At 39.7% G+C, this 288,358-nt stretch overlaps 3 protein-coding genes and 1 pseudogene across 8 annotated transcripts; 3 read left to right on the forward strand and 1 right to left on the reverse strand.

The window, feature by feature from the left end:
- Window positions 1–10,566: 10,566 nt before the first annotated feature.
- COMMD1 (copper metabolism domain containing 1) lies at window positions 10,567–166,394 on the reverse strand. 4 transcript variants are annotated; one of them, XR_016038577.1, is made up of 5 exons: window positions 166,180–166,394; window positions 104,381–104,662; window positions 88,321–88,528; window positions 81,014–81,181; window positions 10,567–10,786 (listed from the first exon to the last, which is right to left on the reverse strand). XR_016038577.1 is itself a non-coding variant. In XM_055400294.2 (3 exons), exons 1-3 carry the CDS (start codon window positions 166,354–166,356, stop codon window positions 10,679–10,681), a joined length of 567 nt encoding a protein of 188 aa, XP_055256269.2. In that variant the 5' UTR covers window positions 166,357–166,391; the 3' UTR covers window positions 10,567–10,678. The 4 variants fall into 4 exon arrangements, 1 of the variants encoding a protein (XP_055256269.2); XR_016038576.1 differs by lacking the exon at window positions 10,567–10,786 and adding an exon at window positions 78,048–78,135; XR_016038578.1 differs by lacking the exons at window positions 81,014–81,181; window positions 88,321–88,528 and adding an exon at window positions 78,030–78,135 and having other exon boundaries at window positions 166,180–166,393.
- An 18,840-nt stretch (window positions 166,395–185,234) lies between these two features.
- On the forward strand, window positions 185,235–199,691 carry CCT4 (chaperonin containing TCP1 subunit 4). Its single transcript, XM_055400024.2, has 14 exons — window positions 185,235–185,513; window positions 187,964–188,016; window positions 188,477–188,566; window positions 189,453–189,561; window positions 190,133–190,275; window positions 191,377–191,498; window positions 191,822–191,954; window positions 193,410–193,549; window positions 194,545–194,641; window positions 194,724–194,834; window positions 194,931–195,061; window positions 195,231–195,465; window positions 197,030–197,143; window positions 197,349–199,691. Exons 1-14 carry the CDS (start codon window positions 185,378–185,380, stop codon window positions 197,361–197,363), a joined length of 1,629 nt encoding a protein of 542 aa, XP_055255999.1. The 5' UTR covers window positions 185,235–185,377; the 3' UTR covers window positions 197,364–199,691.
- Window positions 199,692–213,072: 13,381 nt separating this feature from the next.
- FAM161A (FAM161 centrosomal protein A) lies at window positions 213,073–241,331 on the forward strand. Of its 3 annotated transcripts, none has more exons than XM_055400323.2 (7): window positions 213,073–213,329; window positions 226,407–226,645; window positions 227,888–229,057; window positions 229,477–229,644; window positions 231,252–231,351; window positions 240,155–240,309; window positions 240,740–241,331. In XM_055400323.2, exons 1-7 carry the CDS (start codon window positions 213,132–213,134, stop codon window positions 240,876–240,878), a joined length of 2,169 nt encoding a protein of 722 aa, XP_055256298.2. In that variant the 5' UTR covers window positions 213,073–213,131; the 3' UTR covers window positions 240,879–241,331. The 3 variants fall into 3 exon arrangements, with proteins under 3 accessions (XP_055256298.2, XP_055256299.2, XP_055256301.2); XM_055400326.2 differs by lacking the exon at window positions 213,073–213,329 and adding an exon at window positions 213,388–213,451 and having other exon boundaries at window positions 240,740–241,330; XM_055400324.2 differs by lacking the exon at window positions 229,477–229,644 and having other exon boundaries at window positions 240,740–241,330.
- A 15,921-nt stretch (window positions 241,332–257,252) lies between these two features.
- LOC129540021 (protein O-linked-mannose beta-1,2-N-acetylglucosaminyltransferase 1 pseudogene) lies at window positions 257,253–258,778 on the forward strand (annotated as a pseudogene).
- The last annotated feature ends 29,580 nt before the right edge of the window (window positions 258,779–288,358 follow it).

Genomic DNA, 288,358 nt, shown 5'->3' on the forward strand with positions numbered 1-288,358 from the left:
ATGTACACCCGGGGCGGATTCATGTCAATGTATGGCAAAACCAACCAATATAATATTGTAAAATAATTAGCCTCCAATAAAAAATAAATAAATAAAAATAAAATATATTAAAAATTAAAAAAAAGATGTGGTATATATATATATATATATGTATACACACACACATACACACACATACTCAATGGAATATTACTCTGCCACTAAAAATAATAATGCCATTTGCAGCAACATGGATGGAACCAGAGATTATCATACTAAGTAAGCCAGACAAAGAAAGACAAATATCATACGATATCACCTATATGTGGAATCTGAAAAAAAAAAGATACAAATGAATTCATTTACAGAACAGAAATAGACTCACAGACATAGAAAACAAACTTATGGTTACCAAAGGAGAAGGGGGTGTAGATAAATTAGGAAGATGGAATTAACATATATACACCACTATATCTAAAATAGATAACTAACAAGGACCTACAGTATAGCACAGGGAAATATACTCAATATTTTGTAATAACCTATAAGGGAAAAGAACCTGAAAATGTATATATATATATATATATGACATATACATACATACCTACATATATGTGGGCTTTATCCCCTGTAGCTCAGATGGTAAACAATCTGCCTGTAGTGCGGGAGACCCAGGTTTGATCCCTGGGTCAGGAAGATCCCCTGGAGAAGGGAATGGCAACCCACTCCAGTATTCTTGCCTGGAGAATTCCATGGACAGAGAAGCCTGCTGGGCTACAGTCCATAGGATCACAAAGAGTTGGACATGACTGAGCAACTGTCACTTCACTTCACATACATATATATATATATATGTATATATATATATACACATACAGAATGTTGAGTATTGTTCCCTGTGCTGTACAGTAGGTCCTTGTTAACTATTTCAGGTGGCTTAGTGGTAAAGAATCCACCTGAAATGTAGGAGATGAATTTGATTCCTGGGTTGGGAGGATTCCCTAGAGAAGGAAATGGCAAGCCACTTCAGCATTCTTGCCTGGGAAATCCCATGGACAGAGGAGCCTGGTGGGCTACAGTTCATAGGGTTGCAAATAGTCAGACAGGACTGAACACACCGTTGAGGGAAAAAGCAATTTGCAGGATAATACACACAGTGTAAATGCACTTGTATTATAGGAATACCTAAAACAATACTGTAAATATGGGCATATATGAAGATAGGTTCAGTTCAGTTCAGTCGCTCAGTCGTGTCTGACTCTTTGCGACCCCATGAACCACAGCACGCCAGGCCTCCCTGTTCATCACCAACTCCCGGAGTTTACCTAAACTCATGTCCATAGAGTCAGTGATGACATCCAACCATCTCATCCTCTGTCGTCCCCTTCTTCTCCTGCCCTCAATCTTTCCCAGCATCAGGGTCTTTTCCAATGAGTCAGCTCTTCACATCAGGTGGCCAAAGTATTGGAGTTTCAGCTTCAACATCAGGCCTTCCAGTGAACACCCAGGATTGATCTCCTTTAGGATGGACTGGTTGGATCTCTGACCCTCAAGAGTCTTCTCCAACACCACAGTTCAAAAGCATCAATTCTTCGGCGCTCAGCTTTCTTCACAGTCCAACTCTCACCTCCATACATGACCATGGGAAAAACCATAGCCTGGACTAGATGGAAATTTGTTGACAATGTAATGTCTCTGCTTTTTAATATACTATCTAGGTTGGTCATAACTTTCCTTCCAAGGAGTAAGCATCTTTTAATTTCATGACTGCAATCACCATCTGCAGTGATTTTGGAGTCCCCCAAAATAAAGTCAGCCACTGTTTCTACTGTTTCTCCATCTATTTGCCATGAAGTGTTGGGACCAGATGCCCTGATCTTAGTTTTCTGAATGTTGAGCTTTAAGCCAACTTTTTCACTCTCCTCTTTTACTTTCATCAAGGGGCTTTAGTTCTTCTTTACTTTCTGCCATAATGGTGGTGTCATCTGCATATCTGAGGTTATTGATATTTCTCCCGGCAGTCTTGATTCCAGCTTGTGCTTCCTCCAGCCCAGCGTTTCTCATGATGTACTCTGCATATAGGTTAAATAAGCAGGGTGACAATGTACAACCTTGACGTACTCCTTTTTCTATTTGGAACCAGTCTTTTGTTCCATGTACAGTTCTAACTGTTGCTTCCTGACCCGCATACAGGTTCCTCAAGACACAGGTCAGGTGGTCTGGTATTCCCATCTCCCACAGAATTTTCCACAGTTTATTGTGATCCACGCAAAGGCTTTGGCATAGTCAATAAAGCAGAAATAGATGTTTTCTGGAACTCTCTTGCTTTTTCAATGATCCAGTGGATGTTGGTAATTTGAACTCTGGTTCCTCTGCCTTTTCTAGAACCAGCTTGGACATCTGGAAGTTCACAGTTGTTTGTTAATTGGCTAAGCTTCCAGGTGCAAAACTAGGTGTGGTGTTCCACCGACAAAGAATGGTCCAGCTGTTATGCAGCAACCAATGCTCCCTGGGGGACTCACACAGGGCAACAGGGAACCAGCTGGGTCTTGCCCCTCCAGCAGTGATTCCCGGGCTTCTTGCCCACAGGAGCTGCAAGTTGATTCTCCCAGGGTCAGGTCCCCAGTGAGGTTTCTCCAGCTCTTCAGGGAACTTCAGAATCAAATTCCCTTAGCTTTTTGCTCAACTGCTCCCTATAGGTACAGGGAGAGGAAAGTGAACTGTTTGTTAAACCTTTGCCTTACCTTTCCCCATTTATTAAAATTACACACATAAGCACAAATGAAGAGAAGGATTAGCTTTTCCCACCTGTCTCAGCAAGGGAATTGGGTGGGTCTGATAACTTGCGCACTGGATACTCCTCAGCTTGAATTATCTGCTTAGTTATTACTTCCTTATTTACTATTTATTTTACTTACTTCATGATTGGAGGGGAGCTTATTCTCTAAATTCCCTATGGACCATATTATAAGTGGTGGTACACTATCTAGCAAAGGGTTACATCTACAGTTTGATGGATCACACAATAAGTAACTCACAAAGTGATTTGTTTTCTTCCACCTCAGAGAGGATCTGGAAAGGTACCTCCTTGATCTGAGGTCCAAAGCCAGGTGGACCTTAGCTGCCCAGAGGATCTAGCACCTCATCTCTAGCCCCTATCTGGGCTAGTCACTCCAGATTAGGCTGGGGCTCCAGGGAGGAGTGAATGTTACCTGTCACATCCACCTTCCTGGGTGCCACTCTTTGGCTGATGTTGGTTGATAGCAAATACAAACCCTCTGGGCAAAGTTCAGTTTTGCAGAGTAACAACCTTCACCCCCTTTAAGTCACCACAACTTAACGCTGCTTTGAGGGAAAGAGCAGGTAGGATTTTTTTTTTTTTTTAAAGAACACTCATTCCTTCCTGCAAACTTCTTGGGGAACATGAATATGAATCTCAAGGACAAACAAGACAAAGTTTCTTTCTATGTTTTCCTCACTTTCCCTTCCCTTTCCAGAATCTAAGCCCTGGGGATTCTTCGGGAGGCAGGTAAACTACCCGTGAGAGAACATCAGACCTCACCTTCCTTCCCAGTCGAGGCAGAATGGGCACACAGTTCAGCTGCAGAAACTGCTTGTGGCCTCATCTCCTCAGGGAGGGAGGGAGCCTTGGGGTTTGTTAGGTTGCGCAGTCCCATGTCTGTTGGCAGTCACAGGTTCTCTGACGCCAGCTATGTTTAGCTTTGTTTGTTTTCCATGGGAACACAACTGATTGAGTCTCCCTTTTCTCAGCTCTTCATTTGCAACAACTCATCACCTAGATCCTGAGTCTCAGATGTACAGCCAGATATGATTCAGATTTGTAAACATCCACATCAAGAGGAAAGGCAGGACCCTTCCATGAAGAGGAGTGACTCTATCCATTCCTGGACTTGTGTTCCCTTTACACCTCCAGATCCAAAGATGTACCTCTTTAATCTTCACAATTTCATCTGATTTTAAAAAGTTTTGGCTTAAAACCTTTTCTGCCAACTCCAGTCCCCTCCAACCTTTCTCTTTGCTGAAACTTTCATAGCAATTGTGTTCAGTTCAGTCGCTCAGTCGTGTCCGACTCTCTGCGACCCCATGAATCACAGCACGCCAGGCCTCCCTATCCATCACCAACTCTCGGAGTTCACTCAAACTCATGTCCACAGAGTCGGTGATGCCATCCAGCCATCTCATTCTCGGTCGTCCCCTTCTCCTCCCGCCCCCAACCTTTCCCAGCATCAGTCTTTTCCAGTGAGTCAACTCGTCGCATGAGGTGGCCAAAGTATTGCAGTTTCAGCTTTAGCATCAGTCCTTCCAATGAACACCCAGGATCGATCTCCCTTAGAATGGACTGGTTGGATCTCCTTGCGGTACAAGGGACTCTCAAGAGTCTTCTCCAACACCACAGTTCAAAAGCATCAATTCTTCGGCGATCAGCTTTCTTCACAGTCCAACTCTCACATCCATACATGACCACGGGAAAAACCATAGCCTTGACTAGACGGACCTTGGTTGGCAAAGTAATGTCTCTGCTTTTTAATATATTATCAAGGTTGGTCATAACTTTCCTTCCAAGAAGTAAGTGTCTTTTAATTTCATGGCTGCAATCAGCATCTGGCTACTGACCTGAACTACTTGTAAACTGCTTCATGGTTATTGGTTTTCAGCTTCCTGAGGAGTTCCTAACAGTAGTAATAATGATAATAATAATAGCAGCAGCAAACATATGTGCCAACTCTATGCAGATATTATTCCAGTTGTTTTCTACATATTGTGCTCAGTCATGTTACACTCTTTGTGACCCCAAGGACTGTAGCCCTCCAGGCTCCTCTGCCCATGGAATTTTCCAGGCAAGAATACTGGAGTGGGGTGCCATTTCTTACTCTTGGGGCTCTTCCTGACCCAGGGATTGAAACTGAGTCTCTTTAGTCTCCTGCATTAGTAGGCGGATTCTTTACCTCTGGTACCACCTGGGAAGCCTTTTCTACCAAGTCATTTTATTCTCCCAATATGCCAAATGAGATAGGTATTATTGTATTATTATTCCATTTTTACAAATGAAGAAACTGAAAGACAGAGACGGTAAATAAGTTACCCTAGCTTGCACAACTTGTAAATAAAAGAGCCAGGATCTAACCCAGGGCAAAGAGCCCTTGGGTCTCTAAAAGACATTTTTTAGATTATCTCCTAAGTTCTATTTATCCAATAGTATCTAACCCTGTGAATGTGATTTATCATCCATTTTATATATATAAAAAAAGTTCTCCCTATTTTCAGATGAGAAAACTAATCTTGCTTGAGGTCACAGTCAGGCCTGTGTTGAGCTGTGATTCAAACCTAGATCTCTCTGACTCTAATACTTTCTTTTCACCTACTACATGGAAGTCATGGATTTGATTAATACTCAGCTCTATCATCACACCTCTGATGCTCCTTCATCTCATGCACAATTGTGGAGACTTTTGCAGGCAGGGGAGGAGGAAGGATACAAAGATGATGAGATAAGATCCCTCCCTTGAGTTCACAGCCTCTGGGGTGGAGGTGGGGGAGATACAGGTGCAGACAAGGAGGTGTACTAAAATGCCACAGATACTGTGACAGCAGGTGTGAGAGCTCTGCAGGCACAAAGGGATGAGGGTGGACTACTGAGGGATCCCTGGCTATCACACAGGCGAGTGAACTCAAGACTTGTTATATAGTTTTTGATTGGAAGTTTTGTGATGATAAAAGATTTTGTGATAAACTCTGTTGACCAGAAAATTCAACTAAGGGTACCCTGAGCATACTGATTCATTAGGCTTCTGCTATAAATAATAATCCTTCCCAAATCCACTATAATTTGTTGCTGTTTTCTTGGTTGTCCCTGGCTCCATAAGCCTCAGGGAGTTGATAGAGGAGCCCCTTCCCTAGTGGCTCAGACAGTAAAGAATCTGCTTGCAATGCAAGAGAGCCAGGTTCAATCCCTGAGTCAGGAAGATCTCCTGGAGAAGAGAATGGCAACCCACTCCAGTATTCTTGCCTGGAGAATTCCATGGACAGAGGAGCCTGGCAGGCTACAGTCCACGGGGTCGCAGAGTCGGACACTGAGTGACTTTCACTCACTCAGAGGTGGCAGCAGATTGCCTTCTGGGAATTCATAAAACTGAGACTGAAAGAAAAATTCAGTGAACATATGCATGTCTTTTTTCTAGGAGAGAGAAATAATAGCTCTCATTGTTCTTTAAGACACCATGTGTTATCCAAAAGTTAAGAACCTAACTAAAATGCATCTAAAATGATGCTTTGAAGGAATCTGAACATATAACTATATAAACATATATAAAGAGACAGTATATGTGTGTATGTATGTTTATACCCCTTACTCTGACGTGCGTAGAAAGTGTCTGGAAGGCAACACACATTCTAGACTGTTAACAGTAACTACTTCAGAGGACAGATTTTTTTTTTAAAGCAAAAGACAATGAAGACTGAATTTTGGTTCTATATAATTCTATGCTGATTTAAAAATTAAATAATCCTTAATAATTTTTAAAGAATATGTGCTACTTTTTTTTGCAGTATAACAAAAGCATTAAGGATTTTACCTATTTTCATTATTCAGCCTAAATATTTTTTAAACTAGTAGTCTAATCTCTTATTCCACTTGTACAATTAAATCTGCATTTTCTCCCTTTCCATTTCTCCCCCGCCTGCATACTGTAAATCAACAGAACTTGAAACGTTAACACCAGCAGGAAACAGAAAACTAGCCAGAGAGAACAAGTCTACTTATAATCCTTGGTGAGTAAAACATATAAATACTCATATTTTACTATCTTCTCCTGCATAGATTTTAATATTTTATTCTGATAATATATGTACTAAACTTGTAAGTTATTACACCATTTATCTAACAGGAAGCAGGATGAGGCAGATTCTTTTGCAACAAGGCTAGTGAGCGAGGTATGCACTTGTGATGTAGTGAGAGATGAGTTTAGCTGTCCCAGATAAGGAAGAACTGACTCCACTTATATATAAATTGCTGTTTCTCAAATTTTGAGATAAAAAGCTGCACACTTTGTGTCTAGTTTTCCCTTCTGCTAGCTAAGATATTTGAAAACCTTGACTAGGAAGTTGGACAGTTAAGAATTATGAAGTGGCAACTGTCCCACCAATGCCTGTCTTTTACAGTATCTTGTTCTTTCAGGAAAATATCCAATCATTTCTGAGCTAACTCTGGAAGCCTTCCTTCTTTACAAGGTCCCTTCACTGGTTTAGATATTTATTGTGTATTTCAGAAAACAATATTTTCTAACATCTGTTTAATGTTTAGTTTCCTTTAATAGCTATTATATTCTGTTTTCCAAATTTTCACTCAGGTCTAAAAAAAGAATTTCAAGAACTATAGCTTGATACAATGTCAGCTACTTAAGATTTCATATCCTCAATGTCATCCTTTGCTTTTCACCACCTGCTTCCATTTGGGAAAGACTAAGTTAAACTAGGGGCTTCCCTGATAGCTCAGTTGGTAAAGAATCCACCTGCAACGCAGGAGACCCTGGTTTGATTCCTGGGTTGGGACGATCCGCTGGAGAAGGGATAGGCTACCCACTCCAGAATTCGTGGGCTTCCCTTGTGGCTCAGCTGGTAAAGAAACCGCTAAACTAAACTTTCAAATGCTGTAATTTATTCTGAATCATCATTAGAATAACACTGGGGGAAGACAGGTTCTATAAAGGAAAGAGGAGGTTATAATGGTTTAAGCCTCCAACGATTAAGCCAATAGCAACCAGAGCTTCAAAGATAAGGCAGTCCTGAGAACAAGGCCAAAGCCTTTGCTCCTTACTAACATGAAACTGGGGCTTCCCTGGTGGCTCAGAGGTTAAAGCGTCTGCCTCCAATGTGGGAGACCCAGGTTCAATCCCTGGGTCGGGAAGATTCCCTGGAGAAGGAAACGGTAACCCACTCCAGTATTCTTGCCTGGAGAATCCCATGGACAGAAAAGCCTGGTAGGCTACAGTCCACGGGGTCGCATAGAGTCAGACACGACTGAGCGACGGAATGGAACATGAAACTACTGAAGTCAGAAGCTTCTTTTGAGTACAATGTTTGGCCTTTCTGTACTGTTTCTAAACAGACTGAAGTTACAGTGCTTATGATTTACAAATGGACAATTTCTGCAAGGCCCATTTCAGGCTGAGGGTTGTTTTTATTTTGCCCCATACTTCCTGAACTCTAAGGTGGTTTTAACCTAGAAGTAAAGAAGTAGGCAACCTAGTGGGGTCTGCTAGGACCTTTCTGACAGTTTTCTCCTTCTCTGGTCCTTTTTCCATGCTAGCACTATCCCCAGGAAGATGTCCTAGTATAAGAAAGTTCCCCTTACAAAAATTTACAGAAATAGGTTAGTACCAGAAAACACAGAAGTTTCTCTGGTGATTCAGACGATAAAGAATCTGCCTGCAACACAGGAGACCTGGGTTTGATCCCTGGGTTGGGAAGATCCCCCGGAGAAGGAAACGGCAAACCACTCCAGTATTCTTGCCTGGAAAATTCCATGACAGAGGAGCCTGGTGGGCTACAATCCATGGTGTTACAGAGTTGGTCACAACTGAGCGACTTTCACTCACTCACTCACCAGAAAATACAAAATCCAGATAATATCCAATAGGCAAGAAAGGGAATGATTAAGTCTCATATATTCTTAGAGGTAACACAAATTGATTTTAACCTGATATTAACTGAAAAGGAATTTATAATGTTTAGCAAAGTCTTAAAAACTGCACTCTGTACATCAATCATACCTCAGTGAAAACAAAAAAACAAAACCTGGGAAAAAACCTATGTGCTCCACTTTCAGGAATTTATTCAGGGAAAAAGCAACTCTCTTTATAGTCCTAGCCTTCTTTTTGTTATCTCTGTTTATTAGGTTGATGGATCATTTAACTCTTCTTACTGTGTTCTATATTTTCACAAGACTATAATAAACATATACACCTTTGGCAATCAGAAAGTAAAATATCAGCAATAAACATTAAACACACATAAACACACCCTGTCTAAAACCACTTGCACTCAAAAGTGTTTAGTGTTAAATGTGGGGCCCACCTTCAGCAACCAGTTTCTTTTACTATTATTCTGAAAAATTCATTATACATTAACAGTTTTGCCAAAGACTTAGGGTTTGATGATATAATGAACAAGCCTATGTCCACTTCTGTGGCTATTACTTTCACAGGATGACCTAAATAGAGCTTCAAACCACGACAATGATGTCCTCTCTCTGTGGACCCATGGACTGTTCCTTCAGGCTTCCACAGACTTATTGGAAATGTGATCCAAGACTAATATGGTAGGTACAGTTCTCCCTTCCAGTGATATCTGGAATTCCATTATTTGATGAGATATTCTTTTCCTTCATTTTACAGCTGGAGACATTATCTAAATTCTCCTGGATCAAATGACAATAGCCCTGAGAACAGAAAGCAAGTTTTAATAGCTCTTGCACCAAACCACATGACTTCTCTGATTGTTTACCATTCTGTTCGAAGATGTTTTCTGAAGGGTCCACAGAGGCTACATTCAAAATCTTCTGGTCATTGTTTGCTAACTGCTGGGATGGTCTTAATCAGGGAAGAAACCAGATTTTCTGCTTGGGTTTTGGAAAAGCTCCTAAAATGTCTTTAAATTGATTTAGGAGAAAATGCTTAACAGAAGAAGAATTATTACTGCCCTGGAATAAATTCATTAGAACTGACATATATTGTAACCACAGACCAAGAGTACTACATTTTGGGGACACATTACATCCCAAAGACAACTGAAGTTTCTGAATGCTATCATTATCAGATGATAAAAGCTGTTCAACAAGGACCAGAGCCTCAATGTTCTGGCTAACAACTTACCCTCTTAGAATGTTCTTGGTGTTTGGTATAACCTCTCTACCAGGACCTAGTTTTCTCAAAGAAATTTTCTTCAAGAGGTTTTACGCAATTACTCAAAATTTCTAAGGTAAAAGACCTCCCATCACTTCAGTAGACATTTTCCCTTCCCACAATCCTGACTTGAGCTAAGTGAAGGGAGTCCCTGAATGATGAGGCAATTTAGTTCTAGGTTCCAGAAAAGTCCAAGTTTCCCAGTAGCTCAGATCAAACCAGACCACCCCCCCGCCCTTAGATTTAGGCAGAACTAATACAAATGCCTGAATCAGATCCAGAAGTATCTCATCTCTTACTAAGGTCAGTAAACCTCTTCTAGGGAAGGCAGGCTCCTCAGGTCTCAGTTCAGGCCACATTTGGTCAGACTGTATTTGCATGAGTAAAATGTTTTCTCCCTTTTTAAAAATTCTTACATGATTGATCATGTATAAATTCCTATAATCCTACCCAGGAATAACCCACCATAGCAAAGGTTTCTAAAGTTGATCCCACCCTAGTTTGAGGGGGGATTCAAGTCTCTGAGGATAGGGTCCTTAAGGCCTTTTTTAAAAATGCTCTTATGAGTGCCTCTGTGTGCTGAAGGATAAGGACTTCTGCAGGAGATCAACTGTAAGAGTAACTGAAAGGAAGACAGAGAAATCGCAGCAAGCAGAGGCAGGCAAGATTTGAACTTGAGGATTTAATACTATTGGGGGAATACGATTTTTCTTTTTTAAAACAAGCAGGCCTCTGGGGAGGGATCATGAACACCTCTGCTTCAACATCTCCATCTTCAGCTAGGTTGGTTGCATCAGTGTGCTGATACTTTCTTCTACCTCTGAGAGCTTCTTCAGGACTTGATTGACCTTGACCTCATCAAATTCCAAACACAGAAATTCAGATTCCTGGAAAACATAAAAGGATATTTTAGAAAAGATCCCCAAAACTATCCAAAGCTCTGGATGTGGTATGACCTAGCTCCAAAGACCAGGGCCTCTACCCAGCAAGCCTGACTTAGGACTCAAAACCTAAATGATATTTTACCCACACAATCCCCTAAATGAAACTACCTCTATGAGATATTTCATAAATGCTAAAGAGAGATACAAAATAATTTTTAAAGTAAATACTTAAGTACTGGGTTTACCTGGTGGCTCAGTGGTAAAGAACCTGCCTGTCAATGCAGAATATATGGGTTCGACCCTTGAGTCAGAAAAATCCCCTAGTAGGAAATGGCAACCCACTCCATTTTTGCCTGGAAAATTCCATGGACAGGGAGCCTGGTGGGCTACAGTCCATGGGGTTGCAGAGTTGGACATGACTGAGCAACCAAACAACTTAAGTATTGCTGTTTTATAGATGAAGACTCTGGGACATGGAAAGGTTAACATGTACCACAAAATCAGAAAAAGGCAGAGTGAGATTGTGAACTCCCTGCTCTGGCTGACTCCAAAGTCCATGCAGTCTCCATAGCACCCTGTAATAAAAACAATGGAAAGAGGATTTGGCTTGACTCTCTGTTTGCCTGGGAATTGCACTCTTCGATTTAGTGGTTATATTAGAAATTATAACAAGCTGTGAACAAGTTGCTTGGGAAACATCAACCAGATAACTAAAAGATAACCAGATCTTAAAAACAGCCTTAAACATTTCTGAGGCCTTTCCACTTGCTGCAAGCTAATTCTCCCAAGATTCCCTCAAACATATTCCTTTTAATCACTGTTAGGATCAATCTACCCTAAATTAGGCAGATATTAAAGAAAAGTATGGTAACACTTTGAAGTGTGAAGTGTACAGAAGTTTCATGTACACTGGACAAATTCCAGGTCCGCTTTGACTTCAGAGACAAGGGAAAAGTATGATTCTGAGTGACCATGTAATTTTACGGCAGTATGAATTTTTAGAGACTAGCTACCTTGTGCGACGAGTTGACTCACTGGAAAAGACTCTGATGCTGGGAAAGGTTGGGGGCGGGAGGAGAAGGGGACGACGGAGAATGAGATGGCTGGATGGCATCACCGACTCTGTGGACATGAGTTTGGGTGAACTCCGGGAGTTGGTGATGGACAGGGAGGCCTGGCGTGCTGTGATTCATGGGGTCGCGGAGAGTCGGACACGACTGAGCGACTGAACTGAACTGACCTTGTTTTTTAGGTAAAGAATTGAGGCCTCAGGCATGTTAAATGACATGCCTATTATCCTTTTTGTTTGTTCATGGCATAGCCACCGGGTCAATGTTCTTTTCTTTATATTTTCCTTTCTCAATAAATGGCATTTCCCAACCCTGTCCAAAGTGGCAGGGATCCCTCCTTTCAAAAAGAGGGATTCACTCTGTCATCAGCTAGAAGAACCCTCAGGATTTGATTTTGTAAAAGTGCCTTTGCTGTTGGTGAGCAGCTATTCTGTGTCCATATTGATGGCACTGAACATCCCCCAGGAGAAACAAGTACAGAGAGAAGGAAGAATGAGAGTTTTTCAAAGGGAGGACAAGGAACTTTTCCTCAAACAAAGATTTAAATAGGAAAGGGGTATAGTCTCATATATCAGCCTAGAAACTGCCAGGTTTTCATTTAGTTGAATTTAAAGAACAAAAAAGATGCTCCATGTGTTTGAGCTACAGGCAGGGTTATCTCCTTTTGGAAATAAAAGCAGATGTATGGCAAATTAGGTACTTCACTTGGCTAAATCAAGGACAGGTCTCAGATTTGAAAACCTCTTATTCTTCATTCAGTTTTATGAGAACTTTACTGCTTTTGTTCAGTCTCTAAGTCATGTCTGACTCTTTGTTCAGTTCAGTTCAGTCGCTCAGTCGTGTCCGACTCTCCGCGACCCCATGAATCACAGCACGCCAGGCCTCCCTGTCCATCACCAACTCCCGGAGTTCACTCAAACTCATGTCCACAGAGTCGGTGATGCCATCCAGCCATCTCATTCTCGGTCGTCCCCTTCTCCTCCAGCCCCCAACCTTTCCCAGCATCAGAGTCTTTTCCAGTGAGTCAACTCGTCGCATGAGGTGGCCAAAGTATTGCAGTTGACTCTTTGTAGCCCCACGGATTGCAGCACGCCAGGATCCTCTGTCCTCCACTGTCTCCTGGAGTTTGCTCAAACTCACGTCTATTGAGTCGGTGATTCTATCTAACCATCGCATCCTTAGCCGCTCCCTTCTCTTCCTGCCTTCAATCTTTCCTAGCATCAGGGTCTTCTCCAATGAGTTGCTCTACGCATCAGGTAGCCAAAGTATTGGAGTTTCAGCTACACAATCAGTCCTTCCAATGGATGTTCAAGGTTGATTTCCTATAGGATTGACTGGTTTGATCTTGTTACTGTGCAAAGGACTCTCAAGAGTCTTCTCCAAAACCACAATTCTAAAGCATAAATTTTTGGGTGCCCAGTTTTCTTTATGGTTCAACTCTCACATCTGAACACGACTAATGGTTATAGCTTTGACTATACAGACTTTTGTCAGCAAAGTGATATCTCTGCTTTTTAATATGCTGTCTAGGTTTTGCCATAGCTTTCCTTCCAAGGAGCAAACGTCTTTTAATTTCATGGCCGTAGTCACCATCCACAGTGATTTTAGAGCCCAAGAAAATAAAACCTGTCACTGTTTCTACTTTTTCCCCTTCTATTTGCTATGAAGTGATGGGACCAGATGCTATGATCTTAGTTTTTTGAATGTTGAGTTTCAAGCCAGCCTTTTCACTTTTCTCTTTCATTTTCATCAAGAGGCTCTTTAGTTCCTCTTCACTTTCTGCCATTAGAGGGGTATCATCTGCATATCTGAGGTTGTTGACATTTCTTCCTGCAATCTTGATTTCAGCTTTTCATTCATCCAGCCCAGCATTTCCCATAATGTATTCTGTATAGAAGTTAAATAAGCAGGGTGACAATATATGTCAAGTATGTCAAGGCTTTGACATACTCCTTTCCCAATTTTGAACCAGTCCATTGTCCATGTTAGATCTTTCAGTTCAGTTCAGTCGCTCAGTCGTGACCGACTCTTTGCGACCCCATGAATCACAGCACGCCAGGCCTCCCTGTCCATCACCAACTCCCGGAGTTCACTCAAAATCATGTCCATCGAGTCGGTGATGCCATCCAGCCATCTCATTCTCGGTCGTCCCCTTCTCCTCCAGCCCCCAATCCTTCCCAGCATCAGAGTCTTTTCCAGGGAGTCAACTCGTCGCATGAGGTGGCCAAAGTATTGCAGTTTCAGCTTTAGCATCAGTCCTTCCAATGAACACCCAGGATTGATCTCCTTTAGAATGGACTGGTTGGATCTCCTTGCAGTCCAAGGGACTCTCAAGAGTCTTCTCCAGCACCACAGTTCAAAAGCATCAATTCTTTGGTGCTCAGCTTTCTTTTCTCTTTTCTTTTTTTTTATTGGAGGCAAATTACTTTACATTAATATATTGGTTGATTTTGCCATACATTGACACGAATCCGCCCCAGGTGTACATGTGTTCCCCTTCTTGAACACCGCTCCCAACTCCCTCTTCCCCATATCCTCCCTCCAGGTCATCCCCTTGCACCAGCCCCAAGCATCCTGTATCATACGTCGAACCTGGACTGGTGATTCATTTCACATATGATAATATACATGCTACAATGCCATTCTCCCAAATCATCCCACCCTTGCCCTCTCCCACAGAGTCCCAAAGACTGTTCTATATACCTCTGTCTCTTTTGCTGTCTTGTATACAGGATTAAGGTTACCATCTTTCTAAATTCCATATATATGTGTTAGTATACTGTATTGATGTTTTCCTTTCTGGCTTACTTCACTCTGTATAATAGGCTCCAATTTCATCCACCTCACTAGAACTGATTCAAATGCATTCTTTTTGATGGCTGAAAAATACTCCATTGTGTATATGTACCAAAGCTTTCTTATCCATTCATCTGCAGATGGACATCTAGGTTGCTTCCATGTCCTCGCTATTATAAACAGTGCTGCAATGAACATTTGAGTACATGTGTTTCTTTCAATTCTGGTTTCCTCAGTGTGAATGCCCAGGAGTGTGATTGCTGGATCATATGGCAGTTCTATTTCCAGTTTTTTGAGGAATCTCCACACTGTTCTCCATAGTGGCTGTACCAACAGTGTAAGAGGGTTCCCTTTTCTTCATACCCTCTCCAGCATTTATTGCATGTAGACTTTTGGATAGCAGCCATTCTGACTGGTGTGAAATGGTATCTCATTGTGGTTTTGATTTGCATTTCTCTGATTATGAGGGATGTTGAGCATTTTTTCATGTGTTTGTTAGCCATCTTTATGTCTTCTTTGGAGAAATGTCTGTTTAGTTCTTTGGCCCATTTTTTGATTGGGTCTTTTATTTTTCTGTAATTAAGCTGTAGGAACTGCTTGTATATTTTGGAGATTAATCCTTTATCAGTTGTTTCATTTGCTATTACTTTCTCCCATTCTGAAAATAAACAAATGGGACCTAATTAAAATCAAAAGCTTCTGCACAGCAAAGGAAACTATAGGCGCTCAGCTTTCTTCACAGTCCAACTCTCACATCCATACATGACCACTGGAAAAACCATAGCCTTGACTAGACGGACCTTGTTGGCAAAGTAATGTCTCTGCTTTTTAATATACTATCTAGGTTGGTCATAACTTTCCTTCCTGACTTTAAAACATTTAAAAATATTTGGTCTTTGAAACAATGGTCTAGGAACTAATAATTACCAGAGTCCAACATATATATTTAGGAACTGGCAGAAGAGATGATGTAACCCATGTTTCACCTCAGTGAGATAAAGCCTGCTACAATAATAAATCACCTGGTTTTCCTTTTATATGGAGAGAGCTTATCAAGGACAATGTTCCTAGAGATAGAAAAACCTGAACAAAGTTTAATAAATAGCCAGGATGTTTTCTGACTAAAGATCATTTATTTGTTGTAATTTTCAGTATTCAAATGATCTTTGATTGGACCTCTAAGTATTCAAGAAGCTCAGTTCACTTTTAAGGGAAATCAAATACTAGAGAGAAGAAGCAGGCTAAACAGAGTCCAACGTTAAACAAATATTTCCCATGTACTCTCAAACTTCAACTCTCTCCCCTGGAAACAACGCAGACTAACAGTCTTAAAAAGACACCTATAACAATAAATGACTCTTGAAGAAACAGTTTACTTGAAACTGCATTATCAAGGCCTGGTTTCATCTAGTTATGCTACCAAAATATTTTATCAGTAAATCAGGAACCTTTAAACTGGGGCTTATCAAATGGAGCTTTGTCCAAATTTTCCATTTGGCTGGGGTGCCCTGCAGAAAATACATCTAAAGCACTTGAAAAATATCTTTAGAAATGCAAGTGATGCTTTTCACCAGATGCAAGAAGTAAAAGAGCAATTGGAAACACTTGATTTTTTTCCTCAAAGTCATCCATCTTGATCTGGGCCTAACTAGTCATAATAATGAAAGATGATTAAACTAAATTCCTGTATTAAAGTATCTGAATCAAATGTAGAACCTGCTTCTTAGTAGAGTGTAGATGCATCATCAGATAGAGTCAGAAAATGGTTCAGTTCAATTCAGTCACTCAGTCGTGTCTGACTCTTTGTGACCCCATGGACTGCAGCATCCATCACCAACTCCCAGAGTTTACTCAAACTCAAGTCCATCGAGTCAGTGATGCCATCCAACCATCTCATCCTTTGTCGTCCCCTTCTCCTCCCGCCTTCCATCTTTCCCATCATCAGGGTCTTTTCCAATGAGTCAGTACTTTGCAATAGGTGGCCAAAGTATTGAAGTTTCAGCTTCAGTATCAATCCTTCCAATGGATATTCAGGACTGATTTCTAGGATTGACTGGTTTGATCTCCTTGCAGTCTAAGGGTTAATGGTTAGCAGGTGAATAAACAGGTGCATTATTAAGAATATGTACTCTGATAACGAGTATAGCAATGTATTAAACACAAGGGTTCTATTCCAAATTAGAAAAGAAAGCAAAGGTAACCTATTCAAATATTCTTTCCAAGTACAAAAGCTAAAAAAGTCATAAAATCCTAACAAGAGATCCTTGCGGGGCTACTCTCTCCAAACTAACAACAACCAAAAAAACCAAGCGAGCTTTTAATGACATCTAGAAAAGGACATCTTACTTGTTCCTAAGGAACTCCTTTCCCAGATAACTATTCTTTTTTCAGGAAACTCTTATGTGTCAAGCCTAAATCTTTACTGTTTTAGCTTAAACTTATTTCCCAGCAAGGTCAGAGAATACAACTGATTATTTGTTTATATAATAATTAAAGGCTGTTATTAAGCAAGTGTTTGGTTTCTCCATCTACATACTAAATAACCTTTTTGTTTGTACTATCATTTAAAAGACCTTTTTATCTAGGTCCAGCAGCATATCCTGACGAATTCTTCCGCAAAACAATACTATAGTGACAAAAAGTGACTTATTAAAAACCTGTGTGCTCATTCGCTTCAGTTGTGTCTGACTCCTTGCGACCCTATGGACTGTAGCCCACCAGGCTCCTCTGTTCATGGGATTCTCCAGGCAAGAATACTGGATTGGGCCACCATGCCCTATTAAAAATCTAAGTGGAACCATTCAGAATAAATTCAACATAAGACAAAATAGAAATCTTATAGCCTATATCTTCTATATTATTTCCTGTGCAAAGTTCCACAAAGATCTATCCCAATTTATTGGTCATATTTAACATTATGATACAACTTTGGCAAATTCTAACATGTTCTAAATTTGGACAATGGAGGATGAAAGTAGGAAAGGGTGCCTTAAGATCCCGCTAACCAATACTAATTCAGAAGGCCACATTTGGTGACCAGTTTTCATAAGGCTAGTCCCCAGTTTTTCTTTGGCTGCATTTACTGACACAAAGAGACCCTTAGTTGAGCACAAAGTTTTAGCCATCCCTCTGTTTAGGTTGTCCTTTCCTAAAATGAAATTAATCCTCTCAGCTGCAGCTCTGCAACTCTGAGTCTTCTGGAAAGAGAAAGAACATTTGGCAAAGGTCAAAAGTGGCAATGGCGTCTTGAAGAGGAGTTAAATAATAAATAAGGTAGCCAGGGCTTTGAATACTGCCCACCAGAGAAGTTTAAAACAGCTTCATAGGTAAATCTGTGTTCACCACTCGTTCTTATACTTTCTGCGGCTTTCTCAGAATTATACCAATACTGCTCCCAACTCCTTCAGAAGACCTGGAAATAACTTTTCTGCAGCAAAGAATCCTCCAAGTTACTTCATAAGGAACCACTTATCCAAAATTAAATTTTATAGTTCTCTGAAAACTGTGCTGATTATTCTCCACTTGTCCTTTTGATGTAGGAGATAGATGGGCTCCAGGCTAGACTTTACAACTGGCCTCCTGTTAATATGACACTGGACACAAAGAAGTGGGCTTCTGGCTGGATACTTAACAACTGTTACCATTTCTTGAGACATAAATAGGTGGGCTCCAGTTAAGTAAGTCATTTACAATCAGCCTCCTGTTTGCTCTCCTTAATGTAAATAGCCAGATAAATAGCCAGGGTTTGTTTCTTGTAAATATCTTAAGGTCATAGTCACGTCAAGGACAAAGAGGGGCAAAACCCTGTTTGAGTAAAGGATTAAGGGATCTCTACTTCCCCCTCTTTAGGGACAAGGGAGACACTACACATGAACAGAAAGGCTCCTTGTGAGTCAAAAGTCAAGAGATAAAGCTAGGCCATAATTGGTCTTGCTCCTCCCAGAAGCCTTCACTTTGAGATCCATCTTGGCTGAGGGGTACATGCACAACCCAGGGAAGGATCCCAGGGTAGGTCAGGTGTGGAAAAAGAAACCAGATAATTGGCCTGAAGGAAGACAAAGAACAGAAGAACTGACCTATATAAGTAGCTTAATAACCTCTTTACTGAGCTCTTCCTCACTAAGGGGAACACCCACACCCTTTCTCTCGGGGTGAGAATCTCTGCCTTGTTTCTGTCTTAACTAAAAAAAGGAAGATTTCTCTATATGCTTTCCCACCTGTGCTATGTCTCTAATAATCAACTTTGTACCTACATTTACAGTTTCTGCTTCCGTGATAAACGCATTCTTCACTGGGGGCAAAGATCCAGGGGAAAATAACTTCTAGCCTCTAGCCCTTGCTGGTCTGGTGGCTAGGATTCCTGGTTCTCATCCAGGCTACCCAGGTTCCATTCCTGGGCAGGGAATTAAGATCTGTGTCACTCCACGGCTTGCTACTGCCTCGCCGAGATCACTTTCATACCATTCCCCACCTTTCTCTGCCTTGTTCCAAGTTCTCTAAGATTGTGTCACTCTCTTGTTCTCTGGTTTACAGCTGGGTTTTGTCAAGAGAAGAGAGAGGTCAGGACATTTATTTCCCTACTCCCAACTCCTCCTCCTCCGCTCCTTCCAGTAGTTTCTATGTACTTTCTGGCCTTAGCCACTACTTCAGTGTAGACATTAAGATGATTTTCTCCCAACTGTGAAAGTACATAACCACCAAATACAAACTCCAAAGACGAGCAGGGCAAGGATTAGAAAGGCTGCCCTCTAAGTGATAAATAACAGTATGAACCAGCATCAGTATTTAATTTTTTTCTATTATAATTTGATATTTGGAGAAGGCAATGGCAACCCACTCCAGTACTCTTGCCTGGAAAATCCCATGGACGGAGGAGCCTGGTGGGTTGCAGTCCATGTGGTTGTGAAGAGTCGGACACGACTCAGCGACTTCACCTTCCCTTTTCACTTTCATGCATTGGAGAAGGAAGTGGCAATCCACTCCAGTGTTCCTGCCTGGAGAATCCCAGGGACGGGGGAGCCTGGTGGGCTGCCGTATATGGGGTCGCACAGAGTAGGACATGACTTTATTTTTTTGGGCTCCAAAATCACTGTGGATGCTGATTGCAGCCATGAAATTAAAAGACGCTTACTCCTTGGAAGGAAAGTTATGACCAACCTTGATAGTATATTAAAAAGCAGAGACATTACTTTGTCAACAAAGGTCCATCTAGTCAAGGCTATAGTTTTTCCAGTGGTCATGTATGGATGTGAGAGTTGGACTGTGAAAAAAGCTGATCGCCAAAGAATTGATGCTTTTGCACCGTGGTGCTGGAGAAGACTCTTGAGAGTCCTTTGGCCTGCAAGGAGATCCAACCAGTCCATTCTAAGGGAGATCAATCCTGGGTGTTCATTGGAAGGACTGATGCTAAAGCTGAAACTCCAATACTTTGGCCACCTCATGCGATGAGTTGACTCCCTGGAAAAGACTCTGATGCTGGGAAGGATTGGGGGCGGGAGGAGAAGGGGACAACAGAGAATGAGATGGCTGGATGGCATCACCAACTCGATGGACATGAGTCTGAGTGAACTCTGGGAGTTGGTGATGAACAGGGAGGCCTGGCGTGCTGTGATTCATGGGGTCGCAAAGAGTCGGACACGACTGAGCGACTAAACTGAACTGAACTGACTTAGCAGCAGCAGCAGCAATTTGATATTAAATTTTAACAACAGTAGTAACAACTGTGCAAGGTGACATTTCATTAAGAATCTGCATCAAAGGTCTTGATACCAAACTAAATGCCCTCATCTTTACAACCTGTCCTTATACCCTAAATCTAAAGCAATGGATAGATTAGGCGGTAGCTTAAAACAATACTTTCCAAAAGAACATTTGTGATTTATAATGTTTTTGAATCTTTCAACACAGATTTTTAGCAATACTTCTTATTAATATAACCAATGGTCCTTACTCAGGCCATTTTTAATCCTGAGGAAATCCTCATTTCAAATATAATAGCTGACAAGTCCTATATTTTACTGTGTAAAAAGCATGCTTTAGCAATTTTCCAAAAGGGAAAAACATTATACTATAAATTACAAAGTGAATTATTCTATTGAAGATCAGAAAAGACTAAAATCAGACTCTTTTGGAAGCTAAGACTGAAACTTAATGACAGAGCAACTAAATTAAAATGATTTACCCCAAAACTCAATAGATGTCCCCATGTGCTAAGATCAAATATGACCTAAGATACGGTAGTTTCAGAACCAGAGCAGCTCCTACAGGAAGTATTTATCTACACTGCCTCGGTCTCCTAGAAGAGGAGAGAGTATTCTTAGTGTAGTATAAAAGCATTAACCATCACTGGATAACAATTACTGAGCTTTCTGATGATATTAGGCATTTCAAAGGACTTCTGTGAGGAGGACTTGACAACAGGAGTTTAAAGTGTTTAAAAAATAAAAAGTCTGCACTCTCACAAATTCTTATTACATTAAAAGATAAATTTTATGAGAAAACATGAATTTTTAATCAGTTAACTAGAAACTCAAGAAAGAAAAGAGACATCAAGTATCCAGGGAGTTTCAGATCTACCACTAATGTAAGCTACTGCTAAACAAATCTAAGGCACCTAATTTCAGCTTTTCAAGTAGTGCACATGGGTTTTACATAAAGTGGTACAATTTTTAAATAAAATAACATCAGATCTTCATTATTCAGAAACTGATTATCTGGGTCTCTGCTGCTTGACTTCCTCCTCCTTTTGGGGGCCATCTTTTAAGTATTTCTACAAAATGGGAAAAGGAAGTGAAACTTAAACTGGTTAATATGACCAAATCATAGCAGCTCTGCAGCAGGCTTTTTAGAAATGGATATTAGAGCTATTAGAAGGAACTCTGTGACTTCAGATAACTACTTTGGAAAATAATACTCATAGGGTTGTAATTTAAGCCAGAAAGATCTTCTTATCCCAAATATTTCCCTTCCTTTAGTAACCAGGACTACTGTTCTCAGCTTAATGTCTTTAAAACAGAAATACTCCCAGGAGAGGTAATACAAAAAAGTCACTTACACCTTTCTATCATTTAAATTGAAAGACTTATTTTCCTCCAGGAAGAATGAACCCAAGTAGCCTGCCTTAAAATATATGGTACCTACCATTAAGACGAACTGGGGAAAGTGGGACAAATAGGTAGGGCACAAAACATGAAAGTAGGAAATTACCAGAAGCAAATCCTTCTCCTTATCATATAACCCATATCAGATGCACAGATCCACAGATGAAGGATCTTACCCTAGATGCTAGTCTTACCCTAGATGCATAATCTCCATGCCTTTCTAATCACCTGATCACCAGGAAAACCTAGTGAATTTTTATAGAGGGCATTAGCAAGATAATCACAATGAAAACCAAAGGCTGAATTTATACCCACACACAGACACACACACATACACGTGGGGTGCTTTCATTTTCATCTGCAAGCTCACGGTCTGTGACCAAACAAGGCAATGAGAGTCCAAGAACACTGTCCACTCAAAGCTGTTTGAATTTCTAAGAAGAGAGAAAGTAGGAGTATACCAAGAATAGGACCCTAAAATTCTTTTGGTTGTAGATTTCTTAGCTGGAAAAAAATCTAGACTTATGACCTAGGAGAAAACTGGACTATCCTGCCAATGTGTGGTCAAATGGAGCATGTATTTTGGCCCAGGCAACCTGACTTGTTTCTGAAAGGGAGAAAACTGTTTTGACTTTACAAGAATGAGAGGTTCTTTCATTGGCCAAATTCTGTACTGCTAAACCAAGACTATCATTATTCATTTTCCCCCAAGATTTCTGAGCAATTTGACACTTTTCCGCTCACCATCAGTGTATGTGCTTGTGCTCAGTCACATCCAACTCCTTTATGACTCTATGGACTACAGCCTGCCAGGCTCCTCTGTCCATGGGATTCTTCCAGGCTAGAATACTAGAGTGGGTTTCCATTTCCTCCTCCAAGGGATCTTCCCGACCCAGGGATCAAACCTGCAGCTCCTGCATTGGCAGGCAGATTCTTTACCACTGAGCCACCTTGGGAAGCCTCCATCAGTGTACAGTGAAAGGTAAAGTTACATCAATCTTTATTTTACCACTAAAAACAAAAGAAATCCAAAGACTAACCTCACTTACATGAAGCCTGAAATTCCCAGTTCTTTGATTCAACCCACTGCCAACTGACACCTACATCTGACCCTCAATTTGGACTCTTTCAAACCTGATTAGTGTACATTTACAGATTAGACTGGGAACTAATTCAGTTCAGTTCAGTCACTCAGTTGTGTCCGACTCTCCGCGACCCCATGAATCACAGCATGCCAGGCCTCCCTGTCCATCACCAACTCCCGGAGTTCACTCAAAATCATGTCCATCGAGTCGGTGATGCCATCCAGCCATCTCATTCTCTGTCGTCCCCTTCTCCTCCCGCCCTCAACCTTTCCCAGCATCAGAGTCTTCTCCAATGAGTCAACTCATCACATAAGGTGGCCAAAGTATTGCAGTTTCAGCCTTAGCATCAGTCCTTCCAATGAACACCCAGGATTGATCTCCTTTAGAATGGACTGGTTGGATCTCCTTGCAGTCCAAGGGACTCTCAAGAGTCTTCTCCAGCACCACAGTTCAAAAGCATCAATTCTTCGGCGATCAGCTTTCTTCACATTCCAACTCTCACATCCATACATGACCACGGGAAAAACCATAGCCTTGACTAGACGGACCTTGGTTGGCAAAGCAATGTCTCTGCTTTTCAATATACTATCAAGGTTGGTCATAACTTTCCTTCCAAGGAGTAAGCGTCTTTTAATTTCATGGCTGCAATCAGCATCCGCAGTGATTTTGGAGCCCAAAAAGTAAAGTCTGACACTGTTTTCACTGTTTTTCCATCTATTTCCCATGAAGTGATGGGACCAGATGCCATGATCTTTGTTTTCTGAATGTTGAGCTTCAAGCCAACCTCTTCACTCTCCTCTTTCACTTTCATCCAGAGGCTTTTGAGTTCCTCTTCACTTTCTGCCATAAGGGTAGTGTCATCTGCATATCTGAGGTTATTGATATTTCTCCCAGCAATCTTGATTCCAGCTTGTGCTTCTTCCAGCCCAGCGTTCCTCATGATGTACTCTGTGTATAAGTTAAATAAGCAAGGTGACAATATACAGCCTTGACGTACTCCTTTTCCTATTTGGAACCAGTGTGTTGTTCCATGTCCAGTTCTAACTGTTGCTTCCGAACCTGCATACAGGTTTCTCAAGAGACAGGTCAGGTGGTCTGGTATTCCCATCTCTTTCAGAATTTTCCACAGTTTATTGTGATCCAATTAGACAGACCCAATTTTGTACTGATCTACATAAACACTCAACAACACTTAGTATTTCAGAAACACCCAACAAAAGAAAATCAATTTGCTGTATGACTCAGGGAACTCAAAAGAGGGCTCTGTAATAACCTAGAGGGGTGAGGATGGGTGGGAGGTGGGAAGGAAATTCAAGAGGGAGGGAACATATGTACACCTATGGTTGATTCAGGCTGATGTATGACAGAAATCAAACGAATATTGTAAACAAATCATAATATTAAAAATCAATGGAACCAAGTTATATAAACACTAAAAGCTCAATACAATGAGATTATTGGCTGATTTCTACAAAACACTGTGCTCTACTTCATTTTATAACTTCATTTTCAGCAGGATTTAATACTTAGCTGTTAAGATTTTCTGTATTTTGAAATACTGTGGCTGAAATATATTTTGGTAAAAAACTATTATTAGGTGCTCTTGTTTGATCTTCAGGAAATAATACAGTTTTGGCTAAGTAGAACTAGTTCTCATGTGACAATGGACAAAGGACCAGGATCAACTGTGAAACAGCTGAAAAGGCAAATCACACTGAGGGAAGGAGAAATTTCATGTAAATCTTAGAGAAACCAAATGACAAAACTCTTTAGCACACGAGAAACAGAGTGTTGTTAATTTTACTTTGAAGTTCAAATTGGGGCCTCTCATCATTTCTGATGAGGTACCTTCCAGAGCAAACGCATTTGCAAACAATTTTGACAAACAAACTAAAATATATTTACATGAAAGGAATAGAGAAGATTTAAAAAAACATCTCATCAAGAGTAGTTTGTTTAGGCAATACCATTAATTAGGCAGGAACCAAGTATGCAATGGTGCTTGCTTTCTTTTTTTTTTTCTCTGTGTGACCCCATAGACGGCAGCCCAGCAGGCTCCCCCGTCCCTGGGATTTTCCAGGCAAGAACACTGGAGTGGGTTGCCATTTCCTTCTCCATGGTGCTTGCTTTCTAAGGGGCTCTTGATAACTTAGAGATTATGATGCGAGAAACACCTTAACATAGCCAATAAAAAGACAAGAGTGAAGCAATGAATGACAAACTCCTTGGCAGGAGGAAGACAACTAGAGGATATCCAATTAGAGCCCAGTTCCATTGCTCTGCCGACAGCACCACATATTCCCAGCTTCCTCAGGGTGGTTTAAGTCATTCATGACAGCATGATTAAGCAGAAATAGGCATAGTTAGAACGCAGCATTTCCCTTCCATTTAGAGGAAGCAAGTGAAGCTATGCAAGGAGGGCAAAGGATGAAATGATGAAGAATAAGGGGACTTTTGAATTCAGAAAACACTGATTTGGGGAGAAAGAGTTTGGGATGCGGTTTCTTTTTTCCCTGGCAAGGCTGTGGAGAGTGGGGACTAATTTTGTTGGGCTTCCAACCTACTCCAAATACAGTAACATTCTGAGGCACTGTAGGCTGGAACCATCATTCTAACTTTTGAATATGTGAGGACACAATTCACTCCATAATAATCCCCAATGCTTGGAGCGCACTGTGTTATCAGGCGTCACCTAAGTGTTTGCAGTTATGATGATGATGATAAGCTCATACGAGTCTAGGCTTGCTATTCATACTTTACAGAAAAGAATTTCTAATAGTCCAGAAACAAGAAAGACGCATGCAAACACACAAAAGCTATCTTCTGATTGCTCAGGTCTGCCAGCCCAGTGTGGCAGAAGCCATATCTGGCCTCATCCTTACTGAACTTGATTTTGAAATGTCATTTAATCAATAAGGGCTGCCAGGATGAGGTCTGGAAAATGGCACCAAAGAAATCTTTCCTAATCCTCACTCCCAGTCCCTATTTAGTACTTTGCTGCCATTCTGTGTCCCAAAGTCCAGCCCTGAAGACTGACTTGGAATCTGACACAACATTCTGTCAGAGAATATGAGGATGCGGGAAGAAGCCAGGCCTTGCGGTCACTGAATGAAGTTAGTCACTAGCCTCTCTAGCTCAGAGAGTTTACTGTGAACTTCTGGAGCTATCAGAAAGACAGAAGACTGCATCTTTATTGTCGAGGTTGAATCCTGGCATCTCTTAGGTTGCTGGGGCTTTCTCCATATGGAATAATCACCCCTCCCATCACCATTGTGTTTACAGTTTAGAAAGCCGTTTCCCACGCACAACCTACCTCATCTGACCCTTAGAAATGCCCTGTTACTAGGAAGAAGCCAAGCCAGAGGAAAGGTACTTTGAACTAGAAGGGACAGACCTTTGTCCATCTAATCTCAAATCAGATCTTTTCAGCTATATTTGGAAGAGGATTTCATCAGATAATGCAATGGATTTTATGGGTTTTGATATACTTCTGATCCAATTCATGGAGGAAAAGAAAGTAAGGCCTCATTTACTTATTACTGCCCACAGTTTTCGGAGAAGGCAATGGCACCCCACTCCAGTACTCTTGCCTGGAAAATCCCATGGATGGAGGAGCCTGGTAGAGTGCAGTCCATAGGGTCACTGAGGGTCGGACACGACTGAGCGACTTCACTTTCACTTTTCACTTTCATGCATTGGAGAAGGAAATGGCAACCCACTCCAATGTTCTTGCCTGGAGAATCCCAGGGACAGGGGAGCCTGGTGGGCTGCCGTCTGTGGGGTCGCACAGAGTCAGACACGACTGAAGCGACTTAGCAGCAGCAGCAGCAGTCCACAGTTTTAGAAACTAGGATTATAAATTCAGTCCTTTGCGAAAGAACAGGCAGTCAGGTCCTAACTGGTGAAGAAAATGAATTTCTTTGTCACCATTCACTCAGAAGATTTTGGAAGTAGTGGAAGGAATAGAAAAGCTTGAGAGGGGTTCGAGGATCATCTCTGAACCCTGGGGGAAAATGAAATATCTAAAAAAATGAAATGCCTCAATTAAAAAGAAGTCAGCCTGGAAGGCAGAAGTAGGAGAGATTGTGGGAAAAGTATGACAAATCTGAAGACATAAGCAAATGCAAGAAATGTCATTAGAAATGACACTAAGGATAATATTAATAGCAGTGATAACTAACAATAGCTAACATTTGTCAAAGACATGCAAAATGCCAGGTATGACACTAAGTGCTTTACATGTATTATTTCACATTGGTGAGAATTTACCCCATTTTACAGATAAGGAAAGATGAACAACTTGTTTAAGACCACACAGGTAATAAGTGGTAGAACCAGTTTTTAAAAAACCCAAGTCTGGCTTCAGAGTCCAAGCACTTAACCACTTCATGATCCTGACTCACATTCATATATAATAACATATAAACTAAGTACCCACATGTGAAAGTTAGTCTATGACTAACTTTAACAAAGATGCAAAAGGAAGCTGACTGTTGACAGTATGATAACCCAAGGTTAATATGCAGAGATGCACTATAGAGACTAAGTTCTTACTCTGGGGCAAGACAGCCTTTTATTTCCTCTCCCTTTCTGTGTGTGTGAGGCTGTGAGGGGAGGCAGAGAGGATTTAGTTATATATATAGCTACTTGTCCCCATCACCAGGTGTTGGAAGCAACATTTATTTTTGCTGTTCTACTGACTGATATGTGGAGCTCCCTGAGACTCCTCCCAGATTACAATCAGTTGAACCAAAATACTTGCTTAAATCTGGGGTTCTTTCCATCTACAATTAGAAGGAATTTCCAATTCTGCCTTGTTATCTAACCCATGAAATACCAAATCATTCATCTTGAAAAAAATCACATCAGCATTTATAGGCACTTTTAGAATACACAAAGATAAATACAATCATTTTGCAATACATAAAAATATCAAATCATTATGTTGTACATCTGAAACTGATACAGTGTTATATGGCAGTTATAATCCCATTTTTTCTAAAAAGGAAAGAGAATGAAAAAGTATTGGAAAAAAGAAAAATGTGTTAAATCATGAATTTAAACTTTTAACATCCTTCATATTTTGTTGTTCAGTCACTAAGTTGTGTCTGACTCTGCAACTGCATGAACCGCAGCACGGCAGGCTTCCCCTGTCCTAACTATTTCTCGGAGTTTGCTTAAACTCATGTCCGTTGAGTCAGTGATGCATCCAACTGCCTCATCCTCTGCCACCCGCTTCGCTTCCTCCCCTCAATCTTTCTTAGGGTCAGGGTCCCCTTCAGTGAGTTGACCCTTGGGAGTCCCTTGGACAACAAGGAGATCAAACCAATCAATCCTAAAGGAAATCAACTCTGAATATTCATTGGAAGGACTGATGCTAAAGATGAAGCTCTAATACTTTGAAAGTGAAAGTTGCTCAGTCATGTCTGACTCTTTGTGACCCCATGGACTATACAGTCCATGGAATTCTCCAGACCAGAATACCGGAGTGGGTAGCCTTCTTCCCAACCCAGGAATCAAACCAGGGTCTCCTGCATTATAGGTGGATTCTTTACCAACTGAGCTATCAGGAAAGCCCCCATACTTTGGCCACCTTCATATTTGTTCCACATCTATTCTCTGGCCAAGGCAAGGGTAAACAGGATTGGGTGGAGTGAAGAAAATCAGTAACCTTGATAATGCCCAAAATAGCATAATTCACTCATACATAATCAAGGTTTGACTGACAACCACCTAAAACAGAGACAGTATATGTGACATATATACTGTTAAAAAAGAAAATTAACAAACAGTAGTAAAAGCAACTTTTATTCTACTTGTAGTTTGTTTCATTAAAAAGAACACATTTACCACTCTGTCCAAGATTATGTCAGTAAGTCAGAAATATGAACTATCTAAGAGGGGCCAAAGAAATGAGACAAAAATATTAGAGAAAACAACTAACTATTTCGAAGAAAAGAGAGATGTCCCCAAAGGAAAAACATCTTGACAGTATGACTTATGTTTCCTCTTTGAAATAACAGTCTATGTTTATCTCCTCAACTTGCTTCGGCAAGTTCTTTGCCAACGAAGGAAGCATGAATGGTCCCCATCTCCTGGCCTAAGTTCTGTTTTGCAGGTTTCTAAAGAATTTTAGCCACATTTATAGAACATAAGGCATTTAAAATTTTTCATTACATAATTTCAAGTATATAAAAAACATGATAAAAATACGACTCTCCTACACGCTTTCCCCAGATTTACCATTTATTCAATTATTTATACTTTGCCACATTTGCTTTGTCATTCTCTCTCTCTCACAAACCACTGGAGAGTAAGTAGGGGATGGTCAGGGCCTTTTATCTGTAAAAGTTTTAGTATATATTTCCTAAAGACAAGACATTTTCATATATATAGTCATGGTTATATAATACTGATAAACACTATTTAACCCATTTTATATTCAAATTTTATCAAATACCTCATAATGTCCTCTATGAAGTTTTTTTTTTTCCTGTTTCCAAATCAAACCCACAGTCACACATTGATTGCATTTAAATGTCATGCATTTTTAGTCTCCTTTAACCTAGAACAGTTTTTCAGTCAACCCTTCCTGTGTTTCTTGATCTCAATATTTTTGAAGGATATAAGCTAGTTATTTCATAGAATGTCAATTTGGGTTTGTCCGATTTCCTCATCTTTCTTCACGATGAGATTCTGTGTATGTGCAAATACATATCTATTTCCTAGTTATCTCCTGATGCTGCTGCTAAGTCACTTCAGTCGTGTCCGACTCTGTGCGACCCCATAGACGGCAGCCTACCAGGCTCCCTGTCCCTGAGATTCTCCAGGCAAGAACACTGAAGTGGGTTGCCATTTCCTTCTCCAATGGATGAAAGTGAAAAGTGAAAGTGAAGTCGCTCAGTCATGTCCGATCATAGCGATCCCATGGACTGCAGCCTACCAGGCTCCTCCATCCATGGGATTTTCCAGGCAAGAGTACTGGAGTGGCTTGCCATTGCCTTCTCCGCCTAGTTATCTCCAGTGATTAGTGAATGTGGGTTCTGAAGTTATAGAAACCTAAATTCAAACCTAAATTCAAACTTCACCACTTCCTAGCTATGTGGCTGGCTAAGTTTTAAATTCCTAAACTGTAAAATGATGATTGCTAACAGATTTAATGGACCAGGATGCTGTGAAGGTTGAATGAGATAATGCATCCAAAGCAAAGTAACACAGTTTGGAGTGGGGTAAACTGAATCTTACACTTCTGATTTTACCACAGTATCTCATACCCCAGGAACATTAAAATAATATTGGTTGATTAAGCAGCATCTCTATCAACTCCAGGTTACAGCTGCCAAAAATGTAAACTTGTTCAGGAGACTGCTAGTGAATATTATCAGAGAAGGCAATGGTAACCTACTCCAGTGCTCTTGCCTGGAAAATCCCATGGACGGAGGAGCATGGTAGGCTGAGTCCCTGGAGTCGCGAAGAGTCAGACACAACTGACCGACTTTACTTTCACTTTTCACTTTCATGCACTGGAGAAGGAAATGGCAACCCACTCCAGTGTTCGTGCCTGGAGAATCCCAGGGACGGGGGAGCCTGGTGGGCTGCTGTCTATGGGGTAGCACAGAGTCGGACACTGAAGCGACTTAACAGCAGCAGCAGCAGTGAATACTGTGACTAAAAGCAGTGTCAGGAGCTCAGGTGCAAGTCTATCCCTTCCTGTCAATTTGTCTCTGTCAATTCTAAGAAAACACAGAATACCCAAATCAAGCAATTTTCTTATAGTCAAATTGAGAGATAATTTTAATATTCAACAATAACACTGAAAATCAGGAAGTCCACAGTTAAGATGCCATTCTTACTTCATTTCCATAATTCCCTTGCCCAGAGCAAGATGGTAAGTGAGCTTGAGTACAGAGTATTTCCAATCTATTGGTTCATCATGATGATCTCATCCTCCCCACTTTCTCTTAGAATACAATAAAATTATTCTATTTATGTTAAATGACTCCTCTATGTCAGAGAGTAAATCCAAACGAAACAAACAAAAAGGAGTATAGTAGCTGAACCAATTCTTCAAAGTATTGAAGATACAGATATACAAATCCACTTTTGAGATTTGGAATCGAATTTAAATGTTATTTTTCTAGGTTACTATCTCAAATATATCACCATTTTTATGTTTTCCCCTCAATTAGAACTTCAGATGCAAGTTAAATGATCCCTAGGGAAAAAATAAAATGAAGCAAACAAGAAAATTCCTGTGTCCTACATTTCAAACTGTGAGAAGGGGCTTCCAGCGAAGCAAAAAGAAAATTATGGTCTCATCACCATGCTGAAATGAGGACTTACATCTGTAGTCTGAAACAAGAGAAAATTTTTATGTGAAGCCTTTATCTTCATCAGTGAAGAGTAAAAATACTATAGAATGAAAACAGAACTTCCAATAATTCTGTCATTTATTGGACAAAGACCTTAAGTCTGAGTCTGCCTTCAAGAAATACTCAGATTAATGTGAACTGTTTTAGAAATGGGAATTCTCAACTGGAGGTTAAGTCTAAATGTAAGACAATGATGATGCTATATACCCTGAAGGTCACTATTAATCTATGTTCTTTAGGACATAATGGCTCATAATTGGACATTTCCAGAAAGTAATAAATACTTTTGTAAACATCTTTAGGGAGAAAAGCACTTCTCAGCCACTCGGCTGCATCACCCATTAAGATCCTACTCAGTATTATGTTTAGAAGTTCAGTATATTTAAGATATTTTGAAGGTTAGGGTCAGAAAGGAGTATGTAAATACATGTAAACTCTGCTATTTCATACTCTGCTTCCGTCTCCCCCTATAGGAATATCAAGAAATGAGACCTCTCCATGATTACACATGAAACCCAAAGCAATATTATGAATATTATGAAGGGAAAAAAATCACTGGTTTGAGAGTTAGACAATTTGCATTTAGACATGGCTCCACTATTAAAAGCTGGGTAACCCTGGGAAAGTCATCTAATTTTCCCAAGCTTAGGTTTCCAAATCTAGAAAATGGAAAAATAATAGCTATCTTATAGGACTCTTATAAAGACTAAATTAGATAGCACATATGCAAGCACCCAGCACCGTCTAGTGTGAAACAGGCCCTCAGTAAATGTTAGTTTCAGACTTCTCTGGTGGTTCAGCAGTTAAGAATCTGCCTGCCAACGCAGGAATACGGATTCAATCCAAGAGGATTCCACATAACAAGGGGCAACCGAGTCCATGAACCACGACTGCTGAAGACTGTGCACCTGAAGCTCTTGCTTTACAAGAGAAGGCATCACAATGAAAAGCCTGAGCACAGCATCTAGAGAGTAGACCTTGCTTGCCTAAACTAGAGAAAAGCCTGCACACAGCAATAAAGACCCAGAGAAGCCAAAAAAAAATTTAAATAAATTAAAAATTTAAAAACTGTAAACAAACAAAAAATGTTAGTGTTTCTTTCTATTGTGTTACACACATCCTGCCCTCTGACACTTTTCAAAGGAGTTCTGCTGAACACTTTAGCTACAGCCCTGTTTCTTCAGAACAGACACTTCGCTCTCAATAGTGACAAACAGTCATGTGAAAGACTGCTAGGACCTAACATTGTCCTGGAGAAACAAAAAAGTTCTCACAGTGGGGAACAGCACCAATGGCTTCAGGCTATGACAAGCCCCAAACAGTAAATCAACTTCTGCATGTTTTTACAGTGTTACTTAACATCCAGAGAGCCTTGTGCTCTTTCAACAGTTTTTTCTCCCTGCAAGGATCAGGCACATGATTTGTTCTCTTTTTCCTTCTTAATAGAGGTCTTTATTCAACATGACCACCCAATGGATTCAAATATTAGGAATTAGCAAAAGCCAAGCTCAACCATGAAGAAACTGGCAAAGCCTCAGGACTAAACAGTAAGCCCTTCTTAATTTTTCAGAATCTCAACTTTTATGCTTTCTGTTTTTGGAAATAGCAGACTTGCTGATGCACTGGTTCAAACCTATCTGTGTATTTCCCTCGCCTGCATTATCACAAAACTCTTACCATGTAGAAGACTTCCTGGTAAAGTTCAGAATCTTAAACTCTGCTTGTAATCCAATAAAGCAACACTTCCTAGCCTCTCCCATTTTGTGGCAATAAACAGACCTTAATGCAGGACACTTCTGAACTAAAGGGACTCGAAAGTATTGATGGCCCCAAAGGGCCAAATACAAGCAGCACTTAGGAAAAAAGTATACAAATATAAACCTATTTGAAATGGCAAACCACTCCAGTATTCTTGCCTGGAAAATTCCATGGACAGAGGAGCCTGGTGGGCTGCAGTCCATGGGGTTGCCAAGTGTCAGACATGAAAGTGTGTGCGCGTGCGCACACACACACACTTTTATCACATAAAATTCTTTAACTCCAAGCTGCTCTAGGTCAGTGTCCACACTCCTTCATAAGGCTGACCACCCATGTAAGACCTAAAGAATACAGTCAGTGTCAGAAAAACAACCAGCATTTGATGCGGGGCAGCAGGTTCTCAATGTAAAGATCATAAAACACTAAGTGAGTTGACTCACTGGAAAAGACTCTGATGCTGGGAAAGGTTGGGGGCGGGAGGAGAAGGGGACGACAGAGAATGAGATGGCTGGATGGCATCACCGACTCTGTGGACATGAGTTTGAGTGTACTCCGGGAGTTGGTGATGGACAGGGAGGCCTGGCGTGCTGTGATTCATGGGGTCGCGGAGAGTCGGACACGACTGAGCGACTGAACTGAACTGAAGTGAATCAGACATCAGATACTTATTAACTGTCTCATATCTGCTACGTATAGTTCTAAACAGAGGAGTCAATGGTAAGCCAGACGGAGCCTCTGCCCTTGAAGAGCTAACATTCTAATGGGAAAAAAGGCAATAAATTAAAACAATTTAAAAGGCAATTTCACCAGATCATGTAGGTCAATGTTTTTGATGTATAATAGACACGTAGATCAAGACTTGACATTCAGAATTCCCTGGAAGCCCAGTGGTTAGGACTCCATACTTTCACTTCAGAGGGTCCCAGTTCAATCCCAGGTTGGGGAATTAAGATCCCCCAAGCCATGCGATGCAGGGGGAAAAAAAACACTCTTGACATTCTGAGAAAACTTCCAGCCACTTTCCAGGTAGTTTACTCAAGGAAGAAAGAAGACTGAATAAATTATAAGATGCTGATGCTGTACTAAACAACAGACTGGTTCCAAATAGGAAAAGGAGTACGTCAAGGCTGTATATTGTCACCTTGCTTATTTAACTTATATGCAGAGTACATCATGAGGAATGCTGGGCTGGAAGAAGCACAAGCTGGAATCAAGATTGATGGGAGAAATACCAATAACCTTAGATATGCAGATGACACTACCCTTATGGCAGAAAGTGAAGAGGAACTCAAAAGCCTCTTGATGAAAGTGAAAGAGGAGAGTGAAAATGTTGGCTTGAAGCTCAACATTCAGAAAACAAAGATCATGGCATCTGGTCCCATCACTTCATGGGAAATAGATGGAAAAACAGTGGAAACAGTGTCAGACTTTATTTTTGGGGGCTCCAAAATCACTGCAGATGCTGATTGCAGCCATGAAATTTAAAGACGCTTACTCCTTGGAAGGAAGGTTATGACCAACCTTGATAGTATATTGAAAAGCAGAGACATTACTTTGCCAACCAAGGTCCGTCTAGTCAAGGCTATGGTTTTTCCCGTGGTCATGTATGGATGTGAGAGTTGGACTGTGAAGAAAGCTGATCGCCGAAGAACTGATGCTTTTGAACTGTGGTGTTGGAGAAGACTCTTGAGAGTCCCTTATACTGCAAGGAGATCCAACCAGTCCATTCTAATGGAGATCAATCCTGGGTTTTCATTGGAAGGACTGATGCTAAAGCTGCAACTCCAATACTCTGGCCACCTCATGCGACGAGTTGACTCACTGGAAAAGATCTTGATGCTGGGAAAGGTTGAGGGCGGGAGGAGAAGGGGACAACAGAGAATGAGATGGCTGGATGGCATCACCGACTCTGTGGACATGAGTTTGAGTGAACTCCGGGAGTTGGTGATGGACAGGGAGGCCTGGCATGCTGTGATTCATGGGATCACGGAGAGTCGGACACGAATGAGCGACTGAACTGAACTGAACTGATTGTGTACTGTACTGTGCTCAGTCGTGTCTGACTCTTTGCGACCCCATGGACTGTAGCTTGCCAGGCTCCTCTGAACATGGAATTTTCCAGGCAAGAATAATGAAATGGGTTGCCATTTCCTTCTCCAGGGGATATTCCTGACCCAGAGATCAAACCAGAGTCTCTGTGTCTCCTGTATTGGCAGGCAGATTCTTTACCACTGTGCCACCTGGGAAACCCATAAGACACTGACCCAGTTCTAAAATGCAGTTCTCACATTATTGTCTCCTTGCTATGGACTTGGCATCATTGCCCTTGTCCTTTGGTAACACATACAAAAGCAGGATGAGATCATTCATAGGAAGATAATGAAGGCCAGGCAATATAAAATTATAGAGAACAAGACCAGAAATCTCAAGATCAAGGATCTAGTTCCAATTCTATCACTTAACACTCATATGAACTTAGTTAATCCACTCAAAATTCCAGAGTTTGATGTTCTTCATTTATTATATCCCACTGTGTAGAGGTTTCAGGAAATTTAAATGAGGTAATATGATAAAGGGACTTATTTAAAACATTGGACAAATATCACTTATTATTGTGTAATCAAAATGTTTACAGGAAGGCAGATGAGAAAAGGAACAGTAACTATATTTAAGACCAAATGAATCCCTACTCCTGTATATTAGCTGTTCTGAAATCTTCGTTTCCACTGTTGTCCCAAAGGGCTCACCTTTTGGAGGAAATAGATCCTTAAAAGCAATGTCAAGTCTCAAGACAGCCTTCTCAGTGATTATTCCTATTGTAAGCTAAGATCAGAACATTATTTTCTGAAGAGTATTTCATTTCTTCGTAATTTACCCCATGATTAAATATCCTTACTTTATGAGTTATTTTCACTAATTATTATCAATTAGGCGGTAGGAAATAAATATGAAGTCACCTCTCCTAGCTGTTAAGACAAAGACTATCAAAGACTTTGATAATCTCTCTTTTCTTCTTGGAAGACTATACTTGGTATCTCCATAACCATTATCTTAAATTCAATTGCCTATGGGGCAGAGGGCCAAGTAGAGAACCAAGGGAGCCTAGGGCAATGTGGGGAGAGAATGAGGAGTGGTAGGATCAAAGTGGTAGATACAAGTATCATTTAAAAGGGTAATAATTTCTCAGCTTTAACCTATTATTTGTAGAAAAGTGGGCCCACTGTTGACCAATCTTTGCTATTTCAAAAAATTCAATAAATTACATTTTTGTGTGATGTTCCTGAGATTTTTTTACTTGCAAACTGCTCAGTCACCTGGGGTAACTATAAATTCATACTGTATATGCCTTCTGCCAGTCAAAGGATGAGTCATTTATTTTAAAAGTATTTATTGACGCTGATATATAATTTACATTATTTTGATTAAGGAAATAAATATTAAGCCGAGCCTTGCTAGTTAGCGATAGGAGAGAGCACATTTCAAGCCAGGCAAACATTATATGCAGAAACACTGAGGGAGAAATATGCCTGGCATGTTGTGGGGAGGAAAGAGAATGGACAGACTTGCTCAGCTAAAAAAGAAAATTCCTTTACAGAACGAACAAGATGCAGATGGGAGAAGACTGTGAAAATCTTGAATTCTGGAATAAAAAGTTAAGAATTTAATAGATAACCTTTAAAAGATAAAGGCCATGACAAGGAGGGGAAATCATTGTACTTTGTATCTTGCTAAGAGTTATGTTTCTATTCTTACTAACTTTTACAAAATAGAGGATAAGGCTGAATGCTGACCCATACTACTTGGGAGTCCTGAAAAATTCCCAAATGAATGCCAGTTTAACCAACCACACTATAAATCAATTCTGTTGGCACTGAATTGTTGGTCAAAGCTTTCAAAGCAAAAATTAAATGATCTCTGAAGGGTTATTTCTTTCTGATCAATAAAAACATTTAGAATTTAAAAAGGAAAGTAAGGGTTACTGGACACTTCGGCAACATTGTCAGATTAATAATCAGACAAAGCTCTCATTAGACTTGCCTGTCTTCTGGCAAGAAGCTAGATAGGGAAGCCTGGACTCAGAGTTTCCCACCAGGAGCCCTAGACCCTGAACTCACCACTATTCATTTACATTCATTCATGTAGAGAGACGTCTCTGGCAGCTCATGTTTCAGCCTCAGACCCATTTCTCTTTTCTTCTGCAACAAGTGATTATGGGGCTCCCAGTCCAACTAATATTCTCAATAAAGTTCCTGGAGACAAATGGCCAAAAGAATAGAACTATGGACTTTTACCACAACCTGAGATACTAAAATACCAAACTCATAGGCTTTGTTCTTTTGGACAAAACAACCTAGAAAACAGTTGAAAAAGTTCATATACATATAACTAAGGAAATTTAACTTTATCACAAAAGTAACATGGGAACCATTAATGATTTTTGGTCAAATAAATATCATTATTAGAAAATTTTAAGGAACACTAACCTAAAGTCTGATCTGAAGAGAAACCAGAGTATTTTACTTTGTCGACAAAGGTCCATCTAGTCAAGGCTATGGTTTTCCAGTGGTCATGTATGGATGTGAGAGTTGGACTATAAAGAAAGCTAGAGCCAAAGAATTGATGCTTTTGAACTGTGGTGTTGGAGAAGACTCTCTCTTTTTTTTTTTAGAAGCCATTTCCGTTTTTTATTTTATTTTTAATTATTTATTTTACTTTACAATCTTGTATTGGTTTTGCCATATATTGACTTGAATCCACCATGAGTGTACATGTGTTCCCCATCCTGAACCCCCCTCCCACCTCCCTCCCCATCCCATCCCTCTGGGTCATCCCAGTGCACCAGCCCCAAGCACTCTGCACCATGCATCAAACCTGGACTGGCAATTCGTTTCACATATGATATTTTACATGTTTCAATGCCATTTGAGAGTCCCTTGGACTGCAAGGAGATACAACCAGTCCATCCTAAAGGAGATCAGTCCTAGGTGTTCATTGGAGGGACTGATGTTGAAGCTGAAGTTCCAATACTTTGGCCACCTCATGCAAAGAGCTGACTCATTTGAAAAGACCCTGATTCTGGGAAAGATTGAGGGCAGGAGGAGAAGGGGACGACAGAGGATGAGATGATTGGATGGCATCACCGACTCAATGGACACGGGTTTGGGTGGACTCTGGGAGTTGGTGATGGACAGGGAGGCCTGGCGTGCTGTGGTTTATGGGGTCGCAAAGAGCTGGACACGACTGAGCGACTGAACTGAACTGAACTGAACCTCGTGGTACTATTCAAGGTGACCTGAAGTGGGGAGAAAGACCAAAAATAGGTAGACTAACGTATGCAAATACACAGAGCTGGGAATGAGCATGGCAAGTCTGTAGGACAGTGCGAAAACCAGATTGGGCCTCTCAACGTTTATGAGACCATCAGGAACAGTTATTATTCTCTCTCACATACACACAAACACACACAGACCCATGCACACACCACCAACCCTCCCAAACACACACACATCTTAGTTCTATTCTCTTCTTTCCAAAAAACAATCCTGCAATATACATATGACAAATAATTAATACCCTAAAACAAGTTCTATGTGACCTCTCAGCTACAATACTTATCACCATCTGGCAGCTTCTCTATACCCATAAGTTGAAAATTCTGAAAAGAGTCTATCTCGACCCAAAACCATTGCTCAGGAACAGCAATGTTCCTAACCCTAACCCTAAATAAAGTAAAGATCTTTGGATGGATTTCTGTTACACCAAACCATGTCACAAATACCTGTTTAGGACTCCCTCTGATCTAATTAACTAAGGGTCAGTGGGTAGGGATGAAAAGCTGGCAAGGTTTACTACTCACACAGCAATGACAATCAGTTCAGTTCAGTTCAGTCGCTCAGTCGTGTCCGACTCTTTGCGACTCCATGAATCACAGCACGCCAGGCCTCCCTGTCCATCACCAACTCCCGGAGTTCACTCAAACTCATGTCCATTGAGTCGGTGATGCCATCCAGCCTTCTCATTCTCTGTCGTCCCCGTCTCCTCCCACCCCCAATACCTCCTAGCATCAGACTCTTTTCCAGTGAGTCAACTTGTCGCGTGAGGTGGCCAAAGTATTGGAGTTTCAGCTTCAGCATCAGTTCTTCCAATGAACACCCAGGACTGATCTCCTTTAGAATGGACTGGTTGGACCTCCATGCAGTCAAAGGGACTCTCAAGATTCTTCTCCAGGACCACAGTTCAAAAGCATCAATTCTTCGGCGATCAGTTTTCTTCACAGTCCAACTCTCACATCCATACATGACCACAGGAAAAACCATAAGCCCTGACTAGATGGACCTTGGTTGGCAAAGTAATGTCTCTGCTTTTTAATATGCTCTCTAGGTTGGTCATAACTTTCCTTCCAAGGAGTAAGCGTCTTTTAATTTCATGGCTGCAATCAGCATCCGCAGTGATTTTGGAGCCCCAAAAAATAAAGTCTGACACTGTTTCCACTGTTTCCCCATCTATTTCCCATGAAGTGATGGGACCAGTTTAGGTTAGTTGGGAGGGTAGCGCTGGCAATGATAGATGTATTTTGCTACAGCTTAGGAAGAATGGAAAATAAGCTACCCTAGGGAGAGCACAGACAACTTTTAAAGCCAAGTGGATGTGATGGCCATTTAAGATTAGCAAACATGTAAGGTTAACTGGTACCCAATGGAAACAAATTGTTCATATGACTAAACATGTTGCCTGTGTATGTGTGCACCATGATTCAAGCATACTACCATTCATGTAAAATTCACACAAGTGAAAAATAATTGTTCATTTTCTAAGGATTTTTAAAATTAGCATTTAGATATAATCCCTTAATGCTGAAAAATTATTAAAATTTAAAAAATTTGATGTTTATGATTTCCTAAGAACTTATATGATTTATCATGAAAAACATTTATTTCTAAAATTATATCAAAGTTTAATAAATTCTATATATTACTATGTAATCTGGAACCCAAAATACAAACCTAAACAAAATTAGCATGGGCAAGGAATGTGACAGACGAACAAAGATTTACATATAAATTTAAACTCAAAGCAAGCAATTTAGTCCAGTCAGTTAGAAATAGATTTTCTGTATTTCTTAGCATTTCGTACAATTCTTTATCTGCTGTAGTGTATGTATTTGCTTTCTTTATATGACTTTATGCAACAGAGGATGAGATGGTTGGGTGGCATCACCGACTCAATGGACATGAGTTTGAGCAAGCTCCAGGAGATAGTGAAAGATAGGGAAGCCTGGCGTGCTTTAGTCCATGGGGTGGCAAAGAGTCAGACATGACTGAGTGACTGGACAACACAACATGAGGACTTCCTGAAACCAGAAAACAGACTATGTTTGGTTTGTTTACAGTTGTATCTCTAGCACCTAGAACTGTGCCTGGCACATAGCAGGCACTTACTTCTAAACTATGAAGAGCAGCTGGTGAGAAGAAGAGAGGAATAGAACAAATGAGGGTAAATTTTTAATTCTGTCAGCCTGTATTAATGTCCTACAACAATTTCATAAAAATGAATACAGGTGGAACACATGCTTTAAATTTTTAAATGTTTAGAATAGTTTACTATGGACAAAAGAAGAATCCATTTCTAGCTACTGGCTGGCTCCATAACATCTTGTGGAAAAACCTGTATGAACTTTTTGGTCAATCCACTATATTAGTGATTTCAAGAAACATGTCCAAAGATAGCAATTTTTTTCTGGATTTTTAACACCTGTGAAACAAAATTATTCTTTCTAGTCAATTTTTAGGAGTAGTAGGAAGAGGAATCAATTTGTGAAATTGATCTACTCAACAAATTACAGCATTTCAGTTAAAGCTGAAAGCTAAGACTACTATACGAAAAGTTATTAAAGTGTGACTGTGTTCTATGTACAGTTTCTACCGACAGCAAGCTCATGAGGCATGAACGTGATGTATATACACAGTGAACTACAATTCAAAATAAAATGTCAAGGACATAATAGAAAAAGGTTTAGCCCAGGTATTACAAATGTATTGGGCTGGCCAAAATGTTCTTTTGGGTTTCCCATAACATCTTACAGAAAAATCTGAAAGAAACTTTTGGCCAACTCAATATATACAGGAGGGATATTACGTCTCACTGAAAGAATTAAGGAGATTCATGAAGGAAATGACTTGTGAATTTAGATTTCTATAGGAAGAAACAGTTATATTTTGAAGTAGCCTGTGTGCTTGTATGCATGAGTGCTCAGTCGCTTCAGTTGTGTCTGACTCTGGGCGACCCCATGGACTGTAGCCTGCCAGGCTCCTCCGTCCATGGGAGTCTTCAGGCAAGAATACTGGAGTGGGTTGTTCAGGGGATCTTCCCAACCCAGGGATCAAACCCGCGTCTCCTACACTACAGGTGAATTCTTTACCAATGAGACACTGGGTAAACCCATTTTGAAGAAAATGGAACAGCAAAAGTACAAAAATAGTGGGGAGTTTTTGCATAAAGTTTTGAAGTCTAGTCTGACGGAAGAATCAGGATGGGATACAGCCATGAGATTTCATAGTAAGGCATATGGACTTAATGCCTAACTCCATCAGGAATGAAAGCCATTCAAGAGGAGTTAAATGGTCAAGTGTATATTTTAGGAAGCAGTGTGAAAGACTAACAGATGCAAGAGATTAGAGATGAGTAAAAAGCCTGAGCTAAGGCAATGCCCGGAGAAGGCAATGGCACCCAACTCCAGTACTCTTGCCTGGAAAATTCCATGGACAGAGGAGCCTGGTAGGCTGCAGTCCATGGGGTCGTTAAGAGTCGGACACAACTGAGCGAATTCACTTTCACTTTTCACTTTCATGCATTGGAGAAGGAAACGGCGACCCACTCCAGTGTTCTTGCCTGGAGAGTCCCAGGGGCGGCGGAGCCTGGTGGGCTGCCGTCTATGGGGTTGCACAGAGTTGGACACAACTGAAGCGACTTAGCAGCAGCAGAAGCAGCAGCAGCAGCAGCAAGGCAATGCCCGTGGGAATAAATGGATCGATGGGTACACAAAAAACTGCAGAAATAAAGGACTAGGTAACCAAATGGACTGGAGGCAAGGGAGAGAAAAAAACAACAATCACTAATATTTCCAGTGTGATTTCTGTGATGGTGATACCATTAACTGAAACGGGGGGAGAGTCGGACACGACTGAGCGACTGAACTGAACTGAACTGAACTGAAGAATAACATACATTCATGTATAGAAATTTCTCTATTCAAAAGTTAACAATAGTAATAATCCACACCCCAAATGGATTTTAGATAGTAGATACACTATACAGCCCGGAGAACATTTAAGAAAAAAATGTTACACTGAGGACATTAAAGTGATAAATATGAAATGACAGTATGTCCATTGTTCTTTGTAATGTCTTAAATGTTTTTGATAAGAGGGGCCATCTTTAACTACTTATTAAGCACCCAATAGGAATATTTAAGTTGAGTATGAAATGCACTAACCAGAAGAGACTAAAATTTTCATTTCAGGTTTTTATCCTTTGACTAAAAAACATTTCAAACTACATTACAATAAAGGACAGAAATGGTATGGACCTAACAGAAGCAGAAGATATTAAGAAGGGGTGGCAAGAACACTGAAGAACTGTACAAAAAAGATCTTCATGACCCAGATAATCACGATGGTGTGATCACTCACACACACCTAGAGCCAGACATCCTGGAATGTGAAGTCAAGTGGGCCTTAGGAAGCATCACTATGAACAAAGCTAGTGGAGGTGATGGAATTCCAGTTGAGCTATTTCAAACCTAAAAGATGATGCTGAGAAAGTGCTGTACTCAATATGTCAGCAAATTTGAAAAACTCAGCAGTGGCCTCAGGACTGGAAAAGGTCAGTTTTCATTCCAATCCCAAAGAAAGGCAATGCCAAAGAATGCTCAAACTACCACACAATTGCACTCATCTCACACGCTAGTAAAGTAATGCTCAAAATTCTCCAAGCCAGGCTTCAGCAATACATGAACAGTGAACTTCCTGATGTTCAAGCTGGTTTTAGAAAAGGTGGAGGAACCAGACATCAAATTGCCAACATCCACTGGATCATCGAAAAAGCAAGAGAGTTCCAGAAAAACATCTATTTCTGCTTTATTGACTATGCCAAAGCCTTTGACTGTGGAAAATTCTGAAAGAGATGGGAATACCAGACCACCTGACCTGCCTCTTGAGAAACCTGTGTGCAGGTCAGGAAGCAACAGTTAGAACTGGACATGGAACAACAGACTGGTTCCAAATAGGAAAAGGAGTACGTCAAGGCTGTATATTGTCACCTTGCTTATTTAACGTATATGCAGAGTACATCATGAGAAACACTGGGCTGGAGGAAGCACAAGCTGGAATCAAGATTGCAGGGAGAAATATCAATAACCTCAGATATGCAGATGGCACCACCCTTATGGCAGAAAGTGAAGAAGAACTAAAGAGCCTCTTGATGAAAGTGAAAGAGGAGGGTGGAAAAGTTGGCTTAAAGCTCAACATTCAGAAAACTAAGATCATGGCATCCAGTCCCATCACTTCATGGCAAATAGATGGGGAAAGAGTGGAAACAGTGGCTGACTTTACTTTTTAGGGCTCCAAAATCACTGCAGATGGTGATTGCTGCCATGAAATTAAAAGACGCTTACTCCTTGGAAGGAAAGTTATGACCAACCTAGATAGCATGTTAAAAAGCAGAGACTGAGACGCGGGAGACGCCCGGCTCCGGCGGCGCAGACGCGGGAGACGCCCGGCTCGGGCGCAACCGATCACGTGCAGAATCGTGGCTGAGATGAGCTACCCCGCGCCCAGGGTTAGGGCGGTGGCTGAGAGGAGCTGTACCACGTCCAGGAGGCGGTGGCTGCTTGGGCACCGGAGGGCCGAGAGGAGCTGATCCACATTCAAAGCAGGAGGGGCGGCCTTGAGGAGATACCCATCGTCCAAGGTAAGGTACAGCAGCTGCGCCTTGCTGGAGCAACTGGGAAGAGATACTCCATGACCAAGTGGAATATAAGAATCCAGTGTTCTGGGGAGGAAGGAACAAGATGGTGGAGGGATAAGACAGCGAGACCACTTTCTCCCCCACAAATTCATCAAAAGAACATTTGAACGCGGAGTAAAGTCCACAAAACAACTTCTGAATACTGGCAGAGGACATCAGGCTCCCGGAAAAGCAGCCCATTGTCTTCTAAAGGAGAGAGAAGAAATCCAGCTCCACCCACCAGAACACCGACACATGCTTCCCTAACCAGGGAACCCGGACAAGTCACCCGTCCAACCCCACACACAGCGAAGAAACTACATAATAAAGAGAACTCCACAAACTGCAAGAAGAGGGGAAGGCCACCCCAAGCAAAGCAATATAAGCAAGATGAAGAGGCAGAGAAATACCCAGCAAGTAAAGGAACAAGATAATTGCCCACCAACACAAACAAAAGAAGAAGATATAGGGAATTTACCTGATAAAGAATTTCAAATTTTGATGGTGAAAATGATTCAAAATCTTGAAAGCAAAATGGAGTTACAGATAAATAACCTGGAGAAAAGGATTGAGAAGATGGAAGAAAGATTTAATAAGGACTTAGAAGAAATAAAAAAGAGTCAATATACAATGAATAATGCAATAGATGAGATCAGAAACACTCTGGAGGGAACAAACAGTAGAATAACAGAGGCAGAAGACAGGATAAGCGAACTAGAAGATAGAATTGTAGAAATAAATGAAACAGAGAGGAAAAAAGAAAAACGAATTAAAAGAAATGAGGACAATATTAGAGACCTCTGGGACAATGTTAAACGCTCCAACATTCGAATCATAGGAGTCCCAGAAGAAGAAGACAAAAAGAAAGACCATGAGAGAATACTTGAGGAGATAATAGTTGAAAACTTCCCTAAAATGGGAAAAGAAGTAATCACCCAAGTCCAAGAAACCCAGAGAGTCCCCAACAGGATAAACCCAAGGCGAAATACTCCAAGACACATATTAATCAAATTAACAAAGATCAAACACAAAGAACAAATATTAAAAGCAGCAAGGGAAAAGCAGCAAATAACACATAAGGGGATTCCCATAAGGATAACAGCTGATCTTTCAACAGAAACTCTTCAGGCCAGAAGGGAGTGGCAAGACATACTTAAAGTGATGAACGAAAATACCCTACAGCCCAGATTAGTATACCCAGCAAGGATCTCATTCAAATGTGAAGGAGAAATCAAAAGCTTTACAGACAAGCAAAAGCTGAGGGAATTCAGCATCACCAAACCAGCTCTCCAACAAATGCTAAAGGATCTCCTATAGACAGGAAACACAGAAAGAGTGTATAAACTTGAACCCAAAGCAATAAAGAAAATGGCTACAGGATCGTACTTATCAATAATTACCTTAAACGTAAATGGGTTGAACTTTTCAAAAAGGCTAGGAAACAATTCTCATAGCCATCAATAGTTCAGTGTTGAGTTCATGAATAGTTTTTAAAGTTTGGGACAAACTGTAGTATTTGCTATTTGAAGTACTATTTGTAATTGGCATATTACGATGTAACATTGGTCTTCATTTCCAACTTAAAATGTCTAAAAATGCCTAACAGGTTTTTAGATTTGTGAACTTTAGTTGAAATGTATTTTACGATGTTACTAAACCTGCAGAAATATTGAAATATTTCAGAGAACTTATTCACTGTACATTTAATTTATTTTATTTATAAAAGTTATGACCTGTAGAAAGTTTTACTTGTTGGGTCAAATGCTTGTTGCTTCACATGCTTGTTGCATTTGAAGTGCTAGTTACAAGAAAATCAAATACCTTCAATGTATAAATGCTATTAAGTTTTTAAAGGACTCTGGAGTATAAGTAAGTTTGTTTAAAGAAATTTAGTCTGTTCAACTTGAAAAAAAATAAATAAATAAAATTGGAAAAAATAAATAAATAAATAAAAAGCAGAGACATTACTTTGCCAACAAAGGTCCCTCTAGTCAAGGCTATGGTTTTTCCAGTGGTCATGAGTGGATGTGAGAGTTGGACTATAAAGAAAGCTGAGCAGCAAAGAATTGATGCTTTTCAACTGTGGTGTTGGAGAAGACTCTTGAGAGTCCTTTGGACTGCAAGGAGATCCAACCAGTCCATCCTAAAGGAGATCAGTCCTGGGTGTTCATTGGTAGGACTGATGTTGAAGCTGAAACTCCAATATTTGGCCACCTGATGTAAAGAGCTGACTTGTTTGAAAAGACCCTGATGCTGGGAGGGATTGGGGGCAGGAGGAGAAGGGGATGACAGAGGATGAGATGGTTGGATGGCATCACCGACTCAATGGACATCAGTTTGGGTGGACTCCAGGAGTTGGTGACGGACAGGGAGGCCTGGCCTGCTGCGGTTCATGAGGTTGCAAAGAGTTGGACATGACTGAGCGAGTTAACTGGAACATTATAATAATCTTTATAGTTCTGAAAAGAACAATTGTGGGCTTAGAGTGCTCTCAAAAGATTAAAAAACAGTTTTTAAAATTCATCCCTACTTTTGCCTTTAGCTCCACGTGGAGCACCTCTCTAACCTTTTAAAGACCATACACTCTCAATACATCTGTAAGTCAGGGTAATAGTATTTGCCTGCCTACTTCAGAGAACATTTCAGAATTATGAGATAATGTTCCCATAGCTCTCTGAACTGCTCAGATCAAAGGCTTTCATTACCAATGATCAGTGGGGTTATTCTGGTCGCATTTTTCCTACCTCAGGTTTACCTAAAGTTTGTGATTATTTAGGAGAGAAGAGATACTCAATTAAATTTCAAAAAAGTCGCAATTTCAGTAGCCAATCTAACTGAATACTTTGAGTGCAATGTGTCCACTAATGAATGATCAACAGATAGGGATGGCTTCATGAAAACTAAGAACTTCTTTGTCTCCAGTACCTAGAACTATTCTGTCACTCCCTCCTTTCTGGCCATACTTTCTCAAGATGCTAGATTGTTCCACAACACTATACCCTAAAAATCATCTCTCCTTCCTCTCCCTGCAAAATTTATTTAAAAACTCACCTATGATCTTGACAAAAATGTCTAATCTAAATCTAATCAAATCTTGAGATTTTAATTATCATTTTACAGGAAACAGAGGAGTAGTGACAAAGGCTATACACATTCAAAATTGGGGGAAAAAAGTCTTTGTTCTATTCTTCAGCAAAACAGAGAAATAAAGAAATTCAGAATCACAAATCATACTACAAACAACAGACTTTTGGAATTTGGTCATTTTTGTAAGGAGAGGATTCTTATAACCAATTCTTAACCTTCTACTCAGTGATAATTGTAATAAATAAATGAAAATAAGGTTAATTTTGAGGTCTAATGATAAATGTCTGTAATACACGATAGATTTAAAATTCCTATAACACAAAGAACTTTTAAGTTGATAAATCATAAGCCATCCAATTAAAAAAAAACAGACATAGGATGTATACAAGCAGTTCATAAGAGTTTCCAGACATCTCTATGACTTATGACATAGGACAACAGACTCAACCTTGCTAGCGGTCATGGAAATACAGAATTAAGCAATAATGGGATATCACTTTTTAAAAATCCAGGATAAGAAAAATTAAAGAATGGTAACATTCAAGGATGGTAAAGATGAAGGCAAAAAAAAAATATTATATGTTGCTGCAGAACTGTGAATTATTATAACCTTTAAAAAAGTGACCTAGCAATAACTATTAAAAGTTAAGATACACGTGCCTCTTGTAACAAACACTCTACTTTTAGTATTCTCTTACAGAAACAAAAGCACTAGTATGTAAGGACATATAAGCATACATAAGGATATTGTTCTGCTAGATTATATGTAGTGACAGAAACAGCAATTAAAAACAACAAAGTGGAAATATCTTGAATATCACTAATATTTGACTAGACTGTGGAATAAGTACTATGCTTATTTTTTAATAGTAAGCTATTTAAAAAAGAGTGATTTGGGACTTCCCTTGTGGCTCAGTGGTTAAGAAGCTGCACTTCCACTGCAGGAGGCATGGGTTCAATCTCTGGTAGGGGAACTAAAGATTCTGCATGCCATACGGCAACAGACAAAAACAAAAAAAAGTGACTTACGGTTGTATCTATTGACCTTGAAAATTGTCCATGATCTATTTAGCAGTAAAGCAAGTTAGCAAAATAATTTGTATCATACAGTATAATCCAATTTTGGTAAAAACATCCAACTATTCCTCAAAACCTTGTTAAATATCATTATATTTAACAAGGAAGACAAAATGAAAGAATACTACTATTGGCAGAATTGAGGGATAAGTAAAGTTTTACATATTTCTGTATTTTTTATAAATTTTGTGAATTTTTTGGTAACTTTTGAAATGGTGTTTGATAAATAAAATTTACTGGAGAAGGAAGCTCTTTATTCCATTTAGTGACTGTTTAAAGAGAGGTGAGGGTCTTCCCCAGGGGTCCAATGACTAAGACACTCTTCAAGTGCAGGAGGCCCAGGTTTAATGCCTGGTCAGAGAACTAGACCCCATATGCTACAACTAAACATTCTACATGCTGCAGCTGAAGATTCTGCAAGCTGCAACTGAAGATTCTGCATGCTGCAATGAAGATGGAAGACCTGGCACAGTCAAACAAACAAATAAAACAGAGTTGGGACTATAAAGCGATCCTCTGCTGGATGTCAATAGCATACAACCTCCACTAATACTGCTGTCAAATCTGTATCTGCATTCCCAGACCACATCCCAGTTTCATTTTGTTCAACTACAAAATGGGAGTTATAATGCTCACCTGACCTGACTATAACCAGAATGAACTGAAATGGCATAAACAGAGGGCTGTGGGCTTTTTAAACTCAGAGATTCCTTAAATATCAAGTTGCTCACTGTATGCCAATAAAATGGGCAACCTGGAAGAAATGAACAAATTCTCAGAAAGGTACATTCTCCCAAGACTGAACCAGCAAGAAACAATGTGAACAAACCAATCATCAGCACTGAAATTGAAACTGTGATTTAAAAGCTGCCAACAAACAAAAGTCCAGAACTTGATGGCTTCACAGGTGAATTCTATCAAACATTTAGAGAACAGTTAACACCTATCCTTCTGAAACTGTTCCAAAAAATTGGAGAGGAAGGAAAACCTCCAAACCCATTCTATAGGCCACCATCATCTGAATACCAAAACCAGACTAAGATACCACAAAAAAAAAAAAAAGAAACTTAAAGGCCAATATCACTGATGAACACAGATGTAAAAATCCTCAACAAAATACTACGAATCCAAATACAACAGTATATTAAAAGATCACACACCATAATCAGGTGGGATTCATCCCAGGGATGCAAGAATTTTTCAGTATCCACAAATCAATCAATGTGCTGCTGCTGCTGCTAAGTCACTTCAGTCATGTCCGACTCTGTGCGACCCCACAGATGGCAGCCCACTAGGCTCCCCTGTCCCTGGGATTCTCCAGGCAAGAATACTGGAGTGGGTTGCCATTTCCCTCTCCAATGCATGAAAGTGAAAAGTGAAAGTGAAGTTGCTCAGTCGTGTCCGACTCTTCGCGACCCCATAGACTGCAGCCTACCAGGCTCCTCCGGCCATGGGATTTTCCAGGCAAGAGTACTGGAGTGGGTTGCCATCACCTTCTCTGAATGTGCTGCTGCTGCTAAGTCACTTCAGTCGTGTCCGACTCTGTGTGACCCCATAGACGGAAGCCCACCAGGCTCCCCCATCCCTGGGATTCTCCAGGCAAGAACACCGGAGCGGGCTGCCATTTCCTTCTCCAATGTGTGAAAGTGAAAAGGTAAAGTGAAGTCGCTCAGTCGTGTCCGACCCTTAGCGACCCCACGGGACTGCAGCCTACCAGGCTCCTCCATCCATGGGATTTTCTAGGCAAGAGTACTGGAGTGGCTTGCCACTGCCTTCTCCGTCTGAATGTGCTACGTCGTATCAATAAATTGAAGAACAAAAACCATATGATCATCTCAATAGATGCAGAAAAAGCTTTTGACAAAATATAGTACATTTCAGTTCAGTCGTGCAGTCGTGTCTGACTCTTTGCAACCCCATGAACCACAGCACGCCAGGCCTCCCTGTCCATCACCAACTCCCGGAGTCTACCCAAACCCATGTTCACCGAGTCAGTGATGCTATCCAACCATCTCATCCTCTGTCGTCCACTTCTCCTCCTGCCCTCAATCTTTCCCAGCATTGGGGTCTTTTCAAACGAGTCAGCTCTTTGCATCAGGTGGCCAAAGTATTGGAGTTTCAACTTCAACATCAGTGCTTCCAATGAACACCCAGTACTGATCTCCTTTAGGATGGACTGGTTGGATCTCCTTGCAGTCCAAAGGACTCTCAAGAGTCTTCTCCAACACCACAGTTCAAAAGCATCAATTCTTCGGTGCTCAGCTTTCTTTATAGTCCAACTCTCACATACACATTTATGATAAAAATGCTCCAGTAAGTGGGCATAGAGGGAACATACCTCAACATAATAAAGACCATATATGACAAATCTAGAGCTAACATCATACTTAATGGTGAAAAGCTGAAAGCATTTACTCTAAAATCAGGAACAAGACGAAGATGTCCACTCTGACCACTTTTATTCAACACAGTTTTGGAGTTCTAGCTACAGCAATTAGAGAAGAAAAAGAAGTAAAGGGAATCCAAATTGGAAAAGAAGTTAAACTGTCACTGTTTGCAGATGACATGATACTCTACATAAAAGATTCTAAAGATGCTACCAGAAAACTACTAGAACTCATTTCGTAAAGTTGCGGGTTACAAAATTAATACTCAGAAACCTGTTACATTTCTATATACCAACAACAAAAGATCAGAAAGAGAAATTCAGGAAACAGTTCCATTTACCATCACAAACAAACAAAAAAACCTAAGAATAAATCCACCTAAGGAGACGAAAGACCTGTACTCTGCCAACTGTAAGACACTGACGAAAGAAATTGAAGAAGACACAAACAGATAAAAAGATATACCATGTTTGTAGATTGGAAGAATCAATACTGTTAAAATGACTATACTACCCAAGGCAATCTACAGATTCAGTGCAATCCCTAGCAAATTACCAATGTCATTTTTCACAGAACTAGAACAAAAAATCTTAAAATTTGTATGAATACATCAACAGCCAAAGCAATCCTGAGAAAGAAAAATGGAGCTGGAATAATCAGTTTCCCTGACTTCAGACTATACTACAAAGCTACAGTCATCAAAGGAGCATGGTACTGGCACAAAAATAGAAATACAGATCAATGGTACAGGATAGAAAACCCAAAAACAGACTCGTGCACCCACAGTCAGTTAATCTATGACAAAGGAGTCAAGACTACACAATGTTGGAAAGACCATCTCTTCAACAACTGGTGCTCGGAAAACCGGATAGCTACCTATAAGAAAAAAATGAAATCAGATCACTCTTTAATATCATACATAAAAACAAAGCTCAAAATGGATTAAAGACCTAAAGGTGAATCCCTAGAGGAAAACACAGGCAGGGCACTCTCTAGCATAAATTAGAGTAATATTTTTTTTGATCCCTCCCAGAATGATGGAAGTAAAAACAAAAATAAACAAATGGGACCTACTTAAGCTCAAAAGCTTTTTCACAGCAAAGGAAACAATAAACAATATGAAAAGACAACACACACAGACTGGGAGAAAATATTTGCAAATGATGTGACTGACAAGGGATCAGTCTAAAAAATTTACAAACAGCTCATGATGCTTAACAGCATCAAACAAACAACCCAATCCACAAACAGGCAGAAGACCTAAATAGATATTTCTCCAAAGAAGACACACAGATGTCCAAAAGGCACATGAAAAGATGTTCAACATCACTAATTATTAGAGAACTGCAATTCAAAACTACAATGAGATATCACCTCACACAAGCCAGAACAGCTATTATCAAAATATCCACTAACGGATAAATGCTTGAGAGGGTGTGGAGAGAAGGGAACACTTCTACACTGTTAAGGGGGAATGTAAATTGGCACAGCTACTATGAAGAAGATTATGCAGGTTCCTTAAAAAACCAAAAATAGAGCTACCATATGACCCTGCAATCCACTCGGGGGCATATATCCAGAGAAAAACATGATCCGAAGGATATATGCACCCCAGTGTTCACTGCAGCACTGTTTACAACAGCCAAGACATGGAAAAAACCTAAATGTCCACTGACAGAGGAATGGATAAAGAAGGTGTGTTATATATACTCATGAAACATTACCCAGCCTTTAAGAAGAATGAAATAATGCCATTTGCAGCAACATGGGTAGACCTAGAGATTGTTATACTGAGTGAAATAAGTCAGACAGAGAAGGTATCCCTTAAATGTGGAATCCCTTAAGTGATATCCCTTAAATGTGGAACTGAAAAAGAAATGATACAAATGAACTTACAAAACAGAAAGACTCACAGACTTAGAAAATGAACTTATGATTGTCAGGGGGAAGGACCACTTAGGGAGTTTAGGATGGACATGTACACACTGCCAGATTCAAAATGGATAACCAACAAGGACCTACTGCTCAACGTTATGTGCCAGCCTGGATGGCAGAGGAGTATGGGGGAGAATGGACACATGTATACGTATGGCTCAGTCCCTTCACTGTTCACCTGAAGCTATCACAACATTGTTAACTGGCTACACTCTGATAAAAAATAAAGTTGTTGTTTTTTTTTAATCAAGTTGCTTAATGGAAGTAGGAGGATGAGGGAGATAAGGATTGTAATCAACTGCAGAGATTCCTAAACTGCAGCCAAATATTGCTATGTAGGAACACAGGCCAGTGAAACATATATTTTTAAACTTTAAGACAAGTTTGAAAGTTCACATTAATATGAATTCTCCACTTAAAAAAAAAAAAAAACCATTGGCATGCAATTTAAAAACAATTTTTCAAAGGGTGCACCAGTATAACACCTGGTACAACCTGCGTGTGTACGCTCAGTCACTTCAGTCGTCCCTGATTCTTTGCAAAACCTGTGGACTGTAGCCCTCCAGACTCCTCTGTCCTTTGGGATTCTCCAGGCAAGAATATAGGAATGGGCTGCAATGCCCTCCTCCAGGGGATCTTTCCAACCCAGAGACTGAAATCCTGTTTCATATGTCTCCTGCATTAGCAGGTGAGTTCTTTAACACTAGTGCCACCTGGAAGCCCCTACTAAAACCTATGTCACCAATTTGCAGTCTATGCCTTAATGGCTCAGAGGGAAGGGAGAAGTTGCAAATAGAGTTCCCTAGAAGCTTCAAAGACTTGGTGAGAGGGGAAGGTAATGGCTTTGGTTTCATCACTTGATTCCTAGTTTTCCCTGTACTGAGAAAATGATTAAGAGACAAAATAGAGAAGATAAATTGATACTACTGTTGAAAGACAATACCAGAAATACAGAGCAAGGGCCCTGAATACCTTTTAACTCTCTGGATCCAGAGTGATATACAATGCAAATATGACTGGTCTTTGTGCCTGGGTCCTGGGAGAGAGCAAAAAAACACTTGGGATTTCCCCCTTGATAGGAATGTCTTGTTACTCATGGTGGGCTCTGATAGTTTACACTCTAGAGGTGATTCACTGTAGGCCCCTAGATAGATTATGCTAAAAAGGTGACTCAGAATGGAGTCAAACCAAGCAGGAAAGACCAACCATGTGATCAGAGGGTTGACTTTGAGCAACTTAATATCAGCCCAACTCCCATGAGGGCAAGAGGGCTGAAGACTGAGTTCAATTATGTGGCCAACAGTACAATCAGTCAATGGTTGGAAATGTGACCCCCAAGAAAAACTCTGGACATAGAAGCTCAGTTGATATTCCTGGTTGATGAACGTATCAATGTGCTAGGAGGGAGATGAATTCAGATGCCAAGGGGAGAGGGCATGAAAGTTCTGTGTTTGGAACCCTCTTAGACTTTACCCTGTGTGTCTCTTCATTTGGCTGGTCCTGATTCACATCTTTCATAATTAAACTGAAACCATAAGTATAGTGCTTTCCTGAGTTCTGTGAGTTGTTCTATCTAATTATCAAATCTGAGGGGGGCTGTTGCAGGAACCTCCTATATTTGTATCCAGTTGGTCAGAAGTGTGGGTGTTCTGAGACCCTCCAAACTTGCAACCAAAGTCAGAAGTGAGGGTAGTCTGTTGGGAGGACCATGTCTTTAACTGGGAGATCTGCACTAATTTTGGATGGTTAACATCAGAATTGAACACTGAAGTATTACAAGAGCATGTACTTTAATTGTAAGATTAAACACAATTAACACCTTTTGATAAATCTAAATTATCGATGCCAGAGAGAATTCTAATATCAGGAATAATCAGGAGCCTAAACTCAATTATAGCCTATACTCAAGAGCTTATATTTCAGTCACAAGTAATAATGTTAGCAAACCAAGTACCAAATGTTACACTAAGAAGACAAAGTCAAATCGAAAATTATCTCTTTCTTAAAACAAAATAGAAAACTAATATTTATTCCCCCTTGAAAACATCTCACAAGTCTGCCAGAAAGAAATACAACCAGTAAAAGTTTGTCTTTCAGGCCCCAGTAATACATATTATTATTTTTATTTAACTTAAATCTTTGCCCTCCCCACTACTCCTACCAGCCCCCTTCCCCTTCATAGGTAAGCTTCCCACTTGAGTTGTTACTTCTAACAAAGACTACCTGAGCTCTAATTATTTTTCTCAAATGAAGGCTGATGTTCTATCATAGATCATTTACTATCAGGTTGTTAAATTATTTTGGCCTTGCTGAAAACCTTCCAATTTCCCATATCTGCCTCTGTTTTTGTTCTGCAAAGTCCAAAAACACAGAGTTAATATCATGCTAGCACCAAAATAAGTAAAAAATAAAACCAGAATATAAAATATCTGTCCTATGTTATGGAAAGTCATTTATTCCCTAAATAACAACTAATACAGCTCTAGACAAATACTATTTAATAAAGTAGGACTGACTGATTTTGACAATGGTTTTCCTATTTTCCAAAAAGGTCTTCAGTATCTTTTCAAAGTTAATTAAATTTTATTTCTTAAGGATTTAGTCATGTAGTCAAGAATTTATACAACATATATGTAGGGCTTTAAGAATAATAAAAACACATGATGCCCAATGAAACACCTGAAGAATTAACACAATGTCAATATCTTTGAAGCCACTGTATCCCGCCTCATCCCAACTGCATTCTCAAGTAGTCCTGTTGGAGGTAACCACTATATTTGCATTAAATTCTGGGAGTCACTTATAATTCCAAATGTTCCTTTGCTCCTATTTCTTAAAAAGACCATCCTTTCTCCATTAAATCACCTTTGCATTTTTGCTGAAATCAGCTGACCATGTATATGGTACTCTACAGCTGGACTCTATTCTATGACCAGGAACAAATGACTTGGATGTCTATTTACAGTATGACCAGTGTGCTTCTTCAATAACTGGGATTTTGAGATAGCAGTCAGCATCCTATAAGTAGAATGTGGGACTAAGAATCAGTAGAAATTAATTCTAATACAAGTCCTATCATCAATGAAGACTCCATGTGTCCAGAGGATAACACCTACCACATGGGACTGTCGACAGTCAAGAGAGAAAACATACAGAAAAATGCCTAGAATGGGCCACACAATTAAAATATTTTCTCTAATTTTTCATTTAGGAGTCTAATTTTAAGTATTCATGAAATTCCATCCTTTTCTCCACATTTGAATATTGAAACTTGAACCTAGGACTTTAGCAGTAACATAAAGACTATTAAAACTTTATACACTTAGGTCTGATTTGCATCCCTGATCAGTCATTCCAGGAGTGAAGCAGTTGTAATCAAAATTTCCCCTCATTGTCCCCTCATTTTAAATGAGAATTTAGGCATTTTCATACACATATTTCACCCTCTTCTCCCTCAAACTATAGTATAAGTACTAAAATGCTAAACAAAGATCATCTTAAGAGTTAGAACACAACAGTTAAGAAAAAAGAGAGGTGGGGTGGGGAGTTCTTTTCTATTTGTAATTTTCAGGAAACAATTATGAGATTCAGTTCAGTTCAGTTCAGTTCAGTTCAGTCGCTCAGTCGTGTCCGACTCTCCGCGACCCCATGAATCACAGCACGCCAGGCCTCCCTGTCCATCACCAACTCCCGGAGCACACTCAAACTCATGTCCACAGAGTCGGTGATGCCATCCAGCCATCTCATTCTCCGTCGTCCCCTTCTCCTCCCGCCCCCAACCTTTCCCAGCATCAGAGTCTTTTCCAGTGAGTCAACTCGTCTCATGAGGTGGCCAAAGTATTGGAGTTTCAGCTTTAGCATCAGTCCCTCCAATGAACATCCAGGATTGATCTCCTTTAGAATGGACTGGTTGGATCTCCTTGCAGTATAAGGGACTCTCAAGAGTCTTCTCCAACACCACAGTTCAAAAGCATCGATTCTTCGGCGATCAGCTTTCTTCACAGTCCAACTCTCACATTCATACATGACCACGGGAAAAACCATTGCCTTGACTAGACGGACCTTGGTCGGCAAAGTAATGTCTCTGCTTTTTAATATACTATCAAGGTTGGTCATAACTTTCCTTCCAAGGAGCAAGCGTCTTTTAATTTCATGGCTGCAATCAGCATCTGCAGTGATTTTGGAGCCCAAAAAAACAAAGTCTGACACTGTTTCCACTGTTTTTCCATCTATTTCCCATGAAGTGATGGGACCAGATGCCATGATCTTTGTTTTCTGAATGTTGAGCTTCAAGCCAACCTTTTCACTCTCCTCTTTCACCTTCATCAAGAGGCTTTTGAGTTCCTCTTCACTTTCTGCCATAAGGGTAGTGTCATCTGCATATCTGAGGTTATTGATATTTCTCCCAGCAATCTTGATTCCAGCTTGTGCTTCTTCCAGCCCAGCGTTCCTCATGATGCACTCTGCATATAAGTTAAATAAGCAAGGTGACAATATACAACCTTGACGCACTCCTTTTCCTATTTGGAACCAGTCTGTTGTTCCATGACCGGTTCTAACTGTTGCTTCCTGACCTGCATACAGGTTTCTCAAGAGGCAGGTCAGGTGGTCTGGGATTCCCATCTCTTTCAGAATGTTCCACAGTTTATTGTGATCCACACAGTCAAAGGCTTTGGCATAGTCAATGAAGCAGAAATAGATGTTTTTCTGAAACTCTCTTGCTTTCTCCATTATCCAGCGGATGTTGGCAATTTGATCTCTGGTGCCTCTGCCTTTTCTAAAACCTGCTTGAACATTAGAAATGATAATTCAAGAATCCAGCTGTCCTCCCTCCAACTTTATCTTAAAAAAAAGGGAACAAAAGCCTTAGTAAATTCAAATTAAATCTGAATGTCAGTTTCGCTGCCTATAACCAGAAAAACTGAATGGGAAATACAACTGTTAATTCTGCTGCACTTCTACTAGAGCGGTAGTAGGTGGGAGACTCGACCACCACACAAAGACCCAAACACCACTGGGTTGGTCATATACTCCCTCTCTGGTGACTAGCCACTTCTCATTCTTATTTCTCTTATTTCCTTTCACATATTTTCTAACTCTAATTAAATAATCAAATTGCATGACAGAATTTAAATCATCACAAAGAATTTTCCAGTTAAATAGTTTCTCCTCTTCTGAATTATAGAGAAACATCCAGGTTAATTTTTCCCTTGAGCTATAGTCTATCACAAGTCTTACTCAGAAGACTTTTATTAAATATTAGTTTAACAATTATAATAAACATGTCCTCAATACCTGAAAAATATTCTTAAAAGAGTATTTGAAATAAAAATAACAGTTAAGTTCCAGGCTCCCCTTAGAGTAAGTGCATATAAAATGTTACTACTGTAAACTTCTGGGTCATGGTAGCCTGAAGTTACACAATTAGTTTTGATTCATACACTAAAAAAAATTTTTTAATTTTTATACAAACTTAAAGGTTACTTTCCATTTACAGTTATTACAAAATGTTGGTGATATTCCCTGTGTTGTACACAAATCCTTAATACTGTCTTACACTCAGTAGTTTGTGCCTCCCATTCCTTCACCTCTATGTTGTCCCTTCCTGCCATCTCCCTACTGGTAATCACCAGTTTATTCTCTATACATGTGAGTCTGCTTCAATTTTTGTTATATTCACTAGTCTGTTGTACTGTTTAGATTCCACATATAAGAGATATATAGTATTTGTCTTTCTGACTGATTTCTCTTAGCATAATGCCCTCCAAGTCCATCCATGTTAGAGCAGATGGCAAAATTTTGTTATTTTATGTCTGAGTAGTCTTCTGTTGTATATATAGACCACATCTTCTTTATCCATTCATCTGCTGATGGATACTCAGATTGCTTCCATAGCTTGAGTGTTATAAATAATGCTGCTTTGAACACTGGGGTACATGTTTCTTTTAAAAAATTTTTTTCCATTTAATTTTTAAAATTAATTGACATTATAGTTGCTTTTCAATGTTGTGTTAGTTTCTGCTGTACAGGAAAGTGAATCAGTTATACATATATTTCACTCTTTTTTATTCCTTTCCCATCTAGGTTACCACAGAGCACTGAGTAGAGTTCCCTGTGCTATACTGCAGGTTTTCATTAGTTACCAATTCTACACACAGTAGTGTGTATATGTAAAATCCTGATCTCCCAAATTCACCCCACCCTCCCTTTCACCCTCTTGATAACTGTTGGTCCTTTAATGGACCGGAACCTGGTGGTCCAGAGTCGACAGATGAGAAAGTAAAGGAGAGAAAGAGGCTGATATTCCTTGGTTTACGCAGAAAGTCAATAAAGCCCCTGGCACGGGGCTTGCTCTGTTCACGAAGGCCTCAGGCGCCCTCTCGATGGGGTGAAGGTAAAGAGCGCCTTCTCGAGAGGGTCTTAGAAGCCCGGGCAGGAAAGTGAACACAGAGAGCCTCTACACTCCAGGAATTAGCCTGAAAAAGAGAGAGAGAGAAAGCAAGACACAGGGACCAAAGCTCTGATGGAGCAAAGGTGTTTTAGTTAACACTGTGTAGGTATTTATACTGTCTTACAAGATAGCTACTTTCAGCAGAGATAAAATCAAAACTTACAAGTTATCAAGGAAACATGAGGTCATCCATATGAAAGAGAGAGAGTTGTAAATAGTCACTTTTACCATATAGTTCATAAAAAGGAAGAGGGTACTTATCACCATATAGAAAAACTAACGAAGGAAATGCCTGGATTCCTCAGCACCACCACCCCCCCACCCCCGCCCCTGCCAGAGGCTTGCCTGTCCTCTTCATTCCTGAATATTCAGGAATTAATAAGGAACAGAGAATTCCTGACAGATCCAAAACAGCACACAGGAAGCCTCCTGTTATGCTTCCTGACAGATAACCACAAGTTTGTTTTTTTTATCTGTGACTGTATTTCTCCTCTGCAAATAATTTCATCTGTACCATTTTTCTAGATCAAATATTAACAATATTTTAGAAGAGAAAAATTTAATTCATGTGTTTTGTTTTATATTGGTTCATCCACATAATATTATGCTTTAAAAGAACATACTAAAGGTCACCATTAAGCAACAATTTTCCACAGGTCTCTCACATTTCTGGATATTTTGTGAGATGAAGCACTGACTGTATTTGTTCCAGACTATCTTTTCAAAATGTTAGAATAGGGACTTCCCTGGTGATCCAGTGGTTAAGAATTCACCTTCCAATGCAGGGGGGCGGGGGTCGTGGGTTCAATTCCTGGTCCAAGTGAACTAAGATCCCATATGCTATGGGGCAAATAAACCTGCATGCTAGAACTGAGTCCACAAGCTACAACTAGAGAGCCTGAGTGTCGCAACTACAAAGCTCATGAGCTCTGGAGCCTATACACCACAACTAGAGAGAAGACTTCATGCCGCAATCAGATTGCGCAAGCCACAACTAAGACCCAAAGCAGTCAAAATAAATAAATCAATATTTTAAAAAACTGTTAATACAAGCAGCTATGGAAGATAAAGTCACCCTCTGGAGTAGAGGGTAGGTGTGTTTATTATCCACTATGATAATCTCTCCTCCTGGGCAGGGTTCACCTGACCCACTTTGTATCACTCTGGTAAATAAATAGAGTGATACGAAGGGGGCAAATAGTACAAATTCTGGTACTCTGGCTACTACTGTTTCTACCACTGCCACCACCACCAGAACTAATAAAGTCCTTTGTCTCTGACCCAGGAATCTGCCAGCATTCATAAAACTGTGGCAGATTAATTTGTTAGCTTGTAAGTAGGGTAAAACCTCAGATTCTTCACAGCTCTTGAGAGACAAGAACCATAGCAATTCATCTTTATTCTTTAGTCAGCACAACACTCTGAGTCAATGGAGACATGCTGTTTAGAGTTCACTAACTCTAAAACAATCCAATGTTGTCATCACAGCAACCAATTTATTCAGATATGTATATACTTCTGCTCCAAAATGGTCTTCAGTGGCCTTCCAACTCAGTATTACGGGACTATTAGAGATCTTCAGCAGGGCCAACCCCACTTTCATTATTTCATTACAAATAGAAAATATTCAAGATTTAAACTCCTCATTCCTGGCTTTCCTTTACCCTTTTGAAGGAAAAAAGAATTTGTAATGTTAAATGCAACGAATGTTAGTATTTGAAACAATCTTTTCATTCCAAAGGATTTGAGTTGTAAGAATAGGAAAAAATACCACAATGAAAAGCAAAGTGTAAACAATCAAATACATGTGAAAACGGACAAGTTCTAAAACATTTTAGTAGCTAGAGACTTTCCCTCATAAACACATGCCACCAGATACAAGAGAATGTAGAGCAAATTTATACAAGTGTGTGCTTGTTACTGGAATGACAACTCAAATGCAGATCTCAATTAGAATAGTTTATTATCCAGGGATGGTTCAGGTGTGATGTGTTTAATAGTTTCATCTTTACTCAACAAAAGCTGGTTAAACAGGTGTGCCTTTGTTACTAGTTGTGCTGTCTTGTAAACTGAGTACAGCTGGTAGGCAATGTACTCTTTAACTACTAGGTGATGATGATAGAACAGTAGAGGTAGCAGATGTGTTCTTAGCAGCACCTCACAAGGATAACATCTGAAGACCTTAACAAGTCTCATAAATTGGTAGGCTCTACATAGCCAGAAAAATCTAAACATAAACCGCAATATTTTTTTCTGCTGACTTCTGATGAGCCTCAAGTAATTGAAGTCTAAGGAGTAGTAATACAGAGATGAATTTTACTGATATTAATAATGTCCAAATTTGGAAAGGTGAGACTGTAAGCAACTAGCATGCTATTCTAATTTTCTTCTTGTTCAAGGAATACTATTTTCCATTAAGTACTAACTTTTCTATTCTCACAATTCAAATTTTATGGACTCAAAAAGATGCTACAAATACTAACATTAGTTACATAAAACATTTAAAAAACACATCTCATAACACTAGAAGATGCAGGCAAAGCCAAATTGGGATACTGATAAACTTAAAATATTGTATAAATAGAGACATGTGTTTCTCAGTTTTTTGAATAAAAAATTAAGTTTGGAATAATAGAAAACCACCTGGTCTATGAAGGAGCTGGACTGTAGTTTAGGTCTCCTGATGTCCCACTCACTCTCAGGTTTCCCCCCTATATCATGTTGCTTATTTCAAATTTTTAATAATGGATATAAAATATTAATAAGACTATGTCCCTGATGTCTAGAATGACCATGGAGAAGAACCTTAAGACACAGCTTGAAGGCCTCTTTCCCCATGCTCTTTTCTAAAAACAACTTGAGGTAACCTTTTTCTTTTCTTCTTCTTGAAACCAAAGAAAAATGTTCTACTTACACTAGTGGTGGAGTACCTTGTATTTAACCTACCATCTTTCAGATAAGAATCATAAAAACTGGACAAAACAAAAACAAAATCTGAAGGCAAAGAAAAAACAATAGCAGACAGAAATTGCTGGGGAGTCAACATCTAGGAATAGTACTGGCTGAGAGAGTTTGTTGCCCCTATGCCCTCTTTTAAATTTAAACATCTATTTGCTGAGGACACACCCCACTGTGTGCTGGGTCAACAGCGAAAATAACAAAATCTGCTGTCTTTCTGGCTTGAGGAACCAAGAAAACAGAGTTTGAAGCTACCATAACATCCAGAAATTAAGGAAAAATTCTTGAGACAGAGAGAGTATGCCACAGAAAAGAAACTCCACATTCTTCTTATGACTTTACTGAAATGTCTGGCTGATAAGTAAATTCTGCACACAAGGGACAGATTCTACACAGCCCAGTAAAGCTAAAAGATGTGAACAAAAGTTTCAGCTGCTACCCATTGCAGTTCAGTGCTGGATTCAGTAAAGTTAACTGCCTGAAAACCAAACAAACAAACAAAAAAATCAACATTCCTCAGAGAATCATAACAGAACCAACAGTATCTACAATGCACTATTGTATTATGGGTGGCGCAGTGGTAAGGAATCCACCTGCCAACGCAGGAGACACAAGTGATGCAAGTTAAATCCCTGGGTCAGAAGATCCCCTGGAGTTGGGAATGGTAAACTGCACCTGTACTCTTGCCTGAAAAATTCCATGGACACAGAGGAACCTGGCAGGTGACAGTCCAAAGGGTCACAAAGAGTCAGACACAACTGAGCAACTGAGCACACACACATATTACACAACAAGAAATTATTAAACATATGAAGAAACAGGAAAATGTGACACATAATCAAATGGATAGAGATTAAATTTGAAACGACCCAATTGTAGGAATTAGCAGATGTAGCTATAATCGCTGTTGCTCAGTTTTTAAGTCATATCTCACTCTTTCTCATCCCATGGACCGTAGTCCACCAGGCTCCTGTGACCTTGGGATTTCCCAGGCAAGAATACTGGAGTGGGATGCCATTTCCTTTTCCAATAACTATGATACCTATATTAAAAGATGTTTGAAATAAATGCACAGATAGGAAATCTCAGCAAAGAAATAGGAACTATAAAATAACCAAATGAAATTTCTAACACTAAAAAATATAATACCTGAAGTAAAAAATTCAATAAATAGGAAAAACAACATTAGATTGTTTCTGAGTCACTCCAAAAGCAAGACTGGAGATGACAGAAGAGTCACTGAACTTGAAGATACAGAAATTCGGAGAAGGCAATGGCAAGCCACTCCAGTACTCTTGCCTAGAAAATCCCATGGATGGAGGAGCCTGGTAGGCTGCAGTCCGTGGGATCGCTAAGCATCGGACACGACTGAGCGACTTCACTTTCACTTTTCACTTTCACACATTGGAGAGGGAAATGGCAACTCACTCCAGTGTTCTTGCCTAGAGAATCCCAGGGACGGGGGAGCCTGGTGGGCTTCCGTCTAGGGGGTCACACAGAGTCGGACACGACTGAAGTGACTCAGCAGCAGCAGCAGCAGGCTCCTACACTACACAATTTCCTGATGTGGGAAGTCCCCCTGGATGTATCTGATTTTCCCTTGAATGCATCCTTTATCCCATGGAGGGCCTGGAATGCTTTGTCAGCTGAAAGATGCACTCCTGTACTTGTGGAACATCAGTTGAGTGCTGTGTGCCAGGGGCTCAGGTGAGAACCTGAGCAATCCGAAGCTCACTTGCAGACGTCCTGCCTAGAAGGCACCTTTCATCCAGGAGAGCAAGACATTTGTACTGGGTTATTATTGTACCTACAAAATATGTGATGTAGTGTCATTTCTGCTTGCTGAGTTGGGGAGACGGCTGGACTGGTTGACAGAGAGTTTATCGTAGCTGTGAGAGGTCAGGAGGCGCTTTCTGAGCAGTGAGGGAGGCTGTGAGGGAGACAGTGGATCTAGACTGCATTCCAGGCAGTGAGGCAGGGAGTCTCCAGAAAGTTCTGAACAGGGACCATGCAGCTCCCTGTAGTTGGGGTTCCGGGAAGCTGCATCTAGTAGGTGTGAGGAGGAGGGACTGGATGGGGAAGGTCAGATGGGGAGCACGGACGATAGGCGTTTGGAGTCCTCGGACTTGGGTTATAAACTAGTGCCCATGCCACATGCACGCTGCTGTATTTAGAATGGATAACCACCAAGGACTACTGTGTAGCGCAGGGAACTCTGCTCAGTGTCATACGGCAGCCTGGATGGGAGGGGGTTTGGGGGAGAATGGACACATGTGCGTGTGTATGGCTGAGTCCCTTTGCTGTCCACCTGAAACTATTACACCATTGTTTGTAATCGACTATACCCCAGTATGAAATAAAACATTAAAAATAATAAAAAAAAAAACAAAGAAGATACAGAAATTATGGAGTCTGAAAAACAAAGGGAGAAAAAAATAGACTGAAGGGGATGGTGGGAACAGAGACTGAGGAACAGGTAGGACAATATTAAAAGATTCAAGACATGTGTAACTGGATTTCCATAAGAAAAAGTGGGGTATGAAAGGGAGTAAGGCAATAAAAGAGGACTTATGACAACCAAAAGTTTCCCAAATGGAACACATAAACATACAAATTTAAGAATAACAATAAATACCAAGGAGGATACTTACAAAGAAATTAATACCTACGCATGGCATACTCAACTACTGAAAGGCAAACTTTAATAAACAGAAAATTTTGAAAGCAGCCAATTAAAAATGGCACATTACATACAGAATAACATATGTGACTAGACTGCAAGATCAAACCAGTCAATTCTGAAGAAAATCAGTCCTGAATATTCATTGGAAGGACTGATGTAAAGCTGAAGCTCCAATACTTTGGCCACCTGAGGCGAAGAGCTGACTCACTGGAAAAGACCCTGATGCTGAGAAAGACTGAGGGCAGGAAGAGAAGGGGACGAAAGAGGATGACATGATTGAATGGCATCACCAACTCGATGGACATGAGTTTGCGCAAACTCTAGGAGTTGGTGATGGACAGGGAAGCCTGATGTCCACGGAGTCGCAGAGTCAGATACGACTGAGTGCCTGAACTGAACGAAACTGAACTGAATGTTAGACTGGAAACAATGGAAACAGTGGAACAATATATGTAAAGTCCTGAAAGAAAATTACAGAATTCCAAATTCAGCAAAAATAGCCATCAAAAGATGAAATAAAGATATTTTCAGATAAATGATAACAAAGCAAACTCATTGCCAACATACCTGTACAATAAGAAATGCTATAGAAGATTCTTCAAACTAATGAAAAAACCAGATGGAGAAACAGATCTTCAAAAAGAAATGAACAGTTCAGTTAAATAAATAAACATAATAAGAAACTACACATTGTATTATTGGTACAGATAAAATAAATCAATGGAACTTAAAAATGATAAAAATAATTTTAAAAAGAACCAAAAAATATGACTAGGTATATAAGGCCATGTTTTATTCTCTCTTAATTCCTTTCTTTTAAAAATATTTATTCATTTGGCTTCGCTGGGTCTTAGTAGTGGTACTTGGGATCTTTCTTTTTCACTGTGGCATGCAGGATCTTTAGCTCTCAATGGTTACCAGCATCAGGGTCTTTTCCAATGTGTAGTTGGCTCTTGGCATCAGGTGGCCAATGTATTAGAGCTTCAGCTTCAGCATCAGTCCTTCCAATGAATATTCAGGGTTGATTTCCTTTAGGATAGACAGGTTTGATCTTCTTGCTGTCCAAGGAAAAAGTGTCTTCTCCAGCACCACAGTTCAAAAGCATCAATTCTTTGGCGCTCGGCCTTCTTTCTGGTCCAACTCTCACATCCATACATGACTACTGGAAAAACCATAGCTTTGAATATATGAAATTTTGTCGGCAATGTGGTATCTCTGCTTTTTAATATCCTATCTATGTCATAGCTTTTTTTCCAAGGAGCGAGCGTCTTTTAATTTCATGGGTGCTGTCACACCATTCACAGTGATTTTTGAGCCCAAGAAAATAAAGTCTGTTACTGTTTCCACTTTTTCCCATTCTATTGCCATGAAGTGGTTATTTGTATCACATATATTTGTATATAGTTGTTGGCTATTATGTATCTCTTAGTCCAAAACTGCAAACAGTCTAGGTGATCATCAACAGAAGAATGAATGAATAAGGTATAGTATATTCACACAATGGAATACTAACCAGCAATAAAAAGGAATGAAATACTGATTAACACAATAATATGGATAAATCTCAAAAACATGCTGAGTGAAAGAAGTCTTTCACAAAGGAGTATATACTGTGATTCCATTTAAATGAAGTTTTATAGCAGGCAAACTAAGCCATGATTTTTAAAAATATCAGAAGAGTGATTGTTTCTAGAGCCTTGGACTGACTCAGAGGAGGCAAGAGGGAAATTCTGGGCATGATAGAAATGTTTTGTAGCTTGACGGGGATTTGGTTACATAAGTGTATGCATTTTTCAAAACTCATGAAATGATACACTTAACATTTGAGCACTTTAGGATATACAAATTTTACCTTAAAAATCATAAATAAATCTAGTTAAAGAAATGCATGCAGAAAAATATAAGGGAGGAGTGTGATGCCTGCTAGGTGGAGACATAGATGGTAAGACAGTGATAAAGCAAAAATAACAAAATATTAACAACTGGAGAAAATGCATAGAATTGTACAAGTGTTGCCAGTATAATTATTTCAATTTTTGTTATGCTTGAAATTTTTTTGTAATAAAATGTCATGGAGAAATTACTTTAAGAAAAACAAAGTACATATCAATGTATGGCAAAACCAACCAATATAATATTGTAAAATAATTTGCCTCCAATAAAAAATAAATTAATTACAAAAAAAAAGAAAAACAAAGTAGATGGGCAGCCAAGAGCAGATACTTGAAAACTCTGTGATATGTAGATCATCACAGGTTTGCATTCTTCTACCAAATTCAAGATATTAATACACAGAATTACATTTCATAGAATTTGGTTAACATGTACACTAGTTCCATACATCTATTTTAAATTTATAATGTGTTTTTCATTTTTTTCTTAAGTATAGTAACACTATACTGTCCTGGGAAAGTTACTTAAATTCTTTTAAACTTCTGCATTCAAAAATGATTTTTAAAGTACTTTGAAATATTTAAAAAATGCTCCATGAGTAGGGAATGTACCTTTTGGTTTCTGTTAGAATTATTTCTTGAACATTTGCAATTTAATAAAGGACACAAAAATTATAAATTGACAAATATAACAAAAAATACGACAACTCTAATGCCTAATTCACAAAAAGCTCTTTTCTACGAGGTAAAGGTGTGACATCACTGTGATGGACATGCTCACTGTTCCTCAGAATCTGGTCAAATGTGTTTCCAGATGTCCTGCTGGGCTGCATTATGACCAAGCTAACCATTTCAGTCATCCCTGAAACCTACCTGCTGAGGTCAGTCAAACCCAGAGGAATTCCCTGGGCTCATTCAGACAACTGAAAAGAAAGAATGGGACCTGCTTTCATTTTTTCTCAGAGACCCAATATTAGACTCTGCTCATCAGTCTCAAAAATGCATTTGAATCTTTAAAAGTTGAGAATACTATTTCTCTCATTCACTGGAAAAGCAAGGTAGAAGTATCTACCATTTCCTTCCACTATACAAAACCCTATTAATAAAATTTGACACTTAAAAAGCAAACCAAGTACCTCCCCAAATATAAAGATAAATTATTTTCCATTAGCTGATTTTGGTCCTGATTTCTTTTCCAGAGATCCCAACTTCTCATGGTTCCATGTTCTGTTACTATGGACAGTATCCTGATTTCAATGACCTGCTTTTAAACTACTAGGAAAACTTTTCTATTAACACCATTCAAGTCATTTCTGACACAAAATGTAATGGCTCCCACACTCATCTTTCTCTCATTATTTTGTGACTCACATTTTAATTCTCTGATGCAGTCAGGAGCTCAGCTTCATACGAAGGTGATAAAGGCATCAGAATTACAAGATACTGACAATGACACTTGTTACTCAATCTAGGTTTCAAGCTCAGAACTCTTTGAAGACAAATCCTGTCCCTTTGGACCAAATGGTAAAGAAACTGTAGTGGTTAGTGAGAATATACTGAAACAATATATGAAAATTCAAAAACAGAAGAGTTGTGTGAATACACTAACACATAGTTCATGTTAGTTCTAGTTTTCCCCCTCATCTTAGTCTACTAAGTTCTTATTAATAATAACCTAAAGATACTATACTAAAATTGGGATGAAATTATGTTGAAATTTATTTTACTCAATGACAGTGGAGGAAACAAATCATGGTGAGTGTGATAGTGCCATTTGTTTCTCAGTATCTATCATCCCTTCTTCCACAGTAGTAAATAAGACATGTATCTACCTAGAATAAAAATATGTCCTTCCCTTCCTTGCAGCTAAGTATGACCATGTGACTCAGCTCTAATTAATGGTACATAAAAGTAAGAACTGCTGCTGGCAGTGGGTTGCCATTTCCTTCTCCAACCAATTCTGGGAGGCCCAAAAAGAACCAGTTGTGATATACCTATTCAGTTCAGTTGCTCAGTAGTAGAAGACTTAAAAATACATTTCAAAAAGAGTCACATCTGAGAAAATCAGTAACAGAATCACTCTCAAAAGCATAACAGGGCTAAATAACCAACGGTTTCAGTTCAGTTCAGTTGCTCAGTAGTGTCTAACTCTTTGCAACCTCATGGACTGCAGCACACTAGGCCTCCCTGTCCATCACCAACTCCCGGAGTTTACCCAAACTCCTGTCCACTGACTTGGTGATGCCATCCAACAGTCTCATCCTCTGTCATCCCCTTCTTCTCCTGCTTTCAATCTTTCCCAGCATCAGAGTCTTTTCAAATGAGTCAGCTCTTCGCATCAGGTGGCCAAAGTATTGGAGTTTCAGCTTCAGCATCAGTCCTTCCAGTGAACACCCAGGACTGGTCTCCTTTAGGATGGACTGGTTGGATCTCCTTGCATCCAAGGGTCTCTCAAGAGTCTTCTCCAACACCACAGTTCAAAAGTATCAATTCTTCGGTGATCAGCTTTTTTACAGTCCAACTCTCACATCCATACATGACTACTGGAAAAACCATAGCCTTGACTAGATGGAAATTTGTTGACAATGTAATGTCTCTTCCTTTTATTATGCTGTCTAGGGTGGTCATAACTTTCCATCCAAGGAGAAAGTGTCTTTAATTTCATGGCTGCAATCACCACCTGCAGTGATTTTGGAGCCCTAAAAAGTAAAGTCAGCAACTGTTTCCCTATCTATTTGCCATGAAGTGATGGGACAAGATGCCATGATCTTAGTTTTCTGAATACTGAGCTTTAAGCCAACTTTTTCACATTCCTCTTTCACTTTCATCAAGAGGCTCTTTAGTTCCTCTTTGCTTTCTGCCATAAGGGTGGTGTCATCTGCATATCTGAGGTTATTGATATTTCTCCCTGCAATCTTGATTCCAGCTTGTGCTTCATCCAGTCCAGTGTTTCTCATGACGTACTCTGCATATAAGTTAAATAAGCAGGCTGACAATATACAGCCTTGACGTACTCCTTTTCCTATTTGGAACCAGTCTGTTGTTCCATGTCCAGTTCTAACTGTTTCTTCCTGACCTGAATACAGGTTTCTCAAGAGGCAGGTCAGGTGGTCTGGTATTCCCATCTCTTTCAGAATTTTCCACAGTTTATTGCGATCCACACAGTCAAAGGCTTTGGCATAGTCAGTAAAGCAGAAGTAGATGTTTTTCTGGAAATCTCTCGCTTTTTCGATGATCCAACCGATGTTGGCAACTTGATGTCTGCTTCCTCTATATTTTCTAAAACCAGCTTGAACATCTGGAAGTTCACAGTTCACGTATTGCTGAAGCCTGGCTTGGAGAATTTTGAGCATTACTTTGCTAACGAGTGCTGCTGATGCTGCTATTGCTTCAGTTGTGTCCGACTCTGTGCGACCCCAGAGATGGCACCCACCAGGCTCCCGTCCCTGAGATTTTCCAGGCAAGAACACTGAGTGTCCAATGCATGAAAGTGAAAAGTGAAAGTGAAGTCACTCAGTCGTGTCCGACTCTTTGCGACCCCATGGACTGCAGCCTACCAGGCTCCTCTGTCCATCGTATTTTCCAGGTAAGAGTACTAGAGTGGGTTGCCATTGTGCTCTCTTGCTAGCGTGTGAGATGAGTACAACTGTGTAGTAGTTTGAGCATTCTCTGGCATTGGCTTTCTTTGGGATTGGAATGAAAACTGACCTTTTCCGGTCCTGTGGCCACTGCTGAGTTTTCCAAATTTGTTGGCATATTGAGTGCAGCACTTTCATATCATCATCTTTTAGGATCTGAAATAACTCAACTGGAATTCCATCATCCCCACTAGCTTTGTTTGTAGTGATGCTTTCTAAGGCCCACTTGACTTCACATTCCAGGACGTATGGCTCTAGGTGAGTGATCACACCATCATGATTATCTGGGTCGTGAAGATCTTTTTTGTACAGTTCTTCTGTGTATTCTTGCCACCTCTTCTTAATATCTTCTGCTTCTGTTAGGTCCATTCCATTTCTGTCCTTTATTGAGCCCATCTTTGCATGAAAGTTCCCTTGGTATCTTCAATTTTCTTGAAGAGATCTCTAGTCTTTCCCATTCTATTATTTTCCTTTATTTCTTTGCACTGATCACTGAGGAAGGCTTTCTTATCTCTCCGTGCTATTCTTTGGAACTCTGCATTCAAATGGGAATATCTTTCCTTTTCTCCTTTGCTTTTCACTTCTCTTCTTTTCACAGCTATTTGTAAGGCCTCCTCAGAAGGCCATTTTCCTTTTTTTGCATTTCTTTTTCTTGGGGATGGTTATCTCCCTGTCTCCTATACAGTATCATGAACCTTCATCCTTAGTTCATCAGGCACTCTGTCCATCAGATCTAGATCTATCAGATGTCTATCAGTCCCTTAAATCTATTTCTCACTTCCACTGTATAATCGTAAGGGGATTTAGGTCAAACCTGAATGTTTTAGTGGTTTTCCCTACTTTCTTCAATTTCAGTCTGAATTTGGCAACAAGGAGTTCATGATCTGAGCCACAGTCAGCTCCTGGTCTTGTTTTTGCTGACTGTATAGAGCTTCTCCATCATCAGTTGCAAAGAATATAATCAATCTGATTTTGGTGTTGACCATCTGGGGATGTCCACGTGTAGAGTTTTCTCTTGTGTTGTTGGAAGAGGGTGTTTGCTATGACCAGTACGTTCTCTTGGCAGAACTATATTAGCCTTTGCCCTGCTGCATTTTGTACTCCAAGGCCAAATTTGCCTGTTAAGACACCTCGAGGTATTTCTTGACTTCCTACTTTTGCATTCCAGTCCCCTATAATGAAAAGGACATCTTTTTGGGATGTTAGTTCTAAAAGGTCTTGTAGGTCTTCACAGAACCACTCAACTTCAGCTTCTCAGCATTACTGGTCGGGGAATAGACTTGGATTACCGTGATATTGAATGGTTTGCCTTGGAAACGAACAGAGATCATTCTGTCGTTTTTGAGACTGCATCCAAGTACTGCATTTTGGACTCTTTTGGTTTACATCACATAATCACTCTCATAAATCTGCCAACTTTAAAAAGGCATCAGGAATTCCCTGGTGACCCAAATGATTGGGACACGTTGCTTTCACTGCCAAGGGCCTGGGTTCAATCCCTGATTGGAGAACTAAGATCCCTTATGCCATGCGGCCAAAAGCACAAAAATCATCAAGATTTGAAAGATCAAAGATGAGTAGAAAAAAGTCTGTTATAAATCACTTAGATTGACAATTATACAATATGAAAATATGGTAAACTTTTTAGCACAGCAATAATAGCTCTTTCAGCTCTATAAAGTGACTCTATAATTTTTTTAAAAATTGGTTACACTACAAATTATGTGCTGCAGTCCATGGGTCACAGTCAGACATGACTTAGCAACTGAACAAATTATGAGTTGAGTTAAAGAAATAAATAGTTCACTGAAACTTCTGAGACCTAAGATGGCTTAAAAAAATAGACATTTATGATAACCAAAAAGTCCAGTATATAAGTTAATTACTTGTCAATCTACAATAGAAGCCTTCATGAGACAAATCGAGCCTAACTTAGGCAAGCAGATAATAAGACAAGTTGCATCAAAAGCATAGAGCAAAGGGTAATTTTCTCTAACAACCTGTAAAACATCTTTACAATCTTTTCATTAGAGGTGAACAATATAAGATGGTTCCAGAGTTCAATTCATGATTTTTCAACTTTACAATGGTGTGAAAGAGATCCTCATTCAACAGAAACTGTCCTTTGAATTTTGATTTTTTCTTGGACCAGGCAGAGACCCATAGTTTCCAGTCAGCCACACAATCACAAGGGTAGACAATCTATACATTCACAATCATTCTGTACCCAGACAAGTATTCTGCTTTTCACCTTCAGTATAGCATTCAATAAATTACTGATAGTCCACATTTTACTATAAAATAGGTTTTGTGTTAGATGATTGTGCCCACCTGTAGACTAACATGGCTGTTTTCAGCACTTCTAAATAGGCAAGAGAGTTCCAGAAAAATATCTATTTCTGCTTTACTGACTATGCCAAAGCCTTTGACTGTGTGGATCACAATAAACTGTGGAAAATTCTGAAAGAGATGGGAATACCAGACCACCTGACCTGCCTCTTGAGAAACCTGTATGCAGGTCAGGAAGCAACAGTTAGAACTGGATGTGGAAAAACAGACTGATTCCAAATAGGAAAAGGAGTACATCAAGGCTGTATATTGTCACCCTGCTTATTTAACTTATATGCAGAGTACATCATGAGGAACGCTGGGCTGGAAGAAGCACAAGCTGGAATCAAGATTGCTGGGAGAAATATCAATAACCTCAGATATGCAGATGACACCACCCGTATGGAAGAAAGTGAAGAGGAACTAAAAAGCCTCTTGATGAAAGTGAAAGAGGAGTGTGAAAAAGTTGGCTTGAAGCTCAACATTCAGAAAACTAAGATCATGGCATTTGGTCCCATCACTTCATGGGAAATAGATGGGGAAACAGTGGAAACAGTGTCAGACTTTATTTTTTGGGGCTCCAAAATCACTGCGGATGCTGATTGCAGCTATGAAATTAAAAGATGCTTACTCCTTGGAAGGAAAGTTATGACCAACCTAGATAGTATATTAAAAAGCAGAGACATTACTTTGCCAACAAAGTCCATCTAATCAAGGCTACGGTTTTTCCAGTGGTCATGTATGGATGTGAGAGCTGGACTGTGAAGAAAAATGATTGCCAAAGAATTGATGCTTTTGAACTGTGGTGTTGGAGAAGACTCTTGAGAGTCCTTTCGACTGCAAGGAGAGCCAACTAGTCCGTTCTAAAGGAGATTGGTCTTGGGTGTTCACTGGAAGGACTGATGCTAAAGCTGAAACTCCAATACTTTGGCCACCTCATGCGACGAGTTGACTCACTGGAAAAGACTCTGATGCTGGGAGGGATTGGGGGCAGGAGGAGAAGGGGACGACAGAGAATGAGATGGCTGGATGGCATCACTGACTCAATGGACATGAGTTTGAGTGAATTCCAGGAGTTGGTGATGGAAAGGGAGGCCTGGTGTGCTGTGATTCATGGGGTCACAAAGAGTCGAACACAACTAATCGACTGAACTGAACTGAACTGGTGGTCTAGTGGTTAAGAACCCGCCTGCCAATGCATGGAACACGGGTTCATTCCCTGGTCAGGGAAGATCCTACAGGCTGTGGAGCAACTAAGCCCATATACCACAACTACTGAGATTGTGTACTCTAGAGTCTGTGCTCCACAAGAGAAGCCACTGCAATGAGAAACCTGTACACTGCAAGAAAAGTAGCTGCTACTTGCGCAAAAAAAGCACATGCGCAGCAACAAAGACCCAGCACAGCTGCAAAGAAAGAGATCAAGTTTTAAGGAAGGCTGCCAACAAATCTTTAAAAAAAAAAAAAAAAAAGATAGAAGAAGAAATAATAATGCCCTGGATCACAGAAAATTAGGGGAAAATTTTGTTATTATCATGATAAATTCTACAATAAAATTAAAAACCATTTTAGATTTTTCAGTTAGTGGGAATTGTACCCATTAATAATAGCATCTTTATCACACTTTCTGATTCATCAGTCTTAAAAACCACTATTTGAAAACAACTTTAGACAAGATTAATGCAATTTTATATACAAAAATACTGAGAAAGACATGTTAAGTGACTTTCCTGACACTACAAAACTAGTTAATGGGATAGCCAGAACTGGTACCTAGATTTCCTAACTCCTAGGTCTTTCTACTAATCTAGTGGTCTCAAAATTTAGCTCCGGAATTCTCTTTCAAGCTAAATATTTTGTGGAACTTCACTAATTCAACAGGTAAAACTGCACCTGCTCTGACTGAAGTAGATATTGAGGCCAGAGCTCAGTACACCTATACGCCACTTTTCCTCCTCCGTGAGGCTCTGAGGAACTTCTGGAGATCATGATGACTCAGAAAAAATACGGTGTAAAACATCATCATCAGAGTTCATATATCTGACTCATTCCCTTTGGGAAATCCATAAAGTTAATCTAATCTAAATATGAACAAGACTAGTAAAATAACACTTTTCATAGTTACCGTATTTTCAAAAATATATACTGACAGGAGTAAAAGTAAAAATTACATCTGATGTGTACTGTTCCAAAGATAATGGATAGGCAGAGCAATACTAATTACTGAACTACTCCCATGGTACTGTGTGATATAACAGGAAGGAAGGAGGAGTACTTCATTCTTTGGCAATACTGTCACCTCATTTACAACGCGGACATAAACACACTAGCTAAGTCTTTTGTTTCCAAAGTTAAATATAGATACCTTTCTTCAAATACAATTTAAATAAAATCTTAAAAGGAAGTTATCTTATAAGCTATTCTAGTTAAATGAGGTGGACTGGGGTGGGGCCGTGTCAAGAAGAGGCAGCCAACCTCTCCAAAGCTGCTGAAGGCTTTAGGAACACTAAAATGGAGGAACAGCTGGCCAAAGGAAAGGATTATTTCAAGATTTCTTAGCAGCTTCTGAACCGTAAATGGTGAATAGCATGCTGTCCTGAATCGCTGATGGACTGACACCTAAAGCAGAAGCAGAGGCCACAATTGATTTTCAGGCATAAATAAATGTATTTGAGTGCAAACTACAGCATAAACTTCTTGTCCACACCCATCTGAGTAACCATTACATATTAGAATAACACTGTATACGCTTCTGCAAAAGGATTACACGCAAGGCTCATAAATCAAAGAAATATTATTTTTTCAAAATACCAGCATAAACCTTCCTGGGTTTGAACAATTGCCAACCAGCAGGTCAAGTTTATTAATAGCAAGGGCCAACTGAGAGCAAATCTCGAACTTAACTTACCTTTGAAAATAAACCTTAAATTTGGGAAAAAACCAGGATGAAGATGATTGATATTGTACATATAAAACCAATGAGTGACTGCATCTACAAAAAGCATGGAGAAAGTCAGAGCTGATCTCAAAAGTTAAAATTACACAAAGAAAAGAAAATTAACCTTTGTATCAGCTCCAGAGAAGCCATTATCAGCTCTGCTCCTTTCTTACCACCAAAAACATTATATCCAATGAACTAGCTATTGTACCTAAAAATGTAAAGTGAAATTGTAACACATGATCATTTAAAGACTATGCAGTCTTTTGAGGAGGACAGCAAACTGGAATGTGACTTTGTTTCCTTCTTGCCTGTGCTACAGACCACATATATGAGCTAAAGCAAATGATTTTTCTCTCAACTTTTTCATTTGTTGAAAAGGAATTCTAACAGCTACACTACTTACCTCACAATAGTGCTGTAATTATTTGATAAAATAATATACATCAAAGCATGATTTAAAGTATTAAATACCGTGTAACTTGTATATTATAAAATATACCTATCTCATCAGTTAAAGTAAATAGAAAGCTTAATATATCTTTGTTAACTATACTTGAAAAGAATCTATATTAATTTACCAGTATTGACTCAAGAAGAAAAATCCCTATACCTATATACTGGGAAACCATCTTACCTTGATAGTCACAGATTACACACAGGCTCTGGTTCACTCTCAACATTACAGAACTGAGAATCTTTACCAAACAGATGTCACAGTCAATAAAAACTTATCTCAAGGAGCAATTTTTCAGTTGAGCTTTGAGTTTTAACATAAAAAGTATGTCTCATAAAAGTGGGGAGATATTTTGTGTAAACGTCTAAAGAAAGTACCAAAGAAATCTTTCTTTGAAAGAAAATATATCAGTATACAAAAATGATATGATTCACTTAAATATATGGTGAACCCCTACTCCACTCTGTCCAAGGCCCTTTGTTACATAAGTTTGTTCTGTGGAGGCCTGGACCTACATGACTTTAACAAAATTTTTATCTAAATCAAATACTGAAATCTTGCTCTAAACTTCCTGTTTGCTGGAAAAACTGAAAGAATTAAACACGTGAAATAATGCCTTAACAGAAGAGGCACCCAGTGACAGTTTCTGGTTATTTCATCATCAAAGATGCTGATGATAAAGCATGTGATTTGGGCCTCATATGCTAACCGTCAAGTATCACTTGGTTTTCTTATTTAATATGTGATTAAACTGAAGCTCTAACAGTCTAGCATTCAAACACACAGGATCAGGCTATTTTTTAAAACCATTTCTCAAAGGTCAAAGACACTTCAGATGTTAGGTACACTGAGAAAACTTACCAGTAACCCATTAAACATATGTGTGGTGACTGGCCATTATACTACAATAGTGATGTATAAGGGTTGTGTGATCTGTATATATGAGGTTATTGATATTTCTCCCGGCAATCTTGATTCCAGCTTGTGCTTCATCCAGCCCGGTATTTCGCATGATGCACTCTGAATATAAGTTAAATAAGCAGGGTGACAATATACAGTCTTGACATACTCCTTTCTCAATTTGGAACCAGTCCGTTGTTCTATGTCCGGTTCTAACTGTTGCTTCTTGACCTACAGACAGGTTTCTGAGGAGACAGGTAAGGTGGTCTGGTATTTACATCTCTTGAAGAAATTTTCCACACTTTATTGTGATCCACACAGTCAAAGGCTTTAGTGAAGTCAATGAAGCAGATGTTTTTCTGGAACTCTCTTGCTTTTTCGATGATCCAATGGATGTTGACAACTTGATCTCTGGTTCCTCTGCCTTTTCTAAAACCAGCTTGTAAACTGGAAGTCTTCGGTTCACATACTGTTAAAGCCTAGCTTGGAGAATTTTGAGCATGGCCTTGTTAGCGTGTGAAATGAGTGCAATTGTGTGTTAGTTTGAACATTCTTTGGCATTGCCTTTCTTTGGTATTGGAATGAAAACTGACCTTTTCCAATCCTGCGGACACTGCTGAGTTTTCCAAATTTGCTGGCATATTAAGTGCAGCACTTTCACAGCATCATCTTTTAGGATTTGAAATAGCTCAGCTGGAATTCCATCACCTCCACTAGCTTTGTTCGTAGTGATGGTTCCTAAGGCCCACTTCACTTCACATTCCAGGATGTGTGGCTCTAGGTGAGTGATCACATCATCATGAATTATCTGGGTCATGAAGAGCTTTTTCGTACAGTTCTTCTGTGCATTCTTGCCACCTCTTCTTAATATCTTCTGCTCTGTTAGTTCCATACTGTTTCTGTCCTTTATTGTGACCATCTTTGCATGCAATGTCCCCTTGGTATTTGTAATTTTCTTGAAGAGATCTCTAGTCTTTCCCATTCTATTATTTTCCTCTATTTCTTTGCATTGTTCACTTAGGAAGGCTTTCTTCTCTCTCTTTGTTACTCTTTGGAACTCTACATTGAGATATGTATTACTTTCCTTTTCTCCTTTGCGTTTTGCTTCTCCTCTTTTCTGAGCTATGTGTAAGGCCTCCTCAGACAACCATTTTGTCTTTTTGCATTTTTATTTGGGATGGTTTTGGTCACTGCCTCCTGTAAAATGTTACAAACTTCCATCCATAGTTCTTCAGGCACTCTATCAAATCTAATCCCTTGAAGCTATTTGTCACTTCCACTGTGTGGATTTGATTTAGGTAATACCTAAATGGCCTAGTGGTTTACTTACTTTTTTCAATTCAAGTCTGAATTTGGCAACAAGGTGTTTATGATCTGAGCCACTGTCAGCTCCCGGTCTTGTCTTTGCTGACTGTATAGGGCTTCTCCATCTTCAGCTGGAAAGAATATAATCAATCTGATTTCAGTACTAACCATAATATACATTATCTTTAACCTTCAAAATAACCTTTATAAGTATATAAAGGCCCATTTTATGTGCCCATTTTATGAATGAGAATGATGAGGATCATAATGGTTAAGTGACTTGCCAATAAGTATCAGAGATAGAATTTGAGTCCGGGAATGGTAGGATCCAGAATCTACCATCTTTCCCCTGTACCTTTGATGACAACATCACCTCCTTAGGAAACACATAAGCTTTGGCATCAAGACAGACTAGCTCTAAGTGGGTAACAGTGAGGGATAGCACTGATCACACAGCAAAAGATACCTAGATGGGTTGCTAAGCTATGACATAAGGTCTGATTGAATTCAAACTGGCCTGTGTCTGGTTCTTTTACTAGTTGTGTGACCCTGGGCAAGTTACATCAACTCTCCATGACCATGTTTTCCTATATGCAAAGTAGGAATAAGAACAGTACATTCCCACTGAGCTTTTGTTAACCTGTCAGAAGGCAAATGACATCTTTTTTATTATTATGGGCTTAGCACCCTTTCCTGCTATCACGAAAAAAATGTTACTAGCCGTCTGGTTCTTCAAGAATTAAGTCACTAGCCACGGCAGTTGCTGACCTTTATCACACCCTGAAAGAAGCTGAAGGTGGAGACAAGGAATGAGGCACTCTGTGCTATGGGAAAAACTGGCAGAACAGGCCTTCAGATAGTTAGATATTTTCAGGAGAAAATTTTATGAATTCAATTTTTTACATCTTCTCAAACCTCAGTTCACTTCAGTTCAGTCGCTCAGTTGTGTCCGACTCTCCACGACCCCATGAATCACAGCACGCCAGGCCTCCCTGTCCATCACCAACTCCCGGAGTTCACTCAAACTCATGTCCACAGAGTCGGTGATGCCATCCAGCCATCTCATTCTCTGTCGTCCCCTTCTCCTCCCGCCCCCAACCTTTCCCAGCATCAGAGTCTTTTCCAATGAGTCAACTCGTCGCATGAGGTGGCCAAAGTATTGCAGTTTCAGCTTTAGCATCAGTCCTTCCAATGAACACCCAGGACTGATCTCCTTTAGAATGGACTGGTTGGATCTCCTCGCAGTACAAGGGACTCTCAAGTCTTCTCCAGCACCACAGTTCAAAAGCATCGATTCTTCAGCGCTCAGCTTTCTTCACAGTCCAACTCTCACATCCATACATGACCACGGGAAAGACCATAGCCTTGACTAGACGGACCTTGGTTGGCAAAGTAATGTCTCTGCTTTTTAATATACTATCTAGGTTGGTCATAACTTTCCTTCCAAGAAGTAAGCGTCTTTTAATTTCATGGCTGCAATCAGCATCCGCAGTGATTTTGGAGCCCCCCAAAATAAAGTCTGACACTGTTTTCACTGTTTTTCCATCTATTTCCCATGAAGTGATGGGACCAGATGCCATGATCTTTGTTTTCTGAATGTTGAGCTTCAAGCCAACCTTTTCACTCTCCTCTTTCACTTTCATCAAGAGGCTTTTGAGTTCCTCTTCACTTTCTGCCATAAGGGTAGTGTCATCTGCATATCTGAGGTTATTGATATTTCTCCTAGCAATCTTGATTCCAGCTTGTGCTTCTTCCAGCCCAGCGTTCCTCATGATGTACTCTGCATATAAGTTAAATAAGCAAGGTGACAATATACAGCCTTGATGTACTCCTTTTCCTATTTGGAACCAGTCTGTTGTTCCATGTACAGTTCTGACTGTTGCTTCCTGACCTGCATACAGGTTTCTCAACAGGCAGGTTAGGTGGTCTGGTATTCCCATCTCTTTCAGAATTTTCCACAATTTATTGTGATCCACACAGTCAAAGGCTTTGACATAGTCAATGAAGGAGAAATGGATGTTTTTCTGGTACACTCTTGCTTTCTCCATGATCCAGTGGATGTTGGCAATTTGATCTCTAGTTCCTCTGCCTTTTCTAAAACCTGCTTGAACATCTGCAAGGGAACATTTCATGCAAAGATGGGCTCGATAAAGGACAGAAATGGTATGGACCTAATAGAAGCAGAAAATATTAAGAAGAGGTGGCAAGAATACACAGAAGAACTGTACAAAAAAGATCTTCACAACCAAGATAGTCACGATAATGTGATCACTAATCTAGAGCCAGACATCTTGGAATGTGAAGTCAAGTGGGCCTTAGAAAGCATCACTACGAACAAAGCTAGTGGAGGTGATGGAATTCCAGTTGAGCTATTTCAAATCTTGAAAGATGATGCTGTGAAAGTGCTGCACTCAATATGCCAGCAGATTTGGAAAACTCAGCAGTGGCCACAGGGCTGGAAAAGGTCAGTCTTCATTCCAATCCCAAAGAAAGGCAATGTCAAAGAATGCTCAAACTACCGCACAATTGCACTCATCTCACATGCTAGTGAAGTCATGCTCAAAATTCTCCAAGCCAGGCTTCTCAAACCTAGATAGCACTAAAATCATTAACAGAGACATCAGCTTCTTGAGACTAGCAGCAACCTTCTTATAACTAGAAGCAAACCTCTACTGAGATATGTGTTTGACTGCCCCTACTCCCTTCCCCAAAATCATATATACCCTGAACTCCCCTCCCTACCTCTTCAGAGCAGTTCTTCAAAGCTATGTGAGAAGCTGTTTTCCTGGGTTACAGTCCTCTGTAAGTCTCCAAATAAAACTAAACCCACAGCTTTCATGTGTGTGTGTGTTTTTCGTCTGACATTTGGTTCAGAGGAAATTATAAGTCAGAATGGTATTAGGTAAGTTAGAGCAGAAAATAATATTATAGTAAATAATCTGAATTTTACAAATACCATGCTAATAAGGTAACTCAGTTAGATAAGGTAACATCACATTACATACTTACAGGAGCCTATAAATGAAGACCATTCTTAAGAGACTAGACAGGCAGGGAAAGGTCTTCTTTAAATTTGGATTTATACAGGTCCTGAAGAAGCAAGGTTCTCTGAAACATTCACAGATAGCTTTAAAGTTCTTCCCAGCACATTCAATACAAAATTCTGATTTAACCTCCCTGGAATGTAAGCATCAACAGAAAAGATACATGTATAACTTACTTATCTATAGAGTACAACCACGTACACTATAAAGAAATTCACTACATTTATAATTAACACTTCAAAAATCTTGTATACATTTCCTTTAGCTGAGAAAGATCCTAGATCTAACTTTTCCTTGTGCAAATTACAGGTAAAATAAAATATTGTCTACAGCAGATTTAAATCCAAATATAGTGCAAAGAATTCTTCTATAACATTATCACCCAAATACTGCTAATTACGATTTAAAATATATATGAAGAGCATTTTATTACCAGAAAATATAAACACTGGTATTTATTAATTAATTTTAAATTTTCAGTGAAATAACTTTTTAGAATGTTGTCCAGTAACAAGAAAATCTAAACCATTATCAGAGTTTAACTCTAAACCTCATTCAAATTCTTTTTTTCCTTATTAACCTGATGCAGTACAGCATTTTCTTAGACACATGCTAAATACAAATTACTCAAGCCCTTTAGCCTTTTGTATGACATTTCAAAATAAAGAGAAAATAAACATTTTATTTAAATGTTTAAGGACAAAAGAAATAAACAATACTAGTTTCAAGCTTAGAATGACTCTTTAGGAAAAAGAAAACAGGGCGTGAAAATGTGGAAAATACTAAAACAGAAAAAGAACAAGAAATGGCAGATATCTCCATCACATAAGAACATCTGTTATGTATTTTGGAGGGCATTTTTTTCTATGCAAATAAATGCGTATTTCTAAAATTTGGAGTTATGATGGTTGCACGTTGTGAATGTACTAAATGTCACTGAAAGTAGATTTTGTTACATGTACTTTATAAGAATAAACTATTTTAAAATATGGACTATACTATACATACTATATATACAGCTCTGTATTTTGCTTTTTTCCCCCACAGGGAACACTTTCATTTTTTAATATCATTAAATAATCTTTATTTTTTAATTTTTTTTCTAATATCATTAAATAATCTTTAAAAAATTGATCTAAAAGAAATGACTGTAGAGTATTTCATAGAGTGTATCTAACCATTTTTATGGTTATCCACTCATTCTCCCTCTCTGCCCCCCATTCCTTCACCTGTTATTGGACATGTAGCTGTTTCTAATTTTCCATCACCTAAACACAATAATAAATATTTACATAAATAAATTTTAGATAAATATTCAAAATTTTTTGAATATTCAAAACTGGGAAAGGAGTATGTCAGGGCTGTATATTGTCACCCTGCTTATTTAACTTAGAGTACATCATGTGAAATGCTGGGCTGAATGAAGCACAAGCTGGAATCAAGACTGCTGGGAGAAATATCAACATCAGATATGCAGATGATATCACTTTAATGGCAGAAAGTGAAGAGGAACTAAAGAGTCTCTTGATGAAGGTGAAAGGGGAGAGTAAAAAGATGACTTAAAAACCAACATTCAAAAAATGAAGATCATGGCATCGGGTCCTATCCCTTCACAGTAAACAGATGGGGAAAACGTGGCAACAGTGTCAGATTTCATTTTCCTCAGCTCCAAAATCAATGCAGATGGTGACTGAAGCTGCAAAAGTAAAAGATGCCTGCTCCTTGGAAGAAAACCTATGACAAACCTAGACAGCATATTAAAAAACAGAGACATCACTTTGCTGACAAATGTCCATACAGTCAGAGCTATAGTTTTTCCAGTAGTCACGTATGGATGTGAGAGTTGGATCATAAAGAAGGCTGAGAGCCAAAGAATTGATGCTTTTGAACTGTGGTGCTGGAGAAGAATCTTGAGAGTCCATCAGACAGCACAGAGATAAAACCAGTCAATCCCAAAAGAAATCAACACTGAATATTCACTGGAAGGACTGGTGCTGAAGTTGAAACTCCAACACTTCAGCCACCTGATGGTCCCATAGCTGACTCATTGGAAAAGACCCTGATGCTGGGAAAGACTGAAGGCAAGAGGAAAAGGGGGCAACAGAGGATGAGGTGGTTGGATGGCATCACTGACTCAATGGATATGCATTTGAGCAAACTCCAGGAGATAGTGAAGGACAGGGAAGCCTGGCCTGCTGCAGTTCATGGGGTCTCAAAGAGTCAGACATGACTTAGTGACTGAAAAATAACAACATAAATAAATGTTTATAGAATCTCAGGTTGTTTCCTCAGACTAAATTCTATGAGTACTCCTGCTTTCCCACAACACACACACACACAAATTTTCTTTTTGTTTTTGGATATTTTTTAAGTAATAAAAATTTACACAGTGCCACTGTTTTCTTCCCTTATCTCAATTTCCTCTGTCCTTTCCTCAGAGGTGCTTAGTATTTACCACTTCACGCATACTTTTTAAGTGATCTGGATATTTTTTTTTAATTTGTAAATGGCATATATGTGAAATGCATTTACTTCCTTTGACTACACAGGAATCGACATCAGCTACCAACACTTACCGTGGAGACTGAAGACCCAGAGTTTTAACCCCACTCATCACTTGGCTCTTTGATTCTATCTCAGATTGACAGACAAGTTTACCTTTTCTTAATGTGGCTAATAAGCATTTTGAGTTTCTATTTTTTATTAACATTATCATTTCCACTAGCGAGGGTGCAAAAATACAAATTTATAATAACTATATTATTTAGAAGTACCCCCATACTAGACTGTTGTGCGTGCTAAGTTGCTTCAGTCATGTCTGACTCTGCAACTTTATGAGCTGTAGCCCACCATGCTCCTCTGTTCACGGGATTTTTCAGGCAAGAAGTGGGATGTCATTCCCTTCTCCAGGGAATCTTACCAACTCCAGGATCAAACCTACGTTTCTTACATCTCCTGATACACACAGCCAGGCGGGTTCTTTACTACCAGCGCCACCTGGGAAGCCCTAAGTAAATAAAAATGTGAAACTATAATTAAAACACATTCCAAAAAAACATTTAAACAGACTGCTGAAAATACTGTCATGATTTGTTCACCAAGTACGTCTATTTACACTGGTCCCCACTTCATGTAAAGGAAAAGAAAGCACTGGCAAATAATATTAGAAGACTGATCTCAGAATATCTAATTTACAGTTTCTACAAGTATCCTCCTTCATTTTCAAAATTCAAAAGGTTAAAAATAAAGGAAAAAAGAATTTCAAAAACTTTGAGTTAGCAACTTGCTTAGAGTCTCACAGAATTAAAAACTACACTATAGGAAAATTAATAAAATAAACTGTAACCTGAATGAGATACTGACTGTCCTCAAGAGCAAACTTACACATTCACATGTTGAGGTTCTTTCACTCTAAAATACAGTGTCAAAAAGAAAAGTTCATTCAATCCCTACATTATTCCATATATAAAAATCAACTCAAAACGGACCCATGACTAAATATATAACAATGACCAATTTCTCTTAAGCTAAATAAAGATAAATCTTCACGACTCAGATTTGGCAATGGATTCTTAGATTTCACATTAAAAGCATGAGCAACAAAAGAAAAAAACAGATAAACTGGACTTTATAAAAATTTAAAATTTCTGTACATCAAAGGATATTACTAAGTACATGAAAAGACATCGTAGAGAACAGGAGAAAACATTTGTGAATCATATAACTGATAGAGTTTAACATCAGGAATATATAAAGAACTCTTAAAACTCAGCAAAAAAGACAACCTACAGTTTTTTAAAGTATTAATGAATTTAAGCATATAGCATTCTTTTCTAATAGGAGTTACTTTTGCACTCACACTTTATGGACACTGAGGGCAAGCTGTTTAGATATGTTGTTCAACTTTGCTTCCAAGATTGTGTTTCTATCCTTCAGCTTCATAGAAAAGCTAACATCATAAATTTAATTATAAAAAGGTACTAATCTCCTTGACTCAAAGAATTTATATGAAAAGGAAACTGGAAAGCTTCCCACTAAAGTCAGCACGTAGAGTAAGTGAGAAAGTACCATCATCAGTACTTCTCCAATCTTGTATGTTTCATTTCTCCAATCTATCCCTGACCCCCTCCAACACTGCCTCCCTCACAGAGTCTTTAATCACTTGCTCAATAAAGGTCCACAATTCTCAAAGTTCCACTCTTGGCCTTCCTTCTGCTCCTCAATAATTTTTCAAATTCAAGGGATGCTGAATAAATCCTCATAACTTTCAGATCTTTCTTTTTGCCAAGGCTACATCACTGAAACCCCAACCCAAATTTTCAAATTCCTAATAAATATCTCAAAAACAGCTCAACGACAAGGAGCCAGAACTTGCTGGTTTTGAAGATTCTGAGTCTCTCCAGATGCAAACAATATTAAAGTAAGACATGGCTTCCAAGAAAAGTTTAAGACAATGCCAAGAAAACCTGGTCTAAAAGATGAGGTTAAAAGCAGAGCTACAAAATTCTTTCTTAAAGTCTCAGAAAGCTCTAAGAGGATGATTCTGAGTACTATTCAGTTAGACAAAAGGTTTTCTCAAGATTTTAAAAGTATGACTCACAGATGCTTTTAATCAAACACTACAGTTTCTAACATGCTACAAGCCATTGTCTCTTAGTAGAAACCCAAAACAAAAATGGCTTATATCATATAGAGAACTTTATATCATATAGAGACAGAAGATGAGATGGTTGGATGGCATCATTGACTTGATGGACATGAGTTTGAGCAAGCTCCGGGAGTTGGTGATGGACAGGGAAGCCTGGTGTGCTGCAGTCCATGGGTTGCAGAGTCGGATACAACTGAGCGACTGAACTGAATTGAGCTGATGGCTGATTCATTTGATGTTTGGCAGAAACCAACACAATACTATAAAGTAATTATCCTTCAATTAAAAATAAATAAATTCAATTTTTTAAAAGTCTAAGTTGTAAGAAATGTTAAAGAAAAGTTCAAATATCCTGAGAATTCAGATCATCGGATCTAGTTGAGATAACTAGGCAGGAATTCATGGCAGAGATAATCAGCAATACGAATGCTAAAGAAGAGAGAGGATTTTACCAAGTGAAAATGGGCATGGATAAGAACATTCCAACTAGCAACAGAGAAGGATATGCATGCATGGAAAATATAGTCCCACATGGTTAGATTGCACAGTAGGTGATAAAGCATGGAAAACAGGTGATACAGCATGGAAACCTTAAATTATTATATTCCTCAAGGGTTAAGCTGTTTTTCCTAGGCTAAGGGCATGTGTGAGGGGGTTATTTATCACAGGATAACTGGTCAAACACACTTTGTAATCAATCTTGTTTGGATGTCACCACTCAGTGAACTATGCACACATTAGTTTTATCGTCATAATTCAGTTCCTGCTTCTGTACTGTGACCACAGACAAATAACATTAAAATTCAGATACAGACATACTTCCACTCTTATTGACTTTCTCTAATCTACTTAAGTTAATAACCCTGGCAATGAAAAAGATGTTGCACTTATTTGGCAGTTAATCTGAGCTCACATTTAGTGACTACAACTTATTATTAAGTGCCGCCTGTATCTTGGGTGACACTACCGAGTTCTCTTTAATTAATTACAGAAAGATGAGAGACATGATAAAACTGAAACTTAGCTTGTAAGTTGAAAAGTCCCACTTTATTTTTCCTCAATTGAGAAGTAAATTTTCAAAAATCCATCCAAAAATGTTACAAATGACCTTGTGGAAGTGAAAGTGTTAGTCGCTCAGTCATGTCCAATTCTTTGCAACCCCATAGACAGTAGCCAGCCAGGTTCCTTACACCATAAATAAAAATTAAATCAAAATGGATCAAAGACTTAAACATAGAGCTAAAACTATAAAACTCTTTGAAGAAAATGGGAAAAGTTTCATAACACTGGATTTGATAATTATTCCTTGGACATGATATTAAAAGCATAGGAAACAAAAGAAAAAATAGATAAACTGGACTATATCAGAATAAAAATTTTTTTGTACATACAAGTATATTATCTAGAGAGTGAAAAGACAAACCACAGAATGCCAAAGAATATTTGTAAATCATATATCCAATAAGTGACTGATATCCATAACATACAAAGAACTCGAATAACCCAATAAAAACAACAACCAGATTAAAAGTGGGCAAAGGATTTAAGTAAACATTTCTCCAAAGATGATATACAAATTACCAATAAGTACATGAAAATACTTTCAATATTATTACAGTAATCCAAGCCTATGCCCCAACCAGTAATGCTGAAGAAGCCGAAGTTGAACGGTTCTATGAAGACCTACAAGACCTTCTAGAACTAACATCCAAAAAAGATGTCCTTTTCATTATAGGGGACTGGAATGCAAAAGTAGGAAGTCAATAAACACCTGGAGTAACAGGCAAATTTGGCCTTGGAGCATGGAATGAAGCAGGGCAAAGGCTAATAGAGTTTTGCCAAGAGAACGCACTGGTCATAGCAAACACCCTCTTCCAACAACACAAGAGAAGACTCTACACATGGACATCACCAGATGGTCAACACCGAAATCGGATTGATTATATTCTTTGCAGCCAAAGATGGAGAAGCTCTATACAGATAGCAAAAACAAGACCAGGAGCTGACTGTGGCTCAGATCATGAACTCCTTATTGCCAAATTCAGACTTCAATTGAAGAAAGTAGGGAAAACTACTAGACCATTAAGGTATGACCTAAATCAAATCCCTTATGATTATACAGTGGAAGTAAGAAATAGATTTAAGGGACTAGATCTGATATTGTGCTTGATGAATTATGGATGGAGGTTCATGACATTGTACAGGAGACAGGGACCAAGACCATCCGCATGGAAAAGAAATGCAAAAAAGCAAAATGGCTGTCTGAGGAGGCCTTACAAATAGCTGTGAAAAGAAGAGAAGCGAAAAGCAAAGGAGAAAAGGAAAGATACAAGCATCTGAATGCAGAGTTCCAAAGAATAGCAAGGAGAGATAAGAAAGCCTTCCTCAGCGATTAATGCAAAGAAATAGAGGAAAACAACAGAATAGGAAAGACAAGAGATCTCTTCTAGAAAATTAGAGATACCAAGGGAACATTTCATGCAAAGATGGGCTCAATAAGGGACAGAAATGTTGTGGACCTAATAGAAGCAGAAAATATTAAGAAGAGGTGGCAAGAATACACAGAAGAACTGTACAAAAAAGATCTTCACAACCAAGATAGTCACGATAATGTGATCACTCACCCTAGAGCCAGACATCTTGGAATGTGAAGTCAAGTGGGCCTTAGAAAGCATCACTACAAACAAAGCTAGTGGAGGTAATGGAATTCCAGTTGAGCTATTTCAAATCTTGAAAGATGATGCTGTGAAAGTGCTGCACTCAATATGCCAGCAAATTTGGAAAACTCAGCAGTGGCCACAGGACTGGAAAAGGGCAGTCTTCATCCCAATCCTAAAGAAAGGCAATGCAAAGAATGCTCAAACTACCGCACAATTGCACTCATCTCACACGCTAGTAAAGTCATGCTCAAAATTCTCCAAGCCAGGCTTCAGCAATACGTGAACCATGAACTTCCAGATGTTCAAGCAGGTTTTAGAAAAGGAAGAGGAACCAGAGATCAAACTGCCAACATCTGCTGGATCATGGAAAAGCAAGAGAGGTCCAGAAAAACATCTATTTCTGTTTCATTGACTATGCCAAAGCCTTTGACTGTGTGGATCACAATAAACTGTGGAACATTCTGAAAGAGAAGGGAATCCCAGACCACCTGACCTGCCTGTTGAGAAACCTGTATGCAGGTCAGGAAGCAACAGTTAGAACTGGACATGGAACAACAGACTGGTTCCAAATAGGAAAAGGAGTACGTCAAGGTTGTATATTGTCACCCTGCTTATTTAACTTATATGCAGAGTACATCATGAGGAACGCTGGGCTGAAGAAGCACAAGCTGGAATCAAGATTGCTGGGAGAAATATCAATAACCTCAGATATGCAGATGATACCACCCATATGGCAGAAAGTGAAGAGGAACTAAAAAGCCTCTTGATGAAAGTGAAAGAGGAGAGTGGAAAAGTTGGCTTGAAGCTCAACATTCAGAAAACTAAGATCATGGCATCTGGTTCCATCACTTCATGGGAAATAGATGGGGAAACAGCGGAAACAGTGTCAGACTTTATTTTGGGGGGCTCCAAAATCACTGCGGATGCTGATTGCTGCCATGAAATTAAAAGACGCTTACTCCTTGGAAGGAAAGTTATGACCAACCTATATAGCATATTAAAAAGCAGAGACATTACTTTGCCAACAAAGGTCCGTCTAGTCAAGGCTATACCAGTGGTCATGTATGGATGTGAGAGTTGGACTGTGAAGAAAGCTGAGCGCCAAAGAATTGATGCTTTTGAACTGTGGTGCTGGAGAAGACTCTTGAGAGTCCCTTGGACTGCAAGGAGATCCAACCAGTCCATTCTAAAGGAGATCAATCCTGGGTGTTCATTGGAAGGACTGATGCTAAAGCTGAAACTCCAATACTTTGGCCACCTCATGCGACGAGTTGACTCACTGGAAAAGACCCTGATGCTGGGAGGGATTCAGGGCAGGAGGAGAAGGGGACGACAGAGAATGAGATGGCTGGATGGCATCACAGACTCGATGGATGTGTGTTTGAGTGAACTCCACGAGTTGGTGATGGACAGGGAGGCCTGGCGTGCTATGATTGATGGGGTCGCAAAGAGTCGGACATGACTGAGCAACTGAACTGAACTGAACATGAAAATATGCTCAACATCACTAATTATTATGGAATGTGACTCAAAACCACAATGAAGTACCACTTCAAATCCATTAGGATGGCAACTGAAAAAAAAAAGAAAAAAGGAAAGAAAAGCTGTTGATGAGGATGTGCAGAAATTAGAACCCCTGCACATTGCTGGAAAGGATGTAAAGTGGTTGTAGCCACTGTGGAGAACAGTTTAGCAGTTTCCCAAAAATTTAAACGCAGAATTATCCTATATTCTCACAATTCTACTCCTAGATATCCACCCTAAGCAGGGACTCAAACAGCTATTTGTACATCACATCCATAATAATATTACTCACAAAAAACTAAAAGTGAAAACAACTCAAATGACCATGAACAGATTCATGGATAAATAAAATGTGTGTGTGGGTGTGTACATATATACACACAAAGTGGAGGCATACACTGGAATATTATTCAGCCTTGAAAGTAATGAAATTCTGACACAGTGCTACAACATGGATAAATCTTAACACATTATGCAAAGCAAAGTAAACCAGACACAAGAGGGTAAGCATCTTATGACTCCACTTCTATGAGGTACCTTGTATAATAAGCAAATTCAAAGACACAGAACGTAGACAGAGATTATCAGGGGCCAGAGAGGTGAGAATGGGGAGTTATTGTTTAATGAGTACAGAATTCCTGTTTGGGATAATAAAGAAGTTCTAGAAATAGAGAGTGGTAGCGTACTTAAAAAGTCAAAGTGAAGTCGCTCAGCCATGTCCAACTCTTTGCAACCCCATGGACTGTAGACCACCAGGCTCCTCCATCCATGGAATTTTCTAGGCAAGAGTACTGGAGTGGGTTGCCATTTCCTTCTCCAGGGGATCTTCCTGACCCAGGGATCGAACCTGGGTCTCCCACATTGCAGGCAAATACTAATACCACTTAAAAATGGTTAAATGGTAAATTTTATGTCTTATATATTTTACATACTTTTTTAAAAAGTGCTAAGAGTGGGTTTGGGTCAGAGGCCTTCTACATTTATCTTGGCTGTAAAGCAGCAGCATACATAGAATGAAGCCCACAGGCCAGTACATAAATACTAGACAATACAAGCAGCTTCAACATTACTGGGTAGGATACCCAGTCACCCTGAGTTTAGCACAAAAACTGTTTCCAATTTCTCTTAATGCTTGGTTTTCTGGCTTCCTCTCAAATACCCAATCTGTCCACAGTAATAGAATCAGAGAGCCTGAATGGCAACAATCTGAAAGAAGTCCATGAGTTGCCTGTTGGCAGGCTATTAGAAGCTGAGGACTTCACCAGTGCTAAAGCCCTATTCTCAAAGACGGTCAACAAGTTTACAAAGACAAACATTGATCACTCTCTTTCTCGTTAAATCTTTACATTGAAACATAATCTACAGAAAGAAAAGGGCACATCATAAGAAATAATGATATTTTTTAAAGCTCATTAAGAAGAATTTAAGTTCAAAAATCTCAAATGCATCTCTTCCTAAACTGGGGCTTTTTTAAAAAAAATAAAATTACTTCAGCACAAAAGCATTTTCCTAATTGCCAAATGTTAAATAATTTCTTTTGATTTACTTTTTTCCCAAGTGGATGGGCTAGTGATAACAGCTACCAAAAAACTCAAGTTGTATATTAGATGGCCAACTTAGTAGTAGGGGCTTCCCTTATAGCTCAGTTGGTAAAGAATCTGCCTACAATGCAGGAGACCTGGGTTCAATTCCTGGGTCGGGAAGATCCACTGGAGAAGGAAATGGCAACCCACTCCAGTATTCTTGCCTGGAGAATCCCACGGACAGAGGAGCCTGGTAGGCTACAGTCCATGGGGACACAAGAGTCAGACATGACTTAGCAACTAAACAACCCCACCAAACTTAGCAGTAAGACTGTTAAACAAAGACTAAGGTTACCAATTTATACTAACATATTCATACAAAAAAAAAGTTATCTCCAATTCCTCACTTTCTTTCGTTTCCTCCATCGCTTCCAACACATCCCAAAGCAACTTATCTACATTGAAACATCTCTTCTATCTGCTTACTTCTCTTCACCTTGACTGCTAAAATTATCTCCATCTTCCTGGCTAACATTCTTACCTGGACCAATACTATAGCGCTGCTAAGTGTTCTCCTGACCATGCTTTTTTCCCTTTTGGCACTGTAATGATTCTTATTAGTTACCCCTGGGCTTCCCAAGTTTTGAAACATGTTACAACAAAATTTTAAAAGGAAGGAGATCGTCCTAATTATGGGAAAGAGGTAGAAATGTGGGATGAAGACTGTCAGAAGTCCAGGTAAACCCACGAAAACCCATTTTGAAACAGAGTACTAATTTTGGCTCTGTTCATTCTAGATACCTAACCTTGCTACTGAGCGACTTCACTTTCACTTTTCACTTCATGCACTGGAGAAGGAAATGGCAACCCACTACAGCGTTCTTGCCTGGAGAATCCCAGGGACGGAGGAGCCTGGTAGGCTGCCGTCTATGGGGTCGCACAGAGTCGGACACGACTGAAGCGACTTTGCAGCAGCAGCAGCAACCTTGCTAATAAAATGAAAGAGGACATTTTCAGGATTTTTGTTTTTACCTTGAAATACCATTTTACCTACTACTATCACACAGATATTTGGAAACAAGAGAGAATAGCTTTTAATGTGCAAAAAAACAGTTCCAACCTTGGTGATTTTTTCCCCTAACCTCTCAGAATCATGGCTTCACTCTTGACTCTATTATAATTCATCCTTCTCACATGAATTCAGGAATTCTATAAGGACATAAATCACATTACATAAGCCCCTTGTTTTGAAGCCCTCCAATGGTTTCCTACTATACTTTGAATAAAAATTCAAATTTCCTACCAAGGCCAACTTCCTGCCTTTGCTGTTCCTTCAGCATGTGTTTTGTGCTCTCCAATCACCCTTCCTTCTTAGAGAAGCCTTCCGTCTCTTAAACAAAAGCAAAAGTCCTTTAATTTGAGGTGGGGTCTGGGGGTCCATAATTTTTTAAAGGTCCTTAAATGAGTCTGATACACAGTGATGCTGAAAATTACTGTAGTAAATGAGGCTTTCTTTTGTTTGAGACAATTTTTCTGCCAATTTATTTCCTGGTACTTGTTATTACCTATGGTTGGAGAAACTGGAAAACCAACATGTAGGAAAAGTTTTTTTTTTTTAAAGGAAAGAAAAAAAAGTGGTAGGAGGGAGGAAGATGGAAAGAGAGAAAGGAAAGAAGGAAAGAAAGGGCAACCTGTACTAAACCAGTGCCAAAGGTCACGCCTACGTGCTAAACAAAAGGGTTATGCTCATAAACTCTAGAGAAGTCATACTATCTGTACCAACTTTTTCATTTTTCTTAGTTCATGACACTTTGAATCAGAGATGAAGTCAGAGATATCAAATGCAAATGTTACCTCCTTAGAACTACCTTCCTCAACTTCCTGGGTAAAGAGAGCCATTTCCTTTTCTGAGCTTTGATAAGGCTCTTTAGTCTCTGATATGCTTTCTTACACTACTTACTACTACTTTTTCTTTCCTGTCAGCTCCTTAAGATAAGAGTTGTCCATATCGTTCATGGATATACCCTCAACACCTACACAGTGCCTGACAGTAGATGCTTAGTAAAATAGTGAGTTATATGATTCATTTATTCATTCAACAACTATTTCCTGAACATCACATGCCAAGTAGCATCCTAGACTTTGAGAATATAGCAACGAACAAAACAGCAATAATCCTCATCCCTTTGCATGCCTATATGGAGCACAGACAAGTATAGTAGGTACAATAAAATATATAGCATGGTAGATAGAAATAAGTGCCAAAAGAAAAAATAAAGCAGAAAAGACTAATTGATGATGATCAAATGTAGATCAGTGGTTGTCTAGGAACTGTGCTGGAGAAAGAGAGATGGACTGTATAGGGGAAGGAGAATTTTAAGGGATGAATAACCTGTTCTGTCACTTGACTGCCACGGTGGTTTCACAAGTATACATATACACCAGCCAAAATTAATCAAACTGGATACTTCCAATAGATACACTGTACTATATGGAAATTATAGCTCAATAAAGTTTTCAAAAAATAAAACAGAAAGTGAAGACTAAACTTTAGAGAGGTGGTCAGGGAAAGTGCTATTAAGAAGGTAAATTTTTTTAAATGACCTTAGAAAAATAAATAAATAAAATTAAAAAGACCTCAGGAAAGTGAAAAGACTAACTCTAGGATACTTGAATGAAGCCCAATCAAGAGAGAGATGAGCAAATGTGCAGACTCTAAAGAGGGAGCATGCTTAGCATGATCCATGAATCAGCAAGGAGGCCACTGGGTCTAGCTACACTAGACTGAGCAAGGGAGACAGCTATTAATCTGATTGTGATATGAAGGCCCTACAGAGAGATGAACACATTAACTGACTTGGGCTTTAACAGAGTTACTGTTGACACACTGCTGTGTGTAGAGAATTGCCAAAGGCAGATGCAGAGAGTTCAGTTAGGAGGATGTTACTATAATCTGCAGAAGGAAATGGCAACCCACTCCAGTACTCTTGCCTGGAGAATCCCACGGACAGAGGAGCCTGGTGGGCTACAGTCCACGGGGTCACAAAGAGTCGGACACGACTGAGCGACTTCACTTTCACTACAATCTAGGAGAGAAGTTATGGTGATCTGAATAGAGTAGAGGGTAACAGTGAAGAGTAATCAAATTAAACCCAGCAAGATCTGATGATGGACTAGATGTGGGCATGAGAAGAAGAGGATAGGAACTAGAGGAATGGAGGTAACACTGACTGAGATGATAAAAAATGAAGGAGGAACAAATAAGGAAGGCAACAGAGGAACTTAGTCTGAGGCATATTCAATTTTTTGATAGCCTTTCCATATTTAAATAGAGTTGTCAAGTATGTCACAAGTATTTACATGGAATTTAAGGGAGGAATTCAGTTTGGAAATACAAATTTGTGAGTTGTTAGAGTATCAGTTCAGTTCAGTTCAGTCGCTCAGTCGTGTCCGACTCTTTGCGACCCCATGAATCACAGCATGCCAGGCCTCCCTGTCCATCACCAACTCCTGGAGTGCACTCAAACTCATGTCCATCAAGTCGGTGATGCCATCCAGCCATCTCATTCTCTGTCATCCCCTTCTCCTCCTGTCCCCAATCCTTCCCAGCATTAGACTCTTTCCCAGTGAGTCAACTCTTTGCATGAGGTGGCCAAAGTATTGGAGTTTCAGCTTTAGCATCAGTCCTTCCAATGAACACCCAGGATTGATCTCCTTTAGAATGGACTGGTTGGATCTCCTTGCAGTCCAAGGGACTCTCAAGAGTCTTCTCCAGCACCACAGTTCAAAAGCATCAATTCTTCGGTGCTCAGCTTTCTTCACAGTCCAACTCTCACACCCATACATGACCACTGATTGTATTTAAATCCATTAAACAAAAGACCACCTAGGAAGTGTGTTGCAGATAGGGAAGAAAACAAGACCAAAACTTAAGCTCAGGGACACTTCAACATTGAGAAGCTGGGGAAATAAGAAGGAACCAGCAAGAAAAATATGAAAAGGAATAAGAAAGAACAGACTAGAAATTAGAAGGAAAATTAGGCAACTATGGTGTCTTAGAAGACACATGTTTCAAAGAATAGAGAATTCAAGTGTGTCAAATGTTCATAAGTCAAGTTTCAAAGGTCGTCACTTAAGACCAAAATAAATGCAAAAATATTATATAAATTTTTGAACAAAGGCTTGATTAAGAAAATCAAGTGTATTGATAGTAGACCAGTTTAATCTTTAACACATTAAAATATTAAATGCCACTTATTACTACATAATTCTTACATTAAAATACCCCAAAATGCCAACTTTTTAACTGGTAAATTATCGACTACTGATAAGTTCTGGTTTTAATTGGTTCAAAACTAGATGACCACTTAAATTCCGTCCCCCCCGGCTGTTACCTATTCTCTATTCGTTCTAATTAGAAATGAGAGCAAAAGTTTTCTAGCATCTTTTTTCTTTTGTAAAACATTTCCTTCTGTACAAGGTATTTTTGCAAATAGCTAATTCAGAGTTAGCCAGAATTTATTTATTTATTTATTTTTCAGAATTTAAATATTAAGTTTTGGGTCTCCATGTTTGTTTAACAAAAATGAACACAATAAAAATCACAACTGCTTTCAACCAGGACCACATTTTTTACTCTATTTATTTTCTGTGTTGTTATAGATCTTGGGCACTGTCCTTCTACAAATTATATCTTGGAACTGTAAGTTTAGGACTACAACTTTAGAAAACAAACTATTACGAAATATATCTTACAGCTACAAAAAGGGTTGACCTATTTAGAACTAAAGCTTAAATAAACCCAATATTTGAAACTTTATATAAAATATAAAATAGAAATTCCTTTATTAAAAAAAAGTATTCTAAACTGATTTAAAGCATCCTCAAGCTGTTACATTTCATCAATCCATACTGACAAAGGGTGGTTTGTTAGAATAGTTTGACTAATTTCTCTGGAAGGTTTTCCTTTATTACATTGCTAAAAGTGAAAACCCAACTTTAAAAACAAGAATTATCAGAAATAGGCCAAGCATTACAACTTGTATAACTAAATAAGATTATCTAAGCTATTACAACATGATCTCAAAATGGTGACTGTTAATTCTCTATATCCCATCCTTAAAAATTTCCCCACATACTGATACATATACAGATAAGTGTATATATTTGTACGTAAAAGACAAAGGCATGAGAAAGAGAGAATGTGTTTTAAACTTCTTCTCCTATAACACAAAGCAGGGAGTTGTGGCTGTGCTCAGGCTTAAGAGGCTACAATAGTATGTAAGAGCGCTCAGTGTAAAACTGATTATTACTCAGGTTTTAGCAGGTTCTTGCTCCTTACCAGACAGAATTATACAAGGAGATCAGTGTACATTGTCTTAGAAGGAATTGCGCAAATTAAAAACAAGTGATTGCTTTCTTTTGAGATTAGATATTTACCTGTTTCAGAGAAAATACTGGCCTTTTCATCCAGAGCCAAATCTGTCTTGATCCAAAGAATGAGAGCATGTTTATCATTGTATGGGCTTCCTGATGGCTCAGATGGTAAAGAATCCATGTGCAATGCAGGAGACCCAGGTTTGATTCCTGAGTTGGGACGATCTCTTGGAGAAGGAAATGGCTACCCAATCCAGTATTCTTGTCTGGAGAAGTCCATGGACAGAGGAACCAGGGAGCTACAGTCCCTGGGGTCTGTGACTGAGCAACTTTCACTCATACTCACTCACCATTGTATATGATCTCTTGATACCTCATATCTCATCTAACTTTAACTGCTTGAAAATGACAGGACTGCACATCTGATGAGACGGGCAGGAAAAAAAAAAACAGATCAGTAAAGGCAGACTCTACTTCTTCCCTATGTTGGCTGAAAACACAGCCCACAACTAGAGTGCTTGATACACTAAAACTTCATCTAGAAAAGGCAAGAACATTAGCCATTTTTTAAAATGACAATAAAGAAACAGAGCTTTATACATCAGGATCTCTACAGGCAGGGAATCTCTAAATACTTAAGAAAAAACAATTTAGCAGAAGAAAGAAGAAATAATTTACTACTGGATGGTTTAGCATGGAAGTTGTGGCAAAATGTTTCCTTACAAAATGTCTTACTGGTCTTGAAAAACAAGAAGTTACAAAAGAAAAACTAACATGTCTTTATAAAAAGCCAAAATTGAGGCTCAAAAGAGAAAAATAACTACATATGAGACTCTACTAAGCATATAAACAATCCCCCCCAAAAAAACGTTACTGTTTAAAAAAAGAAAAACATTCTATGAGAAATTCTATTTCAGTTCCAGAAAAGACAAACACAACCGTGGTACTGACGAAGTAAGCAAAATAATGAAACTTTCCTAAATATACATGCCAGTCCTCAAGGCTTAGGTCTCTCTATGATTTATGATAAAATAAGAAAGGATATCAATTATACAAGTAAAGCACTGATGTTCTTCCCTTTGGACATGAAATGGTCACCTCAAAGTTTTCTGTGTACTTTTATGACTCAATTCATGCTTTATTCCTGAAACAATTTTATTTCTGTTGAAAAAACATTTACTACAAGAAAGGTAATTAGGTCACTAGTGCATAGTCATTTTCTCTAGCTTTGCATACTTCCATAAATATTTACTTCCTTAGTAACTTCTCTATTATTTTGGCTTCCTCATACTCCAAAGGTATTATATATTGTGGTTAATAAGAAAAAAAAAAAAGAGGTAATACATGCACTTGGCTGCCAATTGTCAAATGTACTTTTTGGACCAAAGAAAGAAGTGATGCAGACAAACTGGGTAGGAGAGAGAAACTTAAGCAGGGAGGGGGGAAAAAAACCAAAAACCTACCACCACCACATCTAGTACCTGAATAAATAGTCCTCAGTCAGTTCAGTCGCTTAGTCATGTCCAGCTCTTTGCAACTGGAACACACCAGGATTCCTTATCCATCATCAACTCCCAGAGTTTACTCAAACTCATGTCCATTGAGTTGGTGATGCCATCCAACTATTTCATCCTGTGTCGTCCCCTTCTTCTCTTGCCTTCAGTCTTTCCCAGCATCAGGGTTTTTCCAGTGAGTCAGTTCTTCGCATCAGATGGCCAAAGTATTGGAGTTTCAGCTTCAATATCAGTCCTTCCAATGAACACCCAGGACTGATGTCCTTTAGGATGGACTGGTTGGATCTCCTTGCAGTCCAAGGGACTCTAAAGAGTCTTCTCCAGCACCACAGTTCGGAAAAATCAGTTCTTTGGTGCTCAGCTTTCTCTATGGTCCAACTCTCACATCCATACGTGACTACTGGAAAAACCATAGCTTTGACTAGACAGACTTTTGTTGGCAAAGTAATGTCTCTTTTTAATATGCTATCTAGGTTTGTCATAGCTTTTCTTCCAAGAAGCAAGCGTCTTTTAATTTCATGGCTGCAGTCACCATCTACAGTGATTTTGGAGCCCTCCAAAATAAAGTCTTATACTGTTTCCACTGTTTCTCCATCTATTTGCCATGAAGTGATGGGACCAGATGCAATGATCTGGTTTTTTAAATGCTGAGTTTTAAGCCAGGTTTTTCACTCTCCCCTTTCACTTTCATCAAGAGGCTCTTTAGCTCCTCTTCACTTTCTACCATAAGGGTTGTGTCATCTGCATAGCTGAGGTTATTGATATTTCTCCTGGCAATCTTGATTTCAGCTTGTGCTCCATCCAGCCTAGCATTTAGTATTATGTACTCTGTATGTAAGTTAAATAAGCACAGTGACAATATACAGCCTTGACGTACTCCTTTCCCAATCTGGAACCAGTCTGTTGTTCCATGTCCAGTTCTAACTGTTGCTTCTTGACCTACAAACAGATTTCTCAGGAGGCAGGTCAGGTGGTCTGGTATTCCCATCTCTTGAAGAATTTTCCACAGTTTGTTGTGATCCACACAGTCAAAGGCTTTAGTGTAGTCAATAAAGCAGAAGTAGATGTTTTTCTGGAACTCTCCTGCTTTTTCTAAGATCCAGTGGACGTTTGATCTCTGGTTCCTCTGCCTTTTCTAAATAGTCCTCAACCACTTCACAAATTATGGCAAGTAGAACTAATAGGCCAACATCATTCTCACTGTAAAAATTTAATGCCAAGCTCTATTAACATTTTAAATCAGAGTATTTTGCTACCTTTAACACAGTGGTTCTCAACTCTGGATGAATACTGAAATCACCAGTTTTAGTTGGTTTTTTTTTTTTTGGTTTGTTTGTATTTTGGCCACACTACAGGGCATGCAGGATTTTAGTTTCCCGACCAAGGATCAAACCTGTAACCCCTGCAGTGGAGTCTTAACCACTGGATGGTCTGGAAGGTCCCCGCCCTTTTTTTGAAATCACCAGTTTTAAAGAACACTGATGCCCAGGTCCCATCACCACAGAATCTTTTTTTTTTTTTAATTTTTAAAAAATTTATTATATTTTGGCTGTGCTGGGTCTTTGGTGCTGTGCGGACTTTTCTCTAGTTGAGACTAGCGAGGCTACTCTCTAGTTGCAATATACGGGCTTCTCAATGTAGTGGCTTCTCTTGTTGTGGAGCACGGGTTCTAGGCATGCAGGCTTCAGCAATTGTGGCATGTGGGCTCGGCAGTTGAGGTTCCTGGGCTCTAGAGCACAGGCTCAGTAATTGTGGCCCACAGGTTTAGGTGCTCCATGGCATGTGCAATCTTCCTAGATCAGGGATCAAACCTGTGTCCTCTGCACTGGCAGGCAGATTATTACTGAGCCACTGGGGAAGCCTTCCACAGATTCTTATTTAATTAGTGTGAAGGATGTCCAGAGCATGAAAACTGTTAAAGATCCAAAACTCATTCTTATATGCAGTGTTGACCAAGAACCACTGATTTAAAATGACACAAAATGAATACAGTGATTTAGTTGATTGAGATATATGAACAGACATACACACCAGAGTTCAGAAAACTTGATTGTTCTTCTTAGAAGCAACCTCTTAATACTCTAGCATCATTAATTCTCTAACAAACTCATCCAATGACAGTACTGTGAAAATAACTTTGCCTTTGTTGCCTATGTACGTTCTAAAAATTGGTAACTTGACTTAGTAGAGTATGTCACAAATAACATTCATCTAGAAGCTGACAGAAATACTAACCAAAAATCCAGGTCTCACAAAAACATTTCCAGTAGGATCTGGGTTGTATATTTTACCACCAGTCTAGGTTCTACTACAGTTTATTTATTTTTTTTTGCACCTTTTCTTGATTTAAGAATACATTTGCAGTCAAACAATTTTTGTGGGTTTAAGTACATTTCCAATCATTTGCACAGTGATCATTTTCTTTACAACTTTGAAGTATAAATAATGTACAATAAACTGCATATCTAAAGTATGCAATTTCATAAGTTTGATATACATATATTTCCATATAACTGTTGCCACAATGAACATACGCATTTCTACCACATTTAAAAATTTTCATGCACCCCTCTGTAATCTAACTTCATCCCTCTCTCTATTCTTATGCCTAAGCAGCTGCTTCCTGTAACTATAGGTTACTCTGCATTTTCTAGAATTTTATATGAGTAGAGAGAGAAGGCAATGGCAAGCCACTCCAGTACTATTGCCTAGAAAATCCCATGGATGGAGGAGCCTGGTGGGCTGCAGTCCGTGGGGTCACTAAGGGTCGGACACGACTGAGCGACTTCACTTTCACTTTTCACTTTCACACACTGGAGAAGGAAATGGCAACCCACTTCAGTGTTCTTGCCTGGAGAATCCCACGGACGGGGGAGCCTGGTGGGCTTCCGTCTATGGGGTCACACAGAGTCAGACACGACTGAAGTGACTTAGCAGCAGCAGCAGCAGCAGAATCATACATTATGCTAAAAAACCTTTTCATCTGGCTTATTTCACTCAGCAAATGATTTTGAGATTCAACCTTTTTGTTGTGTATATCAAAAGTTCTTTCCCTCTTATTGCTCAGTGATGGTAATCAACCACATTGTATACCTAACATATTTTCTTGGCACAGACTATTGTGAGAATCTAAAAAAAGCTCCTCGATGTAGGCGTCAATGATTTTTGGAAAAACTAGGTCTGGTGATCCCCATTTTAGTTCTCACTTTACCACTTAGCAGCTGTGTCTGAAGCAAGTCACTTATCTGCCTCGTATACCTTCTCTAGAAAATGGGCATATATGTCACCTTACCTATGTAATTTACCTTAGATGAGTGCTTAAAGACTCTCTGACTTCTAGGACCTATTGATTCTACTGAAATAGGTAAACCTTCTAGAAAAACAGCAATGCTCATTTGTTTACATACCGCCTGTGGCTGCTTCTGAGCTGCAGCAAGAAAGATGAGTACTTGCGACAGAAACTATATAGCTGTCAAGCCTAAAATATCTGTCCTCTTAAAAAAAAAATTACGAACTTATTCTAAGTAATCAAGAAATGTTCCTGAAGCTAGCTAAAAAACATCTGTAGTGATGTTTAGAATTACTGATTGACAAAAAACCATTTCACTATTTTTTAAGAAGTTTTTATTACTTTAGCTAACAAAATGAAAGGAAAATCATAGGAACTCAAAAATAGATTTTTTAAATCCCTGTGTCAGTACCCAGTAAGTTTAGATGGCATATAAAATCAAAAGGCACATTATAAACCCTAGTTCAAGAAATACTAGGAAAATATCAAGTTAAAGGAATACTATAATAGTTTTCTTCCCAGGTGACACTTAGTAGTAAAGAACCTGCCTGCCAATCAGAAGAGGTTAAGAGATGCGGGTTCGATCCCTGGGTTGGGAAGATCCCCTGGAGGGCATGGCTACCCACTCCAGTATTCTTGCCTGGAGAATCCCATGGACAGAGGAGCCTGGTGGGCTACCAGGGAGGCAAAGAATCGTACATAACTGAAGTGACTTATTAGCACAGCACATGGTTTTCTAGGAAAGTCAAAGCAGATACGTATGTTTCCATCTTCTTGCCCAAATAACAAATACTAGAAGACAAAATGAAATAATCACTACTGCCAGAATAAAAAATGAATAGCCTATACAAATGGCTGATAAAACTTAAATATCCAAGAATACTTTCTGCACCTTTATAAATGTCTGATTTTTGGTCTAGGAATAATTGGAGTGGTTAAGAAAATGGACTTCAGGATCAGAGAAACCAAATTCATAAAGGCTTGCAAAATAAAGAAATAAAAGGACCTCAAAATAAATTTTGCAAAAGTACAATTTTTAAAAAGGGATTATCTTTTAAATTAAAATTAAAAGGTCATTCAGTTCAGTCCAGTTCAGTTCAGTCGCTCAGTCGTGTCCGACTCTTTGCAACCCCATGAATCACAGCACGCCAGGCCTCTCTGTCCATCACCAACTCCCGGAGTTCACTCAAACTCATGTCCAGCGAGCTGGTGATGCCATCCAGCCATCTCATTCTCTGTCGTCCCCGTCTCCTCCCACCCCCAATCCTTCCTAGCATCAGAGTCTTTTCCAGTGAGTCAACTCATCGCATGAGGTGGCCAAAGTATCGGAGTTTCAGCTTTAGCATCAGTCCTTCCAATGAAAACCCAGGATTGATCTCCTTTAGAATGGACTGGTTGGATCTCCTTGCAGTCCAAGGGACTCTCAAGAGTCTTCTCCAGCACCACAGTTCAAAAGCATCATTTCTTTGGCGATCAGCTTTCTTCACATTAGGGAACTACAAATACTGAACAATCCTAAGAAACTCAAGAAGGGAATATGTGAGGAAACCTGCCTGCTAAAAAAAATGTTCTCCTTATTAGAAGAAAAGGAATAAATTTCTATTATAGCATGTAACAGAACCACTTATTTGATTATTTACCTGGAAATAAATCTAATTAGCTAATTCAGTGATCTGGGTTTTCTCTTCTTAATTACAAGTTGCTGCCTTTCCCCCCGCCAAAAGACATATACCAGGTCATTAAAAGTTTGATCTGGCAGTCACTTGACTGCCAGATCAAACTGACTTCAAGAAAAACCATGTGGATGTCTGCTATAATGACACTGGAAAATGAAAGGAAAGCAGTGAGTGAGTGAGTGAGAGTCGCTCATGTCCGACTCTGTGATCCCATGGACTGGAGCCCACCAGGCTCCTCTGTCCATGGAATTCTCCAGGCAAGAGTACTGGAGTGGGTTGCCATTTTCTTCTTCATTGCAAGGAAAGCAATACTGTTTTGTAAATAATTAGTATCAATTAAAAATTACTTGTAGGATCAGGGACAGAAATAGTATATACTCAGGGTCTTTACGGGGAAGGCAATGGCAAGCCACTCCAGTACTATTGCCTAGAAAATCCCATGGATGGAGGAGCCTGGTTGGCTGTAGTCTGTGGGGTCGCTAAGGGTCGGACACGACTGAGCGACTTCACTTTCACTTTTCACTTTCACACATTGGAGAAGGAAATGGCAACCCACTCCAGTGTTCTTGCCTGGAGAATCCCAGGGACGGGGGAGCCTGGTGGGCTTCCGTCTATGGGGTAACACAGAGTTGGACACGACTGAAGTGACTTAGCAGCAGCAGCAGCAGGGTCTTTAGGACAATATTGTAATTAAAATGCATGGCCTCTTATACCTGAATGCCTATAAAGATGAGTTTTGTGAGTCAGTTTTGTTCTGTGCTGTTTAATGTATTTCTGGTCTTTATTTAGCATCTTTATCATTGCCTTGGAGATTCTGAATGCGGAGATCTAACTAACCAAAAGGGAGCAGTGGCCAACTTCTGTGCAGTCACTTTATTGATCCATTTTGTTCCTCTGAGATAGCTATACCAGAGGCTGGTGGCTTTCAGACTCAATCCACAATTGAGAATGTCCACATTTTCAGATAATTTCTGTCTCTGAAAAAGGATTCTAAAAAGCAGAATCTTTTCCTATTATTAACTCTGCAAACAAAGACTGTTAAATAAATTGTTCTGAATGTATGGCTAACATGTAATAGAAAATATAGTTTTCAAAGGGAAATTGATCGAAGTTTGAACTCACCTGTCCACTTTTCCCTATTTCCAGCTCCATGATCGCAACAGGAGTATGTATTTGAGCTGAGTGTCTTGACTGCGATTTGCCATCAACTCTCCAGCTCAAGCCCCGAAGCCCTCTGTCCCAGCGGCTCTGGTTCATAAGACTCTCTCGGATTTTTGTCTTATGGCTCTTCCAGAACTTGGAAATGACAGTAGCTTGCTCAGGTGTGATCCCTCCTTGCTTTTTGGTTTGAGCAGTCAAAAATGCCTCCAGCTGGTTGAAATCCATGTCTGCAGATGCAATAGACTAAAAACAGAAAAAGAAAATAAATTTGAATTTGGTAGATAACTAGAAAAAGATAGTTTCTTAACTACAGATCACAGTTTTAAATGATTCTCTTTTTTTTCCCAGATTTTTATTTATTTATTTAATTTTTTTTTTTTTTTCACTTTACAATATTGTATTGGTTTTGCCATACATTGACATGAATCTGCCCCGGGTGTACATGTGTTCCCCATCTTGAACCCCCCTCCCACTCCCTCCCCATATCATCCCTCTGGGCCATCCCAGTGCACCAGCCCCAAGCATCCTGTATCATGCATCAAACCTGGACTTGTGATTCGTTTCACATATGATAATATACATGTTTCAATTCCATTCTCCCAAATCATCCCACCCTCGTCGTCTCCCACAGAGTCCAAAAGACTATTCTAAACATCTGTGTCTCTTTTGTTGAATCTCATATACAGGGTTACCGTTACAATCTTTCTAAATTCCATTCACTGAATAAGCTTTCAAAAAGGGACACCAAGGCCTTCCCTGGTAGTCCAGTGGTTGAGAGTCCACCTGCTAATGCAGGGGACACAGATTCAATCCCTGGTTCGGAAGGATCCCACATGCTATGGAGCAACTAAGCCTGCTGTAGCACAACTGAGCCAGCACTCCAGAGTCTGCGAGCCGTAACTAGGGAACCATGCCCCACAACCACTGAAGCCCACAGGCCCTAGAGCCCGTGCTCCACAACAAGAGAAGCCATCACGATGAGAAGTCCATGCACTCCAACCAGAGAGTAGTCCATGCCTGATGCAACTAGCCAAAGCCCATGCACAGCAATGAAGACCTAGCACAGCCAAATAAATAAATCTTTTAAAAAAGGGTCATCAAAAGACAGTAGTGAGAATAAGCTCTTCATAAGTACAAAAATATTCCCTTTGAAAATACTGAATATCAGAAAAGCTACTGTTAAAAATTTCACATTGGGAACTCCCTGGTGGACCAGTAGACAGGACTCCATGCTCTCACTGCTGACGACCCAGCTTCAACCCCTGGTCAGGGAACAAAGATCTCAGAAGCCATAAGGCATGGCCAAAAGAAAAAAAAAAAATCCATGTCACTCAAATTCTCTATTAATAACTACAATCTATAAATATCCAGAGTTCCATGATGAGAAAATAATAATAAAAGCATAAAAATAAGATAATAAGATGAGAGTAAAATGAATTAGTGCTCTGATGAAATCTTACATAATTTCAGAGTGCCTTATAGTCAGGCTTGGTTTGATATACTATAAATGTGTGCTGCGTTGTCCATAAAATGTACGAAGTAAATTTTGTTAATTTAATGTATTATTTTAGATTTGTAGCCTATCTTCAACCAAATAGTTCATATTCAATAATACTACTCTAACATATACTACATTATGCTTTTCCATAAATTTTCAAACCTTAACTGCCAATGCTGCTCTGAGAAGAATAAGCAGCTAAACTGAAGCGGGAAATCATCAAAGGGCTCAGGCAATGGAGCCTTGGACAGGACAGTGATGTTTAACACTTCATCTCAGAACAAGCCTTCCCCTGCCTGATCAAGAGTTCCAAACCAAAATACAATACCTCCTCTCTCTGGGCACAATGACTGACCCAAATTAATCTCCCAATTTAGAGTAGGTGGAGAAGTGGTCTTGCCTCTTGGGTGTGATGGTACCAGAAGAATATGAGGCTAGATTGTTGCCAACAGATATCTTTGATTTTCTGGCAAAATATCTGATTGCAAAAAAAGACGAAAATGGATTCTAATGGAGTGATATCCCTGTTCTGTAATCCCTAAGGCCCTGGTTCCTACAGACCTCTCTTCAACTCCATGTTATCTCAGCATCTTTTCCACCTGTAGACACCAAAAAATCCTATTTACTATTCAAAATAGTTTAAGCTGTATTGCTATCATTTGGAAGCAAGAGTTCTACCTAAACTTAAGCATTAGAAATGAGAACAGAGGAATGTAAAGGTAGGTAGTGTACACATAGAATATAGGTAGAATGGGTGGAACAGAGGCTGAAAGACAAACATTCCTCTATTAATATAAAAATTGTACAATAATGTTAGAACATATATTAAAGGCATTTCTCATAACAATTCAACATACATTTACTGAATATCTGCCCATTTACCAGGTATAAGGATCCAAAATTTCTGGCTATGTGACTCAACAGAAACATTAACTTGCATAATATACTATAATTAAATAAAATTATTTCCACTGGCATTTTGCTTCACAATATCACAGCACAACACAGGTGATGTGTATCATTCTTTTCCTCAAAGCATATCAAGAAATCTACCCTGATTTATGGAGAAGGCAATGGCACCCCACTCCAGTACTCTTGCCTGGAAAATCCCACGGATGGAGGAGCCTGGTAGTCTGCAGTTCATGGGGTCACTAAGAGTCAGACACGACTGAGCGACTTCACTTTCACTTTTCACTTTCATGCCCTGGAGAAGGAAATGGCAACCCACTCCAGTGTTCTTGCCTGGAGAATCCCAGGGACGGCGGAGCCTGGTGGGCTGCCATCTATTGGGGTCGCACAGAGTCGGATACGACTGAAGCGACTTAGCAGCAGCAGCAGCAACCCTGATTTAACTTCATGTGTGACAGAAGTTATTTTGATTGGATTCCAATCAATAATACCTTGAACTGGAATCGATTCACCTAAATAAATGTGTAACTATCTCTATAACATAGTTTTCTTTTTCTTTGCCCGAACAGTGTGTCCTACAGGATGTAGTTTGCCAACCCCTGCTCAAGAACATGCTACAAAACTGACACATGTCCCACATGACTTGGCAGTGTCCCATCTAAGATCATGTGGAAAGAAAACCTGTTTACTTGGACCTGGAAATTAATCTTTTACTTTTCATATTAAAAAAAGTATTTTTTGCACAGTTTTAATAAATTCAAAATTTTCCAGGAATGCAACTAACATAGCTTGTACTTTGGTTTGATCAGAACTTTATAAATAGGCTGTTGAGCATTTCACAAAATCTCATTACCAGAGGCAATACCATTTGTATTTTTATATCTAAACTACCAAACCAAAACATCTATATCTGCCTGCATTTATTGCTGCACATTCACAAGGATGCTATATATACTTGCAAGTATTTAATTTATTATATGTTCTAATTCAGTAATGCTTCAACATTTTTTTTTTAAATTTTTTGACTGCACCACATGGCATGCAGGACCTTAGTTCCTGACCAAGGATTGAACCTGCTTCCCCTGCAGTGGAAGCACAAAGTCTTAGTGGAAGCAAAAGCTCCTCAATGTTCACATTTTTAAATAAATATTTTAAATTACTTTACTTTTTAAATTTTCCTCTTAACTTTACATTAGTACTTCCCTGGTGGCTTAGATGGTAAAGCGTCTGCCCTCAATGCGGGAGACCCAGGTTCAACCCTGGGTTGGGAAGATCTCCTGGAGAAGGAAATGGCAACCCACTCCAGTATTCTTGCCTGGAGAATCCCATGGACAGAGGAGCCTGATAGGCTACAGTCCATGGGGTGGCAAAGAGTCGGACACGACTGAGCAACTTCACTTTCACTTTCATTTTTAACTTTACATTATACTCATTTCACCATATTGATTAGAAATTATGCATATTAACTTTATTATATGTGAATTAGAATTACATATGTATTTCATTTAAGGTTAAAAAGAACTCTACAGTCAGGTCACTCAAGATGGCTGTTCTCTTGTTCTCTGTACATCCCTTGCCTAACAGCGCCTGCTTTACTCACATGATTGACCTTACAAACTTGTCTCAGCCTCCAGCTAGTGGCTCTTTTTATCAAAAGGTTGATGAGAGATGTGGGCCTCTGATTTCCCTGGTAACTAACGCAATCTGACGTAACTCCCCCTATAACTGGCAATCTCCACTTCCATATGGACATGAATCAGTGACTAAACTATCCCTTCCACCCAGGAGTGAAACCTGCCACCATGTCCACCCTACCGTCTGCTGCACATGGTGGGGTGTTCCTCCAGGACCTTGCTTCAGATGTGTAAGCTCCCTCATCCATTAAATCAAGAAGCAAGAGTTAGAACCAGATATGGAACAACGGGCTGGTTCAAAATAGGGAAAGGAGTACATCAAGACTGTATGCCACCCTGCTTATTTAATTCACATGCAAAGCACATAATTAGAAATGCTGGGCTGGATGAAGATCAAGCTGATATCAAGATTGCCAGGAGAAATATCAATAACCTCAGATATTCAGATGACACCATCCTAACGGCAAAGAGTGAAGAGGAGCTAAAGAGCCTCTTGATGAAGGTGAAAGAGGAGAGTGAAAAAGTTGGCTAAAAAAAAGCAACCTAAACTAGTAAGACAGAAAATGCAAACTAATGTATGGATGTGAGAGTTGGACTATAAAGAAAGCTGAGCACCAAAGAATTGATGCTTTTGAACTGTGGTGTTGGAGAAGACTCTCGAGAGTCCCTTGGACAGCAAGGAGATCCAACCAGTCAATCTGAAAGGAAATCAATCCTGAATATTCATTGGAAGGACTGATGCTGAAGCTGAAGCTCCAATACTTTGGCCACCTAATGCGAAGAACTGACTCACTGGAAAAGACCCTGATGCTGGGAAAGATCGAAGGCAGGAGAAGGGGACGACAGAGGATGAGATGGTTGGATGGCATCACCAACTTGATGGACATGAGTTTGAATAAGCTCCGGGAGTTGGTGATGGACAGGGAAGTCTGGTGTGGTGCAGTTCAAGGGGTTGCAAAGAGTTGGACATGACTGAGCGACTGAACTGAACTGAAGCTCTGTGATTTTAGGGTACATTTCTTCTGCGACCCCATGAATTGCAGCAGGCTAGGCCTCCCTGTCCATCATCAACTCCTGGAGTTTACTCAAACTCATGTCCATCGAGTCCGTGATGCCATCCACCCATCTCATCCTCCGTCGTCCCCTTTTCCTCCTGCCCCCAACTCCTCCAAGCATCAGGATCTTTTCCAATGAGTCAACTCTTTGCATCAGATGGCCAAAGTATTGAAGTTTCAGCTTCAACATCAGGCCTTCCAATGACTGGATCTCCTTGCAGTCCAAGGGACTCTCAAGAGTCTTCTCCAACACCACAGTTCAAAAGCATCAATTCTTCGGCACTCAGTTTTCTTCACAGTCCAATTCTCACATCCATACATGACTACTGGAAAAACCATAGCCTTGACTAGATGGACCTTTGTTGGCAAAGTAATGTCTCTTCTTTTTAATATGCTATCTAGGTTGGTCATAACTTTCCTTCCAAGGAGTAAGCGTCTTTTAATTTCATGGCTGCAATCACCACCTGCAATGATTCTGGAGCCCCAAAAAATAAAGTCAGCCACTGTTTCCACTGTTTCCCCTTGTGTTTGCCATGAAGTGACGGGACCAGATGCCATGATCTTCGTTTTCTGAATGTTGAGCTTTAAGCCAACTTTTTCACTCTCCTCCTTCACTTTCATCAAGAGGCTCTTTAGTTCTTCTCCACTTTCTGCCATAAGGGTGGTGTCATCTGCATATCTGAGGTTATTGATATTTCTCCCGGCAATCTTGATTCCAGCTTGTGCTTCCTCTAGCCCAGCATTTCTCATGACGTACTCTGCATATAAGTTAAATAAGCACGGTGACAGTATATAGCCTTGACGTACTCTTTTTCCTATCTGCAACCAGTCTGTTGTCCTATGTCCAGTTCTGTTACTTCCTGACCCGCATACAGGTTTCTCAAGAGGCAGGTCAGGTGGTCTGGTATTCCCATCTCTTTCAGAATTTTCCAGTTTATTGTGATCCACACAGCCAGGGATGCAGGATGGTTCAAATCCAAAAATCAATCAGACATACCACATTAACAAATTGAAGAATAAAATCCTATGATCATCTCAAGAGATGTAGAAAAAGCTTTTGATAAAACATCTATTTAGGATAACAACTCTCGTGGGTACAGAGGAACATACCTCAACTTAATAAAGGTCATATGGGACAAACCTACAGCCAACATCATACTAAATGGTGAAAAGTGGAAAGCCTTTCCTCTAAGATCAGGGACAAAATAAGGATACCCACTCTCGCCACTGTTATTCAACACAGAATTGTAAGTTCCAGCCACAGAAGTTGAACAAGAAAAAGTAAATAATAAAAGGAATCCGAATAGAAAGAGAAGTAAAACTGTCACTTCACAGATGATGATACTATATATAGAAAATCCTAAAGATACCACCAAAAAACTATTAAAACTCATAAATAAACCCAGTAAAGTTGCAGGATATAAAATTAGCATACAGAAATCTGTTGCATTTCTATACACTAACAGAATTATCAGAAGAGAAATTTTAAAATGTGTGTGTGTGCTCAGTCGCTCAGTTGTGTCCAACGCTTTCCAACCCTGTGGACTGTACCCGGTAGGCTAGGCTCCTCTCTCTGTCCATGGAACTTTCCACGCCAGAATACTGGTGGTGGTTTAGTCGCCAAGTAGTGTCCAACTTTTGCGACTCCATGGACTGTAGCCTGCCAGGTGCTCTGTCCGTGGAATTCTCCAGGCAAGAATACTGGAGTGGGTTGCCATTTTCTTTTCTAAGAATACTGGAGTGCATTGTAAATACCATTTATAAAAGAATAAGATACTAGGAACAAACCTAACAAAGGAGATAAAAGACTTATACATGAAAAACTTTAAGACCCTAATGAAAGAAACGAAAGATACCACAGACAAAAAGAAATATTTGTTTACAAATTGGAACAATTAATTTTGTTAATATGACCATATTACCCAAGGCATTTACAGATGCAATGTAATCACTATCAATATACCAACAGCATTTTTCACAGAACCAGAACAAATAATTCCAAAATTTGTTCTAAAAGGTCACCTACTGAATGGGAGAAGATGTTTTCAAACAATATATCTGATAAGCAGTTAATATCCAAAGAATTCATACAACTCAATAGCTCAAAAAAAAAAAAGTTTTAATGGGCAGAAGAGTAGACATTTCCTCAAAGGAGACATATGGATGACGAACAGACACAAGGCATTGGGCATCACTAATCATCAAGTAAACGCAAATGAAAATCAGAGTAAGACATCAACTCAGAACTGTCATAATGGCTATCTTCAAAAGACAACAAATTAGCACTGGCAAGGACGTGGAGAAAAGGGAACCGTCATGCACTGTTGGGAATATAAATGGGTGCGGCTGCTCTGGAAAACAGTATGGAGACTTCTCAAAAAATCAAAACCAGAATTACCATATAAGAATCATTAATATCTCTAATTTTACTTTAGATGAAAAGAGGAAAGCAAAACCTGCTAGTCTAATATAATAAATACAAATTGATGTGGAAAATCTTGCTTCTTACTACCAAGAAGAAGAATATCGGGGACATAAATTCAATAACGCAAAAGTACTATTTCTTAACTGTATCAAATATAAGTGATGAATCAATGCAGTGTAATAGCTTGTAGCTCTTTGTAATGAACTAGATAAAATAATGTCAAAGATAAATAATAAACTTCTAGGATAAGTATCTTATTCACTTAAATATAAATGACATTGAATTTAGGTAATTCTATTTTTCCAAGAAAGAAACAAAATTTAATTGAAGAAATATTCCTTATCATGGTCAGTACTGCTCACAACTTATATAAATAATTTTTAAAAAACAAGCAGAAAATTCTCACCCACAAATATACTTACCATCAATCTCATCCTACTTGGAAATAACTATTTTTTTCTAGTTATATTGTGTGCAGGTTTTTTTTAACATGGTAAGGAAAAAACCATTGCTGGAATGTGCCAAGGCAATTGTTTGAATAAAATAGCTACTTCTTTAGTGACTATGTTATAGCCAAGAAGAATGATTAGGAATTAAGCAAGATAATGCATGAGATATAAATATTTGCTTCTCCAACCACTTAATGGGAACAGTAATTAAGAACTTCAGAAAGTTATGCACTCCCCTAATTTCCATGAAGTAAGTGAACTGGAACACATCAAGGGGATTTAAATCCATCATCATTTCTAAGGAAAACAGACTTAGAAGCACAGAAAGCTAACCAAGAACTAACAATAGTTCAACCCCCATAGAAATTACTCGTGGTAACCAAAAACAAACCTTTACTTGTCAACATTTCTGTCAAGGTTCTAAAAACTTTGCTATGTAAAATGTGCAGACATTTGTTTAGTTAAGCCTATAAACTACAGAATGCTACCAGTTGTCAACACAAAGAACTTAACACCTCAGGAAAGCAAAAGCAATTTGCCTCTAGTGACTATTAATAAGGCAATGGTTTTTCCCATGGTCATGTATGGATGTGAGAGTTGGACTGTGAAGAAGGCTGATCGCCGAAGAATCGATGCTTTTGAACTGTGGTGTTGGAGAAGCCTCTTGAGAGTCCCTTATACTGCAAGGAGATCCAACCAGTCCATTCTAAGGGAGATTAATCCTGGATGTTCATTGGAGGGACTGATGCTGAGGCTGAAACTGCAATACTTTGGCCACCTCATGCGACGGGTTGACTCACTGGAAAAGACTGATGCTGGGAAAGGTTGGGGGCGGGAGGAGAAGGGGACGACTGAAAATGAGATGGCTGGATGGCATCACCGACTCTGTGGACATGGGTTTGAGTGTACTCCGGGAGTTGGTGATGGACAGGGAGGCCTGGCATGCTGTGATTCATGGGGTCGCGGAGAGTCAGACACGACTGAGCGACTGAACTGAACTGAACTGAGTAAAGGGTCATAAGAGAATGTTTTTTCTCCTGATTTATTTCATAAGAATATTTTCTGTCAAAAATATATTTAGGGACTTCTCTGGCAGTCCAATGGTTAAGAATCTACCTTCCAATGCATGGGACACCCAAGTTCAATCCTTGGTTGGGGAACTAAGATCCCACATGTCTTGGGGCAACAAAGCCCATGTGCTGCAACTAGTGAGCCCAAGTGCCATAACTAGAGAAGCCTGTGTGCTGCAACAAAGATCCAGCACAGTCAAAAAAGATTTTCTAATAATAATAATAAAAGAAATGTATATTTACACAATTAATGATCAAATACTAGGTCAAAAGATCTTAGTTGCATTTCTATAGCCTCTTGGAATAAAAGCTCATATAATGAGCTAAAGCAAGTGAAACGGCCCAAAAAATGGTTTAGGTAAATCAGTGTTTTCAAAAGTTTTCTTGTTTTTAAAAAATTAAATATTTCCTTTGAAACTGTTTATGCTATTATTTAAAATAGAACATCGTCCAAAACATAAGCAGAAATAGTCCAAAAGAAAAGCAGTTTTGTCTTTTATTTACTTTCAGTAAAAAGGGCTTCCCAGTGGTAAAGAACCCACCTGCCAATGCAGGAGACACAAGAGATGCAGGTTCAATTCCTGGGTCAGGAAGAGTCCCTGGAGGAGGGCATGGCAACCTACTCCAGTATTTTTGCCTAGAGAACCCCATGGACAGAGGAGCCTGGCAGGCTACAGTCCAGAGTAGAAAAGAGGCGAACATATCTGAGCGACTTAGCATGCAAATTAGTAAAATCTGATTTATTGCACTTGCAGTTAGAAAACAGTTTTGCTATTTGAAACATTTCTCTGAGCTTTAGTTTCCCTAAAATGAAATGAAGGGGATCTCCTAAATGATCTCTATGTACTCTGCCCCCAGCCTTAACATTCCATGTTACTACATCTATAGACTGAGCTCCATAAAATTACCAGCATTCAACTGTTGACTTACAAAAGTGGTAATTTGAAGTGGTTCAATCTTGTTAAATCTCCTAAGTTTTATTCCTTCCTATAAACTATCTTTGGCTTCATGCAGCTTTTGTATATTTTCTTTAGTATAGCTGATTTATAATATTGTGCGATTTTCAGGTGTATAGCAAAGCGATTCAGTTACACTATGTATGTATGTATCTATATATATTTTTCGCTTCTCCCATTATATAGTCCTGAATATAGTTCCCTGTGCTATACTAAATCAGTGTTGTTTACTTTATGTACGGTTTTTTGTATTAAGGCAGAACAAAATGATGAAAGCTGTCTCTAATTGCCATTAATATTGAATGCACTTTATTAGAAAACAATTTTAAGGCCTATTTTATTCCTGAAGAAAAAGAAGATAATCTGACATGGAAACCCTCCTATGTTGCTACTTCCCAATTCAGTTTTGAGTATCTGCAGCATTTGTTCTAGCCCACTCAGTTTTATGACTCCAGTTGTTATCACCGTATGATCTTCATCTCCTAGTTTCAACCACCTTCCCAATAGGTCCTGTCCTAAGCTCTCAAAAAAGATGAATAACACAAACATGCCTTGAAGAGCACACAATCCGGTGTGTAACCAAAAGCGCAATGCAGCATCCTTGGCTTTCCTTATTTACTCGGAATCTAGAGCAGTACTACCCAAAGTACAGTTTGCAGACCAACGCCAGTTCACAAACTTCATTACAAGTCCTCGACAAGGTGACTGTAGAAAGAGAATAAACATTCAGAAACTTTTCTGACAATGTAATGGGTTTTTTTTACATCAATTATTCTAACAAAAAGATTAAACCTTGTACTTTTATGTATTTTGGTCAGAAATTAAAAATTCTAAAAAACAACACACACACACAACAAAACTGGTCCTCAACAGACAACATTTAAAAAGCACTGGTGATTCCAATATAAAATTGAAAATTGAAAAAAAAAATAAAGTTGAAAAATAAAGAAGCACTGGTGTTGACTCTATTATTTTTGCAGTTTAGGTCAGCTGTATTTTAAACTAAAAACACTCATCTCATATCTGACTTCATCAACTAATAGCTAGTCAGCCCCATTTCCACTATAATAAAAATCCTGGCTACACGTAAAAGGAGGGAAAAAAGGATACCAAGAAGAAAATAAGGTGCTGGCTCTTGCCAAATTGGAAAGATTAAAGTAGCTAAAAATAAGAAATGAGAAAATGCTATTACTCTTCAAAGGGGAGAAAAGAAAATATTTCAAGTTGACAGCAAATTTGATAAATCACTGTTGTCTATGCCTGGTTCTTCTTATAGGAAAAAAAGAAAAGCTGCAATCATTTGAATTTCTCAATTCACACAATTCAGCAATTGAAAATTACCAATAGAAGGAAACTTCAGCAAAAAGGAGAGATATGGAGTAAGTAGGAGACTTTATTCCTCACATATCTGTGTAACCAGTCCTGTTCCTAACCATCTGTGATAAATAATAGTCTCCGTTTATCTGATGTCTCCACACCTGGGAAATTACTGGAGCCTTTGTAAACAAAACCCAACCATGTTTCAACTGGCATAGGTAAACACAGAAATGCAATCAAATCATATTTCAAAGGCAAATTCATATTTCTCGTTACTAGATTTAATACACAACTGATAAATAGCCAGTGGGTATTTGCTATATGACACGGGGAGTTCAAACCTGTGCTCTGTGATGGGGTTGGTAGTGGGAAGGAGGTTCAAGAGGGAGAAGACATATGTATACCTATGGCTGATTTCATGTCAATGTATGGTAGAAGTCAACACGGTATCGTAAAGCAATCACCCTTCAATTAAAAATAAATAAATAAATGAAAATAATCTACAAATTAAAAAATTAATTAAAAAATGATATACAACACACTAGTGTGTCTGTTGAGTACTACTGCCATATTCTATTCTAATTAAACAAATTTACACATTAAAAAAGAAAGTAATTTTCCTAAGAAAAAAATTGGGCCAATTACGGACTCACCTAGAGTACCTCTGGATACATTCCAAAGTGCAATGACATGTACAACTATTATGTAACAGTGACAATACCAAGAAATTTCCAGTTTTCTGGCTGCTCTAACATGCAATTAAGGGCAGACAGCCCAAAATCTGGTGATAGACAGCTAGATGGGAGTGAGAAAAATATAAAAGTACACACTGTAATAGATTTAGTGATGAATCTGGTTAAATATATCCATATCAGGTAACAGAACACCTGTGAAAACTGAAGTCTGAACATCAACAATTTAAAAACAGCCTCAAACAACTGGGAAATCTTGGGTAGACAGCACTTAAGTCACTGTGCTCCAATAACTATATGTTCCAGAAAGTATGCTTAGCTAGTAAGTAAACCGACCCAACTTCCCAGAATTTTCAGGGCGGTTGTTTCTTTTTTTCTTTTCTCTCTTATTTATTTATTTGACTGCATTAGGTCTTAGCTGTGAAATACAGACTCTAGTTGTGGCATGGGCTCTGGAGCACAAGAGCTCGGTAGTTGTTGCTCATGGTGCTCCACAGCCTGTGGGATCTTAGTTCCCCCACCAGGGGTGAAACCCAGTCTCCTGCATTACAAGGTGGATTCTTAACCACTGGATCACTAGGGAAGTCCCTGTGAGGGCAGCTTTATAGAACTTCTTTAAGGAAATCATACCTTGATACTTCAATAAAAGTAAATACTTATTTATACCCTTTTGCATGTCTGAACATTCTCAGACAAGTTTTCTGTAAGGCAAAAAAATAAAATACTGAGAAAAAAGGCAATGAAGTCTCCTTGTGAGAAAGGATACTGAACTCTGAAGCTCGAACTCCTGTCCTAGAGATCTACCCTGCCCTTAATGGTAACCCCTTGCAGCAGCCTTTTTTTTTTTTCTCACATTTTAGTAACTGCTCTGGTGAATTTTTAACCATCTATCCCTAACTGAGATTACACTTGGTTTTTCAATCTTTCTTAGTCATGTATAAGATTTCACATACAGTCATCAGTTCACCACCAACTATTTATTAAGTGTTCACAAAGCTCAACACCATGTTGAAATACCTGCACGTGCAATATTTACAGTTTAGCAGGAAGACTACAGATCACATCTAACAATTTCCTCTGTTGAAGTAGTTTCAGTTCTGGTTTTTTAAATAGTCCTACTTGGTAGCTAGGCCTAGCAGATAAATCACACTGTTAAGCTATACAGTACTCTCCATTAAATAAGATATGTAATTTATCAGAAGTTGTCAGCTGGAAACTACAGAAAACTTCAGAACATTTGACATGAAATTTTATATCCATGTTTATGTTTTCATATTAATAAAAACTGTATCGTAGTAATTTTAGATTTTTTAATTATATTCATTTACAGCAAAGTAAATATATCTGCTATTCTGAATATTCACAGAACATTTATTTAGATATCAAACACTCAACTAGCTGAAAAAACAAAATTCAGGTAATAACAGGTACAGAAACACTACTCAGTCTCTCAATTCTTTATCACAAATATAAAAACGAAAAATACAATGAAGAAGATGACAAAAAGAAGAGAAAATGGTTAAGAAACAAGTGTTACGACGTCTACATATACAGATTTCTCTGAGTATACAGCTAAGAAGCATGCATTCCCACTGTAGAACTTCAGAAAGGGTTTCCCTGGTGGCTGAGTGGTAAACAATCTGCCTGCCAATGCAGGAGAAACAGTTTCAATCCCCGATCCTAGAAGATCCCATATGCCACAAAGCAACAAAGCCCATGTGCCACAACTATTGAGCCTGTCCTCCAGAGTCAGGAGCCACAACTACTGAAGCCCACATGCCCTATAGCTTATGCTCTGCAACAAGAGAAGGCACCACAATGAGAAGTTCTTGCACCGCAACTAGACAGTCACCCCCACTGTCTGAAACTAGACAAAAAAGCCTATGCAGCAAAAAGACACAGAACAGCAGAATAAGAATTAATAACAGGGATTTAATGCATTGATAAGAATGATTATATTTTATGACTTTTTGCTTGAAACGTTGTTGGTTCTTTAATGTTTTGAGTTAAACAGGCATTTGAAAAAATCTAAATAACTTCATTCTTAAAGTACAAATCAAAGTTTCCTGACCTTATAAAATATATTTGAATAAAAGACTTTTCCTATTTCACTGTAAATAAAATTTTCAGATGCAATTTTTACTTGGGGAAAATTAGAAACATGCATCTTCCTTCAATGAAAAATTATGCATCTTCTTTCAAATAAAAATTATAATTAATTTTAAAGTGCTAATTTTTGAAGCACCTGAAAAGTTATTCTACCAATTACATGTGATCTTAAAGTCATATCTGACATAGATCAGTGGAATAAAATTGTGAGTTCAAAAACAAAACCCTTATATTCATGGTCAACTGATTTTTCAACAAAGGTGAAAAGACAATTCAGTGAGGACAGGATAGTCTTTTCAATAAATAGGGCTGGCATAATTGTGCACCAGCTTCCCTGGTGACTCAGATAAAGAATCTGCCTGCAATGCAGCAGACCTTGGTTTGATCCCTCAGTTGGGAAGATCCTCTGAAGGAGGGCATGGCAATCTACTCCAATATTATTGCCTGGAGAATCCCTTGGACAGAGAAGCCTGGCGGGCTACAGTGCATGGGGTCACAAAGAGCCTGACACGACTTAGCAACTAAGCATAGCATGCATAAAGTTTAATTTAGACTGTGTTCAAGTTTTCATTACACATTCCTAAGAAGTGCCTTGAGATATCTAAAACTTAATTTGCCCTCCCCTCAAAATTTTTTAATGCAACAAATATCCTATTTATCTTTTTTTAATATTTATTTGGTTGCATTGGGTCTTAGCTGGGGCATACAAGACCTTCATGTGGCACAGCAGGCTTAGCTGCCCCAAGCCACGTGGGATTTTAGTTCCTAGACCAGGGATTAAGACCATGTCCTCTGCATTTCAAGGCAGATTCTGAGCCACTGGACCACCAGAGAAGTCCCTGTTTATCTGCTCTCTCTGGTTTACACATAAATACAGCAAGATTTTTTTCATTCTTCAAGAACCAATTATCTCCTCCAATGAGAATGCATGAGAACATTAGCTGACACAAAAATTAACTCAAAATGGATCATACACTAAAATGTAAAACCTAAAACTATAAAACTTCTTGAAAAAAATAGAGTATCTTTGAGAACTCTTCAACATGAAAACTGCTCTTAAATGCAACACCAAAGTACAAACTATAAAGAAACAAATTCATAAGCTGGTCTTTATCAAAATCAAATACTTGTTGCAGTTAAAAACAAAATTAAATGACAAGCCACAGACTGGGAGAAAACATTTGCCAGTTATATTTCTGATAACAAATGTATCCAGAATATATATTTTTAAAATTGTTATAACTCACTAATAACACAAAATGACTGAATTTTAAAATGGACAAAAGATTTAAATAGACATATCACTTCTGTGTACCTTCTGGGGGGATGTCTCTTGAAGCTATGCCTAACCCATAAAAAGGCTTATGGCTGGCATCGCATTTTGAATTAGCTTACTTTCTGAAGCTGAGTTAGAGTCCCAGGTTTCTTTTTTGTAAGGTACACCTTGGGATGGAAGTTATTTCTGACCTTGGTTTCCAGGTCTCCCTGCTGCTTTGAAGGCTCTATGCTTACTCAGGCTGTGAGTTCTTGGATTTCTGTTTCAAGCCTCTCTGTTCTCACTACTTGGTCCTGCTCCTGTCATGGGAACTTAAGTCAACTGAAATCGTCCTTCTCAAACCCCTGCTGACCATATGCTCTGACACTACACCACTAACTCTAACTCTCTGCTTTCTCCCTTGCTGGTATGCCTTTACAAGAATAATTTAGAACTTCCAAAGTTTCTTTAGAAAAACTTAAAATTTCCTAAGCTGGCTTCTCCAAGGCTTTTTGCCCATTGCATGTGAGCCCCTCAACTCCCTAGTCATTGGAACTTCAGCCCCCTGCCCACTCCCTCTAAGGACTCGGAACCCACAAAAGCAACCACTTGAATAAAAAGCTTAATTGTTAGTCCACATTCTCCACAAGATTATATATCAGGAGAAAAGAAAACCTTGAAACTCTTCCAAAATAGAGGTAAGCTGTAGCCCTTAGTATAAGCAGGAAACAACTTCTCCCATTTACCAGACACACTATTCAATAAAAATACAAGGTGGGACAAAGATGAGAATTCTTACATATAAACGAGTGGATTCTGTATTACTGTATTTATGTCTGACGCATAGCTAAAATTTTAGAGTGAAATTCATAAAGCTCTCTACTTTCCTGTCTGTCTAAAAATATGATGTGCATATGTAATATTTTCCTATCTCCATATTACTAAATTAACAAAGAAGCTCTATTCTGACTTAGGAAAAGGAAGTACTTATATAAACTACATATGCAAGTACCCTACATACGAACATTCAAGTTGCAAACTCAAAGATATGAACGTGTATTCGTATGTCAAATCAAATAAGTTAATTCACATGTCTGGTGTACACTGTCACATACGTGCATCCTCTACAAGTGGCTGTGCTTTTGTGTACTTTACTAGACAGTATAACATAGAATAGAGTACTTCAGTTCAGTTTAGTCACTGAGTTGTGTCCGACTCTTTATGACATCATGAACTGCCGGACACCAGGCCTCCCTGTCCATCACCAACTCCCGGAGTTTACCAAAACTCATCTCCATTGAGTCGGTGATGCCAACCAACCATCTCATCCTCTGTCATCCCCTTCTCCTCCTGCCCTCAATCTTTCCCAGCATCAGGGTCTTTCCAGTGAGTCAGCTCGTCGCATCAGGTGGCCGAAGTATTGGAGTTTCAGCTTCAAATCAGTCCTTCCAATGAACACCCAGGACTAATCTCCTTTAGGATAGACTAGTTGGATCTTCTTACAGTCCAAGGGATTCTCAAGAGTCTTCTCCAACACCACAGTTCAAAAGCATCAATTCTTCTGTGCTCAGCCCTCTTTATACTCCAACTCTCACATCCATAAATGAATACTGGAAAAACCAGAGTCTTGACTAGACAGACCTTTGTTGACAAAGTAATGTCTCTGCTTTTTAATATGCTGTCTAGGGTGGTCATAACTTTCCTTCCAAGGAGTAAGTGTCTTTTAATTTCATGGCTGCAGTAACCATCTGCAGTGATTTTGGAGCCCAAAAAAGTAAAGTCAGCCACTGTTTCCCCATCTATTTCCCATGAAGTGATGGGACCAGATCCTATGACCTTAGTTTTCTGAATGTTGAGATTTAAGCCAACTTTTTCACTCTCCTCTTTCACTTTCATCAAGAGGCTCTTTAGTTCTTCTTCACTTTCTGTCATTAGGGTGGTGTCATCTGCATATCTGAGGTTATTGATATTTCTCCCGGCAATCTTGATTCCAGCTTCTGCTTCCTCCAGCCCAGTGTTTCTCACAATGTACTCTGCATATAAGTTAAATAAGCAGGGTGACAATATACAGCCTTGATGTACTCCTTTTCCTATTAGGAACCAGTCTGCTGTTCCATGTCCAGTTCTAACTGTTGCTTCTTGATCTGCAAACAGATTGTTCAAGAAGCAAGTCAGGTGGTCTGGTATTCCTATCTCTTTCAGAATTTTCCAGTTTGTTGTGATCCACACAGTCAAAGGCTTTGGCATAGTCAATGAAGCAGAAATAGATGTTTTTCTGGAACTCTCTTGCTTTTTTTGATGATTCAGCGGATGTTAGCAATTTGATCTCTGGTTCTTCTACCTTTTCTAAAACCAGCTTGAGCATCTGGAAGTTCATGGTTCACGCATTGCTGAAGCCTGGCTTGGAGAATTTTGAGCATTACATTACTTTACTAGAGATGCGGGCAATTGTGCGGTCGTTGGAGCATTCTTTGGCATTGCCTCTCTTTGGGACTGGAATGAAAACTGACGTTTTCCAGTCCTGTGGCCACTGCTGAGTTCTCCAAATTTGCTGGCATATTGAGTGCAGCATTTCCACAGCATCATCTTTTAAGATTTGAAATAGCTCAACTGGAATTCCATCACCTCCACTAGCTTTGTTCGTAATAATGCTTCCTAAGGTCCACTTGACTTCACATTCCAGGATATCTGGCTCTAGGGGAGTGTGAGTGATCACACCATCGCGATTATCTGGGTCGTGAAGATTTTTGTACAGTTCTTCTGTGTATTCTTGCCAACTCTTCTTAATATCTTCTGCTTCTGTTAGGTCCACATCATTTCTGTCTTTAACTGTGCCCATCTTTGCATGAAATGTTCCCTTGATATCTCTAATTTTCTTGAAGAGATTCCTAGTCCTTCCCATTCTATTGTTTTCCTCTATTTTTTGCACTGATCGCTGACGAAGGCTTTCTTCTCTCTCCTTGCTAGTCTTTGGAACTCTGCATTCAAACGGGTATATCTTTCCTTTTCGCTTCTCTTCTTTTCACAGCTATTTTTAAGACCTCCTCAGACAGCCATTTTGTTTTTTTGCATTTCTTTTTCTTGGGGGTGGACTTGCTCCCTGTCTCCTGTACAATGTCACAAACCTCTGTCCATAGTTCATCAGGTACTCTGTTTATCAGATCTAGTCCCTTAAATGTATTTCTCACTTCCACTGTATAATCACAAGGGATTTGATTTAGGTCATACCTGAATGGTCTAGTGGTTTTCCCCGCTTTCTTCAATACCGTAGTAGAGTGTCTTTATTTCAAATCCAGGATGTCCAGAAGCAAGCATGGTACTGCTAAGAAGCAGCAAGTGATAATGAAGGAAACAAAAACGAAAATAGTTGAGAGAGTGGAGGGACAAGAGGAAGATGAAGTAACTGAAGAAATTAACGACACAAGAAATGGCAGGGGATCTTCTTTATCTGAGGAGGCACTGTTCCTGAGGCACAGGACCTGAATGTGGAAAAGTACAGGAAAATCACAGCAGCCATTGAGAATGCAATCCAGTGCTACTGTATCACCTATAATGAGAAAAAAAAGTACTACCCAGGCATCACTGGATCAATTAGGGGGTAGACAGAATTGAATCCAGCAAGGAACGAGAACCTGTGCCATCAGCATCAGGCATGTGTGAAATGACAATCTGTCGTCCATCTCCTATTGCTGATTGATCCTTCAGCTCTGCCATCTCCCACCTCCTTTCCCTCCTCCAATCAGTAACTCATTTTGCCTACTCACTCTGAGCCAGTTCCTGTATGACAGTTGTTGTACTGTACTACTGTGCTTTTCAAGGCATTTCACTGTAAGATTAAAAACGCTTTGTTTTTTATATGTTATTTGTGTCACTATTATAAACCTATTACAGTACAGTACTATATACCCGATTGTGTTAGTTGGGTACCTAAGCTCACTTTGTTGGACTTACGAACAAATTGGACTTACGAATCACTCTCAGAAGAGAACTCTTTCATATGTAGGGGGTTTATTCTTAATATTCCTAAAACTCTCAGTAATACAGAAACTAACCAAAATGCTTTCCAAGTTCAAATGATTTGAAAACAATGTGATTTGGTAAATAAAATAACTTTAATACCACTGTTTAAAAAAAAACAAACAGCAATGTCCTCAAAGTTGTCAGCATTAAATATAATGCAGGCATACATTTCATTCTACTTGGACTTACTAGTCTCATAAGCTAATATTATCACTTACCAGATGTTTAAGGTTATAAAACTTACAGGTTTGATTTTAATCAAATTGAATCACTATTCTGGCAAATTTTATTTCAACAATAATTGTGTTTTAAAATATGACTATTTTGAAACACTTTCTAAAATCTTTTTGGTAACCTGAGCTTTCAAAGTTATATTATGTTAAATAACAGATATTTATTGACTATCAGGACCATTCCTAAGTGACATAAAACATAGGAACATTAACTACTGAATATAAGTTTAAGTACATATGTTTTTGTCTTCTTATTCTTATAAAGAAACTAAAGATATTTAGGTCAGTTAATAAACATGTTCTTGTTGCACTGAGGTATACTATGAAGAAGCATATATGTCTAGAAGTTATGAGATAATATATTCATCAAATGTGCTAATCTGCTACAAAATGTTAGTATATGACATGTAATTCTGTTGTCTACTACACAATATTTTCTATAAAATAAAGGTTCAGTCAGTTCAGTTCAGTTACTCAGTCGTGTCCGACTCTTTGCGACCCCATGAACCGCAGTATGCCAAGCCTCCCTGCCTATCACCAACTCCCGGAGTCCACCCAAACTCATGTCCATCGAGTCGGTGATGCCATCCAGCCATCTCATCCTCTGTCGTCCCCTTCTCCTCCTGCCCCCAATCCCTCCCAGCATCAGGGTCTTTTCCAGTGAGTCAACTCTTCGCATGAGGTGGCCAAAGTATTGGAGTTTCAGCTTCAGCATCAGTCCTTCCAATGAACACCCAGGATTGATCTCCTTTAGGATCAATTGGTTGGATCTTCTCACAGTCTAAGGGACTCTCAAGAGTCTTCTCCAACACCACAGTGCATCAATTCACCACAAAAGCATCAATTCTTCGGCGATCAGCTTTCTTCACAGGCCACCTCTCACATCCATACATCACTCGAAAATCCATAGCCTTGACTAGACGGAACTTTGTTGGCAAACTAATGTCTCTGCTTTTGAATGTGCTGTCTAGGTTGGTCATCTTTCCTTCCAAGGAGTAAGCATCTTTTAATTTCATGGCTGCAATCACTATCTGCAATGATTTTGGAGCCCAAAAAAGTAAAGTCAGCCACTGTTTCCACTGTTTCCCCATCTATTTCCCATGAAGTGATGGGACCAGATGCCATGATCTTAGTTTTCTGAATGTTGAGCTTTAAGCCAACTTTTCCACTCTCCTCTTTCACTGTCATCAAGAGGCTCTTTAGTTCTTCTTCATTTTCTGCCATAAGGGTGGTGTCATCTGCATATCTGAGGTTATTGATATTTCTCCCGGCAATCTTGATTCCAAGATTCCAAGAAGAATCTTGTGCTTCTTCCAGTCCAGCATTTCTCATGATGTATTCTGCATATAAGTTAAATAAGCAGGGTGACATTATACAGCCCTGACATACTCCTTTTCCTATTTGGAACCAGTCTGAAACCAGAATGAAACTAGAACACTTTCTAACACCATACACAAAAATAAACTCAAAATGGATTAAAGATCTAAACGTTAAGACCAGAAACTATAAAACTCCTAGAGGAGAACATAGGGAAAACACTCTGTGACATAAATCACAGCAGGATCCTCCATGACCCACCTCCCAGAATACTGGAAATAAAAGCAAAAATAAACAAATGGTACCTAATTAAAATTAAAAGCTTCCGCACAACAAAGGAAACTATAAGCAAGATGAAAGGACAGCCTTCAGAATGGGAGAAAATAACAGCAAATGAAGCAACTGACAAAGAATTAATCTCAAAAATATACAAGCAACTCCTGCAGCTGAATTCCAGAAAAATAAAACGACCCAATCAAAAAATGGGTCAAAGAACTAAACAGACATTTCTCCAAAGAAGACATACAGATGGCTAACAAACACATGAAAAGATGCTCAACATCACTCATTATCAGAGAAATGCAAATCAAAACCACAATGAGGTGCCATTTCACGTCAGTCAGAATAGCTGCTATCCAAAGTCTACAAGCAATAAATGCTGGAGAGGGTATGGAGAAAAGGGAACCCCCTTACATTGTTGGTGGGAATGTAAACTAGCACAGCCACTATGAAGAACAGTGTGGAGATGCCTTAAAAAAACTGGAAATAGAACTGCCATATGACCCAGAAATCCCACTTCTGGGCATACACACCGAGGAAACCAGAATTGAAAAAGACACGTGTACCCCAATGTTCATCGCAGCACTGTTTATAATAGCCAGGATATGGATGTCCATCTGCAGACGAATGGATAAGAAAGCTGTGGTACATATACACAATGGAATATTACTCAGCCATTAAAAAGAATACATTTGAATCAGTTCTAATGAGGTGGATGAAACTGGAGCCTATTATACAGAGTGAAGTAAGCCAGAAAGAAAAACACCAATACAGTATACTAATGCATATTATGGAATTTAGGAAGATGGTAACGATAACCCTGTATGCGAGATAGCAAAAGAGACACAGGTGTATAGAACAGTCTTTTGGACTCGGTGGGAGAGGACGAGGGTGGGATGATTTGGGAGAATGGCATTGAAACATGTGTATTATCATATGTGAAATGAATCACCAGTCCAGGTTCAATGCATGATACAGGATGCTTGAGGCTGGTGCATTGGGATGACCCAGAGGGATGGGAGGGGGAGGAAGGTGGGAGGGGGGTTCAGGATGGGGAACACATGTACACATAGGGTGGATTCATGTCAATGTGTGGCAAAACCAATACAATATTGTAATTAGCCTCCAATTAAAATTTTAAAAATAAAATAAATAATAGTGTATACAAAAAAAAAAGAGTATGATATTTATCTTTCTCTTTATGACTCACTTTACTCTGTATAATAGGTTCTAGGTTCATCCATCTCACCAGAACTGACTCAAATGCATTCCTTTTTATGGCTGAGTAACATTCCATTGTGTGTATGTACCAGAACTTCTTTATCCATTCATCTGTTGATGAGCATCTAGGTTGCTTCCATATTCTAGCTATTGTAAATAGTGCTGCAATGAACAATGGGATACATGTGTCTTTTTCAACCCTAGTTTCCTCAGGGTATATGCCTAGGAGTGGGATTGCTGGGTCATATGGTGGCTTCCCTGGTGGCTCAGATGGTAAGACGTCTGCCTGCAATGTAGGAGACCTAGGTTCGATCCCTGGATTGGGAAGATCCCCTGGAGAAGGAAATGGCAACCCACTCGAGTACCCTTCCCTGGAAAATCCAATAGACAGAGGAGCCTGGTAGGCTACAGTCCAAGGGGTCACAAAGAATCAGACACAACTGAGCGACTTCACTTTCTTTCTTTTCTATCTACAGTGGTTTAATTCCTAGTTTTTAAAGGAATCTCCATATTGTCTTTCTAGTGGCTGTATCAATTTACATTCCCACCAACAGTGCAAGAGCATTTCCTTTTCTCCACACCCTCTCCAGCATTTATTGTTTGTAGACCTTTTGATGATGGCCCTCCTGACCAGTGTAAGGTGATATCTCCACTGTGGTTCTGATTTGCATTTCTCTAATAGTGAGCGATGTTGAGCATCTTTTCATGTGTTTGTTAGTCATCTGTATGTATTCTTTGGCAAAATGTCTGTTTAGGTCTTTTTCCCACTTTTTGTCAAGGGTTGTTTGTTTTCTTGGTATTGAGTTGTATGTGCATATATTTTGGAAATTAATGCTTTGGCAGTTGTTTCATTTGCTATTTTCTTTTCCCATTCTGAGGGTTCTCTTTTCACCTTGCTTATAGTTTCCTTTGCTGTGCAAAAGCTTTTAAGTTTAATCAGGTTCCACTTGTTTACTTTTGTTTTTATTTCCATTACTCTAGGAGGTGGGTTGGACACAACTGCAGTGACTTAGCAGCAGCAGCAGCATCTAGCAAGGAGAAGGCAATGGCACCCCACTCCAGTACTCTTGCCTGGAGAATCCCAGGGATGGCGGAGCCTGGTGGGCTGCCGTCTATGGGGTAGGACAGAGTCGGACACGACTGAAGCGACTTAGCAGCAGCAGGAGGTGGGTCACAGAGGATCTTGTTTATGTCGAGTGTTCTATGTTTTCCTCTAAGAGTTTTATAGTTTCTGGTCTTACATTTAGGTCTTTAATCCATTTTATCTTTATGTATGATGTTAGGAAGTATTTTAATTGCATTCTTTTACAAGTAGTTGTCCAGTTTTCCCAGCAAATTTATAGAAGAGGCTGTTTTTGCCCCATTGTATATTCTTGCCTCCTTTGTCAAAAATAAGGCACCCATAGGTGCAGGGGTTTATTTCTGGGATTTTTATCTTGTTCCATTGGTCTATGTTTCTCTTTTTGTGCCACTACCATACTGTCTTGATGACTGTAGCTTTGTAGTATAATCTGAAGTCAGGAAGGTTGATTCCTCCAGCTTCATTCCTCTTTCTCAAGACTGCTTTGGCTATTCAGGGTCTTTTGTGTTTCCACATATGAATTGTGAAATTTTCTGTTCTACTTCTGTAAAAAAAGGCACTGGTAATTTGATAGTGATCGCATTGAATCTGTAGATTGTGTTTGGCAGTACAGTCATTTTCACAATGTTGATTCTTCCTACGCAGGAATATCTCCCCATCTGTTTATGTTGTCTTTGATTTCTTTCATCAGTGTCTTATAATTTCCTGTGTCCAGTTCTTTTGTCTCCTTAGGTAAGTTTATTCTCAGATATTTAACTCTTTTTGTTGCAATGGTTAATGGGATTGATTCCTTAATTTCTTCTTCTGATTTTTCATTGTTAGTATACAGAAATGCAAGTGATTTCTGTGTATTGACTTTGTATCCTGCAACTTTTCTAAATTCACTGATTAGCTGCAGTAATTTTCTGATACTATCTTTGGGGTTTTCTATGTACAGTATCATCTTACTTGCAAACAGGGAGAGCTTTACTTCTTTTTCAATCTGGATTCTTTTTATTTCTTTTTCTTCTCTGATTGCTGTACCTAGGACTTCCAGAGCTATTTTGAATAACAGTAGTGAAAGTGTACACCCTTGTCTTATTCCTGATCTAAGGGGGAATGCTTTCAGTTTCTCACCATTGAGAATAATGTTTACTGTAGGCTTATCACATATGATAAGGTCCGATGCTGTAAAGAGCATGAGAATAATATTTGCTGTAGGCTTATTATATATGATAAGGTCTGATGCTGTAAAGAGCAATACTGCATAGGAACCTGGAATGTTAGGTCCATGAATCAAGGCAAATTGGAAGTGGTCAAACAGGAGATGGCAAGAGTGAACGTCAACATTCTAGGAATCAGTGAACTAAAATGGACTGGCATGCGTGAATTTAACTCAGATGACCATTATATCTACTACTGTGGGCAGGAATCCCTTAGAAGAAATGGAGTGGCCATCATGGTCAACAGAAGAGTCCGAAATGCAGTACTTGGATGCAATCTTAAAAACAACAGAATCATCTCTGTTCGTTTCCAAGGCAAACCATTCAATATTACAGTAATCCAAGCCTATGCCCCAATCAGTAACACTGAAGAAGTCAAAGTTGAACAGTTCTAAGAAGACCTACAAGACCTTTTAGAACTAACACCCAAAAAAGATGTCCTTTTCATTATAGGGGACTGGAATGTAAAAGTAGGATGTCAAGAAACACCTGGAGTAACAGGCAAATTTGGCCTTGGAACACGGAATGAAGCAGGGCAAAGGCTAATAGAGTTTTGCCAGGAGAACGCACTGGTCATAGCAAACACCCTCTTCCAACAACACAAGAGAAGACTCTACACATGGACATCACCAGATGGTCAACACCGAAATCAGATTGATTATATTCTTTGCAGCCAAAGATGGAGAAGCTCTATACAGTTAGCAAAACCAAGACCAGGAGCTGACTGTGGCTCAGATCATGAACTCCTTATTGCCAAAGTCAGACTGAAATTGAAGAAAGTAGGGAAAACCACTAGACCATTCAGATATGACCTAAATCAAATCCCTTTAAAGTAAAGGACTTTAAAACCACTTATAACTTCCAATTTGGGTCACTTGGGAAGGTCACCAAAAACATGATCTTTCATGCTCTGCTCTGGGAAGTAATCTGACATTGATGTCTCACTCTACCATCTAAAGATACTTTGAGCCCAACATCTAAAAATCTGGACTGGATGCCCTCTGAACACAGAAAATGTGTTTAGAGTCTACTCCAACCAGGCAAATTTGGCCTTGGAGTACAAAACAAAGCAGGTCAAAGGTTAACAGACTTTTGCCAAGAGAAGGCACTAGTCATAGCAAACACCCTCTTCCAAAAACATGAGAGAAGACTCTACACATGGAGAACACAGGAGGTCAATACTAAAATCAGATTGATTATATTCTTTGCAGCCAAAGATGGACAAGCTCTATACAGTCAGAAAAAACAAGACAGAAGCTGAATGTGGCTCAGATCATGAACTCCTTATTGCCAAATTCAGACTTAAATTGAATAAAGTAGGGGAAACCACTAGACCATTTGAGTATGACCTAAATCAAATCCCTTGAGATTATACAGTGGAAGTAACAAATAGATTCAAGGGATTAGATCTGATAGACAGAGTGCCTGAAGAACTATGGATGGAGGTTCATGACACTGTACAGGAGGGAGTGATCAAGACCATCCCCAAGAAAAATAAATGCAAAAAGGCAAAATGGTTGTCTGAGGAGGCCTTATAAATAGCTGAGAAAAGAAGAGAAGTTAAACGCAAAGGAGAAAAAAAAAAGATATACCCATTTGAATGCAGAGTTCCAAAAAATAGCAAGGAGAGATAAGAAAGCCTTCCTCAGTAATCAATGCAAAGAAACAGAGGAAAATAGAGATCTCTTCAAGAAAATTAGAGATACCAAAGAAAATTTTCATGCAAAGACAGGCACAATAAAGGAAAGAAATTGTATGGACTGAACAGAAGCAGAAGATATTAAGAAGAGATGGCAAGAATACACAGAAGAACTATATATAAAAGATCTTCACGACCCAGATAACCACGATGGTGTGATCACTCACCTAGAGCAGACACCCTGGAATGCAAAGTCAAGTGGCCCTTAGGAAGCACCACTACGAACAAAGCTGGTGGAGGTGATGGAATTTCAGTTGAGCTATTTCAAATCCTGAAAGATGATGCTGTGAAAGTTCTGCACTCAATATGCCAGCAAATTTGGAAAACTCAGCAGTGGCCACAGGACTGGAAAAGACCAGTTTTCATTCCAATCCCAAAGAAAGGCAATGCCAAAGAATGCTCAAACTACCACACAATTGCACTCTTCTCACACACTAGCAAAGTAAAGCTCAAAATTCTCCAAGTCAGGCTTCAACAGTATGTGAACTGTGACCTTTCAGATGTTTAAGCTGGATTTAGAAAAGGCAGAGGAACCACAGATCAAATTGTCAACATCCATTGGATCATCAAAAAAGCAAGAGAGTTCCAGAAAAATATCTACTTCTGCTTTATTGACTACACCAAACCCTTTGACTGTGTGGATCACAATAAACTGTGGAAAATTCTGAAAGAGATGGGAATACCAGACCACCTGATCTGCCTCCTGGGAAATCTGTATGCAGGTCAAGACGCAACAGTTAGAAGTGGACATGGAACAAAAGACTGGTTTCAAATCAGGAAAGGATTTCGTCAAGGCTGTTACTTATACACAGAGTACATCATGCGAAATGTCAGGTTGGATGAAGCACAAAATGGAATCAAGATTGTGGGGAGAAATATCAATAATCTCAGATATACAGATGACACCACCCTTACGGAAGTAAGTGTAGAAGAACTAAAGAGCCTCTAGATGAAAGTGAAAGAGGAGAGTGAAAAAGTTGGCTTAAAACTCAACATTCGGAAAACTAAGATCAGCCCAACTACCACCACCCTTGTTAAGTTTGGTATATAAACCTTTTATTGCTAGCTATTGAATACTCCCTCACATATACCAGGCAAGCCTAAAGTAAATTGGTCTTTTCTCCTCTTAATCTATCGCCACAATCTGTAGGCACCAACCACTGGAACCAAACTGTAAAAGTTTTCCTCTTAACAACATCAAGCAGTGAAACAAGAACAAAACAGACAAAAAATATTTTAAAGCAATGAAACAGAAAAGATACTCTTAAAAATAATCTATTTAATAAAAATAACCTCAATGCTCTGAAGATAATGAACACCTAAAGCGTAATATTTGGCTCTAGCGGGCTCTTCACTAATTTATAAAGTCTGATAAACCAGTTAATGTTGCAACACCCTAGCCCTATGTCTTCCATTATGTTTACTTCTCAATTTCGTATCTTTGCCTTCTCCCTTAACTGAAAATTTCAATTCATGAACTTACAAAGCCTTTCGAGGAGAAAAGTAGATTTTATTTATGATTTTATTCCCTCACATTAATACTTTAAAATGGCACAAGCCTGAGGCAAAACTCATTTAGAAAGTAGCACCCCCATGGTCCCTTCAGGGGAGCTTTCCCAACTGTCCCACCTACTAATCAATAAAACTTATTTTTCATTCTCTACTCCCTCACATGTCACATGTACACACTCAACACATCTCAAGTCCAATTTGTTTTTAAACGTAGTTGTTGATGGTTATACTGAACTTGGGTATTTTAGTATTTAGTATTTTAGCATTAAATGAAAGCTGCTTGTTCCCTCGTTTATCTTTGCTCCTTAGACTTTGTGCCAATCTCTACAAAGTCTATGGTGAACTTAGGACTGAAAAGAGGGAGCAGAGAACATAAAGCCAACAGGTTTTGTATTTGCCTGTCTGATCTGTTCTCCTTGCACGAACATAGCTGTCTGTTTTACTATTGAAGAGTCTATAAAACATGGGTGGTATCTGAATCTCTTGGCAACTCAGACAACTGAAATAACAATAAGGAAATGCCAGGAATGCAAGTACTGTTTTATAGAAATCCACCTGTGGCCTTCATATACATTTTATCCAAAGAGCTTTACAGATGTAGACATTATTGTCAGAGAAGAATTAAATATGTCAACAGAGAAAGAAGGAAAGATTTGTAGCCAATGTGAAAAAGAAGACAAGGCCTCCAAAGTTAGTCTCTGGAAGGTTGTCTTGAGTTTCTATACATACAACACAATGGATAAAAGAAGATTTTAAATCATAAATAGAGAAAGGTGTTTTCTGTTAAAGGGATGATTTATTAAGTCACTGAGAGAGGGCATCAGTGGGCAGACAGACTGAAACCACAATCACAGACAACTAGACAATCTGATCACATGGACCACAGACTTGTCTAACTCTGTGAAACTAAGCCATGCCGTGTGGGGCCACCCAAGACGGACGGGTCATGGTGGAAAGTTCTGACAAAATGCGGTCCACTGGAGAAGGGAATGGCAAACCACTTCAGTATTCTTGCCTTGAGAACTCCATGAACAGTATGAAAAGGCAAAAAGATAGTCAAGGCTATGGTTTTTCCAGTGGTCATGTATGGATGTGAGAGTTGGACTATAAAGAAAGCTGAGCGCAGAAGAATTGATGCTTTTGAACTGTGGTGTTGGAGAAGACTCTTGAGAGTCCCTTGGACTGCAAGGAGATCCAACCAGTCCATTCTAAAGGAGATCAGTCCTGGGTGTTCATTGGAAGGACTGATGTTGAAGCTGAAACTCCAATACTTTGGCCACCTGATGTGAAGAGCTGACTCATTGGAAAAGACACTGATGCTGGGAAAGATTGAAGGCGGGAGGAGAAGGGGATGACAGAGGATGAGATGGTTGGATGGCATCACCGACTCAATGGACATGGGTTGGGTGGACTCCAGGAGTTGGTGATGGACAGGGAGGCCTGGCGTGCTGTGATTCATGGGGTCGCAGAGTCAGAAACGACTGAGCGAATGAACTGAACTGAAAGAGGACCGTCTTGGGAGTTGGCTAGCTTGCTCTTCTATGGATAACTCCTATTTTTCTTGAACTCCAAAAGCAGTCACCAAGAATTTTAAAACATGTAGTCCTGTTTATATAGATAAGGTGGTACCCCTGAAAAACATAATAGGTGACAAGTTCTTTTTTCTAAAACTGAAAATTTTAGTTAGCTCTTTAGGATATTGAAAAAAGATACGAAAAAACCCCTAGCTGCATATGACTTAGCTTCTTAGAAGACTGTCATCTTTGTGTCTAAAAGTTAATTCCACTGCAGATGGACATGGCTGTCAGAAAGAGATAACTAAAATCTAACTTTATAATGAGGAAAGTTTTACTTGCATATTACTTATGCAAATGTTTATGTTTTACTTAAAAAAAAAACACTAACTCTACAATTGGTCTCTCCTTTTCACAGTCAAGGACCTTTGTAATTTACTCTGTATCCACTGGATCTAAATACAAATTCCTGAAGTAAATGACTTTTCTGAAGGATTAAAGAGAATTAACACTTGACCACATGGGAGGATTTTAATATAAAAAGAGCAATAATTATTAAATACAAATCATATGCCAAGCAATATTTAAGAGTTTTATATACTGTATCACATATATTATACTACTAGTTTTAGCTGAATCAGAAATTATTTTTCTTATTCTGTATATGAATAAATAAACAGAGGTTCAAAAAGATTAAATAACTCACCCAACTTTACTCAACTAGTAAACTGTAATACTGGGAATTGTAATTAAGGTCTTTGTGCCTCCTAAATCCTATTGTTTCCACAGTAATAAACTGTCTCCTAAAACGCACAAACTCACTAAAACGGTCCAAACATCATTTTAAGTAACCAGCAGAATGATTTCTTCTAAGTAGGAAGGTGGGAGTTGTTGACATTTCTTTGTACTTGTTTCCCAAATATCCCACCATCTTTCACATCTGAATGCTGTGGCTCAAGATGTTTCCTCTGGTTGCGATAACCCTCAACAAGCCCCATCTTTTCTCCAACTCCTTTAGAACACAGCTCCAGAAAGTAATAGTTTCCTCCTCTTTATCTACATAGTACATTTTTATATCTGTTATGAATGATTAAAACTACAGATTAAGGAGTCAAAATAACCTGTGTTCAGTACTCTTTCCCCTTTACTAAGTAAGATCTTGGGCAAGTTATTTATCTACTCTAAGCCTCAATTTTGTAATTACAGGGAGATAAGATTAACACCCCTGCTGGAGAGTTGCTGTTGTTCACTCACCAAGTCACGTCCAACTCTTTGCAATCCCAGGCTTTCCTGTCCTTCACCATCTCCTGGAGTTTGCTCAAACTCATGTTCACTGAGTTGGCGATGCATCTTACCATCTCATTCTCTGTAATCCACTTCTCTTCCTGCCATCAATCTTTCCTAGCATCAGGGTTGCTGGATTGTAATGAGGATTAAATGAGGAACTCAGAATAAAATATCCTATATATCACACTTTTCCAGGCTATCAGATTCCAGTCCAGTTAAATGCCTTAACAATTCTTCATAAGTGGTACACTACTGATAGATATGTAAATTATGTACTGTCAAATAGTAATTTGACATCCCCCCTCCTTCCTACAGGAGTGGGGAAAAACCTAGTTTTGTCCAGTCTCAATTTACAATTTATACCATTCCTTTAAACCACAAAAATTTGTGCTGTTTTGACTTTTTCTTTTTTTTGCCATGCAACATATGGGATCTTAGTTCCCTGACCAGGGATGGAACCAGTGCCCCCTGAAGTGGAAGCCTGGAGGCTTAACGACTGGACCGGCAGGGAAGTCCCTTGATTTTTCCTTTGTATGGGTTAGATCTCCCTGGTTGCCTCACATAATATGAGTAAAGTGAATTCTGTAATGTGTGTGCTTGTTTTTGTATCTGTAGGAGGGTAACATGTTAACTTTTTGGAAAGTTACATTTTAACAGCACTATCAACATCATTATCCCAACTCCCAATCTTGATCTTTTCTGAACTCCATACTCGTTATATTCAAGCCATTAGAATCTTCACTTAAATGTCCCAATAAATGGTTTTCTTTACTTGGAAAACTTGTTCCTCCTTACAGTCTCCAAGATGACATCCAATGACCCTGTCTCTCTTGACTTTTTGAAGAGTCCACAGTGGCTATTTTGCAAGATTACTCATTAGAGTTAGTTTATGGTTTGGGGGCACAAATACTATCCATGAGGCAGAGAAGTCAATTGGTCTATTGATGATGCTGAGTTTGATCATCTGATTAAGGTGATATCCATTAATGACACTCAATGCTTCTGTTGCTGGGCATTTTCATCCACCAAAGCTACCTAGCACCGATTTCTCCATCTTTGACTATATTTATTCCAAATTTTTTCTAGACTCTCCAGACTCCAAATTCTCCTTCCTACCCCTCAATCTCTGCATGGAATCTATGTGCTACTTCATTACTAAAACCCAAAAACAACTCCCTCAACCTCATCTCTACTAGTTATTTTCCTTCCAGACGTAACATCCAAATGCAGTGTGTGGTCTATGATCAGATCCTGGTTTGAATAAACCAGCAAGACATTTCTGGGGGCAATCATGGGAACACTAAACATGAAAGAATTATTGTTAATTGTACTGGTTGTATAATCATATTGTGTAGTTTACACTTGATCTTAGCCAAAAGGCCAAGAAGCGATGTGTGTTATGTAGTTTAGAGACACACTGAAGTTAAAGTGAAATATCATGGCATATATTTTATTTTTTTAATATAAATGTATTTTAATTGGAGGCTAATTACTTTACAATATCGTAGTGGTTTTGCCATACATTGGCATGGATCCGCCACGGGTGTACACATGTTCCCGATCCTGAACCCCCTCCCACCTCCCTTCCCATCCTATCCCTCTGGGTCATCCCAGTGCACCACCCCCGAGCACCCTGTCTCATGTATCGAACCTGGACTGGTGATCCGTTTCACATATGAGAATATACGTTTCAATGCCATTCTTCCAAATTATCCCACCCTCATCCTCTCCCACAGAGTCCAAAAGATTGTTCTATACATCTGTGTCTCTTTTGCTGCCTTGCATATAGGGTTATCATTACCATCTTTCTAGATTCCATATATATGCGTTAGTATACTGTACTGGTGCTTTTCTTTCTGACTTACTTCACTCTGTATAATAGGCTCCAGTTTCATCCACCTCATTAGAACTGATTCAAATGTATTCTTTTTAATGGCTGAGTAATATTCCATTGTGTATATGTACCACAGCTTTCTTATCCATTCGTCTGCTGATGGACATCTAGGTTGCTTCCATCATGGCATATATTTTAAAGTATTCAGGGGGAAAAAAAAAACAGGAAAGAAGAGAAAGAAAATATAGAAAAATATTAATAATTCATAATTTAGGTGAAGTGCATACTAATCTCTACTTCTCTTCTAACCGAACATTCTCATAATAACTCAAAGTTTTCTATCTTTTAAAAAAACTTGAAGCACAGAATCAGTGACTTGCTCAAGATCACAAGCTGTAAATGGGATTTAATTAGCTAGGATTCTAACCCAGTCAGGGCTCCAAGCCTGGGCCCTCAGCTTCTGTGCTACACTGCCTCTTGTTCAATTGATCACAGTTTGTGAGGCACTAGTACTTGGGGTAGGGGGAGAAAGAAGATAGGATGCAGCAAAGATTAACAAATTAATATATGTAAAATCCTTAAAACAGTGCCTGGAATACAGTAAGAACTATTTAAGTGATAACTATTGTGGACCACTGTTTCACTGAAAACTATTATGGTTGCCACGGCTGGGGAAGGAGTTGGGGTGGGGATTGAGATTCCATAGATTAAGTTTGAGAAACCCTAACTCAAAGAAAGTTAGACATGTTTCTCTGTGCATGATGTCTTTGTGTCTTTAATACGTTAATGCTCATTTCCAAGTACTCTTGCCTGGAGAATCCCATGGACAGAGGGGCCTGGTGGGCTGTAGTCCATGGGGTCGCGAAGAGTCGAACACAACTGAGCAACTTCACTTTCACTTTTCACTTTCATGCATTGGAGAAGGAAATGGCAACCCACTCCAGTGTTCTTGCCTGGAGAATCCCAGGGACGGCGGAGCCTGGTGGGCTGCCATCTATGGGGTCGCACAGAGTTGGACATGACCAAAGTGACTCAGCAGCAGCATGCAGCATTTTCCAGTTCCAATTGATTACTAAATGCTTTTTGTTCCCCCCCCAAAAAAAACAACTTGAGGAACTGATACTCTGTGCAACAAGCTGACTCCCTGATTTACATAAAGAAATCAGGTCCTCCACAATAAAGCAACATTTTATTTCAATGGTTAGAGAAAAAGAATCAAATGATAAATCCATAATGCTTTACTGGATAAACACAATGTTCACTTTCAAAGGTCTGTTATCAGTATGGCTAACAAATAGTCTTTCTGAAGTATGCTAACACGTATTGCTACTGGCTCCATCCCTGTTCCTTTCCAAGGTTGAATACCATGAGGTCTCATGCCCTCTAGCCCCCTCTACCTGAGATTCAAGTATTCTCTGAGGATCAAGAGAACTCTCCTCCCTTCAGATAAGTCAATTCACTCCCTTGTCCCCCTCTCCACACAAAACGTGCCTCTATTTATAAACATAATATTAATTTGATGTACCAAGAAAATGAGATGACAGTGCTCACCCTCTATCTGCCTCTCCTTCTTTCCTGCAATGCAATTCCTATAAAAGCAAAATCTTTAAATTCTGAATCTTTTTCTCTTGTAAGATGACTTAGCACATAAGCAACTGTAATTTGTTATATGTTTTTTTGCTGTTGATATGATGTAGTTTCAAGTCTTATTCTTGCTTCGTTTGAAGAAAAACCTAATCAAGAAGAACATTGGTCAAATTTCAAAGGAACCTAAAAGAATACAGGTAAGAGTGGAATCTAAAAGTTTTAAGGTGAAAAGTCATCAGTAATCTGAATTACAGACCCATAGGTATGGTTTTAAGGTACTTTAAACAACATTAATGTTTTAAATATACAAAATTATTAAACTTTACTGTAGCTCACGTTCTATTTCTTATCAAATTAACATATTTCTGGAATATAATCAAAGAGAAAAAAAATGACAAAGTTTAAGAGAAGATTTTATAAATATCTATCTAACAAAAACAGATGTCACAAAGATTAATCTCCAAAATATACAAGTAGCTCATGAAGTTCAATACCAGAAAAACAAACAACCCAATCAAAAAGTCGGAATAAGGCCTAAACAGACATTTCTCCAAAGAAGACATACAGATGGCTAATAAATACATGAGAAGATGCTTGATATTGCTCATTATCAGAGAAATGCAAATCAAAACTACAAATGAAATATCACTGCATACCAATCAGAATGGCCATATCAAAAATCTACAAACAAAAAATGATGGAGAGGATGTGGAAAAAACGGAACTCTCTTGCACTGTTGGTGGGAATGTAAATTGATACAGCCACTATGGAGAACACTATGGAGATTCCCTAAAAAACTAGGAATAAATCTATCTATGACCCAGCAATCCCACTACTGGGCATATACCCTGAGGAACCCATAACTGAAAAAGACATAAGTACCACAATGTTCACTGCAGCACTATTTACAATAGCTAGGTCATGGAAGCAACCTAGATGTCCATCGACAGATGAATGGATAAAGAAGCTATGGTACTGAGGCTTCCCAGGTGGCACTAGTGGTAAAGAATCCATCTGTCAATGCAAGAAAGTGTGGTACATATATACAATGGAATATTACTCAGCCATAAAAAGGAATGCATTTAAGTCAGTTCTAATGAGGAAGATGAACCTAGAGCCTATTACACAGAGTGAAGTAAGTCAGAAAGAGAAAAATAAGCACCATATATTAATGCATATAAATGGAATCTAGAAAGATGGTACTAATGAACCTATCTGTAGGACAGCAATGGAGACGCAGACACAGGGAACAGACTTGTGGATACAGCTGGAGAAGAACAGGGTGGGATGAATTGAGAGAGTAGCATTGAAACATATACTTTCAGTTCAGTTCAGTTCAGTCGCTCAGTCATGTCCGACTCTTTGTGACCCCATGAATCACAGCACACCAGGCCTCCCTGTCCATCACCGACTCCCGGAGTTCACGCAAACTCATGTCCATCAAGTCGGTGATGCCATCCAGCCATCTCATTCTCTGTCGTCCCCTTCTCCTCCCGCCCCCAATCCTTCCCAGCATCAGAGTCTTTTCCAGTGAGTCAACTCGTCACATGAAGTGGCCAAAGTATTGGAGTTTCAGCTTTAGCATCAGTCCTTCTAATGTAAAACAGATAGCCAGTGGGAATTTGCAAGGCAAATAATACAGGGAGCTCAAACCCAGTGCTCTGTAACAACCTAGAGAGTCAGGATGGGATGGAAGCTGGGAGGGAGGGGACATAGGTATACCTATGGCTGATTCATGTTGATGTATGACAGAAACCAACACACTATTATAAAACAATTACCCTCCAATTAAAAATAAATAAAATTTTAAAAAATATATGCTTCAACATATAATGTATAAAAAAAAAACAGATGTCACAAAGAGTTAACAAAAGGCCTGGATTATAACTAAAATCAATTCAAATCTTAAATATTTAAAACACATACTAAAGGTAAACTATTCAAGCTTTCCTTTATTACAAACATAAGCTGGGAAAGGTTGGGGGCGGGAGGAGAAGGCGATGACGGAGAATGAGATGGCTGGATGGCATCACCGACTCTGTGGACATGAGTTTGAGTGTACTCCGGGAGTTGGTGATGGACAGGGGGCCTGGCGTGCTGTGATTCATGGGGTCGCGGAGAGTCGGACACGACTGAGCGACTGAACTGAACTGAACTGAATTCTTAATAAAAAGAAAAGATAGGCCAACAATCACTTTTTAAAGTTCCCTTCTAGTTATTTTTTATATGCACATATGATTTGTGATCCTAGTTGCACTCAGTATAAATATCTATTAAAGTAACATAAACATTTAGACACTTAAGATTCTTTGGCAACTGCAATTAGATTCTATTCTGAGTAAATATATTGTCTGTCATGAAAGATACTTAATAACACTTTCACACAATCAAGCAGTCCCTAGAATTTTCAGAAATAAACCACCAAATCAAGAAGTAATAGCAATGCATCTATTAGAATGGACAAAATCCAGACCTCTGACACACAAAGGCTGGCAAGGTTGTAAAACAATGCAAAATTTCAGTAATTGCTGGTGGGAATGCAAAATACTACAGCTTCTTTGAAAGACAGGCAATTTCTTACAAAACCAAACATACTCAAAGAAAAACAAACAACAAAAGAAAACATACTCAACCATATGATCCAGAAATTGCACTCCTTGATATTCACCCAAATGAGATGAAAACTTATGTCCACACAGAAAACTCCACACGGGTATTTATAGCAGCTTTATTCATAAATGACAAAACTTGGAAGCAACCAGGATGTCCTTCAGCATCAGTGGATAAACTGTGGCAGGTCCGGACAATTCAATGTTATTCAAAAGAAATGAGCTTTCAAGCCATGAAAAGATATGGTGGAATCTTAAATGGATATTACTAAGTGAAAGAAGCCAATCTGAAAAGGCTATATGCTCTATGATTCCAATTATAAGACATTCTAAAAAAGGCAAAACCATGGAGACAAAAAACTAAAACAAACCCACCAGTGGTTGCCAAGGAGAAGGGGAACAGAGAGATGAACAAGTGAGCCCTAAGGTAAACTATGGTCTCTGGGTGATAACAAGGTGTCAGTGTAGGTTCATCTATTGTAACAAATGTAGGATTCTGGAGGGGATGTTGAGAATAGAAGAGGCTGTGCCTGTGTGGGAGCAGGAAGCATATGAGAACTCTCTGTACTTTCTGCTGTGAACTTAAAACTGCTCCAAAAAATTAAGTCTATTTACATTTTTTAAAAAGCAACAGTACTGTGTTTCAAGGATCTTAGCTACTCTAAAGAACATTAAATGTGTGCTTTCATATCAGGAGACATACATGGTCCAAAGAAAAGTCATACTCTTATTTTGTATTTTAAGGGGAACAGGACACAGTTGTTTCCCAGGAGCAGACACTGTTACCTTCTTCTTTAGCAAAGTCAAAAGATAAGAACAAGTCACTATTGCAGCTTAAACAGATATCCAGTAACTACTCTGCTTATTGCTTGCTCTCCCCATGCAAAAACAACTTGGATCTGGTTGACTTTAGAATGAGAACATTCCACAGGTTTTCATTAGGTGAATCTGAAAACGTCGAACTCACTAGCTAAAAGATTCTGATGGCTGTTAAATTCTCGAGAAGCAGTTTATACACAAACAGCACAAAAATTAATTTCCTCCTCAAAGAAGAGTAATACTCTGTGTCTCTACCCCACCCCCACCATCCAGATTTATATGCTGAAGCCCTAACTTTCAATGTGATTATCTAGAGATGGGGCCTTTGGGAGGTAATTAGAGTTAGATGAGGTGATGAGGGTAGGGCCCTCACAATGGAATTAGTGCCTTTGTAAGACCCGATACCAGAGAGTTCATCCTCTCTCTCCCTGCACGCACGCACAAAGAGGTTATGTGAGCACACAGTGAAATGGCAGTTGCCTGTAAGCCAAAAGGGGACTTAGAATGAAACCTACTTTACTGTCACCTTGACCTTAAGATTATCTAGGCTCCAGAATTGTGAGAAATACATTTCTGTTTTTTAAGCCTCCCAGTTCCTGATATTTTGTTATGGCAGCCAAAGCAGACTAAGAGTTAGTGAAACTAAAAGCAATTCTTATGGCTTGCCCCAATTAAAGCCTGATCCAAACCCATGACTCAGACCCAAGACTTCCAGATTTATATCCATTAATTTTTAAGTGAATTTACTCTCAGTGAATTCAAATTCACCATAAAACAGAAAGTAAAAGTAAATGGTAGTAAACTATGGGAATCAAATTTAATATTTCAAATTGTGGAAAAATCTTAATAATTCATATCCATCTCCCATCTTGCGGATCATACAGGTTACTTTGCTTCCTTCTGCTGTATTCATGTGACTATTTCGTTGTTTACTTCAAGTATGAGGTGCATAAGTAGGAACAGAATGTTGTGAAATTTAAACAGATTAATTTTGATCCTTCTAAGCAATTTTAATGATGAAAATGAAGTCATCATTTGGTGGGTCAGGTATTTTAGACTAGTAAACTACAAGCTTCTTGTGAAATATACAGTGTCTTACATGATTCTTATTTCCCCCAATACTTGGCAGGATACTATGCACACAGTTTAATGAATATGGAATGAAAGAAAGATAGATGCCTACCCCCACACCTGTTTCATCATCAGATTAGAGTAACCACTTAAATTCTGCATTATCTATCATTCTGGGTGTTCACTGGAGGGACTGATGCTAAAGCTGAAACTGCAATACTTTGGCCACCTCATGCAACGAGTTGACTCACTGGAAAAGACTCTGATGCTGGGAAAGGTTGGGGGCGGGAGGAGAAGGGGACGACCGAGAATGAGATGGCTGGATGGCATCACCGACTCTGTGGACATGAGTTTGAGTGAACTCCGGGAGTTGGTGATGGACAGGGAGGCCTGGCGTGCTGTGATTCATGGGGTCGCGGAGAGTCGGACACGACTGAGCGACTGAACTGAACTGAACTGAACTGAACCTAGTTAGAAGAAAATTAACCTGGTAGGATGTTAAAAGGGCTTACAATTTAATAAAGAATTATAACAAAATAATAAAATTCAAGTAAAAGATATTCTATTAAAGAGTGTTGTTTTCTATTTTCAAATCTACTAATCATGCCAGCTTTCAAATCTTCATATTCTGAAGGCCTGAAAGAACAGCCTAGTATATGCTTCAGCAAAGATCTCTTGAGGTTAGATATCTTAAAAGCAATTTGCTGTTTCCATATTATCCTAGTCTAATTACAGAACATTATATTAGGATTACATTAAATTACACTGTTACTCAACAAAAAGATCTACAAGTTCTGCGATTATGGAACAAATTTAGATGATAAATCAGAAATCATGAAAAGTCAATAGTGATTCTATTGATTGGATTCTAATCATTTTTCTCCAAACAGATGTCTCAGTTCAGTTCAGTCACTCAGTCATGTCCAACTCCTTGCGATACCATGGACTGCAGCATGCCAGGCTTCCCTGTCCATCACCAACTCCTGGAGCTTGTTCAAACTCATGTCCATTGAGCTGGTGATGCCATCCAACCATCTCATCCTCTGTCACTCCCTTCTCCTCCTGCCCTCAATCTTTCCCAGCATCAGGGTCTTTTCCAATGAGTCAATTCTTTGTATCAGATGGCCAAAGTATTGGAGCTTCAGCTTCAGCATCAGCCCTTCCCATGAATATTCAGGACTGATTTTCTTTACAATTGACTGGTTTCATCTCCTTGCAGTCCAAGGGGATCAGATGTCTACCCCTATGTTAAGCTTCTCCTACAAAGGTAATAAACAGTCTTTGGGCAGGTGTCTACATGGGATCTTTTAAAGTAATTATAACTAATAGTATCTCTGAAATTACTCCACATTTTAATCAAATTCAAGTTGCATAAAACTGCAAAAGGAGAAAAAATTAAAACTCACAAACTTTTAAAGATAATAGCCACAAAGCTATTTAAAAAAAAAAAATCAGGAGGGAAACAGAACCTAAAAAAAATAGACCAAGAATTTAAGCTTCTGTCTTCATGGCAAATCTTTAGGATACCTCCTGCATTGGACCAGATTCTTCCAAAAAAAATAATCCCATGTAAGAACCAAAATTTACCAAGTTTTCTAATGTCATAATATAGCCAAGACCTGGTCATTTTCTGGCTATAAACCTCATGACTATCTCCTATGTTTCTTTTTATGCAGTCTGTTATTAAACTGCTGACAAATGTAATTTAAGTCTAAAACACTCTTCAGAACACATTATAAGAAAAAAATATTCAATTTAAATAAAGGTTCAAAAAACTAATTTTTCAGTTTGTACCTACATAATAGCTTCCCAGGTGGCTAAGTAGTAAAGAATCCACCTGCAATGCAGGAGACCCAGTTCAAACCCTGGTCAGGAAGATATCCTGGAGAAGGAAACGGCAACTCACTCCAGTATTCTTGCCTGAGAAACTCAATGGACAGAGAAGACTAGTAGGCTACAGTTCTAGAAGTCACAAAAGAATCGGACACAACTTAGTGACTAAACAACAACAGAGACCATATAATGAAGGAAACATAGTAAGTTAATAAAAGAAAGAAAGGAAGCAATAGCACTGCCAATTTTGGACTGCTTCTTAGAGACTAAGATGAAAAAAATTCATGCAAAACAGGTAAGTAAATTAATGTTCCTAGCAGCATTATTTATAATTGGCAAGGTATGGCAGCAACCGAGCCACTCATCAACAGATGAATGGACAAAGAAGATGTGGTATATACATACACACACACACACACACACACACACACACACACACACATATATACGAATGGACAAAATAGGGTTGGTGTGGGAGAAAGGGGGTATTATGGGATTACACGATATCATGTGTGAAACTTTTGAAAACTGTAAAAAAATTACAGAATTTAAAGAATCTCTCATTCAATAAAAGAAAAAAAAACGCACACACAGACACACACAAACCAGGTAAGTAAAGAAAGGTAAAGCAAACTCATCAATCACTCCTTTCCCCCAAAATAAAGCTGAGTTGGTTTAATTCTCAGAAACAATGACCAACAGAATATACATAACACTTTAATGCTTCTGTAAATCATTAAATTCAAGAATGTAACACGTTTTAAATAATTACAAATGCTTATCTCAAGTATTATAATGAAAGACAGAAAATATACTTCTGAGTAAAAGCCAGGATTTTCTCTAGTAAAAATCTTTTAGGCTAGGATTCCCTCTATTCATTGGAGAACCAAAGAGTGACTTGGATCTGTCGTTAAGTGACTATTTATGCCACAACCTAATGTTTAGGATGCTTCTAAATTACACTCTTTAGTAGAAGCTCATGGTTACTAATTGGCTTTCATTCTGCCAAGTTACTGTTACCGAATAACTTACTCATCTTCTATGTTTTTCCAGTTTCGGATAGGACTTCTGTCTCTGTCTGCAAGGGGGAAAAAAGATCCATGATGAAGTCCAGTGAAAGTTTCCTCCTGCTAAATACTCCAAGCAACACATTAGCCTTTAACTTTATGGAAAAAGAATTTAGTCTTTTCTAAAAGAACATTTTGTGGCCAGCTCAGGTATGTTTATGGGAATGTTTCCAGAAGCAATTACAAAGTTAAAAAAAATACCCATTTTTCCCTTTCTCTTGACAGACCATAAAGTCTTCTCCTAGGAAAGAGCACATGATTAGTGTGCTAATCCAGTTCCTAAATTAATATTTATGTTTAAAAAAAAAACTTTTCAAGAAACAGATTGCTTAGAGGTCATCTTTCATTATAACCAGAGCCCCACAACCAGCTGAAGTTCATAGGTTTGCAATAGGAGACAAAGTCCTGATCCTGCAGAAATAAAAATGACTTAATAATAAAGGAAAAATAAGAATAAGAGAAAAGATAAAAACTGCACTAGCTGTACTAATTCATAAGACCATTAAAGAACCATTGGGCAGGCTATAAAATGTATGAGAGATAACAGAGGTACAAAACCTGAAGAAAAGAATATACAAACATATTTAATTATTTACAGCTTCAAAGCAGAACATATCTCAATTATAAAGGAGTTCAAAAGAAATATACCTCAGGGCACAGGTTCCTACATCCAATCTGTCAGGATAAAATACAGTCCAATTAAATTATATAAAAACTTATAAAATCAACCTGTATGTGACGTGATCAATAACAGTCCTCATACAATATTATTATAATATTATTAAGCCTTAAAAAAAAATTTGGCAATATGCAACACCGAAATCAGATTGATTATATTCTTTGCAGCCAAAGATGGAGAAGCTGTATACAGTTAGCAAAACCAAGACCAGGAGCTGACTGTGGCTCAGATCATGAACTCCTTATTGCCAAATTCAGACTGAAATTGAAGAAAGTAGGGAAAACCACTAGACCATTCAGATATGACCTAAATCAAATCCCTTATGATTATACAATGGAAGTGAGAAATAGATTTAAGGGACTAGATCTGATAGATAGAGTGCCTGATGAACTATGGACGGATGTTCATGACATTGTACAGGAGAGAGGGACCAAGACCATCCCCATGGAAAAGAAATGCAAAAAAGCAAAATGGCTGTCTGGGGAGGCCTTATAAATAGCTGTTAAAAGAAGAGAAGCAAAAAGCAAAGGAGAAAAGGAAAGATATAAGCATATGAATGCAGATTTCCAAAGAATAGCAAGGAGAGATAAGAAAGCCTTCCTCAGTGATCAATGTAAAGGAATAGAGGAAAACAACAGGATAGGAAAGAAAAGAGATCTCTTCAAGAAAATTAGAGATACCAAGGGAACATTTCATACAAAGATGGGCTTGATAAAGGACAGAAATGGTACGGACCTAACAGAAGCAGAAAATATTAAGAAGAGGTGGCAAGAATACACAGAAGAACTGTACAAAAAACATCTTCAGGACCAAGATAATCACGATGGCCTGATCACTCACCCTAGAGCCAGACATCTTGGAATGTGAAGTCAAGTGGGCCTTAGAAAGCATCACTACGAACAAAGCTAGTAGAGGTGATGGAATTCTAGTGGAGCTATTTCAAATCCTGAAAGATGATGCTGTGAAAGTGCTGCACTCAATATGCCAGCACATTTGGAAAACTCACCAGTGGCCACAGGACTGGAAAAGGTCAGTCTTCATTCCAATCCCAAAGAAAAGCAATGCCAAAGAATGCTCAAACTACCGCACAATTGCACTCATCTCACACGCTAGTAAAGTCATGCTCAAAATTCTCCAAGCCAGGCTTCAGCAATACATGAACCGTGAATTTCCAGATGTTCAAGCAGGTTTTAGAAAAGGCAGAGGCACCAGAGATCAAACTGCCAACATCCGCTGGATCATGGAGAAAGCAAGAGAGTTCCAGAAAAACATCTATTTCTGCTTCATTGACTATGCCAAGGCCTTTGACTGTGTGGATCACAATAAATTGTGGAAAATTCTCAGAGACGGGAATCCCAGACCACCTGGCCTGCCTCTTGAGAAACCTGTATGCAGGTCAGGAAGCAACAGTTAGAACTGAACATGAAACAACAGACTGGTTCCAAATAGGAAAAGGAGTACATCGAGGTTGTATATTGTCACCCTGCTTATTTAACTTATATGCAGAGTACATCATGAGGAAGGCTGGGCTGGAAGAAGCACAGGATGGAATCAAGATTGCCGGGAGAAATATCAATAACCTCAGATATGCAGATGACACCACCCTTATGGCAGAAGGGGAAGAGGAACTAAAAAGCCTCTTGATGAAAGTGAAAGAGGAGAGTGAAAAAGTTGTCTTGAAGCTTAACATTCAGAAAACTAAGATCATGGCATCTGGTTCCATCACTTCATGGGAAATAAATGGGAAAACAGTGGAAACAGTGTCAGACTTTATTTTTTGGGGCTCCAAAATCACTGCGGATGCTGATTGCAGCCATGAAATCAAAAGACGCTTACTCCTTGGAAGGAAAGTTATGACCAACCTAGAGAGCATATTAAAAAGCAGAGATATTACTTTGCCAACCAAGGTCCATCTAGTCAAGGCTATGGTTTTACCAGTGGTCATGTGTGGATGTGAGAGTTGGACTGTGAAGAAAGTTGATCGCCGAAGATTTGATGCTTTTGAACTGTGGTGCTGGAGAAGACTCTTGAGAGTCCCTTGGACTGCAAGGAGATCAATCCTGGGTGTTCACTGGAAGGACTGATGCTAAAGCTGAAACTCCAATACTTTGGCCACCTCATGCGACGAGTTGACTCACTGGAAAAGACTCTGATGCTGGGAAAGGTTGGGGGCGGGAGGAGAAGGGGACGACAGAGAATGAGATGGCTGGATGGCATCACCGACTCTATGGACATGAGTTTGAGTGAACTCCGGGAGTCGGTGATGGACAGGGAGGCCTGGCGTGCTGTGATTCATGGGGTCGCAAAGAGCTGGACACAACTGAGTGACTGAGCTGAACTGAACAACATGGATGAACCCTGAGGACATATTATTAAGAGATATAAGCCAGTCAAAGAAAGACAAATACTGCATGATTCCACTTGAATGAGGAATCTAAAACAGTCAAATTAATAGAATTAAAGAGTGGAAAGGTGATGCCAGGGAGGTAATGGGGAGTTATTAATCAATGGACATAAAGTTTGAGTCAAGTAAGATGAATAACCTCTAGAGAACTGAAACACAACACTGTCCCTACAGTCAGTGATATTGTATTGTATATTTAAAAATTTAAATAAAAAGAAAGCTTTCTCTGCTCAATGGAGGAAATGTGAGGAAAAAAATGGTTATATTTTAGGGGGGAAAAGTAGTATCCTCTATCCATTATAAGGCAAAAACTGGAAACTTCTCAAATCCCCATCAACAATAGAATGGATAATCATTTTGCGATATATTTAAACATTGGTGTATTCAACAGGAGCTGGTAAATTTTTCCTGTAAAGGGCAGACAATAAATACTTTAGGCTTTGCAAACCATCCCGTCTCTACTGCAACTATTTAACTCCACCCTTGTAGAGCAAAAGCAACCCTATACTTTATTATGGACCCTGAAATCTGAATTTCATATAACTTTCATGTGTCACAAAATTTAACCATTAGAAAACATAGAAACTATTCTCAGCCCACTGGCTGCACAAAAAGAGGCAGGGGACCAGATTTAGCCTGTGTGGTATAGTTTACTGACCACTGCTCTACAGCTATAAGAATGAATGATCTACAGCCATATGCAATAATGCTGAATCTCATAAACATGTTGAGTGAAAGAAGCCAGACACAAGAGTATGTACTATAAGATTCACAAAAACTAAAACTAAACTATGTCATTAGAAGTTAGAAGAGTGGCTCCCTTGGAGATGTGTGCCCAAAGAAAGCATAAGATGGGCTCTGGAGTGATGACAGCATTTGGTTTCTGGATCAAGGCACTGGTTATACAGGTATATTCAGTTTGGGAAAATTCATTAAGCTGCACAAGTGATTTATGTACCTTTCTGTATGTATGCAATACTCAAGAAGTCTTTGAAAATAAAATTTAAGTGTTCTTTCTAGGAAATTAGCTGAAAAGCCAGAAAAGATACAAAGTCCACTGACTTTCAGTTCAGTTCAGTTCAGTTCAATCACTCAGTTGTGTCCGACTCTTTGCAACCCCGTAAGTCACAGCACGCCAGGCCTCCCTACCCATCACCAACTCCCAGAGTTTACCCAAACTCATGTCCATCGAGTCGGTGATGCCATCCAGCCATGTTATCCTCTGTCGTCCCCATCTCCTCCCGCCCCCAATCCCTCCCAGCATCAGGGTCTTTTCCAATGAGTCAACTCTTCGCATGAGATGGCCAAAGTATTGGAGTTTCAGCTTCAGCATCAGTCCTTCCAATGAACACCCAGGACTGATCTCCTTTAGGATGGACTGGTTGGACCTCCTTGCAGTCCAAGGGACTCTCAATAGTTTTCTCCAACACCACAGTTCAAAAGCATCAATTCTTCGGCGATCAGTGTTCTTTGTGGTTCAACTTTCACATTCACACATGATTACTGGAAAAACCACAGCTTTGGACCTTTGTTGGCAAAGTAATGTCTCTGCTTTTTAATACACTGTCTAGGTTTGTCATAGCTTTTCTTCCAGAGACCAAGTGTCTTTTAATTGTATGGCTGCAGTCACGATCTACAGTGATTTTGGAGCCCAAGAAAACAAAGTCTATCACTATTTCCATTGTTTCCCCATACATTTGCCATGAAGTGATGGGACCAGAGGCCACGATCTTAGTTTTCTGAATGTTGAGTTTTAAGCCAACTTTTTCACTCTTGTCTTTCACCCTCAACAAGAGGCTCTTTAATTCCCCTTCACTTTCGGCCATAAGGGTGGTATCATCTGCATATCTGAGGTTATTGATATTTCTCTCGGCAATCTTGATTCCAGCTTGTGCTTCATCCAGCTTAGCATTTCACATGATATACTCTGCATATAAGTTAAATACAGCCTTGACATAGTCCTTTCCCAATTTGGAATTAGTCTGTTGTTCCATGTCCAGTTCTAACTGTTGCTTCTTGAACTGCAAACAGATTTCTCAAGAGGCAGGTCAGGTAGTCTGGTATTCCCATCTCTTGAAGAATGTTCCACACGTTTTTGTGATCCACACAGTGAAAGGCTCTCACATAGTCAACAAAGCAGAAGTAAATGTTTTTCTGGAATTATCTTGCTTTTTCTACGATCCAACAGATCTTGGCAATTTGATCTCTGGTTCCTCTGCCTTTTCTAAAACCGACTTGTACACTTGGAAGTTCTCAGTTCATGTACTGTTGAAGCCTAGTTTGGAGAATTTTGAGCATTACTTTGTGTGAAATGAGTGCAACTGTGTGGTAGCTTGAACATTTTTGGACATTGCCCTTCTTTGGGACTGGAATGAAAACTGATCTTTTCCAGTCCTGTGGCCATTGCTGAGTTTTCCAAATTTGTTGGGATATTGATTGCAGCACTCTCACAGCATCCTCTCTTAGGATTTGAAATAACTCAGCGGGAATTCCATCACCTCCACTAGCTTTGTTCGTGGTGATGCTTCCTAAGGCCCACTTGACTTTGTATTCCAGGATGTTTGGCTTTAGGTAGGTAACCACACCATCTTGGTTATCTGGGTCATTATGATCTCCTTTGTATAGTTCTTCTGTGTATTTCTGCCACCTCTTCTTAATATCTTCTGCTTCTGTTAGGGACATACCATTTTAACTATGCCCATCTTTGCATGAAATGTTCCCTTGGTATTTCTAATTTTTTTGAAGATATCTCCAATCCTTCCCATTCTATTGTTTTCCTCTGTTTCTTTGCATTGATCGCTGAGGAAGGTTTTCTCATCTCTCCTTGCTATTCTTTGGAACTCTGCATCCAGATGGGTATATCTTTCCTTTTCTCCTTTGCCTTTCACGTCTTTTCTCAGCTATTTATAAGGCCTCCTCAGACAACCATTTTGCTTCTTTGCATTTCTTTTTCTTGGGGATGGTTTTGATCACTGCCTCCTGTACAATGTTATGAACCTCCATCCATAGTTCCTCAGGCACTCTATCAAATCTAATCCCTTGAATCTATTTGTCACTTCCACTATATAATCATAAGGGATTTGAATAGATCATACCTGAATGGCCTAGTGTTTTCTCTACTTTCTTCAATTTAAGTCTGAATTTTGCAATAAGGATTTCATGATCTGAGCCACAGTCAGCTCCCGGTCTTGTTTTTGCTGACTGTAGAGAGCTTCTCCATCTTCAAATGCAAAGAATATAATCAATCTGATTTCGGTATTGACCATCTGGTGATGTCCATGTATAGAGTTGTCTCTTGTGTTGTTGGAAGAGAGTATTTCATGTGTAGAGTTGTCTTTTGGGTTGTTGGAAAAGAGTATTTGCTATGACCAGTGTGTTCTCTTGGCAAAACTGTTAGCCTTTGCCCTGCTTCATTTTGTACTCCAAGGCCAAACTTTCCTGCTATTCAGGTACCTCTTGACTTCCTACTTTTGCATTCCAATCCCCTACGATGAAAAGGACGTCTTTATGGTTTTAGAAGTTCATGTAGTCTTCACAGAACCGTTCAACTTCAGCTTATTTGGCATTAGTAGTTGGGGCATAGACTTGGATCACTGTGATACTGAATGGTTTGCCTTGGAAATGAACAGAGATCATTCTGTCGTTTTTGAGACTGCATCCAAGTACTGCATTTCAGTCTTTTGTTGACTATGAGGGCTACTCCATTTCTTCTAAGGGATTCTTGCCCAGAGTAGTGGATATAATGGTCATCTAATTAAATTCACCCATTCTAGTCCATTTTAGTTCAATGATTTCTGAAATGACGATGTTCACTCTTACCATCTCCTGTTTGACCACTTCTAATTTACCTTGATTCATGGACCTAACATACCAGGTTCCTATGCAATATTGTTCTTTACAGCATCAGACTTTCACCACCAGACACATCCACACTTGGGCTGTTTCCTCTTTAGCTCAGCCTCTTCATTCCTTCTGGAGCTATTTCCCTGCTCTTCTCAAGTAGCATACTGGGCACCTACCAACCTGGGGAGTTCATCTTTCAATGTCCTATCTTTTTGTCTTTTCACACTGTTCATGGGGTTCTCAAGGCAAGAATGTTGAAGTGGTTTGCCACTCCTTCCTCCAGGGGACCACATTTTGCCAGAACTCTCCACCATGGCCCGACCGTCTTGGGTGGCCCTACACCACATGGCTCATAGTTTCACTGAGTTAGACAAGGTTGTGATCCATGTGATAAGTTTGGTAGTTTTCTGTGATTGTGGTTTTCATTCTGTCTGCCCTCTTGGATAAGGATAAGAGGCTTATAGAAGCTTCCGGATGGGAAGGACTGGCTGTGGGGTAAAATGGGTGTTGCTCTGATGGATGGGGCCACAGTCAGTAAATCTTTAGATTAAATCTTTAATCTGGAACACAGTAGGTGCTCAATAAATGTTCACTAGACACACGGAGAAGGAAATGGCAACCCACTCCAGTGTTCTTGCCTGGAGAATCCCAGGGACAGGGGAGCCTGGTGGGCTGCCATCTATGGGGTCACACAGAGTCGGACACGACTGAAGCAACTTAGCAGTAGCAGCAGACACACGGAAGCAACCTGATGTCTACTGACAGATGAACAGATAAAGAAGCTGTGGTACATATACACAGTGGAATACTCAGACACGAAAAGGAACACATTTGAGTCAGTTCTAATAAAGTGGATGAACCTAGAGCCTATTATACAGAGTGAAGTAAGTCAGAAAGAGAATGATAAATATCATATACTAACACAGATATATGGAATCTAGAAAGATGGTACCAAAGAATTTATTTGCAGGGCAGCTGTAGAGAAACAGACATAAGAGAAAAGACTTACAGACATGGGGAGAGGAGAGGGTGTGGAGAGAGTAACACAGAAACTTACATTCAGTTCAGTTCAGTTCAGTCGCTCAGTCGTGTCCGATTCTTTGCGACCCCATGAATCACAGGACGCCAGGCCTCCCTGTCCAACACCAATTCTCGGAATTCACTCAAACTCATGTCCATTGAGTCGGTGATGCCATCCAGTCATCTCATTCTCTGTCGTCCCCTTCTCCTCCCGCCCCCAATCTTTCCCAGCATCAGAGTCTTTTCCAGTGAGTCAACTCATCGTATGAGGTACCGTATGTAAAATCGACAGCCAACAGCAATTTGCTGTATGTTTCAGGAAATCCAATAGGGGCTCTGTATCAACCTGGAGGGGTGGGATGGGGCGGGGGATGGGAGGGAGGTTCAAGAGGGAAGGGATATATGTATACCTATGGCTGATTCATGCTGAGGTTTGACAGAAAACAACAAAATTCTATAAAGCAATTATCCTTCGATTAAAAAATAAACTTTAAAAATAAATAAATGTTCACTGGAATTAACAAACAATCATAAATAATTTGTAAATGATTTGACTATTTCTTAATATATGCTCAGGAAAAACATAATAGAAATTTAAGGATTTTATAAATGGTAGTTTCTTTGTTTAGAAACAGGTCTATCGAAAACTGAGGAAGAGATCAGATGTCATGACAGAGAATAATGTCTTTCAGAGATAATTTCACACTGGTATATAAAGATATTAATCATATATACAGCACACATAACACAACCCATACCAAAATTTCTATAATATGGCTTTTTAAAAAAATTAGTTGAAACCAATTTTTTATTAAAGATGAACCATAATGGAGGTTAAAATTTATAAAAACTACATTTTAAGTTAAAATAAAGCCAAAAAATGGAGGTGCTTTATTATAACCCAAAAACCTGTGACTTATTGTATGTCTGTAGTTTATAAAGGGGCTTCTCTCATAGCTCAGTTGGTAAAGAATCCACCTGCAATGCAGGAGACCCCAGTAAAAGATTATAAATAAGGATCCATTCTAGCAGAACACATCATTTATGCCTTTCTATGACATTTACCATGTAATACAGGATTCTTCAAGGCATGGGCTGTGATAATCACTTCTGTGAACAGAACCGGGTATACAGCATATTTGTAGTTTAGTCGCTAAGTGGCGTCTGATCTTTTTGTGACTCCCATGGATGGCAGCCTTCTCTGTCCATGGAATTTTCCAGGCAAGAATACTGGAGTAGGTTGCCATTTCCTTGTCCAGGGGATCTTCCTGATCCAGGGACTGAAACCATGTCTCTTGCATTAGCAGGTAGATTCTCTACCACTGAGCCACGGAAGCCCATATAGCATATTAGAGACTTGGTAAAAACAGCTATCCCTTGGTGTCCACAGGTCACCGATGCTCAAGTCTCTTAAATGAAATGGCACAGTATAGTTGTCCCTCTGTATCCTCTGATGCAGAAGCCATGAATAAACAAGACTGACTGTACTGATAGGTAAATCAAAGATAGAAATTTTCTTTAAAAATATTCCTGCTGGACTTCCCTAGTGGTAGAATGGATAAGAATCCGCCTGACAATGCAGGGGACACAGGCTGTTGTTTTTTGTCCTTTTCATTTATTTATTTATTTATTGAAGGATAACTGCTTTACAGAATTTTGTTTTCTGTCAAACCTCAACAAGAATCAGCCATAGGGGGACACAGGTTTGATCCCTGGTTAGGGAAGATCCCACATGCCAAGGAGCAACTTAAGGCAACACACCACAACTACTGAGCCCGCGTGCTGCAACTACTAAAACCTGCACGCCTAGAGCCTGTGCTCCACAACAAGAGAAGCCATCACAGTGAGAAACCTGCGCACCCCAACTAGACAGTAGCCTCCACTCGCCCTAACTAGAAAAAGCCCGCATGCAGCAATGAAGATCCAGCATAACCAAAATTAAAATGAAAAAATTAAAAAAATATATTCCTACCCAGGAACTCCTTCAATCCAAGTCAAGTTTTCAGACCTGGAAACTTGCTTTGAAAGGAGACCTAGAAACTTGCTCTAAGAAAAGAACCAAAAATAGGTCTTCAATTAATATGAATTTTACTCTAAACTAAGAAAGAAAGAAAAAAAGCTTACAGAACACCTCATTATAGGTCACTTGAGTCTATTCATATATTTTGCAAATTCTACTTGGTAATCTGCAATTGCTGCTTTATCATATGATGTCCAGTGACATAAAAACATAACATCAAACAGTTATTTGCCAGTCCTTCAGAGAGGTAGGAATACATCTCATGAGTTATCATCTAAATTTCCAAAGTCAGGGAAGGGCAAGATGGGGTAGGGGATTAAGAGGTACAAACTATTATGTATAAAAGAAACTAGCTACAAGATATATTGCACAGCACAGGGAATATGGCCAATATTTTATAATAACTATAGAAGGAATATAACCTTTAAAAATTGTGAATTACTATCTTGTACACCTATAACTTATATCATATGGTACATCCAACTATACCTCAATTAAAAACATATTATAAAAATAAAATTAAATTTTAAAAAATTCTCAAAAATCATCAGTGAAATCAGCAAAATTTATTTACACAAAACCTAGAAAACTACAACAAAAGGAATCTGTTCACAGAGCTTTACGTTTTCCAGAAAATGATATTTCTAAATTCAAATATCTAACCAAATATTTAGACCTCTTTTGGATAACAAATTGTATTATTGAGTAAGCAACTTTGTTTTCTGAACTAAGAACAATTCAAGAAGAAGAACATTTTAAACATGTTGCTTCCAACCTATTTTATCAGTGTATCAGCAAGCCAATATTCTACCGCCACCTAAAGTAGAAAAAGAGAATCACTGCTTATAGTTAACACAGAAGACAACTGAATCCTGAAAATATGACAGAATAAGTCAAATGTATTCAGTCTCTCCTACTCATGTCTCTTGATCTAAACATTTTAAGATCAGCTATTTTGCATCCATTTTTTATACTTAATTTAACTTATTACCTATTATTTATTGTTCAAAACATATATGGGTGAAGTTCATTCTTAAAGTGAGTTAAGTATCAAAAAGATACTGTTTTACATACTTTTCTTTATTTGCAAAAAGAGGCCAGTAACAGATTTTAAGATATCTTGCATAGTAAAATCTTTCTACATTAAATAATAAATCCAAAAACTGTAGTGCAGAGACAACAAAGCTCAACATTCAAAAGCATGATGGATTTTCACAACGGGATTTTTCATAAGAATGCAGTACTGCATATAAGCCACAAGATAAATTTCAAAAGTGAAGCTGGCAAAACCATTCTTTGACAACAACAAAATCACTAATGAGCAGTGAACTTGAGTTATTTTATAAACTTGATATCAAATTCACTTTTAAGCCTCTGCTTTTACTATAAATACGTTCAACAAAACTAGAATCAAATTGTGCTTTTAAAATAATATATACCAAGGAATTCCCTGGCAGTCCAGTGGTTGGGACTCTGTGCTCTCACTGCTGAAAGGGTCCGGGTTCAATCCCTGGTGAGGGAATTAGGATCCCATAAGCTGCATGGCACGGCCAAAAAAATAAAAAATTAATAAAGGAAGTTGCCATACAAGCACAAGTTAGCTAAAGTGACAGGGGACTAGGATTAAATTTTTAAAAATAAATAATAACAGCAACATATACCAATAATAAAAGTAAACACACACATCACAGTATGTCAAACATTAAACTACTGGAATATTAAAAAGATTAAACAGGGTATCCCTTTATAGGAATTTAACCTCTTCAATTTACATCATACCCCAAAACAACACAGCTGCATAATGTTCTTCAAAAGCCTTTGCAAAAAACTCTCTCCAGTGCTGAGTACAAATGCACTAAATTCCTAATACTCAAGAATAGTATTTAAAAAACAGAGACAAAATTTTTAAAAGTCAAATGCAGAAAATTATGCAGTGTATGCTCCCCGCCTTGTATTTTAAAAAAAGAGAGAGAGGCTGGTGGTGATGGGGACATGCTACCCCAAAGTATGGCACCATGGCATACTGACTATCATAAGGTGAAGGAATCTGAGAAATAAAGAGCAGGAAGGTCGCCCTGACCTCCCCACCAATCCTTCTCCTCTAAAACAGGTCATAAAATCCTCATGTGAGAGGTGCCCTCACTATACCTAGAGGAATGAAACATCCATTCTTTGCCTCCAGAAACAAAGGAATGCAAAAAAAAAAAAAAATCAACATTCAGAAAACTAAAATCATGGCATCTGGTCCCATCACTTCATGGGAAATAGATGGGGAAACAGTGGAAACAGTGGCTGACTTTATTTTGGGGGGCTCTAAAATCACTACAGATGCTGACTGCAGCCATAAAATTAAAAGATGCTTACTCCATGGAAGGAAAGTTATGACCAACCTAGACAGCATATTAAAAAGCAGAGACATTACTTTGCCAACAAAGGTCCATCTAGTCAAGGCTTTGGTTTTTCCAGTAGGCATGTATGGATGTGAGAGCTAAACTACAAAGAAAGTTGAGCACAGAATTGATGCTTTTGAACTGTGGTGTTGGAGAAGACTCTTGAGAGTCCCTTGGACTGCAAGGAGATCCAACCAGTCCATCCTAAAGGAGATCAGTTCTGAGTGTTCAATGGAAGGATTGATGCTGAAGCTGAGACTCCAATACTTTGGCCACCTGATGTGAACAGCTGACTCATTTGAAAAGACCCTGACACTGGGAAAGATTGAGGGCAGGAGGAGAAGGGGACGAGAGAGGATGAGATGGTTGGATGGCATCATCGACTCAATGGACATGAGTTTGGGTAAACTCCAGGAATTGGTGATGGACAGCGAGGCCTGGTGTGCTGCAGTCTATGGGGTCCCAAAGAGTCGGACATGACTGAGCAACTGAACTGAACTGATGTCAACATATGACACTTGTGTGTTTTTACACATCTGAGTTCTATATTTTTTGTAAAGTTAAATAATATTTACAATAAAAAGTATTAAGGGAAAGCATATAGGTAGCTAAATGTTTGCAAAACTGAAAATTAACTAAATGCAGCATCCATCAGAAGACCTATCTCTATTATAAGACACACAAAAACTGTATTACACAGGTCTTTCCTTTCCAGTCAATCTAGTTCTCAAAAAATTACAAATTTTCATAGCTTCAAGAGTAGTCACAAAAGCAGGTAAAAATATTTCTTAATCTTTTACTACTTTAAATCTTAATATGTTACTGATGTTATTTTCTCATATAAATGTAAACCAGTTTTCATACATTGATGATAAAACTTGACTCTTAAGCTTGCAACACTAATTTTATACATTTATATTAATAAACATAAAATTTACATCCTCTTACTACGAAAAAAATCCAAATTCAAATTATGTCTTACCAAGCACACATGCAGTACTACAGAATTATTAAAGCTTATTTCTCATTTACCACAAACTTCAGGACCTAAAGAAGAGATTAGTGAAATTCTCAAGAGTGCATAAGACCAAATAATCCCTATTTCTTAAATATTTCTATTTTAGATTTCTATCAAGTAACCAACAAATAGGGCTTTCCTGGTGGCTCAGTGGTATAAGAATCCACCTGCCACACAGAAGACAGAGGTTTGATCCCTGCGTCAGGAAGATCCTCTGGAGAAGGAAATGGTAACCCACTCCAGTATTCTTGCCTGGGAAATCCATGGACAGAGGAGCCTGGTGGACTACAGTTCACAGGGTCGCAAAGAGTCGGACATGATTTAGCAACTAAATCAGCAGCAGTAACCAATGTATAATTTGCATACAATATTGTTTCCAAGTATTACACATGAATTGAGGAACAAATTCTAAGAAAGGAATCACCAAACTTTTTCCGTAAAGATTCAGGTAGTAAATATCTTAGGCTTTGAAGGCCACAAGATCTCTGTTACAACCACTCAACTCTCAGTGGTGAAAGCTGTTACAGACAAGATGCAAATGAATCACCACATGGCCATGTTCCAGGAAAAATTTATTTATAAAAATGGGCTGCAAGCCAGATTTGTCCCAGGGGTCATAGTTTGCTGACCCCTGATTATAACCTTCCACAGTATGATTCCTTCCAGTTCTTCCCATACAGAAGTAATACAGGTTTTCTCTCTGTGATTACTTTTTTAATGGCAATCTCCACATTTAAGCACTATCCATTCAATCACATATTCTACAGATTTTTACTAAATGCATACCATGTGCCAAAAACAGTTTTAGGTGTTAGTGATTTAAAAAAAGAAGGGAAAAAGTAATAATAAAGTCCTGCCCTCTTAATGCTTACATTCCAATAGGGTATACATAATTTCAGTTAGTAAGAAGCATGAGAATAAGTAAAGCAGGACAAAAAGAGTGGGGGAGGAAGGGTGAGGCTCTTCGCATGGATCAGGGAAGACCTCATAGGAAATCACTTTCAGCTAGAGAATGAATGAAGTAAATAAACAATCCAAATGAATATCTGGGGGAAAAGCACTGCAGGCATATGGACAACTACCTGCAAAGGTCCTGAACAGATTCAGAAAGCACCTAACAGGTTTAAATAAAGACAAGGTTAGTGGGGCTGGAATAAGACAATGAGATCAGAGAAACTGGTAACAGTGAGATCACAGGAAACTATAGGCCATGGTAAAAAGGACTGGATCTTATTTTAAGCTCATGAATATGACATGGTTGAAAGCAGGGCAGTTAGTAGGTATGATGTATGTTTTAAAAAGATAACTGGTTTGTTTGTCATATCTCAATAAAGTTGGGGAGAAAACGAGGTTCACTGGTAGCTGTGTTGTAGGAGGTAGGAGGCAGACTGTAGAAGACAAAAGTGGAACAGGAAAGCCAAACCATAAACTGCTGCATGTATTTATAGATTTCTAAACAGGATTTAAACATATTTTTAATACAAATTATAGAGAAGATGAAAAGTGAAAATGAACTCGCTCAGTCGTGTCCAACTCTTGGCAACCCCATGGACTGCAGCCCACCAGGCTCCTCCATCCATGGAATTTTTCAGGCAAGAGTACTGGACTGGGTTGCCATTTCCTTCTCCAGGGGATCTTCCTGACCCAGGGATCAAACCCAGGTCTCCCGCATTGCAGGCATTTGCTTTTACTGTCTGAGCCACCATAGAGAAGATAGTATAAAATAAATAAGAAATAAGGATAGGTTGTACAGCCCAGGAAAATATAGCCATTATTTTCTAATAACTTTAAATGGAGTACAATCTATAAAAATATTGAATCACTATGCTATACAGCTGAAACTAATACATTGTAAGTCAACTATACTTCAGTTTTTTTAAAAAAATGACAGCAAGAAAGAGAAATGGCAAAGTTAACTTTTGATTGACAATGTGAACAAAGAATTATATCAACAATGTGTGTGTGTGTGCAGTTGCGTCTCTTTGCAACCCCACAACTGTAGCCTGAGAAGCTCCTCTGACCATAGGATTTTCCTGGTAAGAATACTAGAATAGGTTCGCATTTCCTCCTCCAGGGGATCTTCCTGACCCAGAGACTGAACCTGTGTCAACTGCACCTCCTGCACCACAGGCAGATTCTTTACCACTAAACCACTGGGGAAGCCCTATATCAACACTCAATCAAAACTCAGTAGAATTTTCATTAAAAATTTTTGTTTAATATGAAATTTCGGTGAAGAAATATAATAAAATCATCACCAACAGAGGGCAGTAGTGAATACGGAACATAAGTGTACAACTGTGATCCAGCTTCATAGTTAAGATCTTTCTCCAGAATCCTAGCAAACTAGAATTGAGAAACATCCCTGCGAGGTTAACAGCAGAAGCAAGAAACCGAGATTAAGCAAACACATATCTATGAGAAGTTGAAATTATAAATATGAGCAAAAAAAATTAGATAAAAATGGCAGAGTACTTATATAGGATGTCATTTCCCTAACTGAATACACCAAACTCAAATCACTGATTTCACTGCTTCTCAGGAGATACCAAAAAATAAAACTAAAGCAAGTGAATAGTCAGCTTCATGTATCTATACACTGATGAAGGGCTTGCCCTTCTGTCATCAACAGGCAAAGCTAAAGAGGGTTAATGTCCCAGTCAAGTAGGGTAGAAAAGCTCCAGTTCAAGTGGAAAACGGGGACCAGTACAAATGTGAGCAATCAGTACACTACACCTGGGCACAGAATGTGAAGGTTAGAGGGAAAGGCTACAGCTTAGGAAGCAGCTGAACTTGAAACATAGCCTATGAATAAATGAAGGCAGGCAGCTGGCAACAAGGAGACTATTGACATATACCCACTGCCTATTCCCTGCTGGGAGTTACACATCCCTTCCTTCCTTTCTTCCTACCTCTATTGTCTCTCTTCATTTTCACTCTCTTTATAGAACCTGATGCTCTATAGATCACTGAAAGGTATGACACTACTCCATTTTTATCCTTAGTTTTTTTATCCCTTTGTTTAGATTCCTACATTTTTTTCTTTAGCATTTTTTCCTCACTGCTTTTCTTCTAGCCTTCATATTGAATTCAAGATTGTTGAGACTCCATCAGTTCAGTTCAGTCGCTCAGTCGTGTCCGACTCTTTGCGACCCCATGAATCACAGCACGCCAGGCCTCCCTGTCCATCACCAACTCCCGGAGTTCACTCAAACTCATGTCCATCGAGTCGGTGATGCCATCCAGCCATCTCATCCTCTGTCGTCCCCTTCTCCTCCTGCCCCCAATCCCTCCCAGCATCAGAGTCTTTTCCAGTGAGTCAACTCGTTGCATGAGGTGGCCAAAGTATTGCAGTTTCAGCTTTAGCATCGGTCCTTCCAACGAACACCCAGGACTGATCTCCTTTAGAATGGACTGGTTGGATCTCCTTGCAGTCCAAGGGACTCAAGAGTCTTCTCCAACACCACAGTTCAAAAGCATCAATTCTTCGGCGCTCAGCTTTCTTCACAGTTCAACTCTCACATCCATACATGACCACTGGAAAAACCATAGCCTTGACTAGATGGACCCTGGTTGGCAAAGTAATGTCTCTGCTTTTTAATATGCTCTCTAGGTTGGTCATAACTTTCCTTCCAAGGAGTAAGCGTCTTTTAATTTCATGGCTGATTATACCGTGGAAGTGAGAAACAGATTTAAGGGACTAGATCTGATAGATAGAGTGCCTGATGAACTATGAGACTCCAGAGACAGAAGAAAAAACTGTTTTGACCTCTGCAGTCATCATTATGTAAAAACGTATACCCTGCCCACTTCATAGTCATTAGCATGGCTACCGTCAAAATATACACACAGACACACACAGAAAATAACAAGTGCTGATAAGGATGTGAAGAAATTGGAATTCTTGCACACTGTTGGTAGGAATGTAAAATGACACAGCTGTTGTTGAAAACAGGATGGCAGTTTCTCCAAAAGTTAAAAACAGAATTACCATATAATCCAGCAATTCCACTTCTGGGTATATATCCAGAAGAATTGAAAGCAGGGTCTCAAAGAGGTATTTGTACACCCATATTCAGAGCAGCACTATTAACAACAGCTAAAGCAAGGAAGCAACCTAAGTGTTCACTGACAGATGAATGGATAAGCAAAATGTGGTGCATACTGATACATACAATGGACTATTACTTAGTCTTTGAAAGGAAAGAATTTCTGACATACACCATAACATGGATGAACCTTAAAGATACCATGCTGGAATGAAATAATCCAGTCACAAAAAAAGTCAAATATTATATGATTCTACTTATATGTGACACTTAGAGTAATCAAAATCATAAAGACACAAAGTAAAATGGAGGGCGCTAGTCAGGGAGTGAGATGTGATTTATATGGAGTTACTGTATAATGGGTAAGAGTTTCAGTTCTACAAGGTGAAGAGTTATAGATACAGATGGTTGTGATGAATGTACATTATCAATGTATTTAATACCAGTGCACTGTATACTTTGAAATGGTTAAGATGATAAATTTTATGTTTTGTGTACTTTATCAAATTTTTTTTAATTGAAGGGGGAAAAAGTATAACTTGCTAAAAAGCAGGAATAAAGGTTCATAGGAATAAAAAAATAAAAAGTAGTTTCACTTTTTTCTTGCCTCCTCAACCAATACTCCAAACTGGGTATGGCCATGCATTGGTCAAATTAGACTGTTCATCATTTCTTAAACCTGCTCTACATTTTCCTGCTCCACCTCTGCTATTTTCTTAGCCTAAATGCCCTATGTGGCTGCCCTTCATTTTAATCTAAAATATACTTTCTTCAAGAGCAACAAAAATGGCATATCCAAGAAATTTGCCAGAAAGAGCTAATATCTCTTTTCTGTCCATAGTAGTCCAGTCAGTCCTCTATTTCCAAATACTATGCATCCTTGTATACTGTTTACTGGGTACGTTCTCTTCTATTGCAGGTGGACATTCCATCTCTGCTCAAAGCCTTTTTGTTTATATTCATATTTACTTTTTTACGTTTTCATAAGAATTAGAGATGTTTATCCCTCAGTGGTGCTTATAACGTAAATGAAGACTGGAACTTGATGTTATCTTGAGCCCATAGTTTCAGCCCTAAGTCAACCAATCAAAGGCTTTCTCCCTTCCTACCTCAAACCATTCAGCTGTGCAGAGGCTGTGCTGTGAAGCACAGGCAAATCTTCAGTTCTACTCCCAATTCCAAAAGAGTCCTGCTACTCAATCCAGCCTCAGGCAGAGAACTGAGAATAGTGAGAGCAAGACCTAGATATTACAAGGCAATGTATTTAAAAGAAAATACAGGAGAATTTCCATAATATTCTTTCTCAGTATATTTCAATTTTTGTCATAACAAAAGATTCAAAATATCCCCCAATATTTAGAGATTCTAAAACATTGTGCTGTTCTTACTTTTCGGCCTTCAGTTCCTTATCCTCATTCCCTTATAGGCCTAGCAAACACTTCAGAAATTCAGGTAAGATGTCAGATTCTCTAAGAAATCTTTTCTTATCACTTTAAGAGTAACATTTGATAGAAACAGAAGACATTCACTAGTGACTCATCATAACTAAAATTACTTAAAATGTCTAGAATCACATATGAGATATTACTCCTTACATTTCAATAAGACAATCCATTTACTTTCTGTTCAATAACTGCTTTGGTTTTGTTTTTTTTTTACAGATTCAAATCCTATAAACAAAAGCAGTTTTTAAAAAGAGAAACATAAATGCCCTTTAAGGTATTATAAGCAGTTCTGAAAGATAGCAAGTGCAAAAGGATAACATGAAATTTCAACACTGATTTTAATCAGTGTAACCATTAGGCCAAATGCTTAGACTCCCAGAGCCTGTTTCCCAATCTTTAAAATGGGGGTGTACCACATAAGGTTTTTGCAAGAAACAAACAAAATAGAAAATATCTAAAAGAATTCCTAACACATAGCCCCCCAAAAATATATTTCTACAAATTATCTCTTGAGTACACTTCATTACTAGATTCCATCCTATTGCTAGTTCTTAGTCTAATCCAGTATGGTCCAGTAAGGCATTAGCCACATATGACTGTTGAGCATTTGCAGTAGTGACTAGTCCAATTTGACATGTGCTTTAAACGCAAAATATACACCAGATTTCAAAGACTTAATGAAAAAACTAATATAAAACATTTCATTAATATTTTGTAATACTGATTACATGGGAAAAAATACTTTGGATATATTGGGTTAAATATTAACATTAGTTTCACGTTTTTCTTTTTACTTTTTTATGCGGCTACTAGAAATTGTAAAGTTGTTATGTTTGGCTCTCACTGCATTTCTACTGGGAAAGGCTGAGCTACGCTTTGACTTCAAGCTGATGAACAGAGCTCTCTTAACCGTACAGTACACTGCTTGACAGGGGTTCCCTCGGGCTAATCCACCGCTTATCCCGGCAAACACTTGACCACTAACACTCTTGAACACTTCAACGGCCCAGGAAAACTGCTGGCTTGATCGCTCCTAATATTAAAAAGTATGGAGCGCAGAGATCTGCAGAGGCAACTCGAAATCGTGACCTACACAGCAGATAAGTGTCTGGAGACAAAACCCGAGTACTTCGGTGGGTGTCGGTCAGCACTGCTGCCGGGAGCCCTAAGAAAGTGAGAAGAGGCGACAGAGCGAGCGCCGGGGACCTGATGAAGCATAACACGGAGCCCCTGGAGTGGAGGTCTGAGGAGGGAAGCCTTTCGGCTTCGGAGGGGACCAGTCGGAGGGCGGCGGGGAAGAGACGGCTCAGCAGCGGAGGCTGCGGGGAGAAGCGGTACCTTAAGAATCCCCTTCATCTTCGCCAGAAAGGGGCGGAACTCCCCAGGTGACACCTCCGGATACAGCTGGCTCCGCAGCAGCTCCTCCGTGATGCCCGGGTGCCCGTAGAAAGTATCCTGAGCCAGGCCGCTCAACAGCCCACTCAGGGACTTGGAACCCTCAAGCTCGGCCGCCATGGTTAGCAGAGGCCACGGACAGCTGAGCGCGACAGCGCTACGGCGGTCGAGATGGGCCTAAACTGCTGGACAAACGCGCGAGAGGAAAGTGGCGGCGGAGTGCCAGCAGACGTCGCTGTTGCCAGCTCTGCACCTGATGCGAAGAGCTGACTCATTGTAAAAGACCCTAATGCTGGGAAAACTTGAGGGCAAGAGAAGGGGGCGACAGAGTATGAGATGGCTGGATGGCATCACTGACTCAATGGACATGAGTTTGAGCAAACTCAGGGAGATAGTGATGGACAGAGCAGCCTGGCGTGCTGCAGTCCATGGGATCGCAGAGTCGGACAGGTCGGAGCGACTGAACAGTAACAAGCTCTGCAAAACACAACGCTTACATTTGCCAGTGAGGAGCTATCAGTTCATTAGTTTGCAGACCCCTCATTTTGCTTCTGCTGATTTCCCTCTTCAACCCCAGGGCCTACTCAGGAAATTACTCGGTGAAGATTACTTTAGATGGAGTAGCATGCTATGCCGGTGGCGGTTTAAGTTTTGGGTGGCTGTTTCGCCCTCCAGGCTTTGCCAGTCCTTTAACCGAATAGAATCTATCACTCAAATCTGATCTCTGCCTAATCCTTACCTGTGTATCTTTTGTCCCCGAAAATTTGACTCTACCTTGATAATATGTCTGCTTGGGTTGTTAACTGCCTTTTTACATACATGGTCTTGTCTTTCCAGCTAGTTTAGTGCCGCTTATTCAATGTTCCTTTCTATAGCAAATATTTTGTAAACTCTTTCAGTTCAGTTCAGTCGCTCAGTCGTGTCCGACTCTTTGCGACCCCATGAATCACAGCACACCAGGCCTCCCTGTCCATCACCAACTCCCGGAGTTCACTCAAACTCATGTACATCAAATCGGTGATGCCATCCAGCCATTTCATTCTCTGTCGTCCCCTTCTCCTCCTGTCCCCAATCCCTCCCAGCATCAGAGTCTTTTCCAGTGAGTCAACTCGTCGCATGAGATGGCCAAAGTAGCCTGAAATAAAGTGCATAGATAATATAACTTCCTGCCCATATAATTTCCAAAAATCAATGTATTATTCACCAAAAAAAAGAATGAGTTACAGGACTTCCCTGCTGGTCCAGTGGCTAAGACTCTGGGTTCCCAATGCAGGGACCCTTGGTTCAACCCCTGGTTAGGAAACCCACATGCTACAATTAAGAGTCCATATGTCACCACAAAAGATCCCGCATGCCACAAAGACTGAAGATCCTGTGCAGCAAAATAAATAAAAATAAATGAAGCAGTGGAGACTCAGACATAGAGAACAGACTTATGGACCCGGTTAGGGGAGAGGAAGGAGAGGGTGGGAAGTATATAGAGAGTAACATGGAAGCATACATTCAGTTCAGTTCAGTCGCTCAGTCATGTCCGACTCTCCGCGACCCCATGAATCACAGCACGCCAGGCCTCCCTGTCCATCACCAACTCCCGGAGTACACTCAAACTCATGTCCACAGAGTCGGTGATGCCATCCAGCCATCTCATTCTCCGTCGTCCCCTTCTCCTCCCGCCCCCAACCTTTCCCAGCATCAGAGTCTTTTCCAGTGAGTCAACTCGTTGCATGAGGTGGCCAAAGTATTGCAGTTTCAGCTTTAGCATCAGTCCCTCCAATGTCATGCTCAAAATTCTCCAAGCCAGGCTTCAGCAGTATGTAAACTGTGAACTCCCAGATGTTCAAGCAGGTTTTAGAAAAGGCAGAAGCACCAGAGATCAAATTGCCAACATCTGCTGGATCATGGAGAAAGCAAGAGAGTTTCAGAAAAACATCTATTTCTGCTTCATTGACTATGCCAAAGCCTTTGACTGTGTGGATCACAATAAACTGTGGAAGCATACATTACCAGAGGTTAAATAAATAGCCAATAGGAATTTGCTGTATGACTCACAGAACTCAAAACTGAGCTCTGTAATAACCTAGAGGGGTGGGATGGAGAGGGAGGTGGGAGGGAGGTTCAAAAGGGAGGGGACATATGCATGTGCATATGCATGACTGTGCTTAGTCACTCAGTTGTGTCCAACTCTTTGTGACCCCATGGACTGTAGCCCGCCAGGTTCCTCTGTCTATGGGATTCTCCAGCAAGAATAATGGAGTGGGTTGCCATGCCCTCCTCCAGGGGATCTTCCCAACCCAGGGATCAAACCCAGGTCTCCCGCATTGTAGGCACATTCTTTACCATCTGAGCCACCAGGGAAGCCCCAAACATATGTATACCCATGGCTGATTCATTCAGTGTTTGGCAGAAACCAACACAACACTGTAAAGCAATTATCCTTCAATTAAAAATAAATTTTTAAAAATTGAGTTACTGATACATGCTGCAACATAGATGAGCCTTAATGCTAAGTGAAAGAAGACAAACACAAAAGGCCAGATATTGTACGATCCTGTTTATATGAAATGTACTGAACAGGTAGAAACATAGAGACAGAAAGTAGATGAACTAGAGGAGTAGGGAATGAGGAATGACTGTCAGTGGGTTTCTTTTGGGGATGATGAAAGCATTCTAGAATTAGTGACTATCATTGTACAACTTTGTGAATATACTAAACCCACTGAATTGTAACTTTAAAAGAATATGAACTTCAATAGTATATGAATTATATCTCAACTTAAAATCAATGACTTCACCATAATTTAGGACAAAAATAAAAGGAAAATAAGTTATAATACATGCATTTCAATGTATAATTTTTAGATTTCAGGCTCAGACAATAACAAAGAGGTAGGTTTTTCACCTATATGAATGTCCCTTGCATGGCAAGACATTTTGTATTCCCGATTCCTGTCTGGCCTGGGCCATTCTTCCCCTTTCATAATTGGGACAATTGAAATACCCCTTTCAAAGTAGTACCATCTTGTTGAAAATCACTGGTCTAGATTATTTTAATATCTATCCATCATTTACCTGAAGTCAGGAGGTATTCTATGTACTAGAAAGATGTAAGGTATTTCTTTCCCTAAAGGAATTAATTTTCTAAAAAGCAAATTGAGAGATGCTTTCACAACGCAAAGAAAAGCAAATCTAGAAATAAACTATACATTCTGTTAAGTGTGCCTGCAGGAGTTGCAGAGAATGGTCCATGTAAGGGAAAAAGTAATATAAGGGTAGTAAGTGGATAAAAAGCACTATTAAGCACATGATTTCCAAATTACCCAACAGAAAAGCTGTAGCCATTTATTTCCATGAAACCTTACTAACACTAATACTATTGTTTATAATCTTTGCCATCTGATACATGAGAAATATTATCTTATTGTTTAATATGCATTTCTTAAATTTTGAGAGTGAATGTTATTTAATCTATATAATTGACAATACAACATCATTTCAAACATACAGCATAATGATTCTATATTTGTATGTACTGTAAATGATCAGTACAGTAAGTCTATATAACATCCATTACCACACAGATGCATTTCTATTTCCTTGTGATGAGAATTTTTAAAATTAATTCTCTTAGCAATTCTTGGGAATTCCCAAGCAATCCAACTGTTTAGGACTCACTTATATGGCCAAGGGCCTGTGTTCAATCCCTGGTCAGGGAACTAAGATCCCACAAGCCTCACAGCTCAGCCATAAATAAAAAAAAACAATACAGTCATGTATGGATGTGAGAGTTGGACTATGAAGAAAGCTGAGCGCCGAAGAATTGATGCTTTTGAACTGTGGTGTTAGAGAAGACTCTTGAGAGTCCCTTGGACTGCAAGGAGATCCAACCAGTCCATTCTAAAGGAGATCAGTCCTGGGTGTTCATTGGAAGGACTGATGCTAAAGCTGAAACTCCAATACTTTGGCCACCTCATGCGACGAGTTGACTCACTGGAAAAGACTCTGATGCTGGGAGGGATTGGGGGCAGGAGGAGAAGGGGATGACAGAGAATGAGATGGCTGGGTGGCATCACCGACTCGATGGACATGAGTTTGAGTGAACTCCGGGAGCTGGTGATGGACAGGGAGGCCTGGCCTGCTATGATTCACGGGGTTGCAAAGAGTTGGACATGACTGAGCGACTGAACTGAACTGAACTGAACTATAATTACATGTTGTACATTACATTCCCAGGACTTTTTTAATTTATTTTTGACAGCATTGGGTCTTTGTTGCTGTGTGCAGGCTTTCTCTAGTTGCAGCGAGTGGAGGCTATGCTTCATTGTGGAGTGCAGGCTTCTCATTGCGGTGGCTTCTCTTGTTGCAGAGCACAGGCTCCAGGTATGCAGTCTTCAATAGTTATAGCACATGGGCTCTAAAGCGCAAGCTCAGTATTTATGGTGCACGGGCTTAGTTGCCCTGTGGCATGTGGACTCTTCCAGGACCAGGAATGGAACCCATGTCCCCTCATTGGCAGGCAGATACTTATCCACTGTTCCACCAGGGAAGTCCAGGATTTATTTATTTTAAAAATGTCAGTTTGTACCTTTTGAACTGTTAAAAAAATTCATCTTGGTAAATTTTAAAGATCTTATTACTTTATTTAATAATTTATGAATAGGGGAGCATCCAATCTTAGCTAGAAAGGTGCTCAAAGGAGCTGTACAAAAATGAAAGATTTTTATCGGCAAAAGGGAGTGAGAACAAGAAGTTATACCTCAAAACAAAAATCAGGTTGGTTATTACAAGGTCATCTTCCTTTAGGGGATGTCAGGGATCTATCAAGCAGATTACCTAACTAGTGCTGATTAGGCAATTCCTGATTGACTGGTTTAAGATTCCATTTCTTGAGAGGTGAAACAGTAATTCTCAGTTTGGTGATGTGGAGCTTGTTTAGCATAAGTGACTCCATTTGGGTCCTACTGATTTGTTTTAAACAACCACCTTTATGTGAGGGCTTTTTATATATAGCGATTGACTGCTTGTATTTCTTCCCATTTCCTTGTCCATCTTCTATAGAGGTTTCAGTCAGTTCAGTTCAGTTCAGTTCAGTCGCTCAGTCGTGTCCGACTCCTTGCGACCCCATGAATCACAGCATGCCAGGCCTCCCTGTCCATCACCAACTCCCGGAGTTCACTCAAACTCATGTCCATCAAGTCGGTGATGCCATCCAGCCATCTCATTCCCTGTCGTCCGCTTCTCCTCCCGCCCCCAATCCTTCCCAGCATCAGAGTCTTTGCCAGTGAGTCAACTCGTCGCATGAGGTGGCCAAAGTATTGGAGTTTCAGCTTTAGCATCAGTCCTTCCGATGAACACCCAGGATTGATCTCCTTTAGAATGGACTGGTTGGATCTCCTTGTCACTTCAGTGATTTCTAAATGCTCTTTATACATTAGTAATACTAACGCTTATTACTTATATTGCAACATATTCCTTGGTTTTACAGAGTTGAATCTATCAACCTGCCTAGAAAGATCCAGAAAGTTAGTCACCAAAATGGTTATGAAGTATATCTCTGAGCAAATGGCTTTTATTTGCTTCTTTCTGCTAACCTGATTTTACTAAATGTCTACAGTGTATGAAGCAGATGATATTTTTTTTTTCTTAACTGCATTTTGCTTTATTGTGCTTCACAGATACAATTTTTTAAAATTTATTTATTTTAATTGGAGGCTAATTACTTTACATTATTGTATTGGTTTTGCCATTCATTGACATGAATCTGCCCCATTCATTGACATGAATGTTCCCCATCTTGAACCCCCCACCCACCTCCCTCCCCATCCCATCCCTCTGGTTCATGCCAGTACACCAGCCCCGAGCATCCTGTATCATGCATTGAACCTGGACTGGCGATTCGTTTCACATATGATAATATACATGTTTCAGTGCCATTCTCCCAAATCATCCCACCCTCACCCTCTCCCACAGAGTCCAAAAGACTGTTCTATACATCTGTGTCTCTTTTGCTGTCTCGTACACAGGGTTATCGTTATCATCTTTCTGAATTCCATATATATGTGTTAGTATACTGTATTGGAGAGAAGGCAATGGCAAGCCACTCCAGTGCTATTGCCTGGAGGATCCCCTGGATGGAGGAGCCTGGTAGGCTGCAGTCCGTGGGGTCACTAAGGGTCGGACACAACTGAGCGACTTCACTTTCACACATTGGAGAAGGAAATGGCAACCCACTCCAGTGTTCTTGCCTGGAGAATCCCAGGGATGGGGGAGCCTGGTGGGCTTCCGTCTATGGGGTCACACAGAGTCGGACACGACTGAAGTGACGCAGCAGCAGCAGCAGCAGCAGCATACTGTATTGGTGTTTTTCTTTCTGGCTTACTTCACTTTGTATAATAGGCTCCAGTTTCATCCACCTCATTAGAGCTGATTCAAATGTATTCTTTTTAATTGCTGAGTAATACTCCATTGTGTATATGTACCACAGCTTTCTTATCCATTATCTGCAGATGGACATCTAGGTTGTGAAGCAGAAGATATTAAGAAGAGGTGGCAAGAATACACAGAAGAACTGTACAAAAAAGATCTTTACGACCTAGATAATCATGATGGTGTGATCACTCACTTAGAGCCAGACATCCTGGAATGTGAAGTCAAGTGGGCCTTAGGAAGCATCACTATGAACAAAGCTAGTGGAGGTGATGGAATTCCAGTTGAGCTATTTCAAATCCTAAGAGATGATGCTGTGAAAGTGCTGCACTTAATATGTCAGCAAATTTGGAAAACTCAGCAGTGGGCACAGGACTGGAAAAGACCAGTTTTCATTCCAATCCCTACGAAAGGCAATGCCAAAGAATGCTCAAACTACCACACAACTGCACTCATCTCACACACTAGTAAAGTCATGCTCAAAATTCTCCAAGCCAGGCTTCAGCAATACGTGAACTGTGAACTGCCAGATGTTCAAGCTGGTTTTAGAAAGGGCAGACGAACCAGAGATCAAATTGCCAACATCTGCTGGATCATCTAAAAAGGAAGAAAGCTCCAGAAAACATCTATTGCTGCTTTATTGACTATGCCAAAGCCTTTGACTGTGTGGATCACAACAAACTGTGGGAAATTCTGAAAGAGATGGGAATACCAGACCACCTGACCTGCCCCTTGAGAAACCTCTATGTAGGTCAGGAAACAATGGTTAGAACTGGACATGGAACAACAGACTGGTTCCAAATAGGAAAAAGAGTATGTCAAGGCTGTATACTGTCACCTTGCTTATTTAACTTATATGCAGATACATCATGAGAAATGCTAAGCTGGATGAAGTACAAGCTGGAATCAAGATTGCCGGGAGAAATATCAATAACCTCAGATATGCAGATGACACCAGCCTTATGGCAGAAAGTGAAGAAGAACTAAAGAGCCTCTTGATGAAAGTGAAAGAGGAGAGTGAAAGAGTTGGCTTAAAGCTCAACATTCAGAAAACTAACATCTTGGCATCCGGTCCCATCATTTCATGGGAAATAGATGGGGAAACTGAAAATAGTGGCTGACTTTATATTTTGGGGCTCCAAAATCTCTGCAGCTGGTGATTGTAGTCATGAAATTAAAAGACACTTATTCCTTGGAAGGAAAGTTATAACCAACCTAGACAGCATATTAAAAAGCAGAGACATTACTTTGTCAACAAAGGTCTGTCTAGTCAAGGCTATGGTTTTTCCAGTAGTCATGTATGGATGTGAGAGTTGGACTATAAAGAAAGCTGAGCGCAGAAAAATTGATGCTTTTGAACTGTGGTGTTGGAGAAGACTCTTGAGAGTCCCTTGTACTACAAGGAGATCCAACCAGTCCATTCTAAAGGAGATCAGTCCTGGGTGTTCATTGGAAGGACTGATGTTGAAGCTGGAACTCCAATACTTTGGCCACCTGATGGGAAGAGCTGACTCATTTGAAAAGACCCTGATGCTGGGAAAGATTGAGGGGACGAGACAGGCTTCTCAGTACATGGAAGGAGGAGGGGAAGGGAACGACAGAGGATGAGATGGTTGGATGGCATCACTGACTCAATGGACATGAGTCTGGGTAAACTCCGGTAGTTGGTGATGGACAGGGAGACCTGGTGTGCTGTGGTTCATGGAGTCGCAAAGAGTCGGACATGACTGAGCAACTGAACTGAACTGAACTGTACTGTGTACATGTAATACTGTTGTAATAAAAAGTTATTTAATGATATGATGTATTGAAGTGCCCATCGGGAGCTCTCTAGTGGCCTAGTGGTTAGATTCCAGGCTTTCACTGCTGTGGCCCAGGTTCAATCTCTGCTCAGGGAGCTGAGCTCTCGTAAGCTGCACTGTGTGGTCAATAGAAATAAATAAAGGGCCCATCAAGAGACAACTGGTTTAGGAAGATGTAGTATATACGTTACATATATATATATATATGTGACACACACACACACGGGCTTCCCTGATAACTCGGACAGTAAAGAATCCACCTGCAATGCAGAAGATGTGGGTTCAATCCCTGAATTGGGACGATCCCCTAGAGGAGGAAATGGTAGCCCACTCTAGTATTCTTGCCCGGGGAATCCCATGAACAGAGGATTCTGGTGGGCTACAGTCCATGGGGTCACAAGAGTTGGACACAAATTAGTTACTAAACCACCACACACACACACACACACACACACACAGGCTTCCCTGGTGGCTCAGACAGTAAAGAATCTGCCTGCAATGCAGGAGACCCAGGCTCAATCCCTGGGTCTAGAAGATCCCCTGGAGAAGGGAATGCCTATCTACTCCAGTATTCTTGCCTGGAGAATTCCAAGTACTGAGAAGCCTGGTAGGCTACAGTCCATGGTGTCACAAAGAGTCAGACATGACTGTAAGAGCTGGACATGACTGAGCAATTAACACTTTCACTTTACTTTGCATACACACACACACACACACTAAAATATTACTCACCCATAAAAATGAAATATTGCCATTTACAGAAACATGGTTGGACCTAGAGAATATCATACTAAGTGAAGTAAGTCAGACAAATATGTAGTATTGCTTATATGTGGAATCTAAAAAAGAAACGATACAAATGAACTTATATACAAAACAGAAGAAGACATAGAAGACAAACTCATGGTTACTAAAGAGGAAAGTAGAGGAGAGATAAATTAGGATTACGGGATTAACAGGTACAAACTACTATACCTAAAACAGATAAGCAATGAGGATTTACTGTATAGCACAGAAAACTATATTCAATATTCTATAATGGCAAATAGATGGGGAAACAATGGAAACAGTGGCTGACTTTATCTTTTGGGCCTCCAAAATCACTGCAAATGGTGATTGCAGCCATGAAATTAAAAGATGCTTACTCCTTGGAAGGAAAGTTATGATCAACCTAGACAGCATACTAAAAAGCAGAGACATTACTTTGTCAACAAAGGTCCATTTAGTCAAGACTATGGTTTTTCCAGTAGTCATGTATGGATGTGAGAGTTGGACTATAAAGAAAGCTGAGCGCAGAAAAATTGATGCTTTTGAACTGTGGTGTTGAAGAAGACTCTTGAGAGTCCCTTGGACTGCAAGGAGATCCAACCAGTCCATCCTAAAGGAGATCAGTCCAGGGTGTTCATTGGAAGGACTGATGGTGAAGCTGAAACTCTAATACTTTGGCCACCTCATGCAAAGAGGTGACTCATTTGAAAAGACCCTGATGCCAGGAAAGATTGAAGGCAGGAAGAGAAGGGGACGACAGAGGATGAGATGGTTGGATGGCATTACCAACTCAATGGACATGAATTTGGGTGGACTCCGGGAGTTGGTGATGGACAGGGAGGCCTGGCGTGCTGCGATTCATGGAGTCACAGAGTCGGCCATGACTAAGCAACTGAACTGAACTGAATAACCTATAATGGAAAATAATCTGGAAAAATGTATATCTGAATCACTTTGCTCTATACCTGAAACTAACACAATACTGTAAATCAACTATTTCAGTTTTAATGAAAAGATAACTATGTCTTAAAATCAGAATTCTTTTAACAAAAATTTTAAAGAACATTTGTTCTACATTACTGCGAAAAGCTATACACCTTTTGTAGTGTTTCTTAAACATTTTGACAAAATCAGAATTTTATAGACGCCTCAGATATTTTCTCCCCCAAATGCAAATACATATCAAATACAGTCTACAATATCGAGGGGTTAATTTACCCCCCTGAAAGTTTTATAAACCTGCCAGTTTTCCACTGGCTTTAGAAACTCTCTTTTAGTACTCCCAGTCTAATTAAGCCTCACAATAAATAGAAGCAGGGGAAATCCTGTATATCGTTACCATTATTCAACTCTTATTCCAGTGTATGTAATACCTGGACATATCACTTGTTAAAAATAAGTTAAGGAGGCCCAAGATGGAGTCACATCACCAAACTGAGACTTAATCACCAAACTGAGACTTAATCTCCTAATCAATATCACTTAGGTAAACTGGTAGATCCCCGCCATCCCCTAAACAAAGGTGATCTTGTAATAAACAGTCTTTTTTGTCTAGTACAACACATGTTCCTGCTCCCTTCTGTCTATAAGTCTTTTATTTTGTACAGCTCCTGGGGCTATTGTACTTTCTATTTGCTTGACTGGATGCTGTCTGATTCATCAATTAATGAAGAAAGCCAGTAAGATCTTAAATATTTACTCAGCTGAATGTTGCTTTTTTAATACAGGACCTGCCTGAGCCTACAGTTTTCAAAAGACCAAGGTGACCAATAAAAGAAAATCACCTCTGTGCCACCAGGGGCTGCTATTGTCAACATAATTGTTTTAGGTTGGGAAGGACTGCATTTTTAGAATGCCTTTCAAACAAAAGGACCAAAGCACAAAGCTTTGTTAAATCTCAGAACACAACGTGATTTCCAGATGATAAATCTGGGTGCAGGCCTATTAAAAGAACTGCCTAATTGCTATAAGACAACAGCAAGGAAAATACTCCGAGCCCTGTCTCAAAGGAAACTACAAGCATCTAACTAGCAGCCCTTCTGGTCAACGGGTTTGCTTTTCATTGTGGCCAAATAGATGTCCATTCTAAGTCTCATTAAGCAGCTAGTCGCTTGCCCTGTTAAATTACTCCTTTTATGGCTTACAGGCTCTTCGGTCCCAGGCTATCAATATGTGTTTTTATAAAGTTTTCCAACTCTAAAAATATCAAAATTTAAAATGTGAACCAAGATAATGTGGAAATACACTGGCCCCTAAGTTTTGCAATAAACTCTCCTTGCTCCCTGTCTCTCCTCTGCCTTTTCCAGTTGTACTTTAATCACTATTCACTCTCCACTAACAGATATTGATTCAGAGTTTAGTGCCAGTCTTTCTGCTAGGCTCCAGGGGACAGAGAATGAATAAGACACACTGCTCTAAAATCTTACATTCTGGAAAGAGAAAATAATGGGTAAATGAGCGGTAGCAGAATATGCCACCCCAAAATATACCACTTTGGCAGAAGGATTATGTTGAGCTGAAGGCAACTGAGAAGCAGATACAAGGAAAGCTCACAGCCCTCCTCCTCTTCACTTAAAAGCACGACATACATTTTCAAAGAACTTCCCTGGTGGCTCAGTGGTAAAGAAACCCCCTGCAAAAGCAGGAGACATGGGTTTGATCCCTGGGTTGGGAAGATTTCCTGGAAAAGGAAATGGCAATCCACTCCAGTATTTTCGCCTGGGAAATCCCATGAACAGAGGAGTTCGGTGGGCTAATCCCTCAGGTCACAAAAGACTTAGTGACTGAAACAACATTTTCAAAGGTGTCCCTCCTTCCCTGCCTACCAGGAAGTACAAAAATGCCAAAAGACAATTTTAGACCCTTATTAATGGAGAAGAAACCTTATTAATGGAGACTTAAATTTGTGATTCAAACCTCACTCTTGTTTATCATGCTTTTCCCTGTCATCTCTCCATAAATGAGATTCTGGACATGGTCCTTTTTTTTGTCTTTGGCTGAAGATGGTATATAAACAGGAGTTCTAAGCCACTGCTTTAAGTTGCTAATTTTTCCCGGGTATGGCACATGCATATATGAGGCATGTACCGTGCTCAGTTGCTCAGTCGTGTTGACTCTTTGCAACCCTATGGATTGTAGCCCACCAAGCTCCTCTGTCCATGGGATTTTACAGGCAAGAATACTGGAATAGGTTGCCATTTCCTCCTCCAGGGGATCTTCTTGACCCAGGGATCAAACCCATGTCTCCTGCATCTCCTGCATTGCAGATGCACTCCTTACTGCTTAGCCACCAGGGAAATTCCACATATAAGGGGTGTGTGTGTGTGTCAGTCGCTCAGTCATGTCCAACTCTATGAGACTCCATGGACTATAGCCTCCCAGTCTCCTCTGCATGAAATTCTCCAGGCCAGAATACTGGAGTGGGTTGCCATTTTCTTCTCCAGGTATATGAGGCATACATGTTAGTAAACCTGTTTGTTTTTCTCATTAACCTGTCTTTTGTTACAGGTGTCCCAGCCAGAACAGAAGAGCGGGAGGGGAAAATTATTTTTTCCTCCTTTACATCAATAAATTATTAAAATGCGATGAACAAAAAAAAAAATGTAATAAACTAAGGGTTGTTACTACCTAGTACCTAGAAGTAGCTATCAGAATTGGTGGTGAGAGAAAGAAAAAATCACTAATTCGGAATAGGTCAAAGAAAGGCTTAATGTGAATAGCCAGGTATGCTGCAGATGAAATAGCATGTCCTTATATGGGGAATCATGAAACAGAGTGGTGTGCTGAGGAACACTAGGAACCCCAGAGTGTAACAATAGGATTCAGGACACACTACCCCAAAATACAGTACCTTGGTGACAGAGTAGATGATGGTTCAGAGCATAAAGGGGCTTGTTTATTTGCGGGCTACATCTCCATGTAGCTGGTGTGTTATTTTACCCTTTAGTGGGCTGTGCTAATCAAGATAACTACCATAGCAAGCATTTGGAATGAAATTACCATAAAACAAAACTCTTATTCTGCATTTTAGAATATTTTAATTCAAATTCAGACTCAAAGATTTTAAATGGGATTGATTTTGGAAAGAAGGGACATACCTGGAGAAATCTAGTCTTGTTTTCTTTCTTAGTATCCAAATTTTTAAAAAACATTTCTCATGGAAAATTTCAAACACATACAAAGCAAAAACATTTGTATAATGAGCTCCAATGTCCCCATCACCAACTTCAACAAACAAATCGCCTATCTTGTTTCCTTTCTACTCCCATCCACTTGACCCTCCTCTTTCATTTGGAAAATGCCAGACATAACAGTTTATCCGTAAATATTTCAGTATGCTTATCTAAAAAATATAGGTTCTTAAAAAAAAATACATTATTCCATTTTCCACATTAAAAGAAAAACGCTTTCTTAATAATGAAGGAATATCAATCAGTATTTAAATTCCCATTTGTCTTACAAACGTCATATTTTTTAACAGTTTGTCTGAATATTTAAGTAGTGGATTAGCCAGTCAAATGAGATTATCTATAGGTTCCCCTTCCAGCTTCATTGGGCTTTATTTTCTTGTAATTTATTTGTAGGTCATTTGTCCTAATGAGTTTCTCATTAAATAAATCTAGATTTTATTGACTACATCCGCATGGTATCAGTTTTTAAAAATATATTCTCCTGTCCTTGTGTGTCCTACGAATCTGTAAATTTGTAGTTAGATCTAGGAATTTGATTAGACTCAGATTCAGCCTATCTCATTTTCTGCCTAGTGTCTGCTGCCTATCAAAGCATCAGTTGTGTCCGACTCTGTGCGACCCCAGAGACGGCAGCCCACCAGGCTCCCCTGTCCCTGGGATTCTCCGGGCAAGAATACCGGAGTGGGTTGCCATTTCCTTCTCCAGTGCATGAAAGTGAAAAGTGAAAGTGAAGTCACTCAGTCATGTCCGACTCTTAGTGACCCCATAGACTGCAGCCTACCATGTTCCTCCGTCCATGGGATTTTCCAGCAAGAACACTGGAGTGGGTTGCCATTGCCTTCTCCAATGTTTGAGGCTACACAGACATAATCTGATCCTTTGAAGAGAAATCAACCCTAGACTTATAGATCATGGAACACCTAAGAAGTTTCATCTTCTAGGGCCAGTTTCCCAAGTGAGAGTAAAAGCTCCTAAGGATCACAGGATTAAGAACTACAAAAAATTATTACTGTATCTATCTCAGGTTACCATCATTTTGTGGATGCTAAGAAATTATTTGTGAATAAATATTGAAAGAACTTCACCTGCATAAGCCTCCAATCTAAAATATAGAAGTAAAAAAAGCCCAGCATTATAGCTTATGATCTCTGAATTTGCTCTATTGGAATACTGCTTCCATTTATTTACAGGTTTACCTTGGGATTCAGGTCTCTTTGTGCTTCATTCCCTTGTCTCCTACCAAAAAAAGATAAAAGCACTTACTTCATAGGACTGTTGACAGTATTACATGAGATGAAATGTGTAAAGGGTTTAGCACTGCAACTAGCACATTAGCACATAACTGAGCTAATAATTGGTTGTTACTAAAATGTTCTGGCTTCCAAAGAGTCAGTGGCTATGTTATGCAGGAGAAGCTACTGTAAAACAAGGGCACTGGACTAACTGCACAGGCAGTCCTGACTTGGCAGGCAATCACAGGTCCAAAAATTTTCAGATTCTTTGGCATTTAACCAGTTGTGTATTTAAATCTCTAACTGCTACCTAGTATCAATCAATATAGAACAATCAACTCCAACATCTAATCAAAGAAAAGCAGTCACAAGGCAACAACAGTGAAATAAAAACACAGAACACCAAATGGGACTTAATTAAACTTAAAAGCTTTTGTACATGACTGCCTGGTAGTACAGCGGATAAGAATTCGCCTACCAATGCTGGAGATATGGGTTCGATCTCTGGTCCTGGAAGATTCCACAGTCCAAGGAGCAACTAAGCCTGTGTGCCACAACTTCTGAGCCCAGGCCCTAGAGCCAGCAAGCACCTACTGAGCCTGAGTGTTGCAACTCCTGAACCCCATGTGCCTAGAGCCTGCGCTTCACAACAAAAGAAGCCACTGCAGTTAGATTTCCACACACCGCAAGGAAGAGTATCCCCTGCTCTCTGGAACTAGAGAAAGCACATGCACAGCAACAAAGATCGAATGCAACCAAAAAAAATTAAAATTAACAATTTTTTAAAATTAATTTTTTTAAAAAAGTTTTTGCACGCAAAGGAAATCGACAATCTACTGAATGGGAGAAAATATTTGGAAATTACATGACCAATATGGGGTTAATATTCAAAACATATAAACAGCTCGTACAACTCAGTAATTTTTTTAAAAAAGGAACCCAGCTAAAAAATGGGCAGAAGACCTGACTAGACATTCTTTCAAAAAAGACATACAAATGATCAACAAGCACAAGAAAAGATGTTCAACATCGTAGGGGCCTTCTGGTGTCTCAGATGGTAAAGAGTCTGCCTGCAATGCAGGAAACCTGGGTTCAATCCCTGGGTCAGAAAGATCCCCTAAAGAAGAAAATAGCAACCCACTCCAGTATTCTTGTCTAGAGAATTCCATGGACAGAGGAGCCTGGCAGGCTACAGTCCATGAGATCACAAAGAGTTGGGACACTGCTGCTACTGCTGCTGCTAGTAGCTGGACACTACTGAGTGACTAATCATCAGAGAAAGGCACACTGATCATCAGATATGCCAACCAAAACCACAACGAGCTATCACCCCAAACCTGTCAGAATGCTAGCAGCAAAAAGAACACAAATAACAAACATTGGCAAAAATATTGCTGAGAAGGTAAACTGGTATAGCCACTGTTGAAAACAGCATGGAAGATTCTCAAAAAATGAAAAAATAGAACTACCGAATGAGCCAGCAATTCCATTCCTCAGTATATATCTGAAAAAACTGAAAACACTAACTCCAAAAGATATAAGGACCTCAATGTTTATAGTAGCATTATTTACAACAGTCAAGATATGGAAGCAACCTAAGTGTCCATCAACAGATAAAAGGATTAAGAAAAGGTGGTACATATACACATCAGAATCCTACTCAGCCATAGGAAGAATGAAATTCCCTCATTTGCAACAATATGGATGGATCCAGAAAATATCATGCTAAGTGAAATTAGTCAGAGAAAGATAAATACTATATGTTATCACTTACATGAGGGACCCTAAAAAATAAAACTGGTGAATGAATATAATGAAACAGAAACAGACTCATAAATATAGGAGGGAAAAAAAAAAAAACTAGTGGTTACCTGTGAAGAGAGGGAAAGGGGCTGGGAAGAGAGGAAAGACAGGGGTGCTGCTGTTCAGTCACTCAGTTGTGTTCAACTCTTTGTAACCCCATGGACTGCAGCATGCCAGGCTTCCCTGTCCATCACCAACTCCCAGAGCTTGCTCAAAATCAGGCCCATCCAGTCAGTGATGCCATCCAACCATCTTGTCCTTTGTGTCCTCTTCTCCTGCCTTCAATCTTTAAGGGATTTAAAAGCTACATGGATTATGTTATACATACACTGAAGAATAGCAAGGAGAGATAAGAAAGCCTTCCTCAGTGATCAATTCAAAGAAATAGAGGAAAACAATAGACTGGGAAAGACTAGAGATCGCTTCAAGAAAATTAGTAATATCAAGGGAACATTTCAAGCAAAAATGGCCACAATAAAGGACAGAAACACTATGGAACTAACAGAAGCAGAAGCTATAAAGAAGAGGTGGGGAAAATACACAGAAGAACCACACACACAAAAAAATCTTCATGATCCTGATAACCACTATGGTGTGATCACTCACCTAGAGCCAGACATTCTGGAATGAGAAGTCAAGTGGGCCTTAGGAACCATCACTACAAACAAAGCTAGTGGAGGTGATGGAATTCCAGTTGAGCTATTTCAAATCCTAAAAGATGATGCTGTGAAAGTGCTGCACTCAATATGCTAGCAAATTTGGAAAACTCAGCAATGGCCACAGGACAGGAAAAGGTCAGTTTTCATTCTAATCCCAAAGAAGGGCAATGCCAAGGAATGCTCAAACTACTGTATAATTGTACTCATCTCATATGCTAGTAGAGTAATGCTCAAGATTCTCCAAGCCATGCTTCAACAGTACGTGAACCGTGAACTTCCATATGTTCAAGCTAGATTTAGAAAAGGCAGAGGAACCAGAGATCAAATTGCCAACATCTGCTGGATCATTGAAAAAGCAAGAGAGGGCCAGAAAAACTTCTGCTTTATTGATTACACCAAAGCCTTTCACTGAATGGATCACAACAAATTGTGGAAAATTCTTCACGAGATGGGAATACCAGACCACCTGACCTACCTCCTGAGAAATCTGTATACAGGTCATGTATCAACAGTTAGAACCGGATATGGTACAACAGACTGGTTTCAAATCGGGAAAAGAGTACCTCAAGGCTGTATATCGTCACCCTTGTTTTACTTGCGTGCAGAGTGCATTATGTGACATGCTGGGCTGGATGAAGCATAAGTTGGAATCAAGATTGCTGGGTGAAATATCAATGACCTCAGATATGCAGATGACACCATCCTCATGGCAGAAAGCAAAGAACTAAAGAGCCTCTTGGTGAAAGTGAAAGAGCAGAGTGAAAATGTTTGCTTAGAACTCAACATTCAGAAAACTAAGATCATGGCATCTGGTCCAATCACTTCATGGCAAATAGATGGGGAAACAACGGAAAGAGTGACAAAATTTTATTTTGGGGGACTCCAAAATCACTGTAGATGGTGACTGCAGCCATGACATTAAAAGATGCTTGTTTCCTGGAAGAAAAGTTATTACCAACCTAGACAGCATATTAAAAAGTAGAGACATTACTTTGCCAACAAAGGTCCCTCTCTTCAAAGCTATGGTTTTTCCAGTAGTTATGTATGGATGTGAGAGTTGGACTATAGAGAAAACTGAGCGCCGAAGAATTTATGCCTTTGAATTGTGCTGTTGGCAAAGACTCTAGCGAGTCCCTTGGACTCCCCGAGATCAGCAAAGATTGAAGACGGAAGAAGGGGACGACAGAAGATGAGACGGTTGGAAGGCATCACCGACTCAATGGGACTGAATTTGAGTAAACTCCGGGAGCTGGTGATGGACAGGGAAGCCTGGCGTGCTGCAGTCCATGGGGTCCCAAAGCGTCAGACACGACTGAGCGACTGAACTGAACTGCCAGATCTCTTTTCCGACTCGCTTTCAAAACGAATAAAACTGAATAAAATACAGGTCTGTGCTCAGTCGTGTCCGACTCTGCGACCCCATGGACTGTAACCCACCAGGCTCCTCTGTCCATGGATTTTCTCCAGGTAAGAATACAGGATTGGGTCGCCATTTCCTTTTCCAAAAATACAAGTCTACCGCCGGCAATGGCAACCCACTCCAGTACTCTTGCCTGGAAAATCCCATGGATGGAGGAGCCTGCTGGGCTGCAGTCCATGGGGTCGCTCAGTCAGTCAGACACGACTGAGCGACTTCACTTTCACTTTTCACTTTCATGCACTGCAGAAGGAAATGGCAACCCACGCCAGTGTTCTTGCTGGAGGATCCCAGGTACGGGGGAGCCTCGTGGGCTGCTGTCTATGGAGTCGCACAGAGTTGGACACGACTGAAGTGACTTAGCAACCGCCGGCAAAAACCCCACCCACCCGGGAGTGATACCTCCAACTGCATTTAACAGAGGGGTCCTCAGGCCCGAGGAACGGTTAGTGGGTAGAAAGGTGTCCCGACTATGGGGTCACACAGAGTCGGACACGACTGAAGTGACTTAGCAGCAAGGTGTCCCGACACCAGCCTTTACAATCGCAGGTGGGCCTTCCTGCCTCCCCCGAGCTCGCTCAGCGCGCCCCCGGCCCAAAGGACCCCGGCCAGCCCCCAGCTCCTCGGTACTGGCTCCCTCACCCGGCGCGCGGCGGGCAGCCTGCGACGTCACGGCGGCGCCGCGCCTCCAGGAAGGACCCCTTCCCCGGCTCCTCCTCCTCTCGGCGCCGGCGCCGCTTTCTGGAAGCTTCGTGAAGGCGGTGGGCGCTTACGGTTGGTCCCTGGTCAGCCGCAATCCGCGTCCATCCGTCCTTCCCAAGCTTACGCAGACCCATCCAAGGTTGCCATGCCCGAGAACGTAGCCCCCCGGACCGGGCCGCCCGCCGGGGCTGTCGGGGCTGCCGGCGGCCGCGGGAAGAGCGCCTATCAGGACCGCGATAAACCGGCCCAGATCCGCTTCAGCAACATCTCCGCAGCCAAAGGTATCGCTGACCGGCATGAGCCGCGGCCCTCCGGGCCTGACTGTGCACTGTCACTCCCAGCCTTGGGTGGGCTGTTCGTTCGGATAATCCGCTTTGGGCCTCTCATATAATAAACTCAGTGCAGGGTTCCTCCTTCATGTTCGCCGTTATTCCCGACCCCGAGTATGGAAGCCTTTGGACTGGCCCCCATTCTGCGTCTTAGACGCCCATAATTTTCCTTCCCGCAGCGTGCTGCTTTCATCATACCTGAAAGCAGCCGGGGCCCTCATGCAGCGGTCTACTGGTAGAATGTTTGCATAATACTTTTAAGTCTTTTTTTTTTATTATTATTAAAATAGGGAAATATTTTTCTGGGTGCAGCTATTCGGGTAAACTCTTAGCGCCTTAAATTGGGGCGGGGTCCATTGTATTGGGGGAAGGGAAGCCGACCGACCCACCTTGTTTGAGAGTAATTATGAGGCTGCGTTGTGCCTTGATGTCCTCTCTGCACGTACAGCCAAGCAAATGGAGAAAAGTTTGGCTTTTGGTGGAATTCAAGAAGTCCTGGGTTTTGTTCAGTTACGTTACTTCATGGCTTTGTGACCTTTAACCAAGGTGGTGGTTTTTTTTTTAACCAAGGTTTTCTACCCTATAAAATTGAAGATGGAAATCTCGCTTAAAAAAAAAAGTAGTGAGGGTTAAGAGACGTCGGGTTGAATTAGAAGTGTCTAGAAGCAAAAGTGAGAACAGAGGCTTAGAGTTCTTGCCCGTTATGTGTTTGAGTACAGAGAGTATTTCATTTGGGTTAGAGCATCAAGTGCCTGAAGAAAGGAGAGGTGAGATCGGAAAGGTAGGGTGGGGCCAGATCTTAAAGGCCTGGTGTCCTTTGTTGTTGTTCTGGAAAGGGTTTAACACGACTCCCGCAGCTACAGATTGGTTTTCAGTATAATGAGATAATAGCTACCTTGGAGGGGTGCTGTCAGTCTTAAATAAGAAAGTGTATGAGGAGCCAGGTGTGTGTATATTATATATATATATGTATACATAGAGTACAGCCTTACAGATATTTGAGGTTATCTGTCCAGGGGACTGAGGGTATGGTGATGCTACTGCAGGGGAAAACCAGGTTCACTGAAGGAAGGATGGTGGAAGAAGAGAGAATAGGTTCTGGTTCAGGCTTAAATGAGTTGAGGATGTCAGAATGACTAAATGGTAAATTTAGGAGTCGTTTGGAAGTTCGAGAGAGTCTTTACCCGGAAATGAAAGTTGTTTGATAGTTATCTTGAGAGCATAATTGAAGCTTAGATTTAGAAACGAGGTGTTAGATAAACTCTGGTGCCATGTTGGGGGGCCGGAAAAGCTATAGAATATGGTAGATTTTCAACAAACGAGAACAAGATGGGATGTTTACTTCGGCAAATTTGGAAACATCCCTGCCCAGAGAATTGAAATTGGAAAAGAGAGGAATGCATATAGAAAGAAAAGGCCACTTGTAAACCTGACCCTTCCATCTTAAGTGAGGAGAGCTCCTGGAACAAAGGAGCACTACTAGACTGTCCAAGTCAGACAGAACCCTACAGACTGGTGGAAACAAGCTGTTGCCAGAAGCATCTTTAGTGTAATTCATGGAGCCAGGTTTTTTTTTTGTTGTTGACCATGTCAGAAAACACACACGAAGTTGTGGTAGTTCTAGTACTATTCAGCACAAGTCATTTAACAGATAATACTGTGTACTACATAGTATGTTAAACTTCAAACACTTTTGAGGAGGTAATCAGCAAAATTTTATTTTTTGAATAGTGTGCCTATCTAGAGGCTTCCTGTAGAAGACTGTAAGGGTGTTCTTAAAGTGAATTGCTCTGCTTGTAGAATCGTTGCCATGTGGGTCCACTAAAATCACCTGAAAGGGTAATTGATGATGGCTGAATAATTAGGAAAAGCAGCCCCCAATTATGAAATAAGTAGAGTATAATTTTTTAAACTATACCAAATTTTTTTCTTATGCTTTTCAAGATTATGTATTGTTACCACAACCCACTGAAAGCATTATTCTAGTTGTGGAATATACAAAAGCAAATAGGGCTGTAGAATGTGCTAGAAGATCTAGCTTATCCTGTTATTGCTGCTTGTTTTGTTTCAGAGAATGAGGAAACTAATGCAGTCCTCATTCACAGCAAATGAGTTAAGTTATATTGATATTTATAGGAAAATTAGGTGACTTCAAAATTTATTCTACCATGTGCAGGGTACAAATGCTACGTATAGTGACTTCAGCAACAAAAAGTGAAATGTCATACAATTAAGGAGTAAAATAATTATTTCTGTGTTCAGTATAAGGTATAGAATTTTCTTTAGCAAACTGAATTGTTATGCACCGTATACTAATAAGGACAAAATGATTATTTGCGGGTGGAAGAAATGCTTTGCTTTTTAAAGAGTCTTGGTTTCTTTCTCTTTTTTTCTATTTACAGCTGTTGCTGATGCTATTAGAACAAGTCTCGGACCAAAAGGAATGGATAAAATGGTAAAAGGCTCAATCATTCATTACTTACTGAGTACTACTGTGCCTACTGCAAGCTTTATAGAGGGTTAAGATGTGCTGTTTAAAAAGTAAAGTGTTAGAAAGGCTTTGAGAGTTCAGAAAGGGATAGATTACTTTGGGATGAACGGGACCTAGTTATAATTCATATTTTATGATGATTCTTTATAATATCTTTTGTATCCATTTTTTAGTGTCTTAGTTCCTTCACTTTTAAGTAGGAAAAAACCCAGGTATTTCACTTGTAAACTTGGACTATTACTGCATGTTCTTAATCATTACACCAGGGTAAGGGAAAACAATTTGAAATTAAGCATTATGGAAACATAAGTTAACTTCAGTACAATAGGTATTAAAATTAGTCGAGCTTTTAGGGTTTCACATTAATACTGGATAAAGAAAAAATTTTTTTGAAATACAACCTTTAAAAAACTATACTTTGCAGATTCAAGATGGAAAAGGTGATGTGACCATTACAAATGATGGTGCCACCATTCTGAAACAAATGCAGGTGTTACATCCAGCAGCCAGAATGGTAAGTGTAATTTTTAGGTGAGAGTTTTTTGATTTTCTTCAAGTGTGTTATTTGATATTCTGTAAACAGTTAAATTTGTTTTATTTGATCACATGGTAAGTTTAAACATGGTGAAAGTTTTTCCTTTTTATGCTAATCAGGCATATTTTTAGGATATGTTGTATGCCTAGCATTATGTTCTTCATTGAAAATCATAATAAAACATGATTCTCCTTTTCCACAACAACATGCCGCACATATAAGGAAGAGAGAAAAAAATTGTACCATTTATTAGTTCAGTGGGTATTAGCTAAAAGTAGAATTTTAATTGTTTGCAAATAAATCTTGTTTAAACTTTGCCTGATATTTATTTTTTAAAACAATTTTTAATTCAACTACAAATGATAATGGTGATTCTAGTGTCAAGTGAGGAGTCAAAATATCAGCAAAAAGAAATTCCTGTTAAAAAAATCCCTTTTGATTAGGTAAAGGTGACTAAAAATGTCAGGTTGTGCTTCATGCAGGGTCAGTTTACATAAACTTGGCCAGGGATTTCAAACTAACAGTCTCCTCTCATCTGAATCCTGCACTTGTTTCTGAATCTACAGAGTGCCCCTAGTTCTTTTAAATAATGGGAAGAAAAAACAACCCGTAGTCTGAACTGTAAATCATAATATAGCTGCTTGTAAGTAGAATTTTGCATGCCACAGATATATAGGTCATCATTTTAAATGAAACCAAGGTGGGTAAAAAATCAGAAGAAAAGTATATTGACTCTTACAGTGCTGATTATCAAGGTCTATAAGTGAACATGATGGTGAATGTCATTGATATTGTAGAGTTAGATGTTACTGGGTTCTCATGAACCAGTTCTTACTGAGCAACTTGACATGTTCCGTTCACCCAGCTGGTGGAGCTGTCCAAGGCTCAGGATATAGAAGCAGGAGATGGCACCACATCAGTGGTCATTATTGCTGGCTCTCTCTTGGATTCCTGTACCAAGCTTCTTCAGAAAGGTGGGTAGGACATACGACATCTTTATCTGAATAAAGGCAAAAGTTATTAAGTAATGTGAGATTAGCAGTTTAATTTGAAACAGCTAATTTTGCTGTGTTTATCATGTGGATTAAAAATTTTTTTTTTTTTTTTTTTGCTTCTGGGTCTCCCCCCACCCCATCTCACCCCTGGCTCTCCTGCTTTCGTTTTGTATGGAACTTCATAAGATTTTGCTTTTAAAAAATGAGTGGTTGGTGGTGTTACTAACAGGCTATAGATGAGAATTGTGATTTAGGAGAGAAAGTAAGGTTTCTTGTTTTAGTACATATGTAGCTGTGATTCTTCAGTCACTTGTTATTATGTAGATTTATAGAATCTTTGTAAAAAATGGTTTTAGTCTTAAGTATCACATAATATATAGCTTATTTCAAATTAAATAGAAATAAATTATTAGACATATTAGCAGTTAAAGTTATTCAAACCATTATTAATTAAAATTTGACTGCTTTGATGTTGTAATGAACAAAGAAGTTTTAAGTCATGTCAAGTATGAAGTTTATCTGTTATTAACTACCCTTTCACAAATGACAGGGATTCATCCCACCATCATTTCTGAGTCATTCCAGAAAGCTTTGGAAAAGGGCATTGAAATCTTGACTGACATGTCTCGACCTGTGGAACTGAGTGACAGAGAAACTTTATTAAATAGTGCGGCCACTTCATTGAACTCAAAGGTGAGACAAACACAATGAGATCATTGTAAAAGTACAGTTAAGTTCATCAGGAACTGCAGCTCTTATTTTGTGGTTTTTGATGCTGTATAGTTCATAAATATTAACTCTCAAGAGTGGGTAACTAAACTAATTTGCATAACTGAATTAGTTCAAGTAAAATTAACTCACATCAGGGCTTTTAGGTAAATTGATTTTACAGATGGGAAAAGAAAGTGAAGTTAAATAACTTATCCAAGACCCACTAATGAGAGGTAGAGATGAGACTTGAACCCCAGATAGGGCTACCCATCATGGTCCATCTCTTAACCATGTTGCTATATTATTTTATCAAATAAAAATCATTAATGTTATTTTCAGTTTCTCAGAAGCTCGTGTCACCTATTCTCTGTTACGTTGTGTGTCACATGCCCACTCCTTTTTTTTTCCTTTTCATCAGTATTATTTGAATGTTAAGTGGAAATCTAGATCGTATTAGTGATATTAAGTAATAGTGTTGATAAATATCCCCAGAACTAATTTAGACAGAATATCATAATGGTTATAAGCATTGGTCATAGAGCCTAGACTGCTTGGGTTCAGTGCCAGCTCCACTTAATTAAGCTGTATGTTTTAGGTTTTTCATTGGAAGATTGAGTATATGAATGTAAAGTGTAAAAGCTACTGCATGACATAAAATTCATGCTCAATATGTTCTAACCATTACCTATTTTTATCAGCCCCTCAGCAATTGGGGTGCACATATATAACATCTGATGATAAATTCATTTTAAATATGAAAACTCAGCATAAAATTGTTCTTTTGGATTTCCTGTTGAATTACTAGTAACCTAGTCAGTCCTGACTATTAATAAAAGAGGAACACAAACATTTATTTTTACATGGTGACAGTCAAACTTGAGTGGAAAAGATGGTTTATGTGTAATGTTTTCTTACATGTATTCCATGTGTGTGCTAAGTCACCTCAGTTGTGTCTGACCCTTTATGTTTTCCACCCCCCCAAAAAAGTAATTGAGATTACTTCCTGAATATTTTTATCATTAGTTAGGACTCTCTCTGTTAGAACATTTTATGACACTAACTCTTTTTTCTTTTTAATACTAGGTTGTGTCTCAGTATTCAAGTCTCCTTTCTCCAATGAGTGTAGATGCAGTGATGAAAGTGATTGACCCAGCCACAGCTACTAGTGTAGATCTTAGAGATATTAAAATAGTTAAGAAGCTTGGGTAAGCATCTCTAATTATAACTTTAATAAAAATTAATTTTCAAAGTAAACATAAGCTGTTTCAAAAATAGTTAAATGAAAAATGTAGATGAAAGTCACGTAAGTTGTTTTGTTTTCATGACAGCTGATATATTTCGAATTAGTTTATATTTCCTAGTGATGGCAGAGTGGTGGTGTGATCAGAGAGGTTCAGGTATGGGCCATTAATAAATATGAGTGAGGCTGAAGCACATTTTATCAAACTGATGATTTTTAATCTGTTTTCAGTCTGTTAAACTTGGAGATTTCCCTCCCCTCTTAACTCTTCATTTTCTTTTTTCATAGTGGGACAATTGATGACTGTGAGTTGGTGGAAGGTTTGGTTCTTACTCAAAAGGTAGCAAATTCTGGCATAACCAGAGTTGAAAAGGCTAAGATTGGGCTTATTCAGTTCTGCTTATCTGCTCCCAAAACAGATGTAAGTAAAACCAAATGAAATTACTCCTTAGGTGTTTGACTTCCTAATAACAAAAGGTTTTTGCTGATTATTATAAAAATAGAAAATGCTGATATTAATACTAGTGATAGAAAGCAAGGTTTTTAAAATAATAAAATCAAGACAAAAGTACAAAATATTGGATGCCACATGTGATAGATTTAATTTCAGTTGGCTGTTTATTGACATTGAGCATTACCGACTTCTCAAATGAACACATAATCATAAGGATATGTATGAAACAGTAAAACTAGGCTTTGTGAAGGTGGTAGTGTAAGAGGGATTTCCAGATTCTATGTCTTTATGTTTGCATAGTGGAACTTTTAAACCAGTTTATTGTTTTTATTCCAAAAAGGTGATTTTTTTAAATTGAACGTATTCCCATATCTCTTAGTGATAAGTGTCATTCCCTAAAGGAGTGGCTGATCTTTGTCACCTGATTCGGGTTTGCTCTCATTTCATATTGTATTAGCATATATGTTTCCTGTTGAGTCGTTTTGTTTCCCAAATTTTAACCCATATAAAAATCAGTGTTCTTTTATAGATCTTAAATATAATAGTACTTGTCTTTAGTAATTGCTTTCAGCATATTAAGCTTTCCTGGTGGCTCAGAGGTTAAAGTGTCTGCCTGCATTGCGGAAGACCTGGGTTCAATCCCTGGGTCGAGAAGATCCCCTGGAGAAGGAAATGGCAACCCACTCCAGTATTCTTGCCTGGAGTATCCCATGGATGGCGGAGGAGCCTGGTGGGCTACAGTCCATGGGGTCACAAAGAGTCGGACACAACTGAGGGACTTCACTTATCAATATTTTTTAACCTTAGAGTAAAAGGGATGCAACTGAAGTTATTTCAGTAACATGTAAATTTTTATGAGGAGAATTGACATATCCATGAAATAGGATGATCATTTTTACATTTAATGATTTCCGAAACATTGTAAAAAATATCAATAAGGTGTATGCTGCTGCTGCTAAGTCACTTCAGTCGTGTCCGACTCTGTGACCCCATAGATGACAGCCCACCAGGCTCCCCCGTCCCTGGGATTCTTCAGGCAAGAACACTGGAGTGGGTTGCCATTTCCTTCTCCAGTGCGTGAAAGTGAAAAGGAAAAGTGAAGTCGCTCGGTCGTGTCCGACTCTTTGTGACCCCATGGACTGCAGCCTACCAGGCTCCTCCGCCCATGGGATTTTCCAGGCAAGAGGACTGGAGTGGGTTGTCATTGCCTTCTCCGAGTAAGGTGTATAGATAAAAGTAAAAAACCTGAGTTACGTTTCATGTATATTCACTTTTCTAGACTTTCTGTGTGTCTTATGTAATCTCTAGTTTGGTGTGATTTTCGTTGGATTTATACTGTGCATAATATTTTCATTAAAATTCTCATTTTTTGCTTAAGAACTCTTAAAATCCAAATTATTAATATGTTCTTTTTCTGAACAGATGGACAATCAAATAGTGGTTTCTGACTATGTTCAAATGGATCGAGTATTAAGAGAAGAGAGAGCTTATATTCTAAATTTAGTGAAGCAAATTAAAAAAACAGGATGTAATGTTCTTCTCATACAGAAGTCTATTCTAAGGTATGGGGCATTTTATTTGGTTCACCTCTTAATGATAGATAATTGATTTTGGATCCCTTCTAGCAGTTTTTTAAGAGGCATTAGGGGTGGGTTAAACCACTAGAAATCTGGAACAGATCTGCATTTTAGGGCATTGTTGTATTCTGGTAAATGATCTAAAGTGAGTTCCCTTCTTGTTACGATAATTTAAGTGTGGGATATATGTCTGTCTTAACCAAGATCCTTACTATCAAGTAAAAAGGTACCTAATATAGCTAAAATTTTAGAGGTATTTATTTAAAGGGCCATGCAATAGTTTGCCTTGAAATTTTAGAAGTTCTTTTGGGGGGAATACTGGATAGTCCACGGATTGAAAGAGTTCTCCAAAGTTTGAACTGATGCCTTCTTGAAGAAATTGATGTTTCAGTGTTTTCTTCTAATAGGTAGACACATTCTCGTGTACTCTATGTTAGGCCAGAAAGTATTGTGGATATCTTGATATAGACACCTTGTTGAAGAGTTGCAATACCTGGTTCTAAATTCAATTTACATAATAGCTAATAACCTCAACTAAATTGCTCTCAAAACTCAGTTTACTTATCTGTAAAACAAGGATACTGATATCTACCCTTCAGTATCAGAGGGTTGTTGGGTTGCAAGGGTCATTCCAGATAGTTTGTATAAAAGTGAAAATTTGTGGGGTCTTAAACATAATTTAGCATCATACTTAATTCTAAATTCATAAAGTATCAATTGTTAACTATGAGAAGAATGATGACAATTACTTTTGTGTGTTTTACAAGTAGTGTCATTGGGGTATATTTTAAATATACTTTAGAAATCTTATTTAAGAATTTTGAGCTCAGAAACTTGGTCAAGCTATTTAAAGCATCTCCTTTCACAAATAATTAAATAATTGGCCATTTAAACAATAGTAAAATTACAGAAAACTCTAAGAAATAGCAAAATTTCTGTTCTGAACCAGTATTGACATAATCACTGTTTATGTATTTTAGAGATGCTCTTAGTGATCTTGCATTACATTTCCTGAACAAAATGAAGATTATGGTGGTAAAGGATATTGAAAGAGAAGACATTGAATTCATTTGTAAGGTAAAATATTCTTAATATCTGTGTATGTGAAAATGTTCACTAGTCAGACGTCTGAGTTTGTGAATGTGACTGTTATTCCCAGACAATTGGAACCAAACCAGTTGCTCATGTTGACCAGTTCACTGCTGACATGCTGGGATCTGCCGAGTTAGCTGAGGAGGTCAGCTTAAATGGTTCTGGCAAACTGATCAAGGTAACTATTAAAATTAAGTTTCTGTTTGCTTGGGATTTGGGTTTGTTTTTTTTTTAATCCTTCAAATAACCTAATTCCACAGTTTGTTTACTAAAGATTACAGGCTGTGCAAGCCCTGGAAAAACAGTTACAATTGTTGTTCGTGGTTCTAACAAATTGGTGATTGAAGAAGCTGAGCGCTCCATCCATGATGCTCTTTGCGTTATTCGCTGTTTAGTGAAGAAGAGGTAATATTAAGTTACTAAGTAATGTTTTGATCATAAAAACTTCCATATTTTGATTATTAAGATTTTAAGGATTTTTAGTATTATTAATACTTCAAAGATTATTAAGTTTTTAAACAAATTATTGTTTCTGTTGGATAAAATAAACTAAAAATACATTTGTGAATTTCAGAGCTCTTATTGCAGGAGGTGGTGCTCCAGAAATAGAGTTGGCCCTGCGGTTAACTGAATACTCACGAACATTGAGTGGTATGGAATCCTACTGCATTCGTGCTTTTGCAGATGCTATGGAAGTCATTCCATCTACACTAGCTGAAAACGCTGGCCTGAATCCCATTTCTACTGTAACGGAACTAAGAAACCGGCATGCCCAGGGAGAAAAAACTACAGGCATTAATGTCCGAAAGGTAGTAATTTAAACTTTAGTTACTGCAGAAAATGTTGATTAATATAAAATACTAAAAGCTTCATAATTGTCTGTGGAATGAAAGGCTTTGTAATTAAAAATAGAGTAACTTTCAATTTGGATACAAAACCTGCAGATTAGTTAATGAAGATGTGAAATGAAGTGTGAAAATGAAGATGATTTCTTAAGTGAGAAATAGTATTTTGTTCCCTAACCCTGCCATTTTATGATTGTACAACTTTAAATCTGTGCTTCCGTTTTCTTGGTTGTAAAAACAGGGATTATTATAGTTCCCTCATAGTACTGTGAGGATTAAATGGATTACTAAATAGAAAGTTCTTAACAAAGATTCCTGGTGTATAGTTAACCATTGCTGCTGTTGTGAGCACCAGCCTGGTGTAGTTACATAGGGTAAACACATAGAACAGTAGTGATTTCTCCTGTTGTATTGTTTTATTAACGTCTCCTTTTATTGAGAAGACAGTTAACATGTAATGGGAAAAAATAATACAAGGTGATTTTTTTTTTTTTTTAATGGTAGAAGCGGGTAGAATTCGAGAGCACTAACTAGTTAGGGAAAGTTTTAGGAAGCTGCAACTTTGGTTTGGTAAGAGGGACCAAAAAGTTAATTCATTTTGTCTAGAGCAGAGGTGATGTGTTGATCATATAATGGACTTTAAGATTAGAAAGATTGGATAAAAGCTAGAATGAAGAGTCCCTTGAGTTGTTGATGAATGGGTGGGGTGGCTGGGTATTTGTTTTAAAAAATTCCAGTAGTTGGGAGTTTTTGTGTGTGTTTGTTTAAACCAAGAGGCTAAGGTGATGAAGAGAGTATTTTAAGGAGGGAAGAATGGAGACAGGATTGCCTATTAAGACCATCAGCAGTAATCATAGGATAAAGGTGAGGGAATTAGTGGCAGTAAGAATCTAAAAGTGGAAAGTTAGAATGATGTAAAGACCAGGTAGACTAGACTTGGCCAAATTCAGAATTAGGAATCAGATGGTTTAAAATCTTGTAACTTTTTTCTTTAATTGAGATAGTTGATTTAGAGTGTTAGTTTTGAGGGCTTCCCTGGTGGCTCAGTGGTAAAGAATCTGCCTGCCAATGCAGGAGACGTGGGTTTGATCCCTGGGTTGGGAAGATCCCCTGATGAAGGGAATGACAACCCACTCCAGTATTCTTGCCTGGAGAATCCCATGGACAGAGAAGCCTGACAGGCTAGAGTCAGACAAGACTGAGCAACTCAACAAGTTTCAGGTATATAGCAAAAAAAATCTTATAATTTTTAATAACTGTATCATCTATTTAATTTTTGCCAGGAATTTTTAAACAGAAGATACAAGGAATTGTTTTGGAGTTCAGATTGGGAGAGTCCAGCATTAATTCAGTTTTTCCAGATTTTAGTTGAGAAACAGCCTATAACTTAGGAAATGCTTAGTAGAGAGTATCTGACTCTTGACTACAGGAAAACTTAAGTTTGAAAGGCTTTGAGGTTTACTGGTAACAGTGTAGTTGGTAATGTGTATCATTATAAACACTAAAAGCAACTTGTACTGGTTTGCAGGGTGGTATTTCCAACATATTGGAGGAACTCGTTGTCCAGCCTCTGTTGGTTTCAGTCAGCGCACTGACTCTAGCAACTGAAACTGTCCGGAGCATTCTGAAAATTGATGATGTGGTAAGTATATACAGGTTGTGAATTTTTCCTACAAGGGCAGAAAGGCATATTTTTGAGGAGTTGGGGTGGGGGCAGTAAATGTTAGTTTACTAGTCATCAGGGTGAAAACTAGTCATCAGGGTGAAAACAGTTTGGATAACCACCTTAAACATCTTCCATCCTTAAAATTGTGTCCTTACAGGTTTTGAAATTTTTCTCTTTTCAGGTAAACACTCGGTAATCTGGTTAACTGTCTGACTGGCACCATCATGGCCACTAGTGGTGCAGCTGGAGTGGAAGAGCACCTTGGCATTCCTTGTTGTTTGGAAGATTGTTTCTTTTATGAATTTCTGGGCCTGGTTTTCAGTTGGCATTTGCTTGAAATTGTATTGACACAGTTTAATGAAAATATTAAATACGTGGTTTCAGAAAGCAGGTTAATTTATTGCTCTCCATTCTGCATTATTTCCACTCTATCCCAACATTCTGTTATTTCTGATTCACTTGAGAAATCTCTGAGAGAAGGGAAAAAAAGGAATTAACATTTGCCTGTTAAATTCTTAAGGACTTAATGCTGTGTACTTTTAAGTTTTGTGTTAGGTTGTGTCTTTTGTTGTTTTTCTCTTTTTTGGCTGCGTAGCATGTGGGATCTTACTTCCCAGACCGGGGATCAAACCCACACTCCCTGCATGGGCAGCACAGAATCTTAAACACTGGACTGCCAGGGAAGTCTCCAGTTTTGTGTGTATTAATAGAAGTATTGAGAAGGAAAAATGGCCCAATATGCTCATCACCCTGATAAACCCCCATTTTCAGTAATATATATGATGTATGAAAAGTTAACAGTACAGAAAGAGTGAAAAATGAAAGTCTTTCTCATCCTTTTTCTAAGAACCACTGTTGTGTTAATTGGGATTCCTTCTAAAAATAAAAATATGCATATATGTAGCAAATTTTGTTTGTATAAATAAGTCTTTTCTCAGTGGTTTAAAACATCTAAATCTTGCACCAGAAGTCCTATAAAATGCAACTAGTTCTGTCCTTGTTTTAGTCACCATCTAGTCAACTTTGCACATATTCTATATATAGCTTAGTGGTCTTTTTTTAATTTGTCAAGCACTCCTTTATAAACGCTTTCATGGCTTCTGATTGCCTTTGGATAAAGGCCAGACATTTAAGGTGGATCACAAATTGAGCCTTACATAATCCGTGATTTTTCACCATCTTTTGTATTATATATAAAGAGTATTATGAGAGCAGTGGATGGAGGGGGGACTCCTAAAAGTTTTGGGAAATTCATCCAATCAGTATGAAGTTCCTATGTATCTGACAAATCCAGTAGTTTATTAAAATGACTAGTCTGGTAAGTGGTAAATTCAGAGAAGTCTTTGGATAGTCTGGAATTTAATAATTCGGCAATTATTTCTCTTTTTAATGGGTATTAGGAGCTTGCTGTTTGAAAAGAATAGCTGCCATAAAACTGATGTATAACGTAAAAACTTTTAAGTCAAAATACTTTAGCCAGAATTATTCATATTGGAACTTTTAAGAGTTATTCAGCACTCTGATGTGTGTCTGTGTCTTAGGCTATACCTGTGTATCTAAATATGTTTAAAAATTTGTAAAAGGAATGCTAACAAGACAAATGTTAGTAAGTTTGATGTAAAGACACTATTTAGAGTTTGATTGGGTTTTACAAGTTTATAAAATTTATAAAGTTAATGTTTTGGGAAGCAGTGGTGCTTTGTCACTGAAAGGCCAATTGACAAAACTCAAAAATAGTGATCTGATACAGTTAAATAATTCTAAAGCAATGAAAGGAAAATTATCCTGTTAAATATTTAAGAGGTACACTTTTAAATAGGAAGGATGACTATCCTAATGAGACAAAGGTTTTGCATACTTTTTTCCTCTTGAGTACTATTTATTTTTTCACTCTCATTTTCTTTATTTTTTTGGCCACACCCCGTGGATTGTGGAATCTTAATTGCCTGACCAGGGAACTCAGGCCCATAGCAGTGAAATCGCTGAGGCCTAACCACTTGACAGCCGGTGAGTTCCCACCCTGGCTTTTCATTAAAAAACAGTTCACAGAACAGTATGAATACCCTATATATACCCTCCAATTATTGACATTTTGCCATAGAAATCAGTTCCATAATATGATGTATCCTTAAAAATCTTCATACGCAAAATTGTGCAATAGAAACCACAGGGCTTAGAGAAGAAATGTAGTTGGAGACAACCCCAAGACTTCATCAACAATACAAAAGGAACCTGATCAAATAGTTTCACAAATAGTAAGTGATTAAGAATTATATTTACATATGCCACTTGAAAAAACACCAGAAAATTGAAGTGGCTGTTGGAACTAATGTCATCACAAAGTAGTAGAAGGGTTATATGAAACCTAGGTTTCAACACTAGATGTGTTGAGTTTGGCTTATAAAGGTTAATGTCTCCGTTTTTTGAGGTGTGTGTGAACTTTCGTATGTCATGGGGCAGTTTGATCCAGATGGATGCATTTTTGTGTATTCACATTTTTCTTGAAATAAACGTGAAACATGGATGTTGCTGAAGTTGTTCACTTCCCACATTAAAATTTCTTGTGTTTTGATGGTTTTGACTATAATGTATCTTAGATGTGGATTCCTTTTTAAGTTTATTGAGCTTTTTAAAGGTACAGATTAATAGTTTTTCCAACAGTATTGCTGAATTAAGATAGGGATCAAAGGTTCAGATACACTGAGTGACTAGAAGTTGTAGGACAGTACTAGAAAATGAAGCTTTACAGAAATAGTTCACAGAGATGTGTAGAGGTGTAGTCGAGTCTTTGGCTGAGTATTTCTGTGTCGAGTAAAACTATAGAGTCCACAGAAAAACCAGTGAAAAGTAATAGACTGGATTTACAGTGGCCTTGGAATAGTTTAGATTCTTACTAGATTGGAGAAACCTTTTAATAGGGAATGAGTAGAGCCTTCAGAACATTACAGCCTTAATAGTAAGACTGAATTAGCCATAAAGACCAATCTGGTCTCTTCACAAGATTTCTCTAAAGGATCAAACCAATCCCAGGCAACATATCTGTATCTGACCAAAGCCTAGAATTCTTAAAGGATATAATAAAATTCACAGTGTCTGGCATTCAACAAAAAAATCATCAGTAGTGTGAATGGATACAGAAGATGTATTATATATACAATGGGATACTACTTGACCATTTGCTAAGTGAAATAAGGGACAAATACTGTATGATATCACTTATATGTGGAATACAACAAACTAGTGAGTATCACAAAAAATTTAGAGTAAACTAATGGCTACCAGCGGCAAGAGAAGGAAGGAGGGCAATATAGGGGTGGGTAAGTAAGATATAAATTATTAGGTATAAAATAAGAGATATTGTACATGAATATAGCCAATATTTTATAATAACTATGGGGTATAACCTTTAAAAATTGTGAATCACTGTATTGTACACAGGTAACATTGGATAGCAACTGCACTTCAGTTTTTAAAAGGACATCAAAATATGAAAAATCAGCCATGCAAATAAAAGCACAGTAGAGAGTAAAGACTGACAGTGAAAGACTGAAGGCTTTTTTACTAAAAAAAAGCCAAGGATGCCCACTCTACCACCCCTATTCAACATAGTACTGGAAGTTCTAGCCAGAGCAGTTAGGCAAGAGGAATTAAGAGGCATGCAAATTGGAAAGGAAGAGGTAAAATCGCTTCTGCAGATACAATCTTATATGTAAAAAGTCCCAAAGATTGAACACACAAGCTGTTATGACGAATTCAGCAAAGTAACAGGATACAAAATCAACACACAAAAATCATTTGCATTTTTATATATTAACTGAACTACCTGAAAATACAGAATTCCATTCATTATAGCATCAAGAAAATACTTAGAAATTAACCAAGAATGTGAAAGATTTGCTCAGTGAAAACTACAAAACTGTTGAAAACATGGAAACATGTTTATGGATTCAAAAACTTAATATTGTTAAAGTGTCAATATATCCAAAGTGATCCGTATAATCCTTTATCAAAATACCAATGGCATTTTTTCACAGAGCTAGAAAAAATAATCCTAACAATTGTATGGAACTACAAAAGATGTCCAAAGCACTGTTAAGAAGAATAAAGCTGGAGGTATAATGCACCCTGATTCCAAACTATAAGCTACAGTAATCAAAACAGTGTGGCACTGGCATGACGACACATTTAGACCAATGGAATAGAATAGAGAGCCCATATATATGGTCAAATGAGTTTTGACAAGGGAGCCAAGGCCACTCAAGGTGGAAAGTTCAGTCTTCAGCAAATAGAGCTGGGAAAACTGCATATCTACATGCAAAAGAATGATATGGGACCCTTACTTAACACCACACACAAAGATTAAGTGGATCAAAGACCTAAATTAAGACCTAAAACAATAACACTCTTAGAAGAAAACACAGAACAAAAGCTTCACGTTAGATTTGGCAATCACTTCTTAGATATGACATAAAAGATAACAGACAAATGGCTTCATGATATTTTAAAATTCTGTGCATCAGAATAAAAACCCACAGAAAGGGAGAAAATATCTACAAATCCCATATCTGATGATTACTACCTAGAATATAAGTCAGACACCACTGAGAGACTAACACCTTCACTTTTTCAATTTTTTCACCTATGATGTCTAGAAAGAACTACCAAAACTTGACAAAGCAACACAATTTAAAAATGTGCAAAGAACTTGAATAGACATTTCTCCTAAGAAGATATATAAATGTCCAATAAACTCATGAAAAGATGCTCAACAGCACTAATTATTAGGGAAATGCAGTCAAAACTACAAGATAACACCTTCTACCCTTTCAGATGGCTGCTATCAGAAAACAACGAATTACCCGGCAGTCCAGCAGTTAGTGCTCCACACTTCCACTGCAGGGGTCACAGGTTCAGTCCTTGGTTGGGGAACTAAGATCCTGTGATCCCACAAGCCATGTGGCATGGCTAAAAAAAATTACTCCAACACATCTTAAAATAAGTTATTATATACATTAATGCACTATCACATATTAACATAATTATATATTAGTGTACTTTATTGATATATGAACAATATATGATTTATATTTAACATACATTTAAGTGGTTTCTCCGTCCTCCGTCCGTGGGATTCTCCAGGCAAGAATATTGGAGTGGGTTGCCGTTTCCTTCTCCAGGATGCAATACTTAGGTGCAAAAAGCGAAGAGTGGCATTTTAGCTGAGACTATTAACCATATCTTAGCAACTATGTCATTTTGGAGCCTGGTAGGCTACAGTCCATGGGGTCGCAAAGAGTCGGACACGACTGAGCTACTTCACTTCACTTAAATATGTTTATTTCATATATAATTTAAATATATATGTATTTTATCATTTCTGTCATGAATTCTGTAACCCATGAATTCTTTTTTAGAAATATTTTATTTAGAGTCTCCAAAGTGAAAGTGAAAGTTGCTCAGTCATGTCCAATTCTGCCACCCCATGGACTGTGTAGCCTGCCACACTCCTCTGTCTATGGAATTCTCTAGGCCAGAATACTGGAGTGGGTAGCCATTTCCTTCTCCAGGGGACCTTCCTGCCTCAGGGATGGAACGCAGGTCTCCTGCATTGGAGGTGGATTCTTTACCATCTGAGCCACTACGGAAGCCCAGAGTCAAAAAACTGAAAGGCTTTTTCTAGCTTTTTTAAAAAGTTCCTGTCTAACTTAATTTCACTAACTGATCAGAGAATGTTGATTGTACAGTATTAATCCTTTAACGTCTCTTGTGGCTAGCTTTATGGCTTAGTGCTATGGTTTCTTTTTACAAAGTTCCATGTGTTCCTAAAATAATACATACTCTCCAATGGTTTTATATATATATTTATGTAAATTTACTTCTATTATTTTATAATATATGTGCTCAGTCGTTCAGTTGTGTCTGAGTCTTTGCAGCCCCATGAACTGTAGCTCCAAGGCTCCTCTGTCCATGGGAATTTCCCGGCAAAAATACTGGAGTGGGTTGTCATGCCCTCCTCCAGGGGATCTACCCAATTCAGGGATCAAACTCACATCTCCTGCCTGCACTGGCAGGAAGATTCTTTACTAGCTGCACCTGGGAAGCCCTTTATAATATATAAAATATATTTATATACATATTCTCTAAAATATGTATATTACTAAATATGTATGTTCAGTTCAGTCGCTCAGTCGTGTCCAACTGCGAACCCATAGACTGCAGCACACCAGGCCTTCCTGTCCATTGCCAACTCCCAGAGTTTACTCAAACTCATCTCCATTGAGTTGGTGATGTCATCCCCAACCATCTCATCCTCTGTTGTCCCCTTCTTCTCCTGCCTTCAATCTTTCCTGGCATCAGGGTCTTTTCAAATGAGTTACCTCTTTGCATGAGGTGGCCAAAGTATTGGAGTTTCAGCTTCACCATCAGTCCTTCCAATGAACACCCTGGACTGATCTCCTTTAGGATGGACTGGTTGGATCTCCTTGCAGTCCAAGGGACTCTCAAGAGTCTTCTCCAACACCACAGTTCAAAAGCATCAATAATTCAGCCCTCAGTGTTCTTTACAATCCAACTCTCACATCCATACATGACTAATGGAAAAACCATAGCTTTGACTAGATGCACTTTTGTTGGTAAAGTCACGTCTCTGCTTTTTAATACGCTGTCTTGGTTGGTCATAACTTTTCTTCCAAGGAGCAAGCGTCTTTTAATTTCATGGCTGCAGTCATCATCTGCAGTGATTTTGGAGCCCCCCAAAATAGTCTGTCACTCTTTCCAATGTTGCCCCATCTATTTGCCATGAAGTGATGGGACCAGATGCCATGATCTTAGTTTTCTCAATGCTGAGTTTTAAGACAATTTTTTTATTCTCCTTTTTTACTTTCATCAAGAGGCTCTTTAGTTCTTCTTCACTTTCTGCCATAAGGGTGGTGTCATCTGTATATCTGAGGTTATTGATATTTCTCCTGGCAATCTTGATTCCAGTTTGTGCTTCATCCAGCCCAGCTTTTCTCATGATGTACACTGCATATAAGTTAAATAAGCAGGGTAACAATATACAACCTTGATGTACTCCTTTTCCTATTTGGAATCAGTCTGTTGTTCCATGTCCAGTTCTAACCATTCCTTCCTGACCTGCATACAGATTTCTCAGGAGGCAGGTCAGGTGGTCTGGTATTCCCATCTCTTTCAGAATTTTCCACAGTTTGTTATGGCCCACACAGTCAAAGGCTTTGGCATAGTCAATAAAGCAGAAGTAGATATTTTTCTGGAACTCTCTTGCTTTTTCAATGATCCAACGGGTGTTGGCAATTTGAACTCTGGTTCCTCTGCCTTTTCTAAATCCAGCTTGAACATCTGGACATTCACGGTTCATGTACTGTTGAAGCCTGGCTTGGAGAATTTTGAGCATTACTTTACTAGCATGTGAGATGAGTGCAATTGTGTGGTAGTGAGCATCCTTTGGGATTAGAATGAAAACTGACCTTTTCCAGTCCTGTGGCCACTGCTGAGAGTTCCAAATTTGCTGACTTTCACAGCATCATCTTTTAGGATTTGAAATAGCTCAACTGGAATTCTATCACCTCCACTAGCTTTGTTCGTAGTGATGCTTCCTAAGGCCCACTTGACTTCACATTCCAAGATGTCTGGCTCTAGGTCAGTGATCACACTATCGTGATTATCTGGGTCATGAAGATCTTTTATGTCTAGTTCTTCCGTGTATTTTTGCCACCTCTTCTTAATATCTTCTGCTTCTGTTAGGTCTGTACCATTTCTGTCCTTTATTGTGCCCATCTTTGCATGAAATGCTCCCTTGGTATCTCTAATTTTCTTGAAGAGATCTCTAGACTTTCCCATTCTATTGTTTTCCTCTATATCTTTGCATTGATTGCTAAGGAAGGCTTTTTTATCTCTCCATGCTTTCTTTGGAACTCTGCATTCAGATGGGTATATCCTTCCTCTTCTCCTTTGCCTTTCACTTCTCTTCTATTCACAGCTGTAAGGCCTCCTCAGACAGCCATTTTGCCTTTTTGCATTTCTTTTCCTTGGGGATGGTCTTGCTCCCTGTCTCCTGTACAATGTCACAAACCTCCATCCATAGCTCATCAGGTACTCTGTCCATAAGATCTAGTCCCTTGAATCTATTTCTCACTTCACCCTTATAATCATAAGGGGTTTGATTTAGGTCATACCTGAATGAATGGTCTAGTGGTATTCCGTACTTTTTTTCAATTGAAGTCTGAATTTGGCAATAAGGAGCTCATGATCTGAGCCACAGTCAGCTTCCAGCCTTGTTTTTACTGACTGTATAGAGCTTCTCCATCTTTGGCTGCAAAGAATATAATCAGTCTGATTTCGGTATTGACCATGTGGTCATGTCCATGTGTAGAGTCTTCTCTTGTGTTGTTGGAAGAGGATGTTTGCTATCACCAGTGCATCCTCTTGGCAAAACTCTATTAGTCTTTGCCCTGCTTCATTTTGTATTCTAAGGCCAAATTTGCCTGTTATTCCAGGTATTTCTTGACTCCCTACCTTTGCATTCCAGTCCCCTATAATGAAAAGGACATCTTTTTTGGGTGTTAGTTCCAGAAGGCCTTGTAGGTCTTCATAAAACCATTCAACTTCAGTTTCTTCAGCATTACTAGTTGGGACATAGACTTGGATTACTTGATATTGAATTGTTTGCCTTGGAAATGAACAGAGATCATTCTGTAGTCTTTGAGATTGCATCCAAGTACTGCATTTTGGACTCTTTTGTTGACTATGATGGCTCCTCCATTTCTTCTAAGGGATTCCTGCCCACAGTAGTAGATATAATGGTCATCTGAGTTAAATTCATGCATTCCAGTTCATTTTAGTTCACTGATTCCTAAAATGTCGATGTTCACTCTTGCCATCTCCTGTTTGACTACTTCCAATTTGCCTTGATTCATGGACCTAACATTCCAGATTCCTATGCAATATTGCTCTTTACAACATCAGACTTTACTTCCATCACCAGTCACATCCACACCTGGGTATTGTTTTTTCTTTGGCTCCATCTCTTCATTCTTTCTGGAGTTATTTCTCCACTGATCTCCAGTAGCATATTGGGCCTCTACTGACCTGGGGAGTTTATCTTTCAGTGTCCTGTCTTTTTCCTTTTCATACTGTTCCTGGGGTTCTCAAGGCAAGAATACCAAAGTGGTTTGCCATTCCCTTTTCAGTGGACCACATTTTGTCAGAACACTCCACCATGACCCATCCGTCTTGGGTGACTGCACAGCATGGCTCATAGTTTCATTGAGTTTGACAAGGGTGTGGTCCATGTGATCAGATTGGTTAGTTTCCTGTGATTGTGGTTTTCAGTCTGTCTGCCCTCTAATGGAGAAGGGTAAGAAGCTTCCTGATGGGAGAGACAGACTGAGGGAGAAATTGGGTCTTGTTCTGATAGGCGGGGCCATGTTCAGTAAACTATGGTGGAGGTAATGAAGATAACGGGGACCTCCTTCAAAAGGTCCCATGCATGCACTGCGACACCCAGTGCCCCCAGCCCTGCAGCAGGCCACCACAGACCCATGCCTCTGCTGGAGACTCCTGGACACTTATGGGCAAGTCTGAGTCAGTTCTTGTGGGGTCACTGCTCCTTTCTCCCGGACTCTGGTGCACAAAATGTTCTGTTTTTGCCTGCCAAGTTTCCTAGTCCTGCGTAAGTTCTGGCGGCTTTATGGTGCGTTTAATGGTGGCCTCCTCCAAGAGGGCTTATGGTATACTCAAGTCTGCTGCACCCAGGGCCCCGTCCCTGTGGCAGTCCACTGCTGACCTGTGCCTCCACAGGAGACACTCAAACATGGTTCTGTCTCAGTCTGTGGGTTCTTTGGGTCCTGGTGCGGACAAAGTTTGTTTGAGCCCTCAGAGCGATTCTGGCGGGTAATGGGTTTGATTCTAAATGCAATTTCGCCCCTCCTACCGTCTTGCTGGAGCTTCTCCTTTCTTCTTGGACGTGGGGTATGTCCTCACAGTCACTTGAGCACCGAGCAGCTGCTGTTCCAGTGCCTACTGTGTTGCTGGGGGCTTCTCTGCCCTTGCACATGGGGTATCTTCTCACAGTTGCTCCTGCACCATGCAGCTGCTGCTCCCAAAATATATATGTACATATTACTAAATATATATACTCTAAATAAAAACAGTGGAAACAGTGTCAGACTTTGTTTTTTTGGGCTCCAAAATCACTGCAGATGCTGATTGCAGCCATGAAATTAAAAGACGCTTGCTCCTTGGAAGGAAAGTTATGACCAACCTTGATAGTATATTAAAAAGCAGAGACATTACTTTGCCAACCAAGGTCCGTCTAGTCAAGGCAATGGTTTTTCCCGTGGTCATGTATGGATGTGAGAGTTGGACTGTGAAGAAGGCTGACCGCCGAAGAATCGATGCTTTTGAACTGTGGTGTTGGAGAAGACTCTTGAGAGTCCCTTATACTGCAAGGAGATCCAACCAGTCCATTCTAGAGGAGATCAATCCTGGATGTTCATTGGAGGGACTGATGCTAAGGCTGAAACTGCAATACTTTGGCCACCTCATGCGACGAGTTGACTCACTGGAAAAGACTCTGATGCTGGGAAAGGTTGGGGGCGGGAGGAGAAGGGGACGACAGAGAATGAGATGGCTGGATGGCATCACCGACTCTGTGGACATGAGTTTGAGTGAACTCCGGGAGTTGGTGATGGACAGGGAGGCCTGGCGTGCTGTGTTTCATGGGGTCGTGGAGAGTTGGACGCGACTGAGCGACTGAACTGAAATATGTATATTATCAGGGCTTTCCTGGTAGCTCAGCTGGTAAAGAATCTGGCTGCAATGCAGGAGACCCTGGTTCGATTCCTGGGTTGGGAAGATCTGCTGGAGAAGGGATAGGCTACCCACTCCAATATTCTTGGGCTTCCCTGGTGGCTCAGCTGGTAAAGAATCCGTCCCCAATGCAGGAGGCCTGGGTTCCATCCCTGGGTTTGGGAAGATCCCCTGGAGAAGAGAATGGCTACCTACTCCAGTATTCTGGCCTGGAGAATTCCATGGACTGTATGGGGGTCCTCCCATGGGGTCGCAAAGAATCAGACAGGGTGGAGCGACTTTCACTTTCACATAGACGTGTATTCTCTGTAATTGTGCTCTTCAAATCGTCTACACCCCTCCATATATATATACATAAATTTATCAAAGACACAACCAGGACTAGTCATAGCTGCCGTATTCACAATGGCAAATGTGGCAGCCATCTAACTTAGCTGCTTGCAGTGAAGTGAAGTGGAGTCACTCAGTCGTGTCCGACTCTTTGCAACCCAATGGACTGTAGCCTACCAGGCTCCTCCATCCGTGGGATTCTCCAGGCAAGAGTACTGGAGTGAGTTGCCGTTTCGTTCTCCAGGAGATCTTCCCAACCCAGGGATCAAACCCGGGTCTCCCACATTGCAGGCAGATGCTTTACCATCTGAGTCACCAGATCTCCCTTAAAGACAGGCTCTGCTGTGAGGACTGCAGCCAGTTGACACTGCAGTGTACAGGGGCCTGTCAGAACTGCCTTGAGAGAGATGACTGTAAAAATTTCAGGATATTTTCAAACTGGTGTTAAACATAGCCATTCTTAAAAATTGTTTTGCTAAATTATAATTAAATAAATTACATTCAAAACAAAGATAATTTCTCAAAACGCTTCACTTCCTCTTTTGTTACTACATTTTCTTATACCTATGCTCCTGAGACTATTACTCTATCTATGTGGTGGAAAAACTGTAACGGTGTCCTATTGGGCATCTTTCCCCAAGTTCATGTTTAGTGATGTGACACTGGTAACTTGAAATTGGCCCTTGTAGTGGGGTGGACACCATGGAAATCAGCCTGTGCTACAAGTTGGACTTTAAAACTTAAAGCAATAAAGAAAATGTTAGTAATGCAGAAAAAACTTAGTGTGTGGTATCTAAAGCTGTCACATTGTGAATAGCACAAAAATTTAAAGAAAATTCTTCTAGTGTTAGAAAAATATTCTAGGAAGGAAGTTGCTCACAACATTGGCAAACAAGTGAAATTCTAATGTACATGTTGGTTGTTTCACTTTCATTTTAGTCATTAAAACAAACAAAAATATCAACCGGCATTCATCAATCAGTTGCAACCATAGGTTGGCTATAGGTATGAGTTCAGCAAAAACCAGTGAAAGTATTCTGGAAGAATCAATTGTGAGGGATTTACAGTTAAAAGTATGTATTATTTATAATTTGTGTGCTACAATTCTTTATATTACTAAAATTTATAAGCATAATCACACACACACATTCTCCCAGAGAGACTGTCATCAACCATTTACCAGCATACCACTGGCTAACAAACAGGCTGAAACCACAGCACTTTAGGGTTTTCCCAATTATATCATCTGAGAACTTGCTTTTCAAAGGGAGTGCTAGCCAATGATGAGATTGCAGGACTGGTAGTGTTTGGCTATGTCTGCTCTATGTGCAATCTTTGTGTTGGAGTTCTCTTTTTAACCAGTCTGAGACTTTTTCAGGCCTTCACTGTAGTTTCAGCCTCCTCCTACACAATTATTCTCCTTTCCCTCTCTCTTATCTAAGGTATCAGAATATCTTGTCCTGAAAACATTCCTATTCCTCTCCTTTTATCTTTCACAGAAACTTCCCCCAATAACTCTCTTTCACTTCTAACTCCTTCTTGGTGTCATCTTCCTGAGGGATCCAAACTGACAGCCAACAAACAGTAAATAAATGGAAACAAGGGTAAGTGAATAAACTTAAGAAAGTGATACAGACAACGTTAACGGTGCAGATTGGGATTCCTTTTTGGCTCAGTGGTAAATAATTCGCCTGCAATGGAGGAGACGCAGGAGTTAAGGGTTCAATCCCTGGGTGGGGAAAATCCCCTGGAGGAGAGCATGGCTACCCACTCCAGTATTCTGGCCTGGAGAATCCCATGGACAGAGGAGCCTTGTAGGCTACAGTCCATGGGGTGGCAAAGAGTTGGACACAACTGAAGTGACTGAATACAGCACAATGGTGCTGATTAAATGTAAGAGTATATCTTGTCTATAACTGTTACATTATATTCATAACGTAACAGTTGTGCTATTACAGCACAAAATAAAGAGGAAAATTTTTCTAGTATTGGAAAACTATTATCTTAGCAAAGAATACTATTCAGCAATTAAAAAGGAACAGATCATCCCTATATACAACACGGACAAATCCCTAAACACCAGTATGTTGATCAAAAGAAGTTAAGAGAAAAAAGACTATATGCAGTATGGTTCCATTTATATGAAGTTCTAAAACAGTCAAGGAAATGTGAAATGGGGAACATACAGGGAAGGGGCACAAAGGACCTTTCTGGAATGACTGAAATATTCTGTACCTTAATATGATTTACGAGTGTATGCACTTGTCAAAAGGCATCCAACTACACATCTAAGATCTATTCATTGCACTGTATTTATTTCAATACAAAGGTGAAAAATAATTCTTCCTAAGATGATAAGATTTGTTGTTTTCTTATTATAGATATGTCCATTTCTGCTCTATATATTTTGAGGCTATATTATTAGATATCTGCAAATTTATGTATATATAACTGAATCACGAAATATCAATAACCTCAGATATGCAGATGACACCACCCTTATGGCAGAAAGTGAAGAAGAACTAAAGAGCCTCTTGATGAAAGTGAAAGAGAAGAGTGAAAAAGTTGACTTAAAGCTCAACATTCAGAAAATTAAGATCAGGGCATCTGGTCCCATTACTTCATGGGAAATAGATGGAGAAGCAGTGGAAACAGTGTCAGACTTTATTTTTGGGGGCTCCAAAATCACTGCGGATGCTGAGTGCAGCCATAAAGTTAAAAGACGCTTACTCCTTGGAAAACCCACTCCAGTATTCTTGCCTGGAAAATCCCATGGACAGAGAAGCCACGGGGTCACAAAGAGTCGGACACGACTGAGTGACTTCACTCACTCCTTGGAAGGAAAGTTATGACCAACCTAGATAGCATATTAAAAAGCAGAGACATTACTTTGCTAACAAAGGTCCATCTAATCAAGGCTATGGTTTTTCCAGTGGTCATGTATGGATGTGAGAGTTGGACTGTGAGGAAAGCTGAGCGCCGAAGAATTGATGCTTTTGAACTGTGGTGTTGGAGAAGACTCTCGAGAGTCCCTTGGACTGCAAGGAGATCCAACCAGTCCATTCTAAAGGAGATCAATCTTGGGTGTTCATTGGAAGGACTGATGCTAAAGCTGAAACTCCAATACTTTGGCCACCTCATGCAACGAGTTGACTCACTGGCAAAGACTCTGATGCTGGGAAGGATTGGGGGCGGGAGGAGAAGGGGACGACAGAGAATGAGATGGCTGGATGGCATCACCGACTCGATGGACATGAGTTTGAGTGAACTCTTGGAGTTGGTGATGGACAGGGAGGCCTGGCGTACTGTGATTCATGGGGTCGCAAAGAGTCGGACACGACTGAGCGACTGAACTGAACTGAACTGAATCACTTTGCTGCACATAAACTAACTCAACATTGTAATTCAACTACTTTTCAGTAAAAACAATTTAAAAGATAACTGCAAATTTAGAATACTGCTCACGAGTGGAAGCTTTTTTGCTCTTCTACATACACATACAATATGTCCTCCACACTTACTGCTTCTTTTCCACTCTATTCTAATGTTCTATTTTCGGTGCTTCAGCATGCTGATTTGGGGACGGGGTCAAATCACAAGAGGGTCGCGTGCAGCCACAGAACTCGCTGCATGTAAACGCCTAGAAGTCCCTTCTGTGGTCACTTGAGGCGTCCACCTCATGGGCTTCCAACTCTAGCTTTGGCTAAGAATCCAGCCAGTATCTGTTCCAGTGGTTGAAGCAAATCCTCAGCCCAAATAAAGAGCAGCCTGCAGAAGGTGAGGGAGTAGGGCGTTTCACAAGTGTTTACATTCCTGACGGGCGAACAAGAAATACTTGGCTCAGACCTCAGAGAAGGGGTCTTGATATTGCGCGCTGCATACCCTAACTTTGTGGCGGCGACAGCAGGTTGTAGGGCCAAGAGTGGGAGGTGGCTGCGGCCTCAGCCTCAGGAAGTAGGGGTTTGGCTGACACTTCCCCACGCCTGCTATTTTAAGGTTAGGCCTCTCATACAGGCACGCGGTGTAGCGGGAAGGCGTCTTTTGAAGCGCCCAAATCCCAAGTAAGAGATGTTGTTGGGGGTGAGGTGGAGATGAGGCTTGTTTGTGGCTACTGCTGGGCGTTCGCGCCTTCCGATCCCCACCACTATAAAGCGGAGGAACCCAAGCGGCAAATGTGCAGGTCACACACCTGCACTGTCAATCACTGGTGGGTGGACCGGGTTCCACCCAACTCTAGGCTTTTATTGGTCAGACAAGAGGGGTAACTAGCACCTCCTCCAGATTGGTCGATTTCTGTTAGCTTTCAAATCAGGGTAGAAAGTAACTCACTGCTTCCCACTCTCTGGCTCGCTGGAGAGCCATGTTAGGTCGCGGGTTGCAAACTTTACCATTGTCCCGAGACAGCAACACAGTAACACCCGCTGCTTTCCTCAGCCGCCGCCGCCTCCTCCAAACATATTATTTCAATGAATAAAAAGCCCCACCACTACCACCACAAGTCGTTTCATTAGTGTAATGTGAGAAGTCTGCGTTTAGGGGCTGAAATGAGAAGAAGAGGGACCAGGTGCCGTATTCCGCCGACCAATCCTCTAAACTAGCAAAGACAATACTGACTCCCACTGTCCAAGGGGCCCCGCGGCGGGCGCCGGCTTTAAGTGATTTTTGGCCCCTCGCGGCCCCTGTAGCGTCCCTAGTTACCGGGCCCCTAGTAACCACCACCCTAAGCAAAGAGCAATCGGGCGCCTGCGGCCACGCCGGCTTCCCCGCCTCGGGCCAGCGCGGGCGCTAAGGCCTCTGCGGCGCGGTGATGGCCGCTTCGCACCGAGCGGCGAAGTTGGCGGCCAGCAGTCTCCACACCCCGGTCAATCCCAACACCGGAGCGCGGGTCGCCCAGTACGAACGCAAAGACCCCTTGAATTCCCTGGCGGCGGCGGCGGCGGCCATGGAGGAAGAGGAGGAAGAAGAAGAAGAGAAAGAGGCGGCGGCACGGCTGGCGCGGGCGCCGGTAATGCAGGGGCGGGAAGTGGGGTGGGGCTGGGCGCCGGGTGCAATTGGAGGCTGATCGGCGACCCCCGCTGGTGAGGCGCGGGCTGGGAAATGCGCACCCTGTCCTGACCCTCCGTACAGGTGAGCCTGGCCATCCACGTCCTCTGGGCCCTCACGGAAAATACTCAAAACCTAGGCATATAAAAGTCTTTTAATTTTAACCAAAGAAATTGTTGTAAAAATTTCTTGGAGGGCATTTACGTTACGCTATTTCTAGAGAATGAAAAGTACAGAACTTTATTCATTATGCTCCAGCAACTTCTGGGAATAGATATTTGCTTTGCTTTTTTTCCTTTTTCTTTTCAACTTGAGGAAAATTGTGCTGTCCTACAGAAAATAATCCAAAAAATGCAAGTGAATCAGCTGTGTTGTCAGGTGTGTTTTGTTGTCACTTAGATGTCTTGGTTATTAGTGCATCTTAATACAATACATGAGAGATGATGTTTAAAACCAGCAGGAGTTCAGTGGGTAGATCAGAAACAGAGTTAAGCCTCCAGAGAAGCAAATTACCGAGGCTCCAATGTTGCCACACGGCTCCTCAGAGTGGGGAGAAACAGCTTTTTCACGGATCAACTTTCAGTGTCAAGTGTTTTGCGAACACCTGTATACCAGGTAGGGGGCCAAGTCTGCCATCTGCTCTATTCACTTAAAAGATGAGAACTTTGAATTTTAACCAGCAATCTGCAGATATAAACCTTCTTAACCCCAGGTAAAGATTCTTTTGTTGTTTTTAATGTTTATTTATTTGGCTGTGCTGAGACTCAGTTGCCTCCATGTGACCTTTGTGTGGATTCTTTAGTTGTGGCATGCGGCATCTACTTCCCTGACCAGGGACGGAACCCAAGGCCCTTGCGTTGGGAGTGCAGTCTTAACCAGCAGAGAAGTCCCCCCAAATTCTTAATACTGTTTGCTCAAAGCATCTTAGATTCAAAACATGTGGTCTAGTGAAAGTCACTCAGTCGTGTCCGACTCTTTGCGATCCCCGTGGGCTGTACAGTCCATGGAATTCTCCAGGCCAGAATACTGGAGTGGGCAGCCTTTCCTTTCTCCAGAGGATCTTGTGGTCTAGGGCTATTAGAAATCAATGGATATTTTGGAATTCTAATCTCTTTAATCTGCACTAAAAGTGTTAATGAGAAAATCTGTAGTAACACCTTTTATGGGCAGTATTTTACCAACAGATAAACTACTTGAGGTTATCCAGAGTAAAGCAGATTGAGACCCTGAACTTGAACCAGAATGGGTGATCTACAACCAAATTCATTCATGATAAAGCTTCAAATTTCAATAGCCAATGAAGGAGGTGGACTGATGTTGAAAAATGATTTGAATGAAGAGAATTTGGAGTCCTGGGTTAGGATCTGTTCATTTGCTAGTTAATATTAAGACATAACTTCTTTCAGTTTGTTTCCTTATCTATAAAAGAGCTTTAAAATAACTGTCTTTCTTGTCTCGCTGGGCTATTATGAGAACCAAATGAGAGAATATGTCATAGCTAAAAGACAGTTTGTATAAATTAGTAATAATAATAACAGCTGCCAGTGGGGCTGTTATTTGAACACGTGTCCCAAAGAGAACAAGAGAACAAGAGATTAAGTTCTCTTCTGGCTTGCTGTAGTGGAAAAGTCAGTCATTTCTGTGGTTGCAGGTATACTTCCAGAGAACCCTGTAAAATTACAAATTTGTATTAGAAACATTACCGTAGGAGAGATCAGTTTATCTAATGAGCTAGTTTCTAAGGGACAGTATCTCACTAAAAAAGAAAAAGAGAAGCTAAGTTTTGAGTGTAACTCTATTCTGAGACCACGGTACTTGAAGGAACCAAAAGCAAATCTGGATCAGCTGCCACTGTAGTAGTGGTAAAGAACCCACTGCCTGCCAGTGCAAGAGATGTAAGAGATGTGGATTTGATCCCTGAGTCAGGAAGATCCCTTGAAGAAGGGAATGGAACCCATTCCAGTGTTCTCTCCGGGAAAATCCCATGGACAGAGGAGCCTGGAAGGCTACAGTCCATAGGATCACAAAGAGTCTGACATGACTGAAGTGACCTAGCACGCAGCACATAGTAGTAGACCTGATGGAGACACTGGGGTTGGCAGACAAAGCACTGGAAAGGCAAGAAAGAGAGTGCAGCAGCCAAGCTTTACCTTCCTCACAGTTTGGCTTGATCTCACTTTGATTTTTAAACGCTAGTTTCTCTCAACTTTGTCGTCTATAAAATGGAGTTAACTCAGCTTACCATAGAGCCATCACACAAAATTGATTATGGAGAACTGTCATAGTTCAGTTCAGTTCAGTTGCTCAGTCATGTCCGACTCTTTCCAACCCCATGGACTGCAGTACACCAGGCCTCCCTGTTCATCACCAACTCCTGTAGTATACCCAAACTCATGTCCATTGAGTTGGTGATGCCATCCAACCATCCCATCCTCTGTCGTCCCCTTCTCCTTCCACCTTCAATCTTTCCCAGCATCAGGGTCTTTTCCAATGAGTCAGTTCTTCCCATCAGGTGGCCAAAGTATTGAAATTTCAACATCAGTCCTTTCGATGAACACTCAGGACTGATCTCCTCTAGGATGGACTGGTTGGATCTCCTTGCAGTCCAAGGGACTTTCAAAAGTCTTCTCCAACACCACAGTTCAAAAGCATCAATTCTTCAGCACTCTGCTTTCTTTATAGTCCAATTCTCACATCCATACATGACTACTGGAAAAACCATAGCCTTGACTAGACAGATCTTTGTTGGCTAAGTAATGTCTCTGCTTTTGAATATGCTGTCTAGCTTGGTCATAATGTTCCCTCCAAGGAGTAAGTGTCTTTTAATTTCTTGGCTGCAGTCACCATCTGCAGTGATTTTGGAGCCCCAAAATAAAGTCTGCCATCTACTGTCATAGTAGGCCCCTTTAAATCCTTTGGCTTGCCAAAGCCACTCCCCCCAAGCCCCCCCCCCATGACTCCATATACATCCCTTGCAGGACTCTGTGCCCATATAAGGGCATTAAGGCATATTCCTTGAATCTAGCCTCAGTTGGAGATATCAGTTCACGGGTCTTGCTTTGTGGTTGATGATGATATGGGTAAAGCAATATTCTATAATTCACAGTTAAAATTTCATGGATTTTCCTAATGGGATGGCCTTCTCTTTTTTCAGCTAATTTTGAGCCTTTATTAAGTGCTCGTAATGGACTATTCAGAAGTGAATGCTAGCAGACATAGCTCATGTTGTCACAGTTCTTCCAGTCTGATGGGGAAGCTGGACAATAAAAAATGAGCAGTCAAATGATTATAAGACAGGAAATGTTGGGAAAGAGGTGAGCAGGCTACTATAATTAAAAATGCAATAGGTGGGCACCTACTTCGATGAGTTAACATTTAAGCCAATGCCTGATAGATGAGAAAGAGCAACCATTTTTGAAGACGGTGGTGGGGGTGGGAAAAGCATTCCAGGCAGAGGGAGCAGCGTATGCAGAGGCCAAAGATAGGAAGAGAAAGAGTTTTATGTAATTAAGGATCTGAAAGAAAGCCAACAGGACTGGCAAGGGGAGAGGGGAAAAGGGCAGAAGATGAGGTTGGAGAGGTAAGGAGGTCCTTATAGACCAAGGTAAGGAGTTTAATGTTTATTGCAGGTGCAGTGAGAAGTCTTTGAGACTTTTAAGAGGTCTAGCATGTTTCTGTTTACATTTTTTAAAGATGACTCTGATGGCTTTGTGGAGAATTATTGGAGGGTTTGACAAAGAAAGGAGATTGGGTCGGAGGCTGTTGCAGTGATTAAGGGGCCAGAGGCAGTGGCTTGGACTGAGAGTCCAGGCATCAAGTGGACACAGATTGCATAGGACTTATGTGAGGCCAAGGAAGAAGTCAAGAGTGCTCACTCCCAGATTTCTAGTTTGACCAGCTGCATGGAAGATAATGCCATTTACTGAATTGGGAGTAACTTGAAGAGGAATAGATTCAGAGGCTGGGCGGGAATCAGGGTTTCAGTTTTGAAATTTGAGATATCTGTGAAACTAGCAGGTGGAAAGATGTAGGAAGCAGTTGGGCCTGTGAAACTGTAGAACTGTGGGGCATGGGTTGGATATTACTATCTGGGAGTTTTCAGCATTTTTGAAACAATGAAGTCACTTAGGGGCAGAGAAAGAAGAGAAGGGGCCTAGTATAGAGCTCTTAAAACGCTCAATAACAGTCAGGTCAAGAAAATGGGGCAAAAGAGGTTAAGATCAGCTCCCGTGGTAGAATTATTGCTGGAGCATTGAAGTTTCCAATTCATTGGTTTCAGTGATGAGGGAAAGGGTCAGATGCTGCTAAGGGAAGGGACATTTCATCTCTGAAGCAGGAGGGAAGGCAAAGTGGGCAGTTTTGTAGATGGAAAGATGAGGGAACTTCCTGTGATGGTTTCTTTTTTCCTGAAGAAATAAAGGAGTTATCATTTGCAGTTGTGGGGTGGGGGTGGGAGCAGGTAGAATAGCAAGGAACAGGTAGGCAGGATCGTGGGGGCAGTGTGAGAGCCACTTCCAGGAGCACAGGAGGTACCAGGCTGACCAAGCACCCATTAGAAATTGTTCAGTTTTTAATTTAGTATTCAGTTCAGTTCAGTTCAGTCGCTCAGTCGTGTCCGACTCTTTGCGAGCCCATGATAGTATTACTATTCACAAAACATTTTCTTTTTTGTTGTTGCTACATTTTAATTATAGAAGTAATACATGAACATTCTCCTTTTAAAATTTCAAATGTTATAAATAAGGCTAAGGCCCTTTAATACTTCTCCCCACAAAAAGAGAGTCTGGCTCCCCCTCCCTCCCCATTAGTAGCCACTGGGTTTTGTTTTGTTTTTTAAATATTTGTTTGTTTTATTTGGCTGCACCTGGTGTTAGTTGCAGCATGCAGGATCTTTAGCTGTAGCATGTGGGATCTAGTTCCTTGACCAGGGATTGAACCCAGGCCCTGTGCATCGGGAGCCCAGAGTCCTAGCCACTGGACCACCAAAGAAGTCCTAGTAGTCACTATTTTGAATCAGATATATACTCTAGGCCTTTTCCTATCTCCTGTGTACATAATATTTTAACATATGGTAGCATTGTGTAGATATATATCGTTCTGCCACTTCTTTTTTCCTCTTATCATTTACATGCAGATCTGCCTCATTCCTTACAAATCCCTTTAATGCAAAAAAAAAATTTTAAATAAAAATTCCAGAATTATAGATGATAACTTTAACACAGATAATGATGAATGCTGATTACTAATGAAGCAACATGTGTTGGAACAAGTCATCATCTAAATGGGTCAAGCCAGTCTAGGGAAGATTATCCTCTAATCTCATGGCTGTGTGTACAGCATTCCACAAAAAGCTCAACAGTTAAAGAGAAAGGGCACAATCTTAGGCTTTTGGAAAATAATGTCCTTGGCCTAGGTTTACTGAACTACTGTTTCCTTCTATGTGGAAACAATGATGAAATTAGAGTTGGAAGTCACACAAAACACTGTGAGGTCGGTTTATCTGAAAAATTCAGTTTAGTGTTTCCAGCATTAAGCTGAAGTAGAGTGAATACTGTGCAGTCAGTGCTTAAGTATAGTTATCAGGCCTGTCACATCTCTTTAGAAGTTATGCATCCTTCTGTATCGTTTTCAAACATCTTTTCCAGGTTCAAATAAGCTTCATCCTTTTTGTGAAAATGACTGTTTTAAGACCTCCTTGAATGAATGGTGAGTCTGTGGATGCTTTTGCCTAAAAATGATTCTTTGGAATATCCACCCTATTTTAATGATAGATTTTGGAAGATTAGCCCTTTCCTTAATACTCAGTAGAATATAGCTCTTTAGAGCAGCCAGTATTTCTTTGATTCAGTCTTTTGTGAGGGAATACCTGTCCATTCCCCTTGGGAGGACTTAATATTGTTTTAGCTGCACATTTGTTTATCTAGTAAACACTGATTGAGGGTCTTTCAATGACCATACACTCTTCTAGGCACTGGGGACACAGCAAAGCAAATGCTTGCTTTCATGATGCTTACTTTTTGGTAGGGACAGTCATGTAATACACAACTACATCAGCAAATGTGAGTAGAATGTCAGTTGGTGGTGAGTACTTATGAGACAAATAAAGCAGGAAGAAAAAGGGTGACAGTGAGTCAGAGGAGAGGTTGTCATTTCAAAAACGGGTAGTCAATGAAGACCTTGTGGAGAGGATGACATTTTGAGTAAAGCTCTGAAGGAGTGAGCAGGTGGGCCGTGCAGATATCTGGAGGCAGAGCATGCGAGGGGGAGGGAACAGTAAGCCCTTGAGGTGATTCCGCTGATTCTGTGAGCACTAGAGAACCTGCAGCCTGGAATCAGCCTCTGCTGCTAGAGTGAGCTGCTGCTGCCCAGAGGAAGAACACTGCTGGGGTGATGTTGTGTTGTTGTGCTTAGTTGCTCAGTCGTGCGCAGCTATTTGCAACCCCATAGACTGTAGTCCACCAGGCTTCTCTGTCCATGGGGATTCTCCAGGCAAGAATACTGGGGTGGGTTGCCATGCCCTTCTCCAGGGGATTTTCCCAACCCAGGTATTGAACCCAGGTCTCCCACATTGTGGGCGGATTCTTTACTGTCTGAGCCACCAGGGAAGCTGGAGTGATACAAGCAGACAAATAGATGGAGAACTAACAGGAAGGAATAGTCCCTTCTTCCTCCTCCAGCCTTACAGTCTCCCTGTAGCCCCACTTTTGGCAGAATCTAGTGGGAAGCCTCTGACAAAGCAGAAATGTGGTTTGCAGAGTCCCATTCCCAGCATCACATAGCAGTGTAGAAAAGGGTGACTTTGGAGCTGTGAGACATTAGTTTAACAACTGGCTCACATACTTTATGTTTCTTAAAGCTGAAGTTCCAAAGTTCTTGGCCTCCCTACATGACTAAAAAGTGCAGAACCTAGGCCTGAATGAGAATTCTGACACCATGTCTGTAATCTTTCCCACAAGTCATGTGAACGTTCCAAACTGCAAAGTGTCTGACCCTCTCAGCTTTGAAGGGTTGTAAGGAAGCAACAGTTAGAACTGGACATGGAACAACAGACTGGTTCCAAATAGGAAAAGGAGTGCATCAAGGCTGTATATTGTCACCCTGTTTATTTAACTTATATGCAGAGTACATCACAAGGGACGCTGGGCTGGAAGAAGCACAAGCTGGAATCAAGATTGCTGGGAGAAATGTCAATAACCTCAGATATGCAGATGACACCACCCTTATGGCATAAAGTGAAGAGGAACTAAAAAGCCTCATGATGAAAGTGAAAGAGGAAAGTGAAAAAGTTGGCTTAAAGCTCAACATTAAGAAAACTAAGATCATGGTATCTGGTCCCATCACCTCATGGGAAATAGGTGGAGAAGGAGTAGAAACAGTGTCAGACTTTATTTTTGGGGGCTCCAAATAAATAAATAAATCAGTGGATGCTGATTGCAGCCATGAAATTAAAAGACGCTTGCTCCTTGGAAGGAAAGTTATGACCAACCTAGATAGCATATTAAAAAGCAGAGACATTACTTTGCCAACCAAGGTCCCTCTAGTCAAGGCTATACCAGTGGTCATGTATGGATGTGAGAGTTGGACTGTGAAGAAAGCTGAGTGCCAAAGAATTGATGCTTTTGAACTGTGGTGCTGGAGAAGACTCTTGAGAGTCCCTTGGACTGCAAGGAGATCCAACCAGTCCATTCTAAAGGAGATCAATCCTGGGTGTTCATTGGAAGGACTGATGCTAAAGCTGAAACTCCAATACTTTGGCCACCTCATGCAAAGAGTTGATTCACTGGAAAAGACTCTGATGCTGGGAGGGATTGAGGGCAGAAGGAGACGGGGACGACAGAAAATGAGATGGCTGGATGGCATCACCGACTCGATGGACGTGAGTCTGAGTGAACTCCAGGAGTTGGTGATGGACAGGGAGGCCTGGCGTGCTGTGATTCATGGGGTCACAAAGAGTCGGACACGACTGAGCAACTGAACTGAACTGAACTGAACCGAAGGGGGCTGAAACCAGATGACCAGGGAAGGGTCGGGAGCCAGCTATAGATAGAAACAGAAAACGCCTGTTGATTGCCCTAACCTCCCTTTCTGGGCTTTCTGCCCCAAATTGCTTTGTGCATTTTTACTTTCCTTATAGCCTGCAGCTGTGTGCTTTCCACTATGTCCACCCACCCACCCACAACCCCATCCCCACTGCTTTTACTGTCATTTCCTCTTTCTAGAGTACCTTTTCCCTCTTTCCTCATATGCTTTCTCTGATCCTCCAGTTTTTCCATTCTTTGGCTCAGCTCAAATATCACCTCCTCCAGGAAGTCTTTCAGTATCTTCCAAACTCAAACAAAACCAAAGCTCCCTTCCTTTAAATATGGTATCACTTTGTTGCTGAATCCAAGTTCGTTTGCCCAATGCACAGTGAAGCCAAACAAACTGACACATTAGAGCTTGGAGCAGAGAAAGGTTGACTGCAGAGCCAAACAAGGACAGTGGGCAGCTTGTACTCAAAAAGCCCAACTACTCTGTTGGGGAAGAGGTTTTATAAGCAAAATTTAGGGGGCAGGCTTAAAGGGTGTGTGACCTTCTCTCTGATTGGTTGATGGGAGATAACAGGGTGGTGGTCAAGGAAACTCAATCATCAGTCTTCCAGTTCCAACCATTCTGCATGGGATCCATGTGCTTCTGCTCAGCCTGAAGTTACCATCCTCTACCTGGGTGGGTGCCTTAGTTTCTATATCAGATTGTTTTGTTTTTCCCTTAAGGAGGAACCAGGACTCTGCTCCTTTTTTCTCTGCAGTCCCTCACTCCTCTAATTAGTAACTGTTTGCATCTGCTCTTCGAAACAAGGACATGGAAAGACTGTTGTGTCCTGGAGGTCCTCATAGGATTCTGCTGTTTCAACCTGATCTTTGTGATCTTTTGTGACCGTGGTCCATTTCATACTTTTTTGTACATTATTTTTAAAAAAATTAGTTATTTATTGTATTTTTGGTTGCACTGGGTCTTTGTTGCTGCTTGCAGGCTTTCTCTAGTTGTGGCGAGTGGGGCTGCTCTTAATTGCAGTGCATGGGCTTCTCATGGCGGTGGCTTCTCTTGTGGAGAACAGGGTCAGGCTCATGGGTCTCAGTAGTTGCAACTCGTGGGCTCTAGAGTGTGGGCTCAGTAGTTGTGATGCATGGGCTTAGTTGTTCCATGCCACATGGAATCATTCCACACGAGGGATTGAACCTGTGTCCCCTGCATTGACAGTTGGATTCTCAACCAGTGGACCATCAGGGAAGTCCTATCACTGCTTATTTGGATGCTAGTGTTTGCCAACATTTCCATCCTCAAGTTCTTGCCTCTCACTGCCCACAGGAAGCCTTATCTACACACAGGGCTGCACCTGCATTTCTGTGTGCATTGCTGGCTCCTGTATTTCCATCTCCAGCCCAGCCTTCTTACCAAGTCTCCAGATATATTTACCCGTCTGTTTCCTGGACATTGGGCTGCCCTACTATCCTCTCACACTTAGTGTGTCTAAGACAGAGATTAAATTCCTTTCCCTAAAAATACCCCTCTTCCCTGTAGCCCCTCTAGTGATAAATGGCAGATCGTCATTTACCTAGACATGCAGCACTCCAAATAGAAAACTTTTTCAGTTTCTTGCCCACAGTCCAGGCCATGTCAGGTTAATGATTCAGCCTCTTAAATCTCCCAATAGCCCATTAACCGCCACCAACCTTGCTTTCCTTCTGTCCACTTCACTTGCTACCAGAGAGTCCTTCTGAGTGTTACTGACTGTCACTCTTCTGCTCACATCCTTCAGGGCTTCTGGTGCCTGTGGCTTGGCCCACTGGGCTTTTGGTTGGGGCTCTTTACTTGCCTTTTTCATCGTGTTTTCCCTCCTCCGCTGTGCTCCATACATGCTCTTCCCCACCCCCTCTCAGACTGTATACCTTCCTCTGAGCACAGTATGCTTGTTAATTCCACTTGCAGCGAAAAAAATCCTCCTGCACTTGGGAGGAGTGTGGTGTGTCTTTGGAGCCTAACAGGTATAGTATTGGAGCCCAGCTCTGCTGCTTACTAGCTCCCCCGTCCCTGGGATTCTCCAGGCAAGAACACTGGAGTGGGTTGCCATTTCCTTCTCCAATGCATGAAAATGAAAAGTGAAAGTGAAGTCACTCAGTCCTGGAGTGTCTCTAAATATTGAATGAATGAGGAAATTAACAAAGTACTGATTCCCACAGCTAAGAAGGTAATGGTGAGGAGCACGTACAAAAAAAGCAGAAGATATCAGAAAATTCTCTTAATTGAGTTGTATGACTCAAGTGGGCCTTAAGAAGCACTGCTGTTAATAAAGCTAGTGGATGTGATGAAATTCCAGCAGAACTATTCAAATCCCTTAAAGGATGTTGCCATCAAAATTTTGCATTCATTATGTAAGCAAATCTGGAAGACCCAGCAGTGGCCACAGGACTAGAAAAAGTCAATCCTCATCCCAGTCCCCAAGAAGGCTAGTACCAAAGAATGTGCTAATCGTCGGACAATTGCACTCATTTCTTATGCTTGTAAGGTCATGCTTAAAATCTTGCATGCTAGGCTTCAGCATTATGTGAACCAAGAACTTGAGGATGTCCAAGCTGGGTTTAGAAAAGGAAGAGGAACTAGAGATCAAATTGCCGACATTCACTGGATTATAGAGAAAGGAAGGGAATTTCAGAAAAACCTCTCTGTTTCATCACCTGTGCTAAAGCCTTTGATTGTGTGGCTCATGACAAACTGTGGAAAGCTCTTAGAGAGATGAGAATACCAGACCATCTTACCTGTCTTCTGAGAAACCTGTATGCAGGTCAAGAAGCAACAGTTAGAACCCTGTATGGAACAACTGATTGGTTCAAAATGGAGAAAGGAGTGTGACAGGGCTGTCTGCTGTCACCCTGTTTATTTAACCTATACGCTGAGCACATCCTGAGAAATGCCGGTCTGAATGAGTTACAAGCTGAAATCTAAATAGGCGGGAGAAACATCAACAACCTCAGATATGCGGATGATAACTGCTCTAATGGCAGAAAGCAAGGAGGAACTAAAGAACCTCTTGATGAGTATGAGGAGGCGAGTGAAAGAGTCAGCTTAAGACTAAATATTCAAAAACTAAGATTACAGCACCCAGCCCTATTGCTGCATGGCAAATAGAAGGGGAAAAAATGGAAGTAGTGACAGATTTCCTCTTCTTGGGCTCCAAAATTGTGGTCAGTGACTGTAGCCATGAAATCAGAAGCCAATTGCTTCTTGGCAGGAAAGTTATGACAAATCTAGACAGTGTGTTGAAAAGCAGAGACATTACTCTGGTGATAAAGGTCCATATTCTCAAGGCTGTGATCTTCCCAGTTGTCTCATACAGTTGTGAGGGCTGGACTGTAAAGAAGGCAGAATGCCAAAGAATTGATGCCTTCGAACTGTGGTGCTAGAGAAGACTCCTGAAAGTCCCTTGAACAGCAAGGAGATCAAACCAGTCAATCTTAAGGGAGAACAACCCTGAATATTCACTGGAACGACTGATCCTGAAGCTGAAGCTCCAGTATTTTGGTCATCTGATGCGAACAGACAATTCATTTTAAAATCCCTGATTCTGGGAAAGATTGAGGACAGAAGGAGAAGAGGGCATCAGAGGATGAGATGGCTGGATGGCATCACTGAAGCAATGAACATGAACTTGGGCAAACTCCAGAAGATGGTGAGGGACAGGGAGGCCTGACGTGCTGCAGTCCATGGGGTCACAAAGAATTGGACACGACTGGGTGACTGAACAACAGCAGCAACATGACTCATAACTCCATTCTCCAATTTATTTGTTGATAAATTTCTGCACACTTGTTCTACTGAAGAAAACTTGTTTTCTTTCATTTGTTTTCTCTTAAGTTATCCCAAGTGGTACAACACTGGCCTCATGTACACTGTTTTTGAGCCTATTAAAGTGTTATATCTATAAGTATTATGGATAACTGAATCTTCTGAATTTTCTGTTGGGAGACACTACTCAGGTTTATTTTCTAGAATCTTATCAGATTGAATCTCCATTTTCTTTGGCAAATATACTTTTTTCATTTTGAGTCTATTTCAGGCAGTAAATTAAATTTAAAACCATAGTAACCTTTTATGCATAGTATCATAAACAATTTCAATTGTTTCTCACCTGAGAAAATATGACATTTTTATGTACTTGTGGAGGATATGGGGTTTTACCTCTTTAAAGTTCCTTCAGTTGAAAGAAATTGAAAGGTATTTGAAGGGAGTGAGGGGGAAAGGATCGGTCATACCCTTGTAGGCGTGTATATAGAATCACCGCCCTATGTGTTCTTGTTCTCTTGTCACCCCCACAGTCCTTGTCACCGTGGGAGCTACTGTTCTTGTTGCCCACAGGAGTGGCTATTCTGGAAGTCCCTCCTACCTTCACCTCCTACTGTTCCTGAGGTTCCCCCCAACTCCCACCCCATGCACATCGAGGAAAGTATCTCTCTGGCTTCTTGATGAGCCCCCAAGAGTTTTGTTCCCTCCATTCCCACATTCCCCACAATTCTCATTCAGTTTTCCTCTTTACTGAAACACCCTTGGGGCCCACACTGCAAAGCCCAGCTCAGAGAGGGCACTGGGCTATGGTTGCTTGGTCTGCAGCAGGAGAAACTGTGTTCTTCGTCTCAGATAAACCTGCGCTGAGAAGGAGGCTCTTTATCAAGCGTGATTTGGTTTGATCCTGCTGTAGTGTTTCTTAGTACATAATTTGAGAATCTAACCACCCTTTAAAAGATGGATTAAACAGTATTTATTTTCTGGCAACTTGGTCTCTCTATCTCCCTCTCTCTCTCTCTTATTCTTAATAAAATATTTATTAGGAGAAAACGTATATAGCCCACGAGTAACTTATAATATGTTATATGTACATAGTCCACAAGTAAACTTATAACCTCGTTAAGTGGACTTTTAAAAAAGCATCATTGGGAATAAGTGTCAACTTAATTTGTCTTTCAACTCCAGACATCATATAACAGGTTTTTTTTCATCCTACCAGGCTGATTTTAACACCAGCATTTCTAGGGTGAATGAACAAAAACATATAAGCCATGAGGATTTTGTGGACTTTTCTGATATTTACCACTCTAATGAAGAGTATTTCAGGAAACTAGAAGAGCTGAAGGCAGCCCACATAGAAACTATGGCAAAGTTAGAGAAATTGTACCAGAATAAATTAAATTTAAAGGAAGTTCAGCCAGCAATCACCAGGGAAGAAGCTGCTAGTGTCTCTTCCAGGTAAGTTTGTCCATATTGTTATTTGTGGACTGTAAGATAAAATATATACTTAAAAGTGGAAAACAAATTATTTCAAAATATTTTCTCAAATATCCCTTTGTGCTTTTAATGATATATGGAAGTGGGTTTTTATTCAGATTGTTTGATGGCTTATCAACCTACTAGGTAGCTTCTTGCTTTGAGGGTTATTTGGTGGCCATTTAAGTCTTTTCTTTCTGATGCACCACTCATAGACATGTATCAAAATATTTAGTCTGGGCCATTTTCAAATGTTGAATATTAAAATTCAGTTTTAAGTGTCTTTTTTTCATAACATGTGGATTAACTTGAGCTCATTACAGATATAACACAGATGGTTCAGAACTAAGACATAAATCTGATTTGTTTTCAAAATAGTCATTTTTGCCATAAACCTGCTTCTTTTGAAACTTGAGGCTACTCATCCAGTTAGTCAGCACTGGTGGTGCATCTCCTGTGTACCAGATGTTGCCTAGTCTCTGAGGACTCAAAATCAATATCCCCTCAAGGAGATCAAAGACAATCTGAGATCCAGAAATACAACATGGTTTAACAAAGTATCATGGAGAGAGAGGAAGAGCAGTTGAACATGTCAGAGTGTCAGTGGAAGGATACAGGCAAATGAAGTATCATATCGGAGTTCAGTCTTAAAGGAGAAATAGCTGAAGCAGATGTAGGAAGCAAGGAGTGGCCTTCTAGGCACCAGGAACCATGTGTGCAAAGGCATGGTGCCTTGAGAAATCACCACAGTGTGGGAGAAACTTCCTATGATTGGATCTGACTTAAGAATGGTGACCTGGGTAGGGAGAGGCAAGAGGTGAAACTGGAAAGGTAGGCAGGAGCTAGTCTTGAGGGGCTTTATAATCTAAGCATGGTAACAATGGCAAGTCATGGGAAACTTTGAGGAAAGAAAGTGATGTGATCAGATGTATATTTTAGGATGGCGACTCTGGAAAACACGTGGAGAATTCAATAGTGGTTAGCTGCAAGGAGACTCAGATGTCTCAGGTTCCTCCCCTGTAAAACAAGGTGAGGGAGTCAACATAGATCAATTTCACGCATCTCCCAGGCTCTGTTCTAAAAAAAAATTTGATAGTTTTCATCAGCCCTGTCCTATTTTCTAACTTATTTTACCTTGATCTTAGAAATTATGTAGTTTCTAATTTTTCTATTTGGTCACATGCAACTGGAAAGGTAACCTGACTATTCTCCTCACTTGCTTAGGTCTGTATCAGAAAACAACTCCCATCACCCTGTCTCCTTAGTGACATCAATTTCAGAACCTGATTTAAGTCAGTCTTCCTCCTTGATTGTGTCTTCCTCTGAAGAAGAGTTGCCCAACTTAGAAAAAAAGTATTCTGAGAAAAGCACTATGATGACCTATGCCAAGGAGCTCATCAACAACATGTGGACAAACTTCAGTGTAGAAGATTATATCCAGTTTGAAGATGTCAACCTGCCAGCACTTGAAAAACGAAGAAAGAAACCGAAAGAATGGGTGCCAAGGATTACAGTACCTGAGCCTTTTCAAATGACAGTTAGAGAGCAGAAGAAAAAAGAAGAGAACATGAAATCGAAATCAGATATTGAAATGGTACACAAACTGCTCAAGAAGCAAGAAGAAGAGTCGGAGTGTAAGAAAAAATTCCGAGCCAACCCAGTTCCTGCGTTTGTCTTTCTCCCCCTTTATCATGATATAGTCAAGCAAAATGAGGTTCGGAGGAGGGCTATGAAGGAGAGGAACAAAGAAGCTCTTTTGGCCTCTCAAAAGCCCTTTAAGTTTATTGCAAGGGAGGAACAGAAGCAAGCAGTTCGGGAAAAGCAGCTGAAAGACTTTTTTAAGTCTAAAAAGAAAACAAATCGTTTTAAAGCCAGACCTGTACCTCGATCTACTTATGGTTCAACCATCAATGACAAGTTAACAGAAGAAGACCTCTATAAAAACATTAGGAAGCAGCAGAGAACTCAAGACTTTTTACAGAATCCATCCCCTCTGCCTCACAGTCCAGCTCGCAGGAGTTTTGCTACAAGGAAGTCCAGGGGTCCTGAACAGGCTGAGAAGTCCAAGTATAAACACAGGGTTAGGCGCCAGACTGCTGATTCTGAAGACCTACCTGAGAGGTATCAGAAACACCACTCAGAACAGAAGTATCCCAAATTCTTGACAGTCTGTGAACCATGTGACCTTCAGGCAGCCTCACATTCATCCACTAAAAGAGAGAAAATTTTGGCAGACATTGAAGCAGATGAAGAGAATTTAAAAGAAACACGTTGGCCTTATCTGTCTCCAAGGCGCAAGTCACCAGTAAGGGATGCAAACACAAAGCCTGCACCTTGTTGCTGCAACCCTCCAACGCCCACGGTGTCCTCCCGAGGAAGAGAGCAAGCCACAAGGTAAATAACCAATACAATGATGACTGACTTTCGGTCGCTCTAGTGATTTTGTGTTGGGGGATTTGAAAATACGATGCTATGTTATTCGGTAACATATTTTACTATAAAATATAGAACATTTTGCCAGAAGGTGTGCTAAGAGGTCTTCCCTGGTGGTTCCGATGGTAAAGAATCTGCCTGCAATGCAGGAAACTGGGGTTCGATCCCTGGGTCAGGAAGATCCAAGAACTAAATATATTTTCCATTTTATGAATCTTTGGGGCTAGAAAAGATTAAAGTCAGCATATTGATTTCTAGTTACAACTCAGATCCTTCTCAAAAGTTTGCCCTTTTTTTCCAACCATTGAATTGTCCTGCGCTAAACTAAACAACATTCTCATTGGCTTAAAGTGAATTAAGCCTTAGTTTGTTGCCCTCAGGAGATCACTTGAGGAAAAGAAAATGTTGGAAGAAGAGAGACATCGGATCTTAACTAAGCAGAAGCAAAGAATGAAAGAATTGCAGAAACTCCTGACAACCCGGGCTAAGGCTTATGACACACACGAGAGTTTAGCTCAAATGTCTAAATCCAGAATGAAAGCTCTCAGGTATCACGAGAGAACACTGACCCTCCAGATCACTGGTTTTCAAACTTTTTTTTCATCTGTGGACCCCCCAAATATATGAATGAATGAAGAATAGCATTAGTATTTCAGTTTGTGGATTCAAGTTACTATCAATTACTTATAGTTAACTTATGCACACACACTCTAACACTCACTCACTTCATGGTAAGAACCAACATGCATACTCACCCCACAATGAAGACCATGATGCTGTGTTGATGGACAGAAGCATTTTATACTGTGGCCATGGTTCACAGTTGTAATCCTATATCAGCATCTAAACTTTTTATTTATATTATTTTTTATTGTACAGTGTGATATTGAGAAAAATCTTGATTCACACAAAACTCTTTTTTAACAGCTTGCTGTGAAATCTCAAAATATTCTTCAGTAAACAAATATGTCCAAGACCTTTGTTGTAAGATCTACACAAAATCTCATAGCACAGATTAGCACATTGATGTTAGCATCAGTTATGTGATGTGTCAATTAACATGTGTGTTAAGGTTTAGTGGTATGTGACACTGGAATTCTGCAGTACAAAGTTTGAAAATCAGTGTTCCAGAGGAATATTTTTATGTTGCAACATAAAAATGTTTATGTTTAAGTAGTAAAGTATCTCCCTCAAAACTGGGTAAGTAATATGATTTATTAATTTTTAATCTGATTTGTAAGTACCCCCCAAATCTATATTTGATTTTAATTGTAATTATTCCTTTAAATATGTATATTATATATAATAGTTATTATATTCCCTTATAAGGTATATTATTATATATATACCTTATAATGTGTATCAGTGTAACTCATTGATAAAAGGAGCTTGAGTTGATGAACTTGAGCAAAATATTCTCTAGAGATATACTGTTCATCTTTAGAAAGTAAACTAGATTTTCCATAATGCTAAATTGTGTATATTTAAGCATAATTATCATTTTATGGTATAATTATTTTTTCTAATCCAGAAGTCATGATCTTGGTAGAATTAGTGTATTTTACATAGAGAAAATAGCATAGTTTAATTCATTATAGGATCTGGTTCAAACAGTGAGTATACTTACTGTGAGTTTTTGTGTTTTGGTTCCTATTTCTCTGTATGTGCTATTTCCATCATCCTTGTTTCTCCCCTACCCTGCTCCCATTTAATTAACTGTGCCACCAGCCTATAGGAGATCTCATCTAGGGAAAAAAGAAGAGCACCGTCTATATTTTCAGAAGAAATTCCTCAAAGAGAAGATACCTAATTTGGACCAACTTTTTTGGTTTATAAATGAGATGAGAGGGCATTGATTAATCTCCCAAGGCCAGTTTGAAGCCCCTTAATCCATTCTTGTTTTGAAGATTTCAGGAATCTCAGCATACCCAGACTGTTCCCGAAATGTAAAATGTGTGCTCTCAAAACCTAGAATTTCTATTCTGCATTCCTTAAAAATTTACCAGTCTAATGGGAAAAAAAATTTACCAGTCTAGAAAAGAAATTGTGATAAACTGTGCTCATGATTTAATTTCTGATTTATCATCTAAGCTAAATGTTATATGTGCAAGTTCTTGTTTCTTTTAAAAATTCCATTCCTTTTATTTGATTTTAGAAAGAGTGAAAAGGAAAGGATGAGAGAATACCGACGAGAACTAGAAGAAAGAGAAGAAAAATTAAAAAACAGGCCGCTGCTATTTGAAAGAGTTGCTCAGGTTGTGTTTGTTGGAATTTGAGAGCTATTGTCAGCCTTTTTTTATTTTAACATCTCTAGCTCCTAATTTTCATAGTCCATTTTTCTTATGTGTTTTGTAATTTACTGAGACATTATTATTTCTGTGACCACTTCACCACATCAGTCCAGTAAGTAATTTGCTTAAATCTTATCACTATATCTTGATGAGGTTCATAAGCTTGATGAAGAACATGCTACTAATCCATTCATTTTTCAAATAATAGTTTCACAACCTGTTTTTAATGGCTAGTCTTTTTTCAGTATCAGCTTGGCCATATATTGAGGTGAGGCTTCATGATATGAATTGGAAGTCTTTGAAGAATTAAAAAATGAAACAAAATGGCTAACTGAATCAGATTTATTTCTGCCAATTTTTTTTTCCAGTTTTATTGGGATAAAATTGACATTTGGCAGGTATAAGTTTAAGACTTGACATTCATATATTAGGAAATGATTATTATAGTTAGTTAACACCTATCAACCTCATTGTTACCAAAAAAAATTTTTTTCCTTGTGATGAGAAGTTTGAGGATTTACTCACTTAGCAACTTCCATATATTCCACACTGTAGTGTTAACTATCGTCATCAAAGTACATTACACTTTCAGTACTTTCATATAAGTGGAAGTTCGTACCTTTTAACACCTCCATGCAATTCCTCCAGTAATCAAAAATCTGATCTCTTTTTCTATGAGTTTTGTTTGTGTGTGTGTGTTTGGATTCCACACATAAATGAGATCATATAGTATCTATCCTTCTCTGTCTGTCTAATTTCTCTTAGCACTGTGCCCTCAAGGCCCATCTGTATTGTTACAAATGGCAGGATTTCCTTTTTTGTGGCCAAACAGTATTCCATATCTACCACATTTTCTTTACCCATCATCTTTTGATGGTCATTTAGGTTTTTTCCATGTCTTGACTATTGTAAATAATGCTGCAGTGAATCGACATAATGATTTCATTTCCTTTTAATAAATACCCAGGAGTGGAATGCTGGATTGTGCAGTGGTTCTAATTTTAATTTTTTGAGGAAACTCCATACTGTTTTCCATAATGGCTGTGCCAGTTTACTTTCCCATGAAGAGTGCACAAGGGTCCCCTTTTTCTCTCCATCCTCACCAGCATTTGTTATGTGTTGTTTTTTTTTGGGGACCAGCCACTGTAATACATGTGAGGTGGTATCTCATTGTGGTTTTGATTTGTATTTCCCTAATGATGGTGATGGTGAGCACCTTTTCATATGCTTGTAGCTATTTGAATATCCTCTTTGAAAAATGTCTATTCATATCTTTAGCCCATTTTTAAATTTTATTTTTTGCTAATGAGTTCTTTATATATTTTGGATATTAACCTCTTATCAAATAGATGATTTGCAAATATTTTCTCCCATTCAGTAGGTTGCCTTTTTGTTTTGTTGATCAGTTTTTTTTAAGTGAGTGTATAATTTTTAGTTTTAGCTATAATTAGTGAAATTACTTCCTTTTTCTAATATTTGAAGTATAGTTGATTTACCAAGTTGTATTAGTTTCTGGTACCCAGCAAAGTGATTCAGTTTTTTGGTATATATGTATACATCCATATGCATATATATATATATGCTTTTCCAGATTCTTTTCCATTATAGTCTATTCAGTTCAGTTCAGTCACTCAGTCGTGTCCGACTCTTTGTGACCCCATGAATCACAGCACACCAGGCCTCCCTGTCTATCACCAACTCCTGGAGTTCACTCAAACTCATGTCCATCGAGTCGGTGATGCCATCCAGCCATCTCATTCTCTGTTGTCCCCTTCTCTTCCTGCCCCCAATCCCTCCCAACATCAGAGTCTTTTCCAGTGAGTCAACTCTTCGCATGAGGTGGCCAAAGTATTGGAGTTTCAGCTTTAGCATCAGTCCTTCCAATGAACACCCAGGATTGATCTCCTTTAGAATGGACTGGTTGGATCTCCTTGCAGTCCAAGGGACTCTCAAGAGTCTTCTCCAACACCACAGTTCAAAAGCATCAATTCTTCAGCGCTCAGCTTTCTTCACAGTCCAACTCTCACATCCATACACGACCACTAGAAAAACCATGGCCTTGACTAGATGGACCTTGGTTGGCAAAGTAATGTCTCTGCTTTTTAATATGCTGTCTAGGTTGGTCATAACTTTCCTTCCAAGGAGTAAGCGTCTTTTAATTTCATGGCTGCAATCAGCATCTGCAGTGACAAGACATTAAATGTAGTTTCCTGTGCTATACAGTAGGACCTTGTTATTTATCTATTTTATGTAAAGTACTGTATATCTGTTAATCCCACCTCCTATCTTATCCCCCTTCCCTTTCCCCTTTGGTAACCATAAATTTGTTTTCTGTGTCTATGAGAAGGACTTCCTTTTTACTGGGGAAAAAAAAAGCTTGGTGCTATAGACAATGAATCATGATTTTACTAGATTTATAGTCAGTTTTACAGTCTTTCCCTTAAGAGAAATGTGTCGATGTCAGGTGATCTTTTTGTATCCATGAACTGAACTGAACTGAACTGAAGGGAAAAGCTCCTATGGGCTACGTAATTTAAAAATAGACAAAATCATTAGAGGTTACAGACAGGTGCTGAGTTGTGCATTTCAAGCTGTTACATTTGGAGCTTGCTGCCAGCAAGTGTCTGGGACAGATGAGTGTCCTATAGGACTGTCCTTGTCAGAGTCTCACTGAGGACAAAGGACATTCATCGTGGCATTATTAGTCTCTAAAAGTTATGGGAACCCTTTACTTACTGATTTGGATATAATTTTATGTAACACTTTTCACTTTAAGGGATTTTTTTTCTCACATCGCAGTTTCAACTTTAGGGGTGAAAAATGATCATCAGCATAAAGTGATTGAATTTTGCCTCACATAGTTTTCTCTGGCTCTCTACTGCAGGTTTTATGTCCACTCGTCTAGATATATCTACCCAGATTTCTCACAGGCATCTTATATTCATCTTGCCACAAAATAGACCTTCCTCTCTGGGAAGAATAGACCTTCCTTTCTATTTTCGTGTTTTTGTTGGGCTGCAATCTAGACGACTGGAAACCACTTTTCCCCCACTTTTTCTCAGGTCTCACTGAGACCTGAGAAGTTCCTTTCTAAACAACTTTTGGATCTACTGCTCTCCATTCCTGATGGTGAAATGCTAGGTGAAGCCGCTGTGGTTTTCTGTCTGAGTTGTTATTATGGTTTGACTGGTTTTCTTGCCTTGTTCTTTGCAGAGCCACTCACTCTGTCTTCTCTTTGCCATTCCCATTCCCTTGCCACAGTGTTCACCCCAGTAACGGTGGGTGGCAATCATCCATTTCACTGATGCCATTTGTTCTCATTTTCTGTAAATGGTATCAAGGGAGATTGACATTGACTTCTCCAAACAGTGCTGCAAGATGGGTATTCTTGTATTGCAGAGGAAGAGACTGAAGTTGAAAGAAAGTAAATAACTCTTAATGTCTATGCTGCTACTGCTAAATCGCTTCCGACTCTGTGCGACCCCACAGACGGCAGGCCACCAGGCTCCCCCCGTCCCTGGGATTCTCCAGGCAAGAACACTGGAGTGGGTTGCCATTTCCTTCTCCAATGTGTGAAAGTGAAAAGTGAAAGTGAAGTCGCTCAGTCATGTATCATTTAAATCTTTTATACCTCATTTGCTTAAATCAGAATATATTCTTTTTAGCACATTGAGTTAGGTCTGGGCTTTCTTATCCTGCTTTACAGTCTTTGGGGCATTGTTCTCAGGTCACTTTCCCATGCCTTTCAGTTGCCCAAGGGTTGTCTATTGGTATTCACAGCCTCTGGTTGCATTTTTACTTACTTGTCTAAAAATCATCATCCACAGTGGGTGCATTTTGGCAGCAGTTTGAATGCTGCTTTTTCAGTTTTTTAGAGTGTCAGAAAATGCACTAGTGATAGTTTTATCCATTGTAATCAGCCTTTGCCTTTTTGGTTTCTCCCATGGAACAGTAGACTCCAGAGTCCTTCCTTATCCTGGAATCCCTGGGTTAGGAAAATATCTGACACTGCATTACTGAAGTCAGGCTTCAGGCCACCTTGGATGACCACGACCACTTAGAGGAAGCAGCATGGTAGAGTGAAGAAAACCCAGGAAAGGATTCGAACTTGCTTTCCCTGTCAGTATATTCTGTGGCTTCAAGCAAACCACTTACCCTCATGAAAGGTGGACCGAGTATCTTGGTTTCCTCTTCTGTGTTAAATTTTGGGGTGAGACCAAGTGCTCTTCCACACCCTTTTCAGGATGGGAAGCCCTTGGTGCATTGGGACTGGGCCGTTCCTCATCACTTTCCTTTAGTTCCAGGTTCAGTTCAGTTCAGTCACTCAGTCGTGTCCGACTCTCCGCGACCCCATGAATCACAGCACGCCAGGCCTCCCTGTCCATCACCAACTCCCGGAGTTCACTCAAACTCATGTCCACAGAGTCGGTGATGCCATCCAGCCATCTCATTCTCTGTCGTCCCCTTCTCCTCCCGCCCCCAACCTTTCCCAGCATCAGAGTCTTTTCCAGTGAGTCAACTCGTCGCATGAGGTGGCCAAAGTATTGCAGTTTCAGCTTTAGCAGTCCTTCCAATGAACACCCAATGAACACCCAGGATCGATCTCCCTGAGAATGGACTGGTTGGATCTCCTTGCGGTACAAGGGACTCTCAAGAGTCTTCTCCAGCACCACAGTTCAAAAGCATCAGTTCTTCGGCTATCAGCTTTCTTCACAGTCCAACTCTCACATCCATACATGACCACGGGAAAAACCATAGCCTTGACTAGACGGACCTTGGTTGGCAAAGTAATGTCTCTGCTTTTTAATATACTATCTAGGTTGGTCATAACTTTCCTTCCAAGGAGTAAGCGTCTTTTAATTTCATGGCTGCAATCAGCATATGCAGTGATTTTGGAGCCCAAAAAACTAAAGTCTGACACTGTTTCCACTGTTTCCCCATCTATTTCCCATGAAGTGATGGGACCAGATGCCATGATCTTTGTTTTCTGAATGTTGAGCTTCAAGCCAACCTTTTCACTCTCCTCTTTCACTTTCATCAAGAGGCTTTTGAGTTCCTCTTCACTTTCTGCCATAAGGGTAGTGTCATCTGCATATCTGAGATTATTGATATTTCTCCCAGCAGTCTTGATTCCAGCTTGTGCTTCTTCCAGCCCAGCGTTCCTCATGATGTACTCTGCATATAAGTTAAATAAGCAAGGTGACAATATACAGCCTTGACGCACTCCTTTTCCTATTTGGAACCAGTCTGTTGTTCCATGTACAGTTCTGACTGTTGCTTCCTGACCTGCATACAGGTTTCTCAAGAGGCAGGTCAGGTGGTCTGGTATTCCCATCTCTTTCAGAATTTTCCACAGTTTATTGTGATCCACACAGTCAAAGGCTTTGGCATAGTCAATGAAGCAGAAATAGATGCTCTTCTGGAACTCTCTTGTTTTCTCCATGATCCAGCGGATGTTGGCAATTTGATCTCTGGTTCCTCTGCCTTTTCTAAAACCAGCTTGAACATCTGGGAGTTCACGGTCACATATTGTTGAAGCCTGGCTTGGAGAATTTTGAGCATGACTTTACTAGTGTGTGAGATGAGTGCAATTGTGCGGTAGTTTGAGCATTCTTTGGCATTGCCTTTCTTTGGGATTGGAATGAAGACTGACCTTTTCCAGTCCTGTGGCCACTGCTGAGTTTTCCAAATCTGCTGGCATACTGAGTGCAGCACTTTCACAGCATCATCTTTTGGGATTTGAAATAGCTCAACTGGAATTCCATCACCTCCACTAGCTTTGTTCGTAGTGATGCTTTCTAAGGCCCACTTGATTTCACATTCCAAGATGTCTGGCTTTAGGTCAGTGATCACGTTATCGTGACTATCTTGGTCGTGAAGATCTTTTTTGTACAGTTCTTCTGTGTATTCTTGCCACCTCTTCTTAATATCTTCTGCTTCTGTTAGGTCCATACCATTTCTGTCCTTTATCGAGCCCATCTTTGCATGAAATGTTCCCTTGGAATCTCTAATTTTCTTGAAGAGATCTCTTGTTTTTCCTATTCTGTTGTTTTCCTCTATTTCTTTGCATTGATCACTGAGGAAGGCTTTCTTATCTCTCCTTGCTATTCTTTGGAACTCTGCATTCAGATGCTTATATCTTTCCTTTTCTCCTTTGCTTTTCGCTTCTTTTCTTTTCTCAGCTATTTGTAAGGCCTCCTCAGACAGCCATTTTGCTTTTTTGCATTTCTTTTCCATGGGGATGGCCTTGGTTCCTGTCTCCTTTACAATATCACGAACCTCCGTCCAGAGTTCATCAGGCTCTCTATCTATCAGATCTAGTCCCTTAAATCTATTCCTCACTTCCACTGTATAATCATAAGGGATTATATTTAGGTCATATCTGAATGGTCTAGTGGTTTTCCCTACTTTCTTCAATTTAAGTCTGAATTTGGCAATAAGGAGTTCATGATCTGAGCCACAGTCAGTTCCTGGTCTTTTTTTCGCTAACTGTATACAGCTTCTCCATCTTTGGCTGCAAAGAATATAATCAATCTGATTTCGGTGTTGACCATCTGGTGATGTCCATGTGTAGAGTCTTCTCTTGTGTTGTTGGAAGAGGGTATTTGCTATGACCAGTGCGTTCTCTTTACAAAACTCTATTAGCCTTTGCCCTGCTTCATTCCGTGCTCCAAGGCCAAATTTGCCTGTTACTCCAGGTGTTTCTTGACTTCCTACTTTTGCATTCCAGTCCCCTATAATGAAAAGGACATCTTTTTTTGGTGTTAGTTCTAAAAGGTCTTGTAGGTCTTCATAGACCGTTCAACTTGGGCTTCTTCAGCGTTACTGGTTGGGGCATAGGCCTGGATTACTGTAATATTGAATGGTTTGCCTTGGAAATGAACAGAAATCATTCTGTCGTTTTTAAGATTGCATCCAAGTATTGCATTTCGGACTCTTTTGTTGACCATGATGGCTACTCCATTTCTTCTAAGGGATTCCTGCCCACAGTAGTAGATATAATGGTCATCTGAATTAAATTCACCCATTCCAGTCCATTTTAATTCACTGATTCCCAGAATGTCTATGTTCACTCTTGCCATCTCCTGTTTGACCACTTCCAATTTGCCTTGATTCATGGACCTAACATTCCAGGTTCCTATGCCATACTGCTCTTTACAGCACCGGACCTTGCTTCTATCATCAGTCACATCCACAACTGGGTATTGGTTTTGCTTCGGCTCCATCCCTTTATTCCTTCTAGAGTTACTTCTCCACTGATCTCCAGTAGCATACTGGGCACCTACGACCTGGGGAATTCCTCATTCAGTATCCTATCATTTTGCCCTTTGATACTGTTCATGGGGTTCTCAAGGCAAGTATACTGAAGTGGTTTGCCATTTCTTTCTCCAGTGGACCACATTCGGCTGTGGTCCATGTGATCAGATCAACTAGTTTCCTGTGATTATGATTTCAGTGTGTCTGCCCTCTGATGCCCCCTCGCAATACCTACCGTCTTATTTGGGTTTCTCTTACCTTGGTCGTGGAAAATCTCTTCACAGCCGCTCCAGCAAAGTGCACCCGCTGTACCTTACCTTGGACGAGGGGTATCTCCTCAAGGCCGCCCCTCCTGACCTTGAACGTGGTTCAGATAGTGATTTTTGGCCCTGTGCTAGTTCACACCCATTCATAGGAGGTAGAAGTGGACTGAAGTCAAGGCACTCGTGTGAACCTCAGTCATCTTGTGAATCTGTAAAACCTGTGGTATCAGGAGCCAAGGCACTCATGTGAATCTCAGTTGTGTCTCTGAAAAGCCTGTGGTCTCAGGAACTGTGATAATTGATTTGCTTTATGTATGAGAGGATCATCACAACTCCCACGGGCCCCAAAGCCAAGGAGTAACCTTCTGGAGATTTGAACCCAGTTCTAAATTCATGTTTTTCCTGCTGTATCCATTGCTTCCCCCACAGAGTAAAGACAACAACATTGATGATTTTATACTCTTCAGTGGATTAGAGACATAGCTTGTAAGGAGTAAAATTTATAGTAGGCACATAAAGAACCCTCTGACAACTATCACACGATCTTATTTTCTTACTGATTTTTTTTTTCAGATATCCTTGGACAGTCATGAAACAGTATAGTGTAAAGAATAATTATAGTTCAAAACTAATGTGACCATTACCCATGTTAACAAATATAGCATTAGAGCATTGCCAGTACCCCCAGAAACACTGTGTGCCCCGCCCAGATCAAAACTATTTCACCTAGAGGTAACCACCATTTTAACTTTTGAGATAAGCATTTCCTTGTTTTTCTTTATGGTTTTACCACCGATGCACCAATCCCTAAGCAACATAGTTTAGTTTTGCCTGTTTGGGGTCTTTTATACTACGTGTATTCTTTTGTGGTATGCTGCTTTTGTTCAGTGTTGTTTGTGAGGTCCCTCCGTGTTGTAACATACAGCTAGAGTTCATTTTCTGCTTTATTTTAGTCTGTTATATGAATGCACCAGTATGTATTTATCCATCTAGTGTTGATAGATATTTAGGTTGTTTCGAGTTTGGGGTTGTTACAAACAGTACTATTCTGAGCATTTTGGTGTGTCTCTTTGGGCACATAGGTTGGGGTTTCTCTAGGCATATACCTAGGAATGGAATTGCTGGTCAGAGTATGCATATTTTTCAACCAGCTGTGATTATTGAATTTAATTTTCACTGGAGCTTTTAACATTTTTAATGGAAACTTGAAGTCTTTTGTCCTCTAAAAAGGTTTGTCTTTCCTATAGAAAAATGCAAGAATGGCAGCAGAAAAGCATTATTCTAACACTTTAAAAGCACTAGGAATATCTGATGAGTTTGTTTCAAAGAAAGGCCAAAGTGGAAAAATATTTGAGTACTTCAGCAATCAAGAGATGAAAATTTTCACTGAAGACAAAGAAAGGTAACATATATAAAATGTCTGAATGGTTAACCTTTGAAAAAATTCTTACTTGCAGGAAAGCATAAAAATCTGTTCTATAAGATTTTAAAAGGTGTTTTATCTAATGGAACACATGTGAAGTGTTGTAAAACATACTGACATTTTAACATGTTTGACACTTCAAAATATTACATGGTGATGAAATATTTTTTTAAAGTCAAATAATGTAAATTTCTGATGTAAATAATGAAAACAATAACATGCTTTCAAATGAAGTATAAAGAGTCAATCTTTACTTTCCCAGTTGGTACTTTTATAGACTTTTCTTGATAAATTGGAGCTTATACACTTGAAGAAGACTGGCTGCAGGATGGCATACATTGCAGAGGGTTTGTTTACCTTTAAACCAAATCATTTTTCCTTTGAAAGACTGATAAATTTCTTCCTCTAGCTTTAATGAAGAAGAAAAAATAGAAGAAAGAGAGAATGGGGAAGAAAATTATCTTACTGATACCAACAGCCAAGATTCTTGCAAGGAAACAGATGAAGTCAATGAAGAAAATGGAGAAGAGAAATGTGTTGAAGAATAAAACTGAGTTAATTGGCAGGGTCGCCTCCTCTGTGCCCCTGCTGTTGTTGGCAGCACTGGGCATCAGAAGCTGTGCTTATGGTGTTAAGGACATCTATGAGAACCCATCTGTTGTGTGCAGGACTCTTGAGCAAAGAGTCCTCATGTGGCCTGCAAAGGTCAAATCTAGCTAATGGGTCATTTGATCATTTAGAGTCAGGTTTTGCCTTCCAGTTTTTAAAATCACTATATATGGTCTGTTTGCAACTTTGATCTTCTATTTTTTAAAAATGTTTGAGAATCACAGCTGTCACAAACTGATTAGATACAAAAATATACATCAGTTCATTATTTGGGGTGGAAAAATTGCTTAACATTGAGAGTAGAGAGAAGTATTGGCGTTTGGTGATTTGTTTGGAAAAAGTGTTCTGGAAAGCATAAATTGAAAAATAAATATTTTTAAATTATACTATTTTCTCCTTCTTTTTCTCTTCAATACATCTCACAAATGAATCCTCAAAGTTATTATATTAGGCATTTTAAGTTTCTTATCTGAGCCATTTTTTAAAAAAGTAATAAGACGTAGGAAAAAATAAATAGCTTGCACATTTACATTCATTTATGCACTGAGAGTTACTATTAAATTATCCACACCATTGTCACTTTTTCTTTTACCTACTTTCATTCCAGTTTATTTTTGAAACATAAATTATTAGAAAAGTTTTTATACTAGTTTTTTTAACTCTTTATTATGACAGATGGAAATAATTGTAGCATATGTGTTATAATCTTAATTGGAATTAAATATCACCCCTGTTTTATAGATGATGAAATTGTACATAATAACTTGTTCAGGACAAGTCTCCAAAGTAAAAAGATTTAACCCTTTAATACTGAACCTTTACATACTGTTGTAGATACTTGTCTTTCTGTGTATAATATCAGTTTGATTTTATGAATCTTATTTTGCTCTTTGAGCAAACTTTTGCTTTAAAAATTCAAACCAGTCATAAAGATGTGATTGAGTAAGATGTTTTTAGAAGGAAAAGATCTACCTCCTTTAAAGATGATGAACTAATAAAGGTGTGTATAATAGCACTGTTTACCAACTGACAATTTATGCCTTAAACTACAAAAATGAGGTGATTTTTTTCTCAATTAAGGGCAAATGCTTACTCCTAATTCCTTTCCTACTGTTTGTGTTAAACTCATTATCATTAGATTGAAAACTCTCCTTGAGAGTTGGCACTAGTTAAAAATTCATCTTTCTGTTCCTTGAATATTTTGCACAGGATTGTCCATATAGTAGGTACTTAATAAAGGCTTGAATAAATATATGAATACAGTTTTAAATTTTACTTATAATTACTTCAAAGTGATTACACATAGATTGAAAACATTTCCCTTTCAATTTATTGAGAACCTGTTGAAACGCAATTCACAAATTGTTAACATTTAAAACATAACTTGCTTCCTAAGGATTTATTCTGCATTCTCTTGCTTCTCAGTTTTTTGGGCAGTGCATAGGACAGTTTCAGGACCAAGCTTCAGTTTTCTTTAAAAATGGGAATTGTATAGTCTATGGGGTCGCAAAGAATTAGACATGACTGAGCAACTTCCACAGTTTATTGTGATCGACACAGTCAAAGGCTTTGGCATAGTCAATGAAGCAGAAATAGATGTTTTTCTGAAACTCTCTTGCTTTCTCCATGATCCAGCGGATGTTGGCAATTTGATCTCTGGTGCCTCTGCCTTTTCTAAAACCTGCTTGAACATCTGGGAGTTCACAGTTTACATACTGCTGAAGCGTGGCTTGGAGAATTTTGAGCATGACTTTACTAGCGTGTGAGATGAGTGCAATTGTGCGGTAGTTTGAGCATTCTTTGGCATTGCCTTTCTTTGGGATTGGAATGAAGACTGACCTCTTCCAGTCCTGTGGCCACTGCTGAGTTTTCCAAATGTGCTGGCATATTGAGTGCAGCACTTTCACAGCATCATCTTTCGAGACTTGAAATAGCTCAACTGGAATTCCATCACCTCCACTAGCTTTGTTCGTAGTGATGCTTTCTAAGGCAAACTTGACTTCACATTCCAAGATGTTTGGCTCTAGGTCAGTGATCACGTTATCGTGACTATCTTGGTCGTGAAGATCTTTTTTGTACAGTTCTTCTGTGTATTCCTGCCTCCTCTTCTTAATATCTTCTGCTTCTGTTAGGTCCATACCATTTCTGTCCTTTATCGAAAGAGATGGGAATCCCAGACCACCTGACCTGCCTCTTGAGAAGCCTGTATGCAGGTCAGGAAGCAACAGTTAGAACTGGACATGGAACAACAGACTGGTTCCAAATAGGAAAAGATGTACGTCAAGGTTGTATATTGTCACCTTGCTTATTTAACTTATATGCAGAGTACATCATGAGGAACTCTGGGCTGGAAGAAGCACAAGCTGGAATCAAGATTGCTGGGAGAAATATCAATAACCTCAGATATGCAGATGACACTACCCTTATGGCAGAAAGTGAAGAGGAACTCAAAAGCCTCTTGATGAAAGTGAAAGAGGAGAGTGAAAAGGTTGGCTTGAAGCTCAACATTCAGAAAACTAAGATCATGGCATCTGGTCCCATCACTTCATGGGAAATAGATGGAGAAACAGTGGAAACAGTGTCAGACTTTATTTTTGGGGGCTCCAAAATCACTGCAGATGCTGATTGCAGCCATGAAATTAAAAGACGCTTGCTCCTTGGAAGGAAAGTTATGACCAACCTTGATAGTATATTAAAAAGCAGAGACATTACTTTGCCAACCAAGGTCCGTCTAGTCAGGCCAATGGTTTTTCCCATGGTCATGTATGGATGTGAGAGTTGGACTGTGAAGAAAGCTGATCGCCGAAGAATCGATGCTTTTGAACTGTGGTATTGGAGAAGACTCTTGAGAGTCCCTTATACTGCAAGGAGATCCAACCAGTCCATTCTAAGGGAGATCAATCCTGGATGTTCATTGGAGGGACTGATGCTAAAGCTGAAACTGCAATACTTTGGCCACCTCATGCGACGAGTTGACTCACTGGAAAAGACTCTGATGCTGGGAAAGGTTGGGGGCGGGAGGAGAAGGGGACGACGGAGAATGAGATGGCTGGATAGCATCACCGACTCTGTGGACATGAGTTTGAGTGTACTCCGGGAGTTGGTGATGGACAGGGAGGCCTGGCGTGCTGTGATTCATGGGGTCGCAGGGAGTCGGACACGACTGAGCGACTGAACTGAACTGAACTGAGCAACTTCCACTTTTTTCTACTTTACCTATCTTGGGTGGCTGTGGGAAAGACTGGTGTAATATACAGAAAAGTTCTTTGTAAGCTAGGGAATTCAAGTGATAGTGTCAGAGGACAGAATAGTCCTCAAGAAACTTTCAACTTTAACTAGACATTATTTATTTAAATGAGATACAAAATTATTTAAATATTATTTTGTTAGAAATTATATTTGAACCAACCCAGATAATCATGATGGTGTGGTAACTCACACTCACATAGAGCCAGATATCCTGGAATGTGAAGTCAAGTAAGCCTTAGGAAGCATCACTATGAACAAAGCTAGTGGAGGGGATGGAATTCCAGTTGAGCTCTTTCAAATGCTAAAAGATGATGCTGTGAAAGTGCTGCACTCAATATGCCAGCAAATTTGGAAAACTCAGCACCTGCCACAGGACTGGAAAGGGTCAGTTTTCATTCCAATCCCTAAGAAGGGCAGTGCCAAAGAATGCTCAAACTACCACACAACTGCTTTGAGCTCACACGCTAGTAAAGTCATGCTCAAAATTCTCCAAGCCAGGCTTCAGCAATACATGAACCGTGAAATTCCAGATGTTCAAGCTGGTTTTAGAAATGGCAGAGGAACCAGAGATCAAATTGCCAACATCTGCTGGATCATCTAAAAAGGAAGAAAGCTCCAGAAAAACATCTATTTCTGCTTTATTGACTATGCCAAAGCCTTTGACTGTGTGGATCACAATAAACTGTGGAAAATTCTGAAAGAGATGGGAATACCAGACCACTTGACCTGCCTGTTAAGAAGCCTGTATGCAGGTCAGGAAGCAACAGTTAGAACTGGACATGGAACAACAGACTGGCTCCAAATAGGAAAAGGAGTACGTCAAGGCTGTGTATTGTCACCCTGCGTATTTAACTTATATGCAGAGTACATCATGAGAAATGCTGGGCTGGAGGAAGCACAAGCTGGAATCAAGATTGCCAGGAGAAATATCAATAACCGCAGATATGCAGATGACACCAGCCTTATGACAGAAACTGAAGAACTAAAGAGCCTCTTGATGAAAGTGAAAGAGGAGAGTGAAAAAGTTGGCTTAAAGCTCAACATTCAGAAAACTAAGATCATGGCATCTGGTTCCATCACTTCATGGGAAATAGATGGGGAAACAGTTTGAACAGTGGCTAACTTTATTTTTGGAGGCTCCAAAATCACTGAAGATGGTGATTGCAGCCATGAAATTAAAAGATACTTACTCCTTGGAAGGAAAGTTATAACCAATCTAGACAGCATATTAAAAAGCAGAGACATTAGTTTGCCAACAAAGGTCCATCTACTCGAGGCTATGGTTTTTCCAGTGGTCATGTATGGATGTGAGAGTTGAACTATAAAGAAAGCTGAGGGGCCATACCAGGTACAGGAGAAGTGCTCTGATATTTTCCTGTCCCTTGTGCTTGTGTTGAGAGTATTAGCCTCAGTCAGAGGTGTCTTTGCAGGATTTTCTTTTAAAGTCACTTGTCTGTTATGTAAGGATTGGTTTTGGAAAGCTGCTGATACAATCTGTGAATCTACCTGCCAGGGCACACACAGCCTGAGCTGCATAGCCACAATAGTCACAGGAACAAAAGTGGAGGCCGTGTCCTGGACTGGCACTTGACTGTCTGAGGACCGGATCATGTGAATAGCCAGGGACAATCCACACAGTCAATTTGGTAAAACTTTTATTTCTTTTTTCAAACAAAATGAGCAGAAATGTTCTAGTAGTCACTTCTTTCCACATCAAATGGGGCATCTTGCTCCCTCCTGCTCCTGTGTGTGCATCCCACTTCAGAAATACTGCTCTGGGTCCCTGCTTCCTCTTGCTGAGGTCAGTCAGTGTGGCTCTATCCACACTGTGCCTACAGTGAGTGACCATGGGATCACCAAGGCAAGTAAGGCAGAAAATAAAGAGCAGGTTGTTCAAAGTCAAGGAATACACACAACACATACTATTAGACTTGCTGATAAATGCACTTTGCAGTGAGTCGGGTGGAGGCAGGGTCAAGCAGAACTCCCCGGTCCACCATTGTCCCCGTGTCCAGTGATATATAATTGCAAGGCCCTGCGGAAAACTTTAAAAAACCATGCCAGCATGCTTCACGGCACTCCTGGAGAGCTGAAAGGAACCTGCCGATTGAATCAGCCTCAAGGAGGGGACGAGTTATGACTAATCTCCTGGTGGCCCGGGTTCTGCCTCAGGAGGGCACACACAAAGGGTCAGAAGCCTAGTGTGTGCTGCACCCACCCTCTGAAAGGGGAACATGTGCAGAGGTGAGGAAACTACATCTGCTCAGACACTTGAAGATAACAAGACCTTACTGCAGAGGGTGACAACCAGGTGGTAACAGCTGAACATTACACAATATATTTTGTATAGAGAAGGCATTTTAAAAATTGCTTTAAAGATAATGTTATATTCTAATTCTAATCGTATCCTTTAAAATATCTACTATTGCATGCATTTCAATTCATGTTACAGTAAGCATTTAAATTACTCAAAGTTTTCCTTAAAATAGACAATGGTTTAATTACCATTTGGAACTGACATCACAACTAACTAGGAGAATCCAAGTCTTACGAAGATGAGTGACAGAGATGATAAATGAGAAGAGAGGAAGAAGATAAGACATGGAAGTGAATGCGTTGATCAAGGCATTCTGTAAAAAAGCAGTTGAAATCTAACAGAACTGATAATAAGTGGCCAAAGAGGTCAAAGTGCAAACTCTCAGGAACCTAGGATCTCAGAGAAAATAGGGATAAATTCTGGATGAACCTTAGGTGCTTTCCAGTTGAAAAACCAATGAACAAATCTCTGAATCTCAAACACTGGGTACCACAATTCAATTACATCTCTGAAAGAAACCAGAAAGTTTCCCAGAGTTGTGCTACCTCATTACATCTCCTGTAACAGAAATTGTTCGCTTAGACTTTAAACCAACAGTTTCTGTTCAGTAGTCCACATCCCAACACATCTTTGAAGCAGTCATTTTCTCACTGGCAGGTGACCCTCCAGCCATTCTGAGCCACTTCACGCCTCAACAAACCTTTCCCGCCTTGTCTCTCTTGCTGCATTCTGCTTATCCCATCTGGAGCTCCGCTTTCTCCCCCTGCCTGACTCCCCAGGGCTCTGTGCATCTTTACTCCTGTCACTTTTTCCAGGGGTCTTTCTGGTGCCTTTGACGTTACCTTGACATGTAGCAGCTCTGACTCTCAAGCATCACACACACCTGCCAACTCGGAACCTCCCCTTGTTCTGTTGTAATTGATAGTGATGGTCAATCCTCGAGGGCCAAACTTTTCTTTCAACTTTCAATCCCCAGGACTGGCCCGTCACCCTTCATACAGGAAGAGCTCAGTCTGTGTTTTTGAGTGACTGATTAATGAATAAATCTAAAATATGTTTCGATAAACATATTGAATAAACATTTCAGTAAGCATACAAAGCACAATATGTTAAACAATTTCAATAGTATGACTCTAAGAATAACTTCTTTTCTAAAATTGTTACACTAATCTTTATTTGAGCATAACACAAGGGTTTTCACTACCAACTTGTTCTTGAAGTATGGGATTTAACCATTTTTTAAAAATTAATCTATTTTAGTTTTTTTTTTTTTTTTGCTGTGGCGGGTCTTTATTGCTGCACGCGGCTTTCTCTAGTTGTGGTTAAGTGGGGGCTACTCTTCATTATGGTGCATGGGCTTCTCATTGTACTGGCTTCTTTTGTTACAGAGCACAGGCTCTAGGCACTCAGGCTTCATTAACTGTGGCACACAGGCATAGTTGGCTCTATGGCATGTGGGATCTTCCCAGACCAGGGATCAAATTGGTGTACCCTGCTTTGCATGCAGGATTCTTAACCACTGGACCAGCGGGGAAGCCCCTAAGCATCCTTCTTTTAAAGTAGGCGTGTTTTACTGAAGGCTTCTGACTCTTTTATTTTAACCAGAGATCTAGCCTATAAATAATCCATATAAGATAATCAGAATGCTCCATAATACATACTAATTTATTCAGTCAATAAGAGCTTAATCTAGGTGCTGAGAACACATCAGTAAACAACAACAAAAAAGAATCCCTGCTCTCATGGAACTTATATTCTAGTGGGGAGTAATTAGCAGGTAGGGTGGGGTGGGGTGGGATGAGGTGGGATGGGTAGGGAGGTTCAAGAGGGAGGAGACATGTATACCTATAGCTGATTCATGTTGATGTTTGGCAGAAATCAACATGATTCTGCAAATCAATTATCCTTCAATGAAAAATAAATTTTAAGAATATATATTAAAAGATTATGTCAGCTGATGAATAAAGAAAAATAAAGCAAGGTAAGGGGGTAAAAAGTGACTGGGGAGAATTTGTCTAATTAGAGTCAAGGAAGGCTTTTCCAATAAAGCAGCACTTGAGCAAAAACATGAAGAAAGTAAGCACTGTATCAGTTCAGTTCAGTTGCTCAGTCGTGTCCAACTCTTTGCCACCCAATGGACTGCAGCACGCCAGGCCTCCCTGCCCATCACCAACTCCCAGAGTTTACCCAAACCCATGTCCACTGAGTCAGTGATGCCATCCAACTATCTCATCCTCTGTCGTCCCCTTCTCCTCCTGCCTTCAATCTTTCCCAGCATCAGGGTCTTTTCAAGTGAGTCAGCTCTTTGCATCAGGTGGCCAAAGTATTGGAGTTTCAGCTTCAACATCAGTCCCTCCAATGAACACTCAGGACTGATCTCCTTTCGGATGGACTGGTTGAATCTCCTTGCTGTCCAAGGGACTCTCAAGAGTGTTCTCCAACACCACAGTTCAAAAGCATTAATTCTTGGCCGCTCAGCTTTCTTTATAGTCCAGCTCTCACATCCATACATGACTACTGGAAAAACCATAACCTTGACTAGACGGACCTTTGTTGGCAAAGTAATGTCTCTGCTTTTTAATATGCTGTCTAGGTTGGTCATAAGGTGTGTTCAGTTCAGTTCAGTCGCTCAGTCGTGTCCAACTCTGCAACCCTATGAATCACAGCGCGCCAGGCCTCCCTGTCCATCATCAACTCCTGGAGTTCACTCAAACTCATGTCCATCGAGTCGGTGATGCCATCAAGCCATCTCATTCTCTGTCGTCCCCTTCTCCTTCTGCCCCCAATCCCTGCCAGCATCAGAGTCTTTTCCAGTGAGTCAACTCTTCGCATGAGGTGGCCAAAGTATTGGAGTTTCAGCTTTAGCATCAGTCCTTCCAATGAACATCCAGGATTGATCTCCTTTAGAATGGACTGGTTGGATCTCCTTGCAGTACAAGGGACTCTCAAGAGTCTTCTCCAACACCACAGTTCAAAAGCATCAAGTGTGGATAACTGCAAAGGGCATCTCAGATAAAGGAACAGCAAGTACCTCCCTGAGGTGGGAGTGAGCCTGGGGTTTTGAAGAACTACAAGGAAACCAGTGAGGCCAGAGCAATGAGGGACAGAGAGTTGTAAGATGCGAGGTGAGGAAAATAGTGGGGCCCATATTCCCTGGAGCCTTCTACGCCACAGTAAGACCTTTGTATTTTGCTTTAAATGAGATGGGGTGCTCTGCGAGTGCTGAGAACTGAAGAGGGACTTGAGTTTGAAATGGTCACTCCAGCTGGTGCATAGGAGACCAGTGAAGGTGGTTTCAATGATCCAGTCATCCAAGTGAGAGATGATGGTGGCTTGGACCAGTGTAGTAATAGAGGCAATAATGAGAAATATTCAGATTCTGGATCATTTTAAAGGTGACATTAAAAGGAATTTAAGGTGGGATGTGAAAGAAATTGATGAGTCCACGGATGAAGTTTCTGGATTGAGCCACTAGAAGATGGAATTGCCACTTGCTGAAATGGGAAAGATTTGGGATGAAACGGGTTAGGGGGTGGGCTTCCCAGTTGGCACTAGTGGTAAAGAATTCACCTGCCAGTGCAGGAGATGCAAGAGACGCATGTTCAATCTCTGGGTCAGGAAGATCCCCTGGAGGAGGGCATGGCAACCCACTCCAGTATCTTGCCTGGAGAATCCCACGGACAGAGGAGCCTAGCAGGCTACAGTCCATAGGGCCGCAAAGAGTCAGAGATGACTGAAGTGACTTAGCACACAAAAATTATTTTACAACTCAAAAGCAGAGGTAAGTAAACCATTTACTGGTGGTGGGAAGGGGGGCTCTGTTAATGTGGAAAATGCTGAGAAGGGAGCCAAGGAGAGGCAACAGCCCTCAAATTCAGCACACTAACAAGTTTAACCAGTCTCTGCAGCCCTGGGGAACTTTTCATGATTTTTATACCTTTTAGGCCAGATATGGAGTTACCATGTTTCTTAAAAAGGAACTAGAGGATCAAGCCATTTGAAAATTCTTATTTAAAAGGAAGTCGACGTGTTATCTATTTACAACTACCTTGTGATGAGACATCATCCATCCCGCCCCACTCCATATACCCATCTATCCTGTTGTGCTTTTCACACCTCACTTTTTTTTTTTGGCTGTGCCTTGTGGCTTGCAGGATCTTAGTGCCCTGACCAGGAATTGAACCTGGGCCTGGGAATTGAAAGCACCAAGTCCTCACCACTGAAAGGCCAGGGAATTCGCTTTCACATGTCATTTTAATGATGTAGTCCCTTCTCCTCCCCCAGGAATAACAACTTACTTTCCCCTCTAAGTCTACCTGAACTTATTCTTATCCTGCATTCCAGATACAGTAATGCTGTAGTTTCCTGGATGGCATATTCTATGCTTAAATCCTGGGTTCAACTCATAATTAGAAAATATTTTCCATTGTCTGTAAACAATTACTAAGAAGCTTTAAATATGTTTACTGTTAATAACTAAAATCTCAAAATACTTCCTTTGAAAACATAAGGCAAGTTTTGCTCTCCCTCCTTTCAGTGGTTGTCAGATGGCAGCTGCCCCTCTCCTTCACTGAGTATCCTGGGATCACCTTCCAAGTAAATACCTGTACCCCAATCTTCGTCCCAGGGTCTGCTTTGGGGAAAGCCCAAACCAAGACAGTGGTCTTCTGAACACCTGGAATGTCTAGCAGCACTGGGCCTGCACTTCACCTGGCAACAAAGGGTGATGTCAGAGGCAGCTGACTCTTTCATGGCCATGTGTCCCCCACTTTGGACAGCCCTCCCTGGAAGTGGCCAAGCAGGCATCTCAGTTTGGAGCTCTGCACATGTGACATGCAGGCACGTGGAAATCTCCTTTCTGTTTTACATTTTCAAGTAGTGAGAGAAGAGACACAATGAACAGATATTCTTCAAAACTATAGTATAATCTATGCCACGTGTGTAATTGAAAAACTAAATATGTAGTTAAAAAATACTTCCTTTGATAAGTATTCTGTCATTTTAATACTCTGTCATTTTTTTCTTTTTTCTATATATTTTTTTCCTGGTTCTTTATTTTCTCAAGTTGGGGTTTCAAGAGTTTCATTTCAAGAACTAACTTACTTTGATTAATTTTTGTCTGGGCTTTGGGTTAGCTTGAGTGCTTTCAGGAGGATGTTTTTTAATAATGCTTCAACTCCAATTAGCAAGCTCTCCTGGAAGAGTGAACACTCCACTGTCATTTCTAAAGTAATTCTACAACCTCACAAAATTTGATTTCCATAAAAGAATGTGAAAATCATCTCATATAATTTAAGCAACAATTTCATCTGACAAATGTGAGATTTGATTCTTTCAAATAAAGATGTGGAAAGCAAAATTGCCTTCATGTGAAAAATACACATGATTTAAATTTTTTCAAATCAATTACTCATAACACTTTCCCTAGAGATTTGCTTCTAAATAAAAACAGAACTATTATTAAAATTTCAAGATGGTTAGTCTTTCCTCTGATTTTAAGACATGGTTCATCTTACCATTCCCCAGATGTTTAATGTGAAGATTTCATAATGACACTGACAGAATAATAGGGAGAAACTGCAGTCACTGCCATATCTGAAGCCTGCTCCCTATAAAGTAATGCCAGATTCTTAAGCAGGGGCTAAAAATAGTAACATGAGTTTTAAAATAGAACTTCAACATGCATTTATTTAAGAAGTGATGGCTCCTTCAGAGGAATAGTTCTCAGTATATGTTGAGCCACTGTGGATAAGAACATACTTAGAACATTCCTTTTGGTTTGAAATTGATTTCTGAGCTTAGGGTGTATTCTTTTGAGTATCTCAGTGGTGCGAAATATTTCTTCTTCGAGAACAAGTTAATTTTTAAAACACTGACAAAAGTAACTTGACAAGACTAGTGAATAAGATAAGTAGTCAAAAAGAAAAAAAAACCCAATGCCATACCTAAGTTATCCCTCTCTCAAAATAAATTTTTTTTTTCTTTTTGCAGCTTGAGGCAGTTGTAAAATAACTTAATGTAGCTTTTTACAACTGTGTATTCTATAGTATTTTTTTCATTTGGTGAAATTTTAACTGTTAATGTTTTTGGCATTGTGCTTTGTACTATTTATTAAATAAAAATTAAAAAAAAAAATAAGATAAGTAGCCAAACCAGTGGCATTCGTTTCAAAAAAACTCTAACAGCGAAATAACCGGACTGGTGTTCTCACCTTGCTCAGAAGTCACCTCTGAGATGGATCTGTAAGTGTTTGGGCTCTGAAGCTCCCCAAGGGCAGGGCCTGTGACCATTTTGCCAATTACTGTACTGGTGCATTGTGGGTGCTCAATAAATACTGGTTGAATGACTGAATAAAGGCAAAAGTTGACAATGGTGCTAATTCTGTGATACGCATTGAATGCATGTATTTGAAATAGTTGTTTAAAAAAGAAAATAGTTCCTGTTATTTGCAAATTTGACAGTGCTCTAATGATTTATAGGAAATGCCCCAGCTACTCAATTTTCTTTCTTTGGACATAATGCCATCTTCTGGATATAGTCCATTTTGCAAAATAAAAAGAGCACTTTTTCAGTGAGAATATTGGGTAGATAGGGCAAACAGAATCACTCCTGTTTTATAGAATAAAGCACTTGATGCTGGACTGTTAGTAATTTTCCCAACATTAGTGTTATTAGAATATTTTTGACCAGTAATAATGCAAATCCTAACTTAGATGACTAATGTCCATTTCTGACAGAAACTACTGGGAAAGGGGAGGGGATTGAGTATTGAGTAATGAAAATAATACTATCACATAAATGACCTAGCTACAGAGAAAAGTCTTGTGCATTGTAGTGTTTTCTGTATGAGGGAAGTAATTTTAACCTTTGCAAGAATCATATGTTCTGTTTGAAATTAATTCTGGAAACAATTTATCCCACAGAACAAGTCTTTTCTAATTCCTCTCACCAAGCAGGGTCCGAGCAAATCTTTCATATACCTTTAATGTGTCATGATGAACAACAGTACTACTCATTCAAAGACAATACTATTAACAGCCTGTGTAAATCCAGTCTCTGCTCCCACTAGAAGAGACAACCTAAACTCACCATCCATCCATAAAGCCAAACAACAAACTTAAAACTTAGAGCCTGGAAGGAGAAAGGATGAGGAGAAAGGTAGATACGTGAAAACATTTCTCTTAACTAGTTAAAGTCAGAAAAAATCTGTGATCACTTATAAATTCTTGGTGGAGGAAAATTCTTAAAGAGATGGAAATCCCAGACCACTTTACCTATCCCTGAGAAATCTGTATGCAGATCAAGATGCAACAGAACCGGACATGGAACAATGGGCTGGTTCAAAATTGGGAAAGGAGTATGTCAAGATAGTATATTGTCACCCTACTTATTTAACTTACATGCAGAGTACATCATGTGAAATGCCAGGCTGGATGAATTCCAACCTGGAATCAAGATTTCTGGGAGAAATAGTAACAACTCAGGTATGCAAATGATATCACTCTAATGGCAGAAAGCGAAAAGGAACTAAAGAACCTCTTGATGAGGCTGAAAGAGGAGAGTAGAGAGGCTGATTTAAAATTCTACATTCAATCATGGCATCTGGTCTCATCACTTCATGGCAAATAGATGAGGAAAAAGTGTAAACAGTGACAGATTTTATTTTCTCATATTTCAAAATCACTGTGGATGGTGACTATAGCCATGATATTAAAAAACATTTGCTCCTTGGAAGAAAAGCTATGACAAACTAGTCGTTAAACTAGTATTAAAAAACAGACACATCACTTTGCCAACAAAAGTCAAAGTTAATGGTTTTTCCAGTAGTCAGGTACAGATGTGAGAGTTGGATGGTGAGAAGGCTGAATGCCGAAGAATTGATGCTTTTGAATTGTGGTGCTGGAGAACACTCTTGAGAGTCTTTTGGACTGGAAGGAGATCAAACCAGTCAATCCTAAAGGAAATCAACCCTGAATATTCATTGGAAGGACTGATGCTGAAGCTGAAGCTCCAATATTTTGGTCACCTGATAAAAAGAGCTGACTTGTTGGAAAAGACCCTGATGCTAGGGAAGATTGAGAGCAGGAGAAGAAGGGAGTGATGGAGGATGAGATGGTTGGATGACATCATCAACTCAATGGACGTGAGTTTGAACAAACTCCAGGAGATAGTGAAGGATAGGGAAGCCTGGCATGTTGCAGTCCATGGGGTTGCAAAGAGTCGGATACAACTTAGCAACTGAACAACAAATAAATTGGAGGAGAATTAGATATACCTACTTCAAGTCCTAACCAATAAAAGGTCCCCTATGATCTAGATCCTGCCGTGCCCACCTCTCTGATCTAATTTCCCAGAGCCCCATTGTTAGACATTCCGCTCCAAAGCCACACTGACTGTCTTGCTGGTCCTCTTGTTCCTCTAACACACCAAACCTTTAACCACCACAGGACCTTTGCACATGCCTTTCCTTATACCTATAACATTTTCCCCAGATTGTCACCAGATTTGCTCTCTCACCTCATTCAGGCTTCTGTTCAAATGTCACCTCTAAGAAGTCTTTTCTAACTTCTATATCTAAAAAGGCACCACTTCACATTCCCAGTCTCTCTTACTCTGCTTTTCCCATAGAGCATTGATCATTACTAGGCATAATGTAATATATTTATTTGTGTATTTATTGTCTCTTCTCTACTAACATGTAAGCACCCCAAATGCAGAGATGTCATCTACATTGTTCACTGTTGTGTCCTTGGGCCTAGAAGAGTGGCAAGCAAATATCATTCCAAAATATTTATGAGCATCTGCTATGTGCCAAGCACTGTTCCAGATACTGAGCATATAGTAATGAACTAAACAAAAATCTTTGCCCAATGGAGCTTATAGTCTAGTGACACATGGTAAGTGTTTGATTGGTATTTGTTGAATGAATCCTCAGGATTATAATCAAAATCCACTAAAATAAACATTAGTTCCATGTTGTTGTTGTTTAGTCGCTAAAAAAACAACTAAAAAAAGTGTTTGACTATTTTGAGAGCACACGAACTGTAGCTGGCAAGGTTCCTCTGTCCATGAGATTTTCCAGGTAAGAATACTGGAGTGGGTTACCATTGCCTTCTCCAGGGGATCTTCCCGGTCCAGAGATTGAACCCATGTCACCTGCATTGCAGACGGATTCTTTACCACTGAGCCACCAGGGAAGCCCATTTAGCCCCTCGGTAACCCTAGTTGTATCAGTTTCCTGTGGCTGCGTAACATATCACTACAAACAGCCTCTCATAGTTTTGGAGGCCAGAAGTGTGAAATCAGTGTCACTGGGTCAAAATCAAGGTGTCACAGGGCCTTCTTGCTCTGGTGGTTTTAGGGAAAGATTTGTTCCTTGTCTCTTCCAATTCTTCGTGGCTGCTGACCTTCCTTGCTTGTGATGACATCACTCCAATCTCTGCCTCCATCTTCACCCTCGCTATGTCTCTGTCAAATATCTGTCTCCCTCTCTCTTACAAAAATGTATGTGATGGCATTTAGGACAACCAATAATCCAGGATTATCTCCCCATCTGAAAAGAAATCTGGAAGAAAAAAAAAATAAACACATCTGCAAAGACCCTTTATCCAGATAAAGCAGCATTTACAGGTTCAGGATATTTGACCTGATATCTTTAGGGCCATCACCTAGCCTACTACACTGACATTTTTGTATTAATAGCTGAAGGGAGGTTCCCACGAAGAGAACACCAGGAGGTATCTTTTTGCATTTTTCCTTTGCTGTCCTTGGAAAACATATTTATCTCTGGAAAACAAAGAAAGGCAATGACTATTTTCAAATATAACAATAGAATTGCATTTTCCAAAGACCTGTATAATAACATTTGTGACTCATTCATAAAAGTATTTGTCTTCTATCCAGAAACTTCCACAAAATTAAGTTAATGAGCAGTGGAGATGGCAAAGCAATATTTGAGAACAAGTTGTTTTGTATCTTGTATCATGAGATTCCCATCATGATTTGCAGACAGAACATAAAACTCTTACCATTCATCACTTACAGTCATTATCTCCTCATCATGAAACCAGGTTGTGACCTCAGAGTCCTTGCTACGTGCCAGGGCACAGAACTGTGTCAGTTTCACAGTTAGAGCTGGAGTCCTAAAGCCTAGGTATTTGGGGGCCCCCACAATAAGAGAAGAATAGGCATGATTAACAATAATGTAATTTTGATGCTGTGAAGTCTTTCCAAAATTTGATTTGGAGGCCCAGAATTTAAACTTGTCCTGCTTTTTGGCCTCTTAAAAACAAGTGTGGGCCAGGATGGGGCCACTAGGGGTGTGGAGTAGACGGAAGCTGCAGTGCGCTGGCAGAGCTGTGCAGGCCTCAGTGGAGCCTGGGCTCCCTGAGCCATTCCTCCAGGCATGGGTTGGCCAGGACAGTGGTGACTGCCCCCGCCCCCCAATACGGCATGAATGACTGGAAGCCCAGCCCCCTCATCAAGCCCTTTTGGGGTGTGGAAAAAGTGGGGCAGTATCTTACAGGGAAGTAGAAACTGACCTGGGCTTCCCTGGTGGCTCAAACAGTGAAGAATCTGCCTGCAATGTGGGAGACCTGAGTTCGATCCCTAGGTTGGGAAGATTCCCCTGGAGGAAGGTATGGCAACCCACTCTCTTACCTGAAGAATCCCATGGACAGAGGAGCCTGGCGGGCCACAGTCCATGGGGTCACAAAGAGTAGGACACGAGTGAAGCAACTTAGCAGGCATGCATGCTCCTCATATAGATGAGGCCATGGTGCTGTTCCTCAACAAGATGGCACCTGGCCAAGGGTTCCTCTGCATCGTCAAGGACAAGGGCTCCTTCCATCTCAAGGACACAGCCAAGGCTCTGCTGAGGAGGCACGACAGCCAGGCTGGCCCTGCCCTGGGCTGGAGAGACACCTGGACCTTTGTGGGATGAAAAGGAGGTCCTATCCTTGAGGAGAAACAGTCTGACTCACCTGCCCTCTCCTCCTGCGGGTTCAGTTCTGCTAAAGACAGATGTGCCACTAAGCTGAGCAGAAGAGGCAGAGATGAAGCTATGCCACTGGGCAGACATGAAGCTGATCATCACAGCCGCTGCTTCTGCAGCAAAATCAAGGGTGATGGGAGTGTGTACAGCTGCAAGGACCCCTCACTTTCCCAGTTCAGCCCTGACCCACCCCCAGACAACAAGGTCCTCAATGCACCTATGGCTGTCGTTGCGGGGAACCGGCCCAGTTACCTGTACAGGATGCTGTGCTCTCTACCCTCAGCCCAGGGGTTGTCTTCCCAGATGATAACAGTTTTCATCGATGGCTACTATGAGGAACCAACTACTGTGGTGGCCGCTGTTTGGTCCAAGGAGCATCCAGCACACTTCCGTCGGTGTCAAGAATACCCGTGTGTCTCAGCACAACAAGGCCACCCTCACTGCCACTTTCAACCTGTTTCTGGAAGCCAGGTTTGCTGTGGTTCTGGAAGGAGGACCTGGATACTGCTGTGGATATTTTCAGTTTCCTGAGCCAATCCATCCAGCTGCTAGAGGAGGATGACAGCTTGTACTGGATCTTTCTCTGTAATGACCAGGGCTATGAGCACACAGCTGAGGACCCAGCACTGCTGTACCATGTGGAGACCGTGCCTAGGCTGGGCTGTGTGCTCAGAAATCCTTGTACAAGGAGAAGCTTGAGCCCCAGTGGTCCACACTGGAAAAGCTCCGGGATATGTGGATGCCGATGCTGGAACAATGCCAAGGCACAGAGTGCAACATCCCCTTATGTGTCCTGATCCTACCACTTGGGCATCATTGGCCTCAACATGAACGGCTGCTTCCATGAGGATTACTTCCGGAAGCACAAATTCAACACAGTTCCAGGTGTCCAGCTCAGGAACATGGACAGTCTGAAGAAGCATGCTTATGAAGTGGAAGTTCACAGGCTGCTCAATGAAGCCAAGGTTCTCGACCACAGCAAGAACCCTTGTGAAGACTCTTTTCCTGCCAGGCACAGAGGGCCACACCTACACGGCCTTTATCCGAATTGAGAAAGATGATGATTTCATCACCTGTACACAGCTTGTCAAGTGCCTCCTTATCTGGGACCTGGACATGCGTGGCAACCACCGGGGCCTATGGAGATTGTTTCAGAAAAAAACCCACTTCCTGGCGGTGGGTGTCCCAGCCTCTCCCTACTCGATGAAGAAGCCAGTATCAGTCTTCCCGGAGCCACCCCCAAAGAGGAGGGAGCCCCAGGAGCTGCAGATCAGACATGAGAGCTCCTCCAGGAGCCTGCAGGGCTGGGTGCTGTATATCCCCAGGCAGGCTAGCCCTTCACCCAATCCTTTAGGATTTTGTAGACACTGGCAGGGGCTGGAGATGGTTTGTTTTTAACATGAGACTTAATTACTAACTCCCAGGGGAGGGTGTCCCTGCTCCAACACCCCTGTTCCTGAGTTGGAGGTCTATTTATTTGCTCCCTTGTCAGGAAAGGGCAGGAGAGTGCCTGGGAATCATTGGGATCCCTGAGTACTTGATCCTGCCTGCCCTTTATATACTCCCTCCTCCCAGGCCCGGCTCAGAATCTAACCTATTTCCTGAGGGCCTTGGAAAGAGGCTGAAGCCTGGAGGGCCTTGATTTTTTTTTTTTGACTAGGGTGCTACCCTGAGGGTGGGGCAGGCTCTTACTCAAGAAACTGCTGTGCCCAAACCATGGACAGGCCTAGCTGGGGCCCACTGGCTGATGCAGACTCACTCAGATATCCTCAGACACAGAACCAGGCCTCTTTTCAGCCTCTTCTTTGTCCAGACTTCCAAAGCTATATAAGGTGGTCATTGATTAAAAAAGGAGGAAAGCTAAAAAAAAAAACAAAAACACCAAAAAACAAAGAAAGAAAGAAACAAGTGTTCTACAACTTTATTCAAACAAAGTATTTTGACAGTTTCTTTAGTGGGAAAGAGGATTATGGATTAGATGAATATGGCCAGTTTTAATCAATGTGTAAAATCACACTTATTTTTCATAGTAGTATTTGGTTTTGTGAAAATCTCATTCTTAAGTAATATATTCTGTTGATTAAGTTAAGTCTTGGGAAAGAAAGATTTAAATGAGTCTCATGAGTCATTTCATTTATGATGGGCTCAGGGTACGTTTTTATTTCTTGCCTCAGTATTTTTAAAGTAAAATTATGAGAGTAAGTTGTGGATTTCTCTTTAATCAGAAAACCTAGTTTTAAAGAAAGACATTGATTCTGATTTATTCTGTAAAATTGACAGCACACATTTTTTTTCTTGGAAATTAAAAGTGTCTCAAATGTGCTATTTCAGTATTCATGCAACATTTGTGTTTTGAACACCTACTATTGCCAGGCACAGTACTAGGCACTGGGAATGCAGAAGTAAACAAGACCCAGTCCCTGCCCTCCAGAACTGTGCAGTGTAAATGGAGTGGTGTCAAGGACGTGGTTCCTCACACAGTGTGAAAATGGTGCTCTCCTGGTGCTGGCCAGGGTGTGGACTGGGAGCAGAGCCCCACCAGCCTTGGGAGACCAGACACCTCTTGTGAAAGGAATCTGAGGCCTAAAGAGTGAGTACAAGTCCGCCAGTTGCTCAGAGAGTCTGCAGTGTGTATGAGTATGAGCATGTGAAGGCCCAGAAATGGGAGAGAGGCTAGTGCTTGGGAAATGGAAGTGGGTTCACACGGCAAGAATTGAAAATGACAGGAAAAGGTTAAAATAAGAGAGAGGGGGACTAGGACAGCCCCTGAGTGGCCCCCAAAGTTTTTTTTTAATTATTTATTTACTTACTTTTGGCTGTGCTGAGTCTTCATTGCTGATCAGGCTTTTTCTCTGGTTGCGGCGAGTGAGGGCTACTCCCTAGTTGTGGTGCGTGAACTTCTCATTGCAGTGGCTTCTTCTGTTGCAGAGCCTGGGCTCTAGGGCATGTGGGCTTCAGTATTTGCTGTTCTCGGGTTCTATAGCATAGGCTCAGTAGCTGTGGCACACAGGCTTAGTTGCTCTGAGGCACGTGGGATCTTCCCAGATCAGTGATTGCACCCGTATGTCCTGCATTGGTAGGTGGATTCTTTACCAGTGAGCCACCAGGGAAGCGCCCCTGCCCCCCACACCAAGCTTATTAAAGTCGTGACTTCAAAAATGGCAATGGTATGCTTACATCTGCATTTATAATGATTGTTCTGGTTGCAGTAAGAAAATGGATTGGCGGTTCCTAAGACAGAAGCAGAGACCTGTCAGGCTGGGATGAGAGAGGTCCAGGGGACACACTGTGGTTACCTGAACTGGAGCTCAACAGGAAAGGTGACAGATTTGAACAATAATTTCCAATAGTGAAGGACAAGGAAGACAGTCGTTCTGCAGTTCATGGAATCGCAGACTCTGACATGACCTAGTGACTGAACAACAACAATATGATTGAAACAGAAAGTTAGAGTTGTTCATGGAGTCATGAAAACTTTTAGTGGTCTGTGGTAAACAAGTTTTCAAATCTCTTTTTTAAGCCTAATTTTATATCTTAAGAACAGCCTGGAAAATATCTTTCTCTAATTTTTATCCCTAAGGTCATCTGACATTAGCCTAAATAAGGAAACCGAATCTGTCCACAGGGTATGGAAACCTATCAAAGCTGCTCTGATCTCAACAGCGGATGCATGGGAGCAGCCAGTATTATCACCACGGGCACTTCTCTTGGCTCTCAGGAGCAGTCAGTGAACTTACCTGCTGCTATCCCGTTCATCAAGTTACCCACCCCCAACCCCTGGGGTGAAGGGATGAATGCAGGTTGCAGAACACACTCAGGAGTGGAAAGGTCAGAGAACCTCTTTCTTCCTGAGTTCATACTACATTCCTCTGCCTTCACCTGGGGCAATAAGGGGCCACTCCTTGGAGGACAGGGTCTGATTTCCAAGCTGAGAAGGGCCGACAGGTCTGTTAAGGAAAAGGCAAATGTTCAGCTGCACTTCTTTTTTTATCCAGCAGGTGGCAATGAGTAAGTGACAAAACTCCAAGGAGAAACATTGAGAGCCAAAGCCAGAAGGGCATTGAATCTTTAAGAATCTTTAAAATTCTTAATTAAAGGCCAGTTTTTAAAATATTTAAATTTTGTTTCAGTTCAGTTCAGTTCAGTCGCTCAGTCGTGTCCGACTCTCCGCGACCCCATGAATCACAGCGCACCAGGCCTCCCTGTCCATCACCAACTCCTGGAGTACACTCAAACTCATGTCCACAGAGTCGGTGATGCCATCCAGCCATCTCATTCTCGGTCGTCCCCTTCTCCTCCCGACCCCAACCTTTCCCAGCATCAGAGTCTTTTCCAGTGAGTCAACTTGTCGCATGAGGTGGCCAAAGTATTGGAGTTTCAGCTTTAGCATCAGTCCTTCCAATGAACACCCAGTATTAATTGGCATAAAACAGAAGCCCCTCAAAAAGTTCTCAGGATTACAAACAATTGTGGCAGAAATGAGCATTTTAAATTTTTAATAAAAATAGAATTCTAAATTCTGTGTCTTTTAATGTAAAGAGATGTCTGACCAAAAGAAAGATGTTTCCCAGTGGTGAAACAGAATAGTCTGCAGATGACCTCAGGAGACCACTCTGGTTTGTCTGGACAACGGGCCAGCTGTGAACAGCAGTCTCCCTATTTCTTCAAAATTCCCCTTTTCTTGGCACATGTGGCTTCCCCGCTCCCTGCAGGAGGGGTCACAGCTTCCTATGGACACCCAAGGAGTCCAGACACAAGCATCTGGCTCTCTCAGATAATTCTTAACAGTTGACATCTACACAGTCCGATAGCAAGTAGTCTGTATGAACCCCACTGACAAGAATGTTTACAGTTTTGGTCTTGAAGAAGAGAGGATGTCCCTTCATCGGAATGCTCACTTATGACATGTCCCACAGAGCACCTTGCCCCTATGTGACCTCTGTCTGTACCTTTCCTTGCAGATTCTTGGTTGGTAAAGTTCCTACTTAAGCCTGTTCCTGTGTCTACAACGTTGTGAATTTGCCTGAGCTCTGTTGTACAACAACCTATGCTTTAGGTTGCTTTCCAGATGATGAGTGTTCCTTATGCCTTCCATGGTCTCACCACTGTGATTTCTCCAGGGAGCAAAAAGTACACAGTGAGATAGCAATCTTCCTAGTTAGAATAAGGCAAGTAAAACCATGGTCTGTTTTCTAATGGACTATCTTTAAAGCACTTACAATGCACTGTTAGGATTTGGAATGAGACAACGAATTTATACTTTTCATTTCTCTGTTATTACTTTTGACAGTGTTGGTTTAATTGATTTGTAAAATTTACCCTGACAATTCTGCCCCACATGTCTGTGGAAAAATCCAGTGTTCTGAATACCACTTTTTCCTGTGTTTTTCTTTGATGGAGGTACTGAGGCAGAGAAAAGGAAATCTTCCAATGTGAAATTAAGGCATGAAAGACTTGATTACACATACAACAACAAAGTCTCAGAATTTCACAGTTCCTTGCAATATGTTTGTATGAACAAAATATGTTATCTTTGCTCAACCCAATTAATGACTGAAAAACGAAGAGAGAGCAGCTCTCTAAGGTTAAACTATGGAAATCCCTTTTGTACCAATTTGCAAAAATCACTATTCTCTTGAATGTTATTAAGATATTGTGTTTGTGAGGGCTTGAATTAAAAGACGCTTACTCCTTGGAAGGAAAGTTATGACCAACCTTGATAGTATATTAAAAAGCAGAGACATTACTTTGCCAACCAAGGTCCGTCTAGTCAAGGCAATGGTTTTTCCAGTGGTCATGTATGGATATGAGAGTTGGACTGTGAAGAAAGCTGATCGCTGAAGAATTGATGCTTTTGAACTGTGGTATTGGAGAAGACTCTTGAGAGTCCCTTGTACTGCAAAGAGATCCAACCAGTCCATTCTAAGGGAGATCAATCCTGGGTGTTCATTGGAAGGACTGATGCTAAAGTTGAAACTCCAATACTTTGGCCACCTCATGCGACGAGTTGACTCACTGGAAAAGACTCTGATGCTGGGAAAGGTTGGGGGCGGGAGGAGAAGGGGACGACAGAGAATGAGATGGCTGGATGGCATCACCGACTCTGTGGACATGAGTTTGAGTGAACTCTGGGAGTTGGTGATGGACAGGGAGGCCTGGCGTGCTGTGATTCATGGGGTTGCGGAGAGTCGGACACGACTGAGTGACTGAACTGAACTGAAGGGTCAACTTATTTTTTGTTATACCATGTCACTAAATTCCATAAGTTGATATTGATAATCTTCTTAACCTATAGAATTATAAAAACTCTTTACAAGTTATTTTTCTTACTCTCTAAAACCCACAATACTATAAGTTTAATTAATCACTTTTTCATAACAAGAAATTAGACTTTCAGACAAAGCGGTTATGGAAAACCCCAACATAGTTCCAAAGTTGAATAAAGATAATCTTGTATTTGGGCTTTCCAGGTGGAACTAGTGGTAAAGAACCTACCTGTCAACACAGGAGACCTAAGAGATACAGGTTCAGATCCCTGGGTTGGGAAGATTCTTTGGAGGAGGGCATGGTAACCCACTCCAGAATTTTTGCCTGGAGGATCCCATGGACAAAGGAGCCTGGTGATTCCTAAGGGTCTCAAAGAGTTGGACACAACTGAAGCGACTTAGCACGCATGCACAATCTTGTACTTAAATAAGAAAATATCTTGCCAATGATAAAGATGTGCTGTGCTTAGTTGTTCAATCATGTCCGACTCTTTGCAATCCCATGGACTGTAGCCCACAAGGCTCCTCTGTCCATGGGGATTGTCCAGGCAGGAATACTGGAGTGGGTTGCCATGCCCTCCTCCAGGGGATCTTTCCAAACCAGGTCTCTTGCATTGCAGGCAGGTTCTTTATCATCTACATCACCAGGGAAATCCAAGAATACTGGAGTAGGTAGCCTATCCCTTTTTTCCAGGGGAACTTCCCAACCCAAGACTCGAACCAGGGTCTCCTGCATTGTAGGCAGATTCTTTACCAGCTGAGCTACCTGGGAAGCCCAATGATAAAGATACTAAAACAAGTAAAGCTATGATTTTCAGTAATTTTAAGGAGTAAAGGGAATTCCCTCTGGCGGGCTCTGTACTTCCATTGCAAGTAGCCTGGATTTGATTCCTGGTCAGGAAACTAAGATCCCACAAGCCACTGGGCATGGCCAAACAAAAAAAGAGAGAGAGAAGTAAAGTAACACCTACCCATTTGCACGTGTCAAGGCAATGGTTTTATTTGTTGACATTATTTGACTTACAAATGGAAACATAATGTTTTGTAACTTGCTTTTTAGGCTTAATATATCTTGGACATATTTCCATGTCATTCTTTCAAAAAATATGTAATATCCCAATACATGAATATCATTATGCTAACCAATTCCATATGTATAAATACTTGCAATTTTTCAAACTTTTGCTATTATGAACAATGCTGCAATAAAAATCCTATACATATATCTTTTTATCTTTGAATGATTATTTGTATGAAATACATGAAATTAAAACATGCTTGCTCCTTGGAAGGAAAGCTATGACAAACCTTGACAGCATATTAAAAAACAGAGGCTTCACTCTGCCAACAAAAGTCCATATAGTCAAAGCTTGGTTTTTCCAGTAGTCATGTACAGATGTGAGCGTTGGATGGTAAGAAGGCTGAAATTCGGCCGAAGAATTGATGCTTTCAAACTGCGGTGCTGGAGAAGACTTGAGAGTTCCTTGGACAGCAAGGAGATCAAACCAGTCAAACCTAAAGGAAATCAACCCTGAATATTCATTGGAAGGACTGATGCTGAAGCTCCAATAATTTGGCAACCGACTCATTGGAAAAGAGCCGACTCATTGGAAAAGACCCTGGTGCTGGGAAAGATTGAGGGCCGGAGGAGAAGGGGGCGACAGACGATGAGATGGTTGGATGGCATCACTGATTCAACTGACATGAATTTGAGCAAACTCAGGGAGATAGTGAAAGACACGGAAGCCTGGCATGCTTCAGTACATGGGGTCACAAAGACTTTGTGACTGAACAACAACAATTGCTAGAGGTAAAATTGCTGAGTCAAACAATGTGATGGCTTAGATTTTAACAGATATTGCTATGTAGTCCCTCCAAAAAACTGAACCACTATATGTTCTTGTACAAACACTGTATCAGAATAGGGCCATAATTTTCAGAGTTTTGTTGCATGGAAACTCTTTCTTTGCAAGAAATCTTCTTCAGAATCCAGAATGTAAATCAGAAAATGAGCTTCATTTTGGCAGAAGCTGAAACAGAGGTGGGAGGCCTGCAGCTCTGCTTACTTGCCTCTGTGGTACCTCCAGTGTGACATCCTGGAACACAGAACAACACAATACAGACAGTTCTTTCTTTGTCCACAAATATTATTTGGCTGAAAGTAGGATTAACATGATAGAAAACTTAAAAATTATACAATTCCTAATTATACTTCAATTTCAGACACAATTTTTAGTAATTTAGTCCCAGCATTTTTTATGTGTTCTTTCATTGGTTTCTTTTTCTTTACAATGAGCATCTTATTGTGGCAAAGTTCTGGTCCTTTTAGACAGTCAAATAATTTATTCAGTTCAGTTCAGTCGCTCAGTCCTGTCCGACTCTCCGCGACCCCATGAATCACAGCACGCCAGGCCTCCCTGTCCATCACCAACTCCCAGAGTTCACTCAAACTCATGTCCACAGAGTCGGTGATGCCATCCAGCCATCTCATTCTCTGTCGTCCCCTTCTCCTCCCGCCCCCAACCTTTCCCAGCATCAGAGTCTTTTCCAGTGAGTCAACTAGTCGCATGAGGTGGCCAAAGTATTGCAGTTTCAGCTTTAGCATCAGTCCTTCCAATGAACACCCAGGATCTATCTCCCTTAGAATGGACTGGTTGGATCTCCTTGCGGTACAAGGGACTCTCAAGAGTCTTCTCCAACACCACAGTTTATACCTTTGTCGAAATTGTACTGAATGTATAAATCCTAAATTTGCTCTCACTGGAATCAACACATTCATTTTTGGGTTCTCCGCATTTTATTTTTTAAATTATTTCAATTTATATATTTGGCTGCGCTGGGTCTTCATGCTGCATACAGGCTTTCCCTAGTTGCAGTGAGTGGGGGCTACTCCCTACTTGTGGTGCTCAGGCTTCTCATTGTGGTGGAGCATGGGATCTGAGGTGTGTACATTTCAGTAGTTGTGGCACTTGGGCTTTGTTGCCCTGCAGCACGTGGAATCCTCCTGGACCAAGGATTGAACCCATGTCCTATGCATTAGCAAGCAGATTCCCAGCCACTGGACCACCAGGGAAGTCGAAGTTCTCTTCATTTTAATAAACATAAATATCCAAATGTTTTATTTTAAATATTCAACATTTGAATAAAACCTTCAAATAATTATATAAACTCATCAACAAAGGTAGTGACTTCCAAAACTGAACCTCTTGGTTCTATCATCATGTATTTCAAAATGTTAACTCACTAACTGATAGAGAAAAATGTGAAATGAGGGAAAGGTGAGTTGGAGTGTGAGCAGAAAGGCAGGTGGTAAAGATCTGAAGAACCACTTATGTATTAATATCATTGCAATCACTGACTCTATTCAGTGATTTAGAAACCTACTTGCATTTTTTTCTTCTTGCCTATTTGCAATAGGTTTATCAGACTTTAACAAGCATATTGCTTCCAGGAAAACAACTGAAAGAAGAGTGCACCAGAATACAGAAATGTCCCATTCAGCTGGGGAGCCACTTCAAATCCTAGCTTCTGTGAGATTCTTCTAACAGGGGCTTCTGGCTCCCCTGGTTTTCCAGAAGAATGCTCATCTATCCGTTTTTCCCCTAAACCTTTCACTTTTATTGTGATTTTTGTCAGATTGAAGAGAAATAACCCAAGATTTATTCCAAGTTAATTCACATAGGTATAATTAGTCTCATTGTTTTTAACCAACCAGGTATTGTCCCCCTTTTCATCACTATGTAATGCTTCTTAAAAACATCCAGAAATATTGGCTCTTAGAGACAAGCCTGGAACACATTCAGCTCTCTAAAAGGAGTAGATTTTTAGCCTCAATCAGAGGCTTATTGTGAAGGAAGAAAAAAACTCTGTAGAAAATACACAGAATACTGGAATGATTGTATTCATTGATTCAACAAATGTAGAATGGAGCAATGTGCTAGTTGGTAAGAGTGTACAAAAAGTATAAACCATGATCACTATTCAGAGTTTGTGATATTGTCAGGGCAACTAGGCTCACACTCTAAAAAAGTTACATGATCATTTAAGTAGTTTATGAATAAAATGTGAAACGTGTGTTAGTTCATTAACCCCCTTATTGTTTCACATGCCCTTTTTTACTTGTTTTAGACTTTATGTCCAGCCACTTTTTTCTGCAATTAAATAAAATTTTAATTTTTCATTGGAGTATAATTGCTTCACAATATTGTTAGTTTCTGCTGTACAACAGTGTGAATCATTGTAGTTTTGATTTGCATTTCTCCAACAATTACCGATGTTGGGCATTTTTTCATGTCCCTATTGGCCATTTGTATGTCTTATTTGGAGAAATGTATATTTAGATCTTCTGCCCAGTTTTTGATTGGGTTTTTTGTTTTCTTGTTGTTATTAAGTTGTATGAGCTGTTTGTATATTTTAGAAATGAAGCTCTTGTCAGTTGCATCATTTGCAAATATTTTCTCCCAGTCTGTTGTTTGTCTTTTTGTTTTCTTTATAGTTTCCTTTGTTGTGCAAAACTTGTAAGTTTGATTAGGTCCCATTTGTCTGTTTTAGTTTTTTATTTCCATTTCCTTGGGAGTGTCCATCGTTAAAAGAAAGGAATTTTGAAAAAAACTTGTGAACATGTTTTAAAGCTACTATATCTCTCAAACCATTTTTTTTCATTTGTTTTATTTTATTTTTGGCTGTTCCACATGGCATTTGGAATTTCCCTGACCAGAGATCAAACCTGTGCCCCTTGCAGTAGAAACTCAGAGTCTTAAGCACTGGACCACCAAGGATATCCTCTCAAACCATTTTTTAGCCTGCTAGTTCTTCAAGCTACTTAGCTGTTCTTACTCTTTTCAGTACCATGGTTCTCAAAATACTGATCTACTCCTTTTCTTAGTTTCTCATTACCCAATATTCAATTATTGTTGATAGTCCAGATTATTAGCGCCTAAATGAACACTACTGCTATTGAACACAGTATCCAAATTAGCACAGCATTCAAGGCCCAACAAAAGTTACCTGCAACTTTCCTTTTCATTTTACCTCCCTGTTTCATTTACACTTCAGCCAGTTGGATTGATCATTCCCCACTTGTACCCTCTGCTTTCCCAACCTTGTGCCTTTGCTCAGGTGGTTTCCCTCACCAGGGAGGCTCTCTCCTTAATTTCTCAATTGATCAAGACCCAGTTCAAATGCCGTATTATCCAAGAAGAGTTCCTTGATCTTCCCAATCAGAAACATTCCCTTCTTCCTCTACACACCAAAGCACATTGTCAACTTTACTGCAGACACCTCATTTTATACCGTATTATGTACATCTTTGTATTCCTTTCAGCATCCCAACAATACCTTGCTCATAATAAGTCCATCATCTTTTTCAAATGAATACATTTACCTAAATCATTAAGATTTAATTTTACTCTCATCAGAAGACTTATTAAGGTCCTTGTAGTCTCTAAATCTATTAGACTAATACATTAAAGCTAAGGAAAACTGTAGAATGGTCTATGCTAAAGAAAAAAAAGTCTTCTTTTATTTGTACAGTTTTAATGGAGTGACTCAAATCACAAATATTCTCCAAAAAGGTTTGCCTCTGAGATATGTTTGCATATAGTATTTCTACAATTCCTGGTCAACATGAAATTTCCATGGAAACAGATCACACATATTGGAGAGGAAAGAACTGAATTGGGTTTGAGCTGCATTTTGTCATCTCCATGGAGCTATTTGTGCTAAATATTTGAGTGCACAGGGAAAGTATAATTGAAAACCACCTAAGTAAAGACATAATATTTAATGCTTGTAAAAATGACAATATCTGCTGTGAGTTTTAAAGATTTTTTTAATACATGAAGATAATATAAAGTTCAAATATTTCTTGACTTATACGTTAGTATCAGCATGTAAACTACCCCTTTGCCTCTTTGCTAGTCCATAAAAGGGAAAGAAATTAAATGCTCATCACAGAAAGGGGGATCATGCTGTTTTTGTCCCTTAGAAAAAATGATTTCTTTTGTATATCACTCAGCTATTTGTACAAAAAAGCTTCTAGACTAGATTCATTGTCTGGCAATTAGATATCTAACAATTTTGATTTGAAATATGACTAATCAAATAAGGACAGTTTGCTTAAAACACATGGAAAGAAACTCAAAGATTAAAATATTTTTTACACACTAAATAGTGCTATGATTTATGATTTGAGAAATGTATTTTTTCCTAAGCACTATAAAAATTTACCATTAGTTAAAACTACTTAAAATCACTAGAAAGAATATATCTTAAACATTATCTTTTTCTAATCTGTCTTTGTAAAATTAATCTACCTTTGTGAATTAAAATTCTTAGACATTGTTTCATACAACTCAAAATGTTCAAGAGGTATCAGAAACACCTTACAATTTTCTTCAAATTCTCATGTACAATGCATCAGCTGTACCTTTATTTCTACATTTCAATAAATGTAACCAGAGCAAATATAACATAGAAAAAAGAAAAGAATTACAAAAGTTGTATATTGTGCTCATTGAAAATGTGCACATAGGCTATTAATATAAAGACGTTTTTAATAAAAACCAATTAATTGTTATGGTGGTAGAACAAATAATAATAGTGTGAGGTAACTTCTTTATATTAATAGCCTATGAAAGCATTGCTAAAGGCAATTTTAATGTATTAGAAACATACTTTGTTGTTGTTTAGTTGCTAAGTCCTGTCTGACTCTTTTGTGACCCCATGAACCTGCGTCCACCAGGTTCTTCTGTCCATGGAATTTCCCAGGCAAGAATACTGGAGTGGGTTGCCATTTCTTTCTCCAGGGTATCTTCCCAATCCAGGGACCAAACCTGTGTTTTCTGCATTGCAGGCAGATTCTTTACCATCTGAGCCACCAGGGAAGCCCAGTATCATACTTAGCTTGTTCTTTGCCAAAATTTATACCAAAATTTATCTTACAAAAAAAAAAGAGTATCGTTTACTCTGCCAGGGTCAAAAAGTGTTAAAATGCAAGAAAGTAAAAGTAAAAACAAAATCAAAACAAACAAAACAACAGCAGAAAGCTGCCAACAGACTATCACTTCCATTTCGATGATTTGAAATATCTTCTGATAGCTATGCTCCAGTTTGAATTTGAATGTAGCCTCTATCTAGTTGGGCAGAATAAGGCTGAGTGATAACCGCACTCCCCACCCCCACCTGCCACTGGGTTTGCTGCATGCTAACTTTCTCTACTTGGAGAAGGGCTGCCTCTTAGGTTTATGCTTCTGTTTCCTCACCTGTCTTTGCAGGGCTGGCTACATCACTAACTAAACTATAGGCAAACATGCTTACAAGCATTGCTCAGTTTATTAATAAACTGGCATAATGTTTGGGGATTTAAAAGCCTGAAAACCAAAATCCTGAGGTGGCAAGAATACACAGAAGAACTGTACAAAAAAGATCTTCACGACCAAGATAGTCACGATAATGTGATCACTGACCTAGAGCCAGACATCTTGGAATGTGAAGTCAAGTGGGCCTTAGAAAGCATCACTACGAACAAAGCTAGTGGAGGTGATGGAATTCCAGTTGAGCTATTTCAAGTCTTGAAAGATGATGCTGTGAAAGTGCTGCACTCAATATGCCAGCAGATTTGGAAAACTCAGCAGTGGCCACAGGACTGGAAGAGGTCAGTCTTCATTCCAATCCCAAAGAAAGGCAATGCCAAAGTATGCTCAAACTACCGCACAATTGCACTCATCTCACACGCTAGTAAAGTCATGCTCAAAATTCTCCAAGCCAGGCTTCAGCAGTATGTAAACCGTGAACTCCCAGATGTTCAAGCAGGTTTTAGAAAAGGCAGAGGCACCAGAGATCAAATTGCCAACATCCGCTGGATCATGGAGAAAGCAAGAGAGTTTCAGAAAAACATCTATTTCTGCTTCATTGACTATGCCAAAGCCTTTGACTGTGTGGATCACAATAAACTGTGGAACATTCTGAAAGAGATGGGAATCCCAGACCACCTGACCTGCCTCTTGAGAAACCTGTATGCAGGTCAGGAAGCAACAGTTAGAACCGGTCATGGAACAACAGACTGGTTCCAAATAGGAAAAGGTGTACGTCAAGGTTGTATATTGTCACCTTGCTTATTTAACTTATATGCAGAGTACATCATGAGGAACGCTGGGCTGGAAGAAGCACAAGCTGGAATCAAGATTGCTGGGAGAAATATCAATAACCTCAGATATGCAGATGACACTACCCTTATAGCAGAAAGTGAAGAGGAACTCAAAAGCCTCTTGATGAAAGTGAAAGAGGAGAGTGAAAAGGTTGGCTTGAAGCTCAACATTCAGAAAACAAAGATCATGGCATCTGGTCCCATCACTTCATGGGAAATAGATGGAAAAACAGTGGAAACAGTGTCAGACTTTGTTTTTTTGGGCTCCAAAATCACTGCAGATGCTGATTGCAGCCATGAAATTAAAAGACGCTTACTCCTTGGAAGGAAAGTTATGACCAACCTTGATAGTATATTAAAAAGCAGAGACATTACTTTGCCGACCAAGGTCCGTCTAGTCAAGGCAATGGTTTTTCCCGTGGTCATGTATGGATGTGAGAGTTGGACTGTGAAGAAAGCTGATCGCCGAAGAATCGATGCTTTTGAACTGTGGTGTTGGAGAAGACTCTTGAGAGTCCCTTATACTGCAAGGAGATCCAACCAGTCCATTCTAAAGGAGATCAATCCTGGATGTTCATTGGAGGGACTGATGCTAAGGCTGAAACTCCAATACTTTGGCCACCTCATGCGACGAGTTGACTCACTGGAAAAGACTCTGATGCTGGGAAAGGTTGGGGGCGGGAGGAGAAGGGGACGACGGAGAATGAGATGGCTGGATGGCATCACCGACTCTGTGGACATGAGTTTGAGTGTACTCCGGGAGTTGGTGATGGACAGGGAGGCCTGGCGTGCTGTGATTCATGGGGTCGCGGAGAGTCGGACACGACTGAGCGACTGAACTGAACTGAACTGAACTGAATAATTCTTGGACACCAGAATAAAGACTCTGCCAAGAAACAATCTTAAAATGTCGAAAAATAGGAGAAAGATTAAAATTAAAATATTAATAATGACTACTTTGTTGGGAACCTACCACGTATCAGGTATTTTACACGTATCATTGTATTTAACTCCTAACGCTCCTGAAAAGTTGGCATTTTATCATGACTGAGCTGAGAAAGGTCACCTACCTCTAGTCACACTGCTATTTTTTTAGAAACTAGAATCTGAATTCAGACTTGTTTAAAAAGCTCACATTCTTCTTTCTATATTATACTGCTATAGCAATATGATAAAATAGTCAGTCAGTCAGTCAGTCAGTTCAGTCCCTCAGTCATGTCTGACTCTCTGCGACCCCCTGAATCACAGCATGACAGGCCTCCCTGTCCATCACCAACTCCCGGAGTTTACCCAAACCCATGTCCATCGAGTCGGTGATGCCATCCAGCCATCTCATTCTGTCAACCCCTTCTCCTCCTGCACCCAATCCCTCCCAGCATCAGGGTCTTTTCCAATGAGTGAGCTCGTCACATGAGGTGGTCAAAGTATTGGAGTTTCAGCTTTAGCATCAGTCCTTCCAATGAACACCCAGGACTGATCTCCTTTCGGATGGACAGGTTGGATCTCCTTGCAGTCCAAGGGACTCTCAAGAGTCTTCTCCAGCACCACAGTTCAAAAGCATCAATTCTTCGGCGATCAGCTTTCTTCACAGTCCAACTCTCACATCCATACGTGACCACGGGAAAAACCATAGCCTTAACTAGACAGACCTTGGCTGGCAAAATAATGTCTCCGATTTTTAATATACTGTCTAGGTTGGTCATAACTTTCCTTCCAAGGAGTGTCATTTAATTTCGTGGCTGCAATCACCAGCTGCAGTGATTTTAGAGCCCCCAAAAAATAAAGTCAGCCACTATTTCCACTGTTTCTCCAACGATTTGCCATGAAGTGATGGGACCAGATGCCATGATCTTAGTTTTCTGAATGTTGAGCTTTAAGCCAACTTTTTCATTCTCCTCTTTCGCTTTCATCAAGAGGCTTTTTAGTTTCTCTTCACTTTCTGCCATAAGGGTGGTGTCATCTGCATATCTGAGGTTATTGATATTTCTCCTGGCAATCTTGATTCCAGCTTGTGCTTCATCCAGCCCAGCGTTTCTCATGATGTACTCTGCATATAAGTTAAATAAGCAGGGTGACAATATACAGCCTCGACGTACTCCTCTTCCTATTTGGAACCAGTCTATTGTTCCATGTCCAGTTCTGTTACTTCCTTTCCTGCATACAGGTTTCTCAAGAGGCAGGTCAGATGGTCTGGTATTCCCATCTCTTTCAGAATTTCCCACAGTTTATTGTGATCGACCGAGAATGAGATGGCTGGATGGTATCACCGACTCTGTGGACATGAGTTTGAGTGAACTCAGGGAGTTGGTGATGGATAGGGAGGCCTGGTATGCTGTGATTCATGGGGTCACGGAGAGTCGGACACGACTGAGCGACTGAACTGAACTGAACTGAACTGATTGTGATCCACACAGTCAAAGGCTTTGGCATAGTCAATAAAGCAGAAATAGATGTTTTTCTGGAACTCTCTTGCTTTTCCCATGATCCAGAGGATGTTGGCAATTTGACCTCTGGTTCCTCTGCCTTTTCTAAAACCAGCTTGAACATCTGGAAGTTCATGGTTCATGGACGGCTGAAGCCTGGCTTGGAGAATTTTGAGCATTACCTTACTAGTGTGTGAGATGAGTGCAATTGTGCAGTAGTTTGAGCATTCTTTGGCATTAGGCAGCCCTTAAAATAATAAACATGATGACTCTATCCATTTTGAAGAAAATGGATAATGAAGCAAAATGTAATGTAAATGAAAAAGAAAAATGTAAATGAAGCATAATATAAAAACATAAATGTTTAATAATCCTAAAATCATTTATGAGAGGGGATTGAGACAAATTAAAATAGTTACCACTTTAGAGCATATATATTGATAAATTTATACCTAAATATTTCACTTTGTGGAATTGTTATATTATTTTAAAACTTTTGATTTTTCATTTCATTCCAAAAAATACAACTGATTTTTTTGTGTGTCTTGACCTTATAACCTTGCTAAACTGACTAGTTCTAGAAGATTTGTTGGGGTTGAGGGGATAGAGTCCTTGGAGTATTCTTTGTAGATAATCAAGTCATCCTCAAATTTCTTCCTTTACAATCCATATACCTTTTATTGATTTTTCTTGTTTCCAATGCCTAGGTCTTCCACAACGATGTTGAATAAGAGCGATGAGAGAGAGAGCCTTGCCTTGATCTTAAGGGGAAGCAGTCAGCCATTCATTGCTGAGTATGTCAGCTGTACATTTTTTGAGGATGCCCTTCATCATGTTAAGAAAAGTCCCTTCTATCCCTAGGTTGCTGAAAGTTTTTTTTTTAATCATGAATTGGAATTTAACTTTCTCAAATTATTTTTCTGCATCTATTAAACGGTCATGTGGTTTTTATTCTTTAGTCTAGTAAGTTGGCAGACTAAATTATCAATACTGAACAACCCCTCCATTCCCAGAATAAACCTTGTTCAGTCATGATGTAGTAGTCTTTTTTTATATTACTGAATTCACTTTGTAAATATTTTGTTGAAGATTTTTCTATGATCATGAGGGGCACTGAGCTGGTTTCCTTCTCTTTTAATATCTTTGTTTTTAAATCAGGGTAACAATGGCCTCACAAAATGAGTTCAAGCTTTTTCTTTCTTCATGCCTCTCGGTTTTATCTTGGAGGAGTTTTGGTAGTATTTGGTTTTTGAGGAATTGGTACATTCCATCTAAGTTGTTGAGTTTATATGTACAGATTTGTTCATACCATTCTCTTTTATCTTTTTAATGTGTGTAGAGTCTAGTAATATCCATTCTTTCAGTCTGGATATTGGTAACTTGTGCCTTCTCTCTTTTTTTGTCAGTCTTGATAAAGTTTTATCAATTTTATTGATTCTTTCAAAGGAACGGCTTTTTGATTATAGATTTTCTTTACCTTTCTGTTTTCAACTTAATTTTTATGCCCCTATCTTTATTTTTTCCTTCTTTCTTCTTGTTTTGGGCTTATTTTTGCTTTTCTTTTTCTAGTTTTCTTAAAATGAAAACTGAGGTCAAAGATTTGAGACCCTCCTTCTTTTCTAATATAAGCATTTTAATGCTGTAAAATTTACTCGAAGTACTAGTTTAGCCGCATCTCACAAATTTTGTAGGATTGTATTTTCTTTTTTTTAAACTTTAAAACATTTTCTAATTTCCTTTAAGATGTTCTCTTTGTCCCAGGGATTATTTAAAAGTATACTGCTTAATTTCCAAATATTTTGAGAGCTTCTTGTTATCTTCCTGCTATTGATTCTATTATGTCAGAGAACATACTTTGCATTATTTCTAATTCTTTTAATTTATTATGACTTATGACCTAGGATATAGTCAATCTTGGTAAATCTTCCCTGGGCACCTGCAAACAATGTGCATTGTGTTGTTGGGTGGACTGTTGTATAAATGTCAATTAGATCTAACTGATATTCTTTTTTTAAAAAAATTCATTAGCAGTATTATATTGCATTTTACTTCTTGGATTCTTGATTACGATGATGATTAGGCAAATCCTTCAAAATTCTATTTGAATTACAGTAGTTTTGGAATGATAAATTTATAATTTCTGGTGTTAAATTCTTTTATATCTATATCTTCTATGTTCTTGTAGATTTTCTGTTCACTAGTTTGCATATTACCCAGACAGAAGTACTGAAGTCCCCAACTATGATTGTTGATATATATATTTCTTCTTTTACTTCATGTATTTTGAAGCTTTGAGGTTAGGTGCATAAACAATGTCTGCTTAATTAACTGACTTCTTTATTGTTGTGAAATAATCTTTACCCTGGTCACTTCCTTTGCTCTGAAGTCTACCTTTATGTTTTTGTTGTTTAGTCACTAAGTCATGTCCAACTCTTTGTGACCCCACGGACTGCCCAGGCTTCCCTTTTCTTCACCATCACCCAGAGTTTGCTCAAGTTCATATCCACTGAGTTGGTGATGCTATTTAACCATCTCATCCTCTGCCACCTTGTCTGATAGCAATATAGCCATTCCAATTTTCTTATTAGAATTTTTAAAATATATCTTTTAAAATTATTTACTATTTAATCTCTAAATCATACTTGAAGTGAGCTTCTCATATACAGCACATGTTGGGTCATGAAATTTTTGGTCAGTTTTGAAAATCTCTGTTTTTTAGTTGGTATATGGGGAGAGGAGCCTGGCAGGCTACAGTCCATGAGTTGCAAAGAGTAGGCCACGACTGAAGCAACTTAACATGATTTAGCACACAAGCTCATATAGGTCCTTAACACATAATGTAATTACTGATGTGTTTAACTTTACGTTAACCATCTTATTATTTGCTTTCTGTTTGATTTCTTTGTTTTTTATTCCTTTGTTTTCCTTGACCTGCCTCTTTTGCTCTTTATCTGTACATTTTTTAGTGTCCCATTTTAATGTTTTGAGATTTTTTTTTTTACTATATTTCTTTATCCAGATTTTTAGTGGTTGCTCTAGGTATTATAATACACATGCTTAACTTTTCACTGCCTAGATAAAAATCAACATATTACTACTCTAAGTGGATTATAAAAAGAATACCATCATATAGCCACACTTTTCTAGGGTATTGTAGTTGCCCTATGTATAACACCTCTATACAATGAAAATTGCATCAGATATTATTATTATTTTTGCTTTCAACAATGAAATGCTTTATAGAACACAAGAAGAGTAATTTTATAGTTACCATTTCTGTTGCTCTTTCTTCATTCTCAATGGTCTAAGTTTCCCTTTAGTATCATTTCCCTTTTGCCTGAAAAACTTCCTTTAGCAATTCTTTTAAAGCAAGTCTGCTAGAAACAAATTCTCTTCATTTTCATTTACCCGAGAATGTCTGTTTTTTCTTTAATCCTAAAGTATTTTTCTTGCTGGATATAGAATTCTGAGTTGCATTGTTTCTTTCAGCATTTCAAAATGTTCTGTTTCCTGGCCTTTGTTTTTTAATGAAAAATTCATCTTCATTTGAATAATTGTTCCCCTATAAAATACATGTTTCCCTCCCCTTCTCTGGATTTCTGGACAAAAATCTCATTTGATAACTTTTCTTTGCCTTTAGTTTTAAGCAGTTTGATTATGATGTGTCTGGGTGTTCTTTGGGTTTATCCTTTTTATTTTATATCATTTTAGATCTTTTATATTATTAATTTTTATTGATCTACTTTATACTTTCTTCTGCTTTCTCCAGTATGTCCTTGGAGCCATTTAGTGAACTTTTAAATTTGGTTATATTTTTCAGGTTTTTGGTTATTGTGTTTTTCTCCAATTTCCACAAGTGGAATTCATCTATTTCATTGCTGAGACTTTCTCTTTCCATTCATTTCGAGTGTCTGGAATATTTTTCCAATATCTACTTGAAAATCTTTGTTGGATAATTCCAAAATCTGTGTTCTTTTGGTATTGGTGTCCCTTGATTGTCTTTGCTCAATTTAGATTTTCCTGGTTTTTGGAATGCTAGATTTTAGGTCATAGCTTGGATATTTTGAAAACTGTGCTATGAAATACTGAGTCTTATTTAAATCATAAAACATAAAAATGTTGATTTTTTTGTTTGTTTTGTTTTAGTAGTCAATTCACCTGGCTGGGATTAGACCGTAAGTTTCAAGCAAAATTTCCAGGTCTTGATTTCAATATCAGTTGTGTTTGCAGACACATTACAGTGTTATTTGCATCTGTACTGTATGTTTGCCACCCAGTGGCCAGTCAAATTCCTGGGCAGTAATCTGTCTTGTAAAATTAGTTCCCAGAACATTTGCTATCATGCAGAAGGTCAGATTCACACATGCACAGCTTACCTCTATTATAGTCTTACATGGGGGCTTGGGTGCTAGAGAATTGGGAGAAGAAAGAAAATAAAAGAAAGAAATCACATGTGATTTCCTGTACTTTCTCTGCTTAATGGGATGCCCTGGTGGTCCAGGAAGTAAGAATATTGTTTCCTTTGCTGTGCAAAAGCTTTTCAGTTAAAGCAGCTTGTTCCGTTTGTCAATTTTTGCTTTTATTTCCACTATTCTGGGAGATGGATTGAAAACGATGTTGCTGTGATTTATGTCATAGATTGGTATGCCTACGTTTTCCTCTAGGAGTTTTATTAATATACATGTAATTATATTTAAGCTCTCTTTTTTTGCAGTTTTTTTATATAAAATTTTTCATTTACAATACTCCAAGAATAAAACAGCAAAAAGCTCTCTGATACTTACAAATTAAGAAAAATTTAAAACGAAATAAATAGTAGCCAATGGGTCACTATAACCTACTACAAAGTTTCCATCGCTTAATTTTGTAATTTAAGATAAACAGGTATTTAAGCCTGAAGAGTTACATAGATGGGCGTATCTTAACTTTTCCTTTGAACATCATTCACCAAATGGTCAGGAAATCTGGCAGCCTTACTGGGCTTCGAGGTCTCCCATGGAGGTATTACTCTCTCAAAACAGTATGTGATTCTTGTCCACTCTCTGGGACCTGAAACTAGACTTCTATAGCAAAGCTACTAATTTATTACCATAAAGTTAGGTATCTAGCCAAAGGAAGCGATAGTGTTCGGGCTGTCGGTCCTTCCACTCTGGCTTTTCGGCAGGGTTTCCCCGCCCCACGCTACGCAGGCTGTGGCCCGCATTTAATCCGATCTTTTGGCCTGGGCCTCGCCTCTCAACCCTCCGCAGTTCCTAGCCTGGCAGTGGGCCAGACCTCAAAGGAAAGCCTCGCTGATTTATGGGCCCTGCTGGTTATGCGTGTTTGAAAGATTAACGGCCCCCATTCCCGCAGCCAGGCCATAATCAAACCCCTCGCTCCGCCCAGTTCCGCGACTGGAACACCCACATTGGCACCCAGGAAACAATCCTGCTCGACGGGACGCTTTTGCGCACGCGCGCCATCCCGCCTCGCCCCCGCCCCGCCCCCAGGAGCGGCCTGGGCAGCCGCGGGCCAATCAGTGTGTACCTCGCCTCCACGTCCCACGGTGCGCTGCGCCTCGTCCACCTTTCTAGGCAGCTGTAGCACACAATAGTCGGCTGGCATTCTTGACGCTAGCCGTGTTCTTGTAAATCGTCACCCATGGTAACGGCCTTCCCCCGCGGCGGCCTCTAAGCGCCTCCAGAATGACGGGAAGAGGTGGGTGGATGGGAGAGGATGAGCCTTTCATTTTCAGGAAGAACTTTAACCCTACCGACCGCCCTCGCACTCCTCAGGATAGAAACGTCCTTTGACTGCGCTGATAGTCGGTGTTGTGTTAAAGGAAAGAGAGAAATAGTTTCAAACGGTAACACTTTCTTCCTTGTGAGGTAATGCGGGTACGTCCGTACCCAGAATCCCCGAGCTCTCGCGTGGCGTGTTTCCGGTCGCTGTGCTCCCGCCTGAGCAGTAGGGCGAGGCTCGGCGGTCCGGGAACTTTTCCCTCAGCTCCCGCTGGAACAGGATCCTCACCCGAGGCCCATTTACCTGCGCTAATTAAGTTTCCTTGTATTCTGTGATTGTAAGAAGAATACTGCTTTTTTTTTTTAATGCCTGCTCCGTGCAAAACTGTCCAATAGTAAGTACATAAACGTATGTAAAAGAAAAACTCACAATCTCGTCACCCAGAAATAACGTATTAACTTAGTTCTGTATAAACTTAGAGTTTTCATACATACACAAACTTTTTTTTTCTTAATAGGAAAATATGAGCATGTTCTATTTTCCAAATGCCTCATATCTTTCCAGATAAAGTAGGTTACATTAGCGTTTTTAATGGCTATATGGATATAGTATTAATATGTTCAATCAGTTTCTAGATAGTTGGACTTTTAGGGTATTTACAGTTTTCCATTTGTGCAAACAACACTAGATGATTATTAAACATAAACCTGTACATATCCCTGATTTTCCTTAACATAAATTCATAGAAATACATTTATTGGATCAAAGGGAATGCACATTTGTAGAGTTCTATATGTTGTTACCATACTCTTCCCTTGAAAAGTAATAAGTTTTCCACCAACATATTGGGTGAACGATAGCTCGGTCTTCTTGCAGATCTTAAGTATTGTTCATCTTTGTGATCTTTATTACCTTAAAAAATATCTATTATCATCTTTTCATCTTGTTTTAATTTACATCTCCTTGACCAAGGGTAAAACTGAGCATCTTCCATATATTTATTGGCTCTATTTTTGTGACTTGCCAGTTCATGATTTCTGCCTATCTGGAATATTAACATTTTTAAAAAATTATAAGAGCTTTTTATAAATTAGGAATATTAACTTTTGTCTGAATGTAATCACAAATATTTTTACCTTTTTAAATTTATCTTTTATGATATAGCTTGTGTTTATTTGCTGAAAAAAGTTTTTTTTGTCTTCTTTTTCTATATATGGCTTCCACCCCCCAATAAAACTTTTATTGAAGGAAAAAAGACAGTCTAGGGAAAAGAACATATGATGCCAGATGAACTAAAATAGCAAAGAATACAATTCATTTCTAAATTATTTTATTATATTATCAATTTCAATTAAAATGCAAAAAAAGATACTTTATAGATAGAGCTCAAGAAAACAATACTAAAATTCACTTAAGAAAAACTACATGTTTATAACTTTAAAAGAAAGTTATCTTAAGAGAGGAGAGAGAAGCAGAGTGAAGAATGCCAAAGATGTGTGGGCTAAGTAGAAAGACAATAGACGTACAAGAAAAGTACATGATAAAATTATATAAAATATATAACAAAATTGTATGTGTTCAATTTTGTATTATGTAAAAACTTTATATAGAATTAGAATCAGAATCCATAAATAAGTGCAAATGAGTAGAAGTTAAAGGTGATGGGGTTGTTGTGAAGAAAGACATTTTTAGGTAGGTCTTTTCCTGTTTCCAGCTTTAATGTCATGCTTGCCTGTGTATTTTAACATTTTTAGATATCTTCTTAAAAATAGTTCAATATTTAGTCCTGAAGTTTATTTAGGAGGAGGAAGGGAAGAATCTAGTGTGATTTTTTTTTTTCCCCCTAAATGACTTGGTTGCCCTACACTATTTATTGAACACCACCCAGTCTTCTCTCTAATTTAAAATTCTACCTTTATACTGTACTGAATTTCCACATATACTTTATTTTCTATTCCATTGACTTGTTATTGGATAATAATATTATTGTTTTAATAAACTTTTAAATTATTTTTAAACTGCTGGTAGGGTAAATCCATGCTTTATAGTCTTCTTTTTTGGAATATATTTTTTAAGAATTGTTTCTTAAAAATATATCTGATGTATATAAAAGAAAATTTTGTCATATACATACATTAAAAAATATAATGGGAGACAACCATCGTAAGATCTATGACATGAACTTGCATCAGTCTATATATTCTTGCCATTCTACTTATGCCATCCTCTCCATAGATATTTCTTCCATAGTAACTTTAAAATTGCTTTGTCAAATTTAAAGAGTTGTGATTTTGATTGGACTTGCATTAATTTTATAGATTAGGGGAGATGGGCATCTTTATACAAATAATAAATAAGTAGTTTTTACTGAGTGCTTTCTTTATGTTCATTCATTCAGTCCCCACAGCAACCGTATTATCATCATCTTCATTTTACAGAATGAGGAGACTGAAGCATAAAGAGATTGAATAACTTGTTGAAGGTCAAGAAACTTGTTAAAGGTCAAGCAACTAATTCGACTTAGTAAAGTCAAATGCAGGCAGTTTGGTCCCAGAGCCTATGCTGTTAACCTCTTACGTTGTATTGCCTCTCCACAGTATGCAGTCTGCTCATCTATAAGGGACATGCCATTCAATTTGCCTGCACCACTTCCTCATGCTCCAGTCTACATCCTTATCTTTTGTTAGTGAGCAGATACCCACTTTACCCTCTTCCCTCCCCTACCATAGCTGATTGGACCAGGAGTAGGGTTCAAACCGGTCTAATCAGATTCTCTCTTGAGAAATTTGCAATTAGTCTTACCTGGTCTCGACCTAGAAAGTGATTCCGTTCAGTTCCATTCAGTCGCTCAGTCGTGTCCGACTCTTTGTTACCCCGTGGACTGTAGCCTAACAGGCTTCTCCATCCATGGGATTCTCCAGGCAAGAATACTGGAGTGGGTTACCATCTCCTTCTCCAGGGGATTTCCCGACCCAGGGATCAAACCCGGGTCTCCCGCATTGGAGGCAGATGCTTTAACCTCTGAGCCACCAGGGAAGCCCAGAAAGTGATTACAGGAGTTCATAAGGGAGGGAGAGATGTCTGACCCACATGCAGGTGTATAAACCAAATAGGCCTGCAGAGAGCGACAGATAGAGAGCAGAAGAGTTAGAAAGCCCAGGGTTCCCAGAAGTGAGTGGTAGGGAAGTTAGTTGCCTGGGGTTCTGGAACTTTACAGGTCCTGGTTTGCCCTACTAAGCCTATCTACACAAGGTACTACTCTTCAAATAAACTTCTCTTTCAATTTAAAGTCACCTCAATGATTCCTCTTCCTTTTGAAACCAAATATGCTGAATAGAAGTATGTGGCCCACTGTTTAATAGAAGTATGTGGCCCTCTGTTTACCCAAGTTTTCTTTTAATGTTTCCAAGTGGCATTTTCCGGAGAAGGTGATGGCATCCCACTCCAGTACTCTTGCCTGGATAATCCCATGGACGGAGGAGCCTGGTAGGCTGCAGTCCATGGAGTCTCGAAGAGTCGGACATGACTGACCAACTTCACTTTCACTTTTCACTTTCATGCACTGGAGAAGGAAAAGGCCACCCACTCCAGTGTTCTTGCCTGGAGAATCCCAGGGACAGGGGAGCCAGGTGGGCTGCCATCTATGGGGTCGCACAGAGTCGGACACGACAGTAGCGACTTAGCAGCAGCAGCAGCAGCGGTGGCATTTTCTTCATAGATCCTATATGTTTTTTGTTCAGTTCATTCCTAAATATATTTAAGGTGTTTCTCATCTTTACAGTGATAAATCTGTTATTATTGTCCCCTTTACATTTTGATCTACAAAAATTCTACTTTCATCAGTTGAGTCTGCCAAATGTCAGTGACTTGTAAATGTGACATTAGCCTTTGAGATGCATTTTAAAATGATACGTTTCCCACAAGGCATTTTTTTTTTTGTTCTATACTTTCAGTTGTGCTGGTGGTGATTCATATGAGGATGATGATGATTCATCTGATGGTAGTGAGCCACGAGGATCCCAAAGAAGTATAGAGTTTCCTTGATTTAAAAAGAAAGTATCATATATGAATAGAAAGATTGAGTTCCCAACAGTATTTAGCTAATGTTAGATAAAATGAAGAAACTTTTTTTTGGCTGTGCCATGCAGCTTGTGGGATCTTAGTTCCCTGACCAGCGATTGAACATACGCCCTCAGCAGTGAGAGTCAGAGTCCTAATTGCTGGACCACCAGCGAATTCCTGAAAACTATTTTTATTTTTTTCTTTTTTAAAAATTTATTTTAATTGGAGGCTAATTACTTTACAATATTGTGGTGGTTTTTGCCATATATTAACATGAATCAGCCATGGGTATACATGTGTTCCGCATCCTGAACCTCCCCTCACCTCCCTCCCCATCCCATCCCTCAGGGTCGTTCATCCCAGTGCACCAGCCCTGAGCACCCTGTCTCATGCATCGAACCTGGACTGGTGATCTGTTTCACATATGATAATATACATGTTTCAATGCTATTGTCTCAAATCATCCCACCCTCGCCTTCTCCCACAGTCTAAAAGTCTGTTCTTTACATCTGTGTCTCTTTTGCTGTCTTGCATATAGGGTCATCGTTACTATCTTTCTAAATTCCATATATGTGCGTTAGTATACTGTATTGGTGTTTTTCTTTCTGACTTACTTTGCTCTGTATAATAGGCTCCAGTTTCATCCACCTCATTAGAACTGATTCAAATGCATTCTTTTTAATATCTGAGTAATATTCCATTGTGTATATGTACCACAGCTCTGAAAACTATTTTATTAAGACCAGTCTTTCATATACAAAATGATAAAACAATCAGTTCAGTCACTCAGTTGTGTCTGACTCTTTGAGATCCTCTGGACTGCAGCACACCAGGCCTCCCTGTCCATCACCAACTCCCAGAAGTTACTCAAACTCATGTCCATTGAGTCAATGATGCCATTCAACCATCTCATCCCCTGTCGTCCCCTTCTTCTCCCGTCTTCAATCTTTCCCAGCATCAGGGTCTTTTTAAGTGAATCAGTTCTTCACATCAGGTGGCCAAAGTAGTGGAGTTTCAGCTTCAGTATCAGTCCTTCCTATGAATATTCAGGACTGATTTCCTTTAGGATTGACTAGTTGGATCTCCTTGCTGTCCAAGGGATTCTCAAGATTCTTCTCCAAAACCACAGTTCAAAAGCATCAATTCTTGACCGCTCAGCTTTCTCTATAGTGCAACTCTCACATCCATACATGACTACTGGAAAAACTATAGCTTTGACTAGATGGACCTTTGTTGGCAAAGTAATGTCTCTGCTTTTTAATATGCTGTCTAGGTTGGTCATAACTTTTCTTCCAAGGAGCAAATGTGTTTAATTTCATGGCTGCAGTCACCATCTGCAGTGATTTTGGAGCCCCCCAAAATAAAGTCTGTCACTGTTTCCATTGCTTCCCCATCTTTTTGCCATGAAGTAATGGGACCAGATGCAATGATCTTAGTTTTCTGAATGTTGAGCTTTCAGTTCAGTTCAGTTCAGTCACTTAGTCGTGTCCGACTCTTTGCGACCCCATGAACCACAGCATGCCAGGCCTCCCTGTCCATGACCAACTCCCGGAGTTCACTCAAACTCATGTCCACAGAGTCGGTGATGCCATCCAGCCATCTCATTCTCTGTCATCCCCTTCTCCTCCTACCCCGAATCCCTCCTAGCATCAGACTCTTCCAGTGAGTCAACTCGTCGCATGAGGTGGCCAAAGTATTGGAGTTTCAGCTTTAGCATCAGTCCTTCCAATGAACACCCAGGACTGATCTCCTTTAGAAGAGATCAGTTGGATCTCCTTGCAGTCCAAGGGACTCTCAAGAGTCTTCTCCAGCACCACAGTTCAAAAGCATCAATTCTTTGGCGATCAGCTTTCTTCACAGTCCAACTCTCACAACCATACGTGACCACGGGAAAAACCATAGCCTTGACTAGACGGACCTTCGTTGGCAAAGTAATGTCTCTTCTTTTTAATATGCTATCTAGGTTGGTCATAACTTTCCTTCCAAGGAGTAAGTGTCTTTTAATTTCATGGCTGCAATCAGCATCTGCAGTGATTTTGGAGCCCCCCAAAATAAAGGCTGACACTGTTTCCACTGTTTCCCCATCTGTTTCCCATGAAGTGATGGGACCAGATGCCATGATCTTTGTTTTCTGAATGTTGAGCTTCAAGCCAACCTTTTCACTCTCCTCTTTCACTTTCATCAAGAGGCCTTTGAGTTCCTCTTCACTTTCTGCCATAAGGGTGGTGTTATCTGCATATCTGAGGTTATTGATATTTCTCCCAGCAATCTTGATTCCAGCTTGTGCTTCTTCCAGCCCAGCGTTCCTCATAATGTACTCTGCATATAAGTTAAATAAGCAGGGTGACTATACAACATTGATGTACTCCTTTTCCTATTTGGAACCAGTCTGTTGTTCCATGTCCAGTTCTAACTGCTGCTTCCTGACCTGCATACAAGTTTCTCAAGAGGCAGGTCAGGTGGTCTGGTATTCCCACCTCTTTCAGAATTTTCCACAGTTTGTTGTGATCCACACCGTCAAAGGCATTGGCATAGTCAAGAAAGGAGAAGTAGATGTTTTTCTGGAATTCTCTTGCTTTTTTGATGATCCAGTGGATGTTGGCAATTTGATCTCTGGTTCCTCTGCCTTTTCTACAACCAGCTTGAACATCTGGAGCCTGGCTTGGCGAATTTTGAGCATTACTTTACTAGCATGTGAGATCAGTGTAATTGTGCAGTAGTTTGAGCATTCTTTGAGGTTGGAATGAAAACTGACCTTTTCCAGTCCTGTGGCCACTGCTGAGTTTTCCAAATTTGCTGGCATATTGAGTGCAACACTTTCACAGCATCATCATTTAGGATTTGAAATAGCTCAACTGGAATTACATCTCCTCCACTAGCTTTTTTTGTAGTGATGCTTCCTAACAGCCACTTGACTTCACATTCCAGGATTTCTGGCTTAGGTGGTGATCACACTATCATGAGCAGTGTGTGCATGGGACCTTTTGAGGGAGGTCACCATTGCCATCGTCCTCATTGCCTCCACCATAGTTTGGCCCCAGGTAAATAACAGGGAGGGAACACAGCCCCACCCATCAACAGAAAATTGGATAAAACAATAGGGGACATTATTTGGATAAATATTTCAAATATCAGTTCAGTTCAGTCGCTCAGTTGTGTCCGACTCTCTGCGACCCCATGAATCGCAGCACACTCCTCCCTGTCCATCACCAACTCCCGGAATTTACTCAAACTCATGTCCATCAAGTTGGTGATGCCATCCAGCCATCTCATCCTCTGTCATCCCCTTAGTAGACAAAAATATAAGGGTTAGAGAAATTGACATCTCATTCTTAATATAGGCATGTAAGTTTATTCAAACCCTCTGGTTTAAGTGTGTTTCAGAACTCAAAATTGTTGGGATTTTAGACAGGAATATAGTGTATATACCATATTTTCTATAACACCTCAGTGGGGTCTAGAGTAGCATCTTAAAATCAAACATAATCAAACATGCCACAAAAAATGCATTAGTATTAACACTAATTTGGATAAAGCTATTTAACCTATATAGTAACTACACATATGTTCAGGTAAGATTTTGCTGCTAAATGAGTTTGACTCAAACTTGTGAAAAACTTTAGGTTTCTAGAGATTTTTTGGATTTTTTAATTTTAGTAATAGTTTATAGATCTGTACAAGTGAATATGTTCTGATTTCAACATCTGGTGAGCACTGGGGGTCAATTACAGTGTTCTTTGAAGTCTTGGCTGGGTTAGATAGTCTGTGGTTTGGGTGTTTAGTCTGAAGGCAAGAGAGTTCACTTTTAGAAGAACAAAATACAGACTTTGAAATAATTATTGAAAAAATAATGTTTAGTATCTTAACTTGCATTCTTAACCTTTGTCGTCAGTCATTCTGTCAATGTGTGGTGTATTTTTTTTGGTTGAAAAGAACTGCAATAAACAATAATACTTTCTATAAAATCTTAATATTAAAAATTACCTTAAATGATCCTTGTTGTTTTCATCTTTTATTTCTAGCACATAGAAGCACTTCCTTCTAAATATCCTATGAGTGTAAAGATACTATTTCAGTTGAGTCTTTTAAGATATCAAAATTAAGGAACCTATTCAGTCATCATGTACATTGAGTGCTCAGTGTGTATCAAACTGTACTAAGTGCTGAGGATATAGTTTGGCGGAAGAGACGCACACATAAATAGGACATTATAATATCCTGTGATAAGTGATGTAGTAGGGT

Source organism: Moschus berezovskii, chromosome 11 (assembly GCF_049115385.1).
Source record: "Moschus berezovskii isolate FMDL1 chromosome 11, NW_MosBer_1.0, whole genome shotgun sequence".
Lineage (NCBI taxonomy): Eukaryota > Metazoa > Chordata > Mammalia > Artiodactyla > Moschidae > Moschus > Moschus berezovskii.

What these genes read in the sequence shown, in the direction of transcription:
- COMMD1 (XM_055400294.2), bottom strand. Translation starts at nt 166,356, where the DNA reads ATGGCGGCCGAGCTTGAGGGTTCCAAGTCCCTGAGTGGGCTGTTGAGC. An exon ending in AGATGAAGGGGATTCTTAAG is followed by an intron (nt 104,663 to 166,179) that starts GTACCGCTTCTC and finishes TTCTGTTTTTAG; the next exon opens with TCTATTGCATCTGCAGACAT. An exon ending in AAATAGGGAAAAGTGGACAG is followed by an intron (nt 10,787 to 104,380) that starts GTGAGTTCAAAC and finishes TATGTTTTCCAG; the next exon opens with GAATCTGAATTTCTGTGTTT.
- FAM161A (XM_055400323.2), top strand. Translation starts at nt 213,132, where the DNA reads ATGGCCGCTTCGCACCGAGCGGCGAAGTTGGCGGCCAGCAGTCTCCAC. An exon ending in GCTGCTAGTGTCTCTTCCAG is followed by an intron (nt 226,646 to 227,887) that starts GTAAGTTTGTCC and finishes TCACTTGCTTAG; the next exon opens with GTCTGTATCAGAAAACAACT. An exon ending in GGAAGAGAGCAAGCCACAAG is followed by an intron (nt 229,058 to 229,476) that starts GTAAATAACCAA and finishes TGTTGCCCTCAG; the next exon opens with GAGATCACTTGAGGAAAAGA.
- CCT4 (XM_055400024.2), top strand. Translation starts at nt 185,378, where the DNA reads ATGCCCGAGAACGTAGCCCCCCGGACCGGGCCGCCCGCCGGGGCTGTC. An exon ending in TATCTGCTCCCAAAACAGAT is followed by an intron (nt 191,955 to 193,409) that starts GTAAGTAAAACC and finishes TTTTCTGAACAG; the next exon opens with ATGGACAATCAAATAGTGGT. An exon ending in ACATTGAATTCATTTGTAAG is followed by an intron (nt 194,642 to 194,723) that starts GTAAAATATTCT and finishes TGTTATTCCCAG; the next exon opens with ACAATTGGAACCAAACCAGT.